General features: G+C 37.4%; 13 protein-coding genes and 3 non-coding genes across 30 annotated transcripts; 9 read left to right on the top strand and 7 right to left on the bottom strand.

Moving 5' to 3' along the window:
* The first annotated feature begins 965 nt into the window (after positions 1-965).
* On the top strand, positions 966-1,037 carry TRNAG-UCC (transfer RNA glycine (anticodon UCC)). The gene has a single exon. It is a non-coding gene; the product is annotated as a tRNA-Gly (tRNA).
* Positions 1,038-6,422: 5,385 nt separating this feature from the next.
* Positions 6,423-16,306, top strand: LOC117983956 (uncharacterized). 3 transcript variants are annotated; one of them, XM_069499892.1, is made up of 8 exons: positions 6,423-6,473; positions 6,616-6,726; positions 7,483-7,679; positions 10,273-10,926; positions 11,815-11,977; positions 14,776-14,938; positions 15,492-15,625; positions 16,100-16,306. In XM_069499892.1, exons 2-8 carry the CDS (start codon positions 6,633-6,635, stop codon positions 16,243-16,245), a joined length of 1,551 nt encoding a protein of 516 aa, XP_069355993.1. In that variant the 5' UTR covers positions 6,423-6,473; positions 6,616-6,632; the 3' UTR covers positions 16,246-16,306. The 3 variants fall into 3 exon arrangements, with proteins under 3 accessions (XP_069355993.1, XP_069355994.1, XP_034826489.1); XM_069499893.1 differs by lacking the exon at positions 6,423-6,473 and having other exon boundaries at positions 6,600-6,726; positions 15,492-15,617; XM_034970598.2 differs by lacking the exon at positions 6,423-6,473 and having other exon boundaries at positions 6,600-6,726.
* On the bottom strand, positions 12,641-12,833 carry LOC117984137 (U2 spliceosomal RNA). Its single transcript, XR_004673778.1, has one exon. It is a non-coding gene; the product is annotated as a U2 spliceosomal RNA (small nuclear RNA).
* LOC117984136 (U2 spliceosomal RNA) lies at positions 13,993-14,185 on the top strand. Its single transcript, XR_004673777.1, has one exon. It is a non-coding gene; the product is annotated as a U2 spliceosomal RNA (small nuclear RNA).
* Positions 16,307-21,151: 4,845 nt separating the features above from the next.
* On the bottom strand, positions 21,152-52,301 carry LOC117983475 (putative divalent cation/proton antiporter TMEM165). 4 transcript variants are annotated; one of them, XM_034970041.2, is made up of 5 exons: positions 52,123-52,301; positions 49,603-49,720; positions 31,499-31,852; positions 26,510-26,783; positions 21,152-25,629 (listed from the first exon to the last, which is right to left on the bottom strand). In XM_034970041.2, the coding sequence occupies exons 2-5, from the start codon at positions 49,711-49,713 to the stop codon at positions 25,559-25,561; spliced, it is 810 nt and encodes a 269-aa protein (XP_034825932.1). In that variant the 5' UTR covers positions 49,714-49,720; positions 52,123-52,301; the 3' UTR covers positions 21,152-25,558. The 4 variants fall into 4 exon arrangements, with proteins under 4 accessions (XP_034825932.1, XP_069355583.1, XP_034825931.1 ...); XM_069499482.1 differs by having other exon boundaries at positions 52,235-52,259; XM_034970040.2 differs by lacking the exons at positions 49,603-49,720; positions 52,123-52,301 and adding an exon at positions 40,285-40,659.
* Positions 52,302-52,490: 189 nt separating this feature from the next.
* On the top strand, positions 52,491-53,930 carry Mtr3 (exosome complex exonuclease Mtr3). Of its 2 annotated transcripts, none has more exons than XM_034970037.2 (4): positions 52,491-52,751; positions 52,839-52,956; positions 53,061-53,220; positions 53,441-53,930. In XM_034970037.2, the coding sequence occupies exons 1-4, from the start codon at positions 52,589-52,591 to the stop codon at positions 53,921-53,923; spliced, it is 924 nt and encodes a 307-aa protein (XP_034825928.1). In that variant the 5' UTR covers positions 52,491-52,588; the 3' UTR covers positions 53,924-53,930. The 2 variants fall into 2 exon arrangements, with proteins under 2 accessions (XP_034825928.1, XP_034825927.1); XM_034970036.2 differs by having other exon boundaries at positions 52,493-52,760.
* A 351-nt stretch (positions 53,931-54,281) lies between these two features.
* On the bottom strand, positions 54,282-54,916 carry Sf3b5 (splicing factor 3b subunit 5). The gene is made up of 2 exons (XM_034970045.2): positions 54,748-54,916; positions 54,282-54,614 (listed from the first exon to the last, which is right to left on the bottom strand). The coding sequence occupies exon 2, from the start codon at positions 54,608-54,610 to the stop codon at positions 54,353-54,355; it is 258 nt and encodes an 85-aa protein (XP_034825936.1). The 5' UTR covers positions 54,611-54,614; positions 54,748-54,916; the 3' UTR covers positions 54,282-54,352.
* An 853-nt stretch (positions 54,917-55,769) lies between these two features.
* Positions 55,770-65,036, top strand: JMJD7 (Jumonji domain containing 7). Its single transcript, XM_069499839.1, has 12 exons — positions 55,770-55,959; positions 56,998-57,303; positions 57,393-57,509; positions 57,609-57,726; positions 58,163-58,372; positions 58,965-59,146; positions 60,093-60,162; positions 60,265-60,415; positions 62,160-62,315; positions 63,341-63,507; positions 64,130-64,348; positions 64,774-65,036. Exons 1-12 carry the CDS (start codon positions 55,816-55,818, stop codon positions 64,992-64,994), a joined length of 2,061 nt encoding a protein of 686 aa, XP_069355940.1. The 5' UTR covers positions 55,770-55,815; the 3' UTR covers positions 64,995-65,036.
* Positions 65,037-65,805: 769 nt separating this feature from the next.
* LOC117983955 (disintegrin and metalloproteinase domain-containing protein 10-like) lies at positions 65,806-74,473 on the bottom strand. The gene is made up of 14 exons (XM_034970597.1): positions 74,305-74,473; positions 73,774-73,971; positions 73,488-73,603; positions 73,128-73,256; positions 72,804-72,918; positions 72,315-72,510; positions 70,654-70,817; positions 69,625-69,822; positions 68,968-69,076; positions 68,295-68,406; positions 67,515-67,670; positions 66,871-67,027; positions 66,255-66,427; positions 65,806-65,919 (listed from the first exon to the last, which is right to left on the bottom strand). The coding sequence occupies exons 1-14, from the start codon at positions 74,471-74,473 to the stop codon at positions 65,806-65,808; spliced, it is 2,106 nt and encodes a 701-aa protein (XP_034826488.1).
* A 2,078-nt stretch (positions 74,474-76,551) lies between these two features.
* Positions 76,552-92,519, top strand: LOC117983470 (facilitated trehalose transporter Tret1-like). Its single transcript, XM_034970033.2, has 7 exons — positions 76,552-76,773; positions 87,278-87,507; positions 88,033-88,356; positions 88,502-88,637; positions 89,904-90,127; positions 90,959-91,144; positions 91,496-92,519. The coding sequence occupies exons 1-7, from the start codon at positions 76,701-76,703 to the stop codon at positions 91,751-91,753; spliced, it is 1,431 nt and encodes a 476-aa protein (XP_034825924.1). The 5' UTR covers positions 76,552-76,700; the 3' UTR covers positions 91,754-92,519.
* Positions 92,520-93,044: 525 nt separating this feature from the next.
* LOC117983954 (uncharacterized) lies at positions 93,045-160,347 on the bottom strand. Its single transcript, XM_069499838.1, has 40 exons — positions 160,211-160,347; positions 135,230-135,322; positions 134,331-134,392; positions 133,330-133,431; positions 132,743-132,905; positions 130,046-130,093; positions 129,846-129,929; positions 129,106-129,228; positions 128,788-128,919; positions 128,426-128,488; positions 127,692-127,869; positions 127,326-127,459; positions 126,950-127,089; positions 126,564-126,667; positions 126,316-126,440; positions 126,078-126,190; positions 125,393-125,530; positions 124,645-124,744; positions 123,546-123,646; positions 122,843-123,010; positions 121,989-122,084; positions 117,591-117,768; positions 116,165-116,381; positions 115,597-115,682; positions 114,734-114,885; positions 114,166-114,274; positions 113,062-113,228; positions 111,810-111,937; positions 111,265-111,368; positions 109,712-109,803; positions 108,728-108,766; positions 108,066-108,178; positions 106,369-106,546; positions 105,763-105,863; positions 105,053-105,141; positions 103,358-103,420; positions 102,624-102,719; positions 101,834-101,890; positions 99,946-100,028; positions 93,045-99,183 (listed from the first exon to the last, which is right to left on the bottom strand). The coding sequence occupies exons 2-40, from the start codon at positions 135,282-135,284 to the stop codon at positions 99,130-99,132; spliced, it is 4,335 nt and encodes a 1,444-aa protein (XP_069355939.1). The 5' UTR covers positions 135,285-135,322; positions 160,211-160,347; the 3' UTR covers positions 93,045-99,129.
* A 6,366-nt stretch (positions 160,348-166,713) lies between these two features.
* Positions 166,714-168,961, top strand: LOC117983478 (cilia- and flagella-associated protein 144-like). Its single transcript, XM_034970044.2, has 3 exons — positions 166,714-166,850; positions 167,404-167,563; positions 168,823-168,961. The coding sequence occupies exons 1-3, from the start codon at positions 166,727-166,729 to the stop codon at positions 168,959-168,961; spliced, it is 423 nt and encodes a 140-aa protein (XP_034825935.1). The 5' UTR covers positions 166,714-166,726.
* A 4,330-nt stretch (positions 168,962-173,291) lies between these two features.
* LOC117983465 (uncharacterized) lies at positions 173,292-192,038 on the top strand. Its single transcript, XM_034970021.2, has 15 exons — positions 173,292-173,661; positions 177,350-177,568; positions 178,091-178,265; positions 178,470-178,610; positions 179,248-179,393; positions 180,105-180,195; positions 181,260-181,423; positions 182,198-182,349; positions 183,250-183,338; positions 185,479-185,554; positions 186,265-186,373; positions 187,147-188,129; positions 188,816-188,963; positions 189,800-189,902; positions 190,463-192,038. Exons 2-15 carry the CDS (start codon positions 177,395-177,397, stop codon positions 190,678-190,680), a joined length of 2,769 nt encoding a protein of 922 aa, XP_034825912.1. The 5' UTR covers positions 173,292-173,661; positions 177,350-177,394; the 3' UTR covers positions 190,681-192,038.
* LOC117983477 (protein SREK1IP1-like) lies at positions 174,276-176,527 on the bottom strand. The gene is made up of 3 exons (XM_034970042.2): positions 176,290-176,527; positions 175,464-175,636; positions 174,276-174,729 (listed from the first exon to the last, which is right to left on the bottom strand). Exons 1-3 carry the CDS (start codon positions 176,401-176,403, stop codon positions 174,573-174,575), a joined length of 444 nt encoding a protein of 147 aa, XP_034825933.1. The 5' UTR covers positions 176,404-176,527; the 3' UTR covers positions 174,276-174,572.
* Dek (protein) lies at positions 192,022-214,960 on the bottom strand. Of its 4 annotated transcripts, XR_011236961.1 has the most exons (17): positions 214,837-214,960; positions 212,133-212,268; positions 207,574-207,668; positions 206,479-206,580; positions 206,044-206,150; positions 205,166-205,307; positions 204,527-204,655; positions 203,725-203,887; positions 203,129-203,284; positions 202,454-202,539; positions 201,903-202,067; positions 201,253-201,369; positions 200,473-200,593; positions 199,869-200,050; positions 198,844-198,996; positions 197,560-197,718; positions 192,022-196,427 (listed from the first exon to the last, which is right to left on the bottom strand). XR_011236961.1 is itself a non-coding variant. In XM_069499888.1 (16 exons), the coding sequence occupies exons 1-16, from the start codon at positions 214,876-214,878 to the stop codon at positions 196,413-196,415; spliced, it is 1,911 nt and encodes a 636-aa protein (XP_069355989.1). In that variant the 5' UTR covers positions 214,879-214,960; the 3' UTR covers positions 192,022-196,412. The 4 variants fall into 4 exon arrangements, 3 of the variants coding, with proteins under 3 accessions (XP_069355989.1, XP_069355990.1, XP_069355991.1); XM_069499888.1 differs by lacking the exon at positions 197,560-197,718; XM_069499889.1 differs by lacking the exon at positions 197,560-197,718 and having other exon boundaries at positions 212,166-212,268.
* Positions 214,961-216,518: 1,558 nt separating this feature from the next.
* Psi (P-element somatic inhibitor) lies at positions 216,519-237,430 on the top strand. Of its 6 annotated transcripts, none has more exons than XM_069499488.1 (17): positions 216,519-216,750; positions 217,040-217,179; positions 218,295-218,455; positions 220,250-220,388; positions 222,868-222,927; positions 223,661-223,856; positions 224,296-224,424; positions 224,985-225,170; positions 226,418-226,548; positions 227,499-227,574; positions 228,027-228,180; positions 228,593-228,753; positions 229,106-229,306; positions 229,563-229,692; positions 230,538-230,704; positions 230,994-231,199; positions 234,379-237,430. In XM_069499488.1, exons 1-16 carry the CDS (start codon positions 216,667-216,669, stop codon positions 231,195-231,197), a joined length of 2,319 nt encoding a protein of 772 aa, XP_069355589.1. In that variant the 5' UTR covers positions 216,519-216,666; the 3' UTR covers positions 231,198-231,199; positions 234,379-237,430. The 6 variants fall into 6 exon arrangements, with proteins under 6 accessions (XP_069355589.1, XP_069355588.1, XP_069355590.1 ...); XM_069499487.1 differs by having other exon boundaries at positions 216,523-216,750; positions 230,991-231,199; XM_069499489.1 differs by having other exon boundaries at positions 216,525-216,750; positions 224,985-225,155; positions 230,991-231,199.
* Positions 237,431-238,169: the final 739 nt, after the last annotated feature.

Here is a 238,169-nt window from a genome sequence, read left to right as displayed (position 1 = left end):
ACCTGTCGCGTACTATACATGAGTCAAGTTATTCTGATCCCAAGTATCAAGATCGCGCGGTTGCGGGATGCGCACGCGCCGCGGCAGCTGTACACAGCATCTGTCTCACGCACACAGGCGCACAGCACGGGCTAACCTGCTACCTACCTGTAGCTTTCTTTTTAACATATTTTAATAACGGGCTTGTAAAAATGAAAAAAAAATTATTAAGCCTGTTTATTTCAACATACCTATTTTTTAATAGATTCTTGTTATTATTTTTATTAAATGGCATTCCATAGAATTGCCATAGGATTTTATTGATACATATTACTAGATGATGCCTGCGACTTCGTCCGCATGGATTTAGGTTTTTTAAAAATCCCGTGGGAACTCTTTGATTTTCCGGGATAAAAAGTTGCCTACGTCAATTTTCAAGACGCAAGCTACCTCTGTACCAATATATCGGTTAGAACTCTGATGTAAGCTAATAAATGTATTTCTATTCTATTCTATTCTATTCTAACTCTGTACCAAAAATCAGTTAAACTGTTGGGTCGAGTAAAACTAGCAGCCGGACATAGGTACAGACACACTTTCGCATTTATAATGTTAAATACATAGTAAGTATAATATGGAACTGAAGTATGGATTAGGTATTTGATGGTTTAAGGAAGTATTAAATTGCTAATGCGCATGGCCGCCATTTTAGTGACGTCAGCACTAGACTGAAGTTTCGAGCTGATGTTATTTTTTACTTAAATATACGTCAAATGACGTCAAAATGACGTCATTTCGATGTTAATGAGACATGGTTCCAGCGCAATAGCATTTTGCGGGACTAAGGTTTAACCATGTCGGAGGAGCCACCATCGAAGCAATAAATTAATAATTAATAATCATTACACTTGTCAAGTGTTTAATCTATGACTAATTTAAGGATCACAATTTTTTTGTATGCAGTTTTTATACAGCTACAATTACAAGCGTTGGTGGTGTAATGGTCAGCATAGTTGCCTTCCAAGCAGTTGATCCGGGTTCGATTCCCGGCCAACGCACTCTTTTGCTTTTTTTAAAAAAAAAGATCATGCGATGGCAAATCATGGGTTGATGAATCGATAAAAATTATCTAAAAATAGGTAGGTATGGTATGGAGCATACGGCTCTTTTATTTTAGTTTTCGTTCCTACTGTACTATATATATATAGTAGGCGACAGGTTGCAATGGCAATCGGGAAGGAAATGCCCCGCACACCCGCGCAGCCCCCGCGCTATCCCGCTGCGGGCGAGTGCGGGCGACGTGTGGGTGTCAACTACCTAGTAGTTATTAATTATCGGTAGGTCAGCGACAATTTTTTCAAAACCATTTGGATTTGAAGTTTGAACATATATATTACTAAATCCGATTAACACGCTTCGATATTACAGAAAGTCGTATATCGTAACGTTTAAGGCGATCCAGCGCGCGTTAAGGTGCGTCCTTAATACAGTGAAAGTTGACGGCAGATGCTATACTTATTACTTTCACAAAATTATACATTGGCTAACATTGCGTAGCTAGTTGTAGTCATGACAAACAGACGTACCTATCGACCTACCTATTCACAATAGACAATATCTACCGAATATAAATAAAAATAAAATAAAATAATTGTGAGCTATATCGAAGTAGGTAGGTACGCGGCAGAAAATAATGTACATCGGCCTTTAGAATCAGATTTCGGCTTTGTAGAGCGTTGTCTCTGTCATTTATACTTATATGACGTTTTGTTGGTCTCAACGACAGAGACAACGCTCTACAAAACCGCTATCTCTTTCTAAAGATCGATGTATTTTCTGCCGCGTAGGTACTGTAAGTAGGTAAGATGTTTTATGTACGAACCTAAGCAATTAAATATCACTTGCTTTAACGCCGCTGAACGAAACCATCGTAAGGAAACCTCCATGCCTGGGGGTTCTCCCGTTCGCAGAGGTGTATGAAGACTGCCAATCTATCTAGTAGATACTAGATAGGTACGTACCTACGTACTTGGCCAACGTGACGGACTAGGTATTGCCCAAACCCTACTTATTCTGAGAGGAGACCCGTGCTCAGTAGTGGGCTGGCGATGGGTTGATTATGATATAAATAAATAAAAATATTTTTTATTCATTTAAACTTCGGTTAGGAAGGTACATAATAAAAACAGAAAATTCTATTAAATAAACATAAATCTAAATTAAAAGCTAAAAAAAACTTAGGTAAACTAAATTAACATCGAAACCACCGCAGCGGGGCATTGTACCCAAGATGTTGGCAGCATTACCCCTTTGGATGACCAAACTAATTCTTTGTCCAAGCTAGGTACCTAGCTGCCAGCTTTTGGGTTCCCGGTTGACTCGACTTTACGAATTTCCTCAAAAAAAGCTCGAGCCCCCGGCCCCCTTTTACAAGTAGGTACTTTTGAATCGTCAAATGCATCTACCTGACCACTGGTTCGGAATGCCTTTAATGATGATGATATGATGTGGGTAATGGAACGGGGCTACGACCCTCAGCAACGAGGAAAAGACGCAGAGAGAGCTGTTTTGCGGTCTATTTATCTTGCAGGCCGATAGATTGATCCGGCTGACAATAGGCTACTTGACTCATATCTAATTTCGTCCAATAAATGATTATTTATATAGTATTTTGCTTAAAACAACGAAATATATCAATAACAATTATTAAAAACGCAGGATGGATATATAAATCCAATTTAAAAAAATACAATTTTTATTTTTATTTGAAACGCAGAAAACGCTGTCAGCCATGATGTGACGTCATTAAATATGTAAACAAAGAAATGTCATTCCTATGTCACGCGGGGACTAACGTAGTATCCATATATATAAAATTTAGAGTCCTGACTAACTTATATATCAACGCACAGCCTAAACATCTAAACAGCTGGGCCTAGATACATGAAATTTGGTGAGTGTGTTCTTTGTAGGTAAAGAGAAGGTATCCACTAGGAAAGGATTTTTTGAAATTCCACCTCTGAGTGGGTTAAATGGAGGTTTGAAATTTATGAAGTCCACGCGGGCGAAGTCACGAGCATAAGCTAGTTTTTATATATTTCTAAAAACTCATAGTAAACGTAAAAAATATCATTTTCTCTTTATAAATTGAATAAGTTATTAAGTAAGACTTACAACAAAGTGATCTTTGCAAAAATAAATTTGGGTTGAAGTCGTTAGTCATATAGGATCCCTTTAAGCAAGTCTTTGCGTGTTACGTATATTTATTTCACTGGGCACTCTAATCCACAACTTTCCTGTGGTCTTTATCGATGCGTTTTTTACATTCTCGGATGATGCAATAACGATAATTACTATATTTTTCATGTAAACTAGTATAGAAGTCATGTTTATTAAACTTTGGTAGGTTATGCTCAGTATATATAATGTACTCTGTGGTTATGCTGTTGTTTACAAATGCATGACGTCAGAGCACAGATAATCTATCGGCCAAACATGGCCGACAGTGTTTTCACCTGTCTAGGAAAAATATTTTTTTAAATTAAAGTTTTACGGTTTTTAGGGCGCAAAAAAATATAGTGTTAATTTTTTTGATATAATAGGACAAATATTAACCATTTAAGACCAACTTAAAAAAATTGTCAAGTAGCCTATTTGTTAAAAGTCGTTGAAGAACAATCGAGGTGTCGCGTCATGGCGTCGAGTAAACTATCGAAGAAAGAAAAAGTCGATCAATTGATGACAATCGAGCTGTTTTTACCGGATGGCTCGTGCCGCTGCCATCCTGTACTGGCGTACGGAAAAATCTCAATGAACAACGGACGAAATTTCTTCGAACGAACGACGATAATCTTTAGGGTACCTGGCCAACAGAATATAATTAGGTATGTAGGTAAGTAGGGCCGTATAGCCTAGTGGTTACGACGTCCGCCTCCTATTCGAGAGGTCTCCATAAATTATTACCTAATAGCAATTTGTTAGCGACTGTACATCTATTGTCAGCATCTGGCACTGATACGTAGTAGGTACCTTTAAAATAAGTACAGTACGCGTCAGAAAGTAATGTACCTACATGTATCTTTTGAAAGAGCTGTTTTGTAAAGCATTGTCTCTGTCGTTGAGAACGACAAAACATCACATTAATCATAAGTAGGTATGAGTGACAGAGACAACGCTCTACCTACATCATTTTCTGCCGTGCCATGTACCTACTGTACATCGGCCTTTAGAATGCCATTTCGGCTTTAGGTATATAGCGTTGTCTCTGTCACTCATACCTATATGACGTTTTGTCGGTCTCAAGGACAGAGGCATACCTAATGCTCTACAAATCCGCTATCTCCTTCTAAAGATCGCTGTACAGTGCGACTAGGCTATCTTGGCGCGTTGTGAAAATCGGAACTCCCCTTTGTCCTTGTTTGAATATTCTAAGCCTTTATTCTCCAACAGCGCCCCCCTGTCAATGTCATTCAAGTGCAAAGAGAGCCTTGTCGCCTTAGATGAATAAATGCTTGTCGCACTGTAGGTACATTATTTTCTGCAGCGTAAGTACTATAGGAAGCTCAGACGAAGAATCAAGAGACTTGTCAAACGCGTATACCCGAAAGGGACAAAACAACAAAAGAAATCGTACTTAGGTACGGATGAAAGGTTATGTTTCATAATTTGCGTTCGCTACAACTTGCCCAACAAAAAAAGCTAAACTATGACAAAGACAAAAAACTGTGTTTATGTCTCTATCACTCTTCAGAGCTTTTATATACACCTAGCTTGCTCTAACAAGGTATTATTATTTTAATGCCAAGTCTCCTTATTCTTAGTCTGAGGTAGGAAGATATTTTCTGTGTACGTTAATTTGTAGTTTTTGTCTCGACACCGACAGTCTTACGAGCCAGATGAACCCTCTGGTCAGACAATCCAAACAATGGTTATCCAGAGTTTAATACCTATTTAATGGTTAATTTACCCACCTACCTACTTTCTATCGAGTTTAAAGCAAGAAAATCGATTTTCGAGTCCTTAATCCGTATCCTAAAAATTCGTTCTAACGGCACTTTGGATTTTGGAACCTATCTAGAAGTAGGTAGGTAATAGGTACATATTTTTTACAAGAATATTAGCCAATGATGACTAAAACTCCCCTTTCCCCTTTACTAAGTGTTAAGCTTGTGCTAGGAGTAGGTACAACATAGTGCAAAGGGTGGGGTTTGAACCGGTAACCTTTCAAATTTTCAGTCCGCTCCTCTAACCGTTGAGTTATTGAGGCTATAACTTAGGTTACCTACAAAATATAGGTACCTTCTAATCACAGATTGTCACTCGATACCTACTCGGTCCCCAAAACAAATCAGTGCCCAAGGGCATCTCCCCAGATTACGAGATGAAACACGATCATTGGATGCTGCGACCGCCCCGCCCCTGCGGAGATCAGCCAATCACACGCGCGCATCTCGCTACGCAAGCGTGTAAATACTTCTTATATATAGGTAAATGATGTAACCTGACTGTTATCTAATCTAATAAGATTGACTTTATCTTTATCTTATTAGAATTAGTATTGGAAAACTAATGTGAGAAAGATGTGTGCGATTCACGATCGTGATTGAAATAGCATTGTTTTATTTGGGTAGGTAGGTAGGTAATGAGCTATAGTACGCGACAGGTCGAGATGGCGATCGGGATGGGGACGCCCCGCACATCCGCACACTATCCGCGCGCTAACGCAGTGTGGGATAGCGCGGGTGACGTGCGGGTGTACGAGGCGTCCCCCCGCCTCATACCGTGATTGCCGTCTCGACCTGTGGCGTACTATAGGTAGGAACTACCTATTACATTTATTGAGTGAGAGAGTTAAATATAGGTATGTTATGTAGATTGGGTAGATTACTATCATACTCGTATTTTTGAAGTCTATCTTTGTAATTCATTGTAGAAAATTGTAAAGATGCTTAGGTATCTTACAGTGCGGTACGATTATCCCTACCTAGGTTAGATATCTAAAAATCTACTAGACCTTTGTTACCTAAGTACCTATTATTTATATATATATCATGTATCCAAGACTACTAATGCCATCTATGTTTTCACAAAATAGCTACATTTTCGTTGTTGGTTTTCATTAGTGAATAAAATTGTTTTGTGCAAAACAACCAAATTATAAGTGTTTGGAATTGATATGATTTTCTCTAATGGAAATAAATAATATTCGAAACTTCTTGTCTTATTTTTTGATTTTCATTGACCATTATGGCCATCTAGTGACGAGTAGCTAAAGTATACTTTCTAAAACCGGAAAAACTAAATGGGCCTTGAAAAGCTCAAAAACTTTGCCAAAATTAAATTTATGTTTTTTTTTCAATTTAATTTATTTTAAATTAAATTTAAAAAAATTATAAAATGATAATAACGAATAAAAATAATATTTATATGAATAATTAATAGTGTTACAAATCAAATAAATTAACTATAGATTAGATACATTTTGACTATAAAAAGTTAGTTTTGACTTTTCGCAAGTTTTGCACTGATTTATTTTCTTTTGCTATTTTTAATTTTTTTTAATGTTTATTGTTAAATAATAAATTGCTATTTCGAATGATATGTTAAATTTTGTTTAAAAAATGACAAAATCCACAGGATTATATCACTGGAAAATGGGGGACATTGCTCTCGCTAGAGTTTGCAAAAAAGTTTACGCTAAAGTACAAGTGGTGAAAAATGAAGATGGAGTTTTTTACGATTACAAAGGTATTGTCTCCTACGAATCAAATCCTGCATGCTCTGGTGCATAGGTATTGTGCCAGACCTACGAATAGTTTTCATAATAATCTGTTCTACATTTTGTTTGAAGTAAAAAAAACCCCCACTTTTGCTTTATTAGCTGCCTATTGTTCTTTCATATCGCATGGGAAATGAAAGGTTGACTAGCCAACCAATTGCGCAGCAGAATAGCCACCTCACTTTGTTCCAGTAAATAGGTCGATAAATCATATTATAGCAGCAAGGTCCAGCGGTTCACAAATAGGTAAGTACATCACGCGACAGAAAGTAATGTACATCGGCATTTAGAATGTCATTTCGGCTTTGTAGAGCGTTGTCTCTGTCACTCATACCTACCTATCTGATGTTTTGTCGGTCTTAACGACAGAGAAAACGCTCTACAAAATATCTGCTATCTTGTACTCTACTTATGGGGCTTTCATAGACCTTCCAACCTCCATTCCAACTGTTTAGTGTTTAGGTAGGTTTTGTGTGATAGAAAGGGGCCACGACCCTCAGTAATATGATGCACTAAGATTTGCTAGCTAACACACCCCAACCTTGATCAGGTGGAATTTCTTAAAATCCTTAGTGAGGGTCTAGAACTCAGAATAAATACCTGGTCAAGAAAGAACACCACCTAACCTTTCAAGAATCAAGATCCTAGACGCAGCAGTTTGAGCTGTGCGTTGATTGTTACTCAGTCAGTATTAATTTTATATTAATTTCCAAATGTATGTCTAGTTCTGGGGATAACAGTTGAAGACAGCAGCTTAGCTGTAACAACTGAGCTTTGCTACTATGTGGAGACAGTTCGCACCAAACAGCAGATGTGGCTGCCATACACCTGCATGTTTCTTGCTGAGCGTTCCAGGCCTTTCTACGGACCAAATAACAAAAATCCTGTGACAAAACCTGCTGAACAGACTACTCCTCCAAAGGTAAGTACTTAATGTTTATTGGACAAAGATTAATTATGAATATAGCTAATAGGCTGGACGTATGTCCATGTCGGGGAGGGGCAATGCATGCACAACAGACGGAAACGTTTAAGTGCGGAAACCAGCCCAGAGAGAGAAGTCTTGAAGGGATTAGTCGAAGTAAGCCAGACTAGTTTTGAACCCATCCGGGGCCCTTTTTGAAAGAGCACGTTTAAAAAAGGACCCCGGATGGGTTCAAAACTATGTTCGTTCTCACTTCAACTAATACCTGAGTCCAGCTGGTTATTTTTTTTTTTTTAAAGAATATTAGCCATGTTAAATGACTAATATTCCCCTTTCCTCTCCAACTAAGCGTCAAGCTCGTGCTAGGAGTAGGTACGACAATAGTGCAACGGGCGGGGTTTGAACCGTCGACCTTTCGGTTTTCAGTCCACTCCTTTTACCGGTTGAGCTAATTGACGCTCTGATAGTTATCTACACTAATATTATAAAGAGGAAAACTTTGTTTGTTTGTTTGTTTGTTTGTTTGTTTGTTTGTTTGTACTGAATAGGCTCAAAAACTACTGGACCGATTTTAAAAATTCTTTCACCATTCGAAAGCTACATTATCCACGAGTAACATAGGCTATATTTTATTTTGGAAAAAAATAGGGTTCCGTAAGATATTTGGGTTTTTCGGACACAAGGTGTAAAAAATCAACCAGAAAAGTTACTTATTTTGCGTACGCTGCCTAAACTATAAAAGATAGAACCATAAAATGTTCTAATTAATTGTAGATCTTATAAATATCTACAAAAAAGTCCGCGACACACTATACCCATCTATGTCGAGTGAGGCACAGCAACCATTTTTTTATTTAAAAATCTTGAATTTTTTTTGGACTACATTTAAACGCGTTTATTTTACTCATGCTATTAATCCTTATCAAAATAAATGATTTCATCACTAAGAACAGTTTATGGAGATAATATTTGGTCTTTGAATGATTAAAATTGGACGTTTGGTTTTGAAGTTATGGCGAAATTAAAATATTACGATTTCTGCTGCACGGCCCGTTGTATTATATAAAGAGGTAATGTCGTTAAGTTTGTTTGTAGGGGGTAATCTTTAGAACTACTGAACCGATTTTAAAAATTCTTTCACCAGTAGAAAGCTACATTATTCCTGAGTGACATAGGCTATACGGGATCTTTAAAAACCTAAATCTACGCGGGCGAAGCCGCGGGGATCAGCTAGTTATATAATATATTTATATGTCACAATAGTTTAAAAGCTAAATTGAATGAAATAGAAAGATTTTTTATGCAAATAAACTTTTAAACTGCCATCCATTACCTGAAAATCAAAGTTGCATAAAATAACTTTTGAGTTATCGCTAAGGAACATGGTATTTTCAAGAAAATATTTCTAAAGAATAATGCTATGTAGGACAAAGGTTTTTAGTTAGTTTCTAGTTTGGTCCAATGTAGCATTCTTTTTTTAGAAAAATTAGTTTTTAAAAATTCTCATTTCAAATAACATTTTTTGCACTTAAGTACCTGTTTTTTAGATAAAGGACGGTAGAGCTTTTGAATTGTCAAGTGAAACCACTGCTGGTTTGGTAGGTATGCCCTTCCTACCGAGAAGAACCAGCAAGAAATTAGCTCTTTTCAAATATTCAATTGACAATATTATGCCATAATTGTAATTATATCCCATAGTGTGAAATAATAATTTGTCAATTGAATATTTGAAAAGAGCTAATTTCTTGCTGGTAATATTTAAACCAATTGGAATGTTACTCCATATTTTGTTTTGTTTTTTAGGGTTCTGTACCTCAAAAGGAAAAAAGGAGCCCTTATAGGATCACTTTGATGTCTGTCTATCTGTCTGTCAAAAAACCTATAGGGTAGGTACTTCCCGTTGATCTGGAATCATGAAATTTGGCTGGTAGGTTGGTCTTATAGCACAAGTAAAGAAAAATCAGACAACTGTGGATTTGTGGGTTACATAACACAAAAAAAAGTGTTAATGACCAAATAATTAGTATTTTCAAAGTAAGATAACTATACCACGTGGGGTATCATATGAAAGGGCTTTACTTGTATATTCTAAACTAGCGACCCGCCCCGGCTTCGCATGGGTGCAACGTAGATACTAATGTGGTGTCATTGAGGTGTATTTACCTCGGAAACTCTCAAATGAGAGGATTTTTTCCGACCTAATTCACATTACTTCAATTTCTCTAGGGATCTCTAATTTTTTGAGAATTAAACTATAGCTATAAACCTTCCTCTTGAATCACTCTATCTATTGGTGAAAACCGCATTAAAATTCGTTGCGTAGTTTAAAAGATCTACGCGTTCATACATACATACATACAGACGCGGGAAGCAACTTTATTTTATACTATGTAGAAAAGAGATTTTTTTTTATGCATAATAGTTTTTGATTTATCGTGCAAAAACTGCAAAATGTCGAAAAAATACCCGAGTACGGAACCCTCGGTGCGCGAGACTCGCACTTGGCCAGTTTTTTTTATTCTGAAGATTTGATGCAGATTGTTTATGTATCACCTTATTTACTTAGCTAAAATATTTTCTAATGTTATAGAGAAAAATTATGGTTGATCATGTACTACCTCAAGATGATGATGATGAACCAGATAATGAACCAGATTATGATGTATCTCTAGTAGATAGTGAACCAGATAGTGATGTATCTTTTGAAGATAGTGAACCAGATTGTGATGTATCTCTTGAAGATAGTGAACCAGATAGTGATGTATCTCTTGAAGATAGTGAACCAGATAGTGATGTATCTCTTGAGGATAGTGAACCAGATAGTGATGTATCTCTTGAGGATAGTGAACCAGATTGTGATGTATCTCTTGAAGATAGTGAACCAGATAGTGATGTATCTCTTGAAGATAGTGAACCAGATAGTAATGTATCTCGTGAAGAAAAACAGAAACCTCTCATAGAAGAAAAACGTGGAAATGGTTTCAAAGAGTTTGTAAGACTTGGAAAAGAATATGTCTTCGATGATATCTACAATGTTTTTTGCTTTGAAAAGGAGAATAACACAAGTATATCAGGTTACCTTGAGAACGTAGTTGCGAGTACAGAGGTTAAATTTGAAATGGTCATTAAAAATATTGTGACTAAGAAAGAAATTGACAACTACCTACATCATTGCTGGAGGTACGATATGGAACTGACAGAAATTGATAGCGCTGAAGACCCTAAAGATGAATCTGAAAATATGGTTAGTTTTAGCGTTTAAACTACCGTGAGTGATTTCCATTATAAATACTATCTGTCCCGGCTTACTCACGTGTGTAGTCGACGTTAGCCCGACTAGTTTCGAACCCATACGGGGTCCTTTTTCAAGGGAGTCCGTCCGCGCCCGCGCCGCGGTTTTGACACACGTGAGTAAGCCGGGACAGATAGTATTTATAATATGGTTAGTATTAACTTCTTTTTAGCCCTAGGACCCTAGTATATTTTTGAAATAGGTAGGTATTAGGTACTCAAAACCAATTTGCCTGCCAAATTATAAAAATATTTTTACATAGTAATATAATGATACCTTTTTTACATTATCATTGGAGCCGAAGCCGATTCTCTTGAACAAAATCTCTAAACTAAACTAAACTAAATTAACGGGTCTAAATCTAGTGCTATCCTTTTCCACAAGCAACATTATGAAAGGGATAGCAATAGATTTAGACGTGTCATTTTAGTTAAGAGTTTGTCTACAACGGAATTAGCCACATTAATTAATTACTTAATTAATTTTATCTACTCTCATTCTAATTATAAAATTTAAAAGTGTCACATATTGACTTACTTTATTCACTATTATATTTTAATATTTAAAAAAATGTGTTTTTGAAGCGGTTGAATAATACCTGCAAATTATGTAGAGTTTGAAAAGTTACTTTAACTTAAGTTAGACACTCAAGTTTTAATACCAGCCCTTATGCAACCGTTTGATAAACTACTAATAGATTATCAAACAAACTTCTTGAAGTGAAGTTCGATCGTTATTATATGAGTCACTTCACTTGAAAATATAATTAATCCACCTAACACTAGGTAGGTGTCATTACTATGAATGTTAATTAATAATTAAGAAAATAAATTATTTCAGCAATCCTCTTCACAATTCAACTGTACTAATAGCGAGATACCTGTACCTGTTCACACGCCATGGTGCTTGGTGTGTGGTGATGTGGACAACTTGTGGGAGTGTACCAAGTGCCCTGCTTCCTACCACCTTGCATGCAAGAGGGAATGGCTTGTCAATGTTATACGTAAGTTACACTTCGATAAATAGAAATTATACCTATATGAATGAAGTTACATTACTATAGTCCGTTTTTTCTTAGTTTGCTTAAATGATAAACAAATCACAGGAACCTGACTGGGAGAAAAGTGTAAGCGACCTTTTGGGGCTAGGTTTTTCGCTTGTATCATATCAGCTGGCGGTAACAAGTTCTGTGGGTAGCGTATAGTGCGTATCTTACGTATTTCAGCGAGAAGCTACCTTTTTTTTAATTTTATTATAAGGGCACACAAAACAGGTTTCAACTATAAATTGTCCAAATACAAAAACAATAGATTAAGATCTAAGCGGTAACCCTTAACATGTAAACTAAACTTTTGTGCAAACTAAGGAAAACTAAAATAAGAGTTTTATTTTTAAAGAACATTTTAATAATGATTTAATACAAATAATTTTTACTCCTCAATTTTCGTAAAACAAGGTATGAATTGAAGAACAAAATTAGCAAGCAGCTTATCTAAATTCTTAAAAGTATCGATTAAACAAGAGAAAGTCATCAAAATAGTGAAAACCCCAAAAAAAGTAAAAATAATTAAATTAGAAGTCTAGTTCCTATATTATTAAATACTATTTATCTGAATATTTCAATTTTCAGTAATTAGATATAGTTGGTATTGCAATTTGCTAGTGGTTTATGTGGGCCGATCCCGGCGGCACTGCAATGCCGGGCCGACCCGTGACGGGAGTGGAGCGAGCCCCGAACATCCCGTCGAGTTACAAAAATCAGTTTAATATACTGGTCCCACAGTGTGGGAACTTTCAGATATTAAGCTGAAAAGAACAGATACTACACTTTGATCTTAGCCAAAAGGCCGAGAAGCGATACCGTATGGTACCCAAGGCGCGAGGGTCATTCATCGCGGACGAATCTCCCGAGCGCAATCTAATATTTAGTGATGTTACTCCCAGAGTCATCTGCGTAAGCGGTATGAAACTACGAATCAATGTGGTGCCAAGCTAGGAACAAAATGTCAAGCCAGTTGTAGTTGTATTCCCAACACGATTGCTGCATAGATGTCGCCATCGTCAAATTATTTCAGAAAATAATCTTATTGATCGTAGAGACAGCAATATAATAATAGTAATTTATAATTGTTGATAGCCAATTTTCATTTGGTTTATTTTTACTCTATATTAAATTTTAAATTATTGCAATTGTTGTTTAGAGTTTACATATGGTAAGTAACATGATCCCCAGAATAGCCACATCACACTTCACACTTCACTTCACTTCACTTGTGTGCTTCACATGTTAAGATATAGGTATAGGATAGAACACATGGATCTATGAATCAGCTTAGCTAGCTATTACTAAAGACAGTTTCAGAGCATCGTCGAGAGTCGAGACACAAGATATTATGAAAACTTAATTATTTATTACTTATTAAAACTTTCAACCAAGCAACGCTCGAGATATAAGATTTACCTACTTATGTTTAAGAACTTTGACAGAAGTTGCAATAAAGTTCAAAATTGCGAAACACTCAGAACTTCGAAGTTGATGGTTTTACAAGTGGTTTAATTATGTCGTTCACCATTATTTTGTGGGTACCTGTCAGATGTTAAGTAGCTATTCTAGGGATCATGTCCCATTGTCATAAGTTGTAAATCGATTTACAACTTATGATCGTTTTGGGACACATCGATTTACAATGGGCCATTGTCACAAGCTCACTCTGGTCTCTGAAATTATATAAAACCAGTAAAATATTAAGTTTTCTGAAATACTGTATCAATCATCATACATCTATGCAGCAATCGTGTCGGGAATACAATTACAACCACAGAACACATTTACTTGATTACAACTGGATTGACATTTTCTTTCTAGCTTGGCAGTTAGCACCACAATCTCAACCACAATGGTTCGTAGTTTCATACCGCTTACACAGATGACTCTGGGAGTAACATCATTAAATATTAGATTGCGCTCGGAAGATTCGTCCGCGATGAATGACCGTCGCGCCTTGGGGACCATACGGTATCGCTTCTCGGCCTTTTGGCTAAGATCAAAGTGTAGTATCTGTTCTTTTCAGCTTAATATCTGAAAGTTCCCACACTGTGGGACCAGTATATTAAACTGATTTTTGTAACTCGACGGGATGTTCGGGGCTCGCTCCACTCCCGTCACGGGTCGGCCCGGCATTGCAGTGCCGCCGGGATCGGCCCACATTAACCACTAGCAAAACCATTTCGTACAATGTACAGAGCAAACCACTTTGCATTATGCGAACTCCTTAATATGACCAATATTGTCTCAAGTCCTCACAAAATTCCTCAACAATGTTCAAACTTACCCTATGCCAAACTATGAAAGCTTTTGTAGTACAATAATTAATTTGTACTGTGGTGGGGTGGGGTAGTCGAAATCGAAAATCCGCTCGTGTGTTGTTTGTTACATGTTCAAAACTGAGAAAGCATTAATTATTAATAAAAAATGTAATTAGGTTCTGTTAAAGCACCATGTTCGCGCTCGATTTCGAGTTGGCCGAGTGTGAAATAAATTATACTCCAAAAGCTCTATATGGCATAGGTTTGAAGACTGTTGAGGGATTTAGAGGAATTGGAGGACCAGGGTTCATACATTTTAGGCTATGGTCTTTTATGTTAATTTTTTTTTGGGGGTTTGACAACTTTATAGCTGTCCTAGCGATTATTTGTTTAATAATTCATTAAGTTTAGCTTTTTGGCATCTAAACTTGCATAAAATGTCGCCGCCTGAGCTAAAATTAGTTTTCAAAAATTAAGCCATTTTATTCGTTTCAGACCGTAAAAGTTCATCCAAAAAAGTTCAAACAGAAGACATATTAATAGCTAAAATTCTGTCCAGTACCAGAACAATCACATCTGTCCAAGAAGAGGAGAATATCGGGCTATGCCCTCAAAATATCGGGCTATGCCCTAGTTGCATGTGGGGACCCCCAGTTTGGTAAGTATCCTCCAAAAAAACAACTCTTAACTTTTAAGAACTTCTTAAAATTGTGTTTTGATATTTGCTGTGTGGGCAAAATATCATAATACCTATATCCTATATTATCTAAAATTGAAAGTTCCTTCTAACTTTTTACCCGACTACGGCAAAGCCAAAAGAAGGGGCTACGATTTTAGCAGCATGTGTATGTATGTATGTTCCACCGTAGCCGTAAACTACTGGGCCGATTTTGGTAAGTGAGATTTCAACTGATTCGCTATTATAGTCAAGACATAGGCTACATTTTAAATGAACAAAATCAATATGGCGGATGTTATAATATCATAAAAATTGGGAGCCTTTGATTTTTTTTGCTATAGTATCGAGTGGGATGTCCAACGAAAGAGGAGTAAATTCTGAGCTTAATATAGTACAATATTAAAATATACCAGGTGACAGAAAAACAATTTTACTGAGTAAGATCACATTGTAAGATGCTTTTATTTGCTGTCCCGTGGACTAGAATGGTCTTATTAATTAGTTTTTTTGTATGTTTTGATTGGGTTTTCAGCTATGGCGATGTGGTTTGGCATAAACTGGGCACCTGCTCTTGGTGGCCCGCCAAAGTGCTTACTCCGGGTGCAACACCTACTTGTCTTCTAGCCCAAGACCATTCCCCCCACCAAGTGGCACTCCGGTATTACGGTTAGTTTAAAGATAATTTTGGAAAAAAAAAAATTATACTTGCAAAATCCGCTGTTATTTTTAGAATTTGTGATTTTCGTTTTTGATATCATTTTGTTTAATTTTACAAACCGAGATGGCAATCGGGCTGGGGTGCCCCGCACACCTGCATAGCACCCGCGCTAACCCGGTGCGGGATAGCATGGGTGTGCGGGACGTCCCCGTCCCCCCCCCCCCTTGACTCATACCCTGATTGCCATCTCGACTTGTCGTGTATTATATGCGCTAGTTCAAGAGATAACATTTTTTTAGCTATGTGATTTGGATCTAAAAGTAAAGCAAATTTTTTCAATTTTTTTAAGTTATAGTCTCCTGAAAACTTGTGGTATTCCACATAGCGGAATTTGCATGCATAGCCACGCTATGTCGGTCCTCGGGATTCTATTTTTTTTCAAAATATTAATGTAGATTGTCAAAAAATTTCATTCTTTCCAGGTACATTGAACCACTCTTGGAGCGATACGAGTAAAATTTGTCTTTTTTTACCGAAACACACGGCCGCTTTACAAGCTAATGAGCAAATGCTTCGCCAAGCAGTGTTAGATGCTAGTGACGACTACATTGCCGTCTACCTTACATAAAACAAGGATCCGAGACATGGTCGCTAACTATGGGATTCGTAAGAAAGCTCAGAGTCACTCAGCGGGCGATGGAGAGAGCTATGCTTGGAGTTTCTCTACGTGATCAAATCAGAATTGAGGAGATCCGTAGAACTTCCTTAGTAGAACGTCTTATTAAGGAAGGTGGAATAAGCTTTTTACTGCGCTCTCGGTTATCAAGGCAGTATAGAACGTGTGCGGTGCGCGCGCTTTCTATATCGAGTTCGAGTCATAAAAACATTCATATGTACGCGACAGGTCGAGATGGGGATCCCCGCACAACCGCCGCCTCATACCCCGATTGCCATCTCGACCTGTCGCGTACTGTTCTTAATAGTTATTGTATTAATGTGTTCACTGTTCTGTGATCATTGCAATATAGGTATTTTACTTGGTATAACCGATTTTAAAGTCGACCATATCTATGTATCCATATTTATTTTTGTTAACTAAGTATATCGATCTCATATACAGATTTCACAGCTTTAAATTAGTCTTTAAACATTTTTAGTTGTAAGTGTTTTAAACTGCTACCAAATATTTAGTTTCTATTGTAATAATTTTAATAGGTATACCTAATATTAAAATTGGATCGAAAGGTAAATCGTAATTAATCTACATAACAGGTTCGCGTTACTGTTTAAAAAAATGCTTGTTTATTTTAATTAGGAGTACCCAAGTAATTTAGATATTGAATGTTTTATTTTTGTTAAAACTATTTTATTTTGTTTTTGTTATTTTGTGACTATTTTTATTAGTTACAAATAGTATTACTAATAAATTGTTATTACGTCAATACTTAAACCTTTGTGTGTATTAAAATCTTGTTAAAAATCGTTGTTTTACTTAATCGTGTTTAGTATGTATCCATACAAATGCGAAAATATGTATTATGTCATAGCCGTGTCTATTTAAGCAATCTGTTTAACCGATTTTAACAATTTGGTATATCTTGTTTGCATCCTGAGGACAGGCATAGTATCCCGGAAAAAACAGAGTTCCTACGGGATTTTAAAATTTTAATCCAAGACTTCGTGTCTGGGAAAGCATTTATTGGTACAATATGGGTACAATAAACTAAACTAAATTAACAGGTCTAAATCTAGTGCTATCCTTTTCCGCAAGCAACATTATGAAAGGGATAGCAATAGATTCAGACGTGTCATTTTAGTTTAGAGATGTGTACAAGGGAATTATAGCCACATTTGTCCGTTCACTGTAACTTGATGCCCAACTTTATGTTGGCACCATTGCTGTTTGCTTTATTCCTTAGAGCATAGGGTTTATTATTGTGAGATTTACAATGGTGCCAACAAAGTTAGGCGTCAAGTTACAGTGAACGGACAATAGCTTCATCTCGGAGAGGGATATATTTAGGCTACTTATCCCGGAAATTCAGAGTTCCAACGGGATTATTAAAAAACCTAAATCCACATGTAAGAAGTGGCGGGCGTCAGCATATAAGTATACCTAAGCTAAAAAAATAATAAAGTCTTCTATAAAAATAATACAGGTTAGGTAAAGTAACCAAATCTAACGGTAAATAAAATACGGAATATAGCATAGGTATTTTTTATTAATCTTCTTTACATAAAAATAATACTTTTTACAAACAACCATTCAGCCAAACATTATATTATTCGTATATTGCGATCCTTTTAAGTTTTACATTCATCTTTGTACTTACATTTATATACGAAAATGAAAGTATGGTTCCTAATTATTTACATACAATATTATACAGTAAAATAGACATACCTAGTACACACACATAATAATATTTTATCACAATCTCATCATTTAGTAGGTATAATGTTATAAATCTAAAGGCCCTAGTGTAACTTTTGGAGTTACGGAGCCGTATCGTGAACATGTACAGTACGCGGTAGAAAATGTACATCGGCCTTTAGAATGACATTTCGGCTTTGTAGAGCGTTGTCTCTGTCACTCATACCTATATGACGTCTCGTAGGTCTCGACAACAGAGATAATGCTCTACAAATCCGCTTTCTCCTAAAGGTCGATGTACATTACTTTCTGCCGCGTACCTACTGTACTTAATTTAGTTATGACGGCCGAAATAGCAAACGACCTTGACGCTTGACTCAAGCATCAAGCAGACATTGTAGACGGACAAAATGCTTGACTCTTCTTGCACTCGGCTGGCGCCTCGTAACTTAAGTCTGAGCAAAGTCAAAGCACGCTAAGAATACCCTAAGTTAGTGAAAGCTATATCTTAGACTTTTTATTAAAATGAACCCTATTTATATTGTCTTCAACAAGGTCATGCTAAAAAGTAAAACCCAATATTTATATGGTTCATAAATATAATAATTATTTATGGTTCATCCATACTAATATTATCCATACTTATAATATTATAAATGCGAATGTGTGTCTGTCTGTCTGTCTGCTAGCTATTCACGACCCATCCGTTCAACCGATTTTGACAAAATTTGGTACATAATATTATATAGCTTGAATCCGGGGGAAGGCTACTTTAAAATCAAAAAGTTCCCACTGGATTTTTAAAACCTAATTCCACGCGAACGATGTCGGGGGCATCACCTAGTATAATAATAATATGGTTCATTATAAAAAAGCATCACAGACAAAAGCGATCAATAAAATTATTTTATAATAATTAATATCATAAAATAACGTAGTCATGTACAATAAATTGTTATAATATGGGTACCTACTGGTTCACTATTAAACTATGCGTTTTAAATAATAAGAGCATCGGCAATGTCAGTACACGGCAGAACGTAACGTACATCGGACCTTTAGAAAGAGGTAGCGGTTTTGTAGAGCATTGTCTCTATCGTTGAGACCGACAAAACGTCACATAGGCATGAGTGACAGGGACAACGCTCTATAAAGCCGAAACGTCATTCTAAAGGCTGATGTACATTACTTTCGGCCGCGCACTGTACTTGTTTTGCGTGCACTATAATTCACTAACACTGTGTCGCTACCTAACTTATGTTTATTATTCGTATTTTATTGTATTACAATAACCATAAGAATAACTACTACTAATAACCATAAAAATAAATAAAAAATTCCACATAGCGGAATTTGCATGCATAGCCACGCTATGTCGGTCCTCGGGATTCTATTTTTTTTCAAAATATTAATATAGATTGTCAAAAAATTTCATTCTTTCCAGGTACATTGAACCACTCTTGGAGCGATACGAGTAAAATTTGTCTTTTTTACCGAAACACACGGCCGCTTTACAAGCTAATGAGCAAATGCTTCGCCAAGCAGTGTTAGATGCTAGTGACGACTACATTGCCGTCTACCTTACATAAAACAAGGATCCGAGACATGGTCGCTAACTATGGGATTCGTAAGAAAGCTCAGAGTCACTCAGCGGGCGATGGAGAGAGCTATGCTTGGAGTTTCTCTACGTGATCAAATCAGAATTGAGGAGATCCGTAGAACTTCCTTAGTAGAACGTCTTATTAAGGAAGGTGGAATAAGCTTTTTACTGCGCTCTCGGTTATCAAGGCAGTATAGAACGTGTGCGGTGCGCGCGCTTTCTATATCGAGTTCGAGTCATAAAAACATTCATATGTACGCGACAGGTCGAGATGGGGATCCCCGCACAACCGCCGCCTCATACCCCGATTGCCATCTCGACCTGTCGCGTACTGTTCTTAATAGTTATTGTATTAATGTGTTCACTGTTCTGTGATCATTGCAATATAGGTATTTTACTTGGTATAACCGATTTTAAAGTCGACCATATCTATGTATCCATATTTATTTTTGTTAACTAAGTATATCGATCTCATATACAGATTTCACAGCTTTAAATTAGTCTTTAAACATTTTTAGTTGTAAGTGTTTTAAACTGCTACCAAATATTTAGTTTCTATTGTAATAATTTTAATAGGTATACCTAATATTAAAATTGGATCGAAAGGTAAATCGTAATTAATCTACATAACAGGTTCGCGTTACTGTTTAAAAAAATGCTTGTTTATTTTAATTAGGAGTACCCAATATTTTGATATTGAATGTTTTATTTTTGTTAAAACTATTTTATTTTGTTTTTGTTATTTTGTGACTATTTTTATTAGTTACAAATAGTATTACTAATAAATTGTTATTACGTCAATACTTAAACCTTTGTGTGTATTAAAATCTTGTTAAAAATCGTTGTTTTACTTAATCGTGTTTAGTATGTATCCATACAAATGCGAAAATATATATTATGTCATAGCCGTGTCTATTTAAGCAATCTGTTTAACCGATTTTAACAATTTGGTATATCTTGTTTGCATCCTGAGGACAGGCATAGTATCCCGGAAAAAACAGAGTTCCTACGGGATTTTAAAATTTTAATCCAAGACTTCGTGTCTGGGAAAGCATTTATTGGTACAATATGGGTACAATAAACTAAACTAAATTAACAGGTCTAAATCTAGTGCTATCCTTTTCCGCAAGCAACATTATGAAAGGGATAGCAATAGATTCAGACGTGTCATTTTAGTTTAGAGATGTGTACAAGGGAATTATAGCCACATTGTCCGTTCACTGTAACTTGATGCCCAATTTTATGTTGGCACCATTGCTGTTTGCTTTATTCCTTAGAACATAGGGTTTATTATTGTGAGATTTACAATGGTGCCAACAAAGTTAGGCGTCAAGTTACAGTGAACGGACAATAGCTTCATCTCGGAGAGGGATATATTTAGGCTACTTATCCCGGAAATTCAGAGTTCCAACGGGATTATTAAAAAACCTAAATCCACATGTAAGAAGTGGCGGGCGTCAGCATATAAGTATACCTAAGCTAAAAAAATAATAAAGTCTTCTATAAAAATAATACAGGTTAGGTAAAGTAACCAAATCTAACGGTAAATAAAATACGGAATATAGCATAGGTATTTTTTATTAATCTTCTTTACATAAAAATAATACTTTTTACAAACAACCATTCAGCCAAACATTATATTATTCGTATATTGCGATCCTTTTAAGTTTTACATTCATCTTTGTACTTACATTTATATACGAAAATGAAAGTATGGTTCCTAATTATTTACATACAATATTATACAGTAAAATAGACATACCTAGTACACACACATAATAATATTTTATCACAATCTCATCATTTAGTAGGTATAATGTTATAAATCTAAAGGCCCTAGTGTAACTTTTGGAGTTACGGAGCCGTATCGTGAACATGTACAGTACGCGGTAGAAAATGTACATCGGCCTTTAGAATGACATTTCGGCTTTGTAGAGCGTTGTCTCTGTCACTCATACCTATATGACGTCTCGTAGGTCTCGACAACAGAGATAATGCTCTACAAATCCGCTTTCTCCTAAAGGTCGATGTACATTACTTTCTGCCGCGTACTGTACTTAATTTAGTTATGACGGCCGAAATAGCAAACGACCTTGACGCTTGACTCAAGCATCAAGCAGACATTGTAGACGGACAAAATGCTTGACTCTTCTTGCACTCGGCTGGCGCCTCGTAACTTAAGTCTGAGCAAAGTCAAAGCACGCTAAGAATACCCTAAGTTAGTGAAAGCTATATCTTAGACTTTTTATTAAAATGAACCCTATTTATATTGTCTTCAACAAGGTCATGCTAAAAAGTAAAACCCAATATTTATATGGTTCATAAATATAATAATTATTTATGGTTCATCCATACTAATATTATCCATACTTATAATATTATAAATGCGAATGTGTGTCTGTCTGTCTGTCTGCTAGCTATTCACGACCCATCCGTTCAACCGATTTTGACAAAATTTGGTACATAATATTATATAGCTTGAATCCGGGGGAAGGCTACTTTAAAATCAAAAAGTTCCCACTGGATTTTTAAAACCTAATTCCACGCGAACGATCTCGGGGGCATCACCTAGTATAATAATAATATGGTTCATTATAAAAAAGCATCACAGACAAAAGCGATCAATAAAATTATTTTATAATAATTAATATCATAAAATAACGTAGTCATGTACAATAAATTGTTATAATATGGGTACCTACTGGTTCACTATTAAACTATGCGTTTTAAATAATAAGAGCATCGGCAATGTCAGTACACGGCAGAACGTAACGTACATCGGACCTTTAGAAAGAGGTAGCGGTTTTGTAGAGCATTGTCTCTATCGTTGAGACCGACAAAACGTCACATAGGCATGAGTGACAGGGACAACGCTCTATAAAGCCGAAACGTCATTCTAAAGGCTGATGTACATTACTTTCGGCCGCGCACTGTACTTGTTTTGCGTGCACTATAATTCACTAACACTGTGTCGCTACCTAACTTATGTTTATTATTCGTATTTTATTGTATTACAATAACCATAAGAATAATATAGTAAGGCCCAACTTTTCAAGCGTTAAATAAATTTTATCTAAAGAATAAATTTGACGTTTTGACAGATTTAATTTAACTGTCAATACCTCAAATTTATTCCCTAGATAAAAGTTATTTGACTATTGAAAAAACGACCCAAAGTATTCTCTTTTATACTTAGAATTGAAAACTTTTTAACGAACACAGTAAAAAATAATAAAATAAAAGCAAAATAATAAGTGCGCCTGCGGGTGAAGCGACACTTGTTAGTGAACATCATCGATTGTGTAAGAAAAATTTATTCATTGTAATCGTAACCTACAGCAAATTCTGCCCCTTGATTGGTTAAATTAGCTGTTCAAATTTTTTCACAGCAAAATTTGCTATCGGTTACGATAAATAGGTACGTTTTCTTTAAACAATCGGAGGGCAGCCTACCACGCATCTACATACAGTCTGCCGCGTACTACACAAATCCTTTCTAACGTTTACGTGTAACGTGGGCGATGATCTAACTGCTAACATACTTTGTTTTATTCGAATTATCACTATGCTAAAACAGCCGGTCGGCGCTAATTTTAAAACATAATTTCGATATATAATTAATATACATTTTAATATACTATATAATGCTTGATAATAACTAATTATAATGTTCAATAGTTTATAAATATGTACATTGTACATACGTAAAAGTATGGTTTACAAAATGGATTTCTCGACCTTTTTAAAATCTCCCGAGATCGCCAAGCTCTGTAGTGAGCCGGCGATGGGTTGATCATGATGATGATGATAGTAGGAAAGGGCCAAATGAAAGTCGCCATTATTTTGCCACACTAAGAGTTGATGCTCAAAATGACCAATAAATTCTGAAACTAAATTTTTTGTAGATACATATTTGTATAAATTTGAATATTTTTATTGCGAGAATATAATAAAATAATTCAATTAATAATAATTACTTAATTAATAAAACGAATCTAAACAATTGTACCTACATAAAAATTACTTGCATAATATAAATTCGTAAACATTCAGGAGGCTTTTGTAAGCGAATAAGCAATTGACGTGTTATGAATTCATAACATCGAAAATATATCAACATTAGAGTAATAAAATTAAAATTACTTACTTTTTTATACAATTTCAACGTAATATACCGGTCTATTTTACATCAACTAAGTTCTCCGATGAGTATCTACTAAAAAAATATACTATCATATCCATACTAATATTATAAATGCAAAAGTGTATCTGTCTGTCTATCTGTCTGTCTGCTAGCTTTTCACGGCTCAACAGTTTAACCGATTTTGATTTTGATGAAATTTGGTAGTGTTAGCTTACATCCCGGGGACGTACATAGGCTACTTTTATCCGGGAAAATCAAAGAGTTCCCACGGGATTTTTAAAAACCTACATCCACGCAGACGAAGTCGCGGACATCATCTAGTTATAAATAGATCTTTAAGTCAAACAAAAAATAATAAAAGTTTTTAGACAAAATTAATAATATTTTTTATAATTTTTTAGTGTTTTACCTACACTTCAAGGAAATTACTAACTAATTTTAAATACATATCAAAAATTGCGTAACCGGCAGGAATCGAACCTGCATCTTCTGGGTTCGAGTCCTGCCGGTTACGCAATTTTTGATATGTATTTAAAATTATTTAGTAAAATTAATAATAATCAATCCTATCCGTGTCCGTCGATAAGTTATATAGCAACATTATTATTTGTCAAAAATTGTAGGGTATTTTTGACAGAATAACATATCGACATACAGATATGTATATTGATTATTATTATATCGCCCGTTAGAGAATGCCTTACTGTGGCTACTAATTCTGTAAACAATCACTAAACTAAAATGACAGCTCTTAATATATTGCTATTCCTTTCATAACGCTCCCTACGGAAAAGGATAGCAATAGGCCTGTCAATTTAATTTAAAGATTTTGTACTACAAAATAAGCTACACTCTCTATTTTTATTTAAATGCAAAGAGCTAAAATTTTGGTAAAATGTTTAAAATAATAAACTTATGCTAAAGCGCACTGGTCATGCTAAGGGAGCGAAAGTTTGTTTGTCAATTAATATCTCCCGAAGATTTTCCAGTGTTTATATACAGGCGGTCATAAAATATGACATTCGATGTCCCTTCATGGACCTCCTGTTATAATTCTTAAGATAAACTTAGGCCGCGATTACACTTGTTAGGCAATTTACAAAAAATCACACACTAATGAAAAATCTAAATCTATCTAATTTTTACATACATAAAACGAAAAGGTGACTGACTGACTGACTGACTGATCTATCAACGCACAGCTCTACTACTACTGGACGGATCGGGCTGAAATTCGGCATGCAGATAGCTATTATGACGTAGACATCCGCTAAGAAAGGATTTTTGAAAATCCAACCCCAAATTGCGAAAAACCAAATTAAATTTTAATTTCGCGGGCAGACAGGGTCTTCCACTTTAACGGAATTTTTTTTTTACTATAAGGAAAACATCGTAGTTTGTGTATATCAGACACCATTATTGAAAATCCATGAAATTATTATTTCAAAATTATTTTTGTAGCACTAACATTTAAACTTGCCGGGATAAAGGTATTTGTCTCATTTTTTTTTAAGGAAGCGTACATGTACGTGGCACAATTTGAAACATCTCCTTTGTCGTAAGATAATCACGTAAGCTACTAACCGCCGTACTCAGAGTCACTAATCGTTACTTAAGATTGAGTTAAAATAGACAGATTTAAGTGAGAGATATAGCTCTGTCTCGTTTAACCTTAATGTAATCTTAAGTAACGATTAAGCGACTCTTGAGTACGGCGGTTACAGGTGTAATCGCGGCCTTAATCAACAACATTTACAGGTTACATACAATATTGTCGCTTACAGTAAAATCGTCTAAATCAACTATACTATCTATTTACCTATCTATTCGCCTGGACCGATCACTAACGCACTCACAGCAAAGAACAGGAACACTAATCCACCGATTATCGTAACTGGAAAGATAAAAGATAATATTTATAACTTTGTCTTTCGACGTATAGCGTATTACTTGACCGATACGAGCGAGGCCGTTGTACCAACAACATTAAAAAAATGTCGGTATTAAAAATAAAACCGGCCAAGTGCGAGTCAGGGTTCCGTACTACAATCGTATTTCTTCGACATTTTGCACGATAATTCAAAAACTATGATGCATAAAAATAAATAAAAATCTGTTTTAGAATGTACAGGTGAAGACCTTTCATATGATACCCCACTTGATATAGTCACTCACTTCGAAAGTTAAAAAATACTAATTATTAGTTCATGACAACAATTTAATTTTTTTTTGTGTGATCTAACCCTAAATTCACGGTTTTCAGATTTTTCCCCAAATGTCAGCTATAAGATCTACCTACCTGCCAAATTTCATGATTCTAGGTCAACGGGAAGTACCCTGTAGGTTTTTTGACAGACAGACAGACTACAAAGTGATCCTATAAGGGTTCCGTTTTTCCTTTTGAGGTACGGAACCCTAAAAATCCTAGAAATTCGGAGCAAAATAATAGTTCTCAATCTCATAACCTCACTTTAATAATTCCATCACAACTATAAAATTCAATGTCAGTATTTCCTGTCACAAATAATTAATTAATTATACTTGAAAGAGTCTTCTAGGCTTCTTAAGAGGCATCTTCTAGGTAAGCGCGCATCAACCTAGACCTTATCATTGGTTTTTACTAAGCAAGATTGTCGTCAAGCGCAATCCCATCTATATATATAATAGGAAAAGGGGGTAAAATACGGGTTTGAAATTTGTGTAGTCCACGCGGACGAAGTCGCGGGCATAAGCTAGTCTTGCAATAAAAACAATAAGTTAAATTAATGACTCACCAGTTCTTACGGATATCTTCTGCGCGACCATCCTCCCTCCTATAACAGCGAGCCCCGTACAAAGGGCATGACCTAATGATCCCCCCACAACCACCCCTACGGCGTTTTCTCTCGTCGCCAGCACCACAGTAGCGAGCTGGGACCTGTCTCCCCATTCCGCCAAAAACGTCAAAGACGCAGCTTGCAGCAGCACTTTTAACATCGCGTTTCGCTTTTTCCTTTTATTCTCGGCTTGGCCTTGTTCTAACATTTCTAAAGTCTCTTCTTTTTCTTCCTGGAAACATGAGAATAACATGTTTAGAACCGCTGCTGTGTGTATTGTCGTAAGTTTTCAGTGTATGGGAAAATAATTTAAATTAATTTTCTGGGCTGATTGGACAAATTGACGAAAGTTTTGCAAGAGTTTATTAAGCGTACCTACTTGAAAAATAGTAAAAATTATAAAACTTTGTTAATTTATATTTGAATACCAAAACAGTGTTTAATTCGCTAAGATAACAAGGTAACAAAAAGTTGTTTTTGGCGTAAGTACCTACTATGTTTTGCGATGTAAATTTTTTAACAATGCTGCATAATCACTAACTCGAGTAATTAACTTTGCATTTTTTTTATTACACTGTATATACGACGTCAATTTTCTAATCGGCCCATGAAGAACTTGACTACCTATTATTATTATTGGTAAGTATATGTAACTAACTACAAAATATGTATGAGTATCTATCTAACATGCATACTATGTTTATCTATTTTAATGTCTTTCAAGTCTTGTTAATAACTTAATATGATATAGGTAATAGACATGAGTATAGTTATAGTTGCTGACGGGATGGGTATTCCGTAATATTTGTACTTTGTAGGCTAATGCACGTAAATTATCACATCATAAAAATCGTTGTTTAGCGAGCAACCGCAAAGTATCTTTGTTTATTCAGATCGATATACCTGACAACTGTATTATGTACCATACTATACACAGGTACGACAACGGACTTAAAATACCTAGATCCTACCTACGATGACATCGGGCGTCAGCCAATCCAACACGTTCAATGTTAGATGAAAATAAAAGAAGACAGAAAGAAAGTTTTTGGATCTGCGTCGTTTTCCGTGACCTTTTGTGGAGTATTTATAATATCAGTTCGGCGTCTATTGATATCTGAAAATGTAAAACCGCTCATGTCAAATCTGAGAACGCGTTGTATACGCTTAGGTGGTACTTAACTGAATTCGTCATACGTCCATGAATAACAGACATCAGCATCTATTTTCAAAGGCAACGCGAATAGCCTAATATAAATTTGGCAGTGCGAAAATAGCCGATCTACGTCAGTTATTTTTTTGCGGATACCTTGAAACAACGTACTTCGTACATTACTTCAGTAGCCGGCCTTCCTTTGCAAGTGGAAAATAGATAAGGCAGATTGACTGTGAACGGATGGACGCGAGACGGTCGTTGGCAATTTTTAGAAAATAAATGTTTTTATTCGTATAAACTGTTGTTACGTGTAAGCTTTTACGCGTTTGAAATTTGAATCGGCTGAGCATAACCACTCTGCCTGGTACCGAGTAGCGTCTAACTTAAAACTGTATATTAACAGACGCTACAAATTTTTATTAATTACTATGGATTGACCGTATCGGATAGTCAGTATGTTGCTTATAGGTTTATCAATGCCGGTGGGCTAAGAGTCAAATAGACCAGTCAAAATAGACATTCAAGGTTATACATTTAAGCATAGAAAAAATTTGAAAAAAAAAATGAAAATTTGTATTTAATGTAAACTTACCCCTATTTTTTGAGCTACATTGACTGGGCTAAAATACCTTACCAGTATCTTCTCAAATCCAAAATCCTTAGTTAGATGAATTACCTACATTGAGGGGTCATTTATACGCGACGATATTATTACGGTTAACACGATCAGTGACTAAAATTATGATGTGTATCGAAGAAATTAGCGTGATCATTAATATGGGGTACTATCCCACTATGGGGTTGAATACATAATGTATCCACATGCTAATCACATTAATTTTTTTACATTTAAAAATATTTAGGTGCTCAAAGTTTTTATATTGGTGTTTGAATTATTGAGGTTTGCTGCCACCTAACTCACATAATTAAATGTTCTTCTCTGCTCTAATTGAATCGAATAATTTAAAAAAAAACTGCAAAAATGTCGCGAGATATTTTTATCAATTCTGTAACTCAAGAGATTTTTGATTTGTGTACCTACTAGTTTAAAATATGCGCGAGAAAATACTGTATATTCTTACGAAATTGAATGCGATGTGGTTTGGTATAGGTACTTGATTCAATTCAATATTTTTGGCGGCTGTGAAGCACATAGGTTTTACATTACAATGCACCGTAAGATGCACATAGGTTTTACGATTTAACATTTTATTTACAAATTTAATAAACCACCTCCAGGCTTACGTGTATTACCCCTCCAATGACTTAGAAGGATCTATTTAAGTGGCTAATAGATAAATGTTTTGTTTTTATTATATAAATGAAATGTTGGCATATTAGGTTAAATTGACTTAAGTATATATAAGTGTATAAAATTAAATTTGACTTAGATTTTAATAAGAACATAAAATTTATTAATATTTAATCGTACGCATAAGCCTACAACACGCGCATGCGGATTTAGTATCACTTCTTAGAGCGTAATCCTTAAGTAGAAAGAGCATCAGTGAGAAATTATATAAAAACCGGTCAAGTGCGAGTCTGAGTCGCACACGAAGGGTTCCGTACCATCATGCAAGAAATATATACTTATAACACTTTTTAATTTAGTTTTTGTCAGGTACAACAAATACACGGTTTTCAAATTTTTCCCTTTACTTGTGCACTAAAACAGTACGCTAACTGCCAATTTTCATGATTCTAGATCAACGGGAAGTAGGTACTCGAGGTTTTGATTTCCTTGACCAGTCTTGACAGACACGACAGACAGACAAAGAAGTGGTCCCATTAGGGTTCCATTTTTCTCTGGAGATACGGAACCCTAACGATGATCAGTTAGCAGCATTTGATACGTTGCAGAACTTGGTAAATGAATAGGAATGTATCGTGTGAAAGGTGACAACAAAACCGCCAAATAACTTAATATGATACAAAACTAATCGTAAACTTTACTAATATCGATACATCAATATGGGAGATAAAAATGCAATGTTACAATACAATGATGCAATGGAGTGCAAACAATTAAATATAATACCACTTACAAAGTACCTACATTAACGACAAGTTTGACCAAAGATATTAAGACAAAATATATAAGTAAGGACTTTAATTCAGTAATTTTTATATTTAACAATAAAATATTGAATTTCAATTTTTGGTCTTACCTTAATATTACGTCAAATATTTAATGATTCAAATGCTGAATTCCTTTGCAATATTCAAAATTATAAGCTGATATTCAAAGGCAGAAGTGATGTGATCTGTGCAACAAAACCTAAAAAAAGCTAAGCTAAAAGAAAAAAAACTAATGTGTCATTCGTACTGCCAGGCATAATGACGTAAGATCACCCTCAACGATTCAGATTGTGTCGAGGGTCCCGCTTGGGGCTCCTCTGGTGTCCTAGGGGCTTCTACGTCTGGAGATTGGGAAGGCCCAGGACTTTGAGACTTTTCTGACCGCTCTGACGTTGTTCCGTCTTCGGGCGATCTCGATCGCTCTTTTGGTGAGCCCTGTATGATGTCACACGGCTTCAATCCAATTAAAACCCCCAAAATATCCTTTATGATATTTAAAAATATTAAATTTTTTTTTATAAAAAACTAGCTTATGCTCGCGGCTTTGGTAGCGTGGACTAAATAAATTTCAAACTCCCATTTGACCCACTTAGGGGTGGAATTTCGAAAAATCCTTTCTTAGTGGATTCCTACTCTTTACAAAGAACACTGCATCCTCTAAATTTCATGTCTCAAGGACCAGCTGTTTAGGCTGTGCGTTGATATATAAGTCAGTCAGTCAGGACTTTGAATTTTATATATACAGATTAAATGACTGTTTCTCAGTGGGAATTATAACTACTAAATTCATGAAATACATTAGATAAACAAACAACCTAAGGAAACGCTTGTTACACGTTAACGGCGTTGATAAAATAATATAGCTAAAAAAGGAATTCAACATTTGGAAAGTAATTATTATTAAAATTCTTATCGCTCTACCAGATATTTTAATTTCACTTTACTCGTGTCAGACAAAACTATTTCAAACCAAACTCTATCTAAGGACAGGGTACAATCGTTTCGATGGTTGACGATTAGATAGTAAAATAAGTGCTTTTCATTCTGGGTTTCAGATCGCTATCAATATCAGAAGCACGTACAAGTTATCAGATGAAATAAGATATGGGGATTGAATGATTGCGAATCGATTTCTATTTTAAATGAGCAAATATTCTAAGGGGGGGGGGGGGGGGGGGGGGGGGGGGGGGTAAGGCGGGATCTTAGCACCCCAAATGTCAACCTCACCTGCACGTGGTGCCCCCTGTGAATCAGCGGACGAGGATATGACGACCGAAGAATGGCGGGATAACCATTCCATATGGCTTGGCTTTAAATAATACAGACTAGAGACGGGCAGCAGCGTCACTGGTGCGAAATAGCCTACAGCCCTGCGCTGACCAACCCGCCTGCCCAGCGTGGTCAGTATGGGCACTACTTCTAATGAGCAGCGCCAACAGACAAAGGCCCCCAGTTCCCGGCAGCCCTGCTATTACCGATTAAGGTGGTGGGGAGCGGTTGGATGAGGAAGGCGGACGACCTTGTTTGGTGGCGCGCTCTTGGAAAGGCCTATGTCCAGCAGTGGACGCAAACAGGCTGATGGATTGGATTGGATTAGAAATATTCTAAAGAACATTGTTGAATAGATAATTGATCTTAAATGCTTTTTAAAAGTTTTTAACCTACAAATGTATTACTAAATTATGTGGAACTATTAAACAAAATATCAATACCTGATCTTCTCTTCTTTTTAATTCGTGTTGCACTTCTTCCAGTTCCTCCTGTCCCTCGTTCGGGTCCATCTTCCATCCGTCTCTTAACATTTTCAAGCCGAATATCGCGAACAGTGCAGCACTGATGTAATGCGTATACACTCTCGGTATCACCGTTGCCACCCATCCGAAGGCCGCGGAAAGAACTGTCATGAAGACCAAGGCAGATATTGCTCCGGCAAAAACTATTATTCTGGGATGTTTCATCGCCATAATGGCTGCAATGAAAAATGTCTTATCGCCGAGCTCCGACACGACGACCACGGATATGGAAGCGATGAATCCTTGCAAAAAACTGCCCTGGACTGCTGCTCTCTGTAAACAGAATAAAATATACATGAAAATCAGGTGATGGTAATTTATTCAATAAAATTCGAACAGGTAGGTATTCCTGATTTTTGAATATACAGCTGAATCATTAGCCAATAGACTGTATAGTGTTTTTATGTATTGTTATTATATATCTACGGTCAAGAAATAATTTACCCAACCTCATTAGACTTTTATCATAAGAAATCATCAAATCATTTATTATCATTTGAAATCCAAATTGCTGAAAGAGAGATTCTAACTCTGAAGGTCTTGACATACAAAGAGGTCGTCTCACGTCTGTGCATGCAATATGCATGCATCGATTCTAACAGTTTAGAATAGATATATTCTACGTTCACAAGGCAAGCATACGACCTCAGCACGTGTTTTAATGTTATTGTTTCTTTCTAAACACTTTTATTCATGTCTAATACATGCACGGGGCTTGCGTATCTGAAAGTTGTGCCAATATAAATGTATAATGCTTGAGCATACGGACCTTGCTCGCAGTCAATAAACTCGCTGAGCAGTTCTCATGGTCGCGTCTTCCCAAATTTATCAACTCTAGGCAAGTTTGCCACGCTCCACTTAAGGCTACATAATCACCTATTTTATTTGGTGTGATTGCAGTCAAGCAATGCCTATTTAGTTTTAAAAAATCTTAAGTTTTCGCATCTTAATAAAATATAAAGCGGCGCGGATGAAGGACATCTTCTATCTATTTATAGTGTTTTTACAATTTTGTCTACCGGCGTAATCTCACATTTTATTTTGTTTGTCCAATGCAATCTCAATTTAACGTTTTTTCCATGACATCAAAGCAAACGCTTCATTTGTGTAAAGATTCAAGAGATACTTGATCCTTAGTAAGGCTGCGTTTATATCGATATCTATGCTAATAAATAAAATTGAAGTGTCTGTCTGTGATTTCAAAATAACTACCCCATATTAAGCTCATGGTTAATGAACATGGTTATTTGAACTGAATCACATATTTAAAAAAAAAATGTCTGTCTGTCTGTTTGTTTGACCGGGCTAATCTTCGGAACGGAACCTATTTTGACGCTCGCTCACTATTGGCTAGTGCAATGCATTGTTGCAACAAGAAACGCACAAATTCAGCCAATCACAACAATCGAGATTGTAATAATGATTGATGCAGGTTCTACAAAATTGACCTACAGATCACGGATTGGGACGAATATCGGAATAACTTTCAATAGTTCAAACTGTCGCGGTCGCCATAAATAGACGCTGAGATCGGAACACTACCTTTACCTACCTATTTACTCATACAGCATTATTTTGTGTTGCGAAGTTATTATCATGTTTTATTTATAAATTAATTATACGATTGCAATAAAAATATCGCAATAATTATATTTAACTAACCGTCTCGCTTAGTGACTAACCTATATCAATTTATTTTGCAGGATTCCACGTGCCTTGTCTGACACAGTAGGTATAGGTAGGTACTAATTTCACAAAGTAATTTCATTATCATTAATCATACAGCATCACCGGGTGACGATTACCTACAAGTCATTTGATGATAATGGTATGAGAGCGCGTATCTATCTAAACACATATGTATAAAAGGAAAAGCGGACTGCCTGAATTATCTATTAACGCACAGCTCAAACTACCGGATCGCGCTAAAATTTGGCGTGCAGGTAGCTATTATGACGTAGACATCCGCTAAGAAAGAATTTACGGAAATTCAACCCCTAAGAGGGTAAAATAGGGATTTGAAATTAGTGTAGTCCACGCGGACGAAGTCGCGGGAATAAGCTACTGAAATATTTAGTTTATTTATTTATTATGAATTTTTTTAATTTAAAAAAAAATGGGGAAAAAGGAGCCTTAGCGATAAGGGCGCCTTTGCATGCTACGGCTATTAGATTCAAATCCTTGTATGTTTTTTTTATGTTTACTTTGTGTTGTGTGCAATAAAGTATAAAATAATAATAATAACATTCCGTTGTTTATTTACCCCCTTGGGAGATGAATGTCATAGAACGCTGATACAACTGACTTTTATTTATAGATAGAATTTCCATATTTTTGACTTCCAAAAAAAATCCCTTCTTAGTTCTCATCTACGTTATTCAAGAAACTCCTGTGCAAAATTTCATGCTTCTAGCATAGAATAGTAAGTAGATATCTTCAGGTAGATACTTCTAGTTCTACCGCTTTAAACTGTGTCTGTTAGTTAGTTAGTAAGTATTAGAGTTTTATTAAGCAGATATTTGGTTGTGATTGCTTACATAGTAAAACAATTTTTGTGTTTAGAAGCAAGACGTCATAGCCCATAGGCCAGAACAAATGTATGAAATCCGCTGATATGCGCACAAGACGAATTGCCTTGGATTTGCCTTGCCATATCCTTGATTTAATTACTTTTAGTTTAAATGGTCCAGGAGCACCAGAAAAGCGGAAAATTAAACTAGCAGTAGGTACACGCAAAATAATAGTTACTAAAAGACCTTTTTAGGGCTACAAGGTCGTATCAAGGTGAATCAAACCTTGAAAGCTAATGTGGCTATTTGTTGATCCCTAAATATAAATTAAAGTCCCCGGCGCCGCCGCGGTGAGTTCGTGACTCATACGTGTTTGTTCGGACTAATCTCGGAAACTACTGTATGGATTTTCATATAGTTTTCACTAATAGAAAGAGGGTTATCTATAGGCTATATGTATGAACATTTTTTTTAATTTATTTTTTTATAGACTAGCGCTTGGCTGCAATCAGACCGGCTGCGCGATTGCGGGTGAATGACAGCTACAATGTCACGATTGCAATCATCTCTGATTGGCTAACATTCGCTCACTATTGGCTACAATGCATTATTGCAACAAGAATCGCACCAATTCAGCCTATCAGAACAATTGAGATTGTAATAATGATTGATGCAGGTTTTAGACAATCGCCCTACTACCGGTGGCAAGTGATGATGCAGCCTAAGATGGAGCGCACTTGCCTAGAAAATGCCTATTCACTCTTGACATGAAGGTACCCATATTATATTATTGGAGGGGAAAAATTGATGCTGGAAAGATATTTCGAAACAGAAGCTACCAGTATGATGATAATCCATACTGATTGATTATAAATGCGACAGTGCGTCTGCGACGATGTCGCGGGAATCATCTAGTTGTAAACTAAATCTGAAAAGTCGTCCCAGTGTCACTCGGGATGATTTAAGGATTCTAACGATACCCAATATTATATACCTACTAATTTCTTCAGGAATTTAAAGTTATGGTGGAATAAAGAAACTCACATACATACATGCACCCTGAAGACATTTCACTCATTCTTTGGGAACTTATCTAACTATATAAAAGCGAAATATCACTCACTCACTCACTGACTGACTAATCACGAAATCTCAGGAACTATAAAGCTATAAGTTTACTATAAGTTTTTATAGAAAGGTTTTAACTATTATTATTTTTACGTGAAATTTGAAACGTAGGTTCTTTCTAGGGGGTAGGTATCAGATAAGAAAGGATCTAACAAAATTCTCTCTCCCTAAGGGGGGGAAATGAGGGTTGAAAAGTTATATGAAAATCCTATGTTTTTGAAGTTAAAGATATGAAAATTGGCATTTAGGTATTCTGGGTTCCGTGCCTTAAGGTGAGACTGAGTGAGTAGGTAAGTGAGGCCTTTTGCAGCGGGAAAATTTCAGATCTCATGAAAAACCAGAAATTTTACGCGGACGAAGTCGCGGGCGGGCGGGGGAAGTAGTGTAAAATATAGTGTGTATCTCTATAGCGGCGTTTATCATTCCTATACGACCTATATAATATTCCTCCTATGTATAAAGTATAAAACAATACGAAATGAAATGAAGTTCAATTCTCAAACAACACCGTCAATAATCCTAAGCACTAATTTTGACAGTACCTACCAAGATAGTGCAAAATAATGTCTCGTTCATATTATCTGAAAAAATATACGAAACTAAATGAAGATCAATTCTTAAACAATACCGACATTTCTAAACACTATTTTGACAGTAGATACTATGAGATAGTGCAAAATAACGGATTAAGTTCGATTGTGCCATTGTTGGATCCATTGCGATCTTAGATAAAGTATACCACGTTAGTGACACGTAGTCACACTTAAAAGACAAAAACTATCGCTTCGACTTTATTGTTTAGGGTTCCGTACCTAAAAGGAAAAAAGGAACCCTTTTAGGATCACTTTGTTGTCTGTCTATCTGTCTGTCTGTCCATATGTCGCGTCTGTCAAGGAAACCGGGTACTTCCCGTTGACGTAGAATCATGAAATGTGGTTCCGAAAACCGTGAATTTGTGCTTAAATCATTAAAAAAATGTGTTGTGAACTAATAATTATTTTTTTAACTTTCAAAGTAAGATTACTATACCAAGTGGGGTATCATAAGAAAGTTTTAGATTTATCGTGTCAAATGTCGAAAAAATACGGCTGTAGTACGGAACCCTCGGTACGCGAGTCTTACTCGCACTTAGCCGGTTTTTATACAGTAAAATCAAAGAAAATAATGCTAACATTGCATTCTAAAACTTAAATTATTCAGGTAATGCAGAAAAGTACATATAAATCGCCTAAATTACGAATACACCCCCATTTTTGCTTGAGGGGATATTTTCATGAGCGCTTTTTGACGTCCGCAAGCTCATTTTTTATTTATGGTTGCGATATCTATATACAGTTTAACAAAAGAATTGAGATTTTCTTTACCACAACATTTTTTTTACTTCAAATAAAAACTGCGTGTAATTTTTTTATTTTTGCCGAACACTCTAGGTTTTAAATTTTTTACAGGTTTCAGAAGAATTTGAGTAAACATTCATTTGGAAATAATAAATTCCCCAATTAAAGTGTCAACTGAATACACAACTTTAATCTGCGGCCTTGTCTTTTAATAAACAATACAAGAAACCTTCATGTTGGACCTAGAATATTTTCCTGTCTGTTTTACTATAATAATAACTCAGCGTTGATACTAGGCATTATCGTAGTTATCACAGCGAGGCACGGAGGAACCAAAAAGGCCAAATTCGGACCTCCAAAGTCGGTCACCCATTCAGTTACAGACTTAGGTCAACGTTGCATAACAATCGCAATCGATTGATATTTGATATGCATTGTTATAAATACATCCCTCAACACCACACGTTACACAATACGCTAGGTGTTGCCAGCTTTTGAATAATAATAACTGCCTAATCGTTTCTCAGTAGGTATCCATCTATGCGTAAAATCTCTAGGTCAAGGTTTCGTCGATCGAAACAATAAACAATAATTATTATTGTGCTCGGTGTGGCATTACTGAAAGCCACAAAGCAAAATAAGAAGAAGAATAATTATTATTATCAGGGTACAAATTTTGGTATTTCTCAGGGTGTCTTCAACTGTTTATGTTTGTTGTATGTATACCTATAGTATAGGTTTCGATAACTTTCGACTTTATTTATTTCTAATACTAAGTAATGTCACAGATGATTATAAAATTACCACCTCTTTCTGCGACTTCGTTCGCGAAGGTAATTACAGGTAAGGTGCCTACATCACTTGGGGATAATGTACTCTATCTATCGCTGATAGAATTTTCAGAATCGGATCAGTAGTTCTGGAGAATAAATACCCCCTACATCCAAATTCCAAACTTACTAAAAACGGCATAATTTAGGGACGAATTATAAAAATGTATATTAATCCTTATTGAATTAAGGTTTATTACAAAGAATATGTAACTTGAAATGTTATGTTGGTATGATCTTTAATTAAAGCCCAAAACTATTTCATAAAACAGGCCTATAGCAATAAATTCTGAAGGGCATTTAAACTGTTTCCCCGGTAACCATATTATTAAACAAACTTTGGAGGTCAATCTCTTGTATCCAAAAACCTTGGATGAATGATTACCAAAAACATACTCGTATTAAATCAGAGATCAACCCTTCCGTCATTTATTCATTACTGCTATGATGGCTGGAAATCTAAATATATAAAAGTAAAAGGACTGACTGTCTGACTGACTGATCTATGACGGCATTCCGAATCAGTGGTAAAAAGCAATGAATAAAAATATATTCTATTCTATTCTATCAACGCACAGCTCAAACTACTGGACGGATCTGGCTGAAATTTGGCATGCAGATAGCTATTATGACGTCATCCGCTAAGAAAAGATTTTTGAAAAATCAATCCCTAAAGGGGTAAAATATAGGTTCGAAATTTATGTAGTCCACGCGGACAAAATCGCGGGCATAAGCTAGTTAGTTCATATAGATTTAGGTGGGATAAATCACGTGGGAACCCTTTGATTTTTCAGGATGAAAAGTAGCCTATGTCTGTTACCGGGATGCAAGCTATTTCTGTACCAAATTCAAAATCAGTTATACGGTTATACGGATGGGCCGTAAAAAGGTAACAGGATACACGGTAGCATTTTATTATATTTTTATGGATATTACGGCTAATTATTATTATAAAGTGCCGGTATGTATACAAACACCAATTTAACGCTCTTATCAATGTAAAAGAAAAAAAAACATTAATTCAATCCAGAAACACATGGTATTTTTTACTTTTATTTAACCTACCATACTAAATGTATCCCATAAAAGTACAATCACTCTTAAGAGCCCTAACCTTCTTCCCCAATTGCCTCACCCCTAAAACTCCGCCCTACATGCGACATTGTAACCGCAAAAAATTGCTGAAATTCGTTCCTCAACACGCATTAGGTAGTAGTAGTACACGCTATAAAAACTTTGGCTGTCTTTTTAATAATTTACTTTTTAATTTCTTAAAAGGTAGTTTTTTCAAAGACAGTCTAAAAAGTTCCCAGGTTTTTTTGACTACTGAATCCGAATGCCGTTCCTACCGAGAAGAATGGTATCCTGCTATTGTATACTTTTTACTTGCCAATTGTGGAGCCTGACAAATAAATTGACGCAATGGTGATACATAATTAATAATTACTAATGCTATGAAGGTCCCAAACGCGCCCTGGTCTGTGAAGAAGCCCACAACTAACTCAGACATTGCTGCTATATGCTCGGATATTGGGTAAAACAAAGTTACCCGGCAAGTTTTTTTGAGAAAACCTTCAAATGGACATTGGTTTTTACGGTCAAGCGTCTGCTAATGGGTTATTATAAGTGAAGACAATGGCAAGTACTGCCAAAGGAATATTATCAAATAACGGTTTATTATATACAGAAACAATGGGAAGGATTGTCAATGTATATAATATAATCAAACACTTATATTATATACTTAGAACTCTACTACGTACAGTACGCGGGAGAAAGTAATGTACATCGACATTTGGAAGGAGATAGCAGATTGGTAGATACCGATAAAACGTCATGTAGATATGAGTGACAGACACAACGCTCTACAAAGCCGAAATGTCATTCTAAAGGCCGATGTACATGACACAAACATTGAAAACCTGGGTTTTTGTTCAATATGTTTTCAAACTTTTCTTGAAGTTTATGCGCAATGCCTTTGGGCTTTGGCAACGCGGAGTTCATTTGGCGTATTTTATCAATAGCTGAGCCCTTATATTTTGTGACTGTTATTAAATTTAGTCGCATTTCGGAACGCAGGGTGAGTGAAAAATATTGCAAATATACCGATAATATGCATCATGACTAGATCTTAGGTAAAATATGCTATTACCGCTGAGAATGGCTAAAATATGCAAATGCATATGCGAATATGCAAATGCATATAATCCGGTCTCTATTAATTACTCATGATCCCATTTGCAGTCTTTCACTTTATTGTATTTTCTAACAATAATACAACAACAGATGGTATTTCTCTACTTTAAGTGAAAATTATTATTGAAAACTGAACTTCATAATCAAATCTGGTAACCATCCCCGAACATCAGTGGACACCAGTTTAGGAATCATTGTTTTGGAAAAAAAATCCGTAGCGGTGACAAATTCTGTAGAAGTGAAAAACTCCGTAGTAAAATCCGTGAAATTCATTTTCATGTATTGCACGTGTCACATTTGAAAATTAAAAAAATTTCAAATCTTCATTATCAAATATTATGTTATCCATCCACGGACGTCACTGGACGCCGGTCCAGGACTCATTGTTGTGGAAAAACAATCCGTAGGTAGGTGTGAAAACTCCATAGTGAAATCCGTGAAATTCATTTTCGTATTTCAATATGCCCGATCAGATTTAAAAATTCAAAAAGTTACAAACCTTCATTATCAAATCCGTTAACCATCCCCGGACATCACTGGACGCCGGTTCAGGAGTCATTGTTGTGGAAAAAAAATCCGTAGGCGTGAAAAATTCCGTAGGAGTGAAAAATTCCGTAGGAATTGAAAACTCCGTAGTATCCGTGAAATTCATTTTCGTATTTCAATATGCCCGATCAGATTTGAAAATTCAAAAAGTTACAAACCTTCATTATCAAATCCGTTAGCCATCCCCGGACATCACTGGACGCCGGTTCAGGAGTCATTGTTGTGGGAAAAAAATCCGTAGGCGTGAAAAATTCCGTAGGAGTGAAAAACTCCGTAGGAATTGAAAACTCCGTAGTATCCGTGAAATTCATTTTCGTATTTGTATGCACGATCACATTTGAAAATTCAGAAAAAGGTACGAACGTTACTTCCACTCGCACCAAACAAAACACTGACGGTTCGCGCCAAATCCGACCACATATTTGTATGATAGGTAACTGATAAAGTAATCTTAGCACATCTGATAATATTATTTTATTATTATACAGCCGGCTTGGTCGATTGCGTACGACCAATCGCTCGTGGATACGCGAAGTGACTACTCACTAAATAAATACATTAGTTTGGAATACTGGCGGAATCAATTAGTTGAAGGCTGCCGTGTATTCAAAATCTAAGAGCTGACAGTCATTGTTAGGATCTATAATCGTCAAAGTTTATTTGAGTCGTACACTGGCCGGACTCTTTTCTAATCACGGTCAAGTGTGAAAGGTGTTAAAATAAATACTAAAAAAAGTGAATATGATAAAACATATTTAAACATTACGTGAAAATGTGATGACTGATAGTGATTACTGATGTCATTAGGTTCTGCGTAACCAGTTTTTTTTCAAAAGTGCAACCGAGGATTTAGGTTTTTAAAAATCCCGTGGGAACTCTGTGATTTTTTCCCAAAAAATGTAAGCTATATCTATACCAAATTTCATCAGAATCGGTTAAACGGATGGACCGTGAAAGCTAGCAGACAGACATACTTTCGCATTTAAAATATTAGTATGGTAGTATGGATTTCACGCAGGATCTTAGCATGGTCAGGGTCAAGACTATCATGCTTGGTTCGGAATGCAGATTCTTCTACTGAGGCTCGTAAAAACTGAACAATATACCTACACCAAAAACTAGATTTTAGCACAAAATCACACGTCATATCTCTACATAGTAAAATAAAGTCTGTATGTACGCTTAGATCTTTTAAACTACGCACGCAACGGATTTTAATGCGGTTTTCGCCAACAGATAGAGTGATTCAAGGGGATGGTTGATAATTTTGATATGTATAGTTTAATATTGTTTTGTTTTAATTTGCGATATAGATTACATTGCACTCTTGCGAAGTTGGGGCGGGTCATGAAGTTGCCCACATCATGTAGACAAATCAATCGCCGGCTCTCGGCTTACTTTTTCAGCAAGGAGTTTCAAAAGGACCTACCTATATCTAGCCTACAACCTACTTCGAATTAAACATTATAGTTTATTATGTATAAGAAAAAATAGACCGAAAAATGCAGGATGTACCGTACCTACTTGTACTTTTACAATGTGCCTAGATAACAAAGAAATGACACATAAGACGAGTCGCCATTTGTCTATAGATAATACAAAAAACCGGCCAAGTGCGAGTCAGACCCGCGCACCAAGGGTTCCGTATTACAATCGTATTTTTCGACATTTTGTACCATAAATCAAAATCTATCTCTATAATATAAAAATGAATCGCTAAATGTGTTGCTGATCGCAAATCTCGAGAACAGGTGAACCGATTTCGCTAATTCTTTTTTTATAATATTCCTTGAAGTACGAGAAACTTACGGATAGAATAATTTAAAGTACTTATTAAAAGAAAATTAAAGAATCGACTGTTAGGCGGTACGAAGTTCGCCGGGGCAGCTAGTTTAGCATACAAATAAATAATAAATCTGTTTTAGAATGTACCTACAGGTAAACCCCTGTTTATTAGTATAGATTAATGGGCCTCTGGACAATGAACTAGGCAATAATACTAACGACATTTTTAACTTGATTTATACTCAGGGCCCTGATATCGAGGTTAATTTACTTATTTGACAGTCATCAACAACTATAGGTCACACAATGTAGGTACCTCCTAATGCATTATTTCTGGTCACTGTCACAAAATAAACTAACTGTGACGCTTTACAATACACATGAGTGTGACATGACTAACATACCGAACCGACATTGTTTCATACTCTTTTATCCAGCGACAATATAAGTAATGACTTGCGATTGTAAGTTTATGAGTCTGCTGAAGTTATTTAAAGACTTTGAATGTTACTTTCGGGAATCATAATCATTATCATCATCAACCCATCGCCGACTCACTACAGAGCACGGGTCTCCTCTCAAAGTGAGAAGGGTTTTGGCCATATTCTATCACGCTGACCAAGTGCGGATTGGCAGACTTAACACACCTTTGAGATCATTATGGTGAACTCTCAGGCATGCAGGTTTCCTCACGATGTTTTCCTTCACCGTAGTGAAGTGATATTTAATTACTTAAAACGCTCGCATAGCTCCGAAAAGTTAGAGGGGTGCGTGCCCGGGATCCAACCCCGACCCCCGATTAGGAGGCGGACGTCATAACCACTAGGCTATCTAGACTAGACTTTGGGGAATACCTAAATCTAAATTATTACCTTTCAAAAGTGAGTTGCATGTGTTGGCGCAGCGATAAAGTCGTGCAATAATACCTTTTTACGGCGTGAAAAAATCGGCCAAGTGCGAGCCGAATTCACACACAAAGGGTTCCGTACGCACAAGAAATAACGCTCTTGAATTTTTTTAATTTTCATGGCGGCCGTTTTAAAATATTTTTTATTTGTTGTTATAGCGGCAATAGAAATACATATGTACACAATCTGGGAGAACTTCAAGTCTCTAGCTTTTACGGTTCACGAGATACAGCCCGCTGACAGGCAGACGGACGGACGGACAGCGGAGGCTTAGTAATAGGGTTCTCTTCAAGCACTCTTCGGGTACGGAGCCCTGGAAATGGACTCACGGATAAACGTTAGTTAGTACTTATATTGCGAGTATTTTTATCCACAGTCAAGAAGTTTTAATGCTGTACTTACAACATTTAATACCTATCTTTACTAGCTGATGCCCGCGACTTCGTCCGCATGGATTAACATTTTTCAAAATCCCGCGGCAACTCTTTGATTTTTCGGGATAAAAGTAGCCTATGTGCTAATCCAGGGTATACTCTATCTCCATTCCAAATTTCATCCAAATCCGTTCAGCCGTTTTTGCGTGATTGACTAACAAACATCCATACATCCACACTTTCACATTTTTATAATATTAAGTTGGATTAATACTTATTAATTTAGAGCCTCAATAGCTCAACGGGTAAAGGAGTGGACTGAAAACCGAAAGGTCGACGGTTCAAACCCCGCCCGTTGCACTATTGTCGTACCCTAAGCCTGACGCTTAGTTGGAGAGGAAAGGGGAATATTAGTCGTTTAACATGGCTAATATTCTTAAAAAAAAAAAAAAACTAATTTAATAACTTATTAATTAAAGTTCCGCAGTATACCTACCTATTTAATTTTTTTAATCACTTTAAAAAAAATGTTTATACCTAGGTGGCATTTATGATTGTAGTCAGATGAGTTCAAAAACTGCATATTATAGATTTCCGGTTTGTCTTATAAATAAAACATGTGTCTTATGAATAAAACATGTGTTACTATCAGGTCTACGCGCACTAATGTTACGTAGTGTGTCTATAGTTACTCATTTCGCTTTCTGTCATTTCGCAAACACCGTATGTCTAGACTGCGAATGTGAGTTTTGACTTTATATGGGAGTTGCAAGAAATGTTTCACTATAAAATAAGCATAGACTTCATAACAATAGTCTTGAAAACACACTTTGTCTGTAAGTATGCCAGACAGAAATACCTACTAAAGTAGTAAAGTACCTACCTAGTACCTACCTATTTAAATAGTATGTTTACAACTAAGTATCACTGCAATGACAATGGTAATCAATTTAAAATTCAATTTTAACCAGCCAACCAGCCCGCATAAATAAAAGAATTATTGAGATAATAACTGTGTCCCTATTGCCTCATTTTCTTGAAACAACAGCCTTTATCTAGGTCGCACTTCATAACTAGGACGAGTTTAGTCATTTAGAAAGATCTACTATCTATGTATACTTATTAAATCCGTAACGTCATTTTCAAACTATTCTTTTCTTTTATTTGTACCAAAATCTCTATAAGAGATCCCTGCCAGTGACCTTTGGCAATGAGAGAGATTGTAAAGGAAGAAGGATAGCTACAACAAAGATACTCTGTGCTGTCTGTACCGAAATCCTATTCAGGAATCGGAATAGGAGGAGGATCGAAAGTATTAGACAGTGGAACGATTTGCTGACTGGATTCATTTCACTGTACTAGTATTATAACTCTGTTCACATACTTTAGTAAAAATACAGAGCTTAGACTAAATAATTGACTGAAATAATGTAGAACGGCCAATATGGAATTATCTTTATATATAAAACTAGCTTATGCTCGCGACTTTGTCCGCGTGGACTACACAAATTTCAAACCCCTATTTCACCCCCTTAGAGGTTGAATTTTCAAAAATCCTTTCTTAGCGGATGCCTACGTCATAATAGCTATATGCATCCCAAATTTCAGCCCGATCCGTCCAGTAGTTTGAGCTGTGCGTTGATAGATCAGTCAGTCAGTCAGTCACCTTTTCCTTATTTTATATTTAGATTCAAAGTCCTAACTGACTGGACTAACTTTTGTATCAACGCACAGCCTAAACAGCTGGTCCTAGAGACATGAAATTTTGAGGGTGTGTCCTTTGTAAAGAGTAGGTACCCACTAAGAAAGGGTTTTTCAACATTTTACCCCTAAGTGGGTTAAATGGGTGATGGAACTTTGTATGAAAAACCGTCATATTTGAAGTTACATCGATGAAAATTGGTATTTAAAGCCTTCGGTTAAAAATAAAAAAATACCTATTTCACGATTTTTGAATAAATAGTTTGTATGAAGTCCGTCATTTTTCAAGTTATTTGCATTAAAATTGGTATTTGCGTTTTCGGTCACAAATGAAGAAATACGTATAATTTCAAGGTTTTTGGAAATTCAACCCCTACCTCGTTTTTCTAAATTAGTAATTTATACACGCTGTTAGTTGCCACTAGGGTTTACGGAACCGGTCCTTTTTTGAGAACCGGGAATTTCGGTACTTTTACCCAAAGGAACCGGGATTTCCCGGTTCTTTCGGGAATTTCGGTTTCTTCATAGTTTTTTTAACATAAAACAAGTTTAACGCTTTAGAACTCATAAAAGTAAACCGCAATACGCTTTAAAAGTATTTTTTATTGGAACTTATATTGTGTGAGTTTAAAAATAAAATAAGACTAGGTAGAATCAATCAAGTCTTTTCATATTTTGCTTCTATTTTCTATTCAGCATTTAACTCATCTTCTTTCGTCAAAGCAATGTTTTGTACTTCAAGTACTTCAGAGTCACGGTCACGGTCTCTCGTCGGTTCACCTTGTGAGGTTGGTACTGGTAAGGGTTGAGCTGGATATGCTGTGGTTGTTGAGGTTTTAGTGCGGCTTAGCAATGATACTATTCCGTTGCACATTTCATCACTGCTTGGGTGAGGAAATACTGTTAAATCTTCATCATTTTGTTGAAGGAAATAATTTTCTGGATTTTGCAAGTAATTCAGCGTCGCAGCAGCAAAATTGAGACGCCTTTCTGTGTATCGCTTTTTTAACATTTTGAATATTTTTTCGGCCACATGGTTATATTCAATATTTGCTAATTTTCTTAGTGCAAATTTAATTGCAACATCTGCTGTCAATAATGTTGAATCATGACGACATAAAGCTTCTAATACGGTTTTAATTATGTCAAGAACTTCATGTAACTTCCCAATCTGCTCCCACTCTCCTTCTGAGAATTTTGTTTTAGAGTTTAAATCAATTAATGCTTTCCCAATGCAAGTTCGCAGCTTCAAGAATCGTTCAAGCGTATTAGCGAGGCTACTCCAACGTGTTACTGAGTCACAGGTTAGTGAATATTCTTTATGAAAATCTTTGATGACGTACTTATGCAGGACGTCATAATTTTTAGTTGGAGACTTGCGAAAAAGTTTGACAACTTTTTGACTTTTAAGAGCAAACCTCTCTGTTCAAATTGACGTTCTGAAATTAAACACGTTTCATTTTGAGACAAGAACTCGACGCCATCGTCTTCGTTGTCTGAATCTGAATCCTCATCTAAAGATTCTCTGATCACTTGAAGTCTCTGCCTACTTAGTGCTGCCAAAGGAATATCGTCATCATCGTCTTCTACTTCCATTGAAACATGAGTTTCTTCTTCAGTTCGTTCTTCTGCCTCACAAGTGACATCATTTTTGTAGAAAACATCTGAAATTGCAAGTTGAAGTGCATGGGCAATACATTTTTGGTGGTAAGACGATAGATATTCGCCAAATTTCACCATCATACTGCATCCGTCCGTTGCCTCTGCGATGATGTCATCTTCCAACGACACCCCGAACTCATTTAATTTGCTGCTTATCTTCAACGCATTTCTTCGCTGTTAAGGAACCGTTAACTCTGATGAGCCCCAAATTTTTAAAGTTTTTGCCTTCAGAAAAATGACGCTAGTGTAAATTTAAGCTCAGATATCTACGGTTTCGAACCGATGTCCACTCATCAAACGACATAGAAAACTTACGGCCCTCCTTGCGTAGCTTTTCAATTTCAAGAGCGAGCGAGAGAAGGTAGGCTTGTTAAGTTACCGCGCGCTATTTATTTTAGCGCTTAATTCACGTTAGTTTTGAACTTTAGAACAGTAGAAAGTATAAAAAGTAAAGTTAGATTATGTATGTAATAGTAGCGTGAATCATGTACCTAATTAATATAAAATTCCCGAAAGTACCGAAAGAACCGGGAAATCAAATTGATTTCCCGGTTCTTTTTTACTGACAAAAGTACCGGGAATTCTCGGTACTTTCGAGACCGGGATTTCCCGGTTCTGAACCCTAGTTGCCACCTTATTAAGCTGCAGTAGGACGGGTGTTGAGCATTTTCCGCTTAGCCGGTAAGATCCCGAAAGGGGAATACCTCTGTCCTCGACGCTTAACACACGTACTATAAAAAAGTTAATTTTCATAATAAAGGATTGTTGAACAAAGGATACAGTGAAGTATTCTTTACAAAAGCATACTTCGCTCGTTTTAATGAAAAACAATGGATGTAAAAAATATGTTTACTCATCAGTATTTTGGGAGTTAATGCAAATTGTCCAAGATTATTTATTCAAACCATGATGATACCTAATATATATGTAGGTATTATAAAACATTTAATTTATACAATAAATATTAATTTTCAAGTAAAAAATAGGTTACTTTTTAAAATCTGGCTTTGATGATTACTATCTTTAAAGGCATAATAATATAATAAATGTCTGAATATTGATAACCACATTATATACAAAAAATATAAAGAATGCTATGAGGAAAAAGTGGCAAGAATAATTTCAATGGATGTCGTTATATCTTTCCTTCGGTCTCCTCATAGAATTAGATAAGATGTGATGAGCTTAATAGCCATTCAAAAATTATATGTAACAGCAAAATTGCACGTTTTGCAAGGACCAGACCAGTACCAGAATAACACTATTCCGAGCTAAGTGCCGAAACTATTATCTATGTCGTACGTACTATGTAGGTATAGCACGCGACAGGTCGAGATGGCAATCGGGGAAGGGAACTCCCCGCACACTTGCACAGCCCCCGTGCTAACTTGGTGCGGGCGAGCGCGGGTGTCCGAGGCGTCCCCCTGCCTCATACCTCGATTGGCATCGCGACCTGTCGCGGACTATATTATGTTTGAGTAATTTCACCGGCAACCGCCTGCTACAATCATTAGCAAGCGAATAATAGAGCCTCCGTGCATGTAATTTCTTGAAAGGCAAAAATATATGCCGTAAGATATAGCTCACCTGTGATACCGCGATATAAAGTTTACTTTGCGGTTTTTTCTTTAAAAAAATTTTTTTTTAATTATTATTATCTCTACTTTATTGTACTTAGTATAATAACATACCTATTGTATTATACCTACTGTAAAATAAGGACTTGCTAAGTAACATTATGTTAGCCGCATGACGAATATTTTAATTTTGAACGAAACAAGTAATTCGAATGACATACTAAAGTCAACATGAATATTATATTATAACACAATATTTTAGCGTTTACAAAATAATAAAATCATTATAAGCATCGAAATATAAAACACTATCGTGACTATTAGCGCCATCTCGTAGCAGTATATAGTACTATATTCTAATGTGGTCGAACAGCGCCGTAATCGACGAACCAGGGTTTCGGCCAGCCAAATGCGGCTGCTGAACAAATGTGACACTGAAGTCTTAAAACGCCGCAGAAACAAACCATTTCTTCATATAGATAGGCTGAAGGATTAGTTGAGGTTTAACGATAAAACCCTGACTGTAGCCGCTCTCTTATCAGTTTAAGTCACAGTTTTCTTACTATCAGAGTAAATACGAGTATTGTTTTGCTGGTTCTTCTCGGTAGGAAAGGCATTCCGAACCAGTGGTAGATGCATCCGACTATTCGAAAGTACTTGTAAAAGTTTATTCGAATAAAAAAGATTTTTATTTTATTTATTTATTTAATTTCTCTGTAATCTGTATCTAAGAATTCTACAGATGATCACACATCTAATACCACGCGCCGCATTTCTTAGTAGTTTTCGGCGTTGATGATGCCTATACTCATTTTGATTAAGTATAAAGTTTGAGAATAAATATTGTGTTATTCAACTTTATTCGGTACAAAATTTAGTTTTTTATTCTCAAGTCCCTGACTATTCATACTTTACGTAAATTTAAGCCAATGGCATATTATAGCTAGTAGCAAGTGCATTCCGAAGAGTTTTCCGCTCATATTCATGAGTCCACTACAAAATAAATATACTACACATATGGCACATAGTCATAGAGACGCAATCAGCTGTATATTCAAAGGTTTTTAGACGATACTGTATGCACAAAACAAGTAGTCCAATCTGAATTCTGAATACAAGGTATCTCACTGTGTATTGCATAACACAGATCTTAGCTAGGCTTGTGTATTTATTTGATCATTAAGGTATGATTCCGAACCACGCTGCACGCAGCAGTACTGCCGCAACAATGCTGTCGCGGCACTACTGGTCCCCATACAATCTCTATAAGCTTATATGAGATTACATTCCGAGCTAGGCAGCAATGTAGTGGAACATTGCTGTTTAGCTCGGAATGTAACTGCTGCTGCTAACACTGCTGTGTGCAGCGTGGTTCTGAATCATACCTGTAGTCTATACTCTATGGCCAAAATTGTCATGTTGCAATTTCAGATTGGACTATTTGTTCGTGATACCTGTAAAAAGCGTACCTCTGTTGTAGGGGAAGGGGAGGCTGTAGGGGGAGGGTCGTCTGCACTCGATATCGCCCACGTCGCTACAAACGCCACCACAGCCAAGAAGAATGTCCTCCGACGCAGCATTCTCAAGCTTCAAATTGTAAAAATTACAAAAATAAGTAAAAAATTATGACAAAATATTCTATTATTAAAGCCACAGAAACACTTTTTTACATAGACACTTAGAGGTCTAAGACAAAACTGGTAAGAAACCCCCAAGCCACCATATAAGTCAACTTACAGCCTGCATAAAGCCTACATTGGGACACATAAAACATAAACTTCTTATTTCTGTTGGCTAACCATAGACAAATGTTTTATTTTTTAAATAAAAAACCGGCCAAGTGCGAGTCAGGCTCGCGCACCGAGGGTTCCGCACTACAGTCGTATTTTTTCGACATTTTGCACGATGAATCAAAAACTATGATGCATAAAAATAAATAAAAATCTGTTTTAGAATGCACAGATGAAACCCTTTCATATGATACCCCACTTGGTATAACAATCATACTTTGAATGTCGAAAATAGCAATATTTGTTCATGAACACATTTTAATTTTTTTCTTGTGATGTAATTGTATGTATTCCCCTAATGTCTGCTATAAGACCTACCTTCCTGGCAAATTTCATGATCCTAGCCTAACGGGAAGTACCCTGTAGGTTTCTTGACAGACAGACAGACAACAAAGTGATCCTATAAGGGTTCCGATTTTATTTTTGAGGTACGGAACCCTAAAAACACAATATAATGAAATAATATGCAAAGGAAATACGTAATATTAAACACTACCGTCTGTGTGCACATAAATGAAGATGAAAAATAAAGTATAATTTGCATAAATATGCAGATGATCCAATATTATTAGCAAACAATATAAATCACGATTATTTAAGTACCTAACTATGGTTAGATTATCTTTAGAAGTTTAGATAGTACTTAATAGCCATCTAAATACAGATATCAGATTAAAACTTTTATCAGCTAGTTGAGTAGGTATATTCTAAATAAATTACTGTCTAAATTAAATATTGCAAAGAGGAATCACCTGTGTTGTCTTGTTTACTTGTAGAATAACAAATGAAACACTTAAAAACTCAGTAACAGAACATTATTGAAGTGGCAAGTTCATTTCAATGAGCAACAATAACCATATTATTTGCTTGGATGGACAGACAACCTCAAGTAGTGTATTTTTTTTGTGACCTCTAAATGACACTCAGAATAATGATGTAGCTTTGAGATTTGAATTATTAAGATTAGTAGTACTTAATTTAAAAAATATTTTGCAATATGCTCTAGCAAACTCATGCTTAAACCAAACTTAATTTTTTAAAATCTTAATAAATAATCTATCAACGCACAGCTAAAACTACCGGCCGGATAGGGCTAAAATTTGGCATGCAGATTGCAGATAGCTATTATGACGTCGGCATCTTCTGATCCGGATTTTTGAAAATTCAATCCCTAAGGGGGTGAAATAAGGGTTTGAAATTTGTGGTGTCCACGCGGATGAAGTCACGAGCATAAGCTAGTATAATGATAAGACTAAAGGCCCAAACGCATTTACGCTGTACGCGAAACGCGCGACGCGAAACATGCAAACTTATATTAAACTATATGTGCCGCACAGCGCAGCTCAAGTGTGCTGAGGTCTTAAATCTTGACCACTATCAAATTATAATGTAATACAAATTACTATGGTAGACTCTAGTATCTAATGATTGTCAAGAAGAAAAATAGTTATTCTTGCTTCAGAGGTAACAGTTATTAACAACAGGAGAGTACAGACAAAGATTGCAACAGAAAAGACAATTTAATCTAAAAACATGAAATATATGTTTCAAGAGCTTTTTCAAGTTGAAAACAATTTGAATTACCAAGTACTATCTCTCAAAAGATGACTAGAAAAAAAATATACTTGTACACATCAAACATCCGTTAAGAGAGATAGACTGGTGCAGAGGCCATCAAATTTTGATCATATTTAGAACTAAGTTTTAAGAATTGAAATAAGGTTATTTTTTCATTTATTTTCTTTATTGGCACTCCTGACATACAGCAATGTAAAAAAATGACAATGAAAGTTTTAAAATTAAAAATAGAGGACACTCAGTATTAAACATTAAGTGCAGCTGGTTAGCTGCTCTTTTGAGCTCGAACTGAGGATATACATCCACCACTGCAATTTCTGGTCTGTGTGGAAAACATGCTCTTTGAGCCAGTCTGATTCTGAATGAACCCTAAGGCTTAAAAAAATGTTAGGACTGTCCAGATAGATCGGCGAATGCCAGGTGGCCATAGTAAATTTGGCACTTAGCTCCGTTAAATAGAGGATGAGGTATATTAGTTATGATAAGACTATATTCGTGATCTTCTATTTAAAAACCATTATTAATGCATTTGAGACGTCACCGTTTCAACATAAATTTCGAAGTGAATGTACAAAACGCCAACACTCGAAGGCTAATCGTGCACAATATAACAAAACTCACGTTAGTATAAAGATGCTGCAAAATTGACGTACAATCGAGTAAGAGATTAACCATTTAACATCTCAAATCGATGATTGTTATATTAACTAATATAATCTAACTTATAAATTACATTTTTCGATAATTTTCCAAATTTCTTTATTGATATCACCCAAAAAATGACATTGATTGAAGGGAAGTGCATTGAAGTTTGAACTGTCAATTGTCACACAGAATGCCACTTTGACTCAGACTATGGAAACCACGGACCAGTAGTGTAATGCAGAAATGTGTGAAGGGCTAGAACATAGATTATCTACTATATTACTAGAGAGGCTAGAAGTTACAATAGTTAGAACCCAGAGCCGTAAAACCAGTTTAAAAATAGGCAGAAATGGACATAAGTGATCACAGAACACATTTATTTTACTCCAGGAAGTGATTGTTGATGTTAGAAAAACGTGCCATATTATAAAGAAAACCTAAAATGCCTTTAGATTACAGAAGATTCAATGGCCCTGAAGACAGTGTTTCATATAAACGTTTCACTGCAGACTATTTAAAAAGTTACGATGAGTTATACAGTGAATTGATTGATGCTAATGAACATCGTAAAGATGGGCGCGAAATAGAAGAGTCACGGACCATGTGTATGTTTTGTATGTGTTTTCTGATATTTTGTCAAAATTAATGCTTATAAAATTAATCCTATTGATTTAATAACATTTTTTACATAGATGCTCGTTCAAACATGGTTTCGCAAGCAAAAGGCTCGTCATACATCGAGATGAAGAAAACTAAAGTTGTGTGCTCTGTTTTTGACCCTAGGGAGACTATGCACCAGAATGAGTACAGGTAGTGTATTTTCGCTATTTTCATCATAATAACATGCATAAACTTGGGTTTAATTTTGGTACATGAAAAATAAAAATAAATAAATACCTATATTATACTTTCAGTACACTTGGTCAATTATTCTGTGAAGTGAAGTTTGCACCCTTCTCTTGTCATCACCAAAGACAGCCACATGTTCCAGACTCCGAAGAGAAGGCACTGTCAGTAGCATTAAGGAAAGCTCTGGAACCAACAGTGTGTCGCCATTTGTTTCCTAACTTCCAAGTAAGTCTATTTAACCGAATTTTATTTTTTAACCAAAACAAGAAATCTTAATTTATAACCCTTAATTTTTGAAAGTTGAACATGAGACACCTTTTGATTTGATCCAATATTATGTTTTCATCCTTCATCTAGTAATTCAGATGTTCATAATTAACTTGACTGAATCACTGCACATAAATTCTCTTTTGTTGTAATAATACTTGTTTATAATTTGTTTCAGATAGACATTTTTGTATACATCCTTGAAAATGATGGCTCTTGCTTAGCAGCAGCTATCAATGCAGCTGGCCTGGCACTAGCCAATGCTGCTGTTCCCATGTACGACATCATCACTGCCTGTTCAGTGGCTATAATTGGAGACAACATGTTTGTTGACCCTACTGCGCCTGAGGAACATCTTGCCATAACAAGTCCGGAAACAAACACAAACCATGGACTTATCACTATGTCAATGTTACATGAATTAAAACAAGTAGCAGACTTCCGTCAAATAGGCTCTTTAGATGTTGATTGTGTTCTCAAAGCCACAGATGTTTTAGAACAAGAATGCAAGAAAATTGTTCCTATTATACAAACAATACTTGTAAGGAATGTTGTCAAAGGTGTGGAACAACAAAAGAAGTTAAACGAGGAAACAAAAGTGATGGAAGCTGCTCTAAATGCTAAAATGGAAGAATGGAAGTCGTTATTAAAGGGAGGATGAAATCAAATTTTGTTTTAATTATTCCTCAATTAGTTTTTGAGTAAATTTTAATATGGTAAATGACCCCACTTTATGCACTTACAGCCAGATTTAATCTTAATTAATCAAAAGAAATTGATATTTTCTACTGTGCTTGAAAGCTAGTGATTTAAAAATATGGAGTCCCAATCATAAAAAGACAGAACTCCAGAAATCATGCTATATTTAATAAATATAGAGACTGCACACTATTGTTCTGTGCTCTTGCTAACAATCATTATAAGTAAATAATAATTATTATAATAACTAAAACTTAAAAACAATATTTTATTGTTTGATGATCTTCATTATTCTTAATACTCACAGAATTAAAAAATAATCACATTATATACCTTTTATTACAATAAATCTGTATAGACATTCTTACATTACTGAATGAATAAAACTTGTTTAGTCTTCAGGTTTTTCTGGTGGTGGTCCACAGGGCTGTAACATCCTCTCCATCAAATTAAACTTAACTCTTGCCTTAGATTCATTTTCGACAATCGCAAAATAGCTCAAGAGGTCTGGATGACCCATGTAACTACAACAGGAGTCTCTGTGTTGATTTGTCATCCATTCGTATTTTGTAGTGTCGGCATGACCCGTACCAATATATTTACTTTGTAAATGCTCTAATTGACTGTGTATGTTGTATCTTTCACCCATTTTGCTGTAAAGAGAAGACATTCTAATGAAAATATAATCATCAAATTCCATAAATAAATACCTAGCTCTAACAGAAAAATGTTCATTGCTGCATAATATACTTGGGCTTCAGAAAAATAAGCAATTTAAATAGTTACCTTGCTTGAAGAGACTAATAAAGTCTTACAATCAGATTACTTGCTTGGAATTAATGAAAGTATATAGGTTTTGAATATCACCGATCAGAATAAAAAGGATGAATATTTGGTTTGGCTTTCCCACTTCTTTTTTTTAATTTATTTTACGGCCCTGGATAGCAGTCCTTTAAGGCCTTGGCTTTCCCACGAACCACGCGAACCAAAGAGTATAGAGAATCATTATAAACACAGACCAATATTACGCGAACATCTGTGACGCGAGGACGCGAACGAAGTTAGGCAACGTTAGTTCCGCAGATAGAGTAATAAAGGTAGATACAGAAACGTTTGCTTTCTCGTTTACACTAAAAATAAAGCACAGATAAAGTTACTAATGTGATAAACAGAGACGCAGCTAACCTATTTTTTGTCCCTTATCATGTAACTGGTTTTTTTCAAGAATACATACAAGGCATGCAACTTTAGTTGCGAAACAAACTTTGAGGATTCGTGGCGTAATTGTATTTCTCATGATTTATTTACTTGTTTTCACATAAAAAACGTTTAATACAAATATTGTTGATCGGTTAATATAAATATTGACTACTAAACAATGGTAATAATTATTGTCGTGTTATTCATCGTTACGTCGTGCTATCGCTATCTCATACGCGGTTACACTACTTAAATCTACCTATTATTCTATCTACGGTTAGTTCCCATTTTCGTCACACGCCAAGATAGCCTTGTTGCTTAGTTGTACGAAGAATTCTTTGCTATATTTTTAATCTTAAACATTTCTTCAGGCTGGATCTTGGATTCTAGATTCTAACTTTTTGAAGTTTCTGGAGCCCATCAGGCATTAGGTTGCCATAGAAACTGTCAAGTTTTTGTGTTTGTTTATTATGGTTTATTGATTATTCGGATGATTATTCACTAATTCGTGTGGTTATTCCATAGAGTAACGTAATATGAACTGGAATTTGGATAATAAATCGTTTTTTGTAATCATTATTAGTTAGGTAGTTGATTTAATACGCCGGATGAAGAATAATTATTTTAATTGATGAAATTTTACCAATCTATAAAATGGAAAACAAAGAAAAATTAGGAAATACTAACGAAAATGAGAGCACTTTACGTAAACAAGCTAAGAAAATGGCTAAACAAAGACAGCTGTTTAATAAAAGGCCAACGCATTTATTCATGCATGAAAAATGTCTAACTGAAATTGTAAGCATATTATTTTAATATAATAGGTAAATTAGATAGGTAATTAATTAATGCGTACACCTTGATTTAAAGCCCCGAGGTGACTTTTTGATTCTCCGGGATGCAAAGTACCTAACTCTCTAGTCTCTACAATCTACAAGTAATAATGTATAAGTCTATGCTCTCTATCAAACTAATTTACGACTAAGCGAATGGGCCATGTAAAGGTAACAGACAGACAGACACATTTTCGCATTTATTATATTCATATGAATTGATGTTATTTATTACCCTCACTAGATCATCACAATACTGCACTAGTGCAGTGGTGCACTGAACCAATGTACTCTGTGCACTGAACCCCGCGCGGATGCCGCATGAAGTTGCGTCATAAATAGTTAGTACTTATTAGGCGTGTGGCGTGTCGTACTAGCACGTCGGGTATTTTCAAGTAGATACATATGCCAGTTTCTTAACCGTTAATGTTAACATTAATTACTAACTACCTAAGTAGTTCAGCAATCTGCTATTTTACGTACAATTTCAAATGCTAATAACCTATAGTCAAATAGTTACTTGATGAGACGTCGGGTATTTACCGAGCACCCGGGTGCTTTCGAATAATCTCGAATGGTTAAGGCGCCAGTATTTCCGAATTTGCATCTCTCATATACTTTAGTACCTACTACGACTGACCAGTGTTTTTCAGTGTGCATGTAGGTAGGTGTAACAGAATATTACCTATGTGTATTTACTTAATTGATACAATGTAAGGCATTTGCTTGATCAAGCTACGTGCTTGACGTCAAGCTGCTTGACCGTGTCGGAAGCTCTTAAAATGAGAATGACGTAACCACTAAACAGCAAAATTAAAATATATAAATTATTATTAGCATGACTAAATCCGTGAGTACAGCCGGTGACAGATATTGTATATAATGTTAATCACTCACGTTAGTTTAAACGCTATTAGCATTTTGTTTGATTTTAAATCTAAAATATTTAAATAAGTAAAATAATATTTTTAACCCCTGTAATTTGTCTCAAATATAATTTCAGCCTAAATCCAAAAGCCCAACCCACATTAATTACGCATATTACCACAACAATCAAATAAGCAAAATTGAGAATTTAAATTTGCTTTACAACTTAACGCACTTACATCTTCAATGGAATAAAATAACTAAGATTGAAGGCTTAGAGAATTTGATAAAGTTGAAAAAATTGTATCTTTCAAATAATAAAATAAGCGTAGTTGAAAATTTGGAAGGACTGAAATATTTAGAAGAATTGCATATTGAAAAACAAAATGTTGATGGTGTCGACCCATTGTGTTTTGATCCCCGGACTATGCTTTCTATTGGAGTAAGAGTTTGAAGAATAGTAATTAATTTTAAAGTAGCAATTTAAAACTATGTAACTAGTTACTACTTACTCATTTATACAATTTTCAGATGTCTCTGAGAATTTTAAATGTGTCTCAAAATAGAATTACTGACATGTCTTGGGCCAAGCCTCTTCGTCGACTGGAAGTGTTGATTGCCAAAAGAAACAATTTGAAAAATGTTGAGGTAATTAATATTTCGGAATAGTTACGTAGGTACTGAAGGGAAGTGGGGGCAACTTTATACGTCATTGAATTAACAATAATAATTTACCTATAATTTTAGGCAATAGCCGACGATTTGTGCACTTTAGTTAGTTTGGTGGACGTAAACTTTAAGGAAAACCCAATGACTAAAAAACATCGATATAAAGAAACCATAATAGCAAGATGTGCTCAATTACGTAAGTCTAGTTACTTACGTTTGGTATTTTTCAAATTCGATTAAAAAAAACTAAATGTAATGCAATGACTGTGTTAACTCGATAGCTAAAGCATAGTAAGTAATAAATGCCAAACGAACTTACAGACGTCAAAAAAATTCTGTAAAAACATCGTCTCAGCAACCATGATGGTTATTAAATCTTGGCGATTTATACCTATAATCTGAACAAGGCGAGTTTTACACAACTTTTTTTCCGTCAGATTTTGTTTCATCATCATCATGATCAACCCATTACCATCCCACTACCGAGGATTTGTATGAATTCAGAATGTCAGAAGATTTTGTATATGGCTACATAATAATTTATCTTGTCTCAAGCGTGCTATAATTTATCTTAGGAGTACTAACGCAATCTAGTCTTGTGTGTACTTCATTTGAAATAATTAATATTACAGGAGTATTGGATACAATACCGATTCACAATACATCTAGGATGTTCTTGAGGAATTTTGATAAAGTTGTGAGACTACGACAACTGCATGAGAAAAACAAAATAAGTATGACCAGTCAAGGTGTGGAGGACTTCTTCGAATTGAACATGTTACCTTATCCAAGGGCACTTAGTGCTATGTCTATTTCGGAGGTTTCTAATCAAAAGCCAAAAAGTAAGTAGGTACAATTAAATACAATACAAGTAATTGTTTTGAGTCATCATAATCATTATGAAGCGACATCTACATGCCACGATTTTGCGCCTACTGAATCCAGCAGCTCCCTGTGACTTGTTTGAGGTCGTGTCTCCGCCTAGTGGGACGTCTTCCAACGCTGCACTTTCTGCTACGAGTGATTTATTTTATTTTTTATTTTATATCTTATTAGAACGGCAGTGCCACTTACACTAACTAGATAATTAATAATAAATTTAAATACAAATAAAGGTACAAGAAAAAAGACATAAAATACAAAACGATAAAAAATCAAAGGATTTTGAATATGTACGCTGAGAACATTGAATGACATATTACATCACACATATGTGATGCACCGCACAAGATCGCCACTCTAGTACCTTGAAACTCCAGCGCCCACCATCTATCTACCCCAGTCCCCAACGTGTAATTGTTTTGAGTAATGAATGACGAACAATTTAATATGCCACCACCACCACTGCTAGATTAGAGTTTCTTTATTTTCGTGAATCTACTTTTTCGGTTACTCAAAGTCTAAGTTATCTTAATATAATAAATTATTTTGTAGTTTCAGCAGTAGATTCAACTTATACCTTCATGCCTCGCAGTCTCTGGTATAACAAGAGTTTGCCTTCACCTCGTGAGCATGTAGTACCTCCGATGGAACCTCCACCTATACCTAAAATACCGAATGTAAACGTTGGTCCACCTGTCAAAGGAATACTAAAGAAACCAATGCCTATGAAGTATATTTAAAACTATAATTTATAGCACGACATAAATGATTTTGGAGAAATGATGATGTGTGTATTTACTTAAAATTGTGTACCTACTTGTATTTAGTTAATAAAATTTTGTTCGTTTTTACTTATAATTTTTGTTTTAAACCAGCCATACACGGACAGTTTGAAGCATTCGGGATGGACGGCTTCAAGCTGCGACTGCATGGTGAACTACAGACTTCTACGTACCTACGTACATACACGAACCGCTCAAGCAGTTGCAAGTGCTTCGGGCGGTTGGGCGGTTAAGCAGTCGCCAGGCATACACTGACTGCTCGAGCAGTCGACCGCTCTCGCGCAGTTACCTCCGCCCGCGCTCCTTATTCCACGTCGCGCACGCTTCCCGCCCGCATTGAAATTGCTTGGCAGCTTGAAGCTGCCATCGACCACTTAAGCTAACCGCTCGATGGCAGCTTCAAGCTGTTGACTCCGACTGCAAGAGCAGTCCGTGTATGTTGATCACGGGCTAACCGCTCGAGCAGTTCGTGTCCATACACCTTTGGGCCTTAGTTAGTTAAATAGGTATCTAAAGTTGACCTTTCAAGTTCTATAGGTAGTAAGTATATAATACTTGAATGTATACCTATTGAATTTTTTAACGATTTTGTCATGATTTTGTATAGGTACTTATGTTATTGTTAACATTAACTAGGGAAAGTTCGGAAATCTGCTAGGTACTTTACGCAAAATTCCGCATCCGAGACGGTCAAGCACGTGTTTTGAACAAGCGCCGTCATTTTCTGTGCTAAAAATACACGGTAAAACCATAGATATTTTCTCTCTATTAGTTTAAATCATGTTTAAATACTCTAAGGCTTGGATGAATACACTCATTTCAATGTCAAATGTGGTCAAATATTAAAAGTGAGGTATGTTTTTGTTTACGTTACTATTTAAGTTAATTTTAATTTTTATATGAAAAGGGAAATAATATGACCGATAAAATTTTTCATGCCTGTAGAGTGCTTCGTGAAGAATCATCAGGTATACGTTTCAATAGTTAAATTCATACTTAAATTGTTTTAATTTTCATTGTCAACAAATACAACACATTAGCTTTAATGTAATGTTTTTTTGACTAAATAGCTTTATACCTCGGAGGTGACGTAGCAGAGACGAAGTTAATTGACCCGTTGCAATTTTATAGAGACTATGTGTCCAAAAATATCCCCGTTGTTATACGAGGTGGGTGTGCAGAGTGGCCGGCTGTTCGCAAATGGAATGCGCAATATTTCAGGTACCTATTGTGGCTAATTCCGTTGTACACAATCTCTAAACTAAACTAAAATGGCACGTCTAAATCTATTGCTATCCCGTTCATAATGTTGCTTGCGGAAAAGGATAGCACTTGATTTAGACCTGTTAATTTAGTTTAGTTTAGAGATTGTGTACAAGAGAATCGGCCCCATTATATGTTTAAATAATTCTAAAGCATACCGGCGTGCTGGTACGTCATATTTCCAATAGCATATCTCTATGTACCCTTAAAATATATAGGTGCTACATTTTTAGTTTTTACAAACAAATAGACTGCGACCTGCGTCTAAAGCGGATTACGATTACCGTAAAACTACACAAGTATGGTCCTGATTTGCCAATTTTCAAATTTGTTCTTTAAGCACTAGAGAATGGATTAACATATTTAATACCTATTGATGTTTTTAGATAAAGTAGAACATAGTTAGTTAACACCCCAAGTCAAAATATAGTACGTGTGTTATTTCAAGTATTTAAAAAAAAAAAAAAATTGGACCATTGTTGTATGGCATGTTGCCAACTATGGTTCAAATTATAAATCATACTCGGGACGCATATTGTGACACATTGGACTATAATTGGATGGTTTGTTTGAATGCCTGAAGTTTGGTTTTTAAGAAAAACACAAAATAATGGGATCAAAACAGGTTTTATTGATTAAATTACACGTTACAATAGAATATTTTGTGAAAATTCTTTAAATCTCAAATCAAATGTTTTAAAATTACTTATCAAATCTTATATACACAGGAACATACTTGCCCAGGTTTTGCCAGGTAAGTTATTTTTGAATTGATCTATTTTGCGACCATTTTTATCAAGGTACCTACATTTTCACAATGCATCTCAGATCGAACATCGTAATAGCAAAGCCAAAGTTACACATTTCTATTGCATGCTGGATAAAAGCAGCTTCTTCAGCTTCTGAAAACACACATTGAAGACCTGGCTGCCTAACTTTGTTACCCCGATATGCTTTTAATTTCAAAATTATCGAGTTTCTCGGAATTTTAAATTTTTCACCAGCTTGACGCTGGGTCAGCACTTTGTTGCTTATATATCAATCAGACAAAGTTCCATTTGGCGATCACTGTAGCCCTTATATGCACGCCCTCCAACTTTCCTTCTCATAAACTTGTCTCGTGACATCATTTCTGGAATAAAACATGTTTGTTTTTAATTATGGTCCAAAAAAACGTTAGGACCATATTTGAAACCTAAGTACCAAATTATTTAAAACAACTTAAAAAAATAATAATAGGTGCAATTACAGAGAAAACTATATGTTAAATACATGTTAGCAACATTACCTTTCTAATGAATTCAACTCCGTGTCTTGTTCCTCACTTTAGCCAGTGTTTACGAATAAAAGTTTGCAGAGTACTTATAACACGTCTAAACAGGTTTATCTTGCAGTAAGACGAATAAATTAAATTCACAACGCCATCTCACCAAAAAGCACAAAACTAGTAGACTTATAGGTTAAATCAAGTAAAAACTACGAAGCAATGAACTAGATGTCACTACAAGTCGAAACCAATTCGATTTTGTTTAAAGAGGTAGCTGGACTATAGTTGTGGCCCTGGACTATGGTTGTGTAGTTTTACGGTAACAGAGCGTGGACACTGATGTTCCTTGGAACATGTCGTTACTATATGAAGTGCCGCATCTAGTTGAGTGTAGTCTTACACTACAGATTACTTCATTTATTTTTGTTAATGCAGGAAAACCCTTGCTGATAAGAAAGTTACAGTGGCACTGACTCCAAATGGCCTGGCCGACGGTATCACACACGATGCAAAGGGCACCGAGTACTTTGTTATGCCACAGGAGGTTGAAATGACAATGTCTGAATTCCTGGATACATTAGAGACAAAGAGGTAAGGTAAGTGGCTTCACAAATAATGGTTATCATCACACACATAATATAAACTCTATCTATTCATTTCTTTGTATAAAAGTACTGCAATGCACACTAACCAGCATTGTATTGCAATGGGGTTGTCTCGTCTCATGAAAAAAACCTCTCACCTTGGAGATCCTTATGGAGAACTCTCAGGTATGCAGGTTTCCTCACCATGTTTTCCATCATCATTAAAGGAAAAGAAATTTTTTTTGTGATTAAATATCAATATAACATATTGATATGGAGCGGAAACGTGGACACTGACAGTTGGCCTTCTTGTCCACAAACTAAAAGTCGCTCAGCGCACTATGGAGTGAGCTATGTTGGGTATCACTCTCAGTGATAAAATCTGGAACGAGGAAATTCGCAGAAGAACAACAACGACCGACATAGCTCAAAGGATTAGCGAGCTGAAGTGGCAGTGGGCAGGTCATGTCTGTCGCAGAACCTATGGCCGATGGGGTAGACGTGGTCTGGAGTGGAGACTGCGTACCGGTATGCGCAGTGTGGGACAACCCCCAGCCCGCTGGACCGATGACCTGAAGAAGGTGGTGGAGAGCAGATGGATGAGGAAGGCGGAGGACCGTGTTTGGTGGCGCGCTCTTGGAAAGGCCTATGTCCAGCAGTGGACACAAACAGGCTGATGGATTGGATTGGATAACATATTATAGTTTGTATCTCCAAAATATAAGTAACAAACTTATATTTTCTTCTTCTTGAAATGCCGTCTCCAATCGTAGGTTGGCAATCATTAGCACTATCTGCACTTTGGACACTGCTGCGCGGAAAAGAGATCGGGTACTCTCCCCGTGCCATTGGCGTAAATTCTTTAGCCACAATTTTCTTCTTCAGCCGGGTGGTTTTCTGCTGGTTATTTTCCTCTGAATAATCAGCTATACAAAGACTTATATTTTGGAGATACATAGTTAAGTAAGAAAATAATAGTTAAGGTATCCTCCCAAGGTACAGAACCCGTTTTATTTTGAACTCTTTTTACAGCGAAAACTTAATACCATACATTCAGAGACAGAACTCAAATCTGACGGAGGATTTCAGTGAACTAATGGAAGATGTGGAGTCAGATGTCAGTTTTGCGAGCCAGGCATTCAACAAGAAACCAGATGCTGTCAACTTTTGGATGGGAGATCACAGGGCTGTCACATCTAGTATGTATTTTCTTTTCTAATATCAAGTATTTGACCTTTTTAGGGTTTCGTACCTCAAAAGGTAAAACGGAACCCTTATAGGATCACTTTGTTGTCTTACTGTCTGTCTGTCTATCTGTCTGTTTTTAAATAATCTATACTAAAAATGTATTTATGTACCTATTCATCACCAGCTATCACGATGGGCGATGCATCGCCGGTCCACTACTGAGCTTGGGTCTCCTCTCAGAATCAAATTGGCCATAGTCCAACACCGAATCTGCATATTTCATACACTTTTGAGAATATTTTTATGGAGAACTCTCAAGCATGCAGGTTTCCATGCGATGTTTTCCTTCACCCACATTGTAATAGAATTTTTCAATAACGTTACGTTATCACTTGTTTTAAAGGTGAAGGTAAACTTCGTGAGGAAACCTGCATGCCTGAGAGTTTTCCATAATATTCTCAAAGAGTCTGCCAATCTGCACTTGGCCTGCTTGGCGGACTATGGCTAAAACGTTTCTCATTCTGAGAGGAGACCCTTGGTCTGTAGTGAGCCAGTCATGGGTTGACCATGGTGGTAATGATGACTGCTATTATGTTTAATGTTCAAAAACTATTTTTTAATTTTAACTTTCAGTGCATAAAGATCCCTATGAAAACATTTACTGTGTGATGGATGGCTACAAGGACTTTATACTCATTCCACCAACTGATTTACCCTACGTGCCATACAAGAGGTATCCTCAAGCTGAATTCCAGAGGATACAGGATACATGGGACATTAGACCACTAGAGAATGACATTATTGAAACTAAATGTGATAGTGTAAAAAATAGTTTACCTTGGATCTGTATTGGTAAGTCTTTGTTTACGTCCAAAATTAATAACGAAATAATTAATCAACCTATTATTATTTATTAGACAGCATTTGTGTATGATTTTTGGTAGCCTATCGTCAGATTACGGAATTGGATAAGTTAAAAATGATAAATATTTTTTTTTTTAAAGTTTTAACTGATTTTAATGATTGTTTCACTGACGTACCTACTATGTACTACGTCGCCACGTAAAAAGCCGCTTACATTAGTGGTTGGAAAGTGTGTACTATTGTGTGAACTAAGTTAGACTGGCGAACCAATGCGTGGCAGGATGAACACCCAGGCCGTCGCCCATCACTTCATACCATATACCACCAATCATAGCATGTTCAAGCTGAGTGTCCATTTTATTTGTCGGCATGTGTATGTGTATGTGTATGTGTATTTGTGGCATTTTTTTCAGATCCTCTCAAACCAGACTTAATAAAGTATCCGTTATACAAAAAAGCCCACAAGTTCAAGGTGCGCCTACACAAGGGGGACTGCCTCTACCTCCCTAGTCTATGGTTCCACCATGTCACTCAGAGCCATGGTTGCATAGCCGTCAACTATTGGTACGATATGGAATTCGATATCAAGTATTGTTATTTTAAAATGTTGGAAGCATTGTGTGATAAATATTGATTTTGTTAATAAATATTTTTTTGTTTTAAATAAAATGTTTTATTTCTATTATTTTACATTTATGAGCTAGAGAGCTTTCGCATTTTGTAGTACCCAATAGGTAGGTCATTTCGAACATTATACCTATTTCTTCGACGACGTAGGTAGATAGTATAATGTACCTGGTACCTATATATAGTATTCGACAGGTCGAGATGGTAATCGGGGTATGAGTCGGGGGGGACGCCCCGCACACCCGCACGTCGCCCGCGCTACCCCGCACCGCACAATAGAAAAGGTAAATATTGTTTATACTCATTTTAATTTTTAATTATTATCAACATGTTTTTATATGGGTCCCAGACCTGAAATAAAATATTTTTATTTTATTTAATTTATTATCGCGTACTGTAGGTATAGCGTTAAGGAAATATAGTAGTAAGTTATGTACTTAGTATTAAGAGCGCCACCTCGCCAACAAACTGGCCCACCAGTTTGGCGAGATAGATATGTAGGAAACTTTGTAAAATTATTATGAATAAATAAATTAAAAAAAAAAAAAAGGTATATTTAGGGTCTGTTTCACAATTCCTACAAAAACCGCCAAAATGACATTAGTCAGATGCTAAGATTTGTAAAATGATATGGTCAGTAAGTTTATTTGACAGTTGTGAAACAGGCCTTCAGGATTCTAATAATTTAGTACCTGCGGTACTTGAAACTGGTAATCATGCTTGTAATGTTCTACATTGTTCACAATAAATAAAATGAAAAAAATGGAATATTGCATTTGATAGAGTATATTTAACAAAATACAAATAAAAATAAATTGTTATGAACACTTTGCCCATAAAAATGTATTGACAATGATAGTCACCAACGAATTTAAACTTGCTCTGGGTATTACCGACGAACTTTCTGAATCTTGACTCTTATGTTTCACTGCCTGTAATGATACAAATTGAACCAGTAAAATAAGAAATAAGTTTAAAAAATATAAGTAGGTAAATCATAAAATTTCTTGCTTTATCATTTTAAAATTCAAAGTTATGTAGGTTATTAACCTACCGACTTTGATTTTAAAAATCTTAATTCAGACAATTTTGTTTTTTATTTATTAAAAAAAAAGGCGAGGGGCGCCTGCACACTCGCGCTATCCCGCACAGGGTTAGCGCGGGGGCTGTGTGGGTGTGCGGAGCGTCCCCACCCCGATTGTCATCTTGACCTGTCGCGTATTATATGTATTGTTGTTAGCGCAGTTTGAGTTTTCCTGAGACTTACTTGAATATCCGGATACACGTTCGAAGCGGGCGTCATTAGCACGCTCTTGCAGTGGCCTCTCGGGGAACACACGCCCACGGCGTTGAGTGACACGCACACGTCACCGGGTGGCCAAGCACGTAACTGCGCGATTCTGCATGTATCGTTAGCGCATAGTTTCAGTGTTACATTTGCTGAAAATGAAATGAAGACAGAGGAACTCTGATAATTTATAATCCCCTATTAAAGTCACAAATTGTGAATGTCAGCTCTCTGAGGGGGTGGAATGTTTACACTCCACCGCGTTAGACCCCAACACCATTATACCTATCAGTTCTGTGAACCACGTGCCCCTCAGCATTGCAACACCTTGAGTTTATGAGCAATGTCGGGTAGCTATGAAAAGATAATATTTTACCAAAAAGAATTGGTACTTACGACCTTTATGATCCTGATCGGGCCAGTTAACAGACAGTCTGAAGGAAGCTATAAGCTCTCTCGCCGCGAACTACGCCCAAGCAACGCTCCGTATCAACAGCTTACTTAAGCTTGCAACACACTCCGCATATTCTCGCAACTCCTCAAATGGGATATTGCGGGTAGCTACATTATTATGATAACAATTTTAAATACTTACGACCTTTATGATCCTGATCGGGCCAGTCAACAGGCAGTCTGAAGGAAGCCATAAGCTCTCTCGCCGCGAACTCTGCGCCCAAGCATCGCTCCGTATCACCCGCTTGCCTCAGCTTGCAACACACTCCGCACATCCTGGCCTTGCTTATCACGCCACCCTGAATTGTATACTAGAGATAGTTACGAACTCGTTTTATACGGATGGTACGTTGAGTCGTCGGGACATAAATTGTATGTCTCTAGTTTATTTTATTATAATATAACTATTTTCATCGTAAAATGAGTCGGAAAGAAGTTATCATTAAAACACTCTTTTTGGGCGCTATTTTTCCAATATGGCGCCGCAAGCGGCAAAGATACGAGGTGGCAAAATGAAGATTCGGAAAGAGCACGTCGAATTTTATAAAATCACCAATTTTCAAAACTGTTGGAAAACTTTCCAGGTAAAGCCCTAGCTCTTAAAAGTAGGTATTTTCAGAGTTCGACACTTAAAATGATTTTTTTTTGTAATTCTAGAACCAAACTAAAAACTACTTGAATGAAAAACCTTGACAGTTTTTCAAAGTTTCCGAGTATTTAGGCGATAACTCAAACTACTTTTGAAGGTTAGTCCCTTTTAGCAAAAGGATGGCAGCATATACCTACCGGTCCAGTGTGAGGACAGGGACACTCTCTAAGGCCCAAGATGGCACACTCAGCAGCGTGGCAGCTCCCATCAGGGAGGCAGCGCCCACCCAGACCGCACCTACATTCCGATGTCAAGTTCAGACATGTGCACTCTACTTCTTGCATCGTGCAGTCCTGTAACAATTTATAAGGATTAATAGGAAACACGTAGTAACTTAGCGGTGATAGCCTAGTGGTTAAGATGTCGGCCTCTTATTCGTGGGGACCGGAGGTTCAATTCCGGGCATGACCTCTAACTTTTCGGGAGTTACGTGCGTTTTAAGATATTAAATATCATTTGCTTTAACGGCGAAGGAAAAAAATTGTAATGAAACCTGCATGTCCGAGAGTTCAGCATAATGTTCTCAAAGGACTGTGAAGTCTGCCAATCCGCCACTTGGCCAGCGTGGTGGACACTGGACTATGTCCTAAAATTTTCTCATTCTGGAGGTGATCTGTGATCAGTGGTCAGTAGTGGGCCGGCGATGGGTTGATGAAGAATAGGTAACTAGTATACTGCGTTACTCCCTCGTTCAACTTGGAGGATCATGACTCCTCTGTTATTCAAAAAGCATCTGGATGATGGTGACGAGGATGTGTCTACATTCAGCGCAGCGCGCGAAGTGAAAAGTAGACTGAAGAATCAATGCGTGGCAGAGGACACAAACTACCATCGCGACTTAGGCACTTTCGTTTCGTACCACCAAAACGATCAATAAAGTATATGCGCATGTATACTAAAAGTGTTCGATAACTTACAATTCCACTGGCGGTAAGGTTCGCATATTCGCATTCAGATGTGCAGCAGAGGCCTTGTGCGGGATGGCAGGTGACTGTAGGCGCTACAGAGCAACCCTCTTTGTGTAATGCACTGAAAGGATTTCATAATTGTGCTAATATTACGATTTACAAGGAACCGAAAGCTTAATTTGGTATAAGGTAAATTTTTGTATGGTGCAACATGCAGCATGCAGCATGCGGTATGCACTGCACAGCCCACCTTGCTGCTAAATATGCTGGAAAAGCCAGTCTCCAAGCAAGCAATCGGCATCACACACCACCATTACGTAACATTACACAAATCCACCAAAACACACTACCTACGCACATTTCGCTCCGACACTGGACGTTACTTTGCAATTGATCATTGTATGAGGATGCTCCGTACTTGTCTGAATCCGTACTTGTGTGTTTCCTGGGTGTCATTGGCGAGATGTTAAGAGCTTTAACGTCTCTCTTGGTATTGTTCTATCATGTAGCCCCAATCTCCCTCTCCCTCGTGGTAACTAGTATGATAGCTGGATATTCTTATTTATTGGTAGTCATCATTTCTTCGTATGATATATCCGTACCATTGATCGGAGCGTAGGGTTAAGTTTTTCTTGTATACTTATGTATTTATATTTGAAGATACCATACTAAGAGAACTAACCCTTCCTCAAAAACAAGAGCACCGCCAGCTCGCGGCGTGCAACAAGGATCTCTTTGGTTGCACAGGGATGGCAGGCCACAGTCACAAGTTTCTCCATCTTCAACTATGCCTAAAAATACGGTTAAGTATAACTAAGATGACACTTTTGTTTAGTAAAGATATTGAGCATGAAAATGTCAACAAAACAAACAGCAATGGGTGTATTTTCAGTAAATAGATTTTAAGATCACAGAAGAAAATTGTGTAAGCGTAAAATGACTAACTTAGTAGGTGTACTTATGAGAAAAGTATTTTTTTCCACATCTGTGATCATCGATCTACAATTTGTGATAGCGTTTTCCTCAGATGGTTCCAAAAGGGCATTTGTCCAAAATTTATAAATGCAAGAGGAGACCCCTCTTAAAACACTCGATCAGTTTGGGGAGAGGTCGGGTTATGTGGGATTTCTACCCACTAAAACCCCTTCTCAACGCATATTAAGAGGCTCCGGTAACTCAGCAGAACGTTCGCCGGTGTTTTTTTTACGCGACGCCTATTAGGCCCTTCTTGGGGGATGTACTCTTCTGACCTTATGCACCTTGCACGTAGCTTATGCCACTGTAAGCTGCCGTCTTTTTACCCGCAATCACAATTATATTTTTGCTTTCGAATTCTTACCATTTCCACAAAAAGGCCGGTTAATCTCCGTCAGACAGTAGCTCATACTGCTGAGAGTGGACGAGATCAACCGCTTGCTGCATAAGGAGAACTCCGAGGGATGCTGGCTCGATGTGGGAGAGGATTGCGAGCCCATGACGTAGCCGCGGCAGTCGGGGTTGGGGAAGTGATCGTCGTGGTGAGCGCCGAAACTGTGACCTGGTATGAAGATCGCATAACGATACCTAGTTGCACCCGTGCAAAAAGTAAATAAATAGGTATACCTCAACTTGAGGTAAGTGTGGCCTCATTCTGACAGCGCATATCTGGTTAAGCAACGTTGTCCCGTGTCGATAACTAGGTGACCGACTTTGGGTGTCTGAATTTAGCCTTTTGGTTTCCTCTATGCCTCGGAGAGCATGTTAAGCCGATTGTCTTGGTTATTATTATCACTAACATACGATAATAGAAAGACCGAAGACGAAATCGTGTTCGCTTGGCCGAGTAAGTATTATACGGAAGGATTTGGGAATCCACACAGACCATAACATAGATCTGGTGGATCAATAGACCCTATAGCTAGATTGAAACTTGTGTCAAAAACCACATGTCCATGGCTGCCATCATCATGAGGCATCCAGACTTATACAATGGATTGATTGTTATTTATATCTGGCGGGAATGGACTATGAGTCATATTTAATTGTTAACTATTTGAATCAACATAATATTTTGTGTCATGTTTAACATCTAGCTGATTTAATTGTTACGTTAATGATTTGTGACGTCACAGGAAGTATCATTTAGTTCAATCACTTTGCAATTTGTAAAATACCGGAAGTTAAATAATACCAACCTTTAAAATATATCAGTTTTGCTGTCCTGTCAAATTAGTATAAAAAGCGTAGGTTTAATAAAAATGGCGGTCAATTGTGAGAATTAAGTCTAAGGCGCAAGCTATGCTTAAAATACAGTGACGTGAAATTGGAAACTGACTATTATTGAAGACCATCCCCGTACTTCTGGAACACTTGTTTTGCGATACATTACCAATCTCGTGTGCAAGAGTGAGAGCGACAACCCTCTCGGGGACCCTCTCGTTCAGTTCGTGGGTTGCGTGAGCTAATGCGAGAGTGTTGAACGATCTTCCGTACGCTCTCCTGTCGCAGAGACCGCCGGCTGCTCCGCCCATACCGCCGCCGAGGGATGTAAAGCTAATGCAGACAGACAGATACAATCAAATCATACTTACTCGTAGATAAAGGTGGTTTTAAGATTTGAATAGGTATTCGAAAAAAAAAGTAATAATAACCTGAAACTGTACAGTAGCCGCTAATTTTTTTAACTTTTACACTTACTCAAGAGAATTTTGACTTGATTTGCCAGTTGTCTGTTTTCCTAAACTTTAGGATCTAGATTCTACAAAGACCTTTAACCAAATCATCGCTACTAATATTATGATCTAGCTGATGCCCGCGACTTCGACCGTGTAGAATTAGGTTTTTAAAAACCCCGTGGGAACTCTTTGATTTTCCTGGATAAAAAGTAACCTATGTCACTCTCCAGGTCTTTATCTATACACATGCAAAATCACGTCAATCTGTTACATCGTTGCGACGTGATTGAAGGACAAACCAACAAACCAATAAACCACCAAACAAACACACTTTCGCAATTTATAACAAGGGTACTGATAATCAGTGTGTTTTTTTGTTGGTTTGCCCTGTAATCACGCCGCAACGGACTAACGGATCGACGTGATTCTTTGTGTGAAAGTTAAAGACCTGAGGGTTTTTTTTTTTTTTTCCTTATTGTTGAGTGCCAATTAGCTACTCAATTATATTATGATCTAGCCTAATGTATGACTAATAAGTAATTTTATTTTAACCTAAACTTATAAATTATCTTATATACTAAGAAATTGTCCACTGACGCATCTTAGTCTTTCTTGATTTGAGATATGACACTTTGTTCACGTGTTCTTTCAGCACTTACACTATGTACACTATCACTAATCACTATACACTAACTCAAAAGGTTTGGTCCTTTTTAGTCTTCTCACTGTCTCCGTTACGTCAAGCAGCTGGATTGCTTCAACGTTAACGTGGTGGTGAAGCCTATAGTCGTGGGCTTTGGCAGATTTGGTGATAACTTTATGGACGTATTCAATTTGAAGGTCCCTATGAATATCATCATTTCTGATGTACCAGGGTGCATTTACAATATTCCTGAGTACTTTGTTTTGGAACCGTTGGATGATTTGGATGTTACTTTTTTTGGTACAGCCCCACAGCTGTATGCCATAAGTCCAAATGGGCATCAGGACTTGTCTGTACAAAAGAATCTTGTTGTGTATTGACAGCGAGGAATATCTACCAAGTAGCCAATACATCTGTTTATACTTTATATCAAGTTCTTTCCTTTTTTTCTTGACATGAGCTTTCCAGCGCAACTTCACATCAAGTGTCATACCAAGGTATTTAGCTGTATCCACGTAGGAGATTTTTTGGTCGTTTATGAAGACAGCGTGATACTTTTTTGTTTTATTTGTGAAATCTATAACCTGAGGGTGGCATGAGCTTTTTATCTTAAATCAAAGAAAATCAAAGAGTTGCTACAGGATTTTAAAAACCTAAATATACGCAGACTGTCGCGGGCATCATCTAAATAGTAATTTGATATCGGATCTGGTCTAATAGGTAGCATCGTACCTCAATCCAAGAGTTCTATTTAGAAAAGCGTGTCCCGAAAAGGCAATGCCGAGGCATACTTCGGACAAACGCCTCAGCCTTGAGAACTGCATGAGGTAGTGCCTGCCATCCACAGTGCGATCTTTCACTATGTCGCCGAACACTCGCTTGTTGGTCTCTTGAGATGTGAGCACCAAAATATATTTGACTGAGAAACCTAAGGAAGAATATCATAGGTACTATTAATTACCTTTTTCATTCCGATAAGTCCCTAAGATATCTGCAGATTATGCCAGGAGTCTGTGAAGAATCCGATGTATATTATTTGCTGCTGCCTCACTAATAGATTAACGTAGCATCCAACCAGAAAGTAAAGTGCTACTGTAATTAGCAGCCACAAAAATTGGGGAGGAAAAAAATTGGCAGAGACCTCAAGGGACTCAATGAGCTATAAAGGCCCAAAGCAGAAGAAGAAAAGAAGTCATCAGATACTGATGAAAGTCTACTTACCAATGTTATCAGGCATGCCGTCTTCATTGAAATCAGCATTCCTGAATATAAGATCAGCTTGAGCGACTGCATGCATCATTCTTTGCACAACGTGATTGAGGCTTGAGTTGGCATCCTGACAACCAGGTAAAAACCTTCAATCTTGGAAAATTATTTAAAAAACCAAACAAAGTATGAAGAAGATATTAGAAAAAGAAGACGAGGTTTCGATCAAAATTACAATAATTAGGTATTCGCGTAGGTATGTGTTTTGAATGGATTATCTTAGGTTAGATAAAAAAGTAGGAAGGAAGGTGAGAAGAGAAGATTCATCACGTGACTAACTTTTTGAAAGAACTCCTTATCAGCCAAGAGAAGGAGATCACAGATTCGTGCCCTTGTAATGCCAGACTTCTTCCGCCTTTCTTCAATGTGGAATGGAAAATAAGAGAGCTGGTCAAAACCCGTCCCAAACTGTAAAAAATATAATTAGGTAAGTACCCCGTGTGACTGTTTAGTGCTTACTTCCTTTACAAACTAGTACCTAGTTAGCAATAGTTGCTACTGGCGAAGTTGCAGAAGAAATACAGTAGGCGGCAAGAAATATTGTGCGTCGTCAAATCCACGCTCTTTTGATATGCTTTTTAGGAAAATACTGGATAGCTACCGAAATATAGATCTATAGTACAAACTTCACCTGATCACCTGTGCTTGGTGTCGCCGAGGACGTTTCGGTGCGGCAACGTTATCATTATCAAGAAGCCCAAATATTTTTTTCGGATCATCCATTCCGTAAGGGTCCGCGTGTAGAGTCCGATTCCCTTTAATAGTTATGAAATTTTTTGAAAATATTATTTGAAAACATTAATTGCATTAGGACTAGGTAGTAGATTTAACCCTTGTAGTCAAAGTGGGCCTGTCTACCAGAAAATTGTAAACTTTGTAGTAAGTGCATAAAAGATCTGAAGAAATAATATATTCAATTATTCACCTATATATAGAACCCCGTAAAAATGGTGATCCTCCCCTATGTAGCCTTCAGCTGATCCAGTATTGGGGTCTTCAACTGGAAAACCGTAGGCCATAGTGATATCTGATAAAATATGCATTTTCCCAGTTTGTTTCTCATCTGATCCAGCGTCAGGGTCCAGGAGTAAGGTTGAGTGACGGGATGTTAGGGGTGAGGTTCCTGCATTAGACAATTGGCATAAATACCCAATTCTTTCACTCGATTCCTTTTCCAACTTCAACTTGACATGGACGACCTCTAAACCCGCTGGCCTGACGACCCTAAGAAGTGGGTAGCGGGAAATAGGTGGATCAGGAAGGTGGAGGACTGCTGTGTGTGTGTGTGTGTGTGTGTGTGTGTGTGTGTGTGTGTGTGTGTGTGTGTGTGTGTGTGTGTTGTGGTGAAATTCTCGGCAAGGCCTGTGTCTAGCAGTTGAGGCAGATAGGCTGATTGATTGATTAAACTAAATACAATTTCAATTTTTTTGCCGAAATATTTAAAAGAAATAGATACCTATTTTGCTTATCTTCAAGCATAACAAATAGCTTTCATTGCCAAACCTCGCCTCCAACACCTGATAACCGTAGGAGCTGCAGATTATCTCGCCTCTCTGCTTCCGTTCTTGAACATTTACACCAAAGACGAATGAAGGTAAGAGATTGAAAATTAGAAGAAAAAACATGTTTTTGGATATCTGGACAATTTTGGGATTTCGTCTTCGTATTTTGGGCTCCCGGGATGTCATTTCTTGTCATGTTTTGGTCATTTTGACAAGAGATCTAATCACAGAGCATGCGGAAAAAAATCGCCTCAGTCAAAAATAGGTTGGAGAGAAGTCCCACCCAATCCAATATTGTTTTGCAAATGTTTTGAAGGTGATAGCCAACAGACAGGACAGCACATTCAAAGCGCACCTGAATGTATGCTTTAGTTTGTTAGTATATTAATTACTAGCTGATGCCCGCGACTTCGTCCGCATGGAATTAGGTTTTTAAAAATCCCGTGGGAACTCTTTGATTTTCCAGGATAAAAAGTAGCCTATGTCACTCTCCAGGTCTTTATCTATCCGTTGCACCGTTGCGACGTGATTGAAGGACAAACCAACAAACAAACACACTTTCGCATTTGTAATAAGGGTAGGTACTGATATTAAACAACTAGCTGATGCCCGCGGCTTCGCCCGCGTTGATTAAGGTTTTTAAAAATCCCGTAGGTAAATAGTTTGTCACACGGGCCTATATTATTAAGGTTTGTCTATAAATGCCTTAGATAACACCTCTAATACAAATTGTTTCCTACGCGGCATCCTACCTTTAAAAGTTATTATTCTAAGCCTTTCAGCTAAAGTCTAACTCATCAATATTTATATGAACATTAATAGGTTATTTGTATGACATGCCCTAGCAACTTGATAGAGACGCCTGTTTATAAATACTCGGCGTGCCTAATTACAGGATACTTTCTTTGATTAATTTACTATTTGAATAGAATTTTGCTGGACATGTCAGGTAGTCACGACAAGGTGGAGGTTCCTAAGAATCCGAACAGCTATGAACTCTATATTATACCTATATAAAATTAAAATGCACCAATAAGTTATTATTAGGGTTCCGTTCCATACAATCTCGAAAAGAAAACAAGCTATGGTCATGACGCGAGAAGGATTCTCTTGATTGGTCTTACGAGACGAGAGGATTCTGCGTTTACTTACATGGGATTTGAAATTGTTGGTCTTGACAATTCACCACATTACTCCAGTTATCCACATTAGGGAACCTAAGTATATCGACTTTAACGTAGAGATCTTGTATAATTGATTGCCTAATTTATTACTAAGTACTTAACTATGATTTTCTAAAGAATTACATAACATATCTAAGTATATATAAAAATGAATCGCCGAAATGTATATGTACGCGATAACTTCCGAACGACTGCACCAAATTGGTTCTTTTTTGTTGTGTTTATAATTGTCAGGACAAGGTTTTTTGCGTTGCATTGCGATGCGATCCGATGCGTTGCGATGCGATGTGATGCGATGCGATGCGTTAAGATCTCAAAGATTAATGTTCTCAAAGGTGTGTCAAGTCTGCCAATTCACACTTGGTCAGCATGGCGGACTATAGCCTGAGCCCTTCTCATTCTGAGAAGAGACCTGATCTCAGTAAAGTAAAAGTGGTAGGTATAATCACTCCTGAAATAGGCGGATAAAAATTATGAAAAAGTACTTTGGATTCTTGCTACCTGTTTTGATATTTAGTATAGCTACCTACTATCTATTTCGAAATCACAGCTACAGAGAGTGGTCTAGATATTTTTATTGTATTTATATAAGTTAGTACTTAGATAAGTAGATTGGCATCATAATGATCAGGGATGTTATGAACCATCGATATTTCAGCCGTTGCCAAATCCTTGTTTCAACTTTCAAATTATTTCAAATACAGTGGGCGCGAAGCTCACTCTCACGTTGTGACAGAAATTCACAGACACACCACGCCTTTTGCATTTTGGTGGGTAGAATATTTTCTTTGTAGAACGTTAGAAAATTATCCTTACCCATCCATAACGAAAACTGTCCGTCCTTCGTACGTTCTTAAATCATATTCGAAAAAATATTATATTCGAAACCAAAGTTAGAATATTCAGATCCGAAATCTCTTATCCCTGACAGCCCTAATGTGAATCAGGCATTAGAATCGTCTCGTTGTCGTGTACTTACTCAAGAAAACTATAGAATCACGTAGGTTTCGTACGTTTATTTTCATTTCATATAAGAATACGGGTCCAGGCGCGCACGCCTGCGCGTCTTCGTAATTTTTTTTATAACGTATAATTTTTATATAAGCAATTTAATTAAGTGCAAAGCTTTTTAATATTTTACTGCTGTGATATTAATAAAAATTAAAATGTTAAAGAATACAGTGAAAAAATATTGTTCTGAAGGCAGTAAAGTTAATCAAGTTATGGTCGCTATTTTGAGTAAGTTTAATTTACTTATACTTACATATTATGTATTTTCTTTTTCCCTAGGTACTATTTCATGTATTTTAAATATTTTTATTAAAATATATGCTTAGTATTTGTACAATTTTTGTTACGGAAAAAAGCTGTAAATATTAGATATAATATCATAAATTTCATTTTATCATAACTTTCAAGTGTTTAAAGTTTAAACCCCAACGGTCTCGGATTTTTTAATCGAAAGCTTGTTCAATCGAGATAGTTCTTAGCTATTTTGATGAAAATCTCTTTAACCGTTTGACCATTATCAGTTCCTTTCTCAGTGCGTGTAGGAATTTCAAACATTTTGATGTTTACCTACCTATATTATATTTGCACTTAGGTATAATCAAAATCATTTATTCGAAGTAGATACTGTTGTAGGTACCTACTGTTGCACATTTGGCTCTTGCCTCGATCCCGACCACACTGTAATAATAATAGGGCTAATCTTTACAAGTTTCTGCAACTAGCATATTTTACAAACTATCAAACTCTTTGAAAAATTATAGCAGATGTACCTACCTACCTAACTACCTATCGTATTGGGCTCATTGATTTGGTCTCGATAGCTCACAAACAGTGACCAGGGTCCTCTGCAGGCCGATTGCCGTAAACTGACATGTGACATCTCAATAGAAATATCCTTAAGAATCGTGATCGTTACAGTTGATAAATTTGCTATCGCGGACGACTAATGCACTATATCGCATTTGGTCATTATCGACATTTTGATGACGTATTGGTAGCACGGACCTATTTATAACCCGACTAAATCGAATATCTATGGTAATCACTTGGTAATCTAGCAATTTACATGGACATAACAGTCTCCTAAATTTGGCTACGTTACTTATTACAAATAAGTAGTTAGTCTGTGGTAACTATTTAGAACCCCAGAAGCACAGACCACAAAGTACAATTTTTTGTTGTTTTTCCTTAGTTTACGCGTTTGTTTTTTGTGATTAATTCTGCAACTTTGCTTGCTCCTCGGACTCCGGAGACTTAGTTTTTCTCACTGAACTTATACGCAAATGCCTGGGCACTGATTTGCCTAAGTATTGGGATCTTTATTGACGGACTGTGGCTGCTTGGAAGTTAGAACTCGTAAGTTAACAAACGTTATCATTCAATACAAGTAAAGGCTCTCATGCGGGTTTCCTCACGATCTTCCTTTTCCTTCACAGCTAAGCAAGTGATATTTAGTTGTTACAATGGTATTAAACTCCGAAAAGTTAGAGGAGTTTTAACAGCGTTTCATAAAGTACCTATTATACAAATTGAGTCCATTGCTACTGGTGGTTATGACTTCATAGTAAGTACCTCCACACTACAAGTGCTTTCTCGAGTATGTTTCCTTATGTATCTAGAGCTGCCTAAAACGTTGCTCTTCATATGAAAGTTTGGATGTTTCTTACTCCTTCGCACCACAAATATTTAAAGAAACAATTTGGATTAGCTAAATTAGTAACAAAGATACCATATACACTGATTCTAAAGTCTTCGCAGACAACGTCATACCTAAACAGAAGCTGGTAGTGCCTAGTGGTATAGATTAAGCAACACAGTCAGTGGTCACTTACTCAGTTATCATAAATTTTTTTCAGGCAAAGGTGATACAGTGCTGCATTCATTTCTTCATCCTGACAAAGATATGGATTGGGATATGTTGTGAACTCGAGCTCTTGGACCCCATGCAGAGACAAATAAAATAATGAACGGTGCCAGATTAGATTTATAAGAAGCAGATGGTGATATAATTAAAATGTCAGAATCTAATCTACTTTAATAAAAGAATACATAAAAAATCATCAAACTGTTGTTTTATTTGCCTAAATAATTTAAATTCTAAAGTAATTTCCAAAGCTAAATCAATTAAATCAGAAAATGATTTGACTTTTGGACATTACTTTGGGGAATAATTTTAGAAGTTCCCCGAAGAGCCTAGTGGTTAGGATGTCCACCTCTGAATAATTGAAGGTTGGGGGTTCAATTCTAGGTACGCATCTCTAAGAGTTATGTGCGTTATAAACAATTAATTATACTTAACTTGATTTAGCGGTGAAGGAAACATCATGAGGAAATCTGCATGCCTGAGAGTTCTCCATATTGTTCTCAAAGGAGTCAAAGGTATACTATTATGTTCAGCTTGTCGCTGGCTCACTATAGAGTACGGTTCTCTTGAGTGTGAGAAGAGTTTTGGCCATAGTCTACCATGCTGGCCAAATGCAGATTGGTAGACTTCACTTCACACACCTTTGATAACATTTTGGAGAACTCTCAGGCATGCAGGTTTCCACACGATGTTTTCCATCACCGTTAAAGCAATGATATTTAATTATTTAGTTAAAATGCACATAACTGTTCTCCAAGAAGTTATAGGTGCGTGTAAAAAGTACTCTGTGATTCTCATTTCTCAGTGTAAGTATACCTCTATATTTAATGTACTCTGTGCATCAAACCTACTAATGAAAGAGTCATCACATATTCTTTTAAAAGTACTTATGAGACTTATATTAATCTAAAAATGCTTTTATACTATTATACTAGCTTCTAAAATTAATAATTGATTTCTTATCTAGCAGAAGAATTACTATAGCCTTTTTTAATCCCTTTCATAACTTTATTTTAATTAATATGAGTAGTAAAACGATTTGCGGATAGCTTATGTCACTGATAAAAACACCTCTCGAGTTGTTTCAATGAAAACCTCATTTGACGTAACATTTGTCTTGGTTCTTATATGACATCAAACTTCAAAACGCGTCCGCAATAGCATTTTTCATACAATAAATTTTATCGATAGTGTAAATGAACTGTCAAAACATTTTTTTGTCCACATCTATCCTTTGTGGACTGTCTCACCGAACCGTGATAGGAAAACCATATTTTGACATTGATGCTGTCATTAAATGATAGATGCAGTCGATTCGCAATCGGCCCGCTGTATACGGCAGGAAGGTGGTACTTGGAACAGCCTCTTGATTATTATCAAACGAAAAGTTTAAAGAAGGATATTCCTTAATAGAACCTTTTGCATTTGAAAATTAGGAGACTATTGTCTTATTCATCCTTCTTACTTAGGACTCAGCATTCTGAACCTAAGCTAGAATAGGCCTGAGAATGGTTTGAGAGGATCTTAGATCAAAGGTAGTGTAGGCTGTAGCAGACCAAAGTAACATTTAATAGCTGAAATAACTTAATACCAACTTAGTCCAACAATAAAAGTAGACTATTTAAGTCACGGATAAGCCTTATTGAAATACGAGTTTAGGTCACGCAGTGCTGTAAAAGATTAAATAATTTTACCTAAATATAATATTGTTACCCGACTCTGCTAATCATATACTTAATTTAAATGTTGCACATTCTCAGTAGGCAAATGCTTTCTCATTTTCCTGGAAAATACTGCAGTTACCATAAATTACACAAAAAGAAGGCCCAGACTGTAATAACGCGCTGCATGCGCGCTGCGTATTATTAAAAAGCTGTCACAAAACGATTTAAACATCATTAAGGTATGACCAGCTTTATGAAACTTAAATAAGATGTTGGGTACCTTGATAATAAAACATATAGAGCCAATGAAATACAAAATGAACATTTTCTCAAACATGCATGGAAATATTGTCATTATTTTCGAAAAAAAGAACACGCGAAGTATCGAATTTTCGGACAAAGAAAATCAAATCCATTGCAGGAGCGTTTTTTGAATTTGGAACATTACAACGCTCCTGCAATGTTGTATGAATGCAATGGCGTGCTGGGGTTATTAAATACTCTTTGATCAGATCTCTTTTGTCATTTTTGGTCTATTTGCTTATACAAATTGCGTTTACGTGGCTGTATAGCCACAAAATATGCGCTTGCTTGTTGGCACAGATGATAAAAAAAAATGGCGGCAAAGCTGAAAATTCGTCTTGATTTGTTATTTAGTAGTAGTTAGTAGGTATCTACTTAATAAATATAAATTTAATAATAATTAAAATGAGTTCCAACGGTTCAGAGAGTGAAATGGAGATTGATTGTACTCCACCAGATTTAAGATCAGAAGCCAAATTGGCAATGGAAAACCTGCTTCCAGCGAAGTCAAAAGAAAAATACATGAAAGTACCTATATTATGAAAATTTTATGAGTTTGAAAAACGAGAAGAAAGTGAAAATTTTCTCCGAAACAGTATTTTTGGCGTATTTTAATGAGATTGCTAAAATTAAAAAGCCATCTACATTATGGGCAATTTATTCCATGCTGAAATGTACAGTTCATGTTAAATTAAATTTAATGTATAATATAAAAAGTGTGTTTTATTTCCCTGCATTCTTTTGAGAAAAGCACTATATATGCCTCGGCGGGAAATGGCAATTGCCTATCTCGTATTTAGTGAAGTCCTCGCCAGGGCTCGGCCTTCAAACTCATACTCGACCTGCAATTCCCTACTTCCCGGCCTTTGCAACTACCTACTTACCAAACCTTATGTACTATTTACCAAATTCTCAATAATTCACCAGATTCGCAGCTCATTACTTACCAGTTCGTACAAGAAATAATACTTTTTTGCGATGTAACCACAAATTCATGTTTTTCGGATTTTTCCCTTTTCCGTTTATGACGTCTGACTACTGCCAAATTTTATGATTCTAGGTCAACGGGAAATTCTACCCTATATTTTTTGATTCCCTTATTACTAGCTTATTCCCGCGACTTCCTCCGCGTGGACTACACAAATTTCAAACTCCTATTTTACCCCTTTAGGGGTCGAATTTTCAAAAATCCTTTCTTAGCGGATGTCTAAGTCACAATACCTTCTTCTTCTTCTTCTTCTTCTTCGCTCTGGGCTGGTTTCCGCACTTAAACGTTTCCGTCTGTTGTGCGTGCATTGCCCCTCCCCGCCGAAGTCTTCACTCCAGCCAACCAAGCTCGCTCCAGAAGCCAAACAGACCGCCCAGGTTGCCGAGGGGTCACAATACCTATATGCATGCCAAATTTCAGCCCGATCCGTCCAAGTAGTTTGATATAGATGAATTCCCTTATAACCCTCCCCGATGAACGATAGAACGATGGTAACCCTCGCCTGCGGCTCAGGCTTACAAACGTTAGCTTGTTTGTAATAAAATAACTAATAACCGACTCACCGCCCACGTATCACAAAGTATCTACCTACCTACTATTGAAAAAAAAATACGAATGAAATTCAAACTTATTCTTAATCGATATAAAGTATGTACTTAAATAGAAATACCTACGCAAAGCAACGAGAATCTATGTTGTCCCATAAAAATGTATGATAAGCATTACTTACGCCCGTTATTTCTGTAACGAAATAGACAGCGCGTAGGAAGTTTCTTTTCTTCTCAATAAAGTGCATACGGGCGGAAGCTGCAGTCCCATATCATTTTGATTGATAGTGACATAAAACTGTATATATGTAAAAACCATTGGCAGGTAGGTAGGTTTTATAAATCTGAAAACCGTGAATTTGTCGTTACATCACACAAAAAAAATTAAATTGTGGTCATGAACTAATAAATAATTAGTGTTTTCAATTTTCAAAGTAAGATAACTATATCAAATGGGGTACGCTGAGAGCATTGCATGAATATGTCATTCAATGTTCTCAGCGTACATATTCAAAATTCTTTGATCTTTTATCGTTTTGTATTTTATGTCTTTTTTCTTGTACCTTTATTTGTATTTAAATTTATTATTAATCATCTAGTTAGTGTAAGTGGCACTGCCGTTCTAATTAGATATAAAATAAATAAAATAAATAAATAAATAAATAAATCATACGATGGGGAATCATAGTTTTTGATTTATTGTGCAATATGTCGAAAAAATACGACTGTAGTACGGAACCCTCGATGCGCAAGTCTGACTAGCACTTGGCCGGGTTTTTTATTAAAAAAAATACATTTTTTAAAGCTAGCCTTATCTAATAAATTACTTACTATACTGGCTTCATTTCCGCGCTGGACTGCCAGGACGTTGTAGCTTTGGTAGTTTTAATTACGTTTCCAAATCTCAAATCAAATCACGTTTTTTTGCGAGATCTGAACTTTTTTGCGCACAGCTTACCTATGGCTTACCTACACTTGAGCTGTCCCACGTCATCGTATAGTGGGACAGCTCAAGTGTAATGTAAAAATCTTGGCAATAATTAACTTTTTTCTAAAAGATATTTTTAACAAACCCTCGTTGTTGCATTGTTTTTGATTGACGTCTGAAAACCTTGCACGTTTTTATAACTTTGCTCATAAAACAACCCCCTTCCCCCATCCGAAATCACTCCCTGGCTAAGGCCGTGATAAGAACACATGAGTAATAAGGTATAGGAAGGCAGGTATAACGTCACAGAGGTCTTCAAAACCGTGAACCTGACCCTAATGAATTTATTAATCAACAAAATAACTTCGTGATATAAAGTAGCGCGCAAACACAGACTTATTAAGCGAATAATAAACACATTTGTGTAAGTAGTCTCTCTACTCCTGCAATTGATTTGTTTACATTACGCAACTTACTCTTGCTCTGCTGAGGTGAGGGTGAATGGACGCAGTAGAATTTCACCCGACTTGCGACGAAAACAAAATGGTAATCTATCCGACCTCGTTAGGGTGAAATTTCGGGTTTATTCAGTTTTGTTCACCTGGGTTTTTGTTTGATCAAAGTGGATTGCAACGGATTGACGTGATTTTTTGCATGCGTATAGATAAAGACCTGGATAATGACATAGGCTACTATTTATCCCGGGCAATTAAAGAGTTCCCACGGGATTTTTGAAAACCTAAATCCACGCGTACGAAATCGTGGGCAGCAGCTAGTAATTAATAAGTATTTATTAATTTTGAATTGTTTGTTGTCTTGTTTTTTTATTACAATAACATAAAACACGTCATTCTTATGTAGGTAAATCATTGTAATAAGGTAGCTACCGGCTATCGTAGGTACCTACATAAATACGTAACGTGATTGTCTCAAACAATTCGTGGCCCATTAAATCAATCCAAATATTTCATACCTAATCGAACACGTTACACGACAAACAATTTAATCAATTGAAACTTTGGATGTTTACCAAAAACCTATATAAGGGCGTAGTTAGGTACTATAGTAAGTAACTTTAGAAGGCACTTACTATAGTAACTAAGTCATTATATGTTCTGTGACTAAGTATCTACTATAGAATTACTTCTATAGTAGATACTTACGTCTATCATAGTAGTAAGTACCTTAGTAAGTAGGTACATATACACATAGTAAGAGTCGCAATCTGGCACATGCAATGCACTTTTTCGGGTTCCGTAGTAAACAAGGAACCCTTATAGTTTCGCTATGTCTATCTCTTTGTCTGTCCGTCCGTCCACGGCTTAGCTCCGAGACTATTAGTACTAGAAATCTGATAGCATTAATCAGGCAGACCAAGTAATAAAATAAAATCTCAAAAAAAAGTTATACCCTATTACCCTACACGTAAGGTTGTGGGGGTCTATCTCATAGCGTGGGGTGCGTTAAATAGGTCTTTCAAAAATTTTGTAGGTGTGAGAAAATCATTTTTCGTTGAGAAATATTATGTCTTATAATAGTGTTAATATTCAGTAAGTAATCTGTTTGCGAAATATTAAGCTTTGAAGTGCCAATTAATTTGATGTTTATATAATTATCGTAATTTCAACCTAATTGCACGGGTCGTGGCCACGACGAGACTGCGGTGCTACGAGAGATAAAGTTCGAACTGTCATGGACAGTAGCGAACTACCCTCTTTCTTAAAAAATAATCGTGGTATGTACCTACCTACCGGTTATTTATCTTGATGTACTTATATTAGACTGCACTCAATGATAGTCAGTTAATAATAAAATAGCTACACATCTATTCCGTTTTCTCATTTCTTACGTTGGTTCGCACCTGCCTACATAATATTATCATATCTACATTAAAAAAGCTTATCATATTTTCTAAACTTGGCCTCGTTACAAACTTAGAGCTTATTGGTCAATACATTAGGAATTAGGATAGGCAACGCATTTCTCTCGTTACGTAAGCTCCAATTAGAAGGACACTGAACTTGACTGATGTTGATGAACATTAAACGATCTTTAATCACATCTTATAAGTTGGTAGGTATCACCGAAAAAGATAAAAGTTATCATCGAATACCGTGGGAAATTAGCAAGACTGATCGAGAACTGTTTTCCAAAAAAGTTTGCTAGGTAGGTAAGGACCAAACTACAAATACTTAATTACCTAACTAAAAAACTGCGTCCTACGTAGCATTCATTTAGAAACATTAGTTTTGAATTTTTTTTTAGCTAAAAATCCAAAACGACTAAACCTGCTTCTACTAAAATAAACGAGCTTTACGAGCATCGATGTATATGAGTAAGAGAGCTTCGCCTTTAATATTCTTTCAATAAGTAAATTAGACCCTATTGCATTAGCACGTCTTTCTAGAAGCATCGTGAAATCCGATGAAGGCAAACATCTGTTGCTGAGTCGGTTCTTTGACCAATTGATCTGAACTTGCATTGAATTGAACGTGTCGCTTTGATTCAAAACAATCTAAGGTACTTAATTACGTACTAACTCTAGTTATGAATCAAATGATTAATGGCTTATAATTAGATAATAGTGATCATTTATTCATTTTGCTGGCGGTATTATTTAATGCTTAAGTAGTCTGCCAATCCGCACTTGGCCATCGTGGTGGACTGTGGCCTAAACCCTTCTCATTCTCAGAGAAGGCACGTACCCAGAAGGGAGTTGACGACGCGTGGGTTGATCATCAAAGCTCTGATAGCTAAGTTCCTATTTCAGCTAATCACATCAATTGCAATTCGTTATCAGTATCACAATACTGATAACCACAACTTTGGTGCTAACTGCCTAGCCCTGCAACTTGTTTTGAAAGAAAACTTTAAGAAACTGTAGGTACTTAAACAGATTCTGCAGAAATCACTTTCTAATACTTCGCTGAGTTTGAAATTACGGTTGGGGAGCTTAAAGCTCAATTTTAAATCAAAGCCGAGCCCCCAAATCTGGGAAATTAGAATTTAAAATTTACATTGGGTCTCTGGTGACTGGTGAGCTCTGACAGTGTTGAGCCTCCAAAATATGGTATTTTAGCGTTCTTTGCGATGCCGCATAGAAAGAAAGCTTAGTTAGGTGGGCATTTGGGGTAGGCCGAGTTCTGATCTTTTTTATTTACTGTCGTATTCCTCATTGCTGAGGGTCGTCACCCATTTCCATTAATCCTTCTTCTTCTTCGCTCTGGGCTGGTTTCTGCACTTAAACGTTTTCGTCTAATCCTATAATGGTAGGAGTTTTTTTGGGATAACAATGCGGTGGGCTCCCAGATCCTCCTGCAAACAACTCGACAAAAAACGAATTTAGAGTTATTATCAGATGTTAGTGATAATAACCGGGACTGAGCTCCCCGAGGCACGGAGCAAACGAGGAGGCCAAACTCGGTGCTCCAAAGTCGGTCATCCATCCAGTTACCGACTTGGGTCAACGTTGCTTAACAATCACAATCTATTGATATGCGTTGTCACTAGGCACACGTCCCACCCTGATGTATTCTATTCTGTTAGTTCTGATAATAGGTACCACCCTATACCTAAGCTAAGCGTGAACGGTTCTCCTTAAACCTTGACCTAAACACAGGTCATGGTTTCATGCTATAAAGTTTTTCCCATTTTCCAACGAACTCCTGATCAGTAGGAACCTTAACCAGTACAATCAACATTCCATTGATAACAATTACACGATTTTAATAAAACTCCTTATGCAATGTTTTCGACTCGATACCTATTTGTGGAACAATTAATTTGATCTGCAGCAATCAAACGTGTTCATTTGATACCCGCTTCTTCCAATATAAGGTCAAAAGTACATCAGTTCCACGTTTTCATTAAAACTTGTTAACAATTTACATTGTTGCTAACTTCTCTCATCAACTGATGTGATTGATTACAAAAGAATTGACTCTCCATTTGATCAGGATTCATGTCTGTATACCTTTTAACTACTTAGGTACTTATATATTATCTTCATGTTCCCGAAGATATACCTAAGTAAATTAGTCATACATCTTCATCAGTTCTGAACTATACATAAGTATATCTTATCTTCATATTCCCGAAGATATACCTAAGTAAATCAGTCATACATCAGTTCAGATGTTCATGTATTAAAACTCCTAACTCACCGAGTCATCAACGTCCAGCCAAAACCATTCAATCTAGAAAGCTGAAGTTATGCACAGACGTTCCTTTTATACCTAATGTAGACAAGAAATAGAGCCTTATTTGTCGAAATTTCCACGGATTTTTATGTGGTCGCCCGTATACGATATCCTACTCGTACTTAGTTACGAATAGTTACAAAATGCAAATAGACCTACTTGAAATGGAAGACATAATTTAAGAGAACCAAGCATATTTTTAAGGACTTATTAAATACTACTTTTTGTTTTTTTGCAGTGGTTCTCCCAGTATTTTCATACGGCACAGCAGTCGGGTGGCTTTCCCCAATGGGTCCACGGCTGATGTCCAAAGAGACTCCTGCTGCGGAACCAGTACATCCCGACGTCATATCCTGGATGGCATCTGTGGCCTACTTAGTGGGAACCCCAGCAGTATTCCTGTTTGGGTACATAGTGGATAACTATGGACGGAAGAAAGCACTGATGCTTACGTCACTTTCAATGGCTGTAAGTATTTTTTATTCATCCTCGACTGCTATCTCACCCGATAGTAGTAACAATGCAGTCTAGGCAAACATAAAGTGGTATAATGGCACTTTTTGTAGGTACTATTTTACGCCTAAACGGCTGTATAACAATTATTGCTTTGCGAAGTTTCGCTGGTAAGTTGATAACAATTCTGCGCCATAGGTTCCCACGAGGCCAGACCTGAACCAACTCAGAAATTATTAATTTCCAAATTGACACAGCCCGGAATTTTAACCAGGACCTTATAGAGGAGAGTATGTTTTGTAAACATAACTCGTTCATACAGTTACTTCCCAGCTCCATATAATTATAAGTATTGTAGAGATGGGTATTATATAATAAAAAAAAAAGATTAAATAAATCATGTTAATTATTTAATTTAAACTATTGCACTTTCCGTGAAAGATTTGAATTGAGATTGCGATATTAGCCTCACGATGGACATTTTTTAGATGCAAGCTTTAAGGAATTAGTGGTATGAATTTATTTTTATTGATATTGCAGGTCTGCTGGGGACTGAAACTCTACTCTACCGAAACCTGGGCCCTCATTACAGCCCGAGCTATCATTGGTCTCGGGGTGAGCGGCTCCTACGTCGTCACTCCTCTTTACATTAAAGAAATCAGCGAGGATTCCATAAGAGGAACACTCGGCAGCCTAGTAGTACTTAGCCAGAATTTGGGGAACCTAATGGTTTATATATTAGGGGAATACTTGTGCTATCATGCGACGTTATGGATCTGCTTGGCAATCCCGTTGGTGCATTTGCTGCTGTTTCCTGCTATGCCTGAAACTCCTTCGTATTTGTTGAAGAGTGGGAAAGTGGAGGTGAGTCAAATAGATTAAAGAGTGGGTAAGATAGTATTGGCGCAGTCTTAAAACAAAGCAATCAAGTGGTGTGTATTTTTAAAAGGTGTTTTTGGGTATGATTACAAAAAATGACACCCAATAACAAATTCTGTTACTTTTCCAGGAAGCCAGATCAGCACTAGCATGGTTGCGCTGCCGACAGACCTCTGATGCAGTAGTGGACACGGAGTTGCAGCTGTTACTGCTGGAACTCGAGCAGACCAACAACGGAAAGTTCTTCACCACATTGAAGACTCTAGGTAGGGCAATTGTTTAGTGTAAACGTTAACTGTGCTTTAAGTCTGTGCGTAATTTTTAGGAAAATGTCGTGATTTGATATCTCGATACAATTTTGGCAGATTTAAAGTTAAGCTATAGGTACCTATTACCTACCTACCATTGATATACCTATACTACGCGACAGTTCGCGAGGGAGTGCCCCACACACCTGCACAACCCCCGCGCAAACCCGGTGCGGGCGAGCGCGGGTGACGTATGGATGTGCGAGGTGTCCCCCCGCCTCGCGACTTCGTTCGCGTGGACTACACAAATTTCAAACCCCTATTTCGCCCCCTTAGGGGTTGAATTTTCAAAAATCCTTTCTTAGCGAATGCCTGCGTCATAATAGCTATCTGCATGCCAAACTTCAGCCCGATCCGTCCAGTAGTTTGAGCTGTGCGTTGATATATCAGTCAGTCAGTCAATCCTTTCATATATTTAGAAGAAGATTGCGGGCGGGGCGGGTCAACTAGCAACTACAACATATAGGTACAACTAATAAATCTACCCGATTCGCGTAAATCCATTGTCTCCATACAACCCGATCTGTTGACACACAGTAACACTGAACAAACTGTAACGGTACCACAAGTGGCCGCTAAACAACTACGTACCAAGGGTCCCCCGTCGCAGTAGGTAACTAACGAGACAGCTAGCCGTATGTTTATGCATCTAAGTGCTTCGGAAGTGAAGGTTTACCAATTTGCTTTGGTAAACATAACTGTGACGGCTGGTTACGCGGGTTGTTCTATTTTGAGAACCTGCTCTAATATAGGTAACATTTCTTCAATTTGGGTTTTGAGGTGAATAGGTAACTTATCAGTACCATTAGAAATACGTAAGAAACCACAAAACATGGTCGCTACGGGCCTCATGAGAAAGCTCATAATCACTCAGCACGCCATGGAACGAATGACTGAATGATGGAGAGAGCTATATGCATGAAGTTTGTCGTGATTGGATCCAGGGCACATAGTTCGACAAAACTTTAGACGTTGGGTATCTCAACCTGTCGCGTACTATATGTAGGTACTATAATTATATACAAAGCGACATTTTTACGTTTTGTAACAAATTAATGAAGGAATGAATCGTGAATCGTCAAAAACCCTTGAATACGTCTTATCTAAGCCGAGCAGTCTTTTCTGTAAAATATTTTTTTATCATACTGAGAGGAGACACGTGCTCTGTAGTGAGCCGGCAATAGGTTAGTCATGATCATGATTTTTTTTATTTTATATTCCCAGTATCTGACCGCAGCACGTTCCGTGCGTTCAGGATTACCATGGCAATAACCCTCGCCCGAGAGTTGTGCGGGTGCTTGGCGGTCCTGCACTTCGCATCGCTCATCTTCAGCCAAGCGAGCGGCGGGTGGGTGCTGACCGCTAACCAGCAAGCCGCCGTGCTGGGAGCTGTGCAGCTTGTGGGCTCTTGTACTGCTTCTAGTTTAGTGGAGAGGACGGGACGAAAGGTTTGCTATTAATTACAATCTAGATCTTAGCTGTAAGAATGTCTTGGTAGTTTGGTACCGATAAGGGACATAGGTACCCCAGAGCATGATAAAATTGCCATATCCCTTCCAAGTTAGCCTCCTTCTATTAGACTGCATCATCACTTACCACCAGGTGAACCGCAGTCAAAGGCTAACTTGTAACGGAATAAAAAAACTTCTATTTTATAAAAACTTCTAGGTACCTATTTTGTATGCTGTAGGTAGTTAAACTATTAACTAATAGGAAACTAAGAGAATCCAAGAGGTGACATAGAGCTACCTAACTATTGCAATCTATCTTACGAAGAAATCTTAATCGTTTCACAAAATCTGTTATTTCCAACCTATTCTAGGCACCACATGCTTCGTATCAGGGATAGCTCTGGGCGCGCTAGGAGCATGGTTCACCGTTATCTCGGGCTCGCACACCTGGCTGTCCATACTCTCTTTCTATGCCTGTGAATTTATTGCAACCTGTGCCCATCGTGATTATCTTGGCTATATATTGCCAGGAATTCTTCGTTGGAGCTTCTTATAATGTCTTCTTCTCAAAATCTATTCTTTCCAGCCTCTATACTTGGCACAACATGCTTCGTATCAGGGATAGCTCTGGGCGTGCTAGGATCATGGTTCGCCGTTAGCTCGGACTCGCACGCCTGGCTGTCCGTATTCTCTCTCTATGCCTGTGCATTTATTGTGACGCCGCTGGCTTGCAACCTGTGCCCATCGTGGTTATCTTGGCTACATATTGCCAGGAATTCTTCGTTGAGCTTCTTATAATGTGTTGTTCTCAAAATCTATTCTTTCCAGCCTCTACTTGGCACAACATGCTTCGTATCAGGGATAGCTCTGGGCGCGCTAGGAGCATGGTTCGCCGTTAGCTCAGGCTCGCACGCCTGGCTGCCCGTACTCTCTCTATGCCTGTGCATCTACTGTGACGCCGCTGGCTTGCAACCTGTGCCCTTCGTGGTTATGACCGAGATGTTTTCCTTCAAGGTATGTTTATAACCACTTCGTATAATATTATGGTTCCGTATCTCTAGGGAAAAAAGGGACCCTTACAGGACCACTTCGTTGCCTTGCCTGTCCTAGATTCATGTAATTTGGCACGTAGTAATGTACTATTGCACAAGGAAATCCAAAAACCCTGAACTTGTGGTTACCTATAAGACGTCCTATCAACCTGTCCACGATTCTAGGTCAATGGGAAGTAAGTACTCTATGGGTTTCTCGGCAGACGACAGACAACGAAGTGATCCCATAAGGGTTTCTTTTTTCATTTTGAGGTACGGAGCCCTAAAAAGTAACGTTGAGGACGCTATTCATCATAATATGTTACTTTTCCAGTACCGAGGCACAGTGACATCAATCGTCACAGCATTCGCCTGTGCAATAGTCTCAATAGAGCTGCGAGTGTTCCAGCCCCTGGCCACCAGCGTTGGCCTCTACCTCATCTTCTGGATCTTCTCAGCGGTGTGCCTGATCAGCACTGTGTACATCGCCTTCTGCGTCCCGGAGACTAAGAGGAGAACTATCGACGAGATCTACGCGGAATTTGGCGGGAAGAAGGAGAAAGATTTGGAAGCCCATGTTACGAGACTTTAGATTGTATGGAATGTATTTCGGGCTGGCCACTGTGAACAGCCCCGGTTTTGCTCGAGTGGAATTTTTGAAAATCCTTTCTTGGGGTTGTATCTACCTACGGTTTTAGAGAAAAACTACTTGATGCAAGAAATTCTTTCTTGGTGAGGAAGAAAGGATTTCTTGCATGAAGTCGTTTTTCTCTAAGGCGTCGCCGCGTCGTCCTAATTGGCAAGAATCAAGTTCCATTTGAAATACTCATCTAACATCGTGATACGATCGCGATGGATTTTACTTACCTTATATTTAAAAAAAATTAAGTAGGTACCTATATGAATAATTATGCGTATGCTGCGAGTATACTCATGACGGACCTACAGTAAACCTCCTTCTAAAGGTCTATGTACATTAGTGACTGCCGCGTGCTGTACTTTATCTAGATGTAAATAATAATATATACCTAGTTACTCGGGTAAAATACTTAATATTGCTAAAAAAAACTTGTATCTAACTACCAACCGATCGCATACCAATTACATTAGAGGAGAGCTGCACGAGGCGTTTATACTGGTTTAAAAACGTTGTATTCCTCATCGGATGAAGTTATCAGTAGGTACGTTTTTCCAGTGCAGACTTCTAATTATTGTCCTAAATAACAGAGGACCAAAAGAAAATTTGTTATAAGCATATTTTCTGAAAAACCTATTTTTTATAATCTGTACATTTGATCTGATAAAACATCAAAACTCAGTATCCGATACTGTAAAGACTGGTGATAATAAAATACTATTTAAATTAAACCATTTTTTATTTTTTTACTACTGATCTCTTTGCTACTGATAAAATCCGCGACAGGTCGAGATGGCAATTGGGGTATGATGCGGGGCGTCCCCTCCCCGATTGCCATCTCAACCTGTCGCGTACTATACCTACTATAGTATCTATGGTAGGCATGCAGTCCTGACTCGTGTGGCTTGCTTCAATGTTTGTTGTACATAATCCCAAATCAAAAATGATAGTTCTAAATATATTGCTATCTTATTCATAATGCTCTTTGCCATTTTCGCGCCATTTAAAACAAGATTTCTGCACAGGTATAGATGACGATGCACAGGTCGAGATGGCAATCGGGGTAGGAGGGGGAGGACGCCCCGCATACCCGCGCTCGCCAGCACCAGGTTAGCGCGGAGGCTGTGCTGGTGTGCGGGGTGTTTCCTCCTCGATTGCCATCTCGATCTGGTCGCGTACTATACATGGGGGTAATTTATAAGAGTGGTAGTAGGTACTGTAGGTAGTTCGAAAAAAAAGACCAAAATTTCACAAGCAATGGAATGTTTATTTGTAATGACACAGTCCTTACAATATCAAAGATGTCGGTTACAAGCCTCGTCTAGAAAGACGGTCTCACTTTGCCCTCTGTTATTCAGTGCAGGCTTCCTGTATATGAAGCCGGAGCCGCACCCGGGATGCCGGACCGTAGGTTAGTGTAAACAAATCAAAATTCTACTGGCTCCGCACCGCTGCGCTGCCGCAATTTTATTAAGTAGAGAATAATAGAATAAGTCCCGCAAATTGCTATTGCGCTAGAACTATGTCTCATCAACATCGAAATGACGTAATTTAGACGTCATTTGACGTATATTTAATTAAAAATATACCATCAGCTCGAAACTTCAGTCTAGTGCTGACGTCACTATAATGGCGGCCACGCGCATTAGCAATTTTCGGGACGTATACACACAAAATGACGGCCCGGCCGGTAGAAGTAATGGAGAGTTCATTTCCTAATACCTACTTATCGCTATCCCACTTCAACTAACCATTTAGAGCGAGAGATCGGATCCAGTGGTGTGCGATCTCTTGTTCTCGCTCGGCAATCGAAGTGGGATAGCGATAAGTAGGTTTCGCTTCAAGTAGGTATTACGAGTAAGCAATCCAGGCGAATATATATCTATAGATTCATGGAGCCCGGCCGATGCGGCGCCGAAACGGCTCATATGCTATTTTTTTTATTTGTTTGCACTCAATTACGGTCCGGCGCCGCCGGTACGACTCCGGTTCATGTACATGATGTGCCTTTAATACTCTGCTACTAATAAATAAATAGATATATTTCTCATAGTATCCTCCACTCAACCCCTTTCGTTGAAGTCACAACCTTACAAATCGCTCTCTAGCTAGGAATGATATTTTGGCCGGAAAAAAAAACACAGGCCCGACGAACGTCATAATAAAATATTATAAATAGAGCATATAGAGTGAGCTAGCGCGTGTAAGATCTTCGTTATTTTACAAAAGCTGAAAGTTTCGCTGCGTATTGTCCCCAAAATTCACGTAATATTTTTTAACCTGTTATCTCCCAAAGCCACCGACTACAGTCGCTGATCATTCCTCCCTGTGTTGGGGCAATACGCAGATAAACTTTCAGCTTTTATAAAATAACGAAGGTCTGGCACACGCTCAGGGGCGTGCAGGTCATAGAGGCATAAATGCACTGCTTACCCCAGTTGTAATAGCTCAATGCATATTTTTCATTATGACCTGCCATTAAACAGGTTCCTACCTAACTAATGCCTACCCTGGCTTCAAACCCTGTGCACGCCACTGCACACGCTGCTGGCTCTTATTTCAATAGACCGTGGTGCTCATTCGATTGTACATACGTCTCTTAACTAATTTTGATAGGTATAAAGGTGCAAACAAATTGTTGTGCCGTGGCGTCGTGTTGTGATAGAAGTAGAAGGCGATTGGTATCATCCCTAGCGTTAAGGTTGTCTAGAAGAGATCGCTATTTAGCGATAAGACCGCCTTTTTGTACCTACTTTGTAAGATTTCTTTTTGTAACCTGTCATTTGTGTTTTTGTGGTGCAAAAAAGTATATACATACATCCCTTCTATTATAACTGTAAAAATGTGTTTTGTTGGTTTGTCTATCAATCACGCTCCAACGGAGCATTGGATCCACGTGACTTTTTGCAAGGATATAGATGAAGACTGAAGAGTGACATAGGCTACTTTTATCTCTGAAAAATATAGTTTTCACGGGATTAAAAAATATCCGTGCGGACGAAGTCTTGGACATCATCTAGATTCTAGTATAAGTAATATAATACGAATTGCACACTAAACTGCCGTAACGCTTTGGCATGCTAGAGACATTCTTCAATCAGTTAATCCTTGCCAATATTCGCTCTGACATCACAGTTGTTTGTTTGCACCTTAAAAGTAGTGCAACTACAATGTTTTCTGCCAAAAATGACGTTTTTAAACCTATCCATTTAGTTATGGATTTGTGTACAAATGAATTAGCACCAATTTTGTTTTTTAAGTACAAAGCAAGACCACCTTTCGCAAGCCTCAGTCTGAAGCGTTTTTTACACAAATACAAAAACACAGCATAAAATACTTGATAATGATGTACATACGTGACCCTAACGTATACAACACATAAAAATCGTATTAGGTAGGTAGGTATAAATGACACATTATAGAAACAGAGTGTTTACTTTGTGCTTCCTACTATCATAGTATATTATATCTTACGAATAGACATACATACTACAACCTACGTTTATTATGAAATCTATTATGGTATAAAATACTATGTACCTTATAATATGGATTTAAAATATAGGTCAGATAGTTAAATATGTTTTTCATCTGTGGGAGGGGGGTAGTTTTATAAAATCTAACGCTTAGTGATTTAACTGGAAAATTATGTATCTATATTCTAAAATAAGTACAGACTTAGGTGCTAGACAGACAACTTTCAAATGACATGCTATATTTATTCATATAAATAAACATATTATGTAGGTATTTCTTTTCTACTATCGTACAAATGTACATACAATCTAAACGAAATAAATAGTTTATTTAAGTTCAAAGTAACAAAAACTGCGTGGATAATTTTTGTATTTCAGATTTTTATAAATTTTTAACTTGTTTATTTATCACATAAATGATAAATCTAGCACGCCATAAGATACAATCCCTACAGTAAAATTATGCTTTGGGCTGAATCTAAATGATTTCATAACATTGCCTAGCTAATAAAAAAAAGTTATAAACTATAATCTATGGTAAAAAAAATCGCATCACATTTCCGGCAAGACAATCCCATCCATACCAATATTGCACTAATATTCCTAAAAATAATCTGATATGCCAAAAACTACCCTAAAATTTCATAGAATGTTATAAATAAATGGTGATCCCTCAGAGTAAAGGATAAAACACATTATACCAGATGCGGCTGACTGCCGCGACTTATAAGTTTCTGGATAATATATGTACACTGAACTGTATATGCAATGGGCAGGTCATGTCTGTCGCAGAACCGACGGCCCGGGCAGACGTGTTCTGGAGTGGGGACCACCTCCAGCCCGCTGGACCGATGACCTGAAGAAGGTGGTGGGGAGATGGATGAGGAAGGCAGAGGACCGTTAGTGGCGCGCTCTTGGAAAGGCCTATATCCAGCAGTGGACGCAAACAGGCTGATGGATTGGATTGGACTGAACTGTCTAAACTATCAGATGTAAGTCGCGTCGTAACCTTATCGAGCGCTCGGATGCCCAATAGTTATCTCGCAAGCCGCGTCCTAAACGACTGTGCACACCTATCTGTCGCGGCAGTCAGCCACGGCTTACGGACTCGCCCTATAGTTTGTTTCCGCCTTAACGCTAGTACTGGAAGCAAAATGACTTTCGTAATTTTTAACATCTATGTGGTAAATGAGACCCGTTTTTATATTTTCCATGCGACTTTTTCAAATTTAGTTTTTAAAAACTTTAAAACCATTATAGGTACGTACACCGTTTCACTGAGATGGCTCGTGAGTAGGGCACGGGTTGCACGGGGGAGAGTTGACGTAAAATCAAGGAACTCAACATCGCTGTCACCCTTCCACAATCCGCACACCTTACCCCACGAACCGTCTCAGACAAACGGTACACCTATAATTAAACATTACACATAAAACTATCGCCCGTACTCTGAGGAAAACACCTTTACAAAATATACAAACAGATTTTCAAGACACATTTTTAAGTACCAAGAAATACCAAGATCTGTTAACAGAGCTATCAATTATGGTCCAAAAACATTAAAAAAAAAGGATAGCAAGGAATCAACAACGCAACTAGGTTCTTTCAAATACATGCACATTATATTTTCCAAAACAATACAATCCCGTGATTATTATGATAAAAATAATTAAGAATTAACTAAAGTGCCAAACCTTAACAATATAAAAAAAACAACTAACTAACAAAAAAGAAATAAAACAATGATAAAAAATATAAACAATGAGTCCAGAGACTAAAATGTGCTTAAAAATCATAAGACGTTGGACGTAAATAGTAATTAGACACGTATAATCATAATTTTGATTTACGAGTATATATAAGTTAAGTAATTAAATTAACCTGTGTTGTGTACTATTTTGATATAATATAGTACACAACACAGGTTAATATTATGTTAATATTAATATCAGCCGATTAAACCGTTTACGCGTGTAACACCGAAAACGCAAAATGCCAAAAGACTTTGTTTGGTATTTTCAAGTAAGTAATCTTTCAGTAAAGTAAAACGCCATAATTTTAATTTTGGCATTTTGCGTTTTTGGCATTGTGTGCCTAAACGGATTAAACTATAGATTCTGCCGAAATTTTAATGCCAATTATGGCCATTCATTGATTTATCATCGTCGCCTGATAATAATGTATACAAAAGAGTTTGAACACAAAATAACTAAAAGTACGCCATCCCTATCAAATAATCCCTGCTGAAAAGGATGGCTTGATTTATATTTTATAGTAATTTTTTCTAGGTGTAATTATTACCTATAACAAGAGTCACAGTCCGTATAAGGACCTGATTTTATATTTAGCTGTCTCAATTAGCTGCCACAATTAAACATAGTTTTTTAAACTAAACAATTTGGTTGGAATAAAAATTTGGTATTTTCACAACTCAGTGGTTGAAATAAAAATCAGTCTTTGATATCAATTAATTTCTGTTAGTCAGGGACTTTATTAGTGGCGGAAAATAGGAACTTGAAATTTTGAAATATATTGTTAGAAATAAAATTGCTCGATATTTTAATCGATTTAAATGAAGGATTGAGATTGAATTAAATAATTCTAAAGTTTAATCGATAGAATCATAGATTTAAAAGAATATAAGTTATTTTATAAATAAAATAGACACAGGAGATATGGGTAAGGAAGTAGCAATTGACATTTTTGTACATTTTGGAAGGAATTGACTAATGGAAGACAGAAAAGGTAAGAAAAGGATAGAACGATATGGTATTTTTTCGTTAGAAATTAAAAGGAGACTAGGAAATATAGCTATAAATATTAAGCAAAAATTTAAAATTTAACGTCTCCGAAATATATTCAACTTATTTTTAATTCCATTTAATTCCAGATTGATCTTATAATGGCCGTCTATTTCAGTATCTCTTTTTTATTCAATCCGACTTTAAAATCTTTACTATTTTCTCCCAATTTTCTAATTCATATAAAAATCATAACTTTCTAAATTTCTAGTAAAGAGATTACAAATTAAAATGGCGCCATCTCTACACATTCTTGTCAGAGATATTAGCCCATTCTTGCCTCTATCAAATGTATAATGCGTAAAAAAAATACTTTTCACGCGCCATTTAAACTTCATGTCAAAAGTACGATTTTAATCGTTATGTTAACCCATGACAGTTGACCCATGGGCGTGTGAAAAGTCATTTTGAATGACTATGTTTTAATTTTACTGAGGTTTTATTTTAACTAAATATTTCGCGGTTAATGTAGTGATGTAAGTTATTCAGAACCGTCGCTTTAGTAACATAACCACGCAATATACTTTTATACTTTTACCCTTTTTAATTACTTACAGTACCAGGCAGTAAATATTGCTTCAGAAAAAAGAGTTAATCCTTTGGCTTTGTATAGCGTCGTCTTTTTCGTTAAACTGGCAAGTCTGCAGCGACAAAACGTTTACAATAGATCTGACTGACATATACACATACTTTACTTAAGAGACGACATTTTAATATATCATTTCTCTTCTGAAAACGTAATATGTTATATTAAACTAGCATAGTTTTGTTCATTATACAGAAAATAACTGCAAAAACATATCTTATCCCGCATTTCTATTATAAATTCTAATGCACAACTAAAGCCAATTAATTGAGGATGTAACAATAATTCTAACTCAACACAGTAGGTACATGACGAGTTAAAATACATAATATTATATCCTGTCCCAACAAAAATTGAACCTAAATTTCATTACGTTAAAGTTCAATATAGTCTAGCGTTAATACGGTATGACAGTATGGTATATAGTAACATATTTAGTACATAATATTATATAAATATTGTTAAGAGCTATGTACGCGGGAAATAGTGTCCCGTACGCGCTGGTAGCGGTGGTGGAGTGTCCTGAAAAAAAAACATACATTTTTTTATATAATATACCTACTTACTTTCTAATTTTCACAAAAAAAATTCAAATTGAAGTGAAAAAAAAACAAACCTTTAGCAATATTTACGACGTGATAACACTAGATGTCAAGCTCTGAAATAAATGAAATGACAAAAAAATAATAAAGTGCTTAAAAGGATGTATAAGTAAATATATACCGGTAAATAAATATAATTTACAAACAAAAATAAGCAAAAATGCTCTTTTTTATTATTCAATAAAATAAATCAGGTAACAAGCAACATACAAACATGTTACCCTATATTAAAATAAAATGCAGTTTACTAAATTATAAAATAGTGCAAGTTCAGTTTCACACAAAACTTCTAAGAACTAAATGATTTCAGAAGTGGCCACAATGAGGGCCATTTTGCCCATTGTTCTTTATAGTGTGCGCAAAACAAGTAAAACAAGTGAATCAGAACACGAGGCATAATGGACTAAGAGCCAGCGCGTGCCAGGCCTTCGTTATTTTATAAAAGCTGAAAGTTTCTCAGCGTATTGTACCCAACAAGGGGAGGAACAATCAGTGAGTGAAGTTTGGATCATGGTAGCTTTGGGAGATGATAAGATGACGATGAGATGTCGTTCCCCGGGATGCAAGCTCTGTACCACATTTCCTCAAAATCGGTTGAACAGATGGGCCTTGAAAAGCTAGCAAGTAGACAGACGGACACACTTTCGCTTTAATAATATTAGTATGAAAGTATCAATGATACCTGAACATTGTTGTCGTGTAGATAGTGGCGAGGCAACTGCGGTCGCGGCATCGGTTCGTCACTATCTTCATCCTCTTCGAAATCTGCCACATAGGGGATAAATCATAACTTTAAATATCTACTATATCATAAATCTATAGGATTTTATATCTAGATGTGGGTTTATCCTCCCAAAAAATCCCCCCTAGGATGAATACTCAGAAACACGAGTTCATCTGTTCCCCCTAGACGGGAGGGGGGGGACTTGGTCTTCACGTCTGATTGTTCTACCGACTTTTTAGCCTAAATACAGTTCAGCGGTAAAAATAGTAATACACAGTAATATATTAAAATAATCACAAAAAAACTAAATACCCCTTGCTAAAATAAACTTTTGCTGATTCAACAAAAACATTTTATTTTAAACCAATTCCCGAAATTATAGTTGAAATTAAATGCAATGATACATTTCTGTCGTCATATTATAGGTAAATAGTTAAATTTCAGCTTTGACCTTTACACAGCCGGAAAAAATCGAAAGAAAAATAATTTACGAATTCTAACTATCCACCCTAGAGGGGATTTTTAGGGGGGAATAAACGGAATAACCCCTCGATATGTATTTATTTTAAACGTCATCAGCTTTAAAGATTTCGCGAATTTTGATGTCGAATCGCGTCGTAAGGTTGTAATCTTAAATTCACGCATCGGTCGTATGGTGGCGAGGTAAATATAATTTTAATTTTTTTGTTAGCTTTTTATTACGAGCAACAAATAATAAGAAGAGTAAAGACTACCGGTCGTAATAATTTGCTAATTTAAACGAATACACTTTTGAAAGCAAATATTATGAATTTCGAATCGTATAAATTACGAACGTAATTTGACCAGATTAAAGATTTTTTTTTTTAAATTTTAGTCATGCAAAATTTAACAATCATGCAAACATTTTAACATTGTGATTTTGTGTCTTCTAGAAATAACGTGAGAATACAAATAATTATGGTAAAATGATATCTTAATTGCAGTCCAGGCGGTAGATTCAATGGACATAATCATAATAGTCCAGAAACTGCGTATATTTGATTGACCCCTTAAAAATCACAATACTTGGTGCAGTCGGTATATCCATATACAGCGTGTAACTAGAACGCTAGCAAAAACGAAGACAGGTGATAGTACTACTGACAGGTATTACTGATATGATACCACAAAAAAATGCGAAAAATTATATAAAAAATCTTATTATTTTTATAAAAGTTTACGATATATTGCAAATAAAACATCTGACTGACGAGGTCAACTAACGTTGCGCAAGTAGGCCACTCGGAGTCAATGCCGCGTCGTAGGCGGGGCATTGCCCGAGTTTTGCACGCTATATATTGCGGGTTTGAAAAATACTAAATCACTAAAACTACAAAATGGGGCAAATGGTTATTGGTATTGGATTGTGTTTAGGTAGTATAACAATAACGCTAAGTTTTTCCTAGCGCTCTGGTTACATCCTGTATTTTCAAAAACTTCGAATGGGCATGTTATATTTTTTTACAACGTGTATGTGGGTGTATGAGTATTTAGTGATAACCAATAACAAAATACTATCAGTTTTAACACTTTCACCAATTGGGTATTTGACTATATCAAAAATAAATTATTTCTCAGTGATTATTAAATAGAGGATTTTCCAAAATAAGTAACATCCACGTTCTTTGTTAGTTTTAACTACTGAATACTTTAGAATTAACTAAATATTTTTTTATTGAATTTCAAAATACAGATACGATTAACGTTAAAGATATTTAATAAGATGAATTTGATAAAAATCTAAGGACTAACAAAAGTGCATGTAAAGTTTAACTAACATCTATCCCCCAAAGTAATTCTGTGTAAAATAAAGACATGTTCTTACCTCGTCTTTTCCTGGCCTCCAAACCGCCTTTTACCGTATCCTCAGTGTCGGAACCCTCTGCAAAACATTTAGTAACATAAAACGACTAAAAACACATCGAAAATTTTAAGAACCTAATCTTGGATAATATGTAACTCTCTTGAGTGATCAAATGATGCAAAAACAATTTATAATCTCTGGAAAAAGTCTGCTGGTATATGTATGTCTCTGTCGCACTCACGCTTATTGCTATAATGCTCTCCCGCTTTTACAAGAACAGACATTTTTAAAATATTTAGTGCATATTCAAATTCTCAACGAATTTTTGTAATATTGAAATATCGGCTTAAATACATTTGAATTTTTTTATACTTTTCAAATCACACAGTAAATAGTCTACGCCTGTGTTTTTGTATGTTTTAGAAGACTTTTAGATTTAAATAGGTAACGAATTAAAAAAATTTAATAAAATATATTCCGATTCGGCTAAAAAATCTAAATCAACCAAGAGAAATAAGACTTTTAAATATGTAAAGTTTTCGTTTATAAGTTTAAGTATGAAATAATAAAACTAAAATCCTACAAGTTTTTTTTCAGTAACTTTCTGTTATATTGGTGTAAGTATAAATTAAAACACACATGGGGGTTTCCAAATGACTAGGTGTGTTAAAAATCCATGCAAAAAACTTGTCAAATGCTTTCAAATCACAAACAATAAAACGGGGAGGCATGCAAAACCTACGCTCTATTTGAAAATTTTCCTAGACATTTATAAGAAATACAAGTTTTTTTACACTTTTGGTTCACTTACCGGAGTTCAGCTCTCTGACTAGAGTGGACATTGCATTCGTGACAGAATCCGCGGCGTATAATAAGTCACTCCGTAGATTCCGGTTGTCTATGCCCACTGCAAATAAAAATTTCTACATTATAACTACTATTTTATGAACACATCTTGTTTATCTAAATATTCAAAAGGAAAAGGTCACTGCTCACAACTCAAACGCACAGCTCAAACTAGTGAGCGGATCGGGCAGAAATTTTACTTGCAGATAGTTATTATGACGTAGACGTTCGCTAAGAAAGGATTTTTGAAATTTAAACCCCTAAGGGTGTGAAATAGTGGTTTGAAATTTGTGTAGTCCACGCGGACGAAGTCGCGGACATAAGCTAGTTTGATTTATAATACTTAAAAAGAATTAGACGTGGGACGCCGGTAGAAGCGAAATTCTACGCTTTATTGGTAAAAGTAATTTTGACAGTCCACTCGTAGTCCGTTCCGATTCGATCTAGTCTGGTCGAATCCGATATTTAATCCTAATTTTAATTCTAAATAATGTGAAACTCCTTCACGTCACAATCACTGAACCGATTTGGCTGTAGAATGGAGATAGCTTATACCCTGGATAATGTATAAACCATGGTTTATGTATAAACCACTTTGTTCCAGAAAGTCAAGGGATCTTTAAATCTAAGCGGACAAAATCGCGGGCATTATCTACTATTGATAATGATATGATGACGAAAAGATTTCGTTATACTCACTTGTCGTAGGTCTTTGATTTTGATGAAAATTTCTCCCGTCACCGCCCATAGATTCCATTGCTCCTGGGCATAGACAATAAATAAAAGATATATCGATTGTGTAATCGACACAAGTAACAGCTGTTTTTTATATTGTAAGATAATTTTGCGCTGGCGAAATCACGCTTAATAAAATGCAATGAGGTCCAGGTTGGACCGCGCGTGCCTAGATCCTTATTACTCTTGCCTTGAAGGTATTTGGTTATACGTGGCACTGGCAGGAAACACGGACGCCGGAAGGGCATTCCACGCCTTATGCCCGGTTTCTGAGTACTTTTATCGACGGTTTATCTATTCAATAGCGCTATTATTCCGATAACTCGAGACAGTGCGTTTCTGCACAACGCAATGCAAGATAAACTCCGTTTAAACTTAACTGGCCAATGTGCGCCGTTTATCTATTCCATAAAGTTATTTGACGTTTCATCTGTCAGTAGGTAGTTCATGGTTTGCGTATTTTTAGATTTAAAAGTATTTTAATAGTAAGTTGTTCGTTACTTTGCAAAAACAGTGTTTAGCCACTTATTTAGCATAGAAAAAAATACTATGATTAATAAAACTAATTTTAATGGCGAAATAAAATAATAATATGCATTTCAAACTCGTTTCCTGTAACAGACCCATCTAGTAACAGAATAATGAACTGCTTATCGGTTTCATAGTTTTTGTTGTATTCAGAAACGCATGGACAGTTAAACGACGTTTATCGTATAGATAACTTTATTGAACTAACAGCTAATGAGGACATAACTGACGAGTTTAGAAACCGGGCATTAGTGGTTCGTATCAGATACGTTGAGCAAATATTCCGTGAGAGTAGATTGAATGTTGACCAAATAAGGATGCCAATGTTAACCATTTCTCGCTGTTCGAAATGAGTTCAGAAACCGGGCATTAGTGGTTCGTATCAGATACGTTGAGCAAATATTCCGTGAGAGTAGATTGAATGTTGACCAAATAAGGATGCCAATGTTAACCATTTCTCGCTGTTCGAAATGAAATGTATTTGCTGTCGTACACCTGCTTGCTTGTGCCACTAATGATAATTATGTCAAGACTCTACTACCGGTTAGAAAATCAGATTAGACTAAGAAGAGCCGGCAAGAAACTCAGCAGTTGGTCTTTTTTTAAATCAAAATGTTACAATATGTAGATTTATTAACGCAAAAGTTAGATCAGTTAACGCAAAAACCGAAACACGTGTCGAATATTTTTACATAAAAAATATATTCACAAAATTTCAAAAATATTTGTTTGTGCCAGTTGTTTCGAGTCGTTGGCGTCGCAAAAACATGGTCACCCCAAGCGAGCGGCTGTTAAGCGAACGGGACGGCAAGCGTCAATAGTGCGCGCTCCCGCTTGCGCGGCTCCAATCAGCTGGTGCACGCGATCATTCAACTAGGTATCCAAACTTGCAGGATTTTAAAGTATTTTTGGTCAAAATATAACATGTTGTAAAAATGATTGCAATCGATTCTGTTACTGATTCTGAACAAACAACTTTCCGCTTTTGCGTATACTAAAACTAACGTACAAATACATATTAAGCAATGAACTATTATACTACTTTGTGGGCAGCTCTGAATATTCTGTGGTAGAATGGTGAAGGAAGAACAAGGTTTCTGGAATTACCTACGAACGAATAGCCAAACATACCTAGACTATGCGTCATATCGATGCGTTCCCGTTCACCCAGAGATGGCGTTTGCGGCGCACTGCGAACCGTCCCGCGAGGCGCTGGCTCTCTATAACATGGGATAGTGCGCGACTACAGTACGCGGCAGAAAGTAATGTACCCTATGTACATTAGAAGGAGATAGCAGATTTGTAGAGCACTGTCTCTGTCGTTGAGACCGACAAAACGTGATATTGGTATGAGTGACAGAGACAACACCCTACAAAGCCGAATTGTCATTCTAATGGCCGATGTACATTACTTTCTGCCGCGTACTTTAAGTATTATTTTATTAAATAGTTACGTACCTATGTTTTTACTGCCCATATTATCAATGCGAAAGTGTGTTTGTTTGTTGGTTTGTCCTTCAATCACGTCGCAACGGAGCAACGGCTCGACGTGATTTATTACATGGGTGTAGTTTAAGACCTGGAGAGTGACATAGGCTACTAATTTTTATCCCGGAAAATCAAAGAGTTCCTACGGGATTTTTAAAAACCTAAATCCACGCATACGAATTGCGGGCATCAGCTAGTCTATATTATAATTTTATTTGCGTAATTTGTGATTTGTATAAAAGTTCATAATTAGTATTTTAGTTGTATAAGAGGAATGTACAATGTCCATGAAAGAGTAAAAAAAAATGTTCAAGTTGTTTGCCGGGCACTACGTAGGTGGATAATATCAATACCTTTCTGGCGCCGAGGGCTGCGGTTGCGATCCCGGTAGAGGTGGACTCTTAGTGGATCGCGGTGAGGAGTTCGGAGTCGATCTTGGACTGGATTGTTGAGTCTACAAAATTAACGTGAAATTAACATAATTCCACCCTTGCAGGATTTAATGTAGTATAAGGCATTTTCTCGAAAATGAGTTTTTGACTCATTTTACATAAAATGGCTTTTTACTATATTTATTTTTCGACAAAATGGTTAACACTACATTTAATTTTTCAACAAAATGGCGTTTACTCCATTTATACTGCGAATCAGAACTTGGCTGGCCCAGATAGGTCAAGAAAAATTCTCTATAGTTGGCTGTACGTAATAAAACCTCCGGACGACAATTGCTGCGACGCGTCTGGGCATATGGTTGTACTAGCTGTTCTTTCATTCAGCTCGCGAAACGAAAGGTTGACTGACAAACATTAGTTAGTCAATCAACCTTTCGTTTCGCGTTATCGTTGGGCGCGTGGTCGCGTTTCGTTGAGCAGACTCAGCCGCTGCGTATTGACGCGGCAGCTGAGTATGGTCAACTCACCCCTATTGCATCAGCTTCTACCGATCACTTAGGAGCTTACCTTCAGCATCCTCATAAGGCCTTCGAGCTGGTGCATGAGATGCTTCCTGGACTCCTGCAGCGAGGATAGATGTCCTTCTAGCTCGTCCTTGCGCTGTCGCAGTGCTCGAAGCTCGGATACTAACGGAGGCGCGGAGCCGGGACAACTGGCCCCTCCCACTGCCTCAGCTTCTTGCTGTCTTCTGAAGGAAAGTGGAACAGTTGTGTGTCTGTCTGTGTCCGCTAGTTTGTCACTACTAATCGACTTCGAATCGAAGTCGAATTCGACTAATCGGAAACCTCTATTGGAACCAGAAAGCTGCTGTAAAAATAGAGGGTAAGCTCTCGGACTGGCGGCCGATAACTAGAGGCGTCCGACAGGGCTGCATACTGTCTCCATTACTCTTCAATCTGTACTCCGAAGAAATCTTAACAGATTTACTAAGTTCTATCCAGCAAGGAATTACCATAAACGGAGTGCGCGTTAACAACATCAGATACGCCGACGATACAGTATTGATTGCTAATTCTGCCAATGGGCTGCAACAACTACTAACTGAGGTAGCGAAAGCAGGGGAAGCTAAAGGCTTATCCCTCAACGTCGGTAAAACTAAAGCAATGGTAGTATCAAAGAAACCTGAAAGTCCTTTCCATCTGAAATTGAAAGATCAGTGCATAGATGTGGTTCCGAAAATGAAGTACCTGGGTAGGTATTTCACTTCGGATCTTGACCACCTACAAGAAATAAAATGCCGTATTAGCCAAGCTAAAATTATGTTTCACAAGATGTCCAAGACCCTCTGCAGCACCAAATTACAGCTCGAGCTGAGATGCCGCCTTGTCAAGTGCTATGTCTGGTCCACCCTCTTGTATGGTTGTGAAACTTGGGTTCTCAAAAAGGAAGCAAATAACCGCCTGCAAGCTTTTGAGATGTGGATCTACAGGAAAATGCTAAAGATAACCTGGAACAGCTTTACACCGAACACGAAGGTACTGGAAATGGTCCACAAAGACAGAGAACTCATGTCCACTATCATGCGAAGGAAGATCGCTTTCTTTGGGCATTTACAAGGAGGAGCCCAATTCTCATTTCCGAGATTAGTTTTGGAAGGAAGGATTGAGGGCAAAAGGGCTCCAGGTCGCCAAAGACGCAAATGGGTGGACGATATAAGGGGGTGGACAGGGCTTAGTTACCCAAAGTTGAAAGAGGCGGCTTTAAATAGAGAAGCTTTTCGCATGATGACCTCCAAACTTCGTTTTGAAGAAGGCACGCGATGATGATGATGAGTTTTTCACGGCTATCCGTTTAACTGAATTCAGGTCCAGGGATAGCTTGCATCCCGGGGATGGATATTTGCTATTTTTTGTCTGAGGAAACCAAAAGTTCCCATAGGATTCTTAAAAAACTTTTGCATCTTGGAAACCTTTATCCCCGGAAATCAGGAGCCCGGTATTAAAAGAACATTACACAGTTGTGAGTGTATTTTGCCGGACAGCTCGTGAAGTTCCAGCGAAAAGAACGAGAAAGAGGGTAGTTCGCTACTGCCCTTGACAGCTCAAACTTCCAGCAGCTTCTCTCGCAGCACCGCAGTCCCGTCGTGACCACGACCCGTACAATTGGGTTGAAATATCGACAAATAAAAACAAAAATTAATCGTGCTATGAACCCGTTTTATACATAAAAATATATTACACAGTATCCAACATTCATTAGTATACCTCAGGCGCGCGATCTCTCTCATAATTTCCCTGTTTTTGGCCTCGAGCTGAGATATGAGTTCGCGCTGCTGCCTCGCCGCGTCCACTTCTGAACCCTCAGACGAAGAACGACCCTGTGAAGACCATTTATTTGATAACTATAGTCGACGCATTTTAAACTGAGTCGTCGAGTTATCTGTCTGTTTCGCTCGCACTTACCTACAACCTGTAAGTGCGAGCGAAACAGACAGATAACTCAACGACTCAGTTTAAAATGCGTCGACTATAAATGAACTACGTCTGATTCGCTCAGATAGAATTTTTAGAAATCCCTTTTTAGGATTGTGTATCTCCAGAGGAAAAAAAGGAACCCTTATGGGATCACTTCGCTGTGTCTATCTCCCGGTCGTGTATGTCAAGATTCGTCAAGTGAGTCAAAACCTATAGGGTACTAGGGTCCCGTTGACCTAGAATCATGAAATTTGGCCGGTAGCAATGTCTTATACTACAAATAAAGGGAAAAATCCTAAAACCGCGAATTAATGGATACATCATTTTTAAAAAGTGCGTGCCTGTTCGTTTCTGAATCGTACTTGACCGGTTAAAAGTAAGGTTTAGAAAAAATCTACATGCAAAATCTTAAATTGTTAATAAATATGGAAGCCACAAGAAAAAACACTTACTAATTCTGGTGTAAGAGACGCAGACCTTCCAGCTCGGGGCTGCAAGCAAAATTATGTTAAAATAATATTGTAAGGAAAACAGGAAAGATAGTAAATAACATTTTTGATTTTTCGGACCTATTTACTTTAGATCAAAATGCTTATTACTAGTAAAATACTGGTATGTTACTTGTGGCTAAACCACTGGCTGACACCTAGGGTGTAGACTGGGCTTTGATGATTCAGTCTAGAAAGCTAAAAGTTTACACACAGTTTCCTTTTACAATGCAGACAAGAAATAAGGCCAAATTTTTCGAAATATCTACGGCATCAGAACCCATATTATAAATGCGAAAGCGTGTTTGTTTGTTGGTTTTTCCTTCAATCACGTTATCAACGTGATTTTTTGCATGGGTGTAGTTAAAGACCTGGAGAGTGACATAGGCTACTTTTTATCCCGGAAAATCAAAGAGTTCCCACGGGATTTTATAAACCAAATCCACGCGGACGAAGTCACGGGCAACAGCTAGTAGGGAATACAAAGGATTTATATTTTCACCAAGTGAAGCCGTGGACTATAGCTCATTGATTTTTATATACATTTTATGGATACCCTATACAATTGGGTATTTTCCTACTTTTGAATTTGATAAATATTATTACTTTATTATAAACAAGGATAAAAATAATGTCGTACGCTGAAAAAAATATTAAAATGCAATAAAGATTTTCAAAGTTACAGGCATTTTAATTTTGGAGTGGGAGGGTCTTCTATCCCTTTCTCGCAAAACGAAAATTTGTATGAAACCGCACGAAGCTACTATGGCATTAGTAAGGTGTGACGTCAAAATGCTATATCGCTATCTCTGTCTAATCAGAAATATTTAAATGCTTATAACTTTTTTGTTATTTGATCGATTTAATTAGTTTTTTCAGTTTACGTCATTATTTTTATCCTAGTTTATAATAAAGTAATAAAAAAATTGGAGTCAAATACTCAATTACCATAGTGCGGTTCTCGTGCGCGAGGCGCGCCGCGTAGCGCGCTATGAGCCGGTGCTCGTCGTCCACGCCGCGCGACAGGTGCTCCGCTATGCCTGTACAATATAGCACACTCAAGTATCTAAATATATAAAAGGAAAAGGTGACTGACTGACTGAATGACTGACTGACTGACTGACTGACTGACTGACTGACTGACTGACTGACTGACTGATCTATCAACGCACAGCTCAAACTACTGGACGGATCAGGCTGAAATTTTGCTTGCAGATAGCTATTATGACGTAGGCATCCGCTAAGAAAGGATTTTTGAAAATTCAACCCCTAAGGAGGTGAAACACAGGTTTGAACTTTGTGTAGTCCACGCGGACGAAGTCGCGAGCATAAGCTAGTTATAAATAAATTATTTATTAAGGCAACAGAGACCTATATTTTGTTAGTATAAACAATGCTTAAAAAACTATGCTAGTATATTTTGTTAGTATAGACAATGCTTAAAAACTATGTTAGTATAATCATTTTATTTTTACAACTATAATACTATAATTAAATACAGTCACAATAAGGGCGCAAACAACAAGATTTTGGGATCACTTTCAAGCCCTCGTCCGGTTAACACTCCGGTTCCGGTATTGGGGGAGGTTTGAAGTGGAAACTTCTTTAGGCACGTTCGGACGCGTAAAAACTTCAGAGTCACGTAAACATGCTATATTTTACACAAACACAATTATACTCTAAAACAACCGCAATAAAACACAATTTACACTGTCTATTTTTTGCTTCAATTATGACGAAAATAATTATGACTGGTTAAAAGTATGTAATAATATTTTTTTAATAATTTATTTATTTAATAACTCAGTACAGTTCATTTCTATGGAATCCTAACCCCTAAACTAGGAAATCCCGTGTCTTAGGGGCCAGTGCTTCCCCAAACATAAATATGTTTCATAAATATGGTTATCTATAATATAAAAATGAATCATGTGATGAATGAATCATTCCAATATCTAAATGTGTTGCTCATCGCAAATCTCGAGAACCGCTGAACCGATTTCGCTAGTTCTTTTTTTATAATATTCCTTGAAGTACGAGGATGGTTCTTACGGAGAGAAAAATTTAATCCAGGGTATAATCTATCTCCTATCCAAATTTCATTCAAATCTGTTCAGCCGTTTTGCGTGATTGAGTAACAAGCATCCAAACATCTAAACATCCACACTTTCACATTTATGATATTAAGTAGGATTAGATAAATTTTATTATACCCACAATGCAATGTATAGCGTGCAAAACTCGGTGTCAATGCCCCACCCACGACGCGGCATTGACCCCGAGTGGCCTATCTACGCAACGTCCGTTAACCTCAAGCGTCAGTCAGATGTTTTATTTGCAATACATTGGGAATTTTAAAAAATGCAGTTTTTTATATTTTGTTTTCGCATTTTTTTGTGTTATTTTATCAGTAATCATCAGTAATATCAGCTATCTTCGTTTTTGCTAGCGTTCTAATTACACCCTGTACAAGGTAAAATAAGATGACAGTGCATACGTACTGCGGTGCGTAGATCTCGACGACCGGCTGTCGAGCGAGCCGGTGTTGACGTATCCACCCACGTACTCCGGGAACCCGTTATGTACTGGCACAGGGGAAGGAGGCCTAAAAGATAAAATAATTATTTTATTGGTCATTAAGATATACTAGCTGATGCCCACGACTTCCTGCGCGTGGATTTAATTTTTTAAAATCCCGCGGGAACTCCGCGGTAGCCTATGTCCTGCCTCCAGGTTTTTAACTAAATCCATGCAAAATATCACGTTGATCCATTGCTCCATTGCGGCGTGATTGAAGGACAAACCAATAAACCAACAAATAAACATTTTTTCACATTTATAATAAGGGTAGTGGTTATATAGCTCTACGAAACTGGAAAGAGTTCAATAAGTAAGTATCAATATAAAACGCAAACGTTTTTTCGTATTGTACATGTTAACAGCTCTCAAAGATTGTGGCAATCGCAGAAAGGCCACGACGCGAAATTCGTGCGACGAATCAGTTAGTGGAGGCTGACGAATAATTTATTATGATACAGCGACTCACACAATATGGCTTAGGTTGAGGGTCCGCTCGGGCTGGTCGGGGTAGCGCGGCAGCTGCGGGCGCGCGCGCTCCGGCACGCAACGGAATGATTTACGCAACGTCGCCCCGATCTGTTTCGACGGCGATTTCTGGAACAAGAACATGGTAAGGTGCTTTCCAGACGGTCAAGCGGTTTGACGTCAAGCACGTAGTTTTGTTTGCAAAAATATAAAATCACATCAATCACCGTTAAGCACGTAAATACTTGACTCGAGCAACAAGCAAAAATTGTAAACTGTCAAAATGCTGGGCTCAAGCAAAAATAGCAAGTACATTACGCGGCAGAAAATAATGTAGATCGACCTTTAGAAAGAGATTTTTGTAGAGCATGTTTGTCGTTGAGACCGACAAAACGTCACATAGGTATATGAGTGACAGAGACAACGTTCCACAAAGCCGAAATCTCATTATTTAGGTCGATGTACATTATTTTCTACCGCCTACCTACTGTACATGAAGTGGTGTTGTAGCCTTTTTAATTCATATTTTCCTGGTACATGCAGAACACATTCTAAGTACTGTGGCAGTTCCCAATGTTTTGACTTTCAGGTGTGCCAACTGGGCACAAATAAAACTGTCTAAGGTTTATTAAACATATTGTGCAGATAAACTGGGCAGGTAAAATAACATGCATGTTTTGAAAACATACATTATAGGGCCATAGCAAACACACAGCAATCAATGATTTAGTTGCTTCTCGGAAGCTCTGTGTAAACAAACTATTGGTTGAAATATTGGCAGTAGCCCCTTCAGCTCAAACAAGACATCATTTTTGTTTTTAGTACTTTTTAGGACGTAGTTTTAAGTTTACTTAGTTTTAATTTTGTAATTTTTTAACATTTCGTTATATATATATATACATATTTTCTTGTATTGTTTTGTGACCTGAATAAACTTTTATTTATTTAAATAATGGCTCCTTGACATTCAGTAGAGTAAAACTACCAGGATAACATAAACATAGTGAAGGTACTTTTGATTACGGGAGCTTTTGGGGGTTTTCCTGATATTTTGATCAGGTAAAATGATTAATTAAAACACGTAAAGCCGATATTGAGGCTGCTTTAATAATGATCTCATCATCGGACGACGCGCAGGTCGCCACAGCGTCTAGGCGCTGACCACGCAGTTTACATTCGTGGAACTCTATAAGTAGGTCTTCATCTAGTACCGATGGGCGAACCATTTACTAGGTAGTCTATAAAGAACTCACGTATGTAGCATACTCCTTGACTTCGTGGTCGTTTGTGTGAGGCGGAGTGACGTGGCCGCGCCAGAAGCAATCCTGGCACAGAGTATAGCCCGCACATCGCGTGCATCGGTACCGGAAGCCCGTTAGAGATCCGCGCCGGCAAACGCTGCATGCCAATGGGTGGACCACTGTGGAACAGTGTTAGATTTTAGACTGTGAATTTGTTTTATATGATAGTAGCTTATGCTCGCGTCCGCGTGGACAACACAAATTTCAAACCCCAATTTCATTAGGGGTTGAATTTTCAAAAATCCTTTCTTAGCGGATGCCTACGTCATAATGGCTCTCTGCATGCCGAATTTGAGCTGTGCGTAAATAGATCAGTCAGTCAGTCACCTTTTTATATATTTAGATTTATAAGGGGCTTTTATAGATGACCTATATGCCAGCATCACCTTTACAGACTATATTAATAGCAAACTATTATTAAATCTAAAACTGTAATAACTTGAGAGAGTTACTAACTTTATACACTCAATGCCGAAATGCTCAAAGGTTTGCTAAAAATGCAGTTGAAAATACCATTCATAAAAAATCTAAAAATATTTAATTCACATGTTAGTGTTTCTCTCAGATCGTGGTTGCGAACACATGCATTGGCATGTCTTTGAAATCGTTTAGTATATAATTATTAACAGTTTAGAAAAATTTATAATAATTAATCTAGACTAATTGATTTTCGATTATAAATAATCGATTAATATTGATGTCGGTACCAAGCAGTGTAGAAACCGATAAGGGGTATGGGTTTAGTAAAAACTGCCATACCTCTTCCAAGTTAGCCCTTCCATCTTAGACTGCATCATACCACATAACATTATGGTGTTAACACCAGATGATATCACGGTCAAGGGTTAACTTGTAATAGAATTTAAAAACATTTTCAACATCATCATCATCAACCGATAGATGCCCACAGCTGAACATAGGTCTCTTGTAGGGACTTCCACACGCCACGGTCTTGCGCCGTCTGAATCCAGCGGCTCCCTGCGACTCGTCTGATGTCGTCCGTCCACCTAGTGAGGGGGGTCTTCTAAAAAATTTTTTAGAAAATAAAAATGTTACCATTCTCAACACTAGCCAGTCTGTGTAAAAGTGGCAGCCACACTAGGCAAGGAGGGCCGGGGTCCGACATTAGTGTATCTAGGAAGTCATTCACTGTAATCTTGACATTCTGTAACAATATAGCACAAGGTTGTAAAACACATCTGGTCAGTCAAGCATGGTAAACGAGGCATAGTAATAAAATTATGATACTTAAATAAAACGCCATCTGACTAGCCAATAGCCTAGTCTACTTGTATATTGAATGTCCTATGTGGCCTAGTCTTTTTTCTAGCTTAGTTTAGACTTTTTATCCCGGAAAAGAAAAGCGTTCCCACAAGATTTTTAATAAAATCTAAATCTACGTGGGAAGTCTGGGGCATTATTTAGTTTAGCGTTCAAACTATCGTGAGTGATTTCCATAATACATAATATCAGTCCCGGCTTTACTCACGTGTTTAGTCGACGTTAGCCCGACTAGTTTCGAACCCATCCGGGGTCCTTTTTCAAGCAAGTCATTTCGCGCACGCGTCGCGATTGTGACGGCGTGCGCTAACTGACTCCCTGCATTATTTAGTTATTTACTCACCTGGTTAAATATAGAGATTGCCAAGTTATCATTGTAACTAAAGGAAGGCGACTCATAGACAGCCGCAGGCAAGGCTAGGACTTCCCTTAAATAGTCTGAAAGCCTTTTCATTAGCAAATGACCATTGCCATCGGAAAGTTGGGAGAAAATATCTGAAAAGAAAGTTTCTTTTAAACTGTTGAAATATATGCATCTTTAAAGCTTGCATCCTCAGAAAGAACATGGAGACTTTCATATTCATCAATCTCTTTTTGATAGAGCCACAGAATATTTAATAGTAACTTACGGGTAAAGAAAGCTCACGCCGCAAACATGTTTAAAGAAATAACAACTCTTGTTGTGAAGCAAAAAAGTGCAATACAGCTTGCATAGTACTGCAGCCTTAATTTTAACAAATGCCTCTCTTTCTATTGTGTAAACTGTTATATCAATATGTTATATTAATCTCTCTTATGAGATAAGCCTTACACTGGAGTCATCCTAGGTATATTTCCCATGTCACATGAGGAAGTGAGCCCAGCCTGATAGAAATTTATTTTTTATTAGCTGCCGCAGCGAACTTCGTACCGCTTAACAGTCGATTCTTTTTCAGGCAATTTTTAAAATTTTTCTCTCCGTAAGTACCATCCTCGCACTTCAAGGAATATTATAAAAAAAGAATTAGCGAAATCGGTTCAGCTGTTCTCGAATTTGCAATCAGCAACATACTTAGCGATTCATTTTTATATATAGAAGACTATTGTTAACTCTTCTTATTTTAGCAATTGGCTGCTTACACTTTCAAATCTATAAATAATTATCGATATTGATATTATTACTATGTCTAATTTGGTTCAAATATCAAGTAAATAAGTACTACTTACATCTGAGTTTGTCCATGAGTTTGCCCGCACACATGGTAGCCAATGCAACCTTTATTGAGAATACTCTGATTTTGCCAACATTTTCTCTGTTAAAAAAATTAAAATCAAAGTAGATGAATATTATGTTTGAGATTAAATACTATTTCCAGTAAAAAAATTCAAATCAGTCAAAGTCAAATATTTAATTTAAAAATAGGTAATAAATAGGTAATAAATTACACTTTTTGATGGTCGGTTGTTGGATATGTAAGATGATATAGTGGTGATAATTTTTACGTGAACTTAAAACTAAAGCTACGAAGGTTCTAAACGCGCCCAGGTCTGAGAAGAGCCCACAACAAATTCAGCCGGGTATTCATCTGTTTAAGCTGGATAGTCATCAGTTTAAGCACTAAAATGGCATAGACAAGCTCACAGACAGACCGAAAGGAAACTTATAACACGACTCTGTTTCTTCAGGGGTTAAAATGGGTCAATCTTGCACTCAATGCAATCAACTGATATGTGTGGACACTACTCTAGAGTCTAGACCACACTATAAACAGATAAGGTGTAATAAGAGTCTCACCCTGTGCTATATGCAGACAGCAGCCAATTCAACAGTAGCGCAGAACAGGCCTCAACAGAAACCTGGTTGGCAGGTGGTAACCGCTTATTGAGATTGTGGTATAGAGAAGACACCAGTGTCTCTAATCTCGTGACATTTACACATGCTGTCGGCTCCAATGTGTTTAGAGCATTTTCTCTGAATGCTTCTATGACATTCCATATGTCTATTGCATGTACTGAAAAAGAAACATTGCTGAAAGAAATCTAACTCCTCTAACCTAGCTTATACATCAACAGCCTGGCATCGATGATAGTTTTTGAATCCCTGACCAGCAGAGCCTAGTAAGCTGTGATAGCTAGGACATCCGCCTTCTTATCAATGCCGGGCATGCACCTCTAACTTTTCAGAGTTATGTGTGTTTTAAGTAATTAAATATCACTTGCTTTAACAGTGAAGAAAAACATCGTGAGGTAACCTGCATGCCTGAGAGTTCTCCATAATGTTCTCAAAGTTGTGTAAAGTCTATCAATCTACACATAGCATGCGTGCGTGCCTGCCAGCGTGGTAGACTATGGCCAAAACCATTCTCTCTGAGAGGAGACCTATGCTCTGTCTAAGCGGGCGATAGGTTGATGATGGTGACGATAACCAGCAGAGTGGTTCACTAACTCAGTTTAACACTGAATGAAAGTCACCAAGCTTATTTTATATTGGTTGGTTCTACATTGCCGTTTCACTGAGTGAAATTAAAATAATCTTTCATAGAAAACCTACAATGAGTTAAAAATAAATGTCAAATGAGCTTGGTGACTATCATTCAGTGTTAGCAAATCAGTGGTATGACCTGATACAACTAGAGTTTTAGGGACTCATTGCATGTCTGAGAGTTCTCCATAATGTTATCAAATGTGTGTAATTTGCCAGTATGGTAGATTATGGCCTAAGGCCTTCTAATTCTGAGAGGAGACCCATGCCCAGTAGAGGGTGGGTAATGGTTGAAAAGATGATGAGGTAGTACTACCAATGGAAAGTAACATATTAATATGTTATTTTGATTGTATCAGGATGGTATCAGAATTTCAATCACAACTTGCTATCTTAATGTTTAATAATAAAATTACCAAGTTAATGTACATATTGTAATATGTACATTTCACATATTACCCAATTAATATATACATAGGTTACTGTTGTAATACAAATTAAAGTTGAAACAGCTAATATAAATTTAAAATTATAAATGTGAAAGTGTGTTTGTTTGTTGGTTTGTCCCTGAATCACGTCGCAACGGAGCAATGGATGGACGTGATTTTTTGCATGGGTATAGTTTAAGACCTGGATAAGGACATAGGCTACTGTTTATTGTGTTCCCACAGGATTTTTAAAAACCTAAATCCACACGTATGAAGTCGCGGGCATCAGCTAGTTATTAATAGATACTCACAATTACACTTCTTTTGTACAAATCGGAGTTTGCATGCAGTTCTATAAGATGCAAATCTGATCAGGTCATAGTTCTGGTCTCTCATCTCTTGCAGCAGCAGCGATCGAGGGTCCTGCGGCGCGCTGCCCACTGGGATAGGGGGCATTACCCCCATGCTCTCACGTTCAGACATGGTCACCTTACAGTGATAAATAGTACTAAATTAACAACCTTTAAGTAGTATTACACACTAGATAGGACATTCCAAACAAAAAATTTGGCTGCAACTTGTTTTAGCTTACAACTTGATGTTTAGTGACATCCTATACTATGTCTAGTGTCATACTAATGTTGAAATCACAGAACACAAACTTTGTTTGGAATAGCCCTTCTATAGATACTAATTTATTTCAATGTAACTTACTCTTTATTGCAAACCATAATTTAAAAAATATGTACAATTAGACACAAATATTATTAAGAAATCTGTATAAACAATTATAATTGAAATATCTAGGTAGGTATAATATAATATGTATAATAATATATTAAAATAAATTAAGACAATTTTCAATGTATACCTTGTGAACAAGGTTAGGGTGATAAGTTATTAGTGTCTTAAGACAACTATAGTCCTATAAATAATAATAACAAGGAATGTTAACAGAAAACTATAAACAAAAGTGTTCATAGATTTTTTGGGCAATTTATGAGCAAAAAGCCGATACAACTATTGAGACACAAAAATATTGAATCACAAAGCACACGTTACTCATTCTTTACTCAATACAATACGTCAATTTGCTTTAATGTGGTATAATAACGCAGTTATTTTAATTAACCACAATAGGATAACTTTACTCAAATATATTGGAATTGAAGGGAAAATATGTATTTGAAAACGATAAAATACAATACCTTTAGCTATCTCATTACTTTTTCCCAAAAGAAATAGTGATATTATGATAAAATACAATAGTTTTCCAATTATATCGATCACATAAAACTGTGTGGTAAACGTATTTATAATACAAAACACTTCAAAATTTGACACTCAAGCGTAGATAGCACAGCGCACTGCTACAACCGAACCACCAATCTTTATTATATACACAAAATACAATGCTTAACTCTAATTACAACTAAAGCATTCTCAAAACTCAGCCGATTTTATAAAACAAAATGACAAGACTGCTAAAGACTGCCAGTCTGCCATGCATTGAACTAATAACGTTTCTATTACCGCAGCTATTAGCGCTATAATATTATTATAATTAATATTTTATGATTAATATTTGGTAGATATAAGAAATATAGGTAGGTATAGTGTTAAATTTATTTTTTCTTGGTATGTTTTTATTATATATGTACACATCGTTGAAAAATAACGTTCTTAGTTTAGTTCTGCGAAATACAAAAATTAATATAACATACGTAAATCGAAACGTAAAGGGAACATGAACACAGATACAAAATGAGAATTGAATTTTGGCAAGATGAGAACATTTTGGAATATTTGAGCATAGAGAATATGAAGGGCTTACAATCTCGCAGAGGCACGATATAAAAATATACTCTACTATGTTAGCAATAATTAGTTATATTATTAAACCTATTAACTATGTGCAAATCATCTATATTTGAGAACGCTGTTTATGTGGCAATACTATTAAGATATTAAACTAGTAAATTACTGCTTATCTGACTTTCGTAAGTCTTAATCGAAAAATAAATAAATACAAACAAATAGTTATTTCCCCTATGAGTATTCTACTATGAGTATAGTACTTTACAAACTACACAGATTGTAACTTGTAACGCAGGTGTAATGCAAAATTGGGTACGTTGACACAATAGCGAAAGCCAGTACTTGTGAATTACCTATCTATGTAGAAGACGTTGCTTAACATAAAAAATATGTTGCTTGTAGGTACCAGTTTGTTGCGTAGGTAGGTCCGCATATTATGTACCTAACCAACTAGTATTTACGTACATACCTAATATGCGCAAGAAGTGAAACAAATTGACGGTACCTATCTTTAAAAATATTAAGTTAATGACTTTCTTCCGTTCACACTTCACAGATAAGTTGGTGGTACTGTACCTACGTAACTAAAACATTTTTATATTATAAAAAATCCGAATATGACATCATAAGACATATTATAGCTGTACCAAAACAGTTCAATTTAGGTAAGATACGTCCTACTTATAGAGCAATATTTTTTTAAATAGTGTCCTTTTGTATTTTTGTTTCTAATTAATAGTTGACCACTTTTAAAAAATATCTGGGCAGTTGGAAATAAAACATGATATTTCGTATCTAACACATTTATTTATAATAAATGAACACAGTTCACATCAATTTTTTTTGTTAAAACATATCTAATAGGTACATAGCAATATTTACAACAATAAATTGTCGATCAAACAAAACTCCTGCGGTTATATACAAAGTTATAGATAGTTTTAACTCACCTGGAGCATACTCTTATACTACATGTTACGTAGGTAAATAAGATATAAAAAGTCACATATACTATAATGAGATTCAATCATAACATGTACAGCTATAGAAATTTCAAATCAATCGAAACTTCAAATATTTTATTAGTTTTATTTGCGCTCATAACTGAAAATGAGTTTTGGACTCTTGAGGATTTATTTTTTAAGATATTATGAGTAGATAAGTAAAGTAGTCAAAAACCGCATACAATCAGTTATATAAACATTCGCCTTCGGCTTGTTTTTTAAACTCGCATCCATTTTTCGATAATCCTTAGTAGTTATGCATCTCTCTCATAAACTATTTTATAACAAACAATAAATTTTAACATCAAATACAGTTCCCTCAAGCTAACAGTTTACTATTTTTATTTAATGTGGTTCATACCTATAGTTTTCGTATTAGGTACAAAACACTCTACCTACATATTACTCAATAATTATGTATCTACTCTCTACAACAAATGAATACAAACATTGTACATAATATTCGAATTTTACTCGATTCATTTTTACATAAATTATTATTTACTATTTTGTGAAGTACGAGAAATTTTAACTTCTGAAATGAAATGAAATGAAAATCTTTTTTATTCGTATAAACTTTTACAAGTGCTTACGAATAGTCGGATGCATCTACCACTGGTTCGGAATGCCTTTCCTGCCGAGAAGAACCAGCAAGAAACTCGGCGGTTGCTCTTTTCAAATATTTGATATAGGTACAAAATTATGCCATGTATAAAATAGTATTTGCAGTCTTGTGCGTTGCTGGAACGAGCTGCGTCTTGTAATAATTTCTAAACTAAAGAATTTAATGATATTAATTACTGTGGTAATCATTGATAAATCACTCTCAATAATTAGCTATTGAAAATGCGCCGTTAAATATTGGAAATAAAATTTTGAAAATATGAATTTGCACAATAAATAAAGTAGAGTAATAATAAGTAGAAGATGTATACATTATTCAGATAGGTATAATATAATAAGTAATAGAATTATAATATGGGTTTATGTACAAAATTATTGTGTTCGTCACAGATCGGATTGCGAATAAGATCCTTATTATGGAATTAATTATTTCTTCACTTTAAAATTATTTATATATAAATCATCTAGACATGTTATATTATTTTGAATATATATTATAAGAACGCATATAATATACATCAAAGGATTAAGCATTATTACAAATACAATAAGCATAAACTGATATACTAAGCTTGCTATAATAAAATAAAGGGACCCGCCCGACTCTCTTTTATTATTTTAGTAAGTAATTATTAGGTATCTAGGCTAGATATTAAGTATATTTTTGCTATTTATATTGCGTCAAAACTAAATATTCTGTGTACCAAAAACGTAACGTGAGAGGTACCTACGTTATGAAAATATCTCTTAAGAATTTTAAGATATAAAAATTAATCAAATACCCACAAATATCTAAATCTCTACCATGTAGTCTACATTTTAAGTTAAAAAAAAATATCGCCATTTGTTGAGACCTTCCCGATACATAGTAAGTATTATCACCAACGTGACATATCTTGAACTAAACGCATACGATTATAAGTAATATACATTTTGTACCTATATTATAATTTACAAATAATCGCCATTACGAAAACTTCCCTACTTGGTTTTAAACATTATTTTTCCAAAAGGTAAAAAGTATTATAGCAATTAAGTACAAGATTAAGCACCTATTTCTTGTCTATTGACCTTGAAGACTAACTCTTCACCACCATTCTTGACCTGCCTTTCATCTCGATTTCAAAAGTAAATTACTTAGTTGCAAGAAGAACAAGATAAATGCAGCCTCTTCTTGGCTTGAAGGACTTCACCGCCTTTCTTGATGCTGCCCTTTCTTTTCAGATCAACATTTGCCCATTTTGAAAGTCACTTTGTTTCTTAAACGTAGAGCCAATGTTTCCAAGTAAATCGACTAACAGGAGCTCCACCGCGGATTGCTTCATGTTCTGATTCTGGAGAGATGCAGCACGCTAAACGCTGAAATATTAGAAGACATTTTAGATAAGTAGGTACGTAGTTACTTAATTATAACTCCAATTTTTGGTTTATCTATGAGAGTTTATAATAATAATATGCTTATACTTCAGCGAAAGTTAAAAGAGATTGCCCATTTTCTTAGGAGCTTTGGGCCCCCCCCTAATATAATTGTTGTGTCACCATGGTTTTAATTTTATTTTGTAGACAAATAATTAACTCTTTATATTCTGCAAACGATTTCTATTTATTTACCCTGGTTATAAAGAAATCTTATTTTTTATATTGCTGATATTGAGGTTATATTTAATTAATACTTCTTCAAAATAAATGCATGTTTACGATTCTAACTGTAATTGTGGATATTTTCAATAATAGAGTGAAAAAAAGTCGCTATAAAACATAATCGTAACAAAATAACACATTAAAAATAAAAATAAGTTTTGACACGACGCCACAAAAGAGGGCCCGTTCACGGGCGATCTCCTTTAAACGAATTAAAAAATCGAATCGTATCAGATTTAATCTAATGCTAAAATGATATGACATGTCACGCTATCCTCAACGAGAATGTGGAGCAGTAGAAAACTAAAGTTTAGAAATTCGATTCAATCTTTTGGCGGCCAACAAAACATGGATCCGCGAAATGCGTAAAAACCATAGAGTAAAGACCCTTGCGTTATGAGTTGTTACCGGTGGTTGTTACTTTTTAAATCCTACTGCACCTGCACCTATTTTTTATTGTACATAGCAAAGAATACCTGTCGGCAAGTGCCAGGTGTGGTGACGACTTTATAAATGGCCACGATGGGGATCATCAGAATGGAGGAGCAGGCCAGCCCCCAGCCGAGTACCACTGCCCACTGCGGGTAGGTGTACTGCTGGTACTGCAGAGGCTGCTGGTACAGAAGGCCGAATACCACGACACCCTGGAATAATGAGCTTATTAAGTCTTATAAGAATTTGATATAGGAATACTGCAATCACTGCTACTTCAAACCAAAGTGCTCTTCACTGTAGTCACACTTATATGGAATCTTCAAATACAAGTCACTGTAGCCAAATTTAGCCGAACATACGCAGTTAACATTAAGTGTGTAAAATTAACACCTTGAATATTGTGTGATATAAGTCCCGCAAACTGCTAATGCGCGTGGCCGCCATTTGAGTGACGTCAGCACTAGATTGAAGTTTCGAGCTGATGGTATATTTTTATTTCGGCTGACGTCAAAATGACGTTATTTCGATATTAATGAGACATGGTTCCAGCTCAATAGCAATTTGCGGGACTTACAAGTCTCTAATCTTGAATTGGACTATATTATGTACCTACTTAACACAAAAAAAAACATAACCTTCAGAAAATTAAATTTCGAGAGAATAAGACGAATTAGGTACTTACTTTATTCGTTTCATACCTATATAACTACTATGGCAAGATTAAACTCATTGAAAAATACTAACAATAATGAAAACTGGACTGACGAACTTCCAGCATATCCGCCAATAGAGACCGGGTCTGAAGCCGAGCATTTCCTCAACATCATCGGAGAATCTTTTTAGTCCTGTAACCAAGTAAATTAAAAAGGAATTACCCAACTCCACATCTACACTCTCCGCGAGGGGACATGAAGAGTTGCGAGAGTGTAGTTGGTGCTCTTGCATCGCTTCGCCTCATTTCACCTTGCCCAGATCCCTTGCGGTTATTCTCTAACTGAACCCCGCGAGTTCATCCGCGTGGGTTTAGGTTTTTAAAATCCCGTCTGATCTCTTTGATTTTCTGGATCAAAAGTTGCCTATGTCACTCTGCAGGTTTTTAACTTTACCCATGCAAAATATCACATTGATCCGTTGCTCCGTTGCGACGTGGTTGAAGAACCGATAAACCAACAAACAAATAACTACACTTTCGCATTTTTAATATGAGTAGTAATATTTTTCAACTTTGCTTCAAATTAATGAATAAAGACTAAAGAGTGTGGCTTGACTAGTAAGACGTGCTATGCTCATAATATTGTGGAGATTTTCTACGACTCGACTCGCATGATGGCCCCCGAGGGCATGCTCGTGAGTCGTTAGACTAACAACCCCGGGCGTCTGGCATTCTGGGCTCTGGCATTGTTATAAGTAAATCAAGTTTTAATCGCTTTATTTTCCCTGTTTGTAATAAGTACTAGCTTATGCTCGCGACTTCGTCCGCGTGGACTACACAAATTTCAAACCCCTATTTCACCCCCTTAGGAATTGAATTTTCAAAAATCCTTTCTTAGCCTACGTCATAATAGCTATCTGCATGCCAAATTTCAGCCCGAACTGTCCAGTAGTTTGAGCTGCGCGTTGATAGATCAGTCAGTCAGTCAGTCACCTTTTCCTTTAATATATTTAGATTATAGCTTTTGCACACGGGAACATTTTCATAGCGGCACCTACTTACTATGTTTACATTATCCAGCGTGCATCAGGACCGTGTAGAGTAGCGCAAAAATGTCGTTAAGTTAGTCCACTAACTTAACTGCTGCTTAACTACTATTTCCAAATAGTAGGTAAGCAGCAGGTAACTAACCATAAAACCACGATACTGCCACGGCCTCGAAGAGTGCTGAGCACAGCAACGATATACCAGCAGCGTATGTATCTAGTAAATGGAACATGTAGATCCCACCCTATAAACAAAAATAAAATCAGGTCAGGTTTAGGCTAACAAAGCAAAGCCGTAGGTATCGCCAAGTAACTCAGTAGGCATCTTAGGCATAGTACCGTAAGTATTTATATCACACAAAGGCAGCGTGGCACGACGACTTCCACCGTGATCTCCACGGTATAAACGGTGAAGGAGGAACCAAATTGTGGAGCTCCTGAGCACACTCTGAAATATTTCTTCGATAGATATAAGTCCCACTGCAGTGCTCATGAAGCTATGAAGCAATGCTTTGAGCACGACGGTCTGCGATAACACTAGCGCGTTTCCAATACGCACTCTGCAATGGGAATACCTAACACCAGGTGATTACTTCAAATCACCTGCTCAATTGCTCGCTATTTTTATACAAAAAAGTATAGTGCACGTGGGGTGTGCGGTTGTAGAAAAAGGAGAGTAGAATAAGGTCAAACCACTCCTCAGAACACTCCCCGCTATACAGGCGTTAGAACACGCAAAGGGAGTTTAGGTACGTCTCTGCGATGCGCCAGGTTTTTCAACGAGCTGGTTAGTTTGGGACTTCATTACAATTGTAAATTTCGAGAAGCCACGTTTAACACGTTTCCGTTGCGCCTCACTGCCGTCGAGCGCTGTGTTTTTGTTGAGTACTTACAGGAGTAATATTGATGCAAGCGATACAGAAGGAAACGCACACGACGAGTAAGGTGAAATGTTCGCGACGAAGCCAATGCGCGCCGCTTGCACGTGCCTGGTCCAACAGACCAGTGATCACACATTCTAGACCACCCATCTGAAAAAGGCACATTTTAATATTAAGCACATACGCTGCACTACAAGGAAGCAACGAAAGTAATAGCAGTAGTTTTTATTCTTTGATTTCTGCCATCGCCTTCTGGAATGCCGCATGTCTTATGAATGCAGTCATGCCGCTGAAACGTGGACGAATCACTTTAAATCTTATGGGAAATATGTTAGGAATATCCCTGAAGGATGATATTCAAAAACAATCATCGACCTAGTCCGAAGTTGATGTGGCAGTAGGCAAGCTATACTTGTCGTAGGCCGTTGGAAACTGGATAAGCGTAGCGTGGTGGTAGTGGGTGTTTTCCAATACGATGGACTGACGCGATATTACCTATAGCGGGAACCAATTTAACCTGAGGATCGGTTGTGTTAGCGTTTATTAGAAAAGGCACATGTCCAATTTCACATTTGGAAGTCCAGTCTGATAGTATGGATGATAAGGTTGATTGTCATATCGCCAGAGAAGCATTTTTCTCTTCGATGTTTCCTGACTATTTTAATATTACTATAGTAATCCGACAAAAAATACGTACCCCTGAGTCCAAACCCAACATGATCAGCATAAAAAAGAATAGCATCGCCCATAAACTGGCTCCAGGCAGAGTCGCAACCGCTTCAGGATATACTTGGAACACTAGGCCTGGTCCTAGAAACAAAACGAACTGATAAATCATTTATTCATTGTATCATGTTGTATCAGATACTATCCTATGTTAGTATGCTACATTCATAATATGGATAAATAATATCCAAGTTTAATATTTTCCTTACCTTCCGTAGCTACAGACGATATAGGTACACCTTGCTTGTGAGACATGAAGCCCAAATACGTGAAGATAACAAATCCGGAGAAGAAGGAAGTGAAGCAGTTCACCAGGGTTGTCACCAGACAATCCCTAAAAATATAACAACCAAGAAGAAAGTGATTATTTGGAATTGTGTACCTTTGGCACAGAAAATCTCACATGGTATACCCAACACAAGAAAACATAAAGTTAATGTGATTTTTAACTATTTACCTGTAACAATTGTTATGAAACGTGTTATAGCTCGCATATGCAAGATGTACTCCGAAACCGGCTCCAACTGAGTAAAATATCTGAACTGCAGCATCGACCCAAACCTATGGTTAAAAATGTTAAAAATTAATGTTTTACATTTCCAAAAATATCAAAATAGCACGAGATAGGCACCACCTTGCAAATCATTTGAAAACTATTGGTATTGACCCTGATAGCTCAATTCTTGTGAACTTGAAGGTAACTAAAGAAGTGTCTTTAGCTGAACGTGAAGCATATTAAGCAGGTGCTTTTAGCGAACAACGTACAGAAAATGAAACTATCCCTAACACGTAGAGATTGTTTCCTTAAGTATTACAAGTATATCGTATGGGTGACATTCTAACCTGTGTGTCCTTCAGCCTATTAAGTTCCGGGTGCAAGTAGTAAGCAATGCCGCGGGTTGCGCCTGGTAACAGGAGTCCTCTCGCAAGAAGAATCGACAGCACTACGTACGGCATTGTAGCAGTCAGCCATACAACTTTTCCTAAAAACATAGAGGTACCAATAAGATCAGATAAACGTTTTATTTATGAAAGCCAGTTCTAAGATAGTTTTTTAGAACATGATGAGGCAAGTGTGTCCGTATCTGACAATTACTACCACCGCTCATGAACATGAACACCAATGAGTTGCTTGCTTTTTCGGAATGTGTTGATGCACCCCTTGAATATCCCAATGTTGAAATATAGTGGGAATACCGCCGAAGGGTTATTTGCTTACCAGAACTTTTGACTCCTTTAAAGAGAGACAGATAGAGAGTCAGGTAGACTACGCTAAGGCATAGTGCGAGTTGCCATTTCGGTAAGCCTAAATCATTGAGCCCTTCAGAGTACTGCATCTCAAGTACCGCCCGACTAAAACAAAAAAAAAACAGATCAGCATAATTTATTCTTCTGGATTTTGGTTCGTTCATTTGGTTCATCGAAGAATTGTTAAGAAATAGCTCATAGATTTGACCAGCAAGATTAGAAATTTTAATCCTTGAACCATTCTGCCCAGAATTGATAGAAAGTGGTCCTCATAGTAAAGAGTTTGTACGAGCGTAAACGCTTAGCCAAATACTGGAACTCGTTAATCTACCCTTACTGAAAGAATTCGGAAGCCGGGGTGAAGTGCGACAGAGGTCCTTGGTACGGAATATCGGTTCGATTCGTTGCGTTCAGTCTCGCCGCGTCCCAACATTGCTCCGTGTTCCATGAGTTGTCGCAGTGCAGCCACGGCAGTTCCGATCGAGCTGATGACACGAGGAAGTATAAAGCCCACCCTGTGTTATAAACAAGTTGTAATTTTAAAAAAAAACATAAACATGACTGCCCTACCAAAAAACGAAATAAAAAGTAAAAACTTTCACATTCGAATATGGCGTCATACAGCCGCCGTATTGAAATTTTTCAAATAGTTTATGGCCAGTGCCAGTCGGGATGATAGGTTGCTAACTATACCATAATATATCTACATCCAAATCTGATCAGACATTTAGAAGTTATAATATTATGTCGGATTAAAGAAACTCACATACATGAACCCTTTAAAAGTTAGGTAGGTATGTATGTACGCGACAGGTCGAAATGGCAATCGGGGTGATGACGCCGTGCTAACCCGCTGTGGGATACATGCGGGTGTGCGGGGCGTCCCCCCGCCTCATACCCCGATTTCCATCTCGACCCGTCGCATACTATACACTCCTTTTTTGGGCAGTCGTGTAATAACAATCAATTTAAGAAATAACGGTAATCAGGGACAATCCAGTATTCAAATGTTTTATTTATTTCAAAGTTCAAAATTCGTCGTATCGCGATCAAGTAGGTATAGGTACTTACCAATAATAACATTGTAGTAAAAGGATACATAAAACGCTACCATCACAGCACAGAAACCCACACCTGCAAATAAAACAAAAAATCGAATATAATTATTGACAATGAATTTTCATCTAAAATCAACAAAAGCAGAATCTTTGTTCTCTATCAAATATATTGAGAGAGAGTCGAGCTGAGCAGATGCTTTACTAATTTTAATACGTCGATATGAAGCTATCTGGTAGAAAAACTCTCGCAAGAAGAATCGACATAGCGAAGCGAAACGACAATAGCAGTCAGCAATACTTACAACTTTTCCTAAAACACAGAGATAGGCAGATGAGGTCAGGCAAACTTTTTCATTTAAAAATTATCTAACCTACCTTTGAAAAGAGGACAGATCTTCCATATCGTTACCGGTCCCTGTCGATTGTATTGCCCGAGGATCAACTCCATATAGAAGAGTGGCACCGCACCGAAGATAAGCATTAGCATGTATGGAATCAGGAATGCGCCTAAATATAAAATAACGTGTTAGTTATGTGATGAGCTGCATATAATTCTAGCTTTTTTTGACAGAAAACCCCAAAAACTGATTTCTGAGTACTGACTAAAAAGTAATCTCTTGGGCCATAATGCTCGTTGAATATACCTAATGATATAGTGATAAATTTCAATTTAATTAAATTATAATTACTAACCGCCTCCATTCCTGTAGCATAAATAAGGAAATCGCCACACATTAGCCAGGTCCACAGCAAACCCGATTATCGAAAGAAGAAAGTCCGCCCCCGTGCCCCATGTCTCCCGCCCGTCATTTATTTCTGCTAAAAGAAAACTATGTTAAAGTCACTGAAGTGGATACTAATTTAATGTTAACTAACGAATGATAAAACATAAAAGACGTTTTTTTTTTAAATTATTGTTATTCGAAAATAGAGGCACAGTTTTACGAGGCCATGATGTTACGTACCTACCTAACTTCAACTAATTCAAAAAACCAGCTTTGATTGGCCGACTGAGTGACAGTTACGAAATTATAATCGAACTGACGACGTGTTCGGTAGAGTATACTATGCAGTATGCACCGCCCACCACGGAGAGTTTTCGTTACGCCATAAGAGCGTACAGAATACTTTTATGTTTTATCATTTACTTAAGTGTTTGCAATAAAACTTCTTATCACATTCCACACTGTTATCGCCCCATGCACGGGCGTCTAGATTCTAGAACGCGATGCGTACGCGAGTGAAGAGCGCGCTAGCGTTTAGCGCAACCGCAAACAACTACGCGCGACTAGCGAGTACTTAGCGACTTGTGCTACGCGTCCCATACCTTTACATTTTCCGTTCAGTCTTACTGACTTTATATGCTTTAGGTACGTTCTGTATATTATGTATAGGTAAAATATACATAGCATTAGCAAGCCCTATAAACTTACCAGTTTTCGCAACACTATTCCCTCTAACACGCTTAGAAGATTCACTAAAGTATACCTCTTCCTCAATTTGGACTTTAGGTTCCTCTGAAAAAGAGAAAAACCATGATAAAAGTAACTAAGTAAACATATTAACCTATATTTTTAATTTACCTATGGCACCCTAGGCACGAGTAGTATAGGTACTCGTCTTAAGTACTTACTTTTATAACATGAGAGAGTAACGACAGATCCTTTAGTTGATTTGTGCTCTGGAACAAGAAAATTAAACATGATAAAAATGCAAATGTTTACAAGAATCACAAAGATCATAAATTGGTCAAGTACCTTACTTAGTTGCGTTTTAATTAAAAGTCGGTAGGTTGTACTACCTACTAATATTACATTAGACATCAATTACCTACATCATTAAATAATTAAGTGAAGTGAGTTATTGGATGCTTAATTAAATTAAACTGGATTACCTACAGGCTACACAGTACACTTAGGTATAATATTAACAAATGCCTTTGATTTACCCACAAATAGTGCATTCTTCTTTTAAAAGCGGACTAAGTAAGTACTGTGTATTTTTTAATCTATTAGGTATTTATACCTAACCGAATACCGTTGGTTCAAAGCGAAAATACCGTCTGTACCTATTGCAATGCCAGGATCTCTTAATAACGCTGGCATCCGAGCCTACATAATGGGATGCCGATGCGAAAAAATGCCGCTTTACCGGAGAGCCGATTATGATCGCCCGATCAATTGAATGTTTAAATTCCTATCTATATCAGAAGTTGTTTTCAAACAACTTTTGATAAGTAATTTTAAATTAAAAATTATTTATTGAAGTACAAAAAGTACGCGACAGGTCGAGATAGCAATCGGGGTGGTATAGCGTGGGTGACGTGCGGGTGTGCGAGGCGTCCCCCGGCTCATCGGCAATCGGGGTATATTTTTGGTTTTATTACAAAATTTCAATATGCGGTATAGACATAATGACATAAGTACCGAAACAACACTCACACACAGTTCAGCTTTAGTGGTTTAAACCGCAATAATACTTCTAGGAAAACTCTTAAAAAGTTTTTCTAAGACCATTTCAGTTCAATATGTAACCAAAAAAATACTAGGAACCTCGCACACCTACTATATAACGAATTCTGCCTGCTCAAATTACTGGACGAATCGAGCTGAAATTTGGCCTGCAGATAGATAGCTCTTATGACGTAGACATTAGTAGGATGTAAAATAGGGGTTTGTTTGTGTAGCCCACGTGGATGAAGTCGCGGGACTAAGCTAGTATATGTAGTAAAATTTAAAATCTACATCTTTACTTTAGAGTAAAGATGTACCTAGATCATAAATGCGAAACGAAACGTGTGTCCGTCTATATCTGCTAGCTTTTCATGGCCCATCTGTTTAACGAATTTTAACCAAACTTGGTACAGAGATTGCTTGCATCCTGGAGGTCACTTTTTATCCCGGCAAATCAAATAATTCCTACGAAGTCGCGGGCAACATCTATTTGATACAGAGGTAGCTTGCATCCCACGGAGTCAGATGTTACTTTTTATCTCGGAAAATCAAAGAGTTTCCATGGGATTTAAAAAAATGTAAATCCATGTGGACGAAGTCGCGGACATTATTTAGTGTTTGTATATACACGTGAATATTTATATGAGATATTTATATAATCCCACCGCAGCCTGCGACCCTCAACCTGCTATACAAATAGGAAACTTAAACATCGTATAGTGACGTCGAGTGTAGGATTTATTGCTTCTTGACAGCCCACGTATTTGTCTTTCTGGCAAGGATTATTTACTCTTATCTACTGGCGGGATGTCTTGACATTGAATAAAAATCAAACGGAAAATCCTGTAGGGATTAAAGTTTTTAACCACATCATGTCATTCTAGAATCCAGCCTCAGAATCCAGCCTCGTAGTTTTAACTTAGCTTTAAGTTTACGTAATTAATTATAACCATTAGGTACATCATTATCTTACAAATGCAACTTTTCACGATCAAAAAGTGTACAATAGGGTTCCTCCAGTGTTTTCACATAGAAGCGCAGTACTTTGATGCTGCTTTACTACTACTGCTTTACTTTAGAAGAAGTAGTGAATACGCGCGTAGGTAAGTGCTACGAAGATGAATTACTAAATGGACGTGGCCTAGACGTGCTCCCAGCAAAGCACCCGTCACCTCACACATTTCGTCCTCCAAAGGTTATTTTAGTGTTTTTACACAGGAGCGCAGTAAGTACTTTACTAGTGAAGAAGTAGTAAATACGCGCGTAGGTAAGTGCTACAAAGATGAGTTTACTAAATGCCCGGGCGTGCTCAGCGAAGCAGTACGCGTCACCTCTCACATATTTTACCGCCTGCTTTGATAGTGAAGAAGCAATGAATAGCACGTAGGGAAGTGCTACGAAGGTGAACTTACCAAATGCCTGAGGCGTACTCCCAGCGGAGCATCAGTACGCTTCGTCCAACAAAGGTACCTCTAGTATTGTTACACGGATTTTACCGCTGCTATGCTAGTGAAGAGGTAATAAATAGCACGTAAGGAAGTGCTACGAAGATGAACTTACCGAACACCCGAGACGTACTTCCAGCGGAGCAGTACCCTTCATCTCTTACGCTTTGTCCTCCAAAGTTTCTCTAGTATTTTTAAACGTACTTTACCTCTGCTTTGCTAGTGAAGAGGTAATAAATAGCACGTAAGGAAGTGCTACGAAGATGAACTTACCTAACACCCGAGGCGTACTCCCAGCGCAGCAGTAGCCGTCATCTCTTACGCTTCGTCCCCCAAAGATTCCTCCAGTATTTTTACACGTACTTTACCACTGCTTTGCTAGTTAAGAAGCAATGAATAGCACGTACGGAAGTGCTACGATGATGAACTTACCAAATGCCCGAGGCGTACTCCCAGCGGAGCAGTAGCCGTCATCTCTTGCGCTTCGCCCTCCAGGGGTTCCTCCAGTGTTTCTACACAGAAGCGCGGGGCTCGCTCGCTGCTCTTCATAAGATGGGGCTGTGTGTGTCACCACACTTGCGCCACTTAGTGAGGCCTGTAACACATTTTGCAGAATTTAAAATGGATCAGTAGGTAAGGCACTTAACTATACCTCGTAACCATTGTACTTAGTTCAGGAATAAGTTCTAAAGATACCTTTCCTTTTTTGTGCGTGACGTCAAAGTTTTAAATTAAAATATTTTATTCTAGCTTGTATATTAAGCTAGCATATTATTATAAATGCAAGTGTGTTTTTGTTGGTTTATTGGTTTGTCATTCAATCACGTCGCGACGGAGAAAGGGATCGATATGATTTTTTGCATGTGTATAGTTAAATACCTGGAAAGTGACATAGTCTATACTTTTTATCTCGGAAAATCAAAGAGTTCCCACGAGATTTTTAAAAATCTATCTCCACGCGGATGAAGTCGTGGGAATCAGCTAGTAATAAGATTAATTAATTAATAAACCAGGTTTACCACAGTAGGGACTTTGTATTCCCTTTCATAGCTGGTGGGCCGCCGGGACGGGAGCGAGGTCGTGAGATCTGGTCTGTGATCACTCACATTCACTTCCTGCTCCTGAAAATATTCTTAGTTTGCAAAACAAACTTTTAGGATAAACAGGGTGTAACCAGAATGCTAGGAAAAACGAGGACAGGTGATAGACTGATGATTACTGGTATAATACCACAAAAAAATCGCGAAAAAAAATCTATATTTTGTACAAGTTCACGATATATTGCAAATAAAACATCTGGCTGACGCTAGTAGGCCACTCGGAGTCAATGCGGCATCGTATGTGGGGCTATGACCCGAGTTTTGCGCGCTATACATTGCGAGTTTGAAAGATACTAAATCACTAAAACTACAAAATGAGGCAAATGGTTATTGGTATTGGATTGTGTTTAGGTATAGTATAACTATAACGCTAAGTTTTTGCTAGCGTTCTGGTTACACCCTGTTTGCAAGTAGAATAATGAAGTGGTAGAGGAATTTTTAAAATAACTTCAACATTTTACTAGGTAGGTATGTTACAACCTTCAATTCAATCTGACGCGACGATCGACTATACTCTATCCACGGAAAGAGGTTAGTATAGCGCTCTCTCTGTTACGTAATCCCATACAAATGACAGAGCCAAAAATCTCAATGGACCTTAAACATTTTAAATCACCAATTATTATTCACTCACATGTTTTCAAAAAGTAATCGGAATTCAATTCGAAAATGTTTACAAAAAAACATTTGAAATTCACTATGGAAATTCAATTCGGAAACAGTTTCGTTTATGATTGGTTGGTGACTTAAAATGGTTAACGCGTCAGATTGAGTTGTAAGTTGTAACATACCTAGTCAGAGCCAGAGAAAATTAAACAACGTGTGTTCATCAAGTACTTGTAAAGAGATCCACGATGTCAAGAAAACAACACTAAGGGATATTATATGCCCTGTCTTATACCTACGATTGTGAAACATACCTGCCCTTTGGGAGGAGACGAGCCGCGGCGCGAGCCACTACTAGAGGATCTATTACTTGCATCTAGAAAGAACACGAGAAATGCATTGTATTATAAAACAACATATACGAAGATATCCTTCTCTATATTGGCGAGCAATCTATTGTAATCGAAATTAAAGCTTATTTTCACGATTTTTTAGGAACATAAATTCCTCAATAAAATACCTATTGTCATATAAGTAGTACGAGTAAGTAAAACTGCAGGGTACTTTAGTACTAAGTTAACGTTAATATTATGGAAGCAGAGAGTTAAACACGAAGTAAAACTTATAATGTATTCAGAACGTGCCCTATACTCGAGATGAAGGCTCAGATCGTGGTGTGGTCAACTAGAACTAACTAAGATGAATTGAAATATAACCTACCCACTTTAGAGCGTATCTTTGTCATAACTCATAGTTGTAACATTTATGTATGTACCTAGAGTTTTAAATATTTCTTCATTAAATAAGTGGACCAGATTTTTTAAAATCAAATAAGTAGTAATATTTCTTAAATCCTTGTGGAGTCAACACCCTGAGAATGATCTCGACTGAGTTTTTTGTGGGCTTCTTCTCAGACCAGGGCGCGTTTGGAACCATCGTAGCATTAGTAAGTTTACATAATTATAATTATTATGGCCATCAATAATTGACAATCAATAGTACCCATTTTGAATAAATTAATGAATTTGAATTAGAGTTTGATTCGGTGTCAGAGCAAAATGTACACGGAGTGTGTTTCAAGTTTTAGGGTTTATATAATGGTGTCGCGTGGTGAAACACTTGCTTGCTAGCTTTCCTGCACGTGTAGGTACAATGTAGATGCAGAAAAGCGCCGCCGGGTCGCTAGTACCTAGGTATTATGTATCTAAAATACCTTCTCGTAGTTCACCCGCGCCCACGCTGTTGCCCAGCAAGGGCATGCCCGCCATACCGTCTGCGAGTTCACCACTCCATCATTCTGGTATCACTGCGAACAATTACTTAGCCATCATCATCTCAACCCATAGCCACGCCGGTTCAGTTCTAAGCATCCTCTCAGAAAGTCCATTTAGGATACAGTCCACTATGAAGTGCGGATTGTCAAAAAGCCAATTGGCAAACATCTAGACAGATTAAAATTTAAAAGGAAAAACTGACGTATCAATCATACAGCTCCAACCGCTCGGCCTAGAAACTTGTAATTTGCAAGTAAGTCTTTTAAATTTCCATAACCGAAGGGTACCAAGGGGCGCTATTTTGTCATAGTACTTTGCGGGTAGTCCAATCTTGGTCCATTTCAGGGTTCCATCACTAATTTCCATCACTTTTATTATCATGTGCGCGCCAGCTGAGAACTGGATCAAAATATATTCTGTATAGTATATATCTCGAATTCACGAATGATTTATAGGTAAACGTTTTTACGTTGTAGCGTTTTTGTCAACCGTACATTAATTTCGATTAAGCACACAACACTGATCGTCTGACATACACGCCATCTGATATTACTGAGCGGATTTTTTGATAGCAAATAGAACATTGAACGACAGAAATAGGTGAACTGCTGAGTCGTGTGTCGTTGATCCTTAGACAGCGTGGGCGCAAAAAGCAATAACTGCGCCTTCTGTTGCGAGGTTGCCATTCCAGCACCTTGGGACCCCAACGTCTATCGGTTTTCCGATCTATGTGCCCTGCCCATTGCCACGTCAGCTTCGCAAACCGTTGAGCTCATTTATGTATGGTTATTTAGATATGTTGTCTGAACTCAAACGACGCAAAAAAGGCTTACACAATTATTTTAAAATACTTTGATAATAATTTGATGTAAATTGAATTTATATTTTGATTCAATCTATACAAATGTACATACGTACTTAAGCAAATTAAATTGAAGTATGTAAATAGTGTGATTTCGAAATAATTGCCTTTCTATTTAATATGGTTATTGCATGTTGTCAAAAACGAAACATACGTTTTTAAATTTTTTTTCTAGTCGGCGGTACTTATTTTCATTACTTTGTAAGGAATGTAAGGTGTAGGTATTCGTGATAACCAGGAATTAGACAGCGAAGGTTGGCGAAGGCCCATCCTCATATTTCCGCAGCCTTGCCCTTCCGTTTTAAATGCAATGCTTTTATATTACTAAAGTAAAACTATCTGTAAAGTTGATGTCACGAAAAAAGAACTCTGACCTCGAACCCGTGAAGTGGGTGATTTATATATGAGTAGATATCGAGTGTATTTTGGGATTTCCGTGGAGCTGCGTGGTGGTGGTGCGTATTGCTTGCCTGGTGCCTGGTTTTTCCTGCATGTTTAGCAGTAGGAGGGTGGGCGGCGCATGTCGCATGCTGCATAGTGCATCATACAGATTTGATCTGTTTCAGCGGATTATAGCAAATTAAGCTTTTGGTTCATTGTACATCATGGATTTCCGCAAAGTAATGCCTGCTTCTATACAACGAACTCTGTTAATAGTTGTTAAAACCTAAAATTGGAAATCATAGTCTTAGAAGAGTCTAATAGTAAAGGATCTAGGCGCCCACCCCACTGAATTACTAAGAAATTCTAAGAAAAACCCCTACTATTACTGGTGAAATTACGCCCCTCAACAACGAGGAATACGATGCAAAGAAAGGGATCAAATTAAAACTTAAAAGAATGATGAGAAATAATCGGTAAATAAGATTAGACATAGCTTTAATGTAACCGTACTACGAATAACATTCGTAGTAGCCGTAGCTACGTACATCTTCGTAGCTCATCTACGTGCCTACACTTGCCGTAGAACTATCTCTAGTCGCTTCCCGCCGTCTCGTCTGTCCGTCGCATGTTTTATCCGGGGTTGAACAGTTAATAAACATTTTGTTTAACATAGGATTAAAAACGTATTTCCTGTCTTTATTTAGTTCAAAATTTTGAACATATTTGGTTTAAAACAAGTGGTCGGCGGTTCCGCTGCATATCGACTGCAATATTTTGCCGTCGATATACTATTCAAATGCAGTCCATCTGTGTAGATATTTGAATTGCATCGCAAAGATAAAATAAACATTATTTTGGTGCCTATCTATCAATAACCAATAACTATCCTCTTGATATATGATCATTTTATAGCCAAGGACCAACATCTGTCGGTTTATGCTTGGCGCATCTGTGACATTACGACCAATAAAATTACACATTAATATACCAATTTCTTTCAATTTATGGTACAGGTTTCAACCATCTTTGTTATTATTTAACAGAATCTTATGATGACTCGTAGAGCATTACCAAGGTATTTAATATCCTCAGTACCAGCGATTGTAAGTACTTAGGATATTAAATTATCGGTTCCAAATTGTAAAAATTGGCAATTATCAAAGTGATGCTCAGCCAATTACTTGCGGAGTTCCTCAGGGCTCTATACTAGGGCCTCTGTTATTTTTAATATATGTCAATGATATTAGTGATTTATCTTTACATGGAGAAGTAAGTCTATATGCTGACGATACATGTATATTCTACTATGGACGCTCAATCGATGACTTAATAAAATTAGCACAAGAGGATCTCAACACCTTACATGACTGGTTTCAATACAACCTACTAACTGTCAATACATCAAAAACGAGCTATGTTATTTTTAAAGCAAAAAACAAAAAAGTCCCGGTACACATTCCACTTACAATAAATAATTTTAAAATTAAACAATCTACCGAAGAAAAATACCTTGGTTTAACGATTGACAGCCAGTTAACTTGGAAACCGCACATAAGTAAAGTAAAATCAACACTGTCATCTCTTCTAGGATCACTATATGGTATAGTTCGATGTCTTCCACAAAAGGTTCGGATAAACATTTACAACTCACTCGTAAAACCTCATCTTGATTATTTGATAGAAATTTGGGGCAGTGCGGCTAATACTAATTTAAATTGTCTACAAATAATCCAAAATAAAATAATAAAAATTCTTTATAATTATGACTTCCTTACCCCTACAAAAAATATTTATGCGGAAACTAAATTAATGAATATCCTACAAATGTATTACTATAATACATGCATATTAATTAAAAAAATTATATCAAAGACAATACATTCAAAATTATCATTTAAAACTAAAAGGGAACTGGGAGGCCGACTTTTACGTAACGTTGATAACATCTCTCTAAAAGGTTCACGCACTAATTACGGTAAAAAGAATATAACTTTTGAAGGAGCACAAATGTTTAATAAAATACCTACAGAAATTAAAAATATTAGTAAGATAAACATTTTCAAAAAGAAACTGAAAAATTTTGTTATTATAAATATCTGAGTCCGGCCCTGCCGGCAAAGTGTATGAGCATTGCCATACATTATACTACCCGCTATTTTTACGATCGTGTTGTTGCTTGCCACCGCGCTGTGCCGAAAGATAAAATTAGTTTAAGTTTCGTTACTATAATTTCTCATTAAGTGAAATTTGTATATCTGATTTCTTTTGAGAATAAAATTCTTTAACCACAAATTACGGATGGATGTAAGTACTTATATCGTCACACGTTAAAAATGAAGCATTCAGGGCGTCTATAATAATAAAAAACAAACTAATCAAAATTGTATTGTTACACGTGATTTAATTTCTGCAGGTACGACTAGAAACTGCCTACACGCTGTTCATGTTCAAAAAAACATGTGCTGAATTGAAATTTTTATCATTTTTGGAAGTTGGTTAAACCGGCATACCATTTTTATTCCTCGAAGGTATATCATATATATAATATATGATATTTTTAGGTAGATGGCTCTACAAAAAATCCAACGTAAACACACATAGTAAACAACAACGTAGGTACATAGTTTCGTCGGGAAGAATGAGGAGCAACTCAATTAAAAGCGAAAACAATATAATTGTAGGTACGATAAATGAAAATGGAAAATGGCGCTGGACCTATCTACACGTGTAAGTTGAAATCTGAGACAATACCAATTTATTGATTTCTGTGTTTACCTACACTGATGGATGGTGGGACTATACTATATCTATAAACTAAGTAAGTAGGTATATGAACATTATTATTGACAACTCTACCTGCTTTGACTAAACTAAATGTTTTGTTAGTCGAACTAAAATGTTAACAATTTGCAGAAGTTTCTCGACGAAATGCGCTGTTGGGTTTTTCACACAGGTTTTTCACAATGTTTTCCACAGTTTCATATCACAAGTTCACGGCAAGAACGACCGACCCATACGCCGTGGTGCAAAGCGTGTCACCACAAAATATTTCTATGCGTGTCACTTAGTCATTTCTGCAAGAAGCGTAACTTGTTTATTTTTTATATCAGCTGAAGAAATATAGATTGTAAATATGAAAAGGTTTGGGACATCCTGTCATACTGAGTGTACAGAAGTGCCTTTCATCACTTTTGTCGGGTTTGAGCTGGGATAATTTGACGGCTAGTGTCGACTCTACGGTCATCACATGCCACAAACACTCTCGCTTGCACAATTCATACGACTTTTAAGGTTCAGCTTAGGTTCATTCATTCACATCGTCATTTTACACAATGTACGGTACTAAAATACAAATAACTAAGTAAGTATAGTCAAGTTAGTTTAGAAAATGCATAATGTAGGGTTCCACGCTAGTTAAAAAAATCTTCTTAACTTAAGTAAACTATACTTAAAATTAACAACATTTGTTTTCTATTTTATTATCGCTAACACTATACCTAGATAGTGTTATTTCAAGATTTTGTCCGTCTGTATATCACGGCCATTTTAGTTACAAGCAGAAGCTTTTGTAAGCCATGGAACGTTGAAAAGCAGGTGCAGACAATGATAGAAATTTGTTATAGACCGCTACATAGGCAAGCAGTCATATTTTGAAAAAAGTATCAGAATATATACCTACCCGAACGTTAAACTCGAAATTGATAATTTTTTTTACAGTAAGTTTAGTGGGGCATGTACTTCTGTAGTAGGTACTTAGTAGAACAGAATCATGGAACAAGGAATATATCCAAAGCCTAGCTTATTAATTGTATACTTAATAGTACCGACATTATCAGGTAGTACTTAGTGGTAAGTAAGTAAAAATGAGTAGTAAATTTTTTGTAGTAGGTAGACAGGACATCTGACAGTCTTCCTATGATAGGATTTTTATAACCGAGGCCTAGGTACCTCCTACTCGTAAATATGTCGGCAGTAGGAACAGTTATCTACAGCAAACGTCGCAATATCGTGTTTAATGTACCATGACACTAATTTACAAACGTGTGCATCCGATAAGTGAAACGCTTACACACGCTCGAGCGACCAGCGTTAAGCCTAGACATTAAAATATGTTCCAAAGGAAAAAAACGGCCAAGTGCGAGTCAGGCTCGCGCAATGAGGGTTCCGTACTACAGTCGTATTTTTTCGACATTTTGCAGGATAATTCAAAAACTATGATTCATAAAAATAAATAAAAATGCACAGGTGAAGACCTTTCATATGACACCCCATTTCACAGTGGCGAGGGGTGAAAATCTGAAAAAGGGAAGCCGGAGCAACAAAAAAAAGTTCTTACCTAAAAAAATATCAGCTCCACACCACCGTCACCGATTCACCATTTATTTTGTAAAAGCACTGGTATTTTCAAAATCTTTGTGACTTTGAAAAAAGCCTTTTTATGTTGCTGTGAGACACATCTGTGCTTGCTTGCTTTATTAAATACACACTTAACCCAAACCAAATCAAAAACTAAGTATACCTAACCATTTTAGTCTTTAGTTTCAGTCAAATTAAAAGATAATCATCAAAGAGATTCCAACACAATCGCTAACACATAAAAACAAATGTAATAAATAGAAAACAAGGCCAGAACAGTCATTTGTATTCGAAAGGAATATGCCTGTTCTTTTTTACGAAATGAGCTAAAATCTAAACATCTACTTAATTATGTGAATTTAATGCCATTTCTTATGTTGAATTACCAAACTGAAACTAAATCAATATTAACTTACACTTATTAGAATTATTAATCATTAACCCCAATTTATTATACTTAAGTATATCAAAATAACATAATCACAAACTTTAAAATCAAGCGCGCATGATGCTTCACCTTCACGTAAACAAAATATGTATCAAAGCGCCCTACAAAATACAAAATAGTAGTATGTACCTGTTGAAACAGTACTGTGAATACAATTTTTAATTTGGAGGTGTAATACAGTAACCCGGCATGCAGCGGCTTATTCGTGTCAAATTTGTCTGACCTGTCAGAGCTACAAATTCGTATTTGCTACCGGGCCAAATTAAATTGGTGGTTCTCGTCCGTAAAGCAAGACAGACGTTGTTCGCTTCCTAGGGAAATGAGAGAGATGGAATGCTAAGAAAGCGCTAAGGCATAACCCGATGTTTACCGGGTTGTTTGCGAGTTTACTATACTATTATATTAGCTTGTTTATAACTATGACTTGATGCATAGCATAGATTTTATTTGATGTTATTATAAATTTTTAGGCAAATAAATTTCGTACACAGTACGTAGCATGCATTTGGGCTTTGGCCTACATTTATGTCACTAAGTACTAGTAGTACCTAAGTACTTACGCTATATGCCAATTCTGAAAGGGAAGCCGATGGGAATCGTGTTATATGGACATTTCGCCACTGCCATTTCATATTATTAGTTAATGACCACAATTAATTTTTTTTTGTGTGATGTAACCACAAATTCACGGTTTTCAGATTTTTCCCCAAATGTCAGCTATAAGATATACCTACCTGCCAAATTTCATGGTTCTAGGTCAACGGGAAGTACCCTGTAGGTTTCTTGACAGACAGACGGATAGACAGACAAACAGACAGACAGACACACAACAAAGTGATCCTATAAGCGTTCCGTTTTTCCTTTTGAGGTACGGTAAACGGAACACTAAAAATCAGGTTTTTATGGTTTTTCGAATGTAATTTTCCCTTGAATTATATTATAAAACTAGCTTATGCTCGCGACATCATCCGTGTGGACTACATAAGCTTCAAACCCCTATTTAACCCTCTCAGGGGTTGAATTTAAAAAAATCCTTTCTTAGCGGATGCCTGCGTCATAATAGCTGTCTACATGCCAATTTTCAGCCCGATCCGTAAAGTAGTTTGAGCTGTGCGTTGATAGATCAGTCAGTCAGTCAGTCACCTTTTCCTTTTATATATTTAGACTAGCTGACTTACTTAAACATCAAAGGGGTAGGTCTAAGATGAGAGCGTGCTAATGTGGAAGAAGTATGATACCCTAGTTGCTCATTATAGAGCACTATTTATGTACTTATAAGGTCAGTTATGGTGAAAAAATATTTCAAAAAGGTACAAAACTATGGTCTATTAACTATGACGGAAATATTATGTTCTATTAACGATACAGAACCAGCAAAAAAAGTAGTGCATAACTAAAAAAAATTCTTCCTGTATAAAAAACTCCTAAAAAACCTATCAGATTTTTCATTCGATGGAATCCTGTGTTACCCGAGATAAACATTTCCCACAAAAACGATAACTTTAAATCTTGTACATACGTAAATATATAAATCAATTACCGCATTAAATGCGGCAATTGATTGCGGCAACCTGTCGCGGACTATAGGGTGAGATGCTGAGATGTCATTCGGGGTATGAGGGTGATGAGAGATTCATCTTGGAAAATCTTCTTTTGTTTACTAAGCGATTTTCAAAGAATGATAGTGTCAGTCTGTGAGTTATGATACCATTACGAAAGATTTACATACAGATAAAAGGACCTCTTGAGTCTCGAGACTTTAGAATGAACTAGGATGACTAAGTAACAAATTCGGGAATGACCTGCAAAAATTTAATTTTTAAAAATAAAAAACTTTGCCAACAAGCAGTTTTGTATATATATATATATATATCAATATCAATACTTATACTAAAACTGTAACAGGTCAAATTCTGTACATTGAAGATATTTTGAAATTTTTTTTTCGAGGGCACTCTATAATCGATACTGAACCCAAAACTGTAATTTTTTTCATTTTTGTCTGTCTGTCTGTCTGTCTGTATCACGGCCGCGCATCACGCTGAAACTACTGAATGGATTCCAATGAAACTTGGTACGATTTGAGGTCATACTATGAGGAAGAAAATAGGATACTTTTTATCCCAAAATTCAGCATGGTTCCCGTAGGAGAGGGGATGACAGTTAAAATGTATACTGAGTTGTAATTCATTAACGCGTAGTCCGATTTCATTCATTCTTTTTTTGTTAGAAAGGGGATATTTTAAAGATTGTTCCGTAAATATTTCAAGGTCATCGGTTTTTAACCGACTGTCAAAAAGGAGGTGGTTCTTTTTTCTACATCGATTTTGTCGAGGTTTCTGGACCGATTTGCAAAATTTTTTTTTAAATCAACAAAAAAGTTTTCGTGGTGGTCACATAAAAAATTCTGGATTCAACTCTTTAATCCTGATGCTGCAGGGTTACTGCCCGCCTGAGTTATCAAGATTCAGGAAGTGTTCATAGTGAATTCATATTGTAGGTACCAAGCAACGACTTTATTCTCAGACTTCAAGTCCCAACTCCTCAACCCTGATGATGTAGGGTACAGCACTCCTAAACTATAATGTTTCAGTAACTGCGGATGATGCAAAATTAATTTAGGTACCAAGCATATGCTACATCATTGAACTTCGGATCCTAACTCCTCAATCCTGATGCTGCAAAGTACTAAAGTCTTAAATCGTGGGGATTTTAGAATTTCTGATAGTGAATTGATATTTTAGGTATCAAGCAACGGCTTCACGATGACACTCCCAGTCCGAAATACTCCACCCGAGCGAAGCCGGGGCGGGTCAGCTAGTACTTACTAAAACAAGTTCAAAACAGCAAACTTCGAAATTATGGCATGATGAGATACCTAATAATCGACATAATGAGTGGGTCCATAGTTGTTCGTTGACGCACTTTGCCTTGTTATAGCTCGGTGCTAGCTAAACAATAGGTTGGCTTAGTAAGATTTTACATCTTATCAACGTTGATATAATTCGACAATTCGAGAAACGATGAAACACTTCAGTGCTAAAGTAAAATGGATCTTAACTGCTTTGTTTTAATGTTTAAGTTTGTCCATATAAGCTACAGCCAGCTCTCTAAATGAGTCTTGCAGATCTGAAAATTTTTGAAGTATGGATTTCGGATTATAATAGTTTTTGATAACAATATGAACCTTGCTCTATTGAATTGAATTGAATAATTGATATCTAAGGCAAGAGAAAGTCCCTTGTAAATAAGGTACCTAACTGAATTCAATGAAAACAAAGTCGTCTATCTTATAAAAACTCTTGTTTGACTTCGTACTTCATTACCCACTGCCACAGCTAACTCGACCGATTTCTTTTGTTTACGAAGCGATTTTACGAAAGATAGCTTCAACCTGTGAATTATTACGCGGTTATATTTAAACGAGCGGACCTGAATCTTGAGACTTCAATTACTAAAACCGCGATAAAAGGGGGCAGAAATTAGTGGGCATTAAAGTGACAAAGTCTACGGACGTCATGGATAAATGGTTATTTTCAGTTGTGGCCTTTTCATTTTAGGGTATTCTTTTGTCATGCTTTTTCAAAGAATACCGATCTACGATCATCTAATTTAATTATAAGTATTTACCAGGAATTTCGATGGGTGTTCAAGTTTTGCGGATGCTTTTATGGGATAGAGTTTGACTAAGAAAGCATTAATTCGAGTTTAAAAATAAGAAAATTATACTCTTACGACGAAATTGCCCAGCCTCATGCCGTTGAAATCTTGGATACATTTATACAATTTGCAGATTCCACAGTCTGCCCGCGACTAGTCTCTGCAGCTATAGCTTATTTTGAACTTTCCTCCAGCATAAGTAGGTACTATATCATCATTACCAACTCATCGCCGGCTTACTACAGAGCACGGGTCTCCTCCCAAAGTGAGAAGGGTTTTAGTCATAGTCTACCACGCTGATGGCCAAGTGCAGATTGGCAGACTTCACACACCTTTGAGAACATTATGGAGAACTCTTATGCATGCAGGTTTCCTCACGATGTTTTTCCTTCACCGTTAAAGCAAGTGATATTTAATGACTTAAAATTAATTAATTGCAGTGATAAGATATACTCACCGACAAAGTATTCGAGTAAGTAGTGAGTACCGATAAAATAGTCAGTAGTCGCATTCAAGGTACGTCTAAATTTTGTCTTCTGCCTAAATCTGAAAAATATATACCTAACTAGATGAAAAATAATAAAGTTCCACAAAGATTTTAAAGATCATTTTCGAAGCTTTATTTATTTGAGCCATTTCGAGGGTGAGCAATACACCTATATACTCACCGGTTCGAATGAGTGAGCTGAATGCGACACGGGTTTACGGTGACTTCACGCCCCCAGGTGTTCACGATTTGGGGCACTCAAAACGAGATCCTTCATTTTTTTGAAATCCGAAATATGAATTCGACTATCAAAATGAAGAAAACAAGAATGACCATCGTTGGGACAAAAATGGGATGGCATTTCCTTTCCGGCCCAAAGAATACTTACTTTAAAAAAAAATATATTTTAAACTCTGAAACCCAAACTTCACTTCATTTTCATAAGTGACTACATATCTCAGTTTTGGTAGAAAAGATTTCACGAAATTAACATGTGAAAGTTGAGAGTTTCCTTTGGTAGGTTTCAGAGACCAACGCTAGTTATTTTGTCGGAGACCGAATTTTCAAACAGATTTTAGGTACTTAGGAAAGCAACGACCGATTTTAATCGGTATTTGTTTCACAATAAGTAAGTACGTGTTTGTTCTCGCCAAAAATCGGATCAAGCGGGCAAGATTTGTCTGATAGCACATTTTTTTGAAAATTTTGTAAATATTATGTAAATGTGGTAAATAATATTAATTATATTTTTGCACGTTTATCAGTTCTTGGAGCCATGATACCCCGTATATTGCCACTTCAGCTTCGCGACTCGATGAACCTTTCCGGTCAATCATCCTACGGATCTCGTAATTTCAAATTTAATCACAAAAGGACCCTACACCAAGATGTCTCGCTCCACGCTCGCATCTTTACTTCTCCACTTTATCTATGCATCCTCAAACATTCTTAGCGCAAAGGTAGCCTAAGAGTTCCTTGCTGTAACTATTACAGTGAGTGTAATTCAAACACAAAATGATTTCTTGAATCTCTAGTCGAAGCAAGGAGAAAGCTTTAATTAAAAAATCTCCAAACAAACTCCGCAGTGACGACGTTCCGAACAGCAATCAAATGTTGATTTAAACAGTGTTGATTAATTTCGTCAAGATATTGTTTTCTTGAGATTTTTTTTGATTGAGACTTTGAATTAATTTGCATTGATATCTGTAGAAGGAAGTTACTTTTTATAGATAAACTTTCACGGACCCACGGGTTGAACTGTAGATATATCAATATACTTATAATAAAACTGTAACAGGTCAAATTCTGTACATTGAAGATATTTTGAATTTTTTTTTTCGAGGGCACTCTGTAATCGATACTGAACCCAAAACTGTAATTTTTTTCATTTTTGTCTGTCTGTCTGTCTATCTGTCTGTCTGTCTGTCTGTCTGTCTGTCTGTATCACGGCCGCGCATCACGCTGAAACTACTGAATGGATTTCAATGAAACTTGGTACGATTTGAGGTCTTACTATGAGGAAGAATATAGGATACTTTTTATCCCGAAATTCAGCATGGTTCCCGTAGGAGAGGGGATGAAAGTTAAAATGTATACTGAGTTGTAATTCATCAACGCGTAGTCCGATTTCATTCATTCTTTTTTGTTAGAAAGGGGATATTTTAATGATTGTTCCGTAAATATTTCAAGGTCATCGGTTTTTAACCGACTGTCAAAAAGCAGGTGGTTCTTTTTTCTACATCGATTTTTTCGAGGTTTCTGGACCGATTTGCAAATATTTTTTTTAAATCAACAAAAAAAGTTTTTGTGGTGGTCACATAAAAACTTCTGGATTCAACTCCTTAATCCTGATGCTGCAGCGTTACTGCCCGCCTGAGTTATCAAGATTCAGGAAGTGTTCATAGTGAATTCATATTGTAGGTACCAAGCAACGACTTTATTCTCAGACTTCAATTCCCAACTCCTCAACCCTGATGATGTAGGGTACAGCACTCCTAAACAATAATGTTTCAGTAACTGCGGATGATGCAAAATTAATTTAGGTACCAAGCATAGGCTACATCATTGAACTTCGGATCCTAACTCCTCAATCCTGATGCTGCAAAGTACTAAAGTCCTAAATCGTGGGAATTTTAGAATTTCTGATAGTGAATTGATATTTTAGGTATCAAGCAACGGCTTCACGATGACACTCCCAGTCCGAAATACACCACCCGAGCGAAGCCGGGGCGGGTCAGCTAGTAATATAATATAATAAGTTTATCTTTGCATGTGTTTAAAAGAATATTTTAAATAACTCTATTAATTAATATCTCTAATTAAAATTATCTAAATGGATGGAAGCTTTAAAAATCCCATAGAGCTGTTTGATTTTCCGAGATAAAAAGTAGACACACTTTCACAATTTTAATATTCGTAATGGATAAGCGGTAAAAATGTCTACTTTCGAATATAAGTAATTAATTTTAAAGTTACCAAATGCAGAATATCATATTACTTAATACTTACTGTATTTATTACTCCGACCCTGACCTATACATCTATGTGCATATAGATACGAGAAGAAATGGATAAAGGTTGAATGTATGGATCAGATGAGTCATTATATTTTACACCTAGAACCCTGCTCCAGGCTTGCGGGCTGCAGCTATGGTGGCTATGGCAAATCTTGCGCGTCAAGGTGATTAAGGCGCGTTTCCACTGAAGCTGCATTGCAATGCATTTTCGACCAATCAGATATTTTAGATTTTGAGAAATGATGTGCTGAAATTATCACATCATCTAAAACTAATCTAATCGGTCTATTGAACATATCTTCGCTCCGCTCCACTTCAGTGGAAACGCAACTGTACCTATTCTGCAAGGCGTGCTATTCTAAAGTATTTGGCATTCATAATCAGGGATTCGTAATTCACTTTACCATGGCGTCCTTGCTGTGAACGACGCACGAGGTGTTAATGTCGCCCTTGACTCCGACACTAATTTTATTACCCGCAGTAGGGTGACCAAATATCTTGCCACTCGTGGATAAGTCCTAACAATGCAACATAGTATATTTATAAAGCAGATTGAACCAGCACGATGGTCACGGTATATCATCGAGAAACACAAAAATTTTAAAAAACTAAGGCGTCTGTATAGCAATATGCTCATATTGTATCTTTTTTAATTAATGTATAGACTAGCCTCTGGCTTGTTTGATATCATCATCTGCTGTTAAGTGATATTGCAGCTTAAGCAGCGCTTGCCTGGAATCTAGATGACACCTAATCCAATTTGATTTATAGAAACAAATTGATTATATTTTATTTTTAGCATAAATCGTTGTGTGGAACAGATGCTTCTTTAAAATCATCGTCAGTAATCATTAAATATCGATATCGATATTCGTCTACAATTTTTTTTAAAGCCTCATAGTCAAATTTCACAATCATGTAGAGTCTACATGCTTTAAAAAAACTTTACTTAATACCTAATTGATTTTTTTTATAAACGCGGAATAGAAAGCTTAATAGGTAGCATTAAAAAATTCGCAGTATTTCAGTCAAGTATAGAATGGTACTGGTACAGATTAGGGGCGAACATTAATTAATTTAAAATTCATAAAACGTATACTATGGATCAGTTGGACGGTCTAGATTCCCATACTTAGATCTAATGTAGAAAAGTAATATGGAACGAACCATGTTACGAACTGTCAGCCCTTATCAAATGTCTACACATTAACTTCCAATCCATCTAGGTATATAATATTTTGGATGGATAGTTACAGTAGCTTCTAAATTGAAATACAAGTCACTCACACTAACCATTGTTAAAAGTGTTACGGCATGGTGCCCCTACTCGCTGGTAATCGTCGTAATGATAAATCAAACGTCTCCACCTGTAATGAAGGGAACCCTACTGCCTGAATGGTTTTACTACCCGTGTTCGGTGAAAACGTTTTAAAATTACGTGAAAACGTATTTATGAGCGTGCAATTTCCTTACCGGTATATTTAAGAGTCTGTCTTAGCAGTTCGACCTTAGTTTATGCAAGGTGGAGCGATAATTACTTGCTTAAAAGTTGAGGTGGCCTCGCAGGTGCTCTATCTCGCCCAAATAGGTACGTCAAAGTAGAACATTTCGCACATTGAAAATAAAAAACCAAAATCTCTATTTATCAATACAACTATATAAAGCTTTGCGTTTAGCAGTACTCAAAGTAATAAAATAATAAAGAGACACTATGGTGTCATGCTTAGTAAGAAAGTTAAGCTGATTGTTATAGGTTGTCAAGATGAGGGTCATTAAAAGAACCTGGGGTTTCCTTCAGAATTATAGTACCTGCACACCCGCACAGCTCCAGCTCATAGGTCATGATGATGTCTGCAGACAAAAATACTCTCAAACTACTTAAGAGATATCCAATTTCCACCCTATATTAGTGAATATTAGCGTTTTATTAATTCCTATAAAGGTAGAGATCATGTTTCTAAAGGACCTTTTCATAGAAAAACGTCTGAGAGCACAGTTATCTAAGCCGTCGGTCTTTGTTATGATTATTAGAAACATGCTAGGTATAGGTAGGTACCTACTTTAATTTTTCTTAGCTGATTTAAATGATAAACAAATTGCAGATACCATCGGAGAAACGCGCAAGCGACGTGGTTTACCCGGCGCTTTTGACCTTCTAGTACGAATTTCAGCAAGAAGCTAGGTACTTATTTACCTTTTAAGTCAGGTAAGGAAAAATAGATTATAAATAGGTCATGGAAGCTGTGGAAGGACGTAGTTAACTATACCTACCTACTGTTTCTATAAAATAATAAGTCGGTTGGCGCAAGTAACGTTAATAGCGAAATATCCTTCAAAAGTTAGAGTGATAGCCATTCATCTGTCCTGTCCATTCCACTTCATTATAGGTACATAGATTTGTGAATAAGAACCTATATATTATATACACACTAGATGGACGAAACCACAGGCTATGTACTATCTAGTAAGTAGACACATATCGCAAAATCTCTGCTGGGAATATCGCTTAAGCCATTTATATGTGTACGAGCTTGAGACACTTTAGAACCTAATGTATGAGATAAGACAAGCACAGTACTGAGAGTACACGTCACACGGACCCTTAAGTTGTTCGCCAAATCTTCATGTATTTCCGGAGAATAATCTTGGTTATATATACATAACCTAAGTAATCTACTCAGTGTATTTTAGAATTTAGGGCACAGTAGTACATTGCCAGTAACAACAGTTGCGCTGATCGCGTCGGTAATCTCTCTCAGGATTTACTGACTAAGAAATGGTTCAAAATTATTATAGACCTAGTTTAGGTATCTTGAATATGTTTTGAGACATGGATCGGTTCCGTCTCCTTCGGACCGAGGCAAAGAAGCCCTCATTAAGTAGGTATAATACGAGTTAAAAGGTGGAGTGGAATATCCGGGAACGAAATGGGATAGCCAACGTGGTACAATATTTCTGTTTAGCTTTAAGGAAAGGACCTACCCTATTGTTATTCATAATCACTACACATACTTACTATACTATAGTTAACGCGAAAGTGTTTTTCTTTATTGGTTTGCTGGTTTGTCTGTCATTCCAACGGATCGACGTGTTTTTTTGCATGAAAATAGTTCAAGACCTGAAAAACGACACAGGCTACTTTTTATCCCGGAAAATCAAAGATTTTCCACGGGGTTTTTAAAAACATAAAACCATGCGGACAAAGTCGCGGGTATCAGCTAGCTGTGCATTATATATGACGGGATGACGACCTACCTCCGATTAGTAGTTACTTAGTAGAATTCTCTGCAAATCTCCAAACTGGCAAAGGATCTCGTCTTAGTATCAGAAATTGCATTCAATAAAAAAAATCCTTGCTATCAAAATCAACCATTAATTTACTGACATCAATTTCAACCGTTCATCAAACAGCTTCCAACTTTTTTCTCCATAAATTTTACCCACTTATTTTTAAGATTAACCTTGTCAAATCATGTAGCATTAAAGTCTGTAAAAGACAAGAAAAAGATAATTGGGTGGCGGAAATTGGAACCTCGACGGATATTGAAAGGTTATAAACAGGGTTTTACTGATATTTAAGATGTTTCTTCATTTCTTCATTCATTCATGTGTTTTTTTATCGAGGCTGGCCTTGGATGAATGTAGCAGTATATGGAAATGAGCGTAACATGAAAGGGTAGTTTAACCCCTAATTGCTATGAAACGTCGTAATGGAACAGTAAATTGCCTTCCCTTTGCCAGTAAAATGATCTTGCTTAATCACGATGGTCTTGTAGCTCGAATGATGCACTTTTTTGGTCTCAAGATGCTTGAATGGCGACCCTGTACCGGACCACCTGGGCGCCTCGTGCACTTCAACCGTCCGTTGTGCCAAATCCTTCTTTCCACGCATATGTAAACTGTGGAATCAACTCCCTTCCGCGGTGGTCCCTCTAGATTGTTACATAGGGTTGTTTAAGGGGCGGACCAACAAATTCCTGAAAGGCCAGCAACATATTATGGCTGTTCCTCTGGTGCTGCAAATGGTCATGGGCGGCGGTAATCACTTAAAATCAAGCGACTCGCCTGCTCGTTCGCTTTCTTTTTTTTTGAGAGATGACGCCCCCATTAGGTAGGTATGTGTGTCTACGTGTCTACAGATGATCTCAGCGAAAAGCTAGTAGTCCCGTCAATTTAGCTCAAAAAATAGGGGTACGGTTACATTAATTCGCATAGAACTGAAAATGAATATGTTCTTGACTTGTAGTAGAGATGTACAAAACTAGCCAAAGTTTAGGTAATTCCCCAGATCAAACTTTTTGAAAAACAGAAGGAAAAGCGATCTGCTTGGACGATCTAACCTAAGGACGCGCCTCGCATGATTATTCCCCTCTGTCAATAGTAATGGATTTTTAATCCACTGCGTTTATAAACACTGTTTGCGGAATCGATTTTGTCATTGTCAGAATCGTTTTCGATGTGTGACGACGTCTTACACGCTGGGTGAAAAATGCCTGTTTGTGCCGTTAGTGAGTGCAAGAACAAATCAAACACATCAAATTTACAAAAAGATGGAATTTCATTTCATAAGTAAGTATTTTTGGTGTAATAAACGCTTTCTATAAATTAAATTACATAAATTATTATAATAAAATAACAATCGAGAACTTTACCGATTCAGTAATTGAGTACGTAATAATTCGGTAGAAACGAGTCACACTTCTCACGAGACTATATTTTGTTTTTTCTAAACAATTGCAACCCTCGTTATATACAAATTAGGTTAAAATTTGAATACGCGTGAACAGCATGAAATTACGTAGTAGTAAAAATAACACTAGTCTCGTGGGAAGTGCGGTATACTAAAGACGGAGAGCCAGCGCCCAAAAAACTGTTTGAATTTACTAAGGCTAATTTTTTGCGCATACTGACCAGCTCTGTCCCCATATTCTGCTGACTAACCATTACAACTTTTATTTATATGCAATATACAAGTTATATAACAATTTTCAGCCTTAGTAAATTCATTTTATTACCTCGCAGGTACGACACCTTTGATAGCGCACCTGAGTCACTGTTCTCAGGTTCACTTGACTGACCGCAGTATGTTTGTGTACGCAACCATTCTAATGAACTATAAAAAAATTAGCCTTAGTAAATTCAAACAGTATTTTGGGCCCTGGCTCTCCGTCTATAGTATACCGCACTCCCCACGAGACTATTGTGTTATTTTTACCAAATTTTTCAGTATTAGATTTAATTGCATAGGACATAAGGTTCGATTTTTAAGAATCATGTGATAGTGATTGCGGTTCGATTATCGATATCGATGAAAACATTTTCTTTATTATTAACGACTAAATTACCGTCTTCAAGTCAAGTAAAGAATAGTTATTATTAATTACCACAATTTTTTCGCTACCTATACTTGTAATAAAACTGGTCGATTTCTGTGATTTCACGTACTTAATACATTTAAAAAAATATTAAAGCAACGCAATTTTAGTGATAGGCGAGAAACGGGGTAGGGTGTCTCTGAACTGGGTAATTTGTAGCTAAAAGGTGTACCTTTCTCAAGGATGAGGATTAGGTAATAATTTATCATAATCGTTTTATTTTTACAGATTTCGATATTTTTACAGAGAGAATCGCCAAGAATATACATAACATTAACCTAATGGTAAATAATGACGTGTTAAAAATAGAAGAGGCCACCGTGTGTGTTTACTAATTTATTTTCATAGTATCATATCTGTCTTATGGAATTTTGCTGTGGGGTAAAAGCGGCAGGTATTGAGAAAATTTTTGCATTGCTAATTTGTAAGGGCAATACGTGTAATATTTAATAACTTACATTTAATTTTTTTGGACAAAGAGTACACCATATTGGAATTACCATGTAAACCCAATGTGCAATAAATAAATGATTGATTGGAAAGAAAAAAACATTTTATTGATTGATATACCTACTAATTATGTTTGGTAGGTTTTTGCGCGGTCAGGTTTATTTTGTATTATATAATAATATAAGTCATTAATAAGCACATTTTCACTATCGAAATTTTAAATGAAAATTTCGTTATATAAAAAAATACAAAAGATTAAAAATGATATAAAATAAGTAAAAAAGTATGTGCATATTTTTTAAATAAATATTTTTCTTATTTTTACGTTGCATTATTAGTTTTTGGGATAATTACCTATTAAGTGAGGTGAATGTATGCAAGAATACGCTACGCTGACCAAACACTGGTTTTAAGTAATTAAATACGAGTAATAAATTCTTACTTCTACTTTTGTTTCTGAAAAACTATCGATATATTTTAAAATATCGATACGGTAGCATCGCAAATCAATTTGACTGTCTTACACTCGTAATGTCTTTGTATGTTGATGTATATAACTTATTAGTGTGCGTAAAATGTAGTAGTGTTGAAGATTTAGATATGTGTGTGTTAATAATGACACAAAACTTTGTTGAGTGAGTGTGTCAAGTTGTCTATGTAGTGTTTCCTCGTCCCGCACCAAAAGTGACAGAAATTTTTATTCGTAATATTAGGCGCGTTACAAGTCCATAGGTTAGATCGTCCAAGGCGATCTGTCATTCGAAGTCTGAGCCTTTGAATATTGGAACCTTGGAGTCGCAATAATAAATTTACCGTCCGCTAATGCGATCTGAGTGCATCCAGTTATTGAGTTCTCAAGTACTTTTCTTATTTCTGCATTATAATATCAAGGATAAATAAAGTCCAATACTATTTGCCAAGGCCGCTCTCTCCGAGACTTTCCGACTTGTTGTCTTATTGAAGTTTATTATTTTCCACTTGCTTACACCGGAAGTTTGCCTTGCATCTCTCTATGAAGGATCTCTCTCAACCTTCCTTCCTGTTTACTTAAAATCTATATATATTAAAGAAAAAGCTGACTGACTGACGGACTGGCTGACTGACTGACTGATCTATCAACGCACAGCTCAAACCACTAGACGAGTCGGGTTGAAATTTGGCATTATTATGACCGAGGCATCTGCTAAGAAAGGATTTTTGAAAATTCAACCCATAAGGGGGTAAAATACGGTTTGAAATTTAAATCAAGGGAATAAGCTAGTTTCTCAAGTCAATCAAGGGAATAAGCTAGTTGGTAAGTAGAACATAATAGAAATTTCAACAAGCAATAGAATCAACCAATTATTGTGCTTGTTGCCTTTATCGTATAGGATAAACACCACCCACATTATAGATGCAAAGAGTGTTTGTTGGTTTGTCCTTTCAATCACGTAGCAACGGAACGACGGATAACCGTAGTTCTTATTGCATTGCATATCATACTTTGATAAGATAAAAATTCTAGCAATTATTACACCAGTGAATTCGCTGAACTACACATCCGCATAGGTACCTTTTTGCCTATATATACTTAACACCTGAAAATTCCCTTGCCCTTTGCCGAAGTTAATACAATTTCATTGAACAGAAGCGTTCGGTGTAACTTAGGATTTATAGATCAAAATAGAACTAGGTACTTATGTACGTAAAGCTTTTCTCTAAAACTCAAAGTTAGAGGAGACAAACAGATCTTCCCGAGATGACTTTTTACAAGCAAGCCGTAAGACAACAGTATAATGTCCCAGTAAGCAGTGCATCAAAGTAGCGGCTTATTCAGCTGCACCCTTCCTCTACCATTGTAAAAACCAGCCTAGTGAGAGTCAGACTCGCGCACCGAGGGTTCCGTATAACAGTCGTATTTTTTCGACATTTAGCCACGATAAATCAAAAATTATTATGCATTAAAAAATGTTTTAGAATGTGTAAGTAAAGCCCTTTCATATGATACCCCATTTGGTGTTATCTAACTTTTGAAATGGAAAATACTCATATTTGTTCGTGAACACATTTTTTTTTCCTGTTATGTAACCACAAATTCACGATTTTTTGATTTATTCCTTTACTTGTGCTATAAGACCTACCTACCTATCAAATTTCATGATTTTAGGTCAACGGGAAGTACCCTATAGGTTTTTTTTACAGACACGATGGACAGACGGACAGATGGAAAGATGGGCAGACAGACAAACAGACAGACAACATAGTTATCTTATAAAAGTTCCTTTTTGCCTTTTGAGGGACGGAACCCTATAAAAACATATGAGGTTGCCGTAGCACATGCTTCCGTAGCGTTGATCTATGAAAGGAAGAATCCCTATTTAAGACCTATGCATCTAAGTCTAGGTAATAAGTATGCTTACAAAGCATTAGACAAGCTTTTTGCTTGCTACAGATGGGTTTTAAGTATCTTAATATCTGTAGCAAGCAAAAGCTCGTTTACTTTACACTACCTAACCTGTACCTATGTACTTTGAAACGTCCTGAATCTATACGGACCATTTATCATCCGGTCCGTCCCAAACTTTTCGTCGCATGTTTCATTCAACACCAAACAGTTTTTGATAGAGTATCATTAGTTTTATTCTATTTCCACCGGAGACAACGCAATCTTCAACCGGTAAATCAAGAAAAGTTGACTGACAAACCAATATCGCACTAAGAGGCATAGGTACTTGCACAGTACACAACTACACATCCTGCCATCACATCTATTATTTCGTAGTAGCCAAATATACCTAGTATAGTTTAATCACCTCTCTCTAATGCTTAGGCGCAAGGTCAGGCATAGTTTTTTTGAATTCGTGAAAAGTATTGAACTGAAATTGTACAGATTAGATTATCCTACTATATGCCCTTAGAGAATTCCGTTCCCACCATCCATCTCCTTCCAGCTAGTCATCGTGTTTTTTGAAAATTACATACGCATGAAAACAAAGCACTTGCTTAGTTCAAATTCAACTGTCATACCTTTTAGATAATTCTTATATCCATCTAACATCTCTATCAGAAAAAGCCCTGATAGCCTAGTGGTTAAGACATCCGCCTCCTGCCAGTAACGCACTTGGCTAATGCGGTTACGCTGACTATATGGCCAAACCCTTCTCATTCTGAGAGGAAATCAGTGCTCGATGGGTTGACCATCATGATGATGCTATTATCAGGAACACTAATTTTATCAAATTATCATCTATTGTCATTCAAAACCATATATACATACGTGTTTGTAAAATTTCAACTCAATCGGACAGTACCTACAGTTGGAAGTGACTGAATCAGTTACCAACTTCAACGGATTGACATTAAATGAACAAATCAAGCTTAAGTAAAGCTTTTATGACCAAGTCATGAGGACACCGCTGACCGCTAAGTAATCGCGAGCGAACCCAGTCCCGTGTTGCCTATAATTCCTTACTTAATATGGAAATTTTGCTTAACCACATAAAACTATCACAACTTAAGTTTTCTGAGCAAATGAAAATTTGGTTCTCATAATAAAATGGGATATTTATACCAGTAATTGTTTACCGATTATTACTTTGAAGACTTTAAGTTGCCAACTTTTTAAGTTTAATTAGGCTCGTCTAAACTTATACTGATAACTATAACTTATACCTAAGTACATTTTATACCTATCCAAGTTAATTAGATACTTTCTAGCAAAAGTGGTTAAGTACTTAATTTTGAAACGCTTAATTACTTTTTTATCCATTTTAATAAAGCGCATTGAAAAAGGTTCGCATTTTTAAATCGGCATAAGGGCTACTTTCATTAGGTCTTTTTATTTATCCAGCGTTGACTATTCATGAAGCCGTCGGGAAATTGAAGAATCTACTTTCTTAACATTTTTAACTGATCTTCATCATCATCATGATCAACCCATAGCTGGCTCAGTATGAGAAGGGTTTGGCCATAGTCCACCACGCTGGTTAAGTGCAGCTTAGCAGACTTCACACACCTATGAGAACATTATGGTGAACTATGCAGGTTTCGATCACGATGATTTCCTTCAACGTTAAATCAACGCACATAAAAGGTGCGTGCCCGGGATCGAAACCCCGACCTCCCGAATAGGAGGCGGACGTTGAAGGAAAAACTGACATTAGTCTAGGTTTAATAAGCCTGGAAGGCTTTATAAATTTCAAAAATCAATCTTATCATAGGATAAGGGCGTAAAGGATAGAAGCAGAATATGGAGAACAATTATTCTAGAGCAAATAAAGATCGACCAATACATGTAGCGCAAACGGCGGATTAGACCGTCGCCGGAGGCCCGAGACGGCATCGCAATAATATGAGACAGACACATTTTTTTAAATTCAGATACAAGTCTAAATTCAGATACAAGCCCTTGACTGTGATCTCAAGGGGTGGTAAGTAATATAAAGCAGACTAAGATGGAAGCGGGCTATCCTGGAAGGGGAATGACAGTTTTTATGAAATTAATGCCCCTTTGGTTTCTACATGGCATCGAATCGTAACACTAAATCGCTTATGGAGGCACGGCTTTGTCAGTATGGCGATAACTAGCCACGGCGGAATCCTCAAACCAGACCAGACCAGAGAAAATTTTGAAATTATAATGCAAATTTACACATAATGGTACCTACTTTTTTTGGGGGTTCCAAACAGGCGCGTATCATGAAACCCTATACAGAAAATTAGCAACCAGACCTATTGTATAATATCGTGTAATTTTAACATGAATTTGACAGAAACGAAGCTTACTGAAATAATGAAAGCGAACAGGAAATCAAGCGAGCTTAATTTTTAAGTTTGGTAAATTCCAAAACGAACAGAAAATATCAATTAGTTCAATTATGAGAATAAAAGCAAGTAATTTACGTGTCCTTTAAAAGTCCTTTAAAACTTTTATTTGGTAAATCCTTAAAAAATATTATACACGTAGGTTATCTAAGTACAGTAGAAACTCGATTATCCGGCCCTCGGTTATACGGATTCGCGATTATCCGGACCACCAACCGAAAATTGTTCGGCCAAGTGCGAGTCAGAGTCGCGCACCGAGGGTTCCATACTCGGGTATTTTTTCCGCCATTTTGTACGATAAATCAAAAACTATTATGCATAAAAATCTGTTTTAGAATGTAGCAAAGCCCTTTCATATGATATCCCACTTGGTATAGTTATCTTAGTTTGAAAATTGCAAATACTATTATAGTGAACTACATAATATGCACAAAACCCACTTTTCTTCATACATTCGATTATCCGGATTTTCGATTATCCGAATCCCTAACGACAACAATTAGTCCGGTTAATCGAGTTTCCGCTGTATACACCGTTGTTTTAAAGAAATAAGTTTTTGTAATAAGGTTTCTCTACTTCCTGAAAAGTAGAGGTTCATTTAACTTATTTAAAAGATGCGAGCAAAGGTTGAACTTCGCGGTCAAGTCCATCTTATTTTTGATTAAAATATTTTGTTTACACTTTGAAGATGGAGAAAGTTTAGTTAATAGCGTAGTGTTGTTGAATAAGTTGAAAAATTGCAAACCGAGTTATAATCTGCATTCCGTTTACTAAAGTAAGTACATCGTTTTTATTTTTACTATCCTTATTAAATCTTCATAAAGGATTAATATTTTTAGAAAAGGAAGACCGTCGCACCGCTTTCTTTTCTTTAATTTTTTGTACAAATAAGTATTCCGAACTAGATGGTATAGATTAATAATAACCACACCTTAGACGAATGTAGACAATTCGTCCAAGGAAGGTACAGTATACAATGTTAGGAAACAGTGGATTGATTGGTAACTAAATCTGAATCTGAGAACTCAAAATCAATACTTCAATAATTTAAGTTTAGATAAAACAAATTCATTTTTCAAACATAGTGTTACTTCATACAGTGTATTTTAAAATAAATCGCAGAAATACTCAGAGAATACCAGTAGGTATTAAGTAGGTACGGTAAGAATGTCTCATCATTTGTTTTTACGTAAGTTACTTCATGAATAGTCTGAGTCCCCTCAATTAAACAGCATATAAACCTGAGACCTGCAGCTAAGTAACTAGCAATTAAGTAGGTAAGTAACCGATCTGCTGAAAGTCCTCTAAGATAGTTAAATAAGTATTATACGAACTTAATTGATTTAAAAGCAGAAACTTTTCAAAATTAATTGAATAAATAGTAATGATTATATCTATGTACCAACTAATTTAAATCCTAAATACATAAAAGGCATATATGTAGATTATTATAGGTACAATATTAATTTCCTTTTTCTATGGAAATTAAAATTTATTATTGCATTTAGTTAAAGAGAAACGCAAATAATATAGTCACATGCAAAAACAAATTCAAACTTTTTTAAACCCTAAAACTTACCTTCAAACGATTCCATTTAATTAAAACTAAATTAAAATCACGGTACAAAAGTTCCTCCACTATTTTAATAGGAGTACATCGATATACTGAAAAGTTTCAGGTTACGAGGAGACGCAAGCGTGCGTCTCGTATGGAGCATAGCGTGGGACTGAAGTGGCGTGGGACTGGCTGAATATGAAGCCTGTCTTGCGTAGGGATAATAGTGTAGAGCACAGATTTCAGGATGAAAGTTTTCAATGTCAAGCTTTTACCGCGCTTCACTATCGGTAAATTAAAAACACTGTGTCACACAACACACAATACTTAATTATAAACTTACTTATAGGTAACATAAAAAATACAGAATATTTACGAATTACTTAGGATGTGTAACGGTCTTATTAATTGGTGATATCTTGACAGGGATAAATTGCATGGAAAGATGTGACCTGCGAATGGTACTGAGAAAAAATAAAACGGTAATTTTTTCTTCTGAAATTTTACACGATACATTCGATAACAAGAAACCTACCTACCTAGATTTTTTATGGTTATGAAATCCATAATTAATTAAGTGCCTACTCATTTGATGGATAGTAAGTAAATCACATTGTAATTATATTTCAATTGTAAGATAACCTATTCAGAATTATTTCACAATTCATCGTCATCACTCATTATTTAATTTATAGCCATGTTGCTGTACACTGCGTGATTGGCCTCTTTATTTACCCGCTATTCACTTCTGTACATTTTAAAGAACGGTTAAGCAATTTTTATTTACGTACCATATCTATATACTTACTTAGAGGGAGGTATTTACAACACAACCTCATCACGATAAGTGCCGTGATAACTCACTTGACGACTTAATGAGATTTTAACGCGTTTGTGGATCTGCACCGCTGCGACATACTTTTAATTTGTTAAGTTTTCTTATTTATATATAACTAGCTCATGCCCGCGACTTCTTTCTCATGGATTTAGGTTTTTAAAGTCCCAGGGGAACTCTTTGATTTTCCGGGATAAAAAGTAGCCTATGTCACCCTCCAGGTCTATAGCTAGGTATACCCAAGCAAAAAGTCACATCGATCTGTTGCGCCGTTGCGACGTGATTGAAGGACAAACCAACAAACCAAACAAACAAACACACTTTCGCATTTATAATAAGGGTACTGACTAGCTTATTCCCGCGACTTCGTCCGCGTGGACAACACAAATTTCAAACCCCTATTTTACCCCCTCAAGGGTTGAGTTTTCAAAATTTCTTTCTAAGCGGATGTTTACATGATAATAGCTATCTGCATGCCTTTCAGCCCAATCTGACCAGCAGTTTGTGCTGTGCGTTGATAAATCAGTCCTTTTATATGCATAGATTAGGTAGGTAAAGTTAATGCCTCTATTTGCTTCATATCTTCATTAGAGTTTTTCAACCGGTAAACTTTAATTCATCAACGCTTTCATTAAAGCTTTCAATTCAATTCAATTCAAATTTCTTTATTGCGAATATGGGTAAGTGCAGATATTACAAAACAAAGGTACAGCCAAATTCTGCCTATTCTGCTTTTTGAATTTGATCTTTTAGATCAAATGCAAAAAGCAGAATAGGCAGAATTTGGCAAAAATATTGAGACAACTTAAACGTTCTTGATGTGCTTACAATATTATTTCATGAAGGTAGCTATGCCTTACGAATGGAATAATTTACTGAAAGATAGAGTACAGAATCCTGAATTAATTTAAATTTGTCTTGAATCTCATTTAAATTGAATTGCGAAATCAATCGCGGTATAGCGAGAAGTGTAGATTGTATGAATAATCATCTTCAGATTGCGTACCGCTCGGCTTGCACACCTGCTCGAGAGAGTTACCATTTTATTACTAGAGGCACGTAGATATTTATGCTTGAGCTAAGCGTTTTGACCGTATAGCTACGATGTTTACTAATTGATGTTTGAGTCAAGCGTTTGCGTGTTTGACGGTGATTCATGTGATTTTATTTTTTTGCTTGACGTTCAGACAGTGTTCAAGATATGTGAAAATTGCCGTTTGCCTGATCAAGCTGCTTGATGCGACCGTCAAGCAGCTTGATCAAGCAAAACAAAACTACGTGCTAGACGTTAAGCCGGTTGACCGTCTCGGAAGCCCTTAAGAGTGAATGAAGAAGAAGTTCTGCAATGACCTGACTTGTGTTTCGTGATCGTGATTTGTGTTTTCAAATTGGCGCTGGCCATGCCCTCAATCTATTGAATAATATATCCGTTATCATTAAATAATGATTAATGATGCAATTAACTCTTACAGTAAATAACATTAAAAGAGAAAAAATTATTACATTTGTTCAAAAAAGTTTTATTTTGGTGGCGCCAATCTTTGACTCCTGCAGGCCTAACATGCGCCCCGCGAGAAAATTTTGTCTACGCATTATCTCGTGTTTCTTCATACAAATAAGACGAGTAAATACGTAGACAAAATTTTCTCGTGGTGGGCATGTTAGCCTAACTGGTCTAATGTACATTTGCTCCTCCATAGGTACTTATATACTGTATATCCATGACCTCCTCATTAAATACGGGTATTGTCTACTCCACCTAGAACTCTGCATAAAGGAGAACGCATAACGGACTTCAGACAGATAGCTTCAAACAATCAGAGTAGGTACATGATACAATTAGCTATCTATCAATAATATAATCTGACTCGCTTATGCTTGCGACTTCGTCCGCATGGACTATACAAATTTCAAGCCTCTATTTCACCCCCTGAGGTGTTGAATTTTCAAAAATCTTTTCTTAGCATGCCAATTTTTAGCCCGATCCGTCCAGTAGTTTGAGCTGTGCGTTGATAGAACAGTCAATCAGTCAATCACCTTTTCCTTTTATATGTTTAGATTAGTCTGCTGAATATATGTACGTCTCTGCTTCGCTTCATAATATGATAGAATAGCCTAAGCATACCTACATATCGTTTCAGGTATGGTTAGCTTTACAAGTCTCACCAAATCCTTAAGTGCTTATGATTAACTTTATAGAGTTAAAGTTTCGCATTCTATTGAGCAGCCTCAGGCCAAGCAGCTTTTTTAATTAGATACTAGTTAACCCTTGACTGCAACCTCTCCTGGTGGTGAGTCTCGCCTTGAGGCAAATTAGAGCAGCATGCGGCTGCTACAGCTTGCTTTGGGAGCGATAGAATAGAAATTAGAATAGCATAACTTTTTATTCAAATAACTTTTCAAAGTGTTTTTGAATTGTCGAAATAACATAACCACTATATATAACATAACAAAATATCGGCAACTTATAGATCGGCGAGATTTGCCACATGGCACGGCATGCCTCAGGTTGAGGTGACGTGTCCATTTGAGCTGCCGCGAGGCGTGTCTCAGAAAGACCGAAATGTGTAGGTAGTAGGTACGTACCATTTTCCTCAGTCCAGTGTGCTCTCACCTTGTGTGATCGAGGGGCATTTGCGGATATTTCAATTATACGCCTTATGAAATAGTTGTCCCGCTGCTGTCGATTTCGCGGATGCCCGCAATATTGGCGCGGCGATAGGCGATCGGAATTTTAGCTGAACTGTGCATACATTCATAAGCGAAGCGTTTTTACTTATTTAAGCCTTAGAGCAGCTTATATAAAACTTGTTTAAACGACTTAGTGAAATGTACGGTGTACCTACCTAAGGTCTTGATCTTAGAAGATGGTCAAGTGGTGATGCTTTATTAAGTTTAATAATTCATTCTTACATACGTACTTCTGAGTTTCTTGCCGGCTCTTCTCAGTAGAATTACTTTCCGAACTAGTGGTAAGGTCACAGACGTAGCTTAAGAGAAATTAGTAAGTAATTGTTCGACATGAAATAAATAAATGTTGATTTGATTTGAAATTTTGAATTGATTTACTAGGCCGCAATTACACTCACGTAAATAGCTTAGGTAGATTATGATTAACTTACGAAAAATTTACTAATGAAAACACTAGTGTCATTTACCTTAGTAAATTTGTTGTCTGTTGTTAAAATTTACAGCTGGTTTAATCGACACCTTACTTTTTTTTTTTTTTTTTTTTAAAGAATATTAGCCATGTTAAATGACTAATATTCCCTTTACCTCTCCAACTAAGCGTCAAGCTTGTGCTAGGAGTAGGTACGACAATAGTGCAACGGGCGGGGTTTGAACCGTCGACCTTTCGGTTTTCAGTCCACTCCTTTACCGGTTGAGCTATTGAGGCTCTTGAGACTTACCTTTTTAAATAACTACTTATCTCCCGCGTCCGCTTTCGCATCGCTCGCTGGCACAACCTAGCCCGGAGTGCTTCACGCGCGCTGCGGTCGCAACAGGAATGGCAGATAAAGCGCCCGTTTTTAAAATTCCTGACAGATCTTCATTGGAAAGCCTCCGTTTATTAGATTCTTTATTATTGCTCACCTGCAGCTGTTTTCAAGAGAAGATTTAAAATATCGTTAGCTACAAGTACGAGTAGTTACTTACGAGCAATCACACGGACATATTTTACAGGCAAAAATTAAAGAAAAAATATAGTACGCGACAGGTTGAGATGGCAATCAGGGAGGGAACGCCCCGCACACCCGCACAACCCCCACTCTAACCCAGTGCGTGCGAGCACGGATGACGTGCGGGTGTACGGGGTGTTCCCCGCCTCGAACCGCGATTGCCATCTCAACCTCTCGAGGACTATAAGTTTTGTATAATTATGACCAACCCATTGTTAGTCAAAATGATTGGTTTTATGCAGTTAGAGGTAGTTTGGTAGGTCGGATATCTCAAGAAGATTTCTCCTTGGCAGCAAAAAAGGGTTTTTTATCAGATGTTTTTAAGGGGCTATTACTATATATACTTATATGTGACCTATATGCCAGCCCCATCGTACGTTACATACTAAACTAAAAACAATCTAAGTATAGTTAAATCTAAAACTACAACAATTTGAGAGAATCACTAACAAATTCATGCACTTTCATTGCCGAAATATTCTTACATAAAGTTTAAAATTCAGCATACAAATTTTATCCAGCGCAGCTTAAACTATAGGTAATCCGTTGTAATCTACTGCCATCTAATCTGTTCCCCGCGGCCCGAGTGGTATTACGCTCCTATTAAAATTAACACCTGTTGATTAACACTATATAAAATAGGGCTACCATTACTTAAGAGTACCTTTAAGATAAGAGTGAGTAGGCATCCTCTAGGGCAGAGGTTCCCAATTTTATTTGCCCATGAAGCCTAACTAGAAAAATAAAAAACTCGCTTTAGGGGCGCTACTTGTGCTCATTTCATTTTTTATTTTATTTTATTTAATTAACTAACGACTACTTACACTAATACATTAAAAAAAACTTGATTGCAACACTAATTAGTATAGTCATGTAGCTGAGTTTGTTGTAGGCCCTTCTCAGACCTGGGCGCGTTTGGAACCCTCGTAGCTTTAGTTTTAAGTACGTATTAAATTATCACCACTCTTGTCACCACTATCATCTTACAATTATAAAAAATTTGACAATCAGGGAGCGTAAAATTTTACCTATTCTGAATATAAATAATTTGAGTTACATACATGTAAATAAGTGTTGTAGCGTTAAAGAAAAAATATTATAACTTGGCCCAGTACTTAATTTTATAGAACTCATTATATATCAATTAAAATCCGGTGCCAAATTCAGGAGTGCGCGCACTTCAATGTAGCTTTATAATAGATCACAGATTTTGCGGAAAAAAACGCACGGAAATTTTCCGTTGTGCGCGCTAGCTCTTAGAGTAGGGTAGGATATTATTTACTCCTTATTCGTCAGTGAGACCCTTTATGAATTCAACAGTTCTGCCTACTCTGTTTATTCTATGATAATGTCTAAATATAATACCACGTAGTGATAGTATACTCTTTGTATAATACTATCTCTATGTTACATGTACTCTTTGATAACGTCAAATAATTTTGACTTTTGACTTGAAATTCAAGTCAACATTCATAAATGCATAAACCTCACTAAGCCTTTAGGAAAATATTTGAAAGTCGTTAAAACATAAAAAACAGAAACATTGCTACGATTTTTATATATTTTTAAAAATTTTAAACTCTGAATAACTTTTTTAACAAGGTTAGTTGCAACTCTATATAGGACTATCGGCTATCCTAAAGAAAGAGCCAAGAAAAACTGCACCCTGGCTCCTGACGCAGGCTTTGCCTTTGAAACAGAAGTCTATCTACAAATACATGATTCCTCCCTCTCTTCCTGGAGGCTCCTTTAAAGAGCCTCCCAATAAATGTTACCAAGGAGATTTTAGCATCGATGTATAGATTTTAGCGCAGAAATCCCGTATTAGGTACCAGGAGATCATAGGTAGGTAGGAACCTATATTCAGGAAATTTCGTTAAAAATAAAAAGAAGCTTAGGTCTGTAATACTAATAATACTACCTATAACTTTTAGGTTCAGTAGATCTCAATAAACACACTTAATATGATAAATTATATAATCAAATAGTTATTAACCTATAAAAACACTAGAAACTCAAAACAAAATGGGCGAAGGAAAATGCACTTTCGGCACTCGGATGCCCATAGACATCCACATGCTCAACGAAATCATCTACAGAGAAGTGAAACACTTCCGCAACTACAAGATATACAGGCCTAACTTTGGTTGTAAGTATGCGAACTTTATACCTATTAATTCGTTAAAACAAGAGATCTAGTCGGCTCAGTCTTCGTAGCCTACGGTTACACGGTGCTACAACTCGTAGCAAACTTCTAGGACGTCATATTGACCAGTGATCTGTGCCAGTGACGCAAAGAAAACAAGAAAAAACTAAAAAAAGCATCTATATCTAGTTAAGTAACAAATTGCCGTTCTTCTAGAGTGGATTTTTTGGGTGATTTTTGCATTGACCGCGTCATATTATAACAGATCTTGTTTCTCCATAGTCGCGTGTGATTCTTTTTTTGAAAGTCAGTTAAAAGTAGCCTCTGTTACTCCCTGGTTAATCTTTTATTTATCTGTGAAAGTCCCGCCAAAATAGGTTCAGCCGTTACAAAGACTTACCCGTTCAAACCGACAGACAGACAAAAATTTTAAAAACGTGGGGTTTCAGTTATGGTATACAGTTCAAATAACCCCATGAGCTTAATATGAGATAGTTATTTCGACATTACAGACAAACACTTCAATTTTATTTATTAGTATAGATTATTTCAACAGCCATACCAGTCGCCGGTAAGTTCTACGCAGCTCACGATCAACTCAAAGCAGAGTCCAAGGAACAAACTGAGAAAGTGGAGAACTACACCGAAAATGTCGCCCAGACCAGATCTAAGGGGCCGCACAGCAAGTATCGTTGGGCTGCTACCGAAAACCAAGAGTAATAACTTATTATATTTTTGAATTTGCGGCTATGCTCGCGTGAAATTAGGGTCAGATAATTCGCCTCACTAAATGAAATATTCGTTAACATTTTTTAAGGTTCTGTACCTTTTAATGGAAAAAAATGTCTGTCAGTGGGGACTGCTCACAGAAGTGAAAACTTACAACTATGATCTGTTCTCGAAAATGGGTTGAAGTTACAACCAACGTGTATCTTACACTGCTGTAAAAATCAGATTTCCAGTTTAACGTAAGAGAAAAATACGATACTTCAAAGCACATGAGCAATTAATATTATAATGCGAAAGTCTGTATATCAGTTTTAATAGAGATAGCGAGCAAAAGTGCAGGCGGGTCACCTGATGTTAAGTGATTACCGCCACCCATGAACATTTGCAGCACCAGAGGAACCTGTCTGCTATTAAGCTTTTCAGGAACTAAATCCATTTAACAGATTTTGACGAAATTTGGTGCAGACACAGATTTCATCCCTAGAATGGATATAGGATACTTTTTGTCCCGGAAAATCAAGGTATTCTCAAGGGATGTTTAAAAAAACTAATTCCACGCACTTCGCAGACAAAATAACCGGCATCATCTAAATAGATTTATGCATAGTCTGTACAAAATGACTCCTCACGCGTCATTTTAACTCTATGGGTCATTTGCCATGTTAAAAGTACAGTTCACTTTTAAAAAATCGTACTTTTGACACAAAAAATGGCGCGTGAGCAGTTAAATTTTACGTGTTATACTAAAAGTCCCACTTATTGACGATATGGAACCCTCTCAGGGCGCGAGTCTTACGCGCACTTGAAAGTGTCATTTATTTTACTCATCAGCTTTCCTTTTTAAATTGGAATCAGTGCGCCCAAAAAGTTAATCAAAATAAAATTAGAGCTAGATTTAGTCAATGAAATAATAATTTTACTAAGTGTACTATCCTATATCACTATAAGACTCCAGTCAAAATTGGAATTCGTGGATCGTCCGCGCGACGGACGTGCCTCGGACGTAGCACGGCCCGGACCCAGAACGGTCCAGCATAAATCATCCCTTAAACTGCCATAAATAGTGCTAGTAGTATTCATAAATGCTGATTTTTTTTTCTTTATCGTTTTAATGTTGTATATAAGTACTTATGAACTTTGAATTTTCTTCTCTTTCATATTTTGACATCCGACTCCGATACCAAAAAAAATCAGAGGCCCAGTACTTTAAAAAAAAAATTACTTAAGTAGGTAAATAATGTTTTAGGTACGGCTGGTACCATAAGCCTCTGGTCGCAATGGATCGCAATGACAAACGGTTTTACCATCCAAAGAAAGAAAGCAAACATACCAAGATCGAAATTATAATTTTATCTTCCAATCCTAAGAGTAGTAACAAATCGTAATAGCTCAGATAAAGGCACGCGTAAACCTTATCACAAGTAAATGATAGGTAATCATAATTAAGGCTTTTGTACATATCAGCGAAAAAACGCGTGCGGAATCCAATTTGTATTGGACTAAGAGCCCATGAGGGCCAGACTATCGTTATTTTATAAAAACTGAAACTTTCTATGCGCATTGTCCCCAAGAGGAACGATCAGCGACTATGAAGTTTGGATCATGGTGGCGGATAATGGTGGCTTTGGCAATCTTTCGTCGAACTGTAAAGTCTATTTTTTTAATATTTTCCTCGGAATATTACTATTAGCATTGGTGATGATCGTTCCTCTCTGTGTTGGGGACAATGCGCAAAGAAACTTTTAGTTTTTATAAAACAACGAAGCTCTGACCCTCACAGGCTCCAAGTCTGTATATTATGTAGTTATGTAGGCAGGCAAAATAATTGTACCTACCTCAGACCATTCATCAAAATCACGAGTACCCTCAATTTTATATCTTTAAATAAACGGCTTTTGTTTTAAATAAATCATCAAACACCATACTTATTTAAGCAGTTTTATTTTACTTTAATTATTATACTAATAATTAAGTAAGTAGTACAAAAAAAACGGGCTCACGCTTGCGGATCTGGAGTTGCATACTGGTTCCAACCCCTTGATACTTTCTTGGAAAAATCTGCTTTCTCCAATGGGCGTAAATGGGCAGCCGCTACGCGATCCCTGTCAAACGTACAAAATATACTAAGTACCTACCTATAGGTCCAAACGCATTTGCGTTGCACTGCGCAGCGCGACGCGACACGGTAGCACAGGTGACGGTAGGTACAGGTAGTGCCTTGCTCCATACAAACTCATATAAACTAAGTATATTTGCCGCGCCGCGTCGCGCAGTGCAGTTCAAGTGCGATGGGACCATTAATCAATTAATAAGATTAACTGACTGCCTGACTGACAGCTAGGTACATAATATAGTCCGTACAAAATGACTCCTCACGTGCCATTTTAACTCTATGGGTCAACTGTCATGTCAAAAGTACGGTTCACCCGTGGGCTCACCTTTAAAATAAAGACTAAAATCGTACTTTTGGCATGGACACAAAAAGTTAAAATGGCGCGTGAGGAGTTAAATTTTTCGCGTTATAGTAACGTTTCGTTGGCATATAGTCTCCAAGATGCAAACAATCTCAGTACTACCTACTAAATTTCGTCAACATCAGTTTGGTAGCTAAGCTGTATAAAAGTAACAAATAGGCAGAAAGCTGTATAAAAGTAACAAATAGGCAGGCATTTAAATAAGACTACTCGAGACATAGTCCGCGTGGACTTAAATTTTTAAAAATCCTATAGAAACTGATATTTTCCGCGTTAAAATGTAACCTAGGTTTTTCATGCACAAAATGGGTGAGATCCTCCCGATAGTCCTGGTCCCTCCCGTAGTTTCTGGAAGCTTTATTATTTACTTCTGGAAGGTACCATTTTGATTCGGCAGCATTGTATTTCTCGTAAGGACCACTAGTAAAAAAATACCTCGTGGTATATTCCGGGACTACGGGAGGGACCACGGGTAACAAACCGTGAAACTGATGATAGTGGTTAAGATGTCAGCATGCTAATAGGGCGGTCTGGGGTTCGATCCCGGGTTACGTGCTTCCAACTTGTCGGACTTAATGTATGTTTTTTCACCTATTAAGTATAACTTGCTTTATCAGTGAAGGAAAGAAATCCTGCATGTCTGAGAGATCTCCGTAATCATGATAATGTTCTCAATGGTGTGTGAAGTCTGCAAATCCGCACTTGACCAGCGAGACTATTGGCCTAAGCCCTTCTCGTTCTCTAGAAAACTTACGCAAACTCCTCATAAGTTTTTGCAGTGTGGATCGCATCGCACTTCACAGTGTTAATGCGCCAGTACTGCCGGTCCTGTTCCACGCTTCGCTTCAGCTGACTCTCCATCGCTGTTATGTCGTCTTGATTGAGTGGCTTATCCATTTTACCTCAAACACTATAATAATATTTTTTTCAGTAGATAATATAGGTAGGTACCTATAATCATCGATGTCTATAATGCGTAAAAAACCGGGCAAGTGCAAGTCAGACTCGCGCACCGAGGGTTCCGTACAGTCGTATTTTTTCAACATTTTGCGCAATGAACCAAAAACTATAAAACATAAAAATAAAAACCGGCCAAGTGCGAATCAGACTCGCGCACTGAGGGTTCCGTACTACAATCGTGTTTTATCGACATTTTGCACGATAAATCAAAAACTAGGTATAATACCTAGTTTTTGATTTATCGCCTAAAAATAAATAAAAATCTGTTTTAGAATGTACGTAAAGCCCTATCATATGATACGCCACTTGGTATAGTAATCTTACTTTGAAAGTTGAAAATAGCAATATTTGTTCATGACCACAATTTAATTTTTTGTGTGTGATCTAACCCTAAATTCACGGTTTTCAGATTTTTCCCCAAATGTCAGCTATAAGATCTACCTACCTGCCAAATTTCATGATTCTAGGTGAACGGGTAGTATCCCTGTAGGTTTCTTAACAGACAGACGGACAGATAGACAACAAAGTGACCCTATAAGGGTTCCGTTTTTCCTTTTGAGGTACGGAACCCTAAAAATAAATCTGTTTTATAATATATACGCCTCACGTGCCATTTTAATCCTATGGGTTGACTGCGAGGTCGACTGTCATGTCAAAAGTACGGTTCACCGTGGGTTCACCATATCTGTGGATTCATCCATGGTTCACCGCAGAAATTCTAAGCCTATGGGTTCACCTTTAGAATAAGGACTAAAATCGTACTTTTGACATGAAATTTGACACAAACAGTTAAAATGGCGCGAGAGGAGTTAAATTTTACGCTTTACGCGTTACACAGACGAATAGCACCTACTCACCTGCTTAATAGGATAAACTAATAAGTTTACCTAGCCTCACTTGATTTATTTATTATAGCCACGGATTGATATAGTAATTTTTTCTTGTTTTTATTATTTTCGTGATAAAAGACAGGTGTGATTTGCTTGTCTAACTGACAAAACAATTTCAAAGTTGCTATGGCAACCATGTATTTATGTATTTCAAAGAACTTGCATGTGTACTACTAGTCTACTACCTACCACGTACTATAGGGCCGATTTTACCAACGTAAAATGATATTTTCAATATCATTACGCCCTCAGAACATCGATGTCTCAGAATAATAAAACCTAAGTATAGAAAGCTGATGAAGCTACTTTTGTGAGAAATCCACGCGTACCGCTTCGAACACTATCGTATATTGAATCACAGACCAATAACATATAGGATAATATATTGAATCACGCACAGTGCGACAAGGCTCTCTTGGTACTTGAATGACATTGACAGGGGGGCGCTGTTGGAGAAAGAACAAAGAATATTCAATCAAGAGCAAAGGGGACACAACTGTGACACAACGGACACAACTGTCGCGATTTAGCTAGCTATTGGTCGAAAATTTTCAAGCAATAATCGTCTATATCTTCTTAGCAGTAGGGTTGATTTTGAAGTACCTTTCAAGTATCGTATTGCCAGCTGTGATAATTTGCACAATAATAATATAACCTACTAGCTGCCCTGGCGAACTCTGTTCCGCCCTTAGATGAATGTACTATATCTCTATATGGTTCCGCCTAACAGTCGATTCAAATTTTTTAAATTTTTCTATCTGTAAGAACCATCCTCGTAGGTACTTCAAGGAATATTATAAAAAGAATAAGCGAAATTGGTTCAGCCGTTCTCGAGATTTGCGATGAGCAAACACATTTAGTGAATTATTTTTATATTATAGAAGATAATCCTTAATCTATGTCACAGTTTAACGAAATCAAGGCTGTGTCCACAGAACACATTTACTCCAGGCTGTGTCTATGTGTTCCAACTTCCAAGCGTTGGGCGAGCCCGCCGAGCGCGGGGGGGGGGGGACGTGTGGGTATGTGGGATGTCCCCCTGCCTCATACCCGGTACCCCGATTGCCATCTTGACCTGTCGCGGACTATATGTATGCACGTAATTATCTACTAGTTATAATAGTAATGGAGCTCAAATAACGGCTTTCTTGCATAAGTTTAGTAGGTGCTCTTATAATTTGAATAATTCGGTAGGTACTTAATTACTTTAGTTTACTTGGTTACTTATTTGCTTAGGTAAATGTTAAAGATCGTTATCTTTTTAATTCGCATTTGTTTTAGATCTCCAGCCATAGCGGATGCAAAAAAACCGTTATATAGTATGACCGACCAAGAAATCGTGGTAAAGTAGTTTTTAACAAACGAGAATTACCTACTCTGAACTCATTAAAGATTCAAGGCGTAGTGTCTAGCAGGAATTCAAATTGTTAAGCTGGGTGCGTTCATTCTAATCACGGTGTGACTGATGGTTGCAACAAAACAATCGATCGAGCTTTCACGGAATTGACATACCATCCGCTAGATGGCGTAGCTGTTTGTGAACTTTTGACGTGAACTTGACTAAAACTTTTTAACAACTTAACCAAAATACTTGAGCTTTTTGTAGATTTTAAATTGTGATACTGATGTAAAATTAAATATAAATGCGTTTTAACACTGCTCTACGGTGAGAATATGTTTTTATTGTTCCGAACCCCTATCGTACGGGAATAGGTCTGTGAACTTAATATCTACAATATTGAAAGAATTTGAGTGATTCAGGTAAGAAACATTTTATTATTAAACATGTTTTCCTGTACTTTTCAACAAACTCTATAGGTACAGGCTATTCAAAAATAAGATTTCAGACAAAGTTTGAAAGCGAATTCTTTACTTTCTCCTTTCGATTTCTAATGTTCATCCATGGGTAGATTGTTAAGTAACTTCAGAGATTTGTTGTCATTTGGCCTATATTTCCTATTAATTATAATGATTAATGACATTATGTAAACCATAATAACCTACCGATGTTACATAAATATATCATTTGGTACCTAGGTAGTTTAAGGAGTGCCTAATGACTGTAAAATAAAAATAAGCAAAGTTTTTGTAACATTTTAAGTTATGAAAAACTGGAGACAAAACTAACATTTAAGGCTTCACAAAGTGGTAAGACTGTATATTTATCTAGGGACAAGCCTAGGATGTATTCTATAAAAAATAACTACTTATGTGGTGCGCCTTTCCCCATTCAGGATGTACTTGTGCAAAGAGTTTCTCAATTATTATTCACCATGTATTTAGATACATGGTAAATGAATAAACCAGAAACTGATTTCAATAGGGCTCCTTCCAAACACGGTAAAAGTAATTTGTTAAAAAATAAAACAACATCAAAAATATCAAAATTGTATATTCCATGATTTCATTTAATTAAATGCATCAGTCTTGTATTAAAAACAATTAACCTATTATTTTTAATGGTATTTAAACATTGCTTTTGTATGATTATTAAGGCCTTCCTTTACTAAGTTGCACCAAATTTTATCACTTGTTGCATAATAGCTACAAATTACTTACTACTTAGGTACAGCAACCTAAATATGGGGGATGATTTTTATCAGGGCATTCATGTATCATGTATTGTGCAAATTCCAATTAATAAACAGCCATCAAGTGTAATGTGTCTTAACTTATTTTCTACTTTTCTTATGTTCTTTGCGAGGTTTCTTGGATTTCTTAGACTTTTTCTTGTGTTTTTTCTTTTTCTTTTTATGTGAATCTGAATCACCACTTTCTGATGACAACGATGATGAACTACTGCTACTTGATAAGGAAGTGCTTGATGACCTTGAATAAAATCATAAATATAATGAATGTGCAGTGAAAACCGTTAATAACAACATCCATACTAATATTATTATGAATGCAAAAGTGTGTCTGTCTGTCTGTCTGTCTGCTAGCTTTTCATGGCCCATCCGAAATTTGGTACAGAGATAGCTTACATCCCAGGGAAGGACATAGGCTACATTTTATCCTAGAAAATCAAAGATTTTTAAAAACCCTTAATTCACACGGACAAAGTCGCTGGCATCTCTAGTTATTTATAATTAACAACTACATATCGATAATGACCAAAATATAAGTCCCAGCTATTCATAGCATTGCATAACACCAGTTTTACAACTAGTGGATTATTTGAGTAAAAACTATTTCATCTTAACTGGTATGATTTGTAGCCTCAAACAGTAGGTTCTTTGAATCGTTACAACTTGGTAAAAACTAATTAGGATCTAATATTTAGTAAGTAGTTTTTTTAAGCATTGAATTATCTCCAACTGCACTTGCTCTTGGATGTGCCTGCGTTAACCTGTTACGGCAAATGCAAACTTGGGTACAGGGTACTACACCATAGATATTAAATGTAACCACTCAAAAGTGGCTTGTGACAAACAATGTGAGTATGGGTATATACAGCGGGGCCATATTTGCTCTTATTTCTGGCATGTCATATACAACAGATAAGGGGTAGGACCACAAAATTATTTTTATTATTATATATATATTTATTATTATAAAGTTACCTAGATCTCTTCCTTTTCTTAGACTTCTTTTTCTGTTGCACTTTGTTCAATTTTTCTTGTAATTTCTGTCTCAACTCCGCCTCTCTTAAGCTCTGCAGTGGTGTTGCATATTCCTCTTCACTGTCACTACTAGTACTGCTTACATCTAGGACTATTTCTTTGTTTGGGTCAACCTATAACAAATAAAAAGAAAGCTGTGATAGCCTTGTGGTTAAGACGTCCACCTCCTAATCGGAGGTTGGAGGGGGTTCAACCAATTCTAACTTTTCAGAGTTATATGCATTTTAAGTAATTAAATGTCACTCGCTTAAATGGTGAAGGAAAACGTCGTGAGGAAACCTGCATGCCTGAGAGTTCCCCATAATGTTCTCAAAGGTATGTGTAGTCGGTCAGCGTGGTAGACTATGGTGAAAGCCTGTAGTAAGCCGGTCATGGGTTGATCATGATAACAAATAATCAAATCAATGATCGAGCTTTTGTGATGACCTACTAATATTATAAATAATAATTATTATTATTATAATATTATAAATTGCCAAAGCATGTTATTTTGCTAGTGTGTTCTTCAATCTGGGGCTGGGGATATTAAGGTATGATCGGCTCTATATCCGTCTTTCCTATAAGATAGGAAGCAGTGGAACTTTATTAGGCTATTATTAAGAGATCCCATTTAGCATTCCGGAATGTTTATAGAATTGTGGTTTTTTAATACATTAGGTTATATTTGTCTTTACCTAAGAGTTCTAACGGAAACATTTAAGACTAAAATAGGGATTAATTTTAGGCGTAATATCGAAATATACAATATTGTTAGTCATAAACTTACTTTTATAAAGTTTCTACACTGAAATGTTAGGTGTCCGGCATAACCACACTTTTTGCACGCAGCTCTCGAGCTTTCTTTACCTATTTTATTTACTAAGTCAGTGTAATTGGACATTTTATTCTTTTTCTGTTAGAAAATACATAAAAAGCTCGAAAATCTTACAATAACGATTTCCAATTCCAACAATCACAAACATTCGTTGATTCGTTTTTGTTGACAGACGACAGTTGACTTGACGTTGACCGTTGCAGTGTTGCCAACTCGTAAAACCGTTTGTCGCTATTTCTATTTAACGCCTCCGAAAAGTCGCCAGATATAGAATAAGTTAAAAGTCGCTAAAAGTCAGAAGGGCGATTGTCTAAACCCTGCATCAATCATTATTACAATCTTTATTGTTCTGATTGGCTGAATTTGTGTAATTCTTGTTGCAACAATGCATTGTGGCCAATAGTGAGCGAGCATTAACCAATCAGAGATGATTGCGATCGTGACATTGTAGCTGTCAAACAAACGCGGTAGGGCCACAGAAACCAATACAAAATAAACGTCAATTTTTATTTCATTTTCATAATGTCAAATAAGATCATCAAGGAACTGACTTTTAGAAGCAAGTCATCCTCATTCTTGGAGGTCCAAGTTACCTCTAAGGCCATGATCCCCATTTCATGCGTAAACATTTTTCAACAAAGACACTTTTCAAAAGTTGCTAAATATGTTTTCTTACTAACGGCGGTTACGAACTCATCCGATCCGAGTCCGTGAAAATACGTTAGGTGACGGTAGTGCAGTGCATAATCGCCGTAAAAGTGAAAAAAGTCGCATCTTTGAAATTTCGCCAGATCTAGCGACTAAGTTTCTAAATTGGCAGCACTGGCATGTGACGTGTGAGCACAGACGACAGTGACGTGTGCTCCATGTGTGCATGTGTGCTCCCTATTGTGCTTGACAGATCAAATTGACAAGTGACAGTTCAAATCATAGGTTAAAAAATTAAAACGCGTTCCGTTTCAAGTTGTATTTTTTAAAATAAATACGCTCATAAACCATATTATTTCGACAGACATGCAAGATTTACATAGAAAAAGATAGAAGAAATGTTAATAAGATGGCAGAGTTCTTGCCACTGTGCGACGTGCTGTTCAACGTGATATCGCTTGCGGGGTACTTCTGCGATGTGGTTTTCGACCTCGTGATGGGCTATGCGCTACTAGAACGGGGATATAAATGTACCTTTGCAGCCACTATATCTATTGTCATCACGTCGCTACTCATATCACAGGTTTGTATGAACGACAAGATATTAGATACGTGTCACGAAAGTTGAAGTGATGTTTAACGTTATCCATACCAATGTTATAAATGTGAAAGTGTGTCTGCATGTCTGTCTGCTATCTCTTGATGGACCATTCACTTAACCGATTTTGACGAAATCTGGTAGAGACATAGTTTGCATCCTAGGGAAGGACATAGGCATCTTTTTGTCCTGGAAAATCTAAAGGTTTCCGCGGGATTTAAAAAAAATTATATCCACGAAGACAATGCGGACGAAGTCGTGGGCATCATCTAGTATCACATAATGTGTACTTTTCAAATTTTAACCGATTTCCAAAAAGGAGGGTCTCAATTCAGCGCCAAGGTATGTTTTGTCTCTAATTTGTTGAGCTATGTCAGTTTCTGAGGTTCTCCTAGGAATTCCCTCGGATTGTACTTACGAGTATTACTTACTCGGTCTATAAAACAGACGACTCTGGTCTTTTTCCTTTAAATCAATGAAGGACAAAATACCAATACACGTTTCCAGGTGTTATCGCTTCGCTGGTACCTGCACATGTGGTGGGCGAGCGAGGGCCGCAAGGACCGGCCGCCGTGGCTGCCCATACTCCTGCATTGCCTGCAGATGGGGGTGCTGTGGCGGTACGCGCGCCTGCTCGTACCTGTCGAGCTGAGACGAGTGAAGCACCAAGTTCGAGATCTATGTAAGTGTTATTGCAGGACCAGCGTTTGTTCCGTCGTCGTAGCGTTCTGGTACGATGCCGTGTAGAAACCGGTGAGGCGCATGGGTTTAATAAAACTGTCATACCCCTTCCTCATTAACCCGCTTCCATCTTAGACTGCGTCATCATTACAGACAAACAGACATACTTTTGCATTTATAATCTTAGTATAAAACATTCGGACAGGCATGCTGCGGCTAGTGCACGCGTTCTGCGAAGCGGCGCCGATGCTGCTGCTGCAGCTGCACATACTGCTGAAGGACGCTAACCTGGACCCCGCCAGTGAGCTGGCGATCACTCCAGACCCCACCGTGTATGAGCCTTCAGGTACACTACTACCACTTTTAAAATCGCATCGGAAAAATTAGTTTCCGCATAAAAGCGCAACCTACTACAAAGACGTTATTGCTTGACTTGCTTGAGTATGCCAGTTCGATGGAATGATTGATCCACACTCCACAGATTATTATGTAGAATGACTTTTCTTTTTCACACAAAAAAGTCACAAACAAAGTTTTAAATTAAAGCTAAATACAATAAGCTTGTTAAATGATGAAGTATGAATGGTTCCAGCCTACTAACACGATTTTTTTTTTTGTAATAGCAACTGTGCGAGTGAGACCCCACTCTCCAGTTTGTGGCTCTCGCTCGGCACGTTTTCTCTAGCTGATTATGTCATAGAAAAATAACTTTTATCACAATAAGATATTTTTCTTTCGGTGATATCCATCCGGCTTTAGTATAGATCCGTGGAAATAGCGTACCTACTATACGTAGTCATTTATTTATTTATTTTATTAAAACATCTTCATTGCCTAATACTGACAAAGATTTAAAAAATACATAGACTTAATAACCATTGCATGCAACCGATACTTAAGAACTTATAGAACTGTAAGATGGGGAGTCGCAATACAACTATATACATACATAGGTATACATAAACATTCATTTATGTCCGTAGCGAACAAAGCGTTCGCGGAGCTGAACGTGATATCGGCGTCGCTGTCGCTGTTCTCCGTGTGCTGGGCGCTGGCCAGCTTCAGCAAGAACGTGCGGCTGCAGAACGTGCACCGCCTCGTGCTCACTTGGCTCGGAGTTATTTTTCAAGTGAGTTTTTTTAACTTTGTTCTTTAACGCAAACTCTTAAGGTTCAACTTTGGATGGAATTATTTCACTTATGGCTATACCGATAATTTGGAGAGGGTCCCTAGGGCTTGAAGAAACAACTGAGAGATCGGAGGGGCAACGTCTTCCGGCGAAAACGCTGTGCAGAGGTTGTAAATGTGTATTGCCCTATAAGATATTGTGCATTGTCGGTCAAGATTTGATCGTCGGGGTCGTTAAGGACGTGCTTAGGGCGTCTTCACCGCCTCGAACACCATATGAAGGAGACACATTAGATTTAGAGTGCCATGGCAAGGCACCAACGTTAGTGCGTTTGAAGCGTCAGTGCGCCAGAGGAGAAGGTTGCATCATGACAATCTCCATAATGTAAAACTCCGTGCATCAATCATTATAACAATCTCAATTGCAGTGTTTGGCTATGGTATTCTTATTGCAACAATGCATTGCAGCCAATAGTGAGCGAGTGTCGGCCAATCAGACGTGATTGCGAGCTTTACACTGTAGCTGTCAAACACCACAGATCGCCTTCTGCGTCAGCTCAATATGATGGCACGATCTTTTCACAGACGCTCCCCAACTAGTTAACACTTTTTTTACAACATCGAAAATAAAAAAGCGAGGTCTGATTTTTTTCAATCCCCGCTTGTAGTTTGCCAATTATTATTGTATCTAATCCTCAATTGTTTGATGTAGTTTTTGTGGCGGCTCGGGACGGTGTCGGCCCGGATATGCGCGCTCAGTGTGTACGCTCTAGTCTACGAGTATTGGGTGTTTTTAGTTATAGGTAAGCATCTCTATATTTCTTACAGTAATCTTCACTTGGAATGTATTGTTAAAAATACACACATGTACACACTCACACACCCATACACTAACATACAAACACACACTCACACACAACACACACTCACACACACAAGTATTTTTTAAGTTTCATATTCTAAATTTAGTTTTTGTATAAAGTAAGTGTTTATTTGTGAATGACGGAGGAGGGAGAGCTGGGACCCTGAGATACAGGTTTTGCAAATACTTCAGGGTCCCTGGCACAATTTTTAAAAAGACCTTTGTAGAACAAATAAATCATTTCATTTCATTGTTATAATAGTAGATTGTACCACAAGGGCATAAAACAAGCCATTTTATACGGCTCTGATACTTCACCTTTTCTGGTCGTTACGTATGCTTTAGCCATACATCGATAAATCACCCACTGCAAAGGAACAAAATCTAAAGCCTTTTAACAAGACGCCAAATATCTAGATCGATATATCCACCCACTGCGCATGTTTAAGATCGGAGACCTTTTGACGTGACACCAACTGTAGCTTACATAATATATAAAGTATCAGAAGAGCATAGGAAGCTAGGCTCAGGCACCACCATAAAACACTTTTTGCACGAGAGCATGAAAACCAGTTTTCTGCCTTGTTTTAAAGGTTCGTTCATATATTGACAGCCAGCGATCCAAGCGGAAACATTGTGAAATTAAAGTCGTCGATTTTACACTTTGATATGTTTCGACCACGCGACGCTCGTATTCTCTAACGTTGGTGAAATGTAAAATCTAAATATATAAAAGGAAAAGGTGACTGACTGACTGACTGACTGATCTATCAACGCACAGCTCAAACTACTGGACGGATCGGGCTGAAATTTTGCATGCAGATAGCTATTATGACGTAGGCATCCGCTAAGAAAGGATTTTTGAAAATTCAATCCCTAAGGGGTTAAAATAGGGGTTTGAAATTTGTGTAGTCCACGCGGACGAAGTCGCGAGCATAAGTTAGTATCATATAAGGCAAACAGACGGCTAAAGGGCGATGCTGTACTCGTTTCCGTTGTTGGCAGGTCTCCACTGGGTGTCGATGTTCCTGTGGCTGATCTCGCCGAAGAGCGTGTTCCACGGCGAGCGCATCAGCCGTCCGCGCAAGGCCTACCTGTCCGCGCTCATCGCCTTCGTCTACGTGTTCGCGTACATCAACCTGCAGGAACACAACCATAGGCAGAAAATGGTCAGCTTTTATTTATCCTTTGACCTCCTTTATCCTTTATCTTTTGGTATAAGATTTTTTTTTTAAATTAATTAAATATCACTTGCTTTAACGGTGAAGGAAAACATCGTGAGGAAACCTGCATGCCTGAGAGTTCTCCATAATGTTCTCAAAGGTGTGTGAAGTATACCAATCCGCACATGGCCAGCGCGGTAGACTATGGCCAAAACCCTTCTCATTCTGAGAGGAGACTCGTGGTCTGTAGTGAGCCGGCACGGCGATGAGTTGATCATGATGATGATGATGATAAGAAAATAATACGGGATACAATTTTTTAAAATATTGGTAAAAAGTTTTATCGGTGGCCCCAAAACAGCAGTTCTGTTTGGCGGCCCTATTAAATACGGACGGAAATAACGGTCATCTGAAAAAATCTGTGTTACTCGGTCAGATTAAGTCGCACCTAAAGAAGTTTTACTTCAAAAATAAATAATGCGTAAACAAATCCATACTAATATTATAAATTGCGAAAGTGTGTCTGTCTGTCTGTCTGTCTGCTAGCCTTTCACGGCCCATCCGTTCAACCGATTTTGATGAAATTTGGTACAGATATAGCTTGCGTCCCGGGGCATACATAGGCTACTTTTTATCCCGGAAAATCGGATTTTTTAAAACCTAAATTCACGAGGTTCGTTCTCGTCGCGGGCATCATCTAGTACTATAATAAACGGCACAATTTCAGATTATTTGGTTCTTGAAAAATTAGCTCTAAATGAAGCAACGTCTTGTCTATAGGTTGTGTTCTACTGCGTGATGTGCGTCGAGAACTGCGTGCTGGTGACGGCCTGGTGGTGGTCGTGGCGTGGGGCCATGAGGCCTGTCACTCTCGCGGCCTCGGCGGCCTCCGCCACCCTCGCGGGTCTCGCCTTCATGTTACTATACTACAGGTGAGAATAGAACAGAGATCTGCGCGCTGGTGACGGCTTGGTGGTTCTGAATAAAAAAACCAGCCAAGTGCGAGTCAGGCTCGCGCAACGAGGGTTCCGTACTACAGTCGTATTTTTTTCGACATTTTGCATGATAATTCAAAAACTATGATGCATAAAAAGATTTTTATTTATTATAAAAATCTTTTTTAGAATGCACAAGTAAAGCCCTTTCATATGGTACTCCACTTGATATAGCTATCTTACTTCGAAAATTGAAAATACTAATTCATGACCCACAATTTAATTTTTTTGTGTGATTTAACCACAAATACATGGTTTTCAGATTTTTCTCCTAATGTCTGCTATAAGACCTGCCTACCTGCCAAATTTCATGATTCTAGGTTAACGGGAAGTACCCTGTAGGTTTCTTGACAGACCGACAGACAGGCAGACAGACAACAAAGTGATCCTATACGGGTTAGAGGTATGGAAACCTAAAAATAAAAAAGGTCGTAACACTTAAGTTCATTTTCAAGCGACGAATAGTTTGAATCCAGCGACTCCCTGCAACTCGTTTGATGTCATCTGTCGACCTAGTGGAGGGGTCTGCTAACGCTGCGCTCTTCGGTGTAAAGTCGCCATTCCAGCAACTTGGAATATCAAAAGCTTTGGTCTTTTGAACTATGTGCCACGTCTATTGCGACTTCGCAACACATTGAACTATATCATTTTCTCTTTATTTTTCTACGGATCTCCGCATTTTTTATTTGATCACGTATGGTTCGGTCCTACTATCTTCAGCAAATGATTCGTGATAATATCACGAATACGGTATTTTACAAAATTTAAATGCAACGCAAATGTCAAATGATCTCGGTGGCTTATCATTCAGTATTGATAAGTCCGTTTAATCTGCAGGTACTTTCACGTGCGGCGACTCGGCTACATGTTGGGCGAGCATCAACAGGGCACCAATAGTACAAATGCGTCTTCACAAAACAAAAATGGTAAAGTATTTTCGGGAAAATGTCAGTAAATGTATACTACCCGTGCGCATTACCATGGCACCTGGCTCGAAAACAACCCTCCTCCCGCTTCCCCGCGCGGTGCCCGGTCTCGATCCCGGTGATAAAAAAATCTTTTTTATTCAAGTAAACTTTCACAAGTGCTTTCGAATCGTCGGATGCATCTACCACTGGTTCGGAATGCCTTTCCTACCGAGAAGAACCAGCAAGAAACTCGGCATTGAGTAACAAACATCCATCCATCCATCCAAATGGTAATAATATTTTTTTATTTTTATTTTTATTTTGTTTATTTGAAAGTAATCAACAGCGTAAATACATAATTATTATTTAAATTTAAATCTAGGTATAACAGAAGGCCAAAAGAGATTACTTAAAATTATAATTAAACTATTTTAACAGAATAGAGTTAGAATAAATGTAGGTATATACAATAATAAAATAAAATAAAATTAAATTACAACAGTGTGTGTATGATTGTATGTGTGTGTGTATGCGTGTGTGAGTGTGTGCTTATGAGTATGTGTGAGCGTGTGTGCATGTGTGTGTGTGTGTAAATGGGAGTGTATGATTGCATGCATATTTAGATGTTAGCACCTTTTGTTTTTTTGTTTTACGATGATAGTTTCTTAATTCTTTTTAAATTTATTGTTTGATAGGTAAAATAAGTCAAACTCAGCGAACTGATTGTTATAAGTACGTACCAAGCGTGGAATTATAGAATTTCGCGCATAATTTGAGTTAGATTTGGGAACATTTAGAAGGCGCGTGTGACGCGTTCTTAAAGGTTGAGCATTAAATGAAAAGGCTGAGAGTAAGCTAGGACAATCGATTGAGCCGGTTAAAATTGCTTGTAAAATAAATCTAATAAAATATTTTATATTATTATACTTAGTACCTTAACGTCATTCATTCGAGCCAGGTGCCATATTAATTCGCACGGGTAATCCTAGTAATCCACATTGGTAAGAATTTTGATGAGGAAGTTTCCAGGCAGCGTTCGATAAAATTTTTATAGATGGCGCTGAATACTACCACCAAAGACGAAAAATAATACATTTATTTATATGATCTATGCTTTAGGTCGTGTCAATCCTTACGTTTCTTCCCCGATACAATATTAATTAATTACTTCTATTATAGTTCACAGATTTTGTGGGGAAGAAACGTAAGGCAAACTGCAATGCACGCTAGCTGTTACTCTTCATCTATGTCGACTCTGTCTGTCTGTGTCTGTCTGTCTGTGTGTATAATAATAATAATCCTTCACCAAGAGCTTGCTCTGAAGTACGGTCTCCTGGATGAGAGGCTGCCGTATTACAAGTACACACCGGTGCCGGTACTCGAGCGCGACGGAGTCCGGCTCTATTGGGACCGGTCCATCATCACGGACAGGACTATTCTAGCGAATAAGCCTGACATCGTGGTGGTGGACCGGGCACAGTCGAGGGTGTTTTTGGTGGACATCACCATTCCGTATGACGAGAACCTCGTGAGAGCTGAGACGGAGAAAAAGCGCAAGTATCTCGATCTGGCTCACGAGGTTTCCGACATGTGGCATGTGGAGTCCACTGAAATCATCCCAATCGTCATATCTGCGAATGGGTTGATCCCAGTCAGCCTCGCTCAACATCTGAGGCGACTGGGGTTCCGTGGCAGTTCGCTCGCAGCCAGGATGCAAAAAGCGGTCTTGCTGGACTCGGCTAGGATAGTCCGCCGATTTCTTCACCTGTCGCCCTGACCCCCGGCCGTTTGGTCTCCCCTGCCGGGGTGTAACCCTCCGCCCGGTACAAATATGTATGTATGTAATGTTTATGTAGGTTTATTTATTTTTATGTATGTAAGTATATTATAAACTTTTTTGGCTTTTATATGTATCTATTTTGTACACGGGCGTGAGAGCAAATGATATATAATAATAATAATAAAAACCTTTTATTCAGCCAAATTTACAAATAGGTAGAGGTGTATGTAATCGACACAGCTTAAACATTAAAGCATAGATCATATAGATATAGGTAGGTATTATTTTTAGTTTTTAGTGGGGGTAGTATTTAGCGCCATCTATGAAAATGTTATCGAACGTTGGCTGGAAACTTCCTCATTGGCGTCATTGTTGTAGGTAAACCCAGTCAAACTGACAGCGCGGTCATACCGGGTGTGTTCAACTGTAGATTTTCCAACCCAGTCAACAATAGGTCAGTAAGTTTTTACCGTTTAAACTATTGTGAGTGATTTCATACTTAATATTATAAATGCCAAAGTGTGTATGTATGTCTGCTAGACTGTTTCTTTAAAATATTTATTTCTTACAATTCCAAAACCGATTTTTTAACAGCTGAAAAAAAGTTACAGCCGATTTTACGGTTAGGAGACGAATTACGATAGAAAATCGTAAATCTTCCAGTTTATTTTAGAGATTGTTTCTTTAAAATTTAATAATTAATTTTAATTAAAAATAAAATCTATCTCTAGTCTATAAAACATACAGAAAAATTCATCACTAAAAAAAATATTTATATTTACAAAAAATATACGCCGTCCAAATGGTCATTTATGGGCATTGTGCCCAAAACACTGGCGCTATTACCTCGCTGAACGGCAAGGCTCAACCGTTGAGCGAAATAAGCACCAGCTCTTGGGTCACCAGACGCGTGGATCAGCTTTTGGGACACGACGTTTATAAAAGCTTAATTCTTTATTCTTTAAAATATTTATTTCTTACAATTATTATCTCGATTACCTCAATGTCACTTTTTTGAGAAACAGTGCGGGTTCGATTCCTGGCCTGCGTATGAGATTTTTCAAAATCTTTAAATACAATTTTTTTAATCGTACACAATGGTTACGTTACCAAGTTCCTCTCTAAAATTCTCCTCACTGGCAACTCAAGATTCTGTATATTTAGCGCAGCAAATGGTCGTAAGAAGAAAAAGCCGACTTCGTTCGTGCCGCCGCCGGCCGCGCCGCCCGCCGCCTTCTGGAGGCGACCGCTGCCCGCCGCGCACAACCATCATGTGAGACTAGGATCTAACCTTTTTTTTTCGAGGGGGAAATCTTCTGAAGATACCCAATCGGGTTATGTGGGATTTCTACCCACTAAAACCCCCTCGGTGGCCCTCCTCAGCGCGTTATTGAGAGAGCTCCGGGAACTCTAAAGAACGTACGCCGGTGCCTCTCTCGCGCGATGCCCGTTGGACACATCCTGGAGCAAGTGCAGCCACTCGCGACCTCGAAGTCCTAGCGCCAGGGACTATTGGTTAGATGGATAAGGACGTTGATCGACGCCGCCCTGATGTCTCCGCCTTCGAGCAGGATCAGCTCGCTCGCGAACCCGCTCGGCGGCCTCCTTCTTGAACATCACTGTTTCACAGAGGATCTAACCTAACTCCTATTAGCCCTTCTAGGACTAACTAACATCCAATATTTGCTCCCTCATATTATTACACTTACGAATGTCCGTAACGTAACGAAATAGTTAATGGAGTTAGCAGGAAGTTCAAAACTGCGTCTGAGAAATCGCATAGAAATATGGCAATAGAAAATTTTAGATATATTTCCGATAAAAACTTAACTATCCTTAAATTGACATAGTGACTCTCCAGTGCCATCTTTTTCACAATGTTCGCAGTATACACTTTGTATGTTTGAGCTTTGCGTGTCGAAAAGTTTTACGTAACATTGCCCCACTATACGCTTCATTGGCGTACTTATCAAAAAATTAACCAAATCGATAGCAATATAATTTCAATAATTTAAGTTTTCATTTTAATACTTTCTAATATTTTAGGGTGGCTCATCAGAAAATGAAGGATCAAGCGTCGGCTCCCGAGTGAACATCCAGCAGAAATTACAAGAGAAGAAACAAAAACAACTCGCAGAACTTAGAGTAATAGAGGAAGAAATCAAACAGGGGAAGTTAGCCAAAACCACGCCAGTCGCGGCCGAAGAAATATACAGTAGTCTACAAAGACAACCCATCCCGCGGGCGAAAACGCACGCAGAACCACCCGCGTGGCCTAGTATAGAAGTGACACATTCCTACCAAAACTACCCCGTACTACCACACACGTGCAATCTGTACCCGACTTACACTGAAATAAAACCAGAGTACAACGTCCCAAACTTCCAAAACACTGAGACTAGCAATGACATGAAGTTGCGCGTCCAGAATATATACAACCAAGACTCTAGAACTTTCTACGAGAATCCCTCCAATCTTCGGAATGAAGTCCCCAGGACTCCGTTAAGATCCCCAAATTATCTAGTCCCCGAAAATAGGAAATACGAATCTAATGTCCAATGTCGGAGTCCGAGAAATGTGATCAACAGCAGTCCGAGAAATTATCTACCAGATGTTAGCACTAACAATTATGAAGCAACGCAAAACAACGCAAGATCTGTTCAAAATAACTCTAGTATCTATTCTGAGGACCACAGACAGAGTATTGGGGAATTTTCTGGATACTGTGAGGATAATAGCCAGAATGTGTACGGGAAGTACGGGGACGCCAAAGAGGAGTATGTATCCGCTTTACACAACGCTCTAGCGAACGTCCAAAATATAGACAATATGAGGGGGATTTATAACGACGCGGGGTGTAGTCAGTATGGCCAGAATTGTGATAGGGTGTTCCCGTACCAGTTGGGTGGGAAGAAAATGGAGCAAATGAGGAAGATGCAGAGGTGTCGAACCCCGGAGATATTGCTTGCGCCTCATTATTTGGAGGGATGTAATAGACAAGTTTGCTGTAACTGGGGTGCGCCTTATGCGTAAGTTTCTTTTTAAATGGGGCTCTTGGCAAAAAACAAACTAAAAAAACCTAAACAAAGTTAGGTTGGATTCAAGCACTGATAACGTAGTTAACCTGCTGAAGAATATCTCAGCTGTTTGAACATGACTAGTACACTTAGTTTTAGGTGTATTCGCAAAATGCCGTTTATGGTTTTTAAGTTGGAAACGGTTGAAGGTATCATATTTTTGCAAAATGCATGACGCCACCCTTAAAAAGACCTCCCTGGCGCAGTGTCTTATTAGTGGGAGGTCCCGGGTTCGATTCCCGGCAGGGGTTTGGAATTTTATAATTTCTCTGGTCTGGTCTGGTGGGAGGCTTCGGCCGTGGCTATAGCCACCCTACCGGTAAAGCCGTGCTGCCAAGTGTTTTAGCGTCCTGGTACGATGCCGTGTAGACAACAATAAAGGTTGTGGGTTTAATAAAAACTGCCATACGCCTTCCAGGTTAGCCAGCTTTCATCTTAGACTGCGTCATCACTTACCACCAGGTGAGATTGCAGTCAAGACCTAACTTGTATTTTCTGAATAAAATAAAATAAAATTCAAAAATATTTAATTTAAAGAGAGCCAGAGTTCAAGAACTCTGGTTAATTTGGTAGCATCCAAACGGTTAGTGCTAAGAATAATTTTTAGGAGTTATCGGTGATAGATAACTTTTTTGCAGGAATAGGAAAAAAGAGGAAAATTCCGGCGTATCGGGAGGGGTGGGCAGCCCGAGTGGGGCGGTGGGGGCGGCGCCCAGCAGCGGCTCCGAGTCCGGGGAGGTGCCCGCTCGGGACACGCCGCGCCCTCCCAGCGACATCGACAGTCAGGTAATAATTTCTTTCGTCATCGACACTCATATTTTTTTTAACTTATTTGTTATTGTATCTATTCAACGTACTCGTAATCGTCTAAATATATAAAAGGAAAAGGTGACTGGCTAACTGACTGACTGATCTATCAACGCACAGCTCAAATTACTGGACGGATCGGGCTGAAATTTGGCATGCAGATAGCTATGACGTAGGTATCCGCTAAGATAGGATTTTCGAAAATTGAACCCCTAAGGGGTTAAATAGGGGTTTGAAATTTGTGTAGTCCACGCGGACGAAGTCTCGAGCATATAAATAAGCTAGTCTGACAAAAAAGGGTAAGAAACGAGTCAAGAAACATGATCTTGCGTCCCCTTATTTCGGACTTTTTGGGTCATGTAGAGTAGAGCCTTCGTCGCTGCTCAAGAGTCAGTCCGAACTCCGAGGTCAACGCGCTGGGTTACTGCTCGAGTTCTATTTCCAGTGATAGATTTTTGCAATGTGTTCAAAATATTCAAGGAACCTTTGTTTTAAGCCCCTCACCGTCACTTTAAGATTTAAATGATGATACAGTCTTAGATAGAAGCGGACTAACCTGGAAGGGGTATGGCAGTATTAAGGGCTAATTCCATCTTCCTAAATCCTACGACTTAAATGGTATAGTTACCGTCAAACTAGCCAACTTTGCCATTCAATGATACTTTGCCTAATAAGCAATTTATAAGCAAATTCGCTTTGTAATTTGTTTTTATTTAAGGAGGAATAAGACCACAGCGCTCACCACTGCACCAAGGAAATCGTCAAAGGTTATTTAATTTGAAGAAAATGCCAAAATATAGTGGGCTATTTTACAGATATCTCTACCGCGTTCGTACACCCTGCCCCGCGAGTTCCGCTACTGGAGGAGACGACCTCGACTACGCGACGCTCATGTACCCAGCAACAACAGCAGTGACGGTAAGTGCCATTATGGAACTATGGCTAACTCTGCCCCAATTACTATACTCTATCCGTGGAAACAAGTAAGTATGGCGCTCTCTCTCACATCATCATGAGTGACACTGGATACACATTTTCACTAAAAAATCCTATATGGCACAGGGCAGTCATGTTTTTTTTTAATAATTGTTATTTGTTATTAATGGCTGACTAGAAAAATAAAAAACTTCGCTATATTGCGGGAAACTATTGGAACTAATTTACCTATAGTCTTACCAGTGCGACTTGGGACTTGAATGACATTGACAGGGCGGCACTGTTGGAGAATAAAGGCTTAGAATATTCAAACAAGAACAGAGGGGACACTTGACGGCAACGTTAGTTCCGATTTTCACAATGCCTTGTCGCACTGTATACTTAGTACCTATTGGAATGAAAAATGTAAAAGTGGCGCCCCCAGAGCAGGTTTTTTATATTCCTTGTCAGACTCTACTTCAATTAAATATTCCCTACCATATTCACCCCAAAAAGTTTTTCTTCAAAAAGTTTGATTCATACAATTTTTTCTCGTTTCCCAGGCGACGTCGATAGCGGAGACAACGACAGCGACCGCCGCTCCAACTGCTCGGCCTCACAGATACAGCCCCCAACGTACGGCGAGACGTTCCAGTACAACCGTCCCGACATGGTGCCGCGACAGGACGACCGCTACAACGAGAACGCGTACGCGGCGTGCCCGGACCGGCGGCGGCGCGGCTTCAGGAAACAGGGGCCTAAGCCCGAGACTAAACTTTAACATCTCGAAAATATCAGTATGTACAAATAGCTGAACAAGAGTACCATAATGAAAACGCGTACGAAGCGTGCCCGGACCGGCGGCACTAAACATTCTGTACACTTACGAACGTTCCAGTATGTACAAATGACCGGTCATGCCGCGACAAGACGTTTATATCAAAGCGCGAACGCAGCGTGCCTGAACTGGCCAACGGCGCGGGCTTCAGGAAACAGGGACCTATAAACCCGCGACTAAACTTTAACATCTCAAAAATATCAGTATGTACAAATAGCTGAACAAGAGTACCATAATGAAAACGCGTACGAAGCGTGCCCGGACCGGCGGCACTAAACATTCTGTACACTTACGAACGTTCCAGTATGTACAAATGACCGGTCATGCCGCGACAAGACGATTTATATCAAAGCGCGAACGCAGCGTGTCCTAACGGCGCGGCGCCAGGAAACAGGGGCCTAAGCCCGAGACTAAACTTTAACAACTACTCGAAAACATCGACATGGTGCCGCGACAAAACTACTGACATGTGTTATGAGAACCTGCACGTAGAGTGCCCGGACTGAAGACAGCGCTGCTTCAAGACACATGAGCCTATAAAGTAATTCTACGTGTACCTACGCAACGTTCCCGGAGCGAACTCACTGAAGACGCCGCGGCTTCCGAAAACAATAACATTAATTTTTAGTATTTATTTAGCAATCATTAACGCTCCTTCACATTTTTATGAACTTTCTGACATTTCAGACGAAATAACGTAACGGCGGTTACGCATTCATCTGATCCGAGCCCGCTTAAATACGTTTCAAAGTTGTCATAGAACTATTTTTATGATAGCTTATGACATATGACGTAGATATTTTTTATATCCGTATTTTCACGGATTCGGATCGGATGAATGCGTAATCGCTCTTACTCCAGTGTCACGTTTTTAACTTCAATGACGACTCGAGTTTATTAATTTAACCAAGAGATCAAAACACAAAGTTAGCCCGTCTAAACCATTTTCTTCTTAGATGAGTGTCATATAAGTTCTTAATATGTAAAAAAGTCTACAATTTGTAGTACATATATTGAAAAGTGCCTTAACCTATTCTTTAAGTGCAGTCCACCACCAAAAAAGTTTTGGTAGAATAGAAGAGATAAGTAAGTAATATAAACTAACATAATCGAATTCGAAACTAAAATGACTTTAACTAAACTAATTTGTAAAGTTACATTTTATAAATGGTATTAAAAGTTATAGGTTATAAAATTGTAAACTTTGTACTATTGTATATTTGTATATTTATGTATCTAAACATTTGTATAGGAGAGAGATGTACGTGAAATAAAAACGTAATATAGACATTTCAAACTTTTATTTGCTTTATTATCTATATTCCAATTGTAAAAGGGAAACCAATCACTCTGTGTCAACTACTTCTCTACGGATCGTCAGCCATTTACACAATATAAAGAAACATCAACCAAAATAAGGTTAAATTCACAAATACACATTTAATGTTGATTAAACCTATCTTAGAGTTAAGAGGTCTGGACGCATCGAGAGTCAACTGAAGGAGGTACATAAAGAATAACCAAAAATTGTAATAGAATATCGGTTTCGTTTATTTAAAGCGGTTTTCTATTTTTCAGCATCATTTAACGTCACTATCGCCGATGCGCATGCATGCAGGACCTGACGATGTCCAGGGTCTCATGATGGAGCCGCGAGGTAGTCATAAGAACTCCTCAAGTATCTAGTAGGTACTACCTACCCATAATAACTCCGTTGCTTGAGCTCGTTAGATTTGTCTTAGCATATTCGTTTTAATACATAGCTTAAATAAAAGCTAGTTCTTAAAAATGTCTTTTTAACCGACTTCAAAAAAAGGAGGAGGTTCTCAATTCGTCGGAATCTTTTTTAATAACATTATTTCTATTACCAAAATGTGCAGAGCAAAAGATGCTGAATTATTATGTATTTATATGAACATAAGACTACACCCAGATTGACTTTCTAACTTAACTTAACCTTGTATATATGTTCCATTTCACGAAGACCGCTCAGCCTTGGTTGTACTAGTACGCACACTATAACAATGTGTACGTGTGCACTCACACAAACATAGCGGACGGTCTTCGCGAAATAGGACATCTATACCTACATTACAGTTGAAATGCAGAAGTAAAGGCGAAAACAAAATATCAAACAGCGACTTATACGGTATCTGGATAATATAAGGCGTAAAAAATGACTTCTCACACGCTATTTTAACTTTATGTATCAAATTTCATGACAAACGATTTTAGTCCTTATTTTAAAGGTGGAACGTACTTTTAACATGACAGTTGACCCATAGAGTTAAAATGCCGCGTGAGAAGTGGTTTTGTACGGATTATACATAGTACACTGAACTGTACATACAATCTATCTGGCGTAAGTCGCAGACGTAGAGCGCTCGGAAGTCAGAGTTAAATCTCGGACGATTGTCCACAGTGCACACCTATCAGCCGCGGACGCCTATTACGGACGCGTCCCATAGTTTGTTTCCGCCTTTAGTCGCAGGCCAATCCAGTGACAGCCCAAGCAAGATATTTCTGAATGCGTTACTGAATAAAGACATCAAATATAGACATAACAGGTCTCTATTCCGGAAGGCATTCTGTAAAATCTAGGTGCGTTCAGACCAGAATTATACCTAAAATGTTAGCTCACCCACGGACTTAGCGACTGTTCGGCCACAAGTAACAGAAAAACACAAAAATGCTATACGAGCACCTTAACAGTGAAACAAATCATTTAATTAATATTCATGCAATATTTCGAATTTGTATATGAACTTACACATGCCGTCAGGTAAAGAGCTCTACATGAAAGTGGAGGCGATGTATCTGCGGGTGGGTACTGTACTTTCCTACAGCGCGAGAAGCGACAGGTCGATTGAGGAACTACTAGCGCGGCAGGCAACCTCGCTATCACGCCTGTTTGTGGATTGCGCGCCCACTGCCCTCAAGGTCAGTTTTTTACTAGTTGTTAATCTCAGACGTATTGTCTCTTTCATATACACGGAATAACATTATTGCACAAATCGTAAGTTATTATAAACTTAAATTCTCAATTATTATAATAGTAGGTTGCTGCAACTGCGTTTAATCAACAAAAAACAAATCAATAGCATAATTTTCAAAAATATTATTACAATTTCGAAAGGTGGCTCGGCTCCACCAAAATTTTTGTATAAGAATAAATTTTTTTCAATCTACCCGACGATGTCAACGAAGCGATAGTCAAACGGTGCAGTCCTGTGTATTTACACGTCTTAAAAGTACACTTAATCAAACCTTACATAGATTCGCGATAGTGCTTAGACTGCAAATAATAGTTTACAGCCTACATTAGAAAAATAATCTTACATACCACACCTTTTAAAACGTGGGGGTGTACATAAAATACGTTGCGCAAAGCTTCGCGTTATGTTCGTAGCTTTCGTCTAATGTAAGTATAAGGTTTAAAAAAAAGAAATATAAATAATAATTCATATTGCCTTAATACAACAAATATTTATTGAAATTATACTTATTAATAATAATTATAAACGAACACACTTATTTCTTATAAGTACAAAAATAAAAATAATGACAATTGATTTTTCTCAACAGTTAATGTCGCATTTACTCTTATTCCCAATGATGATTAATACACAGATATATTCGCTTAATATACCTTCTAATGCTGGTTACACATTATTGAACCGCATGCACCAAACGCAGCGCATTTGCACTGAATATGCTGATGTCATCATAAAAATATTAATTATGTCTACAACATATAAAATGACATCATCTGTGCTGATGACACAAATCGCATTTTCAGTACTGAAAAAGCTTTGCTTCTGGTGCGTGCGGCCCGCATCCCAATATGCGGTCAGCGTATTGCGAACGTATTTTATAAACTACCCCCCCAATTAACAACATTTTATACACAGACATACAATCTGATGATACGCTACTAGGCGATTAATATGTTGCTAGTGAAATATGTCCGTCGAAGCCGGATCGAATATTACGCTCATAGTACACGTTGGGCCAACCCGCCAGGCGTATACTTGCCGCGTGTGGCCAGCATTGACTGGTACACGCTTCGAAAGATCTTGGCGGAATTAGAAAAACGTTAGCACATCAGTCGGCACTCGCCGAACACGTTCGGCCAACGTGGACTGGAGGCTTTAGATTTTGTACAATATTCGATGCTTATGATATACCAAATGTACGGAGTTAAATAGTTCTAGATAAAAACGAAATGGTCCCGACGCGGTACACTTTTCACAACAAAAGTCAGATTTTATTATTAAACTCGTTTAAGGCGAATCATCACAGTACCTACGTCATAAATGTTTAAATTCAAATTAAATAAATACAGAATGGTGCTGAATTTATTGTACACAAACTAAATTGACATCAGTGCTTTTCACATAGTTCTCTGTAAAATAGGAAAGTATTTTTAGGAATTTCAATTAAAATAAATTATTGCATAAAACCAAATCAACACCATGGATAAATTAAGAATTATAATTAATTAACACAATAATTTTATTTGAATAATTTTTTGTTCCCAATAAATTCTAAATTCATTAAAATATTTGTATGAAGTTTATACTGTCATAATTCTCCTTATTATTATAAAAATAAAGTATAATAATAATAATTAATAAAAAGATAGATAGAATAACATATCCATATACTACCTCTATTGCAAGACCTATTAACATGTAAATAGGATTTAGTGCATGGACTACTAAAACGTCTTCAATGTCTACATGTATGCTTAAAAAGTGGTATATATCTATCGTGTGTCTAATCAGATAATAATCGGGTTTTTAAGGGATTCAAGCGAATTACAACATTCATGGGGGTTCATATTTTTTCGCAATAGAAAGCTTGTGAGCTCTATGCATATGCAAAGTTTGCCAAAAATGTTCCATGCAAAACTTTCCAAGAGACAGATTGTTTGATGAAATATTTTCATTGACTTACTAAGAGCTATAAGGTCACTAGATCATTTTTCTCAATTTTTGACCTTAACGCATATGCAATGTGTAGGTGACAAAAAAAGACTTTCAAGAGAATAAGTAGGCACTGTTCATTTTAGACCTACTTGCAAAGGGACAGCTTAATTAAATTTTGTAATGGTGTTACTTCTTGGTACAGTTCGTGCATTTCACGAAGGCGAGTGGCTCATGCTTGTGTGTAAGTTGTATCGCTATAAGTAAGGTACAGTAAATGCGTGCGTTTGACAGCGCTTGCTCGCGACTGATTGGTCCGACGTGCACGCACACTTATGCAATGTCCGTGTATACGACGTAACCACAAGTAAAGTTCACTAGCCTTCGTGAATGGCAAGAACTGTAAGAGAATAATGCGGTTGCCAAAGAGTGACAGCATTAAAAAATCAGTTAGTGTTCTTGTGGAAGTGGGCTTTATTGTTTTAACTTTACCTTAATTCTACAAGTTTAAAGAATAAAGTTGTAGACGAGTTTTTATCTAGACAAAAGAGGCGGAATATGGATCGTCCAATAAAATTAATAGAAAATAAAATAATAGACAAAACAAGTGATACAATAATGTATTTAGTGAACGCTTAGACTAGGGAACTCCTACCGAGCGACCGCGCCGACGTGTGAGCGGGGCGAACGGGAATTAGTCTAACTTATGTCGCTTACTGCGCTAAATGCTTGGGCCGACGTCAGCGCTCACGATGATATGAGCTGCAAGTAAACGAAACCTATTACTCTTAGGCCGCGGATACACCTGTAAATTTTACTCACGTAAGTAGCTTACATGATTAACATTAACTCTTGTACATTTAGCTAAGAAAAACTGACAATAGGGTCTTGGACCGTAGTAATAAAATAAAGTGTTTTTTTTGAATAGCGGTAGGTAATGGGGCTAGGATTCATTATTAAAGGGAATAATTTTAACCATCATGATTTATTTATTTTTAACATGAACGTCACGCTGTGCGGAAAATGAATAATGACGTCACAATCTGTAAACGACAAATTTTTCAATTTTAGAGTAATTAATTTCTGCAGAAAAATATTTTTTATATTAAAAAATTTAAATAAAAATGTGACGTCATTAATCGCTAATAATTAATAATAATTGAATAATAAACATGATTTTTAAAATTATTGTCTTTAATAATTAATTCTAGCCCCATAATCTACCGCTATACAAAATATCACGTTATTATATTACTACAGTCCAAGACCCTATTAATTAGGTAAGCTTACATGGGTAAAACTTACAGGTGTAATCGCGGCCTTACAACTACTACTGTTAGATAATGATTAAGGAGCTGGCGGACAAAATGGTGTAATTTTACGGAAACGGGTATACATTCGATTTTAGATTTTGAAATCTATTTCAAAATACATTTTCAAAATCGTTTCACTCACTGGATCAAATGGCGCACGTACATTAGCTTCCAATCAACTGCTGACTGACTCCATCTAAACGGCAAACAGTCAGCCGCATACTATTTGCCTATGGGTGTTAAACCTAAGGCGCCATCTCCACGGAGTACGAACGAGAGAATCGGAACGAAATTGTCCTACTACCGTCGGACAATCTCCGCGTGTCGTCGCGACTCGCAACGAAACTCCACGAGACCGCAACGGATCGCCTCGTTGCGTCTCTCAACTGTGCTGAGCACGTCACGTATCGTGGCGTTATCGAGGCGAGTTTGTATCGAATTATTCGAATGACACACGGCGAGATTATCGCCGCGATTTCTCGTCCGTGGAGATCGCGACCTCATCCAAGTGAAAATATGTAGCCAAATGTTACCAACTACAAAACAAAAACATGCAAAAAAAGTAAGCATAATATCTCTACCTTGGAAAAGAAAAGCGGGAGTTTATCCATTCCACTTGATATTTTATTTTTCATAATATATTATTATTGTAATAATATATAACTATGTCCGTTTATAAACTATAGGTATGCTACGTAGTCATCTACACTTCTTCCTTAACTCCTAACATCTTAAATACACTGCAACAAACAAAAAATAAAAATAAATCAAAAATTCCCGTGGTCGGAGCTTTAGGTGCAAAAAGTTTTATGTGACTGAACATTATGCTTTGCATAAATGAATTTAAGATAAATCAATAATATTAGATATATTATTGCTTTAATTAGAATATATTCTATTCTAAAGAATGAAGAATGCAAAAAGAGAAATAATTTTTGGTCTGGTAGAAAAAGGATCAAAAATGCATTTGATAATAATTAAATAATTATGATCGAAAGGAGCAACTGCTGTGTACATTGGTGGCTGTCTTCAGTAAGAACATAATCCAAACTCTAGGTAGGTCTTATAGCAAGCACAAGTAAAGGAAAAAAACCGAAAATCGTAAATTGTGGTTACAACACAAAAAAAATTACTAAATCACTTTTAGATGGTCAGTCCATTAACTTGCAGTGTTCTAATTAAAAGTGTTATAAGTTATACCTTTTTTTGAATTCATTATAGGCGCACGCTTGACCACGATCACACCTGATGGGAAGTGATGATGTGGCCTAAGATGGGACGCGTATGCCTAGATGGTGCCTATTCACTCTTGTTTTAAAGATATCTGGATTATAATTCTACGATGGTACGGAACCCTTCGTGTGCAAGTCCGACTCGCACATTCTAGAGAAAAATGTATTGCAGGCAAATACTGGATACATTTACATATCACATAAAACTTTTTGTTTTCAAAGCTGTTATATGCAAAACTCGAATAACATGCTATAGCAAAACTTCAAAACTAACTTTTGATTTATATTATACATGCATGTGTGCCGTGTGTGTGGGTGGGTGAACAGTTTAAAATAATTGGTATTGATAGAAGCACGCCCGGGTTCATACTGCGCCTTGACCCTTGCGTCATTCTTACGCGCGAGGTCAATGTCCGGGTCCAGGTTCATATTGAGCATTGACCCTTGAGTCCTTACGCGCGAGGTCCACACCACATTGTCATCATTGTATATATGTTATTGTGTAGCTTGCGTGAGTAGTGTGCGTGTTTGTGTGTGTGTGTGTGTGTGTGTGTGTTTTTAAATGTGTATGTGTGTGTGTGTGTGTGTGTGTGTGTGTGTGTGTGTGTGTGTGTGTGTGTGTGATGTGCTCACCGATTTGACGGTAGCCTTGATGAAGTCCTTCTTGTGCGCGAGGTCGAAGTCCGGGTAGTGGCTGTACACCTGCTTGCACACCGTCTTCATCGTGATCTGCTCCAAGTTCGCGCCCTCTAGGATCTGCTTCACGTACTTCTTTATCTCGTCGTCCTGGCAATCAATTAAAAAAAATACATTTCAACCTCCGGGAATTAATCTTAACATATGAAACACAAAAAATGTTCCTACCTGTCTGTTATATATAGACTTAGAAACTATCCAACCGAGCGATGTGCCAGTTTCATTAGAAAGGCAATAATGCGATGTTTTTTAAACCGTAGTAGCACACGCCAGGTATCCGCTAGTAACATACCCAATTGATGCCATAACAACAAAACGTTTAAATCGAGCGAGATCCTTACCACTGCACCATCCTTACACTTATAAGCACTGATGCTGAGATCCATCTATAGACCATATTTTGACAAAGTTCAGATTTAACTTCCAATTAAAATGATACTGATTTATTTATCTTATAAGGCTTTGTGGTAGACATTGATAGGACCTGCCGATAAAGCGTTGGAAATGGTAAAATGGACATCACAACAAAAAAAGACTAAAGAAAGTGGATCTATATAAAACTAGTTTATGCTCGCGACTTCGTTCGCGTGGACTATACAAATTCCGAACCACTATTTCACCCCCTTAGGGGTTGAATTTTCAAAAATCCTTTCTTAGCGGATCCCTACGTCATAATAGCTATCTGTATGCCAAATTTCAGCCCGATACGTCTAGTAGTTTGAGATGTGCGTTGATAGATCAGTCAGTCAATCAATCAGTCACCATTTCTTTTTATATAATATTTAGATTTGAAATTTGATGTTGTGTGAAAAGGAGTACAGAATAACACACAGGAGGAATATTGTAGTCCTAGGGGGCCAAGACCTATTGGTTTATTTAATAGGAATGTACTAAAATTAGTAGTTATAAAGTAATAAATGAAGTGCACATTCAAACAGCGCCTAATCGAGTATGTGTCTTACCGTGGGCGGCCGCTTGGCTTTCTTGTTGTCTGCGGGAGCGTCGGACTCCTCTCCGCTCTCATCCTCACTACCCTCCTCCTCATCCTCTTCCTCTTCACTGCCTTCCCCAGACTCCTCGGAGGAAGCCTTCTTGCCCTTCTTGGCCGGCCTGCCTGCAGGTTTGACTGGAGCCTTCTTTTTGGCTAATGGACCACAAAATCCAAAATCGTATATAACAATAAAGAGTAAATTATTTAACTATCTTTCAAAAAAGGAGGAAATTATCAATTTTGTTAGTTTTTTATGCACACTGATTTTGTGTATTACTAGCTGATGCCCGCGACATTGTCCGCGTGGATTTACATGTTTCAAAATCCCGCGGGAACTCTTTGATTTTCCGTGATAAAAACTAGCCTGTGTTAATCCAGAATAAATTATCTCCATTCCAAGTTTCATCCAAGTCCGTTCAGCTGTTTTTGCGTGATTGAGTAACAAACATCCAAACATACACACTTTCACATTTATAATATTAGTAGGATATACCCCGATTACTCAGAGATTTTCTAATCTCCTATATCTATATCTCTAATGCATTTGCAGCGTAAATATGTAGAAATGTAGTTACCTGGCGGCGTTGGCGCTTTCCGTTTGGCGGGCGTGGCCTTGGCGCTGGCCTTGGCCACAGGGCCCTTGCGGCCCTTGGCCACCGGCGCGGGCGCTGGACGACCGCGTTTGGACTTCGGCTCCTGTGCACAAACAATACAAATAAGGGCCTGAACAGACACATTGTATTGTACATGCAGTATGTATTGTTGCCATTTTTTATTTGCACCAAAACAAGTCGTGAAACGACAAAACTTGTTAGAAGAAACAGTTGACTCTACTATTTGCGAACACATGAGACAAAAGACCTGAAAAAAATGACGTGATACAAGTTTGTCATTCAACATGTTTTTAGGGTTCCGTACCTTAAAAGGAAAGGGACCCTTATAGGATCACTTTGTTGTCTGTCTATCTGTCCTTCGTGTCTGTCAAGAAAACCTATAGGGTACTTTCCATTGACCTAGAATCATGAAATTTGGTAGATAGGTAGGTCTTATAGCACAAGTAAAGGAATAAATACGAAAACCGTGAATTTGTAGTTGCATCACAAAAAAAATGTGTTCATGAACAAAGAATTAGTACTTTCAAAGTAAGATGGCTATACTAAGTGGGGTATCATATGAAAGGGCTTTACCTGTACTTTGTAAAACAGATTTTTATTTATTTTTATGCATAATAGTTTTTGATTTATCATGCAAAATGTCGACAAAATACGACTTTAGTACGGAACCCTCGGTACGCGAGTCTGACTCGCACTTGGCCGGTTATTTACATTACAAAAATATATCATTCATATGCTTACATCGGATTCTTCTGCATCGCTGCCGGACTCTCCGGCCTCACTTTCACTCTCCGATTTGTCACTCTCCTCTTCACTTTCCGATTTTGCTTTTCGCCCGCGCCCTTTGGTAGGAAGCGGCTGAGGGATTAAAATGTTTATCAACAATTATGTACATGTCGCAGTTCTAGAATTGCTGGATTGACAGTGCAAGCTTTTATTCTAAAATATCTACTCTCAGGGCCGTACATTTACCCACATTGACGCTACTTTTCTTTGCGCAAAAATCAGTCTCAATTATTAAATACAATTATTATACAAATGACACCCTAAACCTAAGAATTGGGTTTAATATGGCAATATTTATTATGACATGACAATATTTATCACACCTATGGTTAAACCCTGCGCTTGCTGGCCGCGCCGCTCGTGCCCTCAGGGTCGAAGCCCGAATCCGCTTATGCCCCGCCACTCGCCAGGGTTGAGCGAGACCTGTACACATACCTTGCCTATTGCGGCCGCCGTGCTAGGTTGGCTTGACGCTGGAGCGGCGGCAGCTGGTGCTCTTGTACTCACAGGTCGCGCCGCTTGCACCCTTGCCGCTTTCGGGGTCGAAGTGCGAGTTCGCTTATGACCCGCTAGGGTTGAGCGAGCCCTGTGCAGTGTACACATACCTTGGACTTCTTCCCCTTGCTCTTGCGGCCGCCGCGCTTGGTGGGCTTGGCGCTGGAGCGGCGGCGGCTGGTGCTCTTGCGCTTGCGGGTCACGCCGCTTGCACCCTCGCCGCCCTCGGGGTCGAAGTCAGAGTCCGCTTCTGACCCGCTCGGGTTGAAGGAACCCTGTTCATAAATTAAAGATTAACTGGTCTGATTATTATCGGTATTTGGTACCCTAATACCAAACTGTGAGAGCAATTATAGTCCGCGTCAGGTTGAGATGGCAATCGGGGTATGAGGCGGTGGGACGCCACGTACCCGCACGTCACCCGCGCTCGCCGGCACCGGGTTAATGTAGGGGCTGTGCGGGTGTGCGGGATGTTCCCTCCCCGATTCCCAACCTGTCGCGTACTATACCTAAGGAGATCCTCTGGTACTGCAAATGTTCATGGGCGGCGGTAATCACTTAACATCAGGTGATCCGCCTGCTCGTTCGCTCACTATTTTTATTTAAAAAAAAAACTATGTGATATAAAGTTTGCGCTTGATATTGCAAAAGGGCAACTTACATCAGAGTCCTCAGATCCATCCTTTAGTGGTTTTGGTCCTTTGACTTTGGTTTCAGGATCAGTTTCATATTCCTCATCTGAATACCCTGTTGGACATAATCATATTGTTTAGTAACTATTGATAGATTCAATTTTTTTTTCTAATTTATATGAATTATGAATTTGAATTATATCAAAGGCAATATTCCTGTCCGAGTCGCAAGTATACCATACTACACAGCAGAAGTTCGCGCACCAGTGGCACAATATATGGAGCAGCTTGGCACCGTGATCGTGGCCTATACTCTATCCACAGAGGGAAGTTAGTGTAGCGCCCTCTCCTAATTCCATACAAAAGACAGCGCCAAAATTCTACTCAAAATGGTTAACGGTGACTTATGGTTAAAACCCACTGAAATTTTGGCTCTGTCATTTGTAAGAGATTAAGTAACAGAGAGAGAGAGAGAGAGAGAGAGAGAGAGAGAGAGAGAGGGAGGGGGAGAGAGAGAGAGAGAGAGGGAGGGAGAGAGAGAGAGAGAGTGGGAGAGAGAGAGAGAGAGAGAGAGATAGAGCGCTATACTAACTTCCCTCCGTGGATAGAGACGACGTGAGCACCTTCCTGACCGCGAAGGAAGCGGGATCTACGTTTTTCGGTACGTCTGCCCCAGAAAGGGGATGTGAGCACACGATGTATACCTCGATTGTGTATCTTGACGGCAGCGGATCTCCTCGGACGGCCTCCGGGCGTGGCGGCGGCGGGCGGCGGCCTCGCCACTCCGCGCGAATGCGGCGAGTTCGCCACCGGCTGCTGTAGGAACCCTACTATCCTAGTCGCCAAGTCGTTGGGACCACCTTAACAATAAATAAATACAATAAATAAATATGCCAATCACGCACAACAGACTGAAACGTTTAAGTGCAGAAACCAGCCCAGAGAGAAATATGCTAATCCTAATATCTGCTTTCCGAACCGGTGGTAGAGTCTCGACATATCATAAGTGGCACATGTTGTATCCTACATGAAATAAATAAAATCATTTCATTTCTTTCGATGGAGATGCGCTGATCATGATGATCATTGCTCTTGATTTAGCATGATTGTCGTCAAGCGCAAACCTATCTTACAAAGCGCAGATCCTCGCTCAGTAGTGGGCCGGAGATGCGCTGATCATGATTATCATTGCTCTTGATTAAGCATGATTGTCGTCAAGCGCAAACCTATCTTACAAAGCGCAAGCCTATCTTACAAAGCGCAAGCCTATCTCACAATTTAAAAAAAAATTAGAGGTTACCCTTCTTGTCCAAGTCGAGCATTTCGCACATGGTGCGCAGTTGTTTGAGCTCCATCTTGGAGGTCTCGTCGAGCTTGGCCTTGTACTCCGCCGAGCCGATGGCCCACTCGTAGCCTTTGAACTTCTTTATATTCCGTTTCACATTGCGATCCAGGCATAGTTGCTATGATAAAAAAACAACCTATTAAAAATACTATATTAAATAACTAACTAACTAAAACTAACTAACTGACTAATTTAAATAGTTATAGATATTTTACTAACAAATAGGTTTAAGTTTCGTGTAATTACTAACACCAATATGATCCTCGATGGTCGAATTAAAAACATTTTATTTTATTTATTTATTTACTTATATTGGTGTTTGTACATGGAAAGGACCGTGAGATAAGTGTATAGAATGGATGTAGTGGTACGAAGACTAAACCAAAATTAGAAATGCCAAAACCAAAAACGCTTGTCCTGAACATTTAACAAAACTAAGATAGGGCAGATAGTAGACGAAGTTTGACACTTAGGCAATAAATTTCATTAATATTTCGACTAATTTCATCCAAACTTCATACTTCATCAATCATTATTCTACCAGAGAGCAGCACACAACCGTGAACGTTAGCACCATGTGGTCGGCATCATATCCACTCGCACGAAACGTTTTGGCTCATAGTTTCTGATACGAACCGCTAAGGTGGAATGCCCTTCCAGCGTCCGTGTTTCCTGCCACGTATTTAACCTAAATACTTTCAAAGTAGGCATCTTGCCTATGGTGTATGGTTGAATGTTTTATCATGAATGAACTTACCCCATATAAATACTGATGCAATAACTTCTGGTCCTGCGTCTTGAACCGTGACAACGAGATCTCCACATTGTTGATGTGTCCCAGAGGCAGGCCCTTGCCCGCTGGCAGTGGCACCGGTGGTTCTGTTGGCTGAAAACAATATTTCGATTAGACCTTCACCGTCTAGAACCGTACTTGTGATTATCCAACAAGCTCTACAGTTACTCTTCTCTGGGGTTTTTTCTACATATATGTTGGAAGCTTATGGCTGTAAAATAGATTTAGAAAGAACGCATTTTAACTTTTTTTGTGAAGTAACCACAAATTCACGGGTTTTCGGATCTTTTCCTTTACTTGTGCTGTAAGACCTACATGGCAAATTTAATTATTGTAGGTCAACGGGAAGTACCCTATAGCTTTTCTTGACAGACACGACAGACGGACGGACCAACAGACAGAGAAAAAGATTTTCATTTAATTTCATTTCATTTCAGACAGAGACAGACAGACAGACGGACGGACGGACGGACGGACGGACGGACGGACGGACGGACGGACCGACGGAGCGACAGACAGACAACAATGTGATCCTATAAGGGTTCCTGTTTCTTTTGAGGTATGGAACCCTAAAAACAGATTGCACAAGACTTAACAAGTTACCTCTTTTTTGGGTTTAGGTTTGGGCGCCTCCTCCTCCTCTTCTTCCTCTTCCTCCTCCTCCTCCTCGCCCTCTTCATCACCCTCCTCCTCATCATCGCCCTCGTCTTCACCGGCTTTAGCTTTCTTCACTGGCTTCTTTACTCTGTACCAAGTAGCAAAAAATTAACGTCTAATGGCAAAGATCATAGATAATATCGACTGTGAACTGACCACCGGCACCGTTAATATCCCAATTTACATTATGAAGGAAACGCGTGTCTCCTTCAGCTAAATAGTGCTTGTGTACGTGTGCAAAGTAACGCCTTTTTACATACATGCTTTAAAATTTTAGTTCCAAACTAGACTAGTCTTGAATTGTGGCATTGCAGTACAGGAAATACCATAAAGTGAAATTATCAAAAATTTAAGATAAGTCATGTCAGTTTACTTTTTTATATATATATATATAACTAGCTTATACCCACGACTTCGTCTGCGTGGACTACACAAATTTCAAACACTTATTTTAGCCCCTCAGGGGTTTCCTTTCGTAGTTGATGTCTATGGCATAATAGCTATCTGCATGCCAAATTTCAACCCGATCCATCCATTAGTTTAAGCTGAGCGTTGATAGATCAGTTAGATAATCAGCTTTTCTTTTAAATAGGAAATAGCGCGCAAACGACCGGGCGGGTCACCTGATAATAAGTGATTACCGCTGCCCATGAATATTTGCAGCACCAGAGGATCAGCCAATGTGTTGCCAGCCTTTCAAGAAATTGTTGAGCTGCCCCTTGAATAACCCCATGTTGAAGTCTAGTGGGAACGTCGCCCAGAAGGGAATCATAGTCATTTAAACAAATACGGCCACATTTATGCATATAGCCCAAACAACTTACTTGTCCTTGGGTTTCTTCTCAACCTTCTCATCCTCCTCATCTCCCTCCTCCCCCTCTTCGTCCTCCTCCTCCTCCTCTTCTTCATCTTCATCCTCCTCCTCGGTGTCCTAAACAATAACAATTCATTTGTACCTACTTGTAGTTGTGTGTACATACAAACTGACATATCACAATGTTTACTACAGAATGGAACTGAATTCCTGTGTGGCAACTTCTGAAAGCGACTTTTCATCGATAGATAATATAATTATGGATAAAAGTTGTTATGAACATAATTCTCTATCTTACTTATTGAAGATTTTTAGACATCGAAAGATGACATTTATTAAAAACTACCTAAACTAAATCTCGGTCCTAGTTTTTGGAAATCCCCAAGTTTTTAGGCGATAGCTTAAAAAACATTTTTGCTAAAGGACGGCAGTGCAATCCACTTACCTCCTTTTTAGGTTTTTTCTTTTGTGCTGCTTTCTTGCCGCCCTTGTTGTTTTCCTTTATATCATCTTTTTCATTTTCATCGTGAGTTTCACCATTTTCTTCCTAAATTGAGAGAGAAACACAGATTTGTATCTGAGTAACAAAATAAAGTTCATACAAAACAAAAATAAAGAACGTTCACTCTAACAGTTTCGATCTCGATGTAATTTGAAATGTAGTGTAAATTCGACATTTCTTTATTGCTGCAATAGCATTATCCAAACCTGCGCGACCAAAGCGGACTACCAAGAAGGAACGTCAGCCGCGCGGCGATCGTCTCCGACGATTTTAATAGCGCCAAGTACACCTATGCGACTACCGCATCCCGCGTTCATGACGCGCAGGTGTGGCCGTAGCTTTAATTTAGTTGTAATAGAGTATTGGACTGTAATAATAAAATGTGGTAAAGAAATGAGGTAGTTTATGGGGCTAGAATTCATTATTAAAGAGAATAATTAAATTAAAAAATCATGGTTTTTCTTTATTTTTGACATAATTAATTATTAACGTCACGCTGTGCGGAAGGCGATCAATGACGTCACAAGGTAACAAACGACAAAGATATTTTATCCTTTTTTTAACATAAAAAGTGATTTTTGCGGGAAAACATTTTTAGTAGCATTTTAGTTATATGAACAAATAGGTTGAGATACTTTTTATAAAACAATCCAAGATCCTATTCATATGCTCGCTCTAAATGCACGCCGCGAAAACCGTGAAACTAAAATATTATGGATGGTTTCGCGGATTCGCGCTTCGCGGCATTTTCCGCTTGATGTGCTTACAGTTTTGTTATCCAGGACCAAGGTCCAAGGTACTGTGAAAAGTTTTACTTTGCGAGTGTGGAAGGACATTTTTCACGCAGAGATCCGATCGGAATGCAGAGCGGGCTTTATACATACGAGTATATTTTACTTACATTTACATTTTTTTAATTAAAAATGTTAACAAGTGTTTAACACTGTTCAAGGGATACCCACATAAAAGATCAACGTACCACGTGTTTACCGATTTTTGCTGGTTTTCTTTAAAAAAGAAATTGTTACTGTGACGTACCTTTTTGTCTACGTCAGCCTTTCCGTCTTTTTCATCTTTAGAGTCGCTAGCAGGTCCGTCTTCTTTTCCGTTTGCAGTTGTTGATTTCGCATCACCTATGTACAATGACATTACATTATGAATTACGTACCTAGGTTACGTGCGTACGTTACATAGGCATCCGCTAAGAATGGATTTTTGAAAATTCAACCCCTAAGAGTTCAAAACAGAGGTTTGAAATTTGTGTAGTCCACGCGGGTGAAGTCGCGGGAATAAGTTAGTAATTACTAAGAAATAATTTATTTTTGACATAGGCACCGTCCCAATTAGCAACATCGTGCCACCGCCACACGAGTAGATATTATAGACCAGCAGGGTGATTCGCTAACTCAGTTTCCAACACTGAATGATAGCCATCGAGCTCATTTTTTAATCCGTTGAAGGTTTTCTACGAAAAAATATTTTAACATCACCCAGTGAAGCAGCAATGTAGAACAAACCAACCTCGGTGGCTATCATTTATTGTTAGACACTGAGTTAGAGAATCACTTAGCAGAGGGGAAGCTTCACACTAGCTCACGCACACCACGACGTGCCACGGACGCTCCGTGCGCCCAGTTTGGCGGAAAACGGAGCGTCCGTGACACGTCGGTCGTGGTTAGCGTGAGCTGCGCTAGAGCGAATGAACCTACAGCCAGCCGCTAGTATGAAGCTTCCCCTCTGGTCTATATATCTACTCTTGTGCCACGGCCCACGAAGGAAAAGCGCCGGTAGTAAATAGCAGATAGCTCTTACCTAAAGCACTATAGTCGCTCACATTACGCAGATCAGCGATAACTGCACGACAACAACAGCTTGACTGATAACCGACAGAAAAAGGCGCACAACATTACGAATGTGATTTATCATATAATAATACGTTTATTATTACATGTATAAGTAGTTTGATTTGCATCTTTCTTTTATTTTAAGAGCCCACTTCATCGAAGCGACAACTTGTTGGGGGGTGGAGTATAAAATAGTGCTGTTGTTAATCTATCAAAATCCGGCGCGGAATTGATTCCGCAGTGCGCGCACTTCTATGTAGTTCTATAGTTCACAGATTTTGCAGGGGAAAAACGTTCGGTCCGTGGTGCGCGCTAGCTCTAATCAGGGTAATGTGCTTGCAACTTTAGGCTCTTTCCGACAGGGACGTGCGAGGCGGACGCAGTGAAGTTTGACCATTTTTTCGGACATGTGTTTTTATTGCAAACAAAAGTATACAGACTAGAAGATTTTAAATCACATAAAAAATGCGGCTTTAGACATTCTCATATAATACATCCATAAATCAAATTATTAATTAACTTTATAACAAATTTTCGGGCAAAAAAAATAATTGAGCGTCATGTGAGTAAAACGCACCATTTTCACGAAAGCATGGTTTTTCCAATAGATCTAAGGAGTTAAAAATGAAACGATATTAAAATGAAACTATTCTATTGAAGCATTCAAACATTGTGGCTAGTTCTGTTGTACACAATCTCACTAACAGGTCTAATTCTAGTTATATCTTTTTCCACAGGGCGCATTACCAAAGGGATAGCAATATATTTAGACCCATCATTTTAGTTTAGAGATTGTGTACAACAGAATTAGCCTTATTATCTCGCAACGCTTCCTCGCACACCCTCTTAAGAAAGGCATCGTATAGGCATTAATTTCACTTTATAATCTGTCAGGGGCTGTACTGGCCTGTCGACCAGGCGACTAGAAAATAGTAACATTGACTCAAGTCGGCAACTACTAAGGATCAAGGTTCACATAGTCCTTGGTTTGTAGAAAGGGTGAACATATTCGAAATCTAGCGAGTACGAGTCAGACTCGCGCACCGAGGGTTCCGTACTCGGATATTTTTTCCGACCCTTTGCACGATAAATCAAAAACTATTATGCATAAAAATAAATAAAACTCTGTTTTAGAATATACAAAGCCCTTTCATATGATACCCCACTTGGTATAGTTATCTTACTTCGAAAATTGAAAATACTAATTATTTGTTCATTAACACATTTTTTTGCGTGACGTAACCACAAATCCACGGTTTTCAGATTTATTCCTTTACTTGTGCTATAAGACCACTACCTGCTAAATTTCATGATTCTAGGTCAACGGGAAGTACCATAAAGGGTTTCTTGACAGACGGACAAACAGACAGACAGACAGGTTCCTTTTGTGGTACGGCACCCTAAAAATGGCTTATTCGCCCTTTCTACAAATCAGCGACAAAAGGCCCTCTACCATCATAACCCCATCATCCAGGTGGAGCTTCGATCGCAATCTTGAAGGAAAGTTTTTGGCTGATATCTCGAAAACTATCCACTTTAGGGCAAAAATTATGTAGACCATTATTGTAGAAAATAAAATTTCGCATCTTTTGTTTCCTGTAAGCTTTTTTGTAAAACTTACCGTTTACGATTTATGACCGATTTTATGAACCGGTTTTTCCAATATTTTAAAAGTTATCGGCCGAAATAGAATCCGGTGCGGGATAGCGCGGGTGTGCGGGGCGTTCCCGCGCCTCATACCCCGATTGCCATCTCGATTCTCGAACTGTCGTGTACTATACCTACTACTATAAATCCCGCAAATTGCTATTGCGCTGGAACCATGTCTCATTAACATCGAAATGACGTCATTTTGACGTAAGCCGAAATAAAAATATACCATCAGCTCGAAACTTCAGTCTAGTACTGACGTCACTAAAATGGCGGCCACGCGCATTAGCAATTTGCGATACGCATTGACGTTTATTTATTTTTATTGACATTTGTTTTCGACAAAACGGTCTAAATAAAATGGACTGACGGACAACGAGGTGATTCTACAAGTTATTCGTTCCAGAACAATAACTATAGTTAATTAGTTACTGGTATACTTATCTACTTAGCAATCTTAGCATCTTCATTGTTAAATTAACATCAAGTTGCAACAGACGTCCAACTTAGGTCGGCAGCCAACTTGTTTGGCACGTCTAGTAATTATTACTTCGACCGTGTAGATTTTTTTAATATTCTGATACAAGTTAGCCCATGACTGCAACTTCACCTGATGGTAAGCTAAGATGCAGTCTAAGATGGAAACGGGCTTGCTTGGAAGGGGTATGGCAGTTTCATTAAACCCATAACCCTCATCGGTTTCTACGCGGCATCGTAGCGGAACGATAAAACGCTTGGCGGTACGGCTTTGCCGGTAGTGCTACAGTCGTCCTACCAGATAAACAGTAGTATCAGATTGTAGACATTTGACTCATTCAAAATTTATTTCTGTAAATGACCTACCAAGTGGAATTACATACATATTTTGGATTTAATGAAACTCCTTCAATTTGTTCAGAATACGTACAACTTATTAAAATCGAAACTTTTGCTTTGTAACTTTTATAAGGTGTATGTTTATTATCTAATTAAAACTATAAGGTAGGTCCTATATTAAGGAACAAGCACACAAAATAAGCTCAGGAAATGAAGATGTACCGATATTATTCTATGCAAAATTTATCACATGGTGGGAGACAGAGCACACCTTTAAAATAAATAAGGAATATATTATGAACCTTTTGAAGTTAACGTTAAATTTTATTTAGTCACAGGACACAGACACACAAAATGATCCCATGAAATGAAGATGTTACATAGCACATTAAATTGGTTAGAGTTAATGTGGGTGACAAAACAAACACATCATCCTGAGTCGGCGTTTTAGAAGAAATTACGACGAACTCTGAGAATATGTGATAGAAGCATAAAATATTGATGAAGTTTTACTTCTAAAGGAGAACATAATGAATGTTTGTGCAAAATTCAAAGTTAATTAACAATACATATTATGCATTCATTACTGTTGTTTTTTTTATTTTAAATGGGTAACATTCTGCAAAAGAAATATAACTTCAACACAAGTAGGTATAACGCGTAAAATTTAACTCCTCACGCGCGGCATACATTCACGGCGTGAAATAACGGCGCGACTTCACGTGCGAGTATAGAGCCGGCTTTACGCTGCTGGCCATATCCGCGATCAAGTTAACTGTCGAGATCGTAAACTTGATCGTGTATGGCCAGCGTCAAGTATATTATGTTTAGCAAACACTTTGACTTGGCTCAGCCAAGCTCTCAGTGTAGAGCCCACTAAAAAACCAACACTGATCGGGGAAAGGCGCGAAGCGCGAACGCGTGAACAACATCTACACCCGTGATTCGCAGTTGTCGCGGGCTTTCGTGGCCGTTCGCGCCGCGAGTGTAGAGCCCACTAGCAGTTATAGTTTTGCATTTCACGAGTGCGCGTGGCTCATACTTGTGTTAGTCGTATCGCTATAAGTAAATGTGTGTGTTCGCGAGCCCTTTCTCGCGACTGATTGGTCCGACAAGCACGCACTCTTATGCAATGTGCTTGTAACTTGGACACGGCGCCACAAGTAAGGTTCACGCCCGCTCGTGAACTGCAAGTACAAAAATACCCAGTGACACAGACAAAATGATCTCATGAAGTGAAGCCCAGATTAGAAACAATATGGGTGACAGAACACAAGAACTTCTGACCTGGCGTATCCTTGGGTTCTACATCTGCGTTACCTTGGACTTCGGCTTCTTGAGATAGGGACTCACCCTTGGAATCCTGTGAAGATTCATCTTCCGTCGTGTGCCCGTCGCCCGCGCCGGATTTCTTGTCTTCATCCTGCACAATTTTATTCATTTGCAATGAAATGGGATGGGATGGGAAGGCTTTATTTACTAAGAGCCGAAATTAATAAGCATTCCTATCTGTGATCTGTCTATGGGGTTACAGTACGCGGTAGAAAATAATGTACATCAGCCTTTAGAATGACATTTCAGCTTTGCTGCTAAGCGATTACGGAAGAATGACAGCTACAATGTCACGATAACAATCACCTCTGATTGGTTGACTTGATTCTTGTTGCAACAATGCATTGTAGCCAATAGTCTACAATGCATTGTTGCAACAAGAATCGCACAAATTCAGCCAATCAGAACAATTGATTTTAATAATGATTGATGCAGGTTTTACGAAATCGACCTACCGAGCGTTGTCTCTGTCACTCATACCTACATGACATTTTGTCGGTCTCAACGACAGAGACAATGATCTACAAATCTGCTATTTCTTTCTAAAGGTCGATGTACATAATTTTCTGCCGCTGCTGTACTTACGGCCGAAATTAATCAATCAATGTTTTTGATCTGTAAATTATTATTTTTAATCGTCATCATCCTCGTCAACCGATAGACATCCACTGCTGGATATGTCTTTTGTAGCGACTTCCACACGCCCGTCTTGTGCCACCTGAATCCAACGGCTCCCTGTGACGTGTTTGATGTGTCCACCTAGTGGGAAGTCTTCCAGAGCTGTGCATTCTGGTGCAAGGTCGCCATTCTAGCACTTTAGCAACCCGACGACTGGCGGTTTTTCGAACTATGTGGCCGGCCCAATGCTACTTCAGCTTCACAACCCGTTGAGCTACTTTACTCTGGTTATTTTTTAATATTATGATGTATTATTTATATCATAATACTTAAACAGTTTTAGGGTTGTCACTTATACATGAAGTACATGCCTAACTGAATTGTTTGAATGAAATACTAATTTAATCACAAGTCTCCATAAGGTTCTCGTGATTAAATTAGTTTAATTAGTTTAATTTAAATTAGTCAACTCTGATCAATAGTTTGTATTTAGCTTGATTTAGTGTCAATTTAGTTAAGAGATTTATGTACATTATAACAAGTCACAATGTTGTCTAATTTGCTAAGTGAGTAATATTATTCCATGATTATTTCACTAGAACAGAAATTAAAGGCCTGCGCCATACCTGTTGGGCTGATGCACTTTTGTTGGCCAACATGTATAGGGTCACTAAGCCTGAGATCTATATAGACTTTACTCAGAATTAAAACAACAGACAGATTTATGTTAGGGACTTACTTACTGTCTTAAGTTTAAGCAAAGTTAAAGAGCAATCTATAGATATATCTTAGTGTAGCTATACAAAATGATATTATATTGGCTTAGTGCATTGAACCATCATGTACTAGGACCATAACATAGTTTTGATTTCTAGGGTTTTACTATACAAGTTAAGGTGAAGAGAATAGGTAACTATCACAAAAGTTGTATGTGCGCAAACCAGTACCTAGGTACTTTAGATAGTTTTGCTTTGTAAGTACCTAATAGTGTCATTTTCATGATGATAATTTAAATTTTTTGTATGAGCACATTGATTAATTTTGTATAATTTTGTGCAATGTCTTGATTGTGTGGTTAGATAATGTGCTGTGATAAATGGCAAGTTAATACATTTTACAAAACAAAATGATTCTTTAAAAAAAAAATAGACTAAATATAGAGTAATGAACAATTTTATCTGGTTAGCAATCAATTCAAAATGTACACCTTTGCTACCAGTGGCGTCAACTACTGTCGCCAATCGATTCTCAACCTTAAGGTTACATACATAAGAAACAAAGTTCAATACGCCAATACTACACTACCGTATTGTCTATGTCATATAGGTACATAGAAGTGTGTACATCACAACTGTACATAATATTACCAAAAATATGAATTTGAATGTTGAGATCGAATCGAAATCTACATTTTGAGTAAGTTGTATTTGTACAGAATTTCGATCATACAATACATTTGCATACAAGATAAATCGCTCGAGACGCGAAAAAAATCGAATAGCAAAACTAAGGAGGTCACCAATAAAGGCCCCCGAGACTGGGCTCTCCGGTTTTATTTACATCGCCCGTCGAGTTCGCCGCTTAAATAAGTGCGCGCCAAGCAATGGTTCAGTGGAATAACACCATTTTGCGATATGAACGAATAGAAATTTCGCAAGACACAAAATATCAAGGTCATGCGGATTTCCTATCAATGTCATACTATATCTTGCACATTTAACAAAGGCCCTGCAAGCAAATGCAAAGGGGCGGGGGTGCGAAATATCCGAAATAGTGAAAAATATCCCATTAAAATCAGTTTCGTTAACTGATCAAGACCGCATTCACAGTTTTTATTGCGATATATTGACTTGTATCACAACCCTTCGTGGCGTAGTTCCCGCGTTTAGCGGGAAGCAAACGTTCTGTCAGCCATGTTGAGACGCAGGCAAACATTAGTGATATAACACGAAAATAACACCACTTCACAGCTCAAATGGTCCTTATTAGATGCGCACCAATATATAGAAAATTAATACTAAAACATTTTTCACAACTATACCTGATTATCACTGATTTTTGCTTTATCGGTATCACCCGACATTTTTCCTATGAAGAAATTGAAAGCGAAATTCCAAGCGTCTTCAAACACCGGACAACACAAATGCACGCACCCACAACATAGAAAAAAAAAGTTTGCGTTTTGTTCCACGCGGTGCAAGTCCATAATATATTTAAGCTGGTCTTACACATGCGGATTCCGGAATCGTATTTTGAAATCCACAATAATTCTGAAACTAGAACGCCAACATATTATGCAGATTTTTAAAAACAATATAGGTACCTATTTTATTGAATAAAATGCTGTATGTATTTTTTTAAGTAGGAAAAAACCAAAGTATAGGTAGGTAGGTACCTATACAAATGCCAGCAAATTAATGTTCCATCCACAAATCAAAGTTGCCTCTAACTAAAGAGTACTAACTTCTTTTGTGAGATGAAAGTTCCGTACTACTTTGGTCATTTTAAAACATGAATTGAAGTTTTAGAAGTTGAAGAACTTTGAGTTATTTAAAATACATTATATAACTACCATCATCATCACCATCATATACAATCATGTATCATATGATATATTATCATTACCATCGTCAATCGATATTATATGTCTACCACTGGATATGGTACCTACTCTCTTGTAGGGAATTTCACACGCCAAAGTCTTGCACCGCCTAAATCCACTGGCTCTCTGCGTGACTCGTTTGATGACGTCTGTCTACTTGAGTGGTCTAGACTGGTCTAGACGCCAACTCACGCCAACTCTGCCTTTCTCATTGCAATGTCACCGTTCTAACATTGGCAGCAAAGAGTAGATTGGTAGTTGGAACCCCAACTTTTATAAATTTTTCGAATTATGTGCTCTGCCTATTACTACTTCAGCTTCGCAAACTATTGAGCTATGTCGGTTATTCTGGGTCTCTTACGGATTGCCTCGAATCTCTAATTAGATACGTAGAGAAACTCCAAGCTATGCAGTCACTCCATGGCCCGGCGATTCGTGGCTTTGAGTTGAGCTTTCATTATGAGGCTGATTAGCTTAACAGCGACACTGTCTTAAAATTTGGAAAAACGAAAACTAATTATTTTTTTGTATAGTACTCAGGTAAGTACCATCACAGCAGCGCTTTTCCGACGTGTAAAGCGGCTTTACTACGAAATACAACTTGGATAGAGTACTTAAGCCCAATTTCTAAAACCTTCTTTTGTATTGTAAAATTTTCAGTAACCTTTGGGAACAGATAGATCCACAAAACATATTATGTAAGCAATTTTTTTAAAATGAAATTCCAAAAACGCTCTGTAATATACCAATGTTACCTATCTCTACTGTAGGAACTGACGATTGCAATAATTTGCAATATCAAAACGCTTATAACCATAGATAATAAGGTGAAAGGATTTTCTACAAACAAAATGTTTACTGACTATTTTGTTTGGAAAAATATAGAAAATGAGTCACTTTTACAACTTATTCTAGAGTTATTTAAATAAAACTAATTTTTCTTTTACATAGTCCATTAAAATACTAGCAATAAGGTAAAATTATTCGTAATTTAGAAAGTTTAATACTTTTGGAGGGACGCCTTTTAAAAATTGACCAATAGCCATGCAGAATTTAGTTGATGTTGCGATATTTAAATAAACCTGATTGGTTCTTCGTTTTGTCGGTTTGACGCATGAAATTTTTGATAACATCTATAAAATTCTTCTTTTGCCTATGGTCCGCGTCTTCCTCAAGTTTGTGGGAAAATAGTCGTAATATTTTTTGGATCTTTTGATCCATTTTAATGGCTGCCCCATTGCGCGATTGAATGGTTGCTTTAATTTAAACATGAGTGATTATTCTTCTATGGCTACGCTTCAAAATAATAGCCAACCGGCGGGATTTGCGGCTGCTTTACAACGTGCTAGATTGGTGAGCGGAACTCTATAATCTGCATAATCGTTATACTTTGACATTTTAGCTTCTTATTTACGCGTATATTTACCCTTTTTTTTCAATATACCTCCATTAATCTTAATTTAAAATGCCTGTTAAATGAGCATCTCGTTTCCCTAGTATTTCGACAGAGAATCTTACAGTCTAACCTACTTTACTTCTTGCGTACGCGACATTGTGTGTATAATCAGTACCTATCACAAAGCACCGCCCTGTCGTCTTTCTGTTTAATGTCGATGTTAGTATTTGCGTCGGTTAATTGTAGGTTGCCGCCAGAATTGAAGGTGTTGGTAGTAAGAGACCATTGGAAGAAGGACCTGAACCAAGTGCAAAGAAATTAGCCCCAATTGAAAACTCATATCTTCCTCAACAACAACAACAGCAACAGCAACAACAAGCAATGAGGTAAATCCATACTAATATACATAAATACAAGACTGCCTGTCAGTCTGTTCTTTGTTAGTGGAGGGCATACATACTTCCACAATATGGTTGTTTCCCAACTAGGTGGGGTGGACTTCATCCATTCCTCAACAAACATGCCTGTCTCTGTGTGTGCATGAAATAAATCACTGGAAATTGCATGAGCAGCAGTGAAGGAGAATTTATAGGCACAACCACTCTGCAAAGAGTGCACTATTTGGGAAGAAAAAGTCTGCCAGTCTTCTAGCTTTTCACGGCCCATCTGTCTTAACTGATTTTGATGAAATTTAATACCTTGCATTCCGGAGATGGACATAGACTGCTTTTTGTCCTGCTAAATTGAGAGTTGCCATAGGATTTCCAAACCTGCCTTAATTCACATGGATGAAATTGTGGGAATCTACTCGGTATAGAGATAGCTTGCATCTCAGAAATGGATATAGGCTAAATTTTATCATCATCAGCATCATCTAGTATAAATATTTCTGCAATAACCTTCATATTAAGCCACAAAAGCAATAACAACACAATGAAAAGAGTTGCTACATTTATTAACTCTAACAATATGATAATAAAGACAATGGGGCCGATTCTCTTGTACACAATCTCTAAACTAAACTAATTTAACAGGTCTAAATTTAGTGCTATCCTTTTCTGCAGGCAAAATTATGAAAGGGATAGCAATAGATTTAGACGCATCATTTTAGTTTAGTTTAGAGATTATGTACAACAGAATTAGCCACAATATTATGATTAAACTTTACATAACATTGCTTATGTCTGCAGTCTGAACTACTACTCTACCATTTTGATCTCTGAAGAAATAAAGAAATGTGCTTTATTATTGCAAGAACAGCTGTTTATTTATGTAAATATATTGACAATGCATAAGATAATTATATTTAAAATGTAGTGTATTCAATTTTTATGTTCAGATGTCATTGACTTGTAGTTGGTGGGCTATTTTATTCAATGGTAGACTGTCCAGGTGGATTTAGGTTTTTAAAAACTTCGATTTTCGGTGATAAAAGTAGCATGAAGCAATTTCCGAGAAAGTGTGAGAAAAAGATGTTCATGTCCAATGTTTTTGTACCTAGTGCCTCAGCAGCAGCAGCAGCGGCGGCGGCGGCAGCGGCAGCGGCGGCGGCGCGTATCGCGAACTCGGCGCCCACACCCCCCGCGGGCCCGCCCAACATGAACATGCCTGACCAGGCTATCAATGAATACATTAGAGTACCCGACAAGATGGTTGGACTCAGTGAGTATATTCTGCAGCTAAATATAAAATATCTGCAAATTCTGACGACCTGGCGTAGTGGTGAACAATGTGGTCTTTCAACTGGGACGTGCCGGGTTCGATTTCAGGCAGGGGCAATTTAGGAATTTATGATTTCTAAATAATTGTCCCTGGTCTGGTCTAGTGGGAGGTTTCAGCCGTGGCTAGTTATCTTACCGGAAAAACCGTGCCGCCAACTTATTTAGCAGTCCAGTACGATGCTGTTATGCCATAAAGTTATAATCAAGTTATGTAACACAAAATCCTTAAAATACATTTTATTTAGTTAATAAATAGATATTGCTTGGCAATAATTTAGAAGCTTATCTACTAGACAAAACCCAATCATCAATTGACAATCACTACCCATATCGCTACTGTATAATGTGGCTGTGTTTGTTTGTTAGTTTAACCATCAATCATGTTGCAACGGAATAACAGATCGATGAGATTGTTTGCATGGATGTAGCTAAAGACCTGGAGAGTGTTATACTTTTTATTCAAGAAATTCATAGGCGAGAAACAAAAGGAATTTTTAATAACCTAAATCCATGACAAAAGCGCAGGTACATTTTTTTTTTTTTAAAAAAGAATGTTAGCCATGTTAAATGACTAATATTCCCCTTTCCTCTCCAACTAAGCGTCAGGCTTGTGCTAGGAGTAGGTACGACAATAGTGCAACGGGCAGGGTTTGAACCGTCGACCTTTCGGTTTTCAGTCCACTCCTTTACCGGTTGAGCTATTGAGGCTCTAAATTTATAATATTAGCTAGCTACTTGATAAAACTTGATAGCCTAGTGATTAAGACGTCCGCCTCTTGTTCGGGAGGTCAGGTGTTCAATCCTGGACACGCACCTCTAATTTTGCGAAGTTATGTGTGTTAGCAATTAAATATCACTTGTTTTAACGTGAAAGAAAATATCGTGAGGAAACCTGTATGCCTGAGAGTTGTCCATTATGTTCTCAATGGTACCTATATGACTTATGAATTCTGCCAATCTGCACTTAAGCAGTATGGTAGACTAAGACCAAACCCTTCATAAGAGAAGCTCCTTGCTTAAGCACCATCTCCATGGACGACAGAATCGCGGCGCTAATCTCGCTGTGCCACCAAAAAACTCTAAAGGTGCTGATAGACTTGAGCATTTACTTGTAACAGAACATCGAGCATTCGCCGTTTTTATTTTTGTCGAACTGAACAACGAGCCGAGCCAAGCATAGAGCCAAATATTGCTACGAACATCTTGAGAATTCTAGCGAACGCTCTATTCGATGCTCGTCAATTCTTTATGAAGATGTCACACTGGAGAGCAACAGAGGTGCGGGGAGGGACGTCGCAGAGCGGCGGGGCGCGGAACGATGACAGAAGCTTGGCACGCCAAAAAGCTCCAAGCAAATCTGCTCGCATTTTAGCGAGCATTCTAATGCTCGCTAAAATGTTCTTTTATTTTTCTGTGATGCAACATTCGCACGAATGCTCATTACAAGTGAATGCTCAAGTCTATCAGCACTTTTATACGCCAATCTCCAAAGGGCGCTACTATCGCCGGTGATAAAATAGGTCGGACTCGTTGCGATTTCCTCGCCCGTGGAGCGGTACTAAGGGTGAGATCTATAGAGCGCACTCTGACTTAGCTTGACAGGGTTAAAACGAGACAGGTATATCTCTCACATAAATCTGTCTCGTTTTAACTCAAAGTCAAAGTTAGCTCTATAGATCTCTGCCAGTGGTAAGCCGGCGATGGGTTGATGACGATGACACTTGAAATGTCGTAGTAATCGGTCGCGGCGGCGAGCAAATCACGCGTTTGCAAGCGGAGTCAGGGTGCAAGATCCAGATGGCGCCAGACTCGGGAGGCCAGCCAGATCGCCTGTGCACCCTCACTGGCTCGAGGGAGGCTATCGCGAGGGCTAAGTATGATTTCGTGTTTTACTATACATCGCTTTGTGTTGTGTTTAGCTTTTAAATAGTTACTGGCGTTCGATTCTGTTGTTTTTCTCTAAACTAAAAGAGTACATATCTGCATCTTTTACTTTGAATAGTGCTAATAAAGAGGGAAAGTGAATTTTAAATTTAAATACTTTGTTTAAAAAAAAAAGGATATACATATATAAAGCCCTTTCATACGATGGTATAGTTATCTTACTTTGAATATATTAACACATTTTTTTGTGTGATGTAACCACAAATCAGTTTTCAGATTTATTCCTTTACCTACTTGTGCTATAAGACCTCTTTCTACCTGCCAAATTTCATGATTCTAGGTCAACGGGAAATACCTTCCCTTTAGGTTTTCTTGACAGACACGATAGACAGATGGACAGACAGACAATGAAGTGATCCTATAAGGGTTCCTTTTTTCCTTTTGAGGTACGGAAACCCATAAAAAAAAGATGTGAATACTCTAAAATTAAGTTGCGCTCAGAATCACTACCAGTGTCTATACAGTGATCACAACACAACACACAAAAGTGGGACAAGGCTATCTTGGCGTGTGGCGATAATCGGAACTAACGTTGCTGTCAAGTGTCCCCTTTGTTCTTGTTATTCTAAGCCTTTGTTGTCCTTGTCAATGTTATTCAAGGGCCAAGAGAGCCTTGTCGCACTGTAGTCCAATCTGAACTTGCAACTTGGCGATTTGCGCACTTTGTAGACTAAGGGCATGCACAAGCTCGGCTGAGATCTGTTTTTGTACAGTGCGGACGTCATACGTTACGTGTTGAGATTGAATTACTTGTTTTGCGCGCACTATACCTACCTACTAACTTAATTAACATGTATAATAGGGTCTTGGACTGTAGTAATAAAATATTGTATATTGTAATAATATATAAAATTATGTATAGCGGTAGTTTATGGGGCTAGAATTCATTAAAGAGAATAATTAAAAAAAATATGATTTCTATTCATTTTTAAAATAATTTATTTATGTATTAACGTCATGGTGTACGGAAAGCGATTATTAATGACGTCAAGTGGCGTAAACACAAATATTTTTAAATTTTTTAACATGAAATTACTATATTTTTATGAATTTTTTGTAAAAAAAATGTCGTTTACGGTTTGTGACGTCATTATTCACCTTCCGTACAGCGTGACTTTCATGTTAAAGATAAATAAAAATCAGGTTTTTTTAAAATTATTCTCTTTAATAATGAATTCAAACCCATGAACTACCGCTATACAAAAATCAGTTCATTTTATTACTAAAGTCCAAGAGTCCTATTCGTGCACGATAACAATATGAAACTTGTCACCGTACGATGTGCAAAAAGTACGCTTTTTACGCTGCCCTTGCGGCTTTTGTGTTTAACTATTTCATTGGCCTTCGTTAATAGAGGTAAATTGAATAACTGAAAACGGGGCACACGGGATGGTATAATATTTAGTGGGTCCAGGTACCATGTTAGTAAGCATGAATTCTAATAAGAAAAGTTAGAACTTATTTTGAACCTTCTCCTGTCAGCTTTTAGTACATAAGGCCTTATTGAAAAACGACATTCAAAAATGTCGAGACATGTTTGATTCAATCCTATTTTTTTTTAATGGTTTTCGACTAGAGCAGTCTCAACGGACCATAAATCTTTTAGTGCATGTAAAGTGTAAACGTAAGAGCTTGCGGAAATGCAAAGCCACGCGGTTGGTACATGAACATTAAGTGAGTGAATGAATGAATGAATGAATAAATGAATGAATATTTATTTATTACTAATAAAGTGTTACTATAAAGACGATATGGACCAATTTATTGGTATAAATCAGAGAATATGACGAAGTGGTGTTAGATCGAGTATTCGCCCGTTTTGTCTAAATCCACCTCTATACGTTGGATATTTCGCGACTGCGTGTTTACTAGCACTTATACAGATTCCCGATTAACTGGTTTGCCTGAATAGGAACTCTTGTTAGAATTAAACCTATTAAACTGTATAAATTGCGCATCGAGAGGCGGAAATTGTTGTATTGGGCGTAATAATACATATTCGAAGTTATCATGTTACCTTGGGAAATAATTCGTACCTTTCACTCAAGATTAATTATTATATTAGTATTCAGTTTCCTACAGATAAGACTAGAACATTATATTTTCGGAATTGTCTCTTGAAGAATTCAATTTTAATATCCCACATGTAAACTTTTTAAATTACATTTTCTTAATATCCCTCTGCTTGTTGAAAAGGTATAATTGGACGTAGGAACTTAAACACAGACATACCTACATGCCGGTTAAAACCATTACCCTCCTTTTATGCTTCGCCATATCCGGATAGTAAAAAAAAATAACTAAATTTTGTAGCAACTCGTTCCGCATATCATAATATGACACTTTATTTGTTGCCATTTTGCGTACCTTGAGTAAAATCCTCGTATAAAATGCATGCCACTGCTTTAGATACAGCGCCGGCCCAAGCCAAAGGCGGATGGAGCAAGACTCAGAAATGTCGCCATTCGGGTAATGATAAAGTTATTTAATAATAAAAACTTTTTAAACCCCCTTTATATGATTATGTAAAGAAAGATTAGACAAAAAATTAATGTGTTCGAGGGGTGAGAAGCAATTATTTATATTCAGGAATACAAATAGTTTAGCAATACATATATATATATATATAGTTCAACGTACAGAACACCATCATTATTGAAATAGTAAATAGATGGTTTTATTTCAATGTAGAGGTACTGAAGTAATAACTTTCGAATATTATATTTAAAAAAAAATATCATTGTACCTAATAAATTACTTGCACAGGCGCCTTTATAATAATTCGTGTGGTACGCGTCACAGTAGGGCTGGGCCGGCCCTGTGCATAAATATAGAGCCTTTGCACTTGACGACATTTCCACATACAGACTACAGAGGCAACTAAACGAACTGTTAACGCGATAAAGTCGCTTGTTTGGCTTACGTCTACACTTTAAATTTAGTTAGTCGAGTCGTTTAAAACATGCTTCGACAGCCGCTAAAATGTCGTCGTGTGCAAAGGCACTTATAAATATTAATACAATAAACGATTCGCCTTTCACCCCTCGATTTAGTTGCCTCTGCATTGAAAACTGATCCTTCCATGTGAGGATGGTCTTTAGATTTTCATGATGTGATTATCCATATGAATATGATTTTTTGGCATTATCTGTGTGGATTTGTATGGCATTTTCATCATTCATATATGTTTATCTGTGATCAGGGACTTAGTTAACCAGATTGTTAATCACCGTGGTCGTGAGAACGCGCCTCAGCATATGGACAACCCAATGGGTGGGGGTGGCGGCGGCGGCGGCGGCGGCGGCGGCGGCGGCGGTGGTGGTGGTGGCGGCGGCGGCGGTGGTATGCCACCGATGAACAGAGGCGGTGGTGGTGGCGGCGGCGGTGGTAATATGACGGTAAGTGCGGCATACTATAGGTGTGCTTCTTAGGGCTCCTAAGGCCCGAAATGATTTATGTATTTTTTTAATATTCCTAATGGAAGGGAAGTGGGCGCGCTCCATACAAACGAGGTTTGATTCTTATTTGAATAACTAGCTTATGCCCGCCACCTGGTCTGTGTGGACCACTCTAATTTTACCCATTGAATTTTCACAAATCCTTTTCTACGTCATGTCATGATAGCTATCTGTGTCCATTAGTTTGAGCTGTGCGTTTCACATATATAGATAAGCAAACAAAATCATTGAAATTTTGTAGACTGTTTTGTTGAATTTTGCGTGATTTGTCAGATTTCCGTAAAAATAAGTATGTACTAGTTTTAAAGTTACATGGGCATAGATTTTTTAAGGTAAGTGATGTACACTTCCTTAATAAATACTCGTTAATTGTTAACAGGAAGAGATAATGTTGCCGGGCCCTAAAGTGGGTCTGATCATTGGCAAGAATGGTAAAACCATCAAGCAACTACAAGAGCAGTCGGGAGCCAAGATGGTCGTCATCCAAGACGGCCCTAACACTGAATATGTGAGTGCAACCTTTTAATAACATGTATTATTTACTTAGTTGTTCTTCATTATTATTAAAGTTCACTTCATTAATTTTTATTATTTGCCCTTTCATCTGTCTTCGCTAATAATAATAATTATCAAAATCTGTTAACAGATATCAAATATAAAAACACAAAAACAATTTTTTTCGTTTACGGTTACATTGATAGTTAGATAAATTATTTATAACCATATTAAACGAGAAAGAAAAATAAAGTGCACAAAGGCGGTTTTCAGGGTTCCGTACCCAGAGTGCCAAGGGGAAGCTTTTACTAAGCCTCCGCTGTCCGTCCGTCCTTCTGTCTGTCAGCGGGCTGTATGTCGTAAACTAATTAGGTAGAGAGTTGTAATTTTCATAGAATGTGAATCTATTATATTGCCGCTATAACAACAACAAATAAAAATCTCAAAATGGCTGGCTTGAAAATTAAAAAAAAATTAAAAAGGTGTTATTTCTTATACTATGGCACGGAACCCTTCGTGTGCGAGCCCGACTCGCACTTGACCGATTTTTTCAGTTACCTTTTGTCAATTTAGGAGAAGCCGCTTCGTATATCAGGCGACGCGTCCAAAGTGGAGCACGCAAAGCAACTGGTGTACGAACTGTTGGCGGACAAGGAGATGCAGCAGGGGGGAGGCGGCCAGAGGCAGTACGACGACGGCTACCAGCAGGACCAGGGCAACGGCCTCGCTACTAACTCCACTGAGGTGAGGGAACAAAATGTTAGTGAACCAATTTTTTTTATTGAACACATGTACGGTCCAGTTCATTCCCGTACAAAATTGCACAATCATCATTGACCTACTTCCATCTATAGTCGGTACAAAATGACTCCTCACGCGCCATTTTAACGTATGGGTCAACTGTCATGTCAAAAGTACGACTGCTCTATTGCGGTAGAATGACAGCTGCAATGTCACGATCACAATCACCTCTAATTGGTTGACGCTCGCTCATTATTGGCTACTACAATGCATTGTTGCAACAAGAATATCACAAATTCAGGTCACATCATTTGAGATTGTAATAATGATTGATGCAGGTTTTACGAAATCGACCTCCCGTTCACCTTTAAAATAATGACTAAAATCGTTCTTTTGACATGAAATATAAAATGGCGCGTGAGGAGTTAAAGTTTACGCGTTATACATAATACTTATTATTTTATTCACAGAGCTGTGATAGGCTAGTGGTTGAGACGGCCGCCTTCCTATTCGGGCGTTCGGGGTTCGATCCTGGGCACGCACTTTTAACTTTTCGGAGTTAATTAATATGTGCATTTTAAGCAATTAAATACAACTTGCTTTCAATTTACTTTTCCTTTCTAATCTTTCAAAATTCAATTTACAATATTATTCCAAATACATATAAGTAATTGGGTATTTGACTCCAATTTTTTTTATTATTACTTTATTATAAACTAGGATAAAAATAATGACGAAAAATGAAAAAACTAATTAAATGGATCAAATAACAAAAAAGTTATAAGTATTTAAATATTTCTGATTAGACAGAGATAGCGATATAGAATTATGACGTCATTGTGACGAATGCCATAGTAGCTTCGTGCGGTTTCATACAAATTTTCGTTTTGCGAGAAAGGGATAGAAGACCCTCCCACTCCAAAATTAAAATGCCTGTAACTTTGTATATCTTTGTTGGATTTTAATATTTTTTTCAGCGTACGTCATAATTTTTATCCTAGTTTATAATAAAGTAATAATATTAATCAAATTCAAAAGTAGTAAAATACCCAATTGCAGACCCACACATTGCTGGAGCAAGCTGCTAGTCAATTCCACACTCACAATCATTTACATTTTACATAAACTTGTGTAATAAGAGATGAGAGAATGTTTCAAGAGTATTATTTTTTTAAACTTGTGTAAAGGCAAGTCTAAAATAATTGATTTACTAAGAAGTTGTTAAGATATATACTGACAGTGTATAAAATTCATTTTTAAACCAGGTACTGGTCCCAAAAGTAGCAGTGGGGATAGTGATTGGCAGGGGCGGAGACATGATCAAGAAAATCCAAGCAGAGACGGGCTGCCGAGTGCAGTTCCACCAGGAAAGGGATGACGGACCTGGGGATAAGAGGTAATAAACTCACCAACAGAGAGCCACTATAATTAATGCGGAGTTTTAACTTAGTGACAAAAACAACTGTACATTTATCATCATCATAAACCACTATTTCACCAGTTATGTTACATCACTGCTTCTGTATACAATTTTTAGGGTTCCGTACCTCAAAAGGAAAAACGGAACCCTTATAGGATCACTTTGTTGTCTGTCTGTCTGTCTATCAAGAAACCTACAGGGTACTTCCCGTTGATCTAGAATCATGAAATTTGGCAGGTAGGTAGGTCTTTAAGGGTTAGGCTATAAGGGGAAAAATCTGAAAACTGAATTTGTGGTTACATCACAAAAAAAACCGGCCAAGTGCGAGTCAGGCTCGCGCAACGAGGGTTCCGTACTTCAGTCGCATTTTTTCGACATTTTGCACGATAATTCAAAAACTATGATGCATAAAAATAAATAAAAATAGAATGCACAGATGAAGAGCTTTCATATGATACCCCACTTGATATAATTATCTTACTTCAAAAATTGAAAATACCAATTATTAGTTTATGACCACAATTTAATTTTTTGTGTGATGTAACCACAAGTTCACGGTTTTCAGATTTTTCCCCTAATGCCAGCTACAAGACCCACCTACCTACCAAATTTCATGATTCTAGGTCAACGGGAAGTACCCTGTAGGTTTCTTGATAGATAGACAGACAGACAGACAACAAAGTGATCCTATAAGGGTTCCGTTTTTCCTTTTGAGGTACGGAACCCTAAAAATTTAAATGTGTTCATGAGCAAATAATTAGTATTTTCAATTTTCAAAGTTATCTTATAACTATACCAAGTGGGGTATCATACGAAAGGGCTTTACTTGACTGTACATTCTAAAACAGGTTTTTATTTATTTTTATGCATAATAGTTTCTTGATTTATAACAGAATTGGTGTGAAATAGATTTTCTTTGTGCCCAGGTGTTATTTACAAGGCAAGCCGCATCAAGTGGATCAAGCTAGACAGATGATAGAAGATTTAATCGCCAGTGTCAATGTGAGTATTTGGAAACACGCACCATAAACTTATGATTCTATCTTCCATACTATCTACTTGCAAATCGATTTGAATTGGATAACAATATACTTTTTTTTATTTCCATTGGTTTGCCAACGTGACGTAATACACATACGTCATACATACTTAATATTATAAATGCGAAAGTGTGTCTCTGTCTGTCTGTCTGTCTGTCTGTCTGTCTGTCTGCTAGCTATTCGCGGCTCAACCGTTCAACCGATTTTGACGAAATTTGGTACAGAGATAGCTTGCATCCCGGGGAAGGACATTCTACTTTTTATCTCGGAAATTTGAAGAGTTCCCACAGGACGGTTAAAAACCTGAAGCCACGCGGGCGAAGTCGCGGGCATCAGCTAGTACACATATAAAATAAAAATTACAATGCACAGAGAAATGAACGAAGGCCTAAAAGTAATGATGTAATTGTGCAGCTGGCGATCCGTTCGGGTCGAGGCCGCGGTCCGCAACAGCGCAACGGCTCCGGCGGAGGGGACAGGGACTTCCAGCAGTGGCCAGAACAGGGCCAAGAAGTACGAGTCACCTTCACCGTCACCAATGTCAAGTGTGGACTCATCATTGGCAGAGGTTAGTAGCGCTAAATGTAGCTCATCTTTATCTTACTAATCGAACATCCCATATGTTCACTGAAATGTCATTGATATTTCACCATCCCATTGATTTCATTTTACCATCAAATTTTTTTTTTCAATCTGTTGTTTTTAAGAGGCTTTTATAGGTGACCATCAAAATGTCATCATTCAATTAAACAATTCTCACTGTCTCAATATTTTTAAAATGCAGCAAAGGTTACTTCACATCCTCAAATCCCACTAACTTTTACAAAGTACTTTGCTTTTTAGCGCTATTCTTTTCTCCATAAATTATGGTAAGGGTTTTTTAAACTTTCTTCTCACCAAAACTTCGTGGTGTATTTCCTACTATACGAATTTTGAAATTTAGCTCTTTACTTTAGTTTGACATTGTATTTATTGTTAAGGGGGCGAAGTAATCAAGCAGATTAACGCTCAATCGGGCGCGCACTGCGAGCTAGACCGCCGTGCGCAGAACAACGACCGGAACAACCGCACGTTCTATATACGCGGCCATCCTGACGCCGTGGAGCATTGCAAACGGATCATCATGGAGAAAGTTGGCATGGTAAGAACATGATACAGTTCAATCATGGTAGACTTAAATCGGCGTGCATAGAACAACAACGGAAATAATCACGAAGAATCTATAGACGCGGCCATTTTGATGTTGTGGAAAATTGCAAGCGGATTATCATAGAGAAAGTTGGCATAGTAAGACCGCCCGTTCCATATACGTGGCATATATTCCATATAAATGGATCATCATGGAGAAAGGTATAGTTGGATGAACTCTTCAGAATATCTCAATTTTGACTTGATTGTCGGTTGGAACCTGAAACTTTTTTCAGAAAATACGTCTAACTATGGGACTGATTTGCATTGTGCACGCATTATGACCATGATTTTATTATGTGTAGCCGGTGAACTTCATCCCGGACAACGGTAACGGCGGTGGCGGCGGCGGCGGCGGCGGTGGTGGTGGTGGTGGTGGTGGCGGCGGCAACGGCAATGGCGGCGGCAACGGTGGCGGTGACTACTACGGCGCCGCGCCCGCCCCCGGGCCCCCAGCCTGGGGGTACAACCCGCATTGGCATCACCAACAACAGCCTCAGCCGCAGGTATGGATGGTTGACACTCTTGTGTCTCATGTGTTGCTCAGTTACGCTCGTGTGTTGCTCGGTCACACTCGTGTGTTGCTCGGTCAAACTCGTGTGTTGCTCGGTTACACTCAGTTTCACTGAAATACTGAATTATATTCGTGTTTTTAATTTGCACTCATATTGTTTCTCATATGTGACTATTTCACTCATGTGTTGCCTAGTTTCATTCATGTTTGACTTCCTTGTTTGCTTAATAATATATTTGGTTGTGCAGCAACAAGTGCAGATAAACCCGGCGACAGGCCAGCCTGACTACTCGCAGCAGTGGATCGACTACTACCGCTCGCTGGGACTCATGCGCGAGGCCGAGGCCGTGGAGCAACAATCCAAGCAGCAGCAACAAGGTACTGTAGCACATAGACCCGCTGACAGGCCAACCTGCCTAGTCATAGCAGTTGGTGTACTATTTTAATGCGATTTTTGCATTGCATAAATATTTCCTCAGAGCAAGTTTTTGTGTATGTGACTGTTTCTATATACAAACACTATAGTCGAATTTTTAATTAAACAACACGTTTTGACATAATCTAATGTCACTGCACGAACATGTAAGCCTCTACAGTCTACACGAACTCTTATACGACGGATAATACAGCGTTCGCACGTTGTGACTAAGTAACTTACAACACATAACTAGATGTCGCTACAGGACTCAGTCTCGTATCTCAGTCGCGCTGACAAAGTTTTTCTCTACAGAAAACTATATTCAAGTTTCAAGTCATACAATTCAAGTATTGATGTCTGTCAGTTAAGTGAGAGTGAGGGAACTCTCGGGTCGATCGTGAATCGACGATATGCAAATATTAGTCTATGGTGACGTGAAATAAAAGAAAAATAGGCCGCAGCGTCAAATATGCTAACTTTGGTACCTGCCAGTTGACGTCAAAGCCTCGACGTTCTGTTCCCTAACTATCCTAATTAGTTCCCTTCTATATTATGATTTGCCTGTCTTATATAAAAAAAATTATACTTAATATCTCAACTGTCTACTATATTTGTACGCCGACATGGCTAAAGTGCTGGACTATGTTTATTAGATTTAACACCTTATGTACATAAGGTACCTACACACATTATGCAAATAACGGATTGTATTGTAGTGTATCGTGAACTGTGCTACGGTTATTAGGTGTACTGGTAGTCTTCGCTTTTAATGTTTCACGTGTTCATGTATGTCAATTGTGTGCAGGGGGAGGTGGCCCCAGCAGCGGTGGCGGTGGAGGCGCGCCGCCCGCGCCCGCGCAGGCCGCGTCGCCCGCGCCCGCCGCCGACTACAGCGCGCAGTGGGCCGAGTACTACCGCAGCATCGGCAAGGTCAAGGAGGCGGAGGCCATCGAGGCGCAGATCAAACTCAAGGTGAGCATATTTTTTAAAATATTTGTTTACTTTTGTTGTGTTTAAAATCTTAACGTCCAGCAAATAAGATCTCTATTTCATTGATGTACATTGATTGGCATCTGGGCAAACGAATTGTGCCGATGCGACTTACCTACTGTTAGACACTAGGCTTTTTCTGTTCAAGTGCTAAAGCTATTTCACACTGTTTTTTCATGGCTTTGGATCGAACTAATGTTTAAGCTATACTTCATAAGGCTGGTATGTGCGGCTGAAGCTTTCTACAAAATCCAAAATTGTTGTATAGCAGCAGCAGTCGCAGCAGCCGTCGAACGTGCCGCAACAGCCGACGCCACAGGCGACGCCGCCCAACCCTACCCCGCCGTCGTCCTCCGCCAACAGCGGGGTAGTGCCGCAGTACGGCCAGTACTACCCGCCCGTGTACCCCGGCTACCCCTACCCTTACCCCGGCGTGCCGCCTGCGCCTGAGCACGCGCAGCATCAACATCAATAAACGTAAGCCATTTGCTACTGATGGTCTTCACACCACACCGCAGCAGAAAAGCACCGCACCACTACCCGCCTGGATACCGCGCTCACTCGGACGTGCATCACCATCAATAAACGTGAGTTGAAACCCTTGAAAAGAGCTTCCGACACGGTCAAGCTGCTTGATGCGCCCGTCAAGCATCAAGCAACCTTTGCAAACAGTCAAGCAAAAATCTACGTGCTTGACGTCAAGCCGCGTGACCGTCTCGAAAGCTCTTGTTGGCTCAATGACCAAAATAAGATTTTGGTTCTGTATCATTTCATACCAATCCGCTCGTTTAAAAGTGTGTCTTGCGAGCTTGGTCCGTCGAAGTTACTATATCTTGCTATCGAGGTATTGGGTAAGTAAAAATAACTGGTCTGATGCACAAGGAATTACGCCATCATCAAATAAGGCATCCTACTGTCAAAAGGTAATTTAGAGAATGTCATGACTCATGAGTTTAATTTGGAAAAAATATAACGGCAAAATAAGTAGTCCAATCTGTTACAAGTTACAACATGCGGCACAAACTGGCGTGTTGTTAGACTAAGGAGCTGTTTCACAACCACCATTTTGACAGATTTCCAATACAAAAACTGTCATAACGTCAAGTTTATCTGGAAGTTGTGAAACACGCCCTCAAGCAGGGTACTCACTAGCCGTGTAGCATGTAACATATCTGATACTGTATCAACCTGCAAGTGGGTATGGCTCGTTCACGGTCACCGCGTATCCAGCTACGAGCTATGTGTTGCCGCCCACGCACACACTTTTTTTTCTTCCTTATTGTTGAGTGCCAAGAGAGAGTAGTTTTATTTTAACCTAAACTTATAAATTATCTTATATACTAAGAAATTGTCCATTGACGCATCTTAGTCTTCCTTGATTTGAGATACACTTTGTTCACGTGTTCTTTCACCACTTACACTATGTACACTATCACAACGCGCACACTGCGAGCCGCTTTTGTGTTCGCAGTGATACCGCCACTCGGCGGGTCACTGCGAACTTACTGCGCTCCACGCGCGAGCGGCTCGCAGCGCGCTCGTGCCTACGTACTCACTTGATACAGTATCATATACGTTACATGTTACACGGGTAGGTGAATACCCTGCTTTAGGATACACAAGCCAGGCTGTCAAGGAGACAAGGAGATTTGTTTTTGTACAAAGCGCAGTCATACACCTCATGTTTAGGTTGGACTACTTATTTTGGGCATACTATATTATCAAGATTTGAATTTCCATAAATATACAAGATTCATGATTTGTGATTTCAACTAAATATAAATACACAGCATGATAGACTAGAAACGCTTCATTTGATGCTTATATATTTTGTTTTGCATTACATAAATTTAAGCCAGCTATTATACACTTACAAAATAGGGTTTAACTTCACACCTTTATAATGGTCACTATATTATTTTTGTGTACAACACCATTTTATCTTAAGATATGGTTAAGCAAATGATTGCAAGATATTCTCTTAATAATATTTTGTCATTGGTATTATTATAGCTATATTATAGCACTAAAATGTGATTACTTTGTGTAATTTTTATTTGTGATGCTTATTTCTTCTATATTTTAGCGGCCGTAGCTATATTTTGTTTATAAATTACCAACTTTCAAGTGTATTGCCTTACAGGAATTTTGGTTATATATCAAATGCATGATAATTCGTACTATTCTCTTTCAGTATGCACGATATAATTACTATAATAATTTGATAATATAATTATATAATAAAATTATTGTAGATTAATAATGAATTCGTATCGTTGAATAAATAAAATATATACAATGCATATTTGATGTGAAAGCGTATATGAAACTGTAAAGGTAAGAACAGACTGGTCCCAAGTACGCAACGCATGCACTGCATCGTTTTAAGGTTGGTGTTGCCCTGTGCACACTTTTCCCGCGTATGGTAACGTACGTTTTATTTTATTTTTTATTGAATGGTTTACTAGCGATTTTAACATAAAACTTACTAACTATAATAAATACATAGATTTTTCTATCATGCACAACTATGTTAAATCATTTAAAAGTAAACACTGCATGCAAATTCCGTACAGATATCAGAGTTACAAAGGGGATAACAATTTAAGTAAAGATTCCATACAGTATGTCTGTAGGTATGGTTAAAAAGTAAACAGTAGGTAAACGTTCTATTGTAAAATGAATAAACATGTTAAAAAAACTAAATTAACTACTATAATATAATGTTACAATTTTTTTTAACGTTTATACTTAATTACTATTTTCTTATATTCTACACATTCTATAAGTTCTAACACACTCTCATTTATGGCTAAATACAGTAAACGTTATATTATAAAATGAATAAGCATGATAAAAAAACTAAATCAACTACTGTATAATGTTCAATTTTTTCACGTTTATACTCACTTTGTTTTGAACTTTCTGCAGGGTGATGTCGCACAATAAGAAGTGAAAAGGCAAATTATTTTTTCAGAATAGGTAAAATGTTATGCTTACTGATGGTCAAAATTGTTAATTTGTAAGATAATATAGGAGTGATAATTATATACGTACTTATACGAGGGTTCCAAACGCGCCCAAGTCTGAGAAGAGCCCAATGTTTTTTTAACCTAAAAAGTGACGTCCTCTTTTTATTGCTGGGTGAAAAGATTAAAAACAAATTACTATCAAAGTTTCTCTGTGCTGTACTTACACTTGTAGGTTAGACTGCGTCATCACTTCACTTCACCAGCTGAGATTGCAGTCAACATCTAACTTGTATCTGAACTGAATATTTTTTTTAAAAAAAAAACGACAAGAACAGCAATAAATTCGTATTAAAAAAAACTATACATTCGCCATTGACTATTGGTTATATTGCCCTCTAATGTAGTGAAATCTAAGAACATAAAGTAGTGTGGGGTTCTAGAGTTAACGTCACACGGTTACTACGCTTGCTATTCAAAATGTTGGTGCTCTGAGCACAGATGTGATATTGCGTTGCATACGCTGCGTACGTGGGCCAGTGTGGCTCTGCCTTTAGCGTTTTGTTGGTGCGTGTGTGTAGTGTTGCAGATGTATGTAGGCTGCCAGTGCCGGGGTGCCGCTCGACGCTAAACCACCGAACTGTTTTACCGTGATGTTGCCATGTCTGTTTGTTTGTGTGATTGCAGAGCCAGCCGGACCGACCGATACGGAACCGAGAAGATACCTCTCCATTGTAGATTATAACTGTATTGTATAAGCGAAACGTTTCAACTATACTCTATCCACGAAGAGAAGTTTGTATAGGGCTCTCTCTGACACATAATCCCATACAAATGGCAGAGACAAAAAACTCAGTGGGCGTTAACTATTTTGAAGCACCAACCAATCATAAATGAAACTGGATATGTTTTTGAATTGAATTTTAAATGTTTTTTGAAAACGTTTGATTTAATCCCTTAACGGCAGAGACAAAAAACTCAATGGGCGTTTACTATTTTGAACCACCAACCAATCACAAATGAAACTAGCTATGTTTTCGACCTGAATTTTGATTTTTTTTGATACCATGTTTGTGATTGGTTGGTGTATCAAAATGGTTAACACCCACTGCGGTTTTTGTCTCTGTAATTTGTATGGGATTACGTAACAGATAGAGCCCTGTACTAACTTCTCTCCGTGGATATTGTATAACTCCATTTCGCCCACAATAAATAATAATCAGGACGCGTTTCAAACGTTATGTCAGGAAAAAAGAAGGCCCGATATCCACAAAAGCGGAGATGTGTTCAGCAGACCAATTAATAAATGACGTGATAATTTTTTCACGTCATTCATCGTGTCACGCCCTTCCGGCATCAAAGTCAAAGTCAAAGTCAAATGATTTATTCAAAATAGGTAATAAATTACTCTTTTTGATGGTCAGATGTTGGATTTGTAAGATATAGTGCTGATAATTATTACGCAAACTTAAAACTAAAGCTACGAGGGTTCCAAACGCGCCCAGGTCATCATCTGTTTTCCCCTTTATTTTTAATGTGGGTACCTTGAAGTCATAAGTGAATAGGCATAATTCTAGGCAAACCCGCTCTATCTTAGGCTGCATCACCACTTGCCAGCAGGTCTGGAGCCAAGCTTTAATTTTTTTTTTTAATTAGGTCTGCTGAATATATCTCCGATTGTGGATGTAAAGGCGAACTCTGATTTTGGACCTGCACAGTGGGTGATTTATCGAACTACCTATTTGTTGGTATAAATGCGACACGTTGGTTCGTCGGTCAATCGAGCAGTATGAAAATACAGTAGAGAGATCTTTTTACCTGACGCCAACTGTAACATATTTTCTGATTTTTAACATAAATATTATTATTTTATTTCTTGTGGGTACATTACATAATATTGTCAAAGTTGTAGAGATTATTTCGATAGTACGTCTTACTGAACCGCTTCCCAATGGTATATATTATATCTCACGGCCGTGTGGTACATTCTCGTTCGTTTTTCTCGCACTGTGTTATTTCACTTGTCTCGTTTTGATGTAATTTTGCTTATTGTAAAATTCTGTGCCCCGATATTGACCAATGACGTGCCAGTTTGTCCAGGTTTAAACTTTAGAATGCCACACTGCCTAAAACGATAACAGAGAGATCCGACGGGGCTATAGAGTGAGACAGAAAGCGCAAAATGAACGCATAACGAAAGAGACAGGGATACTTCGTCCGCTGCGAGGAATCGAGGTAAATGCACTGAATCGAGTGACTAGCTTGTATTACACACAGTGTTACTCCTTTGGGTATATAGTCCGTACAAAATGAGAACTCACTCGCCATTTTAGCTATATGTGTCATGTCAAAACTTTGATTCACCTTCATAATAAGGACTGAAACCGTACTTTTGACATGACAGTTGACACATAAAGTTAAAATGGCGAGTGAGAACTTAAATTTATGCATTATATTATCTACTTGTATAATCTCAACCATCGAATGTGGAGAACGTATCCCCGTTGCAAGGCGAGTATTCACAGTAACACATACAAATTTAATATTCTAAAAGGTTTTTTTTAGCAGTGAAATCTATAAGTCAATTACTTATGTGTACCTATTTTCCATTTAAAACCTAATATCAAAATTAACCAATTAAAATCACTTAAAAATTGAATCGTGTTTAATCTTCATTAGTGTAGTATTAAATATATAAAACAATCAATTTAAAATACTGGATTGTTTTGTTAAGGATTTACCGATTATTAAATTACCTTAAGTACTTGTTGCAAATTCAACTTTTTAGGCTAGAAACTAAATACGAAAAATTTAGAAGTTAAAATTTAAACGTGCGTGAGGAAAGCTTAAATTTCTTTAAATATTAGATTTGTATGGATTTGTGACGTTAATGATATAATATTAGAAACTTATTAATATTAATAATATAGCGTTAGAATAAATATATTTGGTCTAGTATACGTTTGGACGTAAATGCAATCGACGAATATCCTACTTCGTTTGCTATAGAAATTCACAGACCTTTATTTGTTACTGAATTTCGGTAGATAATAAAAATAATTCAGTTGCGTCTATAACGTCTGGATGTCTTTCGAAGGTAGAGGTTGATTTGTGCTGAACCGTGCAGAGTCTGTAACACGACCGAAGCTCGTTCGTGTTACGGGGAACACAGGGTCTAGCATAAATCATCCCGTATACAGCGCCCGGCAAACAAACTTGGACGTTGACGCGTTTGGCTGGCAAATGGCGGGTGCACGTAATTGGTTGATCAGTGGACGTGGGTGCATGCCATTGGTTAATACGTTGACTCTTGCTTCCTGGATTCGTCAATTTCCCCCCACCACGCTGTTCAACGTTCAAGTTGTCTGGCGGGCACTATACGCCCAAACGTATACAACGCATCAGGCTCCACGTTCGACGTCATTAAGTTGTGAATCACGTCTAGTTGTAAGTTAGGTGTCACAGTTAGGAAGTCGTCGCGACCTCTCTTGACAGCTCATTAGATTACTAACAGTCGACGAACATACTAGCAACATAACTTAGAATAAATATATATGTATTAATAATAAAATCTAGCTTTGGTAATAATTAGACGTAAAGATGAACAAGGCAATGTGAGAGTACATTCCCTGAAAATTGTTTATACAATAGAAGCGGATATGAGAACCACCTTTCATAACGGGAAGTCCCGACTAATTGTACTATTATTATATTAAGATATAAAGTGTATGTTGATTGACGTGTTTATTTTATTTATAATCATTTACTTCTCTCCACAGACCCCCGAGGTAAGTGTCCCTATGATAAATTAGTATGATGTAGCTATAGGTACTATGACCGAAATTTTATTGAATCTTTGCTGCGTCCTTTTAATTATTATTTGTGTATTTCTAGCTCTATTCTGGGCCCGCATCATTTTTATTTGGCTACTGTTTGATTGAAATATATTAACCTTTTATATTCGTGTCTGAATTTGATGATTTCCATATATTTTGTCCAATGCAAAATGTTTTATTTCGTTACATATAATATATTATGTGTTATAGGGTCTTTCATGAAGAGTGTTTTATTTTTGTTAACTAAATTAAGAATGAGTGTTCTAGCGAAATATCTTTTGACGTTCATGTATCTATTGGGCAATATTCTGTGAAGAGAACAGTAGCTAAATACAGATTTTGAGGACAAGCACAGCCATTACCCAATTTTATCGACAGTTTTTCCCTTAAAAAATCATTCAATATTACGCGAATTACTTAATTATTTCACAGCCTTTCGGAGTCCATTCAAAAGAGATTTGTCAAGATTTAATAATACACTCACTAAACCGCTTAGGTCCAGTTTAATGACAGGTGGTTAAAGTTACGTCACAGTTAGCGTTACCCTTTGACCACCAATAAAACGCAAAGCTTAGCAAAGTATCCATATCTCGATGATAAATTGTGGCCCAAAGTTAACAAAGTTGAATTATGCAATCCATT

This window comes from Maniola hyperantus, chromosome 7 (assembly GCF_902806685.2).
Source record: "Maniola hyperantus chromosome 7, iAphHyp1.2, whole genome shotgun sequence".
Lineage (NCBI taxonomy): Eukaryota > Metazoa > Arthropoda > Insecta > Lepidoptera > Nymphalidae > Maniola > Maniola hyperantus.
Note: the sequence above shows the minus strand (reverse complement) of the source record. Positions and strands in the feature narration are given on the sequence as shown.

What these genes read in the sequence shown, in the direction of transcription:
- LOC117983956 (XM_034970598.2), top strand. Translation starts at nt 6,600, where the DNA reads ATGACAAAATCCACAGGATTATATCACTGGAAAATGGGGGACATTGCT. An exon ending in AAGATGAATCTGAAAATATG is followed by an intron (nt 10,927 to 11,814) that starts GTTAGTTTTAGC and finishes AAATTATTTCAG; the next exon opens with CAATCCTCTTCACAATTCAA. An exon ending in ATGTGGGGACCCCCAGTTTG is followed by an intron (nt 14,939 to 15,491) that starts GTAAGTATCCTC and finishes TTGGGTTTTCAG; the next exon opens with CTATGGCGATGTGGTTTGGC.
- LOC117983475 (XM_034970040.2), bottom strand. Translation starts at nt 40,437, where the DNA reads ATGAATTTCACGGATACTACGGAGTTTTCAATTCCTACGGAGTTTTTC. An exon ending in TAACGGATTTGATAATGAAG is followed by an intron (nt 31,853 to 40,284) that starts GTTTGTAACTTT and finishes TTCTGTTTACAG; the next exon opens with AGAGCAGCAGTCCAGGGCAG. An exon ending in GAAGATATCCGTAAGAACTG is followed by an intron (nt 25,630 to 26,509) that starts GTGAGTCATTAA and finishes TTATCTTTCCAG; the next exon opens with TTACGATAATCGGTGGATTA.
- Mtr3 (XM_034970036.2), top strand. Translation starts at nt 52,589, where the DNA reads ATGCCTTTAGATTACAGAAGATTCAATGGCCCTGAAGACAGTGTTTCA. An exon ending in ACGGACCATGTGTATGTTTT is followed by an intron (nt 52,761 to 52,838) that starts GTATGTGTTTTC and finishes TTTTTTACATAG; the next exon opens with ATGCTCGTTCAAACATGGTT. An exon ending in ATGCACCAGAATGAGTACAG is followed by an intron (nt 52,957 to 53,060) that starts GTAGTGTATTTT and finishes TTATACTTTCAG; the next exon opens with TACACTTGGTCAATTATTCT.
- Sf3b5 (XM_034970045.2), bottom strand. Translation starts at nt 54,610, where the DNA reads ATGGGTGAAAGATACAACATACACAGTCAATTAGAGCATTTACAAAGT.
- JMJD7 (XM_069499839.1), top strand. Translation starts at nt 55,816, where the DNA reads ATGGAAAACAAAGAAAAATTAGGAAATACTAACGAAAATGAGAGCACT. An exon ending in ACAATTTGAAAAATGTTGAG is followed by an intron (nt 57,510 to 57,608) that starts GTAATTAATATT and finishes CTATAATTTTAG; the next exon opens with GCAATAGCCGACGATTTGTG. An exon ending in TGGAATGCGCAATATTTCAG is followed by an intron (nt 60,416 to 62,159) that starts GTACCTATTGTG and finishes TTGTTAATGCAG; the next exon opens with GAAAACCCTTGCTGATAAGA.
- LOC117983955 (XM_034970597.1), bottom strand. Translation starts at nt 74,473, where the DNA reads ATGTTTTTTCTTCTAATTTTCAATCTCTTACCTTCATTCGTCTTTGGT. An exon ending in ATAAGGAGTTCTTTCAAAAA is followed by an intron (nt 72,919 to 73,127) that starts GTTAGTCACGTG and finishes CCTGGTTGTCAG; the next exon opens with GATGCCAACTCAAGCCTCAA. An exon ending in CCTGTCCTCACACTGGACCG is followed by an intron (nt 67,028 to 67,514) that starts GTAGGTATATGC and finishes TATACAATTCAG; the next exon opens with GGTGGCGTGATAAGCAAGGC.
- LOC117983470 (XM_034970033.2), top strand. Translation starts at nt 76,701, where the DNA reads ATGTTAAAGAATACAGTGAAAAAATATTGTTCTGAAGGCAGTAAAGTT. An exon ending in AGTTATGGTCGCTATTTTGA is followed by an intron (nt 76,774 to 87,277) that starts GTAAGTTTAATT and finishes GTTTTTTTGCAG; the next exon opens with TGGTTCTCCCAGTATTTTCA. An exon ending in TTACGTCACTTTCAATGGCT is followed by an intron (nt 87,508 to 88,032) that starts GTAAGTATTTTT and finishes TTGATATTGCAG; the next exon opens with GTCTGCTGGGGACTGAAACT.
- LOC117983954 (XM_069499838.1), bottom strand. Translation starts at nt 135,284, where the DNA reads ATGGCGGGCATGCCCTTGCTGGGCAACAGCGTGGGCGCGGGTGAACTA. An exon ending in CAGCCCTCGGCGCCAGAAAG is followed by an intron (nt 105,142 to 105,762) that starts GTATTGATATTA and finishes CCCATGTTATAG; the next exon opens with AGAGCCAGCGCCTCGCGGGA. An exon ending in AAATCAAAGACCTACGACAA is followed by an intron (nt 102,720 to 103,357) that starts GTGAGTATAACG and finishes TTTTATTTGCAG; the next exon opens with TGGGCATAGACAACCGGAAT.
- LOC117983478 (XM_034970044.2), top strand. Translation starts at nt 166,727, where the DNA reads ATGGGCGAAGGAAAATGCACTTTCGGCACTCGGATGCCCATAGACATC. An exon ending in ATACAGGCCTAACTTTGGTT is followed by an intron (nt 166,851 to 167,403) that starts GTAAGTATGCGA and finishes TTATTTCAACAG; the next exon opens with CCATACCAGTCGCCGGTAAG. An exon ending in GCTGCTACCGAAAACCAAGA is followed by an intron (nt 167,564 to 168,822) that starts GTAATAACTTAT and finishes ATAATGTTTTAG; the next exon opens with GTACGGCTGGTACCATAAGC.
- LOC117983477 (XM_034970042.2), bottom strand. Translation starts at nt 176,403, where the DNA reads ATGTCCAATTACACTGACTTAGTAAATAAAATAGGTAAAGAAAGCTCG. An exon ending in AGTGTAGAAACTTTATAAAA is followed by an intron (nt 175,637 to 176,289) that starts GTAAGTTTATGA and finishes TATTTGTTATAG; the next exon opens with GTTGACCCAAACAAAGAAAT. An exon ending in AAGAAAAGGAAGAGATCTAG is followed by an intron (nt 174,730 to 175,463) that starts GTAACTTTATAA and finishes ATTTTATTCAAG; the next exon opens with GTCATCAAGCACTTCCTTAT.
- LOC117983465 (XM_034970021.2), top strand. Translation starts at nt 177,395, where the DNA reads ATGGCAGAGTTCTTGCCACTGTGCGACGTGCTGTTCAACGTGATATCG. An exon ending in CGTCGCTACTCATATCACAG is followed by an intron (nt 177,569 to 178,090) that starts GTTTGTATGAAC and finishes ACACGTTTCCAG; the next exon opens with GTGTTATCGCTTCGCTGGTA. An exon ending in GTCTTCACAAAACAAAAATG is followed by an intron (nt 183,339 to 185,478) that starts GTAAAGTATTTT and finishes TCATTGTTGTAG; the next exon opens with GTAAACCCAGTCAAACTGAC.
- Dek (XM_069499888.1), bottom strand. Translation starts at nt 214,878, where the DNA reads ATGTCGGGTGATACCGATAAAGCAAAAATCAGTGATAATCAG. An exon ending in GCTCGACTTGGACAAGAAGG is followed by an intron (nt 203,285 to 203,724) that starts GTAACCTCTAAT and finishes TTTATTGTTAAG; the next exon opens with GTGGTCCCAACGACTTGGCG. An exon ending in GCGATGCAGAAGAATCCGAT is followed by an intron (nt 200,594 to 201,252) that starts GTAAGCATATGA and finishes GTTTGTGCACAG; the next exon opens with GAGCCGAAGTCCAAACGCGG.
- Psi (XM_069499487.1), top strand. Translation starts at nt 216,667, where the DNA reads ATGAGTGATTATTCTTCTATGGCTACGCTTCAAAATAATAGCCAACCG. An exon ending in GAGGCTATCGCGAGGGCTAA is followed by an intron (nt 220,389 to 222,867) that starts GTATGATTTCGT and finishes CCACTGCTTTAG; the next exon opens with ATACAGCGCCGGCCCAAGCC. An exon ending in ACGGCCCTAACACTGAATAT is followed by an intron (nt 224,425 to 224,984) that starts GTGAGTGCAACC and finishes TTGTCAATTTAG; the next exon opens with GAGAAGCCGCTTCGTATATC.